Source organism: Solea solea, chromosome 18, assembly GCF_958295425.1.
Source record: "Solea solea chromosome 18, fSolSol10.1, whole genome shotgun sequence".
NCBI classification, from domain to species: domain Eukaryota; kingdom Metazoa; phylum Chordata; class Actinopteri; order Pleuronectiformes; family Soleidae; genus Solea; species Solea solea.
In genome coordinates this window covers 2,230,627-2,518,984 of record NC_081151.1, presented here as the reverse complement: position 1 = coordinate 2,518,984, position 288,358 = coordinate 2,230,627, and the positions used below count along the sequence as shown (strand labels likewise).

At 42.9% G+C, this 288,358-nt stretch overlaps 12 protein-coding genes across 27 annotated transcripts; 9 read left to right on the top strand and 3 right to left on the bottom strand.

Moving 5' to 3' along the window:
• The first annotated feature begins 78,110 nt into the window (after positions 1-78,110).
• syf2 (SYF2 pre-mRNA-splicing factor) lies at positions 78,111-84,400 on the top strand. Its single transcript, XM_058616244.1, has 7 exons — positions 78,111-78,170; positions 78,493-78,591; positions 78,834-78,959; positions 79,381-79,498; positions 80,999-81,089; positions 81,624-81,722; positions 83,938-84,400. Exons 1-7 carry the CDS (start codon positions 78,153-78,155, stop codon positions 84,101-84,103), a joined length of 717 nt encoding a protein of 238 aa, XP_058472227.1. The 5' UTR covers positions 78,111-78,152; the 3' UTR covers positions 84,104-84,400.
• Positions 84,401-86,456: 2,056 nt separating this feature from the next.
• rsrp1 (arginine/serine-rich protein 1) lies at positions 86,457-89,923 on the bottom strand. 7 transcript variants are annotated; one of them, XR_009233833.1, is made up of 6 exons: positions 89,708-89,922; positions 88,406-88,989; positions 88,129-88,304; positions 87,911-87,997; positions 87,690-87,782; positions 87,128-87,444 (listed from the first exon to the last, which is right to left on the bottom strand). XR_009233833.1 is itself a non-coding variant. In XM_058616305.1 (5 exons), exons 2-5 carry the CDS (start codon positions 88,965-88,967, stop codon positions 86,664-86,666), a joined length of 942 nt encoding a protein of 313 aa, XP_058472288.1. In that variant the 5' UTR covers positions 88,968-88,989; positions 89,708-89,919; the 3' UTR covers positions 86,457-86,663. The 7 variants fall into 7 exon arrangements, 3 of the variants coding, with proteins under 3 accessions (XP_058472288.1, XP_058472289.1, XP_058472287.1); XR_009233834.1 differs by having other exon boundaries at positions 87,128-87,441; XM_058616305.1 differs by lacking the exons at positions 87,128-87,444; positions 87,690-87,782; positions 87,911-87,997 and adding exons at positions 86,457-86,789; positions 86,877-86,954 and having other exon boundaries at positions 89,708-89,919.
• Positions 89,924-90,315: 392 nt separating this feature from the next.
• On the top strand, positions 90,316-92,176 carry mgst3b (microsomal glutathione S-transferase 3b). Its single transcript, XM_058616308.1, has 4 exons — positions 90,316-90,547; positions 90,653-90,775; positions 91,202-91,274; positions 91,851-92,176. The coding sequence occupies exons 1-4, from the start codon at positions 90,422-90,424 to the stop codon at positions 91,949-91,951; spliced, it is 423 nt and encodes a 140-aa protein (XP_058472291.1). The 5' UTR covers positions 90,316-90,421; the 3' UTR covers positions 91,952-92,176.
• A 523-nt stretch (positions 92,177-92,699) lies between these two features.
• On the top strand, positions 92,700-96,392 carry tmem50a (transmembrane protein 50A). Its single transcript, XM_058616307.1, has 7 exons — positions 92,700-93,086; positions 93,602-93,707; positions 94,343-94,455; positions 95,091-95,158; positions 95,291-95,383; positions 95,544-95,604; positions 95,692-96,392. Exons 2-7 carry the CDS (start codon positions 93,606-93,608, stop codon positions 95,735-95,737), a joined length of 483 nt encoding a protein of 160 aa, XP_058472290.1. The 5' UTR covers positions 92,700-93,086; positions 93,602-93,605; the 3' UTR covers positions 95,738-96,392.
• Positions 96,160-99,180, bottom strand: rhd (Rh blood group, D antigen). The gene is made up of 10 exons (XM_058616303.1): positions 99,003-99,180; positions 98,492-98,672; positions 98,271-98,421; positions 98,022-98,169; positions 97,759-97,931; positions 97,522-97,659; positions 97,314-97,441; positions 97,139-97,218; positions 96,664-96,737; positions 96,160-96,568 (listed from the first exon to the last, which is right to left on the bottom strand). Exons 1-10 carry the CDS (start codon positions 99,151-99,153, stop codon positions 96,542-96,544), a joined length of 1,251 nt encoding a protein of 416 aa, XP_058472286.1. The 5' UTR covers positions 99,154-99,180; the 3' UTR covers positions 96,160-96,541.
• A 980-nt stretch (positions 99,181-100,160) lies between these two features.
• On the top strand, positions 100,161-110,154 carry maco1b (macoilin 1b). 2 transcript variants are annotated; one of them, XM_058616301.1, is made up of 11 exons: positions 100,161-100,595; positions 102,080-102,221; positions 102,573-102,699; positions 103,736-103,859; positions 104,127-104,305; positions 104,599-105,178; positions 106,914-107,072; positions 107,190-107,372; positions 107,454-107,574; positions 107,885-108,059; positions 108,138-110,154. In XM_058616301.1, exons 1-11 carry the CDS (start codon positions 100,516-100,518, stop codon positions 108,338-108,340), a joined length of 2,073 nt encoding a protein of 690 aa, XP_058472284.1. In that variant the 5' UTR covers positions 100,161-100,515; the 3' UTR covers positions 108,341-110,154. The 2 variants fall into 2 exon arrangements, with proteins under 2 accessions (XP_058472284.1, XP_058472283.1); XM_058616300.1 differs by having other exon boundaries at positions 100,162-100,595; positions 104,596-105,178.
• Positions 110,155-113,056: 2,902 nt separating this feature from the next.
• Positions 113,057-141,011, top strand: ldlrap1b (low density lipoprotein receptor adaptor protein 1b). Of its 4 annotated transcripts, none has more exons than XM_058615443.1 (10): positions 113,057-113,336; positions 126,592-126,734; positions 127,335-127,447; positions 129,055-129,169; positions 130,340-130,412; positions 133,311-133,406; positions 135,359-135,453; positions 136,759-136,793; positions 138,886-138,917; positions 139,884-141,011. In XM_058615443.1, the coding sequence occupies exons 1-10, from the start codon at positions 113,252-113,254 to the stop codon at positions 139,928-139,930; spliced, it is 834 nt and encodes a 277-aa protein (XP_058471426.1). In that variant the 5' UTR covers positions 113,057-113,251; the 3' UTR covers positions 139,931-141,011. The 4 variants fall into 4 exon arrangements, with proteins under 4 accessions (XP_058471426.1, XP_058471425.1, XP_058471424.1 ...); XM_058615442.1 differs by having other exon boundaries at positions 135,359-135,492; XM_058615441.1 differs by lacking the exon at positions 138,886-138,917 and having other exon boundaries at positions 113,058-113,336.
• Positions 141,012-149,699: 8,688 nt separating this feature from the next.
• Positions 149,700-152,192, top strand: LOC131444844 (uncharacterized). The gene is made up of 6 exons (XM_058615527.1): positions 149,700-149,878; positions 150,413-150,549; positions 150,634-150,744; positions 151,552-151,582; positions 151,707-151,986; positions 152,075-152,192. The coding sequence occupies exons 1-6, from the start codon at positions 149,830-149,832 to the stop codon at positions 152,190-152,192; spliced, it is 726 nt and encodes a 241-aa protein (XP_058471510.1). The 5' UTR covers positions 149,700-149,829.
• Positions 152,193-157,051: 4,859 nt separating this feature from the next.
• On the top strand, positions 157,052-161,426 carry LOC131444843 (uncharacterized protein DDB_G0271670-like). Its single transcript, XM_058615526.1, has 6 exons — positions 157,052-157,130; positions 158,680-158,772; positions 159,042-159,808; positions 160,177-160,274; positions 160,374-160,473; positions 160,882-161,426. The coding sequence occupies exons 1-6, from the start codon at positions 157,125-157,127 to the stop codon at positions 160,982-160,984; spliced, it is 1,167 nt and encodes a 388-aa protein (XP_058471509.1). The 5' UTR covers positions 157,052-157,124; the 3' UTR covers positions 160,985-161,426.
• Positions 161,427-162,500: 1,074 nt separating this feature from the next.
• Positions 162,501-245,697, bottom strand: fndc5a (fibronectin type III domain containing 5a). Of its 5 annotated transcripts, none has more exons than XM_058614811.1 (8): positions 242,369-242,600; positions 242,223-242,273; positions 207,764-207,887; positions 180,524-180,639; positions 179,395-179,593; positions 167,344-167,433; positions 167,110-167,243; positions 162,501-166,284 (listed from the first exon to the last, which is right to left on the bottom strand). In XM_058614811.1, the coding sequence occupies exons 2-8, from the start codon at positions 242,271-242,273 to the stop codon at positions 166,231-166,233; spliced, it is 768 nt and encodes a 255-aa protein (XP_058470794.1). In that variant the 5' UTR covers positions 242,369-242,600; the 3' UTR covers positions 162,501-166,230. The 5 variants fall into 5 exon arrangements, 4 of the variants coding, with proteins under 4 accessions (XP_058470794.1, XP_058470797.1, XP_058470795.1 ...); XR_009233734.1 differs by having other exon boundaries at positions 166,209-166,284; positions 167,048-167,243; XM_058614814.1 differs by lacking the exons at positions 242,223-242,273; positions 242,369-242,600 and adding an exon at positions 245,588-245,697.
• Positions 237,746-239,043, top strand: olig4 (oligodendrocyte transcription factor 4). The gene has a single exon (XM_058614810.1). It carries the CDS (start codon positions 237,957-237,959, stop codon positions 238,743-238,745), a length of 789 nt encoding a protein of 262 aa, XP_058470793.1. The 5' UTR covers positions 237,746-237,956; the 3' UTR covers positions 238,746-239,043.
• bsdc1 (BSD domain containing 1) lies at positions 242,317-248,591 on the top strand. Of its 2 annotated transcripts, none has more exons than XM_058614809.1 (11): positions 242,317-242,475; positions 243,032-243,086; positions 243,768-243,884; positions 243,977-244,144; positions 244,360-244,414; positions 244,637-244,752; positions 244,873-244,941; positions 245,436-245,520; positions 245,610-246,098; positions 246,705-246,808; positions 246,896-248,591. In XM_058614809.1, the coding sequence occupies exons 1-11, from the start codon at positions 242,465-242,467 to the stop codon at positions 246,923-246,925; spliced, it is 1,299 nt and encodes a 432-aa protein (XP_058470792.1). In that variant the 5' UTR covers positions 242,317-242,464; the 3' UTR covers positions 246,926-248,591. The 2 variants fall into 2 exon arrangements, with proteins under 2 accessions (XP_058470792.1, XP_058470791.1); XM_058614808.1 differs by lacking the exon at positions 242,317-242,475 and adding an exon at positions 242,684-242,742.
• The last annotated feature ends 39,767 nt before the right edge of the window (positions 248,592-288,358 follow it).

Below are 288,358 nucleotides of genomic sequence, written 5' to 3'. Positions count from 1 at the left end.
CCTCACTGAGCTTTACTGACCTAGAATGAGTAAAGGGGGCTCAGGAAATCCATGACTGTGTGTGTGTGTGTGTGTGTCCATGTATCTGTAAATGCAGGCATATGTGCATAAGCCCTTTATAGTCCTCTGAAAGCCAGTAACATGATAACACACACCATTTTTCTCCAGAATGTCGTTCTCACTTTTTCCGCCGCGTTGCCTCGCTTTCATTTATTTCTCTCTTTGACAAATATGTGCGACGTCCATTGTGCTTTATGAGGTGACGGTGACACAGGGCGCTTGTGATGGCCCTTTAGACTCACACACACACACACACACACACACACACACACACAGTCTCTCTTTCTCTGCCTCCCCGTTCATCCTCTGTGGTCTTCAATATCAGAGCTCATTGCTCTCTGTCATCCATCCATGCCTGCACTGTCTCCGTGTGTGTGTCTGTGCGTGTGTGCGTGTGTGTGTGTGTGTTTGGCAGGCCCTCCACACCAGTCAGAAACCAGGCTCAGCAGGCGCTACACATGTCTGATCTATGATCCAGGGCTGGCTTTTATTCTGTGGGAGACGTACAGTGTTTCCTTTGTGTGTGTTTGTGTGCGTGCGTGTGTGTGCATGTGCATGTGTGTGTGTGTGTGTGTGTGTTCCTAATGAAGGCCACTCAGGGCGGCCTCTCCCCTGGCGTCTAATGCATCCCAGGCCCCCTGGACTGGCTGGCAGGCTGAATGACTGCTGGGGCTCGAGGGTGCAGGCTGAGGGAGGAGAAGGTACACGGCACAAAGCTCTCACTCACACAACACTCTATTCTTATCTAAAGTCGTACGTATATAACTCTTCATAGAGCGTGCCGTGTCAAAGAGCACCGCGGCTCCGCCTCTAATGAAGCTCCCGCTTTAAAGAGTCGTATTATTCACAAAGACATAACTCACATCAAATGGGTGACTAACAATTTAATCGTTCTTAAATAAGAATAAGTCACACAAGCCTTTGATTGACTACCTGACACTCGGAAAACCACAACTGGATGCTAGTTGTAATTTATGGCTGGATGTTTCCCTCCTGAAGGTCACACACTTGTAAGAAACGTCTCTTCATTCCAGATGTTCAGCAACACAACAAAGACAAATGATGAAAACAAACACATTCTGTCTGTGCCAAGTCCTTCCTTCACCAGGATGCTGCTCTTTATGTTTGAAATCGTTCCGACACACCCTGAAATAAAACTGTAAATGCTCTTAATTCACTGTTGACAAACAAACAAACAAACAAACAAACAAACAAACTGCAGCGTCCTCATGTAGCACATTAGTCCATATACATACACTTGGATTGCGAGACGACTTCCCCATTTTTTAACTGTTTTTTGAGGATATGAAACACGTTTGCACTCGTTCTTTTCGTACAGTTTTCAATCAAAAGAGAAGAGAGAGTCTCCAGATTTACTATTCTCTTATATGATGTACAAAAAAAAACATAATAATACGGTGGATTTGATTGTTTCCTCTGACAGTTAACATCTCCCAGAGCTTTTATCTGATTTTCTCGCTGGTTCATTTTCTGCAGTGAAGACGTCAGGAGACAAAATGATCATTTGCTTCTTTCAAAAAGCACTTTATGGGCTGATTATAAATGAACTTCAGTGTTGCAACACCCTCTCAAAGACTGTAATGCACACAATCACTCTGCAGTCAACAAACACAGCAAAAAAATCAATAACAATGTAAAAAACTATCTTTACAGAATGAAAAATACATGAAATTATCACTGTTTTATCAATAATATGAACCAGAATTAAGTTAAAATACTTTTCCAAAATTATATCAGCAAAACTGATGCTAAGACACATTTTTTTATTTGTTTTTAAATATTTATTATTATTTTATAAATAATATCTGTATTTTACTGCTGTAGCTTTGACTAACATTGGTTATTACACACACACGTGTGTGATATAAGTTAAATATACTGTTTTATTGTCGATTTAATGCACATAAAAGCAATAAAAAGGGTAAGAATGAAACATTAAGAGTTTGTTTATGTTTGGCTTTTCGCGTACAGTGCATGGTAACACATGGTAGCGCTTTAGTTTGAAGACAACACTTGTGATGTTTGTTTCCCACGCTAGTCGCTGAAAATAGGTCTCTAAGACTGCTGGGTTCATCCGTAACGCACACACACACGCACGCACGCACAAACACACACACACACAGACTCACATTCTTGTACAGCGCTCTTCGCGAGGACACTCGTTATGCGTCCCGTAGTCCCTGACGCTGTACCGTAACCATCACAACGAGATGCCTAACCCCTGAAACCCACTTAACCCTAAAATCAACCCTTAAGCCTGGAAAAAAAACACCTTAAAAGTTGTGACACAAACACGCCGACAAAACCACGTCACTCCCACTTTACTCCATACATTCTTCTATACGTCGTACGTCTGCTTTGACACTCGCAGGTGTTTTGTATCTTCTTCCTTAGAATACATATCAGAAGCCACAGTGTGCATCTTTTGCTGCACTTTGTGTGTGTGTGTGTGTGTGTGTGTGTGTGTGTGTGTCTGTGTCTGCTGTCTGTCTGGGAGCGAGTGTATAGCCAGGTGCCTGCTGACATACTGGGGCTTTGTGGTTGTGGTTGGTGGCTTGCTTGCTGTGCAGACAACTGAAAAGGAACTGTCTCATTTTGTGTGTGTGTGTGTGTGTGTGTGTGTGTGTGTGTGTGTGTGTTCCTCTGTGTGTGTGTGTGTGTGAGAATATAACCTGAATGTAAATTCTGTTCTATATGATCCAGTGTTCCGTGACAACTGTGGAGGTTTGGTTTCCGCTGCAGTGCGACTCGAGTGCATGTTAGTTTGGTGCAGTTTGCACAGTATTAACGTGAGCAGCCTCCGTGTCGTCACTTTTCTTTTCTTTTCTGCACATTTTAAAGCGGGAGTGTGTGTCAAAGTGCGGCCGAAACGTGCTGCAGACACAAACACAACACAACACAACACAACACAACACAACACACGTCTCATTTTCTGTCCCCACAATGAGCTTTTGTGTGTGTGTGTGTGTTTGTCATTTTCAAATGTAAGTGCAACAGGTGATAGATCACAGGATAAAGTAGCTTTGGCTCAAAGGCCACGTTCCAGCCCACATGACTGTCTTATTGCGGACTCACTACAAAGGGAAACAATGGTTGGAGTGGGAGTGAAATAGCTCCGCTCCTCCCCGCAGCCTTGGCTCGGGACCCATGGTGTGGCACACATGATGCCAGAGGTGACTATGGTTTTGGCCCCGGTGGCTTTAAGAGCAGCAGCAGCAGCAGCAGCAGCAGCAGCAGCAGCAGCAGTGCAGGTCTGTGGGCACATGACCGGGGTGTGATCTGGTAAAACTTTGCTAACCAAGACTCCAACACTGTGGAAAGAGCAGCTTTGATCGTTTGTGGTAAACGTACTTTAGCAGAAAATATCGATCGTCAAACCAGGGAGGATTTTTGAGTCACGTTGAGCGATGCACGACCACACCCAGGACAACATCTAATTACGTGTTACTAGAATCCTTTTGATTTAATGCAAGGAGCCGTTTTTTAATTTGATTTGACATAAACAACTCAGCGTGTTCACGGATACTTTCTAACGCAGAGTGACACCTCTGTGCACAGACTGAGACCTAGAGCGAGGCTGACGTTGCCACATAAGTTCCCACATTCTCACGGTGTTGGTTAGCCAAACCTCTTTACCCAGAACCCTCGGCTAGGTTCTGCTAAGTTGAGTCATCTCAACACAGCTCAAGGCTTCAGCTTCAACCCACACACAAACCACCGCTCACTATCTGAGTCACACCGATGGAGTCGTCAGATGCACACGTACGTGTTCGATACACAGATTTAGCCTCTCGTCTCTTTCCTGATTTGACCTCACGCTGTTGTTTATTGGTTGATTTGGAAAATGTCATTTTCCTTTCAGTTAAAACCATCGCTGCCACGGCTTCTGCAATACCCCACACACATGCATTTACTTTTCCACTTCCACAGCGTAATCCAGCGTGACACGATGACGTGTCACTGTTCTGAAACGTGATGTGTCACCGGCAGTGTGTTTTAATAAAGATAGATAGATAACAAATATAAAAGTATGTAACAAAAAACTGATAAATAGTGAAAGGCGGAACCTAAATAAATAGACAATTGCATTCTTAATTGCAGTATTAAACAAAGAGTAGTATATTCAAATACTTTGTAACTGTACTTAAGTACAGAATTCATGTATCTGTACTTTACTTTGTTATTTATACAGAAGAAGCAGAAGAGTTGGTATTATGGTCTGTATTTATATAGAGCTTTTCTAGTCTTGATGAGCTGTTTTACACTCCAGTTTTCACCCATTCACATGCTGCAACATGGGGTTAGGTGTCTTTGCTCAAGGACACAGACTAGCAGAGCTTTTTTAATACTTTTACTTTTTTGTATCAGAAAATTACTTTCAGTACAGTAAATGTCATAAACATTAAAACTTTTACTTAAGTAATGTTATAAAAAATTCATTCAGTCATTTTCTGGTAAGATACTTTTCCTCAAGTATCCCTTTAAGGTCATTTATACAAGACTGCTTAAAGGTCAAGTGTATAATATTTAAAATTCCCAGAAATGTGTAAGTAAAAGTGCATTAGATTTTAAAATTCAAAAATACTTTAGTTTTTGCAGCATTAGTCTAAGCTTAAGTTAAATTTAAATTAAGGGATTTGCTGCTATTCTGTGAATGGACTGTACAGAGAGCATGGATTTAACATTTATATAATCTTATCTTGCATTGCAGTCATCCTTCTGTTATAATCTGCAGCTTTACATGTCGCTCATTCTTAAACACTGGACTTTTAATGTAAATAACAATAAAAAAGAAGAAGAAGAAGAAGATGATGATTGTTTCTTTTCATCCTTAATTGTCTCTTTCCTGTTGACTTTGAGTTCTGTGAAACAGAGACACTGACCTTCTCTTTTATAGCAGAAACCACTGCAGAGTTGAGCCTTTGTTAAACAAACATGAACATTGTGCTTCGGACGTTTGGCTCCACAAATCTTACAAATACATTCAAGCGAGATCGAGGAAACCTGGACTGAGTTCACGGTCTTTTGATTCATGTGTCAATAGCACGATAATTGTAGATAAGGAGACAAATGTGTAGAAATGAAGTGTGCATTTAAATGTTGTTGTACTTTGACGGAGACATTCATCATTTGTAACCTGAATCCACTTTATAAATATTATGCTGAAGGGTTCTGTTCGTGTTCTGAAGTGATTTTAAAGTTTGCTGAAAGGTTTCAGTGTGTGTGTGTGTGTGTGTGAACGTGTTTTGGGTTTGTTTGTTATGCTCACAGTGCCGACCTGCCTGCCGGAGCTGAATGAAATTAGAGACAGGTTGGCATTGGGATGACTTGCCTTGGCGCAGCTCAGGCCGCAGACGGGTTCCGGTATGAGTTTACAGTATAGTTTGCTTCTCTGTGGCTTGACAACTCTGTGCTCTGAGAGAGATTTAACCATGTGACAGACATGCTATGCACTTTCCCACAGCCGCTCAGAGGCTAAGGCTACTTTTATGGTTGCCTAACATTTACACAGGGCTACGTACTTGGCACCCTGATATTGCTGCAGCTTTGTTTTTTCCTGCTTTCTCTTCAGAAGAACACAGAACTGAGCATGTGTTGAAACTTTTTGTGACACTTAAATGTCAAAGGGTAACGTGTGTGGGCACATTTGTGATTCCTCCTTCTGCAGAATCCTCTTCATGTGTCACCGTCTAAAGTTCTCTCTCCACTGAGAGACAAACCCTGACCTGCTGATTGGTCAAAGAATTGATCAGAGATCAAATCAGTTGTTGTTACTTTGACTTCACGCTGCACAGGAATAGTGTGGTGACTCATGTCTTACATAAGCTCTATCAAAGCCAACGGTCAAAAGCCTGGAGATGAGCGGCAGATATGATTCACCTCATGTAACACGTCTGAGGTTGCCACAGTGTTTCACTCGTTCACTGGATGTTTCCATTATGATCATGAGGAAAGTTTAGTGAATTTATAAATGAATGAGTTTTTAATTGTTTAACAGCCAAACCTAAAGTTTTCCCTGCATGTCAACGTGGGTTGATAGTTTCAGTTTGATGCGACATGAATCATCACAAATACACATATCAGCATTAATATCACATTTTTCAAGACTGCATTTTTTTTGTTTTTTTCATTTTGCTGTGGGAAGCTCGGCTGCTCGTGGTCGCCGTGTGTTGTGTCTACGCGTCTCCGCAGCCTTCCCTAATTCAAGAAGGCAGAAGTGAGAAACGGCTGAACAAATGCGACCAGTGTCTTCCTGTGTGCGTGAAACCCCAGACGGCTGTCTAAGGCGCTCGCACGCAAACGCCGTACCAGGAACCATGGCAACGGCAGGTCCCCACATGCAGAAAACGGAAGTGAGCCGACACGCTGAGGAAGTTATTGGTTTTTTGATGGCCATTGCAGTGGTTTCATGAGAAATATTGTGACACTGTGACTCTGCCCTTGTGTTGCGCCGACGGTCAGCTGGCGTGGGAATAAGATTTGTGTAATTATGACACCTATGACCACTGTGTGTGAGTGTGTGAGGGAGTCAGAGATGACATGAGAGTTAATTCTTTTCATCCGTCAAAAATAATAATAATAATAATGAAAATAACTAGTACCGCGCGCGGTTCTGAACGGGTTCGAGCCGACCCACGCGGGTCGCCGTGTGCCACGGCTCCCCGCGTGCCTCGCGCTCTCACCCGTTCATTCACCGCGCGCGGTACTAGTTATTTTCAGTACTAGTTATTTTCAGTACTAGTTATTTTCAGCGGCGTCCCTGCGCATGTCGTTCCAAATTTCGAGGGGGATCGGGCAACGTATGACAAAGTTATAGGGCACTTCCTGTTTAAAATGGCAGACTTCCTGTTCGGTCAAGTGCGTGTACGTAAACGTGTTCAGGGAACTTCCCTTGTCTTACATATCAAGTTTTGTGCAGATCGGATAATCTTAGAGTTTACTTCCTGTTTCGGGCATTCCACTTCCTGTTGGGAGGTCATCTCTTGTAGACATGCTCAGGACAGGTCCCTGGTGTCACATAAAAGGTTTTGTGCAAATCGGACAACGTACGGCAAAGTTAGAAGGCACTTCCTGTTTAAAATGGCCGACTTCCTGTTCGGTCAACGGCGTCTCCGTAAACATATTCAGGGAAGGTCCCGTAACTCACATATAAGGTTTTGTGCAAATCGGACAATGTACGGCAAAGTTAGAGGGCACTTCCTGTTTAAAATGGCCGACTTCCTGTTCGTCTCCGGAAACATGTTCAGGGAAGGTCCCGTAACTCACATATCCAGTTTCGTGTCAATCGGACAATGTAAGACTTTACTTCCTGTTTTGGGCGTTCCACTTCCTGTAGGGAGGTGACCTTTTACGGACATGTTGAGGAAGGGTCTGGGGTCCCACATACTAAGTTTCAAGTGGATACAACAATCCCTGTTGGAGCAGCATCAAAAACTATTAATGTAATTCTGTCTGCTGTCACCAGGGGGCGCTGTATTTGAAAATGAATATTTTCATATAGACGTGTTCAGGGCCGGACTGTCATCAATCCTTGCAAGTTTGGTTCAGATCGGACCAGGATTGGCAAAGTTGTAACAGTTTCTTTTTTTTTAGTTTTCTAGCACCACCAGGAGGCGCTGTTTTCAAAATGTACCGTTTCAGCAACATAGTTGTCTTCAGCAACTAACCATCATCAACTATAGCAAGTTTGGTTGGGATCAGACCTTCCATCACGAAGTTATAAGAGTTTTACTGTCTGTTGTGAAAAATTATTATTATCTCCAATTTTGGCGCCCCCTATCTCGTACGCCATACAATATTTTAAAAAGCTTTTGATAACTTTTGATGCTCAACTCGTCCACATTGATCTCACCAAGTTTGAAGGTGATCGCACAAAAGCTCTAGGAGGAGATAATTGAAATACAAGCTGTCATATTGTCTGCTGTCACCAGGGGGCGCTGTTTTCGAAATTGAATATTTTGATATAAACGTCTTTAGGGCCGGACTATCATCAATCCTAGCCAGTTTGGTTCAGATCGGACCAGGATTCGCGAAGTTGTAGCAGTTTGATTTTTTGTCCCAAAAATCCGACTTTGCGTCGTTGCCATGGCAACACCATTAAACGATTTGTCGTCATATTGATCACACATCATCTACCATGTGTTTTGACTGTTGTCACCAATTTTGAGTGCGGTACGATTATCTGTGTAAAAGTTATTCCCGAAATCGTAAAAAAACTTTTTTTTTGTGTATTTTCTTTCACCACAAGGAGGCGCTGTTTTCAAACTTCACCGTTTTTTCATAGACGTCTTCAGCCATGGCCCATCATCAATCATAGCAAGTTTGGTTCGGATCGGACCTTCCATCGCAAAGTTATAAGAGTTTTGTTTTTCTGATGCGAAACATCAGAATCATCGCGAACTTTGCCGCCCCCTATCTCGTGCGCCATGCGACATTTGAAAAAACTTTTGATACCGTGAGCTCCTCAACTGGTCCACAGGGACCTCACCAAGTTTGAAGGTGATCGCACGAAAACTCTAGGAGGAGTTAGTTCAAATACCATTGCTGCGAATTCGCCAAAATCGCCCAAAAATCACCAATCAACCCAAGATGGCGGATTTCCTGTAGGTTTCACGGGAAAGTCGTCATCGACTTTTTTGACCGTCCCCACCTAATGAACGTGTGTACCAAGTTTCGTTCACGTACGTTAAACCCGACATGAGTTGACCTAATAGAAGTTTTTTGCGTGACTTTTTAGCCCCTCCCACCTCCAATTTTCCACGCATTTTCCCCGAACGACTTTCAGACGTAAATTTACACCAGGATTGATGCGGTCACAAAAATCTGTGAGTTTTGGGGTATGGGAAAGGCCTCAAAAATGCGATTTACTTTTAGGAATAATAATAATAATAATAATAATAATAAAAAAAATAACTAGTACCGCGCGCGGTTCTGAACGGGTTCGAGCCGACCCACGCGGGTCGCCGTGTGCCACGGCTCCCCGCGTGCCTCGCGCTCTCACCCGTTCATTCACCGCGCGCGGTACTAGTTATTTTCAGTACTAGTTATTTTCAGCGGCGTCCCCGCGCATGTCGTTCCAAATTTCGAGGGGGATCGGGCAACGTATGGCAAAGTTATAGGGCACTTCCTGTTTAAAACGGCAGACTTCCTGTTCGGTCAAGTGCGTGTCCGTAAACGTGTTCAGGGAACTTCCCTTGTCTTAAATATCAAGTTTTGTGCAGATCTGATAATCTGATAATCTTAGAGTTTACTTCCTGTTTCGGGCATTCCACTTCCTGTTGGGAGGTCATCTCTTGCAGACATGCTCAGGACAGGTCCCTGGTGTCACATAAAAGGTTTCGTGCAAATCGGACAACGTACGGCAAAGTTAGAGGGCACTTCCTGTTTAAAATGGCCAACTTCCTGTTCGTCTCCGTAAACGTGTTCAGGGAAGTTCCCTTGTCTTACTTATCAAGTTTTGTTCAGATCGGACAATGTAAGACTTTACTTCCTGTTTCGGGCGTTCCACTTCCTGTAGGGAGGTGACCTTTTACGGACATGCTCAGGACAGGTCCCTGGTGTCACATATAAGGTTTTGTGCAGATCGGACAACGTACGGCAAAGTTAGAGGGCACTTCCTGTTTAAAATGGCCGACTTCCTGTTCGGTCAACGGCGTCTCCGTAAACATGTTCAGGGAAGGTCCAGTAACTCACATATCTAGTTTCGTGTCAATCGGACAATGTAAGACTTTACTTCCTGTTTCGGGAGTTCCACTTCCTGTAGGGAGGTGACCTTTTACAGACATGTTGAGGAAGGGTCTGGGGTCCCACATACTAAGTTTCAAGTGGATACAACAATCCCTGTTGGAGCAGCATCAAAAACTATAAATGTAATTCTGTCTGCTGTCACCAGGGGGCGCTGTATTTGAAAATGAATATTTTCATATAGACGTGTTCAGGGCCGGACTGTCATCAATCCTTGCAAGTTTGGTTCAGATCGGACCAGGATTGGCAAAGTTGTAACAGTTTGTTTTTTTAGAATTTTCTACCACCACCAGGAGGCGCTGTTTTCAAAATGTACCGTTTCAGCAACATAGTCGTCTTCAGCAACTAACCATCATCAACTATAGCAAGTTTGGTTGGGATCAGACCTTCCATCGCGAAGTTATAAGAGTTTCATTGTCTGTTATGAAAAAATATTATTATCTCCAATTTTGGCGCCCCCTATCTCGTACGCCATACAATATTTTAAAAAGCTTTTGATAACTTTTGATGCTCAACTCGTCCACATTGATCTCACCAAGTTTGAAGGTGATCGCACAAAAGCTCTAGGAGGAGATAATTGAAATACCAGCTGTCATATTGTCTGCTGTCACCAGGGGGCGCTGTTTTCGAAATTGAATATTTTCATATAGACGTCTTTAGGGCCGGACTATCATCAATCCTAGCAAGTTTGAGTCAGATCGGACCAGGATTCGCGAAGTTGTAGCAGTTTGATTTTTTGTCCCAAAAATCTGACTTTCCGTCGTTGCCATGGCAACACCGTTAAACGATTTGTCGTCATATTGATCACGCATCATCTACCATGTGTTTTGACTGTTGTCACCAATTTTGAGTATGGTACGATTATCTGTGTAAAAGTTATTCCCGAAATCGTAAAAAAACTTTTTTTTGGTGTATTTTCTTTCACCACAAGGAGGCGCTGTTTTCAAATTTCACCGTTTTTTCATAGACGTCTTCAGCCATGGCCCATCATCAATGGTAGCAAGTTTGGTTCGGATCGGACCTTCCATCGCAAAGTTATAAGAGTTTTAATTTTCTGATGCGAAACATCAGAATCATCACGAACTTTGCCGCCCCCTATCTCGTGCGCCGTGCGACATTTGAAAAAACTTTTGATACCGTGAGCTCCTCAACTGGTCCACAGGGACCTCACCAAGTTTGAAGGTGATCGCACGAAAACTCTAGGAGGAGTTAGTTCAAATACCATTGCTGCGAATTCGCCAAAATCGCCAAAAAATCGCCAATCAACCCAAGATGGCGGATTTCCTGTTGGGTTAGGATCATGGTCATAATGTAATTTTTTCTTCATCCCGACCTTCTACACATGTGTACCGAATTTCGTGCATGTGCGATATTTGTGTTGGTCATGGTTAATTTGGACAGGTGGCGCCGCACTTATTGGCCCCTCCCACATTCAATTTTCGCCGCACATTCCCCAAACCTTTTTCAGACGTAAATTTACACCAGGATTGATGCGGTCACAAAAATTGGTGAGTTTTGGGGTATGGGAAAGGCCTCAAAAAGGCAATTCATTTGGGGGAATAATAAGAATAATAATAATAATAATAATCCTTCCAGTTTCAATAGGTTTCTTGCAACCTTGTTGCTCGAACCCTAATAACTAGTACCGCGCGCGGTTCTGAACGGGTTCGAGCCGACCCACGCGGGTCGCCGTGTGCCACGGCTCCCCGCGTGCCTCGCGCTCTCACCCGTTCATTCACCGCGCGCGGTACTAGTTATTTTCAGTACTAGTTATTTTCAGTACTAGTTATTTTCAGCGGCGTCCCCGCGCATGTCGATCCAAATTTCGAGGGGGATCGGGCAATGTATGGCAAAGTTATAGGGCACTTCCTGTTTAAAATGGCAGACTTCCTGTTCGGTCAAGTGCGTGTCCGTAAACGTGTTCAGGGAACTTCCCTTGTCTTACATATCAAGTTTTGTGCAGATCGGACAATCTTAGAGTTTACTTCCTGTTTCGGGCATTCCACTTCCTGTTGGGAGGTCATCTTTTGCAGACATGCTCAGGACAGGTCCCTGGTGTCAAATATAAGGTTTCTTGCAAATCGGACAACGTACGGCAAAGTTAGAGGGCACTTCCTGTTTAAAATGGCCAACTTCCTGTTCGTCTCTGGAAACATGTTCAGGGAAGGTCCCATAACTCACATATCAAGTTTTGTGTCAATCGGACAATGTAAGACTTTACTTCCTGTTTCGGGCGTTCCACTTCCTGTAGGGAGGTGACCTTTTACGGACATGCTCAGGACAGGTCCCTGGTGTCACATGTAAGGTTTTGTGCAGATCGGACAATGTACGGCAAAGTTAGAAGGCACTTCCTGTTTAAAATGGCCGACTTCCTGTTCGGTCAACGGCGTCTCCGTAAGCATATTCAGGGAAGGTCCCGTAACTCACATATCTAGTTTCGTGTCAATCGGACTATGTAAGACTTTACTTCCTGTTTCGGGCGTTCTACTTCCTGTAGGGAGGTGACTTTTTACGGACATGTTGAGGAAGGGTCTGGGGTCCCACATACTAAGTTTCAAGTGGATACAACAATCCCTGTTGGAGCAGCATCAAAAACTATAAATGTATTTTTTAGAATTTTCTACCACCACCAGGAGGCGCTGTTTTCAAAATGTACCGTTTCAGCAACATAGTCGTCTTCAGCAACTAACCATCATCAACTATAGCAAGTTTGGTTGGGATCAGACCTTCCATCGCGAAGTTATAAGAGTTTCATTGTCTGTTATGAAAAATTATTATAATCTCCAATTTTGGCGCCCCCTATCTCGTACGCCATACAATATTTTAAAAAGCTTTTGATAACTTTTGATGCTCAACTCGTCCACATTGATCTCACCAAGTTTGAAGGTGATCGCACAAAAGCTCTAGGAGGAGATAATTGAAATACAAGCTGTCATATTGTCTGCTGTCACCAGGGGGCGCTGTTTTCGAAATTGAATATTTTCATATAGACGTCTTTAGGGCCGGACTGTCATCAATCCTAGCCAGTTTGGTTCAGATCGGACCAGGATTCACGAAGTTGTAGCAGTTGGATTTTTTGTCCCAAAAATCCGACTTTGCGTCGTTGCCATGGCAACACCGTTAAACGATTTGTCGTCATATTGATCACGCATCATCTACCATGTGTTTTGACTGTTGTCACCAATTTTGAGTGCGGTACGATTATCTGTGTAAAAGTTATTCCCGAAATTGTAAAAAAACTTTTTTTTTGTGTATTTTCTTTCACCACAAGGAGGCGCTGTTTTCAAACTTCACCGTTTTTTCATAGACGTCTTCAGCCATGGCCCATCATCACTCATAGCAAGTTTGGTTCGGATCGGACCTTCCATCGCAAAGTTATAAGAGTTTTGTTTTTCTGATGCGAAACATCAGAATCATCACGAACTTTGCCGCCCCCTATCTCGTGCGCCATGCGACATTTGAAAGAACTTTTAATACCGTGAGCTCCTCAACTGGTCCACAGGGACCTCACCAAGTTTGAAGGTGATCGCAGAAAAACTCTAGGAGGAGTTAGTTCAAATACCATTGCTGCGAATTCGCCAAAATCGCCAAAAAATGGCCAATCAACCCAAGATGGCGGATTTCCTGTTGGGTTTGGATCATGGTCATAATGTAATTTTTTCTTCATCCTGACCCACTACACATGTGTACTGAATTTCGTGCATGTGCGATAATTGTGTTGGTCATGGTGAATTTGGACAGGTGGCGCCGCACTTATTGGCCCCTCCCACATTCAATTTTCGACGCACATTCCCCGAACCTTTTTCAGACGTAAATTTACACCACGATTGATGCGGTCACAAAAATCTGTGAGTTTTGGGGTATGGGAAAGGCCTCAAAAAGGCGATTTACTTTAAGGAATAATAAGAATAATAATAATAATAATAATAATAATCCTTCCAGTTTCAATAGGGTTCTTGCAACCTTGTTGCTCGAACCCTAATAATCTTTTGCATTTCAATAGGGTTCTTGCAACCTTGTTGCTCGAACCCTAATAATGATAAATCTCGAGCGGTGTGTGTGTGTGTGTGATCTGCAGGTTTACTCTCTCACTCTACTGCATCACACACTCAGACACACATTACTGCGTTGTCTGACGTCCCTCACAAACACTGACATCAGCCACCAGCTTTGGCCTTCATTGTGTCTGTCTGCTGCCGTAGAAACCGTGACGTACGTCTCACCTGGTCTGAGCAAACCACGGCAACCTCACCCTGTGTTTAACTCTCAAGTTCTCACCCTGTAGTTTTGTGTGCGTGTTGAAGCTGAAAGTGAGGGGGAGGAGGGGGAGGAGGGGGGAGGAGGGGGGAGCGTTAACAAGATACCAACCACAGACATTCAGAAGAAGTGGTGTTTCTCCAACACATTCATCAGGAAATGGGTTTGGGCCAAGTGTGACGACGTCTGACAACCTTGAGGGTTAAACGTGGAGTTGTGTGGAGTCATGCTACAGTGACCTGATGTTTCTCTCTTCAGTGGGCCTTTCATGGTCGCCCTTCACCTGCTCATCACTTGGTTGTGGAATGCCAAAATGATCATTTTCAAATATTGGATAAATTAACTCCCAAGTAACTCATTTCAGGTCCTGACCCCCACCCACGACAAAACTGTCAATCAAAAAGTGGTCCCGCCTTTAACACATTTCCTCCAATCATCATGCGTCGACCCAGCGTCCACACCTGCCCACCGCTCCATCAGAGTCTCGCTCAGTGTGACGAGAACATGTGCCGTCTCATAGAGGTCAATTAAAGCTGAGCTTCTGCTGGTTTTAACCCTTAGAATGCAGAGCATTTAGGGCAATTTTGATCGAGTGTCTTATATCCTTTGTTTCAGCACAATTTAATCAATCTGATAAAAAAAAATCACACTTCTGAGAATAAAGTCAGAATTTTGAGAAAGTGTGACTTTTCCTCAAAATTCTGACTATGAATTCTCAGAATTCATGCTGATTTTTTTTTGTTACTTTCCTTTCTTTCTTTTTTTTACATGTGGCCCTAATACTCTTCTGTAATTACCAGAATTACCACCAGCAGCAGACATGCCCACCCTTGTATTTTCACCAATTATATAAACTCACCTTAGCAAAACGTACTCAAAATGTTTAAAATCGGGATCAAGTTTGTGAAATTTGGGAATACGTCACAGTTTAAAGTTCACTTCGCTCGTTTTTTATAACAAAAATAATAAGAAAAAAAACGCTCTAATAACTGTGACTCAAAAACACGTTTTTTTTAAAGCCCGAGTATGTGATCTATGAACACACACTCCGAGGATGTCCATATAAGGAGTTGTGCCTGTGAGAGCACTAAGGGTTACTGCACCGAGCTGCTGCAGCGACGTATGAGAAGTCACGTCGTCGATCACGTAAATACAGCGGCACGTGTTTGACCGTTTATTTGATGACATTTTAGAGGAAGCAGTCTGAGACAAATCACCTCTGATCTTAGAGACTGGACATTATACAACATAGACGAAATTTCATCATTTCTGCAGATTTTTAAATAAAAAAAAACAACTTTCTCTTTCAGTTTGAGTGAGATAGTTTATGTGTGAGTTGAATTGAGTAGAGAGTTCTGGTTTAGCATTTAATTTGAGAGTATTGAGTCATCAGCAGAACAACGGCATCCCCCAATCCTAACTCTTTCAGTATGTGTATTAATCACTTTAATGCAGACCGTATTAAGTTGCAGAGCGCGCACACACACACACGAGGCATTTCATGTTGCAGCAGTGTGTGTGTGTGTGTGGCTGTGCACGAGGCCATTTCCTCCACTGTTCCACAGCCACACCTGCCACAGCTGGGCTTGTGCTTGGCCTCAAGCCTCTTCTGAGCTGTGACTAGGTTGACCAAGCATGCCACCAAAGCACCCTTCAGGGGGCAGAGTTCTCCTCAGCCAGAACCCCACAAACCCCCTAGTCGCCCTCAGCCTCCTAAAGAGCCCGAAAAGGCCGTCGGTCTGAGGCGACTGGGGAGAAACCACCCTCGCCTCTAACTCGTTTCTGTGGTGTTCGCACACCAGAGGCTGAGAGCTGAGCCGGGACAAAGATGAAACTGGAAACAAGCCACGTGGAGATGAGCACCTGATGGTAACTGCAGTGCATTTATGTGTGTGGCAGAGAGAGAGCGAGAGAGAGGGGGTTATGGTCTGCTGAATGCCAGACTCACCACAGGTGGGAGCTTCTGTCTCCCCCATTAAACCCAAGCAAATGAAGGCTCTGCTCAGTCACTCTCTGACTTCACATCTAACAATTCTGCAGACACAGAAGAGGAACTCCACAACATCTGTGGAGTTAAAAGACAGTCAAACACATACTAAACATTACAGACAATATCAGCAACAACACGACAACGTTACAGAAACAAAACACATCATAAATGTGGTGTTCTGTTTACAAGATCGACGATCACATGACTGATTCTCTTTCAGCCACGTCTTCAGAGACATTTTAAAACAAGTTATAAAGTTGTAAATGTCACACGGTGAAGCTAAAGGGGGGACAGGCTTTTAGGGTCTTCAGGGAAATCCCCGCGCTATAAGACAACGTGACTGTGAAGGTTATTCTCAGGAACGTCTTCCACAGGTGACTCACGCATTCACTGAAACAGGAAACCATAGGTTAGTTGCCGACCTAAATAACATATACATTTTTCTTGGACTTTTCAAAAAGTCCCCTCGAAAAGTACGTGTGTTCATCGCAGTCGCGCTCACACATCAGTGAATATCCTCACCTTTGTTTTTTTGTCACGTTTCAGTTGCTCATCTTACAGATCGATGTCTGTGATATACGCTGTAGAGTCGTTCACACGCGTCGCGGCGGAACCTTTTCGACGGCTTTGATCGTGCGGTGAGGTCGGCGAGTCGGAGTGAGATCCATTACATTGTCCAGTAAAAGAGCATTCCTGTGCGGCCTGGTTTTAGGGCCCTGGTTAAAAACACAAAACCAAGCCAGGCTTTTAGGGTTACTGCAGAGGAAAACCACCACTCCATGACAATGAATATTTTACCTTACTACCGGCAGTCCGGCAGCATTTAGCGACCACAGGCAGTGTTAAGTGTTCCTGACCAGAGGCGAAAGGGGCACTTAACAAAGGATGATGCCCACTATCTATCAGTGTTCTGGGGCTGCCACCGCTGCCTGAGAGCCCCACGGTGGCTGGAGCCAGACCACTCTACGCCCACCGCTGACCTGCCAGCTAACCACACACTCCACACACACACACACACACACACACACACACCTCTACTTCCTGCTGGGAAGAGGAACTCTCGTCATCAATCAAATTACAGCTGCCACTCTGATGGCCAGCTTGACCCTCTGACCCCGACCATCAGTAAAAACAACGACACCTATGTGACCTCATTAAGAGGCTTTGTACAGTAAGAGCTAAGTCTGCACGACATGGATCATGATACTTGGCTGCTGATTTGATATGTGTCGTATAATTATTGTGATTCAACAGTTTGAAGAATTGCGGAAAGTAAAATGGAATGATACATTTTTTTGAGACAATTACCCAGGAGTCATATTTCCAAAACCAATGTACATCATATGTCAGTTTTTTAAGTTAACTTCTAATTTTTGTTGCCCCTGCTGCTATAATAACAATAATAATAATTATTATTACTATTAGTATTATTATCAACATTATCATTATTATTATTATGTAATCATATAATAATAATAATCACTATTCTTCTTATTATTATAATATAATCATATAATAATAATTACTATTATTCTTATTATTCTTATTATTATTATTGATGATGATAATAATAATAATATATACAGTCAGTGTATTGTAAGAAAATGCAAAACAAAATATCATAAAATGCTGTGCTTTCAAATGAACATCCTTCAAATTAAACTCAAAAAATATCTTGCACTGCAGATAACTACAGATAAACAGAACTTCCATCGAGGTTAACATGAGGTTAACTTAATCCACTAGGTCTGGGATGGGAAAGTAATCCTCTATAAATTACTCTACGATACAAATATAGCCTTCCAAGAACTGTACACACCAAATGAACTCTGTGTTTCCTCAGATCAGAGGAGGAGTCAGTGTGTCAGGCCAATGATGATTTGAGCAGAAGCAAATCAAATGTGCTGCGCGTGTGTTTTAACGCACAATATGGGTCTGTGTGATGCCGCGAGGAGCAGTGTGAGTGCTATAGATGCCCTCAGACCACGCATGCAGGCTTTCACATGACGCTTTAACGCTCGGGGGCCTCCGGGGGCCCCTACTCTACTGGCATTTATGTGTCAATTATGTCATTAGGTGTCAGCTAATGACGTGTTGATTACTAATAGAGTCAACAGTGGAGTGTCACCATACAAACTGCACCTGCACATAGTCTGTGTGTGTTTTAGCTCCGTTTCATACTAATACACACTCATGTCAGCGCAGACAGGAAGTTTAATCTCTCCTCTGCAGCAGTTGAGAGCATTAATAACAAGAAACGACGACGATGATGAGTAGAACAAGGATTTCTGTTAATAGATGAAAGTGAAAGTGAAAACAAAAGAAGAAAGAAAGTGTTTTAACAGAGCTTTTCAGCCACAGTTGATCAAGTCACTGCTGATAAGAATCAGTAAAGAAGTGAATGTGAGCGACTGTGTCACTGAGGTTTTTATACTCAAATGCAGCCCAGGAGTTTTTTAAGAGACTGCAGCATTTTTAAATGTCTCATTTCTGGGGGCGCGACAGACATAACCCGAGCAGAATTTATGAATTTTTAAAGAAAAACAGAGTAGGATGGATGTAGCCTACGTGAAACGAAACAGAAGGAACAGAGATGGAAGGAAGATGGCAACAATACAGCTCACTTTTCCTAAACCTTGAGCCTGAAGAGCAGCCAAAGACGCGGTGAGAGCAGACCAAGTAGTGAGTGAGGGGGAGAAGGAGTAGCCAGCAGCCCCCAGCTCTGTGTGGTCCTCCTCTCCAGTGTGTTCTGTTTAACTCTCGCCAAAACGTCTTAAAGTGTTACAAGTGCATTAGTGCTGTGGGTCACGCCTCTGCTTGGCTAACCTGTGACCCCCAGCCTCTGCAGCAGCTCCGGGGCGGCAGAGTGAGCTCATGCTGAGGGGTTTGGCCCCGCTGTTTGGAGAGGGAGTCGCCCCAGGGAAGTGGAGGAGCGGCTGCTGCAGCTGAGGAGGAGAAGGCTGGGGCGACAGATTGTAATGATCTCCTCATGGATCCTTAATGGCTCCCCGCCGTTAGTGTAAGTGTTCAGACCAGGGGGACACTGAATGATTCAGCAGGCTGAAACTGTGATCACACAGAGGCAGGCTCACAGATATGCCCCCAACACACACACACACACACACACACACAGCTATTCTTCTCAGGACATGACATTGACTTCCATTCATTTGGATCCATAAACAAACAAAGATTTTTCTGATTATTTTAGGGAAAGAAACATTCAAATGTAAATATACCTGAGTCTTTTGGCAGGTTAATGCCTAATACTAATCTTAACCTTACCACAATTTAAACATTAACTCTAAACTTGACCTTTTGCCTCATTTGGACCATGAGTTTGCAACAGTTGTGCACAAAACTGTGCAAATATCCAACCGCCGGCAAATCAGATAAAAGTCACAGGCTGTATTGTGAGACTCATCCATGCTATCAGCGCACAAAACACAAACACAACAAGGACAGAAACATCCAGTGATCAGCACGTCTATGGACGGATGATGAGACGTCAGAATGGTTTAAGCTGACAGGAAGACACGGCATCAGAAAACCACCTCAGGTTCTTCTCCTGTCCAACAAGATCCAGACTCAGCAACAGTGGCCTGGTTTGATGATTCAAATATAAAAACACATACGTATACCAACAAACCAAACACCAGGGAACACACGGAAACAAAATAGAACAGAACACAGAAAATAATGAATTCGAGGCTGTATATAATAGGACTCTGCACACATAATACCAACCAGTCCTCTTCTGCATGTGTTTGAGACTTAATGCTCCATGAATCCATTAGAACGCTGTTTCCCAACTTTTTATATGAGGACCAATTTGTTTTTTTATCACAACTCGATTCACTGCATAATTACAACTCTGACTCTTTTACTGACATTTCTGCAACACTTTAAAAAAAAGGAAAAGGTGAACCAGACATTCAAGATAAACTGTGTTTAAATCAATCACAGATTCAGCTCATGCTGTTATTTTGAATCTCCTTTTGTCTTCGCGCCGTCGAGGTAGCCACAGTGAATCCCTCGTGTCCTCCGTCACAGCATCCATGAACCTTCTCTGTGGTCTTCCTCTTTTCCTGCTGCCCTGCAGCTCCATCTTCAACCGTCCTTTGTCCTCTCACTTACTTTATCACATACATTTTAAGTTAAAATAAAATGCTGTAACTTTTATTTGGCAACGAGAAAAAAGAAAATCTTACATGACGTATTTATTAAGCTCCGGCCCAGTTTCCTCGGAGTGACGGCACTAAAACACCTTTAGGATATTTTCCACCGACAGATTAAACGTAGAGCAAAATGTCAAAAAGATGTGTCCTAACGAAGAGCTCAGTGCGCATGTACAGTACTCTACAGTACACTACAGTACACTACAGTACACTACAGTACTCACATGGTGGACCTCTGCACATGTTATTTCACCAAGAGGAAGAATGACAAACAAGAAAGATAAAGGTCCACAGTTTTTCCAAGAATTGCTGACAATTTGACTTTACAGAACGTTTGAAGACACAACACGCCGATGACTGCAGCGTGTTGCCTGCAGATAGTCAGCTTGTGTATCTCTGGTGTTTTCCAGTATCACATTGATCAGCGTTTATGTCTCAGATAAAGCTCAGGAACTTGAGTTGTTGTGCTGATCCTTTTTTGTGCGGCGGTTGTCATCAGATACAGTGAGAATTGTCTTAGTCATCGAGATGTCACCGTGATGAAATGTCACATTTGAGCGCTTGTCCTAGGGTTTTTCCCCCCACAGTGTTTTTGCTTTTATGTTCAAAGTGACCATGCCACCTAGTGGCACCACGCCTGCCACATCTTGGCACAGGCTACGCATACACTTCCACTTCCACCACACAGTCACACGGACGTTAGATGAAGGTAAAGCCCTGTGACAGGCTGCAGAGTTGATAGCAGAACTTCAAGGCTGGACCAGAGTTTACAGCCCGAGCGAGCACAGCCGTGACGACCCCTCTGTTTCCTCCTCTTCTCTTGATCCCTAAACTGAAACCTTTCAGCATATGAAAATCCTGTCCGGGCCACAGACCATAACCACCCCTGTAAAACACACACATTCTCTGACCCGTGTGTCATTAGTAACATAACAGTGTAAGGGAGAGGCGTCTCCACTCGGCCCCAGCTGTGCCAGCTTTAAGCAGGACACAGGTTATCCTCATTGTCTGGGCCTCTCAACCTGCACCAGATGTTTGTCCTTTATTGCTTTATTATTTGATTATTTATTAGTCTAGGACTGCCACAAGCGATTATTTCACTAATCGACGAGTCAACGATTATTTTGGCGATTAGCCGACTAATCGGATCATACGTGAATTGCAGCTTATGGCACCAGCATAGGCTGGTAGCTACAGATAAAGACAATTCTACTTTTAATTAACTTTGCAGCTTGGAGCAGCATTTCTGACATGTTTTAATGTGATAGTGCAAAATAAAATGAAGGCACGACTCTGGCCTTTAATATAATAATATATTATAAAACATTAGCGTTATCACATTTCTGTTATAACGTTACAGCAAACACGTAACATATGTGTGCTAAGGCTAATGAATTCATCATCGTTCATATTAACGTCTACATGTATAAGTTAGTAGCTCACTGTTGACTTTAATTTGACCAGCTAATTAGCCAATTATCGCACATTCTTCTCTTTTATTTCGGTAAAATGCTTCCGAACTTTCGAGCTCCGTTGCCGGCTAGCCATGATACTGTTTGGGCGTAACTTTTCCGATGACATCACACACAACCCCCGATTACCCCCACTGGACAGAAAGGCAGACTCTCCTCGCTCTGCGCGTCGCCCGCTGCACCAACACGAGAGCTGAACACGTCCAGTGTGTGTCAGCGACATATTAAAAGCTCACGTGACGTGTAGGTTCATGTCTGTGGAGAAGCCTGCAGAGCGAGCGCACACACTGGGCTGCTTTCACGACGCTGCTCACTGTAGCATCAATGCAGCATTGTCTCCCTTCAGTGTGTGTGTGTGTGTGTGTGTGTGTAAGAAGCAGCACTTACTGTTCAGTCTCAGCAGCAGTGTGTGTTTCTCTGTGTATAACACTACGAGGCCTGATTGGACATGTCACTGATGGCTGATGGGGGGTCTCTGGGCACTAAATGACCCATCACCTCCCCGGGCGAGCTTCATCTGTCTCGCTCTTGTTTGCTCTCGCTGTGCCTCCTCTTCTTCAGCCCCTTAAGAGGCCCGCTGCAGTTTTCGCTGCAGACCCAGGGGTCAGATGGAAAACATACACTCATAAACAGCATCTATTATTCATGCCTTACAGCCCAGTGATCCACTCACAGCACGCAATGGCTGGAACAGCTGTCCAGCCACTCCAGTCACTGACAGACAAATAGGATCCGTGTATAAAGGCAACATGTTTTCAAGTGCGTTATATACGGAGTTAATATATGGCTGTTTTAACCGGCCGCAGTTATCGCCTCAGCTTACGGAGATAAACACATCTGTGGTGCATCTGTGTTGGGCGCGAGGCGCTCGTCCACACACGCTGAACACGTTCATGAACCTGACGAGGACACGAACGCACGGTTTGTGTTGTTGCCGTTTTCCTAATCAACCGAGCTCAAAAACGAGTCATTTGAGTATTATGAAGTCCTCTGTTGATAACTAACAGGGGCAATTAAGACTTTTCCACTTGAGCGATTGTGTCATTTGACAGCGCCGGCAGGTTTGCGTGGGCCCAGCTTGGCCCAGAGTTGACAGAGTGTTCGTGTACTAATCCATTAGGGCCCCCAAAGGCCCTGTGATTGCACGCACTGCTAATACACACGTTGGTGCTTTACTTCAGAGACTTTTTGTTGACGTATCGGTGGCAGCTTGTTTGGTGTGTTTGTGTGTGTGACTGATGGAGGTGGACGGGTGGGGCAGATGGATGTTTGTGCCTGTGTGTGTGTGTGTGCGTTCAGGGTCCAGCGGGCACATAACGCTTTGGTTGAGGTCAGAGAAGAGAGTGGCGCTCGTCTCGCCTCTGACACGCCTCCCTCGCCAGCACCCACAGGCGGCCCCTGCAGCATCCAGCTCCCAAACCCCCTCTTCTACCGCGACCCTTCCCAACCTTTCACAGCGAGCTCAGCACTAAGCGACTCCCGCTAACAACCTCTAATGATTTTAATCGTCCACAATCAGATGCAGGAGTCACGAAATCTGCGGACGAGAGACAAGACAGAGAGACGTTTTCTTTGGCAGCAGCAGCAGCAGCAGGGTGTTCGTGTGCAGTGTAGGAGCCTGGCACAATTACCTCCACAGTCCATGGGAACATGATTCCCCACTCCAAAGCAAAGAGACGGGTAATGGGAGCGCCATTCAGGCTCAAGTGGGCTTGATTTGTTGGCTGCGTGCTACGGCATCTGTAATGGGAGAATCTTAAGTTTTCATCTTGTAATTTGACAGTCGGTTTCCAACTCATCACTGTTACCCTGCAGAGGCAGTGATTTCTCTACTCTGCCCCTGATGATTTCAACTCACAGGCTGTGGTTCATTGACTAAGGGAAGGGAAGGTTGTAAGAGAAAGAAGCCGAGTTTGATGCATCTCCGCTTTGTCCCGAATCGTCCCTCCCTGCAGACGTACTCTTACACTTTTTACTTCTCCAAAAGCCTCAGAAATACAGAACATCCACATCCTCCCATATGATAAAAATATAACTTGCAACATTGGCTGATTCTCAGTGGAGCTCTACATTCGGAACACAGTGAGGTTGTTTTGCGGCTGCCAAGGGAGCCGGAGAGGAGGGGAGTTTTAGGGGTTGGAGGGGGGGGGGTAAGGCCCTGCCAGAGCCGCATGAAGCAGGACCACCCAGGGTGGCGTCAGGAGCTTGGCAGGGATTCAGGGAGGTTGGTCGGCGAGGCCGGCTGGCAGCCCGTACCCACGGCTGAGGCAGCAGGCGGCAGCAGGCGCTCTGAGGCCCTGCCAGAGTGGACGGAGATATTCAGCTCAGCCCACAAAGGCCACTTCAGCCTCCCACAGCATAACACAGCAGAGCCACAGTGATAGGGAGTGTGTGTGTGTGTGTGTGTGTGCATCCGTCCATGTAGGTCAGGAACAGTCTGGGGCAAAGTGAGATATTTTTAGGATCGAGTTTCCTCAGATATAAGAGACCTCCCATATGGAAATGAAGAGGCGAAACCAGAACATGTTTATTCATGAGAAGTCCATACATCAGCAGTCTTGGTGTCTGTGTTAAGATGTCAGAACGTATGCTGTCACTCAGTCCTGTGCTACTGTGCTACCGGTCGCTCTCCACCCTCCGCCCTCCGCCCTCCCCGGGGCTGATGCACAGGCTGCAAAACAAAAGACTTTCTCGTGGTGTTTATCTCTTCCAGCGGGGCCCGGCCTTTTCATCACAGCACTCACAGCGTATAAACGCCACGACAAATCACATTAGTGTTTAGCTTTTCTCAGCAGTTTGCTACCTTTCAGCTAAAGTGTCGTCGATCACCCCGTAATCCACTTCCCTGGGTAAAGTGAACTCTGGCGGCTCTGTTGCATCTGCCTGCTGCAGACGACGTGAGCTCGTAAACACCTTTGTAGAAAAAAATCACACATGAAATGAATTGTTGGCAACACGATGAACTCTGAAAACTACAAATAAACACTCTGGTGCTGCTGTTATCAAGTCATCAGGACACTTTTCATCCACTTCTCCCTTCCTGTCTTCTCCCCCTGGGAGGAGCAGTGTGCATCAGGCTCGAGTCCATTTAAGGCTTATAAAACTTTCTCTAACACACAATAATATTTGCTGTCGAGCTTTTATTCAATTATGTCATGAGAGGGGGGGGGGAAATGAGGATATGTGGGCCCCAGAAGGACTTATCTTTGTTTACAAGCTCCGCTGCATGTGGTGTGGCATTCAGTGCATTACTCACATTTCTCTCAGCTGTGTAAAGATAAAAAACAAAAAAAACAAAAAGAAGAAGCAATTGTTCCACAACACTATCAACACAACTGCTGTGATGCACCCTTGTTGTTTCTTAAAGAACCTATCTCTATGTTTTTCATTATTCTCACTCACAGAAACACTGGGATCCACTGAGACGTATAAATCGTGTGGAATCTGAGTAAATGTCACACAAACCATAATCTCAATGCCATTACTGTCACACGCACACTCTCGTGAGTTGATTTATGGCTGTTTTATTGGGGGGGGGGGGGTTTGCTAAAAGAAAATCTTTTAGCAAAATGTAATGATTACTTATTATTTATTTAATTAGCGACGGAGACGAACTGTGTTTCATTTCTAAAGCTGTGGATCGTCTGCATGTGCGGCACACGTGCAGACGACCGTGCGTCCGACTGAGAACAGCGAACAGTGACTCTGCAAATATCTGTGAGCAGTGAAATTTACGGCGTAAACGACACCAAGCCTTTATTTCTGTGAGTGATTACAGCGCCGCACTGTTTGATATTAGCGGCTTATGTTCTGTTTCCTCGCCGAATGCAAACTTGTCACATTTGACTGCAGCTCCAGTCTCCGCCTCCAAGAACATGACATGTAAAGATGGAGGCAGTAGATCACGACTGCAGCTGCAGATGAGACACATGTGAACATCTGTGTTGTGTCTTATAGGAAACAATTATTTTTGGAACTTTGAAGTCAAATGTTTCCTAATTAAATATACGATTTAAATGTAATAAAGCATTGTTAACTTTCAACACGTGTATGAATAACTCAACCTAATCTGCTTTTAATCCAGTTTTAGTGTTTGTGGATTATTTATTAATTATTATAATGTGTCATATTTCAAATTAAGACCTCAGCCCTTAATTTAATTTATACTGTGTAACATTTAGGAGGGTGTACTGGCAGAAATGACTACATTACCCATAAGTATGTTTGCATAAGTGTAAGAATAAGCCTTTAATATGCACTTGGGAGGCTGACAGCTTGTGTCGCCATGATTCTACAGTGGTCTGAATGGATAAAACTTTCTTTCTCGTTTGCAAACGCTCTAATTTTCCTGTCTCGTCGTCCGTTTGTTACAGTCTGCAGTCGCACCATTAGATGTCACTCATTCTTACACACTGGACCCTTAAAATGTACTTTTATAAGCAGATACAAAAGTCACCTCAAAGTTAGCGATGTATCTTTCTCAATAAAAAAAGACCCTGCTTCTCTTTGGGTACTGACTAACCAGTGTGTGTATAAAGAACAAAGAAGAAGAAGTGGCATGGAGCAGCCTCCTCCTCCTCCTCCTCCTCCTCCTCCTCCTCGGCTGGCACACAGCTCCTTCCTGCTCCCCGCATCTTGTTTGAGTTGAGTGCAGCTCATGCAGGGCATGGCAGGTGTTTGACTGATCTCCATAGCCTATTTCCCCCAGGCCGTTTATCACTGTCACAGCCACAGCCCAAATCAAACTCTCCCCCGCTTTCAATTCTCTCTGCGTCTTTCTTAAAGATGAACAGATTCTGCTCGTGTCACACCCCCACTGCTTTCCTATGCCCATCTTTTATTTGGCAGAGTCTGCGCACCTCATCGCTTGTTTTGCTCTTCCCTCGCCTCACGCTGTTCCCCAGTCTCTCACCGTCAGCTTACTGGGCCTGTCTCCGTCCGTCAACACAGATAAATCGGCCCCAGTCTCTCCCCTCTGCCCCCCCTCCACGATACATTTGCAATTAATTTATTTTTGCCTCGGTTTCCTCTCCCCGTGCCTCTCCTTTCCCTTGATCCAAAGTGGAGCAGTCTGGAAGTGATTTTGACGCTTTACTTGTAGCGTGCAGCTGCCTACTGGGGACATTTTGCACTCTCTGACTTTTTATTACAAGGGAAATACCATAATAGGTTGTGAAGCAGAGATTGTTTCACTGCTAAAGATTATAAAGATTATTCTTCACTGTAAACCCGGCAGTGTTGTAGTTGTAAACAGGGGCGATGTTTTGACAGGAAGTACTGCTCTGTTTATTTGTCCTAATATAGGTGATATAATGAGGGGGTGGGGAAACGTACGAGCGGCCTCTAAGAATATTATCGCTGATGATTTGTTTCCTCTGTGACACTGAAGTGGTGAATGAACGCAACTGTAAGTGTGTTTGAGGCGTAAACTCTTGAGGTTTTAGTGTGTAACAGGTTCTCCACCCTGACACCTCTCTCCACCCTGCTCATCTCCTGCTGGCACACACACACACACACACACACACACACACACACACACACACACACACACACCTGCTGTGTTCAGCTGAGCAGGCAAATCATGTGTGGCACTTCTGAAGAAAAGATAACATGAGAGGAAACCACAGGTCAAACATAATGTAGCAGCTCTCTGCATCACCACTTTCTCTCACTGAATAATTCTGAATAATGTCATTGAAGTTTGAGCTGAACTTTGTCATTCTCTCATTTCTACTTATATTTATCCTTAAGTTATACATATATACAGTCTATATATATATATAGTTAAAATAAGTAGTGCCTCTTTGTTGCATACTTGACAGTTCCACAGAAACTGTGTCAGGGTAACAGACACTTTCACATGTGAAATCAGAATGAAAAACATTTGCACACGACTACGGTTCAGTTACAGTTCTCTGCTGACATTAAACATTGTTTCCTGACTCGGACTCTCTCGCAGGCTCGTCACTGATTTTTTTTTTTTACACACGTGAAGTTCTGCTTGCTCAGCACGAGGCCGATGACCACGCCTACAAAAACACTGTAAAAAGGACTTCTTGGCCCCCGGAGAGAGATTTTCTAAATTAGAATTTTAAAATTGGGCATCACATAAGAAAACACTCATTTTAGAAGTAAATGACAAGGTGCATACTTTACAATTTGGCCCGGAGGCCCAGTTGTGTGAGGAGAAACTGCAACGGCCAAGCCTGCTCTGCCTCAAATACACCTGGGTATATTTCCTGTCAGTGTTCAGTGACCCTGTGGGATGTGTTGTTTGCCCTGCAGATGTTTAATCTGCACTCAGCAGCAGCAGCAGCAGCAGCACCTTAGCCGTTGCTGGTGATCTATCAAACCAAGTGAAAGCCATCATTAACCTTCAGAGAGTTGACATTAGGGTTTTACACCCTCCCACTCCGGGGTGAGCCCGGAAACTGATTGCAGAAGTAGAGAGAAAGTACTCTGAGACTTAAGCTAAGTCCTGAATCCTGGCCTGGATCATATGGACATGGTAAATGATGCTCCCATTTAGAGGAAAATAGACAACAAACATGGCTCCAGTGTGATTGACAGTTGGTATCAACCTTCTGCGTCATCACCAAGCTCTGATAAAAGTCTCCTCCCTTCTATCGTAAACCTACATCCCAAGAAAAGTGAAATCAGAATTTGTGGAGAACATAAACCTCTCGTCGGAGGAAATAATAGATTTAAAAATGAAGAGCCGGTGACCATAAATCATTAATGCTGGAAAAAGTGGTAGAAACTGTTAATTAATCGTTATAATATCTGCCCAACAGTGAGCTCTCTCTCTCTCTCTCTCTCCATTACAGGCAGTTGTGTTGCCACTGGTCAAACAGCTTCTATCGCCACCGCTGTGGTCGATTTGTTACCCTCGCTGCGTGTGTGTGTGTGTGTGTGGATGATGAGTATTATGTGTGTGCGCCATCCCACAGGCCCACAGCCTAGTGGTCGTCTGGCGGTTTGTTTTGGGGGGGGATCTCCTCTTCAAGTACAAAGTTGGCTAATTGCCCCCCACAGCCACACACACACACAAACACATGAGTATTCTCTGTTGTCCTGCTGGTTGGAGGGAGGAGAGGAGAGTTAATCCTAATTGCGGTGTGTGGGAGCCTGGAGAGAGGCCAGGATTACTGGGGGCTTGTGCCTGATCCACAAAGATGCTGATGGTAATGCTCCCTGCCCATCCCATCCTCTGGCAGCGTCCTGCGCCGTATACGCGCATGCATCAGCGACGGCACGCCCACTCCCATGCGCACACATACAGCGGAGTAGATTTTTTACAAACACAGCAGCCCATAAGTATAGGTTCTGTGTCCTGAATCACCGGCGCTGGTGATTCACTTCTCCCTGTGCAGCCTTAGCCTCGCTCTGCACGGGCGTGTGAGGCCGCGGCCTTACGTCACGACTGCTGCGCTGCTGTTTATGTCTGCTGTCATGTACGCAGGCTGCACCCCCAGCTGACGCACGGCTGCTTCAGTGGCATTAACCTGGTCAACAGTGGGGCCTGCGTTCAGCCCTCAGAGCGCTCGCTGTCTGCTCAGTCATTGTGACTTTCAGCACAAGTTTTATTGGTTTAAAAAAAGACAGATTCTTTTAGATACTGTGCTTATTTGTTGTTTCTTGCAAACAGAACATCTTCTGTGTTTTTACTGTATATGGTCAAAATGAATCCATGTCTAAACTAAAATGTCTGAGCTTATCTTGGAGCATCTAGACTGCGACGAGGTTGTTTGTTCCCCCCCCCCGGCTGAGACGTCATCGTTGATGTGCAGACTTCAGAGTGGGATCACATTCACTTGTAAATGGCTCCTTGCAGCATGTATTACCTCACTAAAGAGATTGTATTGTTTTGGTCTCATTTGCCTGTTTTTGTGCGACTCGGGAAAAATAAAGAAACAGATTTTTATTGACTTTTCCTCCGAGAGCTACCTGTGTTTCAGTCAAATTCAGTCAAAACCTCTTAAGGACCAGTTCCATCTGTGTTGTCGTATACGAGCTGGAAGCCGTGTCTCTCTCGTGAGGTTTCTCCATTCATGCACTGAGCCCCGAGCCAGACCTTTTCTGCCCCGTCAGGCCTCTCCACCATTACCCTGGCTGTGTGAGAAGCCGCAGGCTTGCCCTCCTCCCTTTAACAAAATCATGTCAAAAAGCAATTAATATCTTAATACCTCCATCAGCGCCAACCACCAAGCAGCCGAAAGGCCCGACTGTGTTTTTTCCGCCTCGGTGTCGGCTGTTGTGCAGCTCTGGCTCGGCCCGTGGTTTCCTCGGTTTCATTTCCCAGTGCCCTGGTGGTCAGCTGTGGTTTTCCAGGGGGCACGGGGGTAGGACGTTGTGGGCAGGAAGGTCCTCCACTCCTCCCCAGCATTAAGTACTCCTCTCCAGGCCTGAGAGCTTCAGTGGCCACAGCCCTGGCCCCATCTAATGCAGAGACCTATAAGGATCAGACCTGACCAGAGACACTCATCCACTCCGCAGGCTTTTCATCCATTAAGGACACAGCGAGGATAATGGTGGACACCTTTGATTCCGTCTCTGGGGAAGTTTTTTCCTCATTTATATGAATGTTAAACCTGACTTTGCCGAGCTGTAGATTTGTGTGTTTTCCTTACAGCTCCGTAAAGAAAATCAGAAATGATTCCTGATGTTGTCTCAGTTGAGTTAAAAAGCTTATACCAGCTTATACTGCACAAGAATTAGCCAGGTGATATTAAACACACAGATTCCTCTGAACCTAATTAAAGTGTCTCTTATCCACACACTGTACTGTGAACACAATACCTGGCCCCTGTTGGGTGTTCCTCCTTTTATAGCTTCATTCTTCAAAGGAAAGAAAAAGATGGGTTTTGACTTCTGAGCCATGGCTCCACAATATTTGGTTTCTCTACATTTTCATTCATTTCTCTTGGCAGGCGCGACGAGTCACTGGTGGAAGGTCTTGGCAGAACATGCGATAAAAGCTCATGATTAAAGGGACTAAAATAAGTACTGTATATAACTCATGTATCCATTAACCGCTGAGAAGAGAAACAGAAAGAAATTGTTTTTCTTTTCAACTTTTGCTTGGTTAGTCTATATTGTATTATAAATTCAGCCGTGCGTCTTTCTGTCGCCTCTGTGTTTAGCTCTGTTTTTCTTGTGGCACCTTCTCATTGCGAGGCTTGTGCGTGTCCTGCCTGGGTCGTGAATCTTTGCGACGCATGTACTATATGACACTCTTTATACAGCGTGTGCACATTTTACTCAGCTCAACTGTACAGGGTCATCATTTCCCCGCCAGTGAGCCCACACACCTTGGCCTGCAGGGTGGTGTTGCCTTTGAGTACACTGTAGTGGTTTGGCCCTGGGCTTCTGCCTGGCTCCACTGCTCTGCAGCATGTGTGCTTTTTGCTCCTTTTGGACATTATGCCTTATGCAGACTCTACTGCTTTCCTTTACCATCAGACAGCAGCTAAATAGCAGCTGTGCAAACACATATACATTAAACCGGGGGCCTGTATTAATGACTTTATGTTGGAGCCCCCGTGCAGCAGCGGCTCTGATATTCTAAGAATTTGTAGTGGTCGTTTGAACGGTGGTGGTCTCGGGCGTCAGAAACGCTGATGTCGGCGGACTCCTTCAAGGGTACACACTGGTGGGGAGCAAATGGAGCGGCCCCAGCTGGACTGGGCTGGACGTCAGGATGTGGATTTTGACGTGTGTAGTATAAGAGTGATTGCCTCGACATGGACAATGGAGGTGACTATAAACTATTGGGTTACAAGCAATTTGGCCACAGTGAGTACATTGTCTTCTCCTAATGATAGGTTTACGGATTACGGGGTTTGAATTCTACGTCTGCGGCCTCGTCCAAAAACGTTGATTTATCTGCGAAAGAGCGGCGAGACAGTGAACCCGAGTGAACAGCTTGAGCAGTGATTGCTGATGGTTAAAGACAGAGCGAGGTTGTTACTGTTCGTCCTGCACGAGCTCTGAGTGGGAGAGCGTTGGACAAAAGATTGATTTACTATTTATCCCTCTGACAGCACAGATAGGGAAGAGTCATAATTCTGTGCACTGGGGAGATTAAATTCCTGTATCGCTGTCAGCTACATTAACTGACTTCCTGGATCTCAATTCAATTAGCGCAGCAGCATTTTCTAGCATTAATAAATCAATAGTGATGGCCTGCTGATAGGCGCGCTTACATGCTGAAGATGCTTTCTGTGCACACGCACGTGCACAAAGTCGTCTGTTACACTGCGTCTCTGCACTGTTCATTACTGTTCATTAACGACTCCCAGCCCTGCAGCCGCCAGTTAGCATGTTAGCTGATGTTTAACTACACTTCCACCTGACAGGCCGCGGCCGGCTCTGCTCTGAGATTTACGCACACACGTCTGATATCATCTCAAAGAACAACTTTATAGAGTTGTTTATTTATTGTGTTGCTGCTGTTCAAATGCATAATTGAAGACTGATTTCTCCCTCAAGTCTCTTAACTCTTCACTCGCTCACTTCAGCGGGGGGAGCGGAGCCAAGAAACGCATGTGCCTGTGAGCACGAGAGAAGACACAAGCTATTGTTTTCCAGCCGTTAAATCTCCACAGCTGTTTGGAAACTTCTGTGACAGCCAGTGGAGAAGTGGACCCAGATTTAGTGTATACCGCTGACAGTGAGAGGGAGGAAGAGGAGAGAGAGACGTGCTATTTCAGCTGACCTTTGTAAGACGTTTTCGGCATTAGCTGAAGTTGTCAGGACGGGTGGTAGAAAGTTCACTTTTCGTTTGTCAGTAGAGTTTTCAGTTAAAGGTCCCGTGTGTCACACTGAGAACTGTGGAGTGGCAGAAACTGATTATATTATGCACAAGTATGTTTGTGTACGTGTGTAGTTGCATTGAACGAAGAAGACACATTTTTATTTCAGAATAATCCAAATAAATTGAGGCAAAATCACCCAGAAGTCAATCTGAAATACCGCTGCATAAACAGTCTGGATGTTTCTGTCACATCAGCTCTGACAAATGCGTCTGTATCTATATCAGTGGTGTCCTCTGTCAGTACCTGTGTGATGTGTTTCTTTCTCTATTTCTTTTCATCTTTTTATCTTCCTCATCTATTTTCTGTCACTGGCCGTTAGTTTAACTGTTTTTCCAGGGGATACTCTTGTTTCTTAGATGTTGATTCCTCCTTGATTACACCAACTATGCGTCACTCTGTGAATTGCCAGAGGCTAATTTAGCCTGATGAGACAGTTGATAAGGGCATTGATTGGCTCTCCTTCTGAAGGAGGGAAGGATTTCATTGAGAAAAAGATACGCGGGCAACGCGGCATTCATTTCAGCAATCAGTCCAACCATCCTGCCTCCTCCTTCTTTTCCTTTCCACTTTTGACCAAAGTCTTCCCAGAAGTCTTTCAATATGGATTACACTGCATGGTGCGGACAGTGGTAATTCAAGGTGAAATGAAACTCTTCTAATCCTACATGGAGAGAGAGTCTGAAAGGATACAAGAACAGACATCAAGCTCGAGGTGATTAGATGAATGCAGTCGTTTCTTTTGATGCCCATATCTGCCGATTCCTACCTCTCTGGAAGTTGATTTGGTAGTGACGGTCTGGTGAGCACGTCCTGTAAGTCAAGTCCCTGTCTCCTCTTTCTGTTGCTCCAAAAAATCATAGGCCTTCATTATCTCCAGTCGGGCAATTTTGGGAACATAATACTGTCTCGGGATTGGAGAGCTTGCCCCCATCAGGGCTGGGGCCTGATCAAACCACTTGCACCGGGAAGGGGAGTTAAAGAGAAGCACACCCACCAGTCGGTTCATCTCCCTTCAAAGGCATATGGTGCAAATTTGATCAAAAGTGTAGGGGGTGGAGGGGGGGACGGGACGTGGGAGTGGTGGGGGTTTGAGGGGCCATTCACGTCGCTGATGTGAAAAATAAGGCCAGGCTGTAAAAAACCAAATCAAACCATGGTCGGCTCTCTGGGAGTGATTAGCCCAAAGAAGAACCAGCTGCAGCATCGTCAGCCGCATCTCAATCTCGTTCCACACACTGGCAGACTGCTGGCTGGGCAGGGCAGAGGCACAGAGAGAGAGGGAGAGAGGGAGAGAGGGAGAGAGGAGGGAGAGAGAAGGAACAGTGCTCATCCCTTCATCTGCCTCAGTGGCTCCTGAGCTCTGAGGATCAGGAGGAAACAGAGCGATGAAGGTGAAGAGGAGAGGAGTACGTGAAGGAAAGTGCAACAGAGGTGACAGGTCAGAGTTAGGAGAAAGTGCAATAAGGCGAGAGTGAGGATATAAGGGGCCGGGGGCTGGGGGGGGGGTCTGCTTCACCCCCTCTGGGATGTTAAATGGAAGAGTCCCAGTGTGTTCTTAAATATTCATGTGAAGTGTGAGTTGCAGGCCTCTCTAATGTTCACTAGTGGCCCTGGGAGACCAGGCCCTCCACGCATGAGCGTACACTTCATTTCAAATTACAGCATCATTCAGACAAACACGTCTTGATTGCTCTTTTACAGTCGTCCCATTCTTTGATGAACATCTTTAGTGTTAGAAAGCAGTGCATTACACTCTATACACTAATCATACAATAAGAGCCATCAGGATTAATGCATTCATCATAATTAAACTTTAGCACGTTATTTGTTTTGTGTGTGTGTGTGTGTGTGTGTGTGTGTGTGTGTGTGTGTGTGTGTGTGTGCGCAGCATCTTGCACACCATATAGATTGTGTTGGAGCAGCTCAGAGAGAGAGAGTTGTTCCACAGCTGATGATCATCGTGATCAAAAAAAAAGCCTGCGGATCACTCACTCCGCAGGAAGTGAAATAAATAAGTAAAGGAAGCTGCTGAGAGACGTGTGTATCATTTTAAAGTGTTTGCAGTTGTGAACGCTGCAGCCGTCTTTGTTCGTCCGCCCAGCGTAACACGCAGATAAACTGGTTCTAAACCAAACACCGCGTTAACCTCAGTCTTATCGCGCTGCTTTTGATCTGAAATAATCAAATCAATCTCAAAGTCAAGTTCATTTGCATTCATTTCATTCCCGATCAAGTTGTGATTAGACAAAATGTGGTTCATCACACAATAAAACGTGAATTGTTGGTGATAAATGTGAATACTGACAACACAGAAGTCTCTTCCACGTCCTCTCTGCCTTAATGACAGCAGTTATTGAGAGGAGACAGAGAGAGAACTCCTCACCTCGTGACTCGGGCTGCATCCTCATCAGGGCCCTAAAAGCCCCTTTTGTCCTCCACAGGGGAGGGGATGTGAAATGGAGCTGAGATGGTGTAGGGACCAAAGGGACTGTATACTTTGTATTTTTCGCCTAGAGGTAGCGAGTGTTCGTCATCGCCATGAATCATTCAAAATACTCAACAGAGCCGTGCAACATCCATCTTGTCCACATAATTCAAGGCCATCAGTGCGTTTCATCTATTAGCAACGCTCACACACACACACACACACACACACACAGCTAATACCCGGAGCAGTAATCAATGCCATTACCAATATAGTCACAGGAGTCAGTGCAGGGCACGACCCGCTCTCCATCCTCTGACGCCACGGTCAGGTCCAGAGGTTAAGGTCAAGTTTTCAGCGTGACTGTTCCAGCTGCAGCTCGACCACAGAGCAGAAGGCTGGACCCTGGTCTCCGTCTGTGGACCTGCACACCTCCAGATTGTGAATGGTCTCGCGGTCACGGTCGGCAGTGACCGAAGTCTTGATAAAAGAGAGAGAGGGGGTCACGGCACAACAAAGGTCTGCCCTGTGTGCTGCAGGGAGTGGGTTAGTCTGTGTGGCAAGAGGGCAGGGGGAAGTCCACAATGGTGAAGCCCAAGGCCTCACTGTAGACCAGGCGCCGATGATTTTAAAGGCTCTTGAGATGAAGCATAACAACTCATCTGAGCTTTAACCTCGCCAGGTTTTTGTTTTTTTTGCATCATTTGTGATAACTGCATTTTAATTGTAACGTGTAATAATGAATGTAACAGGATTCTAATTAACATAGCATCCTACTACAACATTGGCTTCACTGTATATTGTTCTCTGGGAACTTTTCTTCTCCCACTGTCTTGGATTGATCAACAGGCTTAATCTTTTATGACTGGGCAAGAGCTCAGAGGAGCTTCTTACGTAGAGACGTCCTGATCAGCTGTAAACACTGATGGAATCATGATTAGTGCTGTCGTATACATTTTGGCTGAACAGAAATGTAAACAGTACGTTTCAGAAGGCGCTTTGCGGATAAAAGAAAGGATGATTTAACAAGTAATGGAGTAATGAAGACGTATTATTTACTGGTCTTTAAATGATGATCAATATGTATCCTGATGGTCATCATGGTGGGGTTCCTACACCTGTAGTGAAATATGGCCGTACTTCAAAGTATAAAAAGTTTATATCCCCTCTTCCTTGTAACTCCCCTGAGTCGCAGTCATTTTTCTTGCCTGCACTGGGACGTATGGATGTATTCAATCAGAAGCCGTTCCCACTGAAACATGCTCTTACACAGCGAGTGAGTAAACCTTTATGTAACCGCCGGATCGAGTGGGGAGTTCATTTGATGGAGAGCCCTGCTTGATTTGTTTGTGGCTCCAAAGAGGCTTATGACACGCAGAGCTGCCCCTGTTCTGCTCTGATAAATGGTTCTGGTGAGAGGGAGGAAGGAGAAAAAGTGTGTGTGAGACCTCGCCAAAGACTTTGGGGTTTTTCACAGCTTAACTATATTAAGAGACAATCCCCCACAGACACGCACGCACACACACACACACACGTACATATTTAGCTATTAAATATGAATGCACACACACATGCATACATTGGGCCATGCTGGCACATACCCGACGCTCGCTGGGTGGTATTTATTGAAATAAAACAGTGCAGTGATGAGGTGGGATTCTGCTCAGACTCCAGAGGAAATGGTGGCTCCTCGTGCTCGGACACACCCCTCCGCCGTCCCTCCTCCTGCAGAGTGTGTTGCGTGTTTGCGTAGTAACGCGACACAACTGTAATTGAACATTACCTGTCCCGCCCGGGCAGCCAGTCCCCGGCAAAACACTGCCACAGCCCATCAGCTAACACTGCAGCTATGCTAATGACCCATGAACACACACACACACACACACACACACAGGGGCCCACATGGAATGTCTGTTCATGACTCTGCATGTGTGTGTGTGTGTGTGTCTGGTTCCTTTATATCTGTGACTATTATGTGTAATGGCTGAGTATTACTATAGCGACCGGCTGCTGACAGGCCACACAGAATGGAACACAGTGGTCATGCCGTTGTCCCACCGTCTCCCCCACCGTCTCCCCCACTCTGCCCACAACACACACACAGTCGTCATGTCAGGGCTGGGCTGAGAGTGTGCCACTGGTGCACACAGATTTGCTCCGGCTGATGGCAAACCACAGCAGTGAAGCCTGTGGTGGACTGCATTTCCTTTAATATCCTGGCTAATGTACAGAGAGAAGCCAGGGCCTCTAGAAAGGCTCTGGATCGCGGCCAGACTTCCCAGACCTACCACCACACCAGTCTTATGTAATGTTCTGATCCCTGCAGTGGGCCGTGGGCCGTGGGCCGATTGCTGGGGATGTAAATGTGACTCGTATCAGTACATGACAGTGTCTTGTTCACTAATCACTCGTTGCTGAGTCTCTTGGCCTCCTCCGTGTCATTTAGTTGGACTTTACTTTGACAATGTGCACAGCAGCTAAATGACTGTTTTGGCTGAATGTGAGACTCCTAACTGCTTGTGTTGATAATGTTTCCCTCGAGACACTGTTAGTCCAAGAATAAATTAGTCTTAATCTCCAAAATCCTTTTTCTTTCTCTGGTAAAAAAAAAAAGAAAAAGGAAAAATGTGACATTTTCTATTAAAGCCTGATATTAATGTAATTCATGTCAGACGCAGTCACAACGCGTTGTGTGCGATCCGTTGATGAGGAGGATTTCTCGTCAGCACCTCATCATCATCATCATCATCATCATTGCTCTGAAACCACAGACTGTTGACGTAGTTTTCCCGTTTCCTCCTTGAAGGCAACCTGGAAGTAACATTATATTGAATAGCCAGCAGGGGGCGACCCTGCTGGTTGGGAGTTAATGGTCTCACCACTTTCACGTCGTTTTTCTACAGGAAATGAAGCAGATTTTATAAATGATTTTTCCCATTTAGAGGAAAATAGAACAACAAGAGAGCACAACACATATTATCACTGAATGGGAGCCCGGTGGGCCACATGGGTGTTAAATGTACGGCCCGTGGGCCAGAACCAGCCCACCAGAGGGTCCAATGTGGCCCGCAGGATGAATTTGTGAAAATTTCATGTTATGATTAGAATCTAATACTAAACGTTTTTGTCCCTTTGTGATCCACTGGGATCCGTACGTTGTAATGCTCGTGTGTAAATGATAGACTGGCGAACTGTCCAGGGTGTGACCCCGCCCAGCTCCCCCGCGACCCTCGTGTGGAGGATAAAGCTGTAGCAGATGGATGGACGGACATCTCTTACCTTCTGTTGGCTCTCAAGGCTTCAAAAATGGGAGTTCAGATTTTTATGTGTAACGTCACGACCGCTGCCACACGTTATATTGAGGACGACCTTGGCTAAATAAAAATACAGCAGGAAATCCAGATTTACACTCACTGTAAAAATGGCAGCTTTTCATTTTTATAACTCAGCTTTTGTCTGCGTTGATCAAACAAGGCATCGCGTGTTTGCATGAGAGGATTTTGCCGCTGCGGGACGGAGCCTGGCGAGCGGCTTATGTCTAACTGTCATCATCTCAGCATCAAGGTGCGTACGTCCAGAGAGGAAGCTGAACTCATAGAGATGGTCGATCCCCTGCAGTGATAATAGTGATAACACGTAGACGTGATGGAGGGATGGGGTATGCGCCCATAGATGTTGTTGTGAAGTGGCGGTGGGGGGGGGTGGGCGGGGGGGGCGGGGTGTAACGCAGCCTCGACCACGCAAATTAAGCGTGGCTTCATGCGCAGACCTTCGTTGCAGGATTCATAGCAGCTGGAGAAACCACATCTCCTCCCATGGAGCAGAGCCAGGGCCACAGCCAGACCCGAATAGCATCATCTTTTTTATACCACAAAAGAAAAAGAAAGAAAAAGAGATTGAAGGAGAGAGAGAGAGAGAGAGAGAGAGAGAGAGGGAGATTTGGTGCAGCAGTAAAGGGGAGGCTGTCTGCATGGGGGTTTGGGGCCGAGGAGCTGAGGAAGGAAACCACAGGAGGATTACGAGCGAGGGCCTCTGTGTTTCAGTTAAACTTTTCTCTCGCTCTCGGAAACGGTTATACTGTATAGACTTGCTGACCTCCCTCTCTCTCTCTCTCTCTCAGTCAGAGTTTCCTGCCTCTGTCTGCCATGCAGAACCACTCACCTGCTTCGAGCCAAATCACACTTCTCAGCTGGACAGTAGAAGTCCATGAATGACTCCGCAGAGAGGAGTTCTTGCCCAAACTCACTCTCTTGCTTCCTGCTTTAAAGCCTCTGTTCTCTGTGTCTGTGTTCTCACACTTCAAACCAGTTACACTCAGTTGGCTGTTGCCGAGTCGCTGAGTTGGCACACCTGAGAATTACCTGTGTTACAACCGCGGGCATTAACAGCTGCTGCTGGCACTTTGATGAACGGTAAATGAAATGAGAGGAGGAGCGCGGGAGGAAGGCCCGCTCAGTGGAGCGCTGCAGTTGTTATTCCTGCCGTTCAGATACTTCCTGTTGAACTTGGTCATGTGTTGCGGCCGGTTCCGGCTTCATCTGGTCCGGTCTGGTTCCTCTCCTCACGTAGGAGGCGCTGTGCTTGGCCCAACTCGCCCAGCTCGACTTGACTTCCCACAGAGGCTGGTGTTAACAATGGGTAAATGTTACTGCTGGTGTGTTTTTGTGTCAGAGCAGGATAATTGCACCCTGTCCATCGGTCATCCTTGGACCACAGCTATATGCAGTGTGTGTGTATTGACTCTACTGTTTCTCCTCTGTATTTTTCTTATTTGAACTCTCTCTCTCTCTCTCTCTCCCCTTCTCTCCCTCTCTGTCTCTGTCTCTCTCTCTCTCTCTCTCTCTGGCTGGTGTGGGCTGACGGAAGTGGTTTCCGACAGCTTCTTCTATTAACGTTGTCTTGTTTTGGAAAAGCTTAAAAGCACACAGATCTCTCGTCTTGAGGCAGAACTATGGAGAACACTCTCATCATTGTGTTTGTGTGTCTTGTACCGAGTACAGTACGACTGTGACCACCTACAGTGTACAGTAGAAAACCCCTGCAGCCGCCACAGCTGCTCCGCGTTTGCCGGAGCATTGTGTAATACAGCAGTTGTCGTCGGGAATAAATGAGATTAAGATATAAATGAGAATGCTGAAGTCTCTGTCATATCCTGTTTCCAGGCAGTGTCGAGTACTATTTACTATTTATTTGTTGTTTATCATAGAGAAATGTGTGGTAACAGTCCAGCGTTAATGCCCAACATCACATTTCTAGTCATCTCCTCATAATCTGTAAGAGGAGGAACATCTGCAGAGAACCCCCATAATTATATCTGAAGATGTGGAGAAGAGGGGGGGAGGGGGGGGGGGATAAAGGAATAAAAAGAAGGGGGTGAACACAGAGGGGCGATACAAAAAAAAAAACCCTTCTGACTGTGAAATGACTGCCAGATTTCTATTTGTGCGTCTTGAAAGGCCCGTGTCTCTGCCGCTGCATATGGGATGTGGGATGAGAGCTCTGGTAAATCAAAGGCGTGCTGGATAAAGATCTCTGGAAGCCCATGCTAGTAAACAGGCCCATAAAAGCGGCTTGCGGGGTGGAGCGTCAAAGAAAAACTTGAACGTCTGCCCACCTCCAATAAAGCCAGAGCTTCTGCAGGCGTCGGTTCCAGCGGTGCACACGGCCGGGCGCACGGTGCTGCCGGTGGTTTGGAGCGTCGACGCTGCATCGCGTCCCCTGACTTACTGTAGGCTTATCAGTCCTGCAGCGTCTCTGATTTTCCATATTTGTTGACTCTTCTCATCGTCTTCATCACGGTGAACGTCAACTCCAATTTTCACCGTTTCAACGTTATTTCCACACTCACTCTGTCATTTCCTGTAATTATTAACCGCCACGTCTTCTTAATCTAAACCCACTTGACTGTTTTCTCTCTCCAGCTAATGAGGCCTGTCCTACAGTAGCACTTGTAGCTATCGCTAGCAGCCCCAAAACCCTGAGTCAGCAGATCAGCACCAGGTTCTGCAGCTGCCCCCATTTTCTTTTTAATTTTTCCTTCTTTTTTTGTGTGTGTGTGTGTGTAATTTATCGCCGCCAACCATCGTTGCACACTGTGCCTTTTTTTTTCCCTCCATCACGGATGTAAGTGTTTGTGACATTGTGGCTAGAGGGGGTGGAGGTGTTGAGGCCAAACTATTTCATTTGAAACAACTAAACCCCGGTAGCATTCCAATGTAGCCAACCCTCCTGCAGTTTGTGAGAGAAGGAGAGAAAAAAAGAAGAAGCAGGAAACAGAAAAACATGGCTGTAGTGGAGGCTTCATGCTGTGTGGCATCTGTGTGTTGTTGTTGTGTGCGAATACTTTACACCACAGAAATCGCCTTTACCTTTTAACGCTGTAGAAACACTTGTGTGCATGTACTTTATAAAACTTTAAAAGTCTTTAGAGTTCACAGTGGAAGTAAGGCAACATTGATCTATAATCTTTAATCTTTGTGTCTTGATACTTGGAAACTCTCGTCCCATGTGATGAAAAAACGTGGCCGATATCTCATATACATTCACTTGTTCCTTGTTAATCTCCCCCCCGCTGCCCCGTGTTTGTGTTTGAAGTATCTCTCTAACAAAGAGCCGTCTGTATGAAGGCAGACGGAGCACTGCCCTCCAGTGGTGCAGCAGCTAACAGGGGCCCTTCAGAGCCACGCTGCTTTATGTGCATTCCACCTCGGCTGCAAGTCGTCGAGGGCTCCTGACTTGACAAAGGCAAAACGCAGCAGCGTTAAAGAGAAAACCTGTTTCCACCGCAGTCTGAGGAATGTTTATCAGTGGTGAGCATGTTGCCCTGAAAGCATATGGTGTGGTTTCACTGCTTTGGGTGCATGAGAGGTGAACTTAACGAAAGTTGTGTGATCGTAGACGAGCTCACGGATGGTTGAACGTGTGAGTTTTGGAGTAAACGCTCTGTTTATTTTTTATCTGATCAAAAATACTGGCCCAAAAAAAACGAGTGCAGTATATTATGTTTTTTTATTTTATCCATTTCAGGGTGACACATTTAAAGTGTCACGCACACACACACACACACACACACAGAGTAAACGTGGGTGTATCTGTTACATGACTGCCACCTTAGGTATGCAGGCTCAGTTAAGTAAGTCTTCTGGCGTCCACAGCACTTGTTGTTCTGTAACCTTGATCATTGTCATTGACACGATTTAAAGGTGACACTCCCTGAACACAGTGGAATACAAATTGTCATGTGATTGTGTTTGCGATCTTTCCATACACTTATTGTGTGATTAGAATGTTTATGTGTGTTTTTGGAAGGTTAATATGTTTCCTCTTGTGCTGAACTCCACTTTAATGGTAGTTTACACAAGTTTTACTTTCACTAGGACGTAGGGCTTTCATCCTACGTGTTCAGCTTACATAGGAACGTATGGGTTGTATAGAATAAACTAATCCTGATATATGAACGTTTACTTTGTGGTGAGAGAACTAAAGTAACACAATGTAGGTAGATTTGCTCTCGGGGGGCCCCCTACAGTTTGTAAATGGTATTGTGACGTATGCCGTAAGGCCGGGGGCCTCTAATTCAAAATGAGCTGGGGGCCAGTGAACTTCTAGACTGGTCAGGAGGGGGCCCGGGGGTCGCTCAAGTTAAAAAAAACACTTAAAATATCGAGGATGATATTGCACAGCACCATGTCAAAGTAAAAGTGTAAAAACATAATGACAAATAAAGGCTATTTTATTCTATTATATATGAATCTGTAAAAAACGACAGATGGAAATCAAAACAAATCAAAATAACATGTAGACAATTAAACACTAGACAAGCTTATATACAATTAAATATATAGAAATATCTTTAGAGACACTGTTGGGCAGTTTGAAAGTGAAGGGCCACAGGACATTAACTGGGGGGGGGGCGCGAGTTTGGGGCCCCTGCCTTAAGGAGAATGTTGTTGTCTTTTTGTCGCATGGACCCGGAACCAGATGTTGCATAGTGCCGATGCGGGCTGTGCAGATGTGCTCAGGCTTTGACGTTATTTGAAGGTTGAAATCCTGGTATTTTGACACAACATCTAATCAATGACCCAGTGAAAGTATTTTAAAAAGACTCTTCTCTACAATCTCAACACACACAGAAGACCCTTGTGTGTCAAAGGCTCCCAGCGCCCAATACTTTTAATGACCTTCTCCCCCAGCAGGGGCTCGTTAACTTCTCCTTAGGACAAATTAGGAGGTGTTATGTGTGTCAGAGGTCACGCTGCCGCTCTCTGCGTGCCCTCATCATCTGTAACCCTGAAAGGTGTTAACTCAAAGTTCACCACCTCATTTAAATCCTGGAGTTACTGCCACAGCTCAGGTCGGCGGAGTGAAAGGACTTTCTGCAGCGTGCTGGAGTCTTGTTCGCTGATGCCACTGCTTTGTTTTTCTTGGCTCTGTATGAATAGGACTGTAGGATCGCTGGATATACAATAAAGCACATTTGCTATTATGCTGCCACGCAATAGTGGTCTGCTTCTTTTTTGTATTATTATGCAGTGGGTGTAGAGATGTGATGAAATTCTGGTCAGGATCTTTATTTTGGTGTGTTGCCAAACGTTACTTGGTTGATATTGCACATATATTAAAGTATAATTTAGCTCCGAGGCACATTTTGCGTGTGAGTGATGTGGTTTAAAAATAGTTGCCCTTGCGTAAGAGTTTCATCAAAAGCAGTATTGTACGAGAGATGAATATTCCACCCACCAGGGTTTCAACTTTACTATAAAAAGAAACAAAAAATCCCCTTATTGTTTCGGTTCACATTATAAATGATGCATTAAAAATGTGGTGGCTCCAAACTTTTCTGCTGATTATCCGTGACGTCAGAGTTCACCTGATGGGATTCATGTAACACCTCCTGCACTCCCAGGAACAAATGCACTTGATTATCTCGGTCTGTACCCCCCGATTTCTCGAGTGTAAATTACATGTCGTCAACATTAAATATTAAACCCCGACGGTGTTTTAATAATTGATGGCATCACTTGTTCTGCAACGGTGGCCGAGCACCGGGCGCAGAAAAGCCCCCTTGCATTAGCCTTTCCTTGAGGTTAGAGACTGTGGCCACATATATCCATCCATTTCTTTTTAGCAGCCTGATGGATGATTGCAGGAAGTTCATAAAAGAAGATCTCCCCCACCAGAACGGTATCATCTTGGGCAGGGAATGGCAGAGTGCTGAGTGGATGTAAGTGCTTCTTCAACCACAACTAAGTATGTTTCTGTGGACCTGAGGACTTTCGAGCTGTGGGCAGGATGGGTATAATGATTGGTTTGGGGGAAAGAAAGAAAGAATAGTGCGTGTGTGCGTGTGTGTGTGTGCGTGTGTGTGTGTGGTGCATGGTAGGTTACCCACATGGCTCCCAAAGCCTGCAAGCTGTTCCCTCGGCCCCCAAAAGTGGTGTGTTTGGGGTGGCTCTGGCATCTCAGAGTGCTACCACTTTGAAAGTTTATTCAATAGCTGGACAGCCGTAATTATTGGGATGATAAAAGCTGGAAACCACTGATGGAATTTGATGGTAAATATGACTTCCCTGATAGAGTGAAAACACTCCGTTCCATCATAATATACAACATATGTATATATATATATATATATATATATATATATATATATATATATATACATATATATAAATATAGGGTGAAACAGAGACCCAGCTAGTTCTGGTCCCAAGCCCAGATAAATCGGGAGGGTTGCATCAGGAAGGACATCCGGCGTAAAACCTTTGCCAAATCAAATATGCGGTTAACTATAAACAGCACTGTAAATAGTACTGACATAGTGGATCGGTCGAGGTCCAGGTTAACAACGACCGCCATAGTGACCAACAGGGTTCAGAAGGAAATGGTGCTACTGTTGGCCGAAGACAAAGGCAGAGGAGAGGGGGGGGGGAGGCGTGTACGGAGGCAGCGAGTGTAAGGACTAAATGTACGGGACTATGAGGTGAGAGCTGGCTGATATGATGAGAGAAGGAAGGTACAGACACAAGTATATTGTGTGTTGGTGGTAGTACAATAAAGATGAAGAAGAAGTAGACGTAAAGTGGACGAGTTCAAATACCTGGGGTCAAACTTCCAAACCCATGGACGGTGCACAAGAGAGGTGAAGAACAGTGACACTGTCGAAAAGACAGGAGGAGGAGATGCTGAGAATGTTGTTGGGAGTGAGCGGGATGGACAGGATTAGAAATGAACATATTAAAAGGACAGCTCAGGATGAACGGTCTGGATGTAAAGCAAGAGAGGCGAGGTTGAGATGGATGGACACGTGCAGGAGGAGGGATCGTGACAAAGCATGTTGTAAATGGAGCTGGGAGGGCAGGAGGAAAAGAGGCAGACCACAGAGGAGGTTCATGGATGTAGTGAGGGAGGACATGAGGACACAAGTGAGAGGGCAAGATGGAGGCAGATGAAAAGCTGAAAGAAGAAGCCTTAAACAAAGCATCATAACAAACACTGCTTATAGACAAATGTTGTAAACAGCTTCAAACTGTCCACTAGTGTTCTTTACTACAGTACAGAGTGCTATAGTGCAGGGAGTTGTAAAAGTCTCTCCCTATACAGATCAACAGTCTCTCTCTAGCACACTCATTTCCCCCTGGCAGTAATCAATACAGCTTAATAAGAACCTATAATCAGTCTCGTCACGTTGGGAGTGATGGTGACTGATAGGCCTCGGCTGTCCGCCTGGCGCTCCTGCTGCCACTAATGCACCGGCCGTCTATATACGACTGTTTATTACTCAATAAGGACATTTGCAAATAGCCTGATCAATAATAAATGCAGCTCCCTTAACTCTGCCTGCATGCATGGACGAGGCAGAGAAACATGTAAACAACAAAGCAGCGTTCTTAAAGACGACGTGTGTCATATTTTAATGTAGCTGTAGTTTTTCTTTTGTCTGTCACATTCAAACCACTGTCAAATGTTTCACACAAGGCTGATTAAGCTCATAAGATGCATTTTATGTCAGGACTGATGAAGGAAGCATAACAGCTAAATAGTGCTAGTAAAGTGAGGCCGCTGCATACAGTTGGACTATGGCTGAAAAAGCACCCGCAACAAGTTTCAGGAGTGGATTCTCCTACTAAAAATAAACCTGGACATTCAGTAGCAGTCATGGTTTTTCATTGTCTGATATTTAAAATGTGTGCTAAAACCAACAGAATTCAAAGCAAATCAATCGCTCCCCAAACAAGTGTCTGCATCTGCTGCTGTTCCTGCACCATGCAGCTCCAAGTTACGTAGATGCAGTCTGTCTTGCACGGGAGTGAGCAAAGACCTTTCTCTCTCTCTGTCAGGGAATATGGGAAATAAAAAGTAACTTTGTAACTAAGAGCAATAAATAATCTTGATCTCAATATCGATAAGAATAACCACGGTGATTATTTTGGGATAAATGCTTATCGCAGCTGGGTAGTGGAGGCATACGACATGGTTCTCCAAAGACAAACTGATCAATAAGCAACAGTGGTTTTTAGTTGTCAGTAGCTACACAATAGAATAACCTGAGATGCAACAATCAACGTGTACACGAGCAATGGCTCAAATGCCAGTTTGTGATGTGATGTATAGTTTGTGGAAGTGAGTGATCGTCCAGTGTCACAGCAGATAATTACATAAAAGTTACCCATTCAGTCCTGAAGCAGCCGATAAAAGATAACCAATGCAGATTAAAAGTGCCATAGAATTGCAGCGTTTCCATTGTGCTCCATGTTTTGATTCTGCAAAGTAAATCCCCACAAAGTGGTTTACAAAGCTGTTCAAATGGCCTGCTTTTAACATACATGACCACTAATGTCTTAAGTTACAGACGACGCTGATGTTGTGGAGGTAAAAGTTTGCAGTGAGCACTGAGGTGGCCCTGCCCCCCGCCTCCCTCCCTCCCGTTTAACGTGGTGAAAAACACTTTGATTCTGCTCTGTGAATGGTCCTTTTCAGTTGACACTCACTTTCAAACAGCAAGGGCGACAGATATATAAAAGCAGCTCTTCAGGAGCTTAGAAAATATTTTTGGAAACCAAAATAGCCCGGTACTTCTGAGAGAGAGAGAGAATGACACTGTTTTGTTTTCAGTGTAACTGGAAAGGCGACGGCGGTACATATCTGCCTGTTGAAATCTCTTTGGTAGGGGAAAAAAAAGTTTATTTTTTTCCTTTTTGCCACAACTTAGAAACCCAAGGAATCTTGTGTCCTCCTCGCTCCACCGCCTGACGGTTCAGTGTTTGTGTTTGTGCCTCCAGAGTCATCGAGGGGGGAGAGGTTGGGGGGGTTTAGGGGGCTGGCAGAGGACTGATAGACTCTAAAAGTGGCTGAGGTTTTCTCTGCTCCTGTTTGGGCATACCGAGAGCATCCTGTGCTGAGCGCAGCCTCACACCATAAGTAAAACTGCTGGAGAGGAGGAGACGCCCCGTCGTCTGCCCGTCTATATCAAAATATTTGTTCTGCATGCATGGGGGCTGGGTGTGTGTGTGTGTGTGTGTCCGGTGTGTGTGTGTGTGTGTGTGTGTTTAAAAGTGGGACGGTCAGCGGGACTTGTGGCACTCCATGTGTGGGCACTGCCCTGGCTGTCTTGCCACCCTTTGCCACCACACACAGCCACTTATCTCACCTTTGCAGGATGAATGTATGTCCATCCCTGTCCGCACACACACACACACACACACACACACACAGAGCAGAGTCAGACCACCCAGGCGAGTGGGGAACCATGAGAAGGCCACTTTATGCTCCCAGACAGTCCAGTCCGACCACAGTGGCGCCCCTCTAACACCCATGCAGCCACTTTTACCCACAGAGCCAGTGTGTGTGTGTGTGTGTGTGTGTGTGCTGCTCTGACAAACGTGTGTGGACGAGGTTGTGACTCTTCTCTTTATATTCCGACGACCACAGGCTCCAACATTTAACTGGCTTCATTTAGTTTGATTACTCCAGTGCAACTTCACATGTTTTTTTTACCTGTGTGTGTGTGTGTGTGTGTGTGTGTGTTAGGATCAGGTCCAGCCGCAGGGAGGATTCCACCCTTTTCTGCAGCTCAGTCATTATTCTGGCTAATATTTATGCTGCTGTGTGTGTTAGGAGCAGTAATGAGAGGCTGGACTGGTCAAAGTGGGTTTGTGGCTCCATTGGTTTAGTCTTGTCATGTGACCGTCTCATCTCTCTTCTCTCTCTCTGACCGTCATCCAAACATGGTGGAAATAAACATATGATGGATAATGGAAATAACAAGTGATTGCTGCACAGCTTACTGTCATAGTGTCCGTGTGTGTGTGTGTGTGTGTGTGTGTGTGTGCATGATTCGGACAAAAAAAAAAGCATTTGTCCACATTAATCATATCTATTCTTCGTCTGTGATAAAAATAAATAAAAATAAGTGTCAGTTTGATTGCTGTGGCATTCCTGATGATGGAGGAGAAGTGCACCAAGTGGGTTTTCTGTGATACTTTTCCAGCTGAGCAGATGTTCCTCCTCTGATTGTTGACTCCTCTTATTGTCAGCCCTCGCGCCTCTGATCTGTAGTCGTGACTTGCTTCAATCACCAGGACTCGCTGCACTGACTCACAGCAGAGATCATTTGTTCAGCTAATCCTCGAATACCTTACTTTTATTCTAATGTCCTTTTTAAAGCTTATAAATGGCATAATTATGTTCCTGTTTAACAGCCTTTATGTAATGATCTTTAATTACATTGATTAACGTTGATGACATAGTCTCTTGATATGTATCGAAGATTCCATTTCATTTATTTTGTTTTTTTGTGTCCTGCACACAAAGTGCAATGGGTTTATAAGACACCATCACAGAGTACATGACATTCAAAATACAAATTATTATACAGCGTGATCTTGGAACTAAATATTCCTCCTTCTTTCCCAGGCTTTACCAAGAAAATTTGCCTCCAAAAATATGTTCCCTTTTAAAGCTGAAGTTTTTCATATTCATCGAACCAAAAGAAATCAACACAAATAAATAATAAATAATAAAGACGTTTTAGTAAAAAAATACATTCCTCAAATCATCATAAACTGGGCAATAAAACATAAAATGAATCTCATTCTCATTGATCGCATTGATCGACTTCTTGCAGTAGTGTGTGTGTGTGTGTGTGTGTGTGTGTGAAAGAGGTCATAAACGGCAAAGACAATAGTGAATGTGGAGCAAAACTAGAAAGCACAAACATTCTTAACAACACTGTCACCATCGCCCGCGGCACAAATGGCCAATGATGAAACCGGCCAGTGTCCATTCAGGGACAGCGCCGCCTGTTTATTTTTCCTCCCTGCCCTGTGATTGGCCGGCGGAGGTGTGCGGCCAGTGAGTGGCGAGCTTCCCCTCCAGAGCCCGATGACAGATCTAAAGGATAGTTCCCTATCCCCCTTGTTACAAATAACTTCCTATGACATGTTTGGGCGAGCTGACAATGTTTTGAGTGAAAACAGCTTTCAGGGTTGGATGGGATACAAGCTTTCAACCCCAAGGGTGGGCTACTTCTTCAACTGCAGCTTTATATCCCTCTGAAGAGAGAAGGCAAGTGGGACCAGAGCGAGACAGAGAGAGAGAGGGAGAGACAGAGAGACTCAAGCAAGGCTGGGATTATGCCCTGCACAAGACAGTGAAGGAGCATGAATAAAAGCTTTCTGGAGAGTATGTGATTTTGGCTTTACAGTGTGACACAGTCCTGTTTTCACTCTTTCACTCCCAGCAGCAGCAGCAGCAGCAGCAGCAGCAGCAGCAGCAGTGTGAAGGAGGGCGCAGACTGGAGCAGAGGTGTGTCATTGTTGACACAGACAGGGAAGAATGCCTGGACAGTTTTCCCTCTGTTGCTATGACTTGATCCACTTCTGTGGTCGGACCTGTTTGTTTAGAAGCAGTTCCAGGTCATTGCATGAGATCAGTGTCACAGGCACAGACGAGCTTCACGTCTGCTCTCTGTCGGTCTGCTCGAAAAATCATTGAGCAGAACACGTTCCACTGCTTTGTGTACACCACAAATCCATTGATGTCAGCGGAGGCATACAAGTATTGCTGTTGGGCCTTTTATTTTTTCCACTAATTCACTGTTTGCTCCAATCCTCCCCTGAACTGCAGCCGTCCAATCACAGCTTAGCAATTATAACCAAGGAAAAACAGGTCTGTGAGCTTGGAAATTTCTAAATTTTGCGGGTGGCTTCGAGTTTTTTTTGTCTGCGGAGAATATTTAAAGGGGATTTACGGTATTTATCGACCTGGGGGTTTATAAACGTGGGCGTGTACGTGAATATTACTGACAAAAAGTTTCATAACTGGTCCAGTGGATCGACCTCGGGCTCTGTCTGTCTGCTTTCGCACTTGCCATCATGACCAACAGAGGCCGCCAGAGGCTTGTTGCGTGAATGGGGTGAAGTCTGCCATCTCTGATTGTTTTGGTTTAACATTATTTGTATCTGAAAATGGGCTCTGTCGAGCAATACTATCAGACCTGATTGAAGGGGCATTTGTGTGTATACAGTGGCAGCACAGGGTCAGGAGGGCAGGAGTGAGCGGGTTTTTCATGCAGTAGAATTTGTTTTAATATAACACTTTATATTAAAGGAACACATTTCACCACACATGCATGTAAGTACAAGCCTTTTATTAGTCATTATTAAGCACGCATTTACACCTTAATCAGGAAAAATCTTAATTCATGTCGTAATAGAGGTAGAATAAGGTGTTAATACGTGCTTAATATGTACTTAAATCCTTAATATAAAGTGCTTCTGAAGTGTGCTTTACTAGCGCAATGTTGCTGTTGCCTTCTGCCTTGACATAAAATGAATAACTTCCACAACTAACTCGTGTGGAGCTGCAGGTCAAACAGTCTGCTGCTGTATAAGTGCGTTAGTTTGTTGGATTCACAGGTTATGATAAACACAGATAAATAACATGTACTGCGTAGTATTTATAGCAGTCCTAATGCTCTGAGAGTGTGGGCCAATGTTAGCTGCTGCTGCTGCGTCCTGCTGTTTATTGGATTTGTGTAAGTTTCCACTCCAGCCACTCGGGTCAATGCCTCCCCAGATATAACATTACGAGTGCCATCACGGTGGTCACTCCTCATCCTGAACGCCTTTTTTCTTCTGCAACATCAACGATAAAATAAACAAGCAAGACACACAGCCAAACCATGTTATGTAATCTTCATTTATATGACTGATAATGTATCTTTGGTCACACTTTAGATTAGGGAACACATATTCAGTATTAATGAGTTGCTTATTAGCATGCAAATTAGTCACATATTGACTTAATTAGTCATTATTTAGTATTTATTAATACGCCAGTACGCCATTAACTAAGAGTTTTCCCTCAATAACCTCAGAATTATTGCTTATTAGTAGTAAGTAAGGAAGTTGTTGTGTATGAATTACAATCACTTATTGTAAGTCGCTTTGGATAAAAGCGTCTGCTAAATGACATGTAATGTAATGTAATCTCAATATGCTTTGCTTAGTATGGACTTTATAAGGTGGTAATATCTCAAGAACAGGAAAAGGAGGCAACTTTAGATTAGGGAACATGTGTTGGTAAATAAATGTTCAACTACAAGTGAGTTAGTCGTGATCAAGATGTCACATGGAACATATTCTAAGTAACAAAGATTCATTTAGAGTTATTTAGACACTATTTACACTTGTAGTTTTCTGTTTTGTTGTGTAAGAACAGACCATATTCATTAGAGAATAACTATTCATTAATAAGTACTTCATAATAACTAATTATGAGCCAATATGTTACTAATTTGCATGTGAATAAGCAACTAATTAACGGTGAAAATGTGTTAATCTAAAGCGTTACTGTATCTTTCAATTGGAGACGTAGCTTTAGGGTGCGTGGGGTCATACGCTCTGTGGATCCACGAGACGTTCTGTCGTTCGTCCATTTCCACGTTGTTCCGCCCGGGCCACACACAGACACACAAATCTGCACACAACTCCACTTCAATGTCACCTGTGCACGCTTGCTGCACCAGCAACACTTCACAGTGCAGTCAAAATAGACAGTGAAGGAGACGGTAGCCATGGAAAGTTGCTTGAGGTTGAACGAGGAAGTCCGCTTATGCATCCACACGTGTACAACGAAGAGAAGAAGGGCATGAAAAAAAAGAATGTGATTTCCTGGCTCTGTGTGTGTGTGTGTGTGTGACAGTTAGTGAAAGCAGATGAACAGGAAAAGAACAGGTTAACAGAGGACGAGCGACCTGAGCTTCAGACAGACACGTAATTAAATAAACAGTAGAGTTTGAACTAGAGCGTGGCACTGCAACAATCTGGTGAAGGCCGGCGTTTAACTCATCTTCACAAGAGCTTTTCAAGGAGCCGCCTGTGCGTGACTTTGACCAAGAACTTGTATCTTAAATGGATTTTACACACGTGTAGAGTTTGACAACCAGGCAGATGAAGTAAAAAGTCTGTTTTGAATAATTACAGACCGACGTCTGCGTGAAAGAACAAACAAGGACACGGCGAATGATCATTTTTTACACTTTTTCTCGTTTTTATCAGCGGTCCTCTGGGACGAGTCCTCCCGATCAGGCTCATCGAAAAGTTGGTACGTTCTCCTCAATTGCCTAATCAGAGGAGATGGTGAAATCAATGAGGTGTATGGATCCTAACAGGAATCTGAAATGAACACCATCCTGCCTGCAGGATCAATGCGTTTCTGCATTTGTCTGTGTTTGCATGTGCGAGTGTGAGGGGCTGAAAATGTTCGACCTTCGCACAGGACAACGTGTGCGGCTGTGATGAATCACTTTTGGGAAATGATAGCGGGAGGAAGGGGGGAGGACATGAGGGAGGTGTTAATTAGAGGTCGAGGAATTGCAGAAGAAGAAGAAGAAGAAGAAGCAGCAGAAGCAGCAGCTACCCACCACAAGCCACTTTATGAAAATCAGAGCACAATCTTTTGCGGCCGAATCAATCTATCAGCAATATGCAACGACAACTGATCCTGAAGGATCAATCAGAGCAAGTGCAGCGTGAGGGATGTGTGAGGTGAAGTCAGTGGACATCGATTTAGTCTTGGGTGGGAAGCGAGAGGCAATTTTTCTTGATGAGAATCAACCCCAGCCATGAAAAAGATAAGAAAAGAAAAAATGGATGAGAGGTGAAAAGATGCAAAGCTCATCATCATCATCATCATCTCCTCACCATCTGGTCTCCATCACTTCTGCTAGGACTCCAGTGATGTCACTCTGAGAGTAGATGGTACCAATTAGAAACCAACATCTCTTCGACAGGGACACATGGGCTGAGTCCCAGGTCTTTGTATGATCCGTGGAAGCTGCTGTCTCTGTAATAAGACCACTGTTTCCAGTTATGCTTGTTGATGTTTCCAGTATTGATCTTCTAAATATCGTACTGTGTGTTGTAGATAATGGCTGTCTGGCTGCGAGCGCACAACATTTGAAAAGCTCCAACTGTCGCCTCAGGAATGAGACGAGCAAGCGCTGGTTCTGCTCTCATTTCTTAATCGGGGTCGGAGATGATTCAAACGCTTTCCCAGAATCTGTCAGGGCTGGAGAAGCACAACGCTTCATCCATCACAGGAGCCAGCTCCACAGGCTTTTCATTTGACTCGGGGAGGCCCACTTCAGAGGCCAGACCCATTAAGTTTTCACATTCATGTCCCAACGCCTGTCATTTGGCTCACATCAACCAAGCACTCCTTCATTCTCACTGTTTCTCTCCGTCTATTCTTCATGTCCCATTTATCTTTATTTCTCAGCTTCTCCCTCTTTGACTCCCCCCCCCCCCACACACCCCCACCCCGTCGCTCCATCACTTTTCTCACTTCTAATGAGGAGTGAACTCGTTTTAAAAAATTATGATGTGATCCCGAGGTCAAGACTGCAAATCAAACGCAGGTTTGCGAGCTCACAAACACGGAGGGTTTCCAAAATAAAGCTGCTGCACTTTCTGTGCTTCTGTCGTCGACGCGACTTCGACCAAAGCTCAGAACAAAACATGTCTGTCACGATTAGATTAACCGACCCGTGACGAGACGCCGTGGATTCTGTTTGTTTTTTATTGTACTTATACTGCACTATACCAACTTGATGGAAAAAATGCTGTTGGATGCAGTTTTTCTTCTGTCAGCTCAGTGATCCGGCCTTTGAGGTAATACATACTCCAAATAAAACTGCACTTCAGAGACTTATGTTAAACACATGGCGTATAGTTTGTGCTGCTGTGAGTCTCGCAGCGGAAAACAATCACAACCTATAGTTTGGAATCATGGCAATTGTTGAGCTTCAGTAGCAGAGTGCACAGAAAACGACAATCCATTAGTGACAAATACACAAAATAAAACAACAAAAAAGCTAAAGACAACGCGCTGGTTGTATTCCCATGTCCCAAAATGTGTAACTGTCATATACGGTAATGTATAAATGTGGTTGTACACATTTGATACAGAAATGTTAAGTATAATATCTTTAAGTGCTTCCGCCAAAACCTTGTACGACAGCGAGGTGATCATCACACCTCAGACGTAACCAGCAGCCCTCTGGTTGCGAGCCCAGTTCCCTTCCACCTGTCCACAGGCTGTCCGACATGACGGCAATGACCAAACTAAAGTCTTTTTTTGTGAGAAAGACACATTAAAGGAAGTAAGAGCTCAGTAGCTTCATTAAAGCGATTCACCAGTTTAGTCAGTTCAGTCCACTTTGTACTCTATTGTTATCTTTTACTTTATAACTGATTTAAACGTTTATAACTCCACTTTTCCCTGCGATTCTGTCCCTCAGAGTTTGGGAGTCCTTGCCCTTCCCTCATCGTTGTCTTCTTGGTTACACTCTGGTTCTCATTTTGTTCATGAGGGATTTCTGGTTTACTAGAACACTCTACTACTTTGAGTCTCTAATCATGTCAGCCGAGTGACAACAGTGGTGTCTTCCTCTGCAGTCGAGCAGAAAATGTCTGAACAGACTAGTGAACACTATCAGGTTCCTGCCGTTTCTCTGCTTCCCTCCCTGAGAGCGAGGCATGTGGCGAGCGTCGCTCTGCGGGGCCCGATCACAGGCGAACGTTGTTGACAGTCAGATTTACTCTTGGAACGGGCTCCACTGCATCCACTGCTTTCTTCTCCTTCATCTTCTCTGACCGTTTAAGAGCGGTTCTGGTATCACTGCCAATCACTCCACAAACATCTTCCCTAATGGAAATCCGATGACTCGAGGCCATTTATCCCTCATTCTGGTGCTTTTCTGAAAACTGGAATGACAACATTCGGTCTTAAAGCATGCGTGTACTGTCCTTGATCAGACCCACATATCTTCTGTCTTCATATACTTATATATATATGTATATATATATATATATATATATACATATATATATATATACACATATATATATATATATATATATATATATATATATATATATATATATATATATATATATATATATATCAGCTATATATATATATATATATATATATATATATATATATATATATATATATATATATATATCAGCTATATATATATATATATATATATATATATATATATATATATATATATATATCAGCTTGTGGCTCTGTGTGTCTTGGCCCACCGTGACGCCGCTGACTTCTGCTGCCATCTTGCACATGAAGGGAATTATTATATAATTTAATCATCATAGACTAGACTCTCCAAATGTTATTACGCCGAATAGATAGAATTCTGATAATACAGCCACATAGTTTTATTTAGGAATGTGTATGAGAAGAAGAAATCCTTCTCCGCCATGTGATGAAATGACAATACCATGTACAACCACTACAAGATTTGCACCAACACGTTCATCATAATAAGGTCTATTTTTTGGTCTATTAAAGCTCCAAATGTGTAAGAATGAGTTAAATCTAATGGTGCGACTGCAGACTGTTCGGCTTTAAAATACTCTTATACTGCCACAGAAACACGGTACGATCCAAGATGGCGGCGTCTGTAAAGCAAGGCCCTTGCCTTAAATAAAAGGCTTTTTCTAAAGCAAAGAAAATCAAATCATTTTTATTTTAATAACATTATAAATGTATTGATTGAATATTATTTAACCCTATTACACTTACAAGTGAGTCCAACCATGTCAAACCATTAAAGAGCTTCACTTAACGTTTAACCACTTTTCATGCTAGGCTTGTAAGTGGAGGGTCACTGGTTCAAATCTCGGGACAGGTCGAGGGCTGCTGTGCAAGGTACACAACCACCATTTCCCCCGGGTGCAGGAGCAGTGGTGGTTTACGTGTGTCGTCACTACTGGTGTGTAAACATGACAAGTTAATTTCACTGTCACTAATTTCTTCCTCTGGATCATTTTCATTGTAAGACATTTTAGTGTGACATTTATTGTTATATGAATGCAACAAAGTAGCTAAATTCTGACTTTGCCGGTCTCCCTCTACTAAAATAAATAAATAAATAAATGAATGAATGAATGAATAAAAGTCCTGTGATGTGGCAGCAGTTCATGCAGAAAAGGACAGGCTACACAGTAAATTACATGCATTTTCTTGGCATACTACCACGGCCAGTGGTCCATCAACAGAACGGCACAAATGTGTTTTGCATCACCAGCACGTTCGTGTGCACGCAGCACAAAAAACGCACAAAATGGGAACTCTGTGGCACCACTAAAACCTCCACTGGGATCCTTTAATTGATGACTTCTGAACCCAGTGCTTTTGTAGCCAAACCAAAGACGGGAATCGTTCTTTTCCCTCCACATTATTCATGTAATCCAATAGAAATGTAAAGTCACTGCATATGCAAATGTAAAAAACACACACACACACACACACACGTGCTATATAACAGAATATTAGAGCACAGCCTCGAAAGCCGCTCATGAATTCTGAAATCAATCCGATACATTTTATCGTCCACGGAGGTCTAAAAACAGGATTAGCACAGACATAGTAACAGACACAGATACAGTAACAGACACAGTAACAGACACAGAAACAAACACAGTAACAGACACAGACACAGTAACAGACAGACACAGTAACAGACACAGTAACATACACAGTAACAGACATAGTAACAGATACAGTAACAGACACAGTTACAGACACAGTAACAGACAGTAACAGACACAGACACATAAACAGACATAGTAACAGACACAGAAACAGACACAGTAACAGACATAGTAACAGACACAGTAACAGACATAGTAACAGACACAGTAACAGACAGTAACAGACACAGAAACAGACACAGTAACAGACACAGAAACAGACACAGTAACAGACACAGTAACAGACACAGTAACAGACACAGTGACAGACACAGTAACAGACACAGTAACAGACACAGTAACATACACAATAACAGACAGTAACAGACACAGTAACAGACACAGAAACAGACACAGTAACAGACACAATAACAGACACAGTAACAGACACAGACACAGTAACAGACACTGACACAGTAACAGACACTGACACAGTAACAGACACAGACACAGACACAGTAACAGACACAGTGACAGACACAGTAACAGACACAGAAACAGACACAGTAACAGACACAATAACAGACACAGTAACAGACACAGACACAGACACAGTAACAGAAACAGTAACAGACACAGACACAGTAACAGACACAGACACAGACACAGACACAGTAACAGACACAGACACAGTAACAGACACAGTAACAGACACAGTAACAGACACAGTAACATACACAATAACAGACAGTAACAGACACAGTAACAGACACAGTAACAGACACAGTAACAGACACAATAACAGACACAGTAACAGACACAGACACAGTAACAGACACTGACACAGTAACAGACACTGACACAGTAACAGACACAGACACAGACACAGTAACAGACACAGTGACAGACACAGTAACAGACACAGTAACAGACACAGAAACAGACACAGTAACAGACACAATAACAGACACAGTAACAGACACAGACACAGTAACAGAAACAGTAACAGACACAGACACAGTAACAGACACAGACACAGTAACAGACACAGTAACAGACAAATTCACTTCCCTCCAGCTCTAAGACACAAACCACGGCGCACACTTTAGCAGCGTGTAGTATCTCTGTAAAAGGTGTTTCTGATGAAACCACAGCTCCGCCCTGTCACACATGAACGGACGCGTCCTCGCCGTCTCATTTGCATGTTTTTATTGTTGTCGTGCCAAGTGGCGCTGCCAGTAAGAGAGCGTTTAAAGTAAACATGCTGAACATTCCTGTGTGTTGTGATTGCGGTGTCGTGTGTTCTCACATGTTTCGGGGGGTTTCGAGCATGCGTTGCCCCCCCGCCCGCCCGCCCGCCCCCCGTGTGTCAGCAGCACTCAGCAGTCAGGTCCAGAGAGAGAAGTGAGAGTATTGATTAGGGGTCAGTGATCCACACACGGTTTATTTACTTTATTTTGCCTTTTGTCAACTCTGACCTTTTCTCCTCTCTTATCCCCTATCTGCCGTTCATATCTCCATCCAGGAAGGGCACAGTCGTTGTGAAACACTCGGGTGGTTTCCTCCCTCCGTGTATCATAAGTCAATGCTCTCACAAAAACAGCAACAAAGGAAAAAGAAACAAAAAAAAGTGGGCTTGGCCATTGTTCTATCTATTCATCAGCGTGTTTGGGTTTCTTTGCAAAGCACCAAATGTTTTGGTTTTTGTGCATCTGTGCAGCACTTAAGTGAAAACCTTTATTTAATCTTTACATTTCGACTATAGTTCACTCTCTCTTCCTCTCCGCCTCGGCTCTTTAAGGTGTTTATATAATGAACATATTGAATTTGTTACAGGGCCCAAGTCTTATTTCCACTTCACTCTGGGTAAATAAGAGGATAGACCCCTATATTAAAACATATTTTTAAAATTATATGATAATTAAACCAATTAGGAGTTGTTTATGGGCCTGTGCTTGGGTTATGACCACTTTGGGCATGCCATTGAACAATGTGGATCTTGTTTGGCTGACGTTTGAAGCGGTTTGGCTGTTTGCAGGGTCCCGTTAACTGACTCTTTTAAATGGCTGCTCTTTTTTTTGAAGCGCCGTCGTGTGCTCTGCACTCAGCCCAATCTACGGGCTCCTGGAAACCCGAGGGAAACATTATCAAATTTAACACAAAAACACACATTCTGTTTCATATTCTGTCGACCGTGTCCCCTCCGCCGACCCAACCCTGCACGGCAGAGACACTCTGCACCAGCTCCACCTACCGTACCCCAGCCTGTTCCATGAAGAGTTCATGTTGATGAATTACTGTATGCACTTCTTGCACAAGCTCGTTTTTAATTCCTCTTTATGCCGTTGTATTAAATTCATATAAAGCTCCCTTTATTTTATTTTATTTTATTACATTATATATTTACTTTAGTGGAGGATTGGAGTGGATTCTAAGAATTGCATGACACCGCTTTGCTGCCTCGTGTCGAGCAAAGACGTGCGAGAAACTATGCATCAGTGGCTTTTCCTCTGGTACATTTTGGAGAAGGCTTTCACAAACCGCTGGTAAAAATGTTTGTCTCAAGTTAATGGTCCTGCCTTCACACTCGAGACCAAACAGAACAAACAAAAAGCACTTATGTCAAACAGCATCCTTCATTACATAGGAAAGAGAATGTTTTATTAACTCTAAATAAGCCCCACACCTATCGTAAACACCTATATTACTGTAATGCTATCATTAAATGATGGAGAGGAATCCTTTCAGCCTGATAAATAGCAAACAGCTCTCCATTTGCCTCTGACTAAAATGATTTAATGGCCAGATTGAATCAGTGGAATTAAGTTGTTGTTTCATTCCTAATGTATAAGCAGCTGAGCCGGAGCCAAAGGGAACTTACAGTTTGTAACTGTGAGGAGCATGAAGCTCCAAACACATCATTTATGCATGTATGCATTCAGTAAATGTACTCACGTGGAGGAATATTTATCGTAAACAACAAGTCTTTTTAATTGGTTCATGCATTGACAGATGGGCGGATTATTTTTTGTTTACATCTTGCGTGCCATTTTGTAGCACGTGTCATGTGACGTGTCATTATTTAATTTTTTTTCTTTCCCCCCATAAATCTATCCTCTGCCTCTAATAACGTGGAGTGCGGATGGACGAAAGCGTCACGGCATTATCCCGCTGCACAACAAGGCCCTGTTTACTTTTTTGAATCTCAAACAACTCGATTTGTGCCAATAATATAGAGAGAGAAGCCACATGCCTTCATGTGTGGTAGGACTCCCAGGCCTGCACTCATACCTCTGGTTAACCATTATCTTACATCAGTTTTGGCATTCCTGGCCGCAGCCAAGATCAGGCCTGAAATAGGTGGTTAGTGTGTGTGTGTGTGTGTGTGTGTGTGTGGGGCAAGAGCAGCATGGGTCGGCTCCAGTGGATTAGCATCAGTTGCAGCCGCGCTGCTCGTCCTGCGCGGGGTATTTTTAACTGTCAGCACTAAATGCCTCATTCAGGCCGAGCGCACACCCCCACCCACCTCGTAACCTCAGCCAGAATACCTTCACTTCTGTGTATACAGCACCACAGGCAGGCTCTGCCAGCTGTTTACACACACACACACACACACATGCACACACACACACACACACAGACAAACACAGAACGCATCTATATAAACTTCATATTTCTGCAAATGTAGTCCCACAAATAGACCCTTCCTCTGTACACAAACACACACACACACACACACACATGTGATTTGGCCCAGGCCTGCACTGTCTGTCGGCGAGTCAGAGGAACGGAATGTGTAAAGTAACGGTGCCCACACATCGAGCAGCCACCCAGCGCTCGAGCTGGCATCGGACGCGGCGGGAGAATGTGCCCGATTGAAGAGGAATGCACATGGATAATAAAATAATTCCGTTTCACACCTTCACATCGTCAGATCTGAAGGTGGCTCAAAGTGACGAGACGATGGTTATCTGTGAGAGCCGGGGCCCTGAAAGCAATCACTCTCTCTGGGGAGACAGTTTTATGGCATCTAATGAATTTCTCCCACGCCACCGCCAACACTTTTCAATTACAGTCAGGAGAGGTTTTTATCTGGAGGCGTGAGTGGGTGTGGTCGAGACGTGAAGCGGTCTCGTGGTAGACAGATAGGTGTAGTTACCACGCACCTATCAGATGCTTCGACGTTGCATCACCTTGTGCACACACACACACACACACACACACATGCTGCCTCTCTGCGTCTGACAGTGCTAATGAATGAACGAGAGGAGCTGTGGCTGAGCTGCTCTGTATTTTTAGGGCTGTGCGCCTGTGGTCTGTGTGGCCGGTCCCATTCAGAGGAGCCATGGGGGGATATTTTTGGCCACAGCCAGAGCTGAGTCCAGGCCCACACAGAATCGCTGACAGATGCAGGCGAGGAGGAAAGAGGGATGTTTTCCTATTGGGAGGAAACCAGGCCTGATTATGGAGGGGAGAGAGAGAGAGAGACCAAGAGAAAAGGCACATGACTAAGTTTGAATGTCAGTGATAAAGAGAGATTTCCACGTGCATGCTCTTTGCATTCCTCACATCTCAAATGCTTTAAATTTGACATTTTAGTCTAAAGAAGGACACGAAAAGGCCTCATTTGTCATCAACTTAGCAGATTCTCTATTGTTAATAGTTCACACAAGGTCAAAGCAACTACACAGCGCATACTCATATGTAAATTAAAACAAAACAATGAAATTCACAGTAATTGCTTCCCAGATGTATGTTATTTTTTCCCTCCGCAGTTGGTATAGCCTATATTAATGATATTAAAGATCACCATAGTTTTATTTATACAGCTCTCCAGATGCTATTTCAGTTGGCTCACTGATTGGAGCGATTTGCATGCTCCATGTAATGTGGATACAGCTCTCAGGCTATGATTCCCCCATATTAATATTTAATTGCCATCAAAGTGTGTTTTCAAAGTATAGGGTGACGCTCCGATCTCCCGGCCCAGTCACGACAGAGCTGATTCCAGAGCGAGGAGAAGAGCGCGGTGCGGTTCCAAACAGACGAGTTTTCGGTCATCTTATCCCCCCCTCCTCGCGCGCCGGCACCTGTAGCGCCTCTCCAGCAACAGTAAATCACGTGACCATTTCCTCGCGAAGAAATCCTAATCCTCGCGCCGGATCCGTCCGGGGCCCAAGACATGCTGAAACCCGAGGCGACGACATTAAGAATTAAAAACGCTAGAAAGTGGTCCCTGTGCGCGCCTTGTTTTGTCATCAATGTTCCATTAGTGTCACTTTATTCTGCGCCTCCCCTCCTTCTCCCCTCTGCGTGTTTGAGTCAATATCGGGAAAGCCGGCCCGTTTCTGCCCAAATGGTTACAATATACCATCTTCACGCCTAAAGAGCTGACAAAGGTTATTAGGCTGACCTGCGCTCTGAGCTGCAGACGGGGCCAAACAGATAAATCAGGGCTGCAACAGATATGTAATCTCCAGCCTTGGGAATTTGCTCCGAGAGAATAATGTGTGAGAGGATACAGGGGCCATGCTGAAGTCCTTAAACTGTGAAACACACTGTGAAACACACTGTGAAACACACTGTGAAACATGTTTCTCCTTCATTCTCTGCTCCGCGTGTAACCTTTTACTTCTCCGTGTCAGATGGTGTACCTGACTTCCTGGACAGTGGCCTCGGTGTTTAGAGGGCTTCCCTCCAGCAGGAAGCCTCATGGATATAATACCTATGTGCGGCTCCAGCCCGTGGCCAGTGTGGTGATGTTGATACAGCAGCAGACCTGACACACACACACAGCTGTTGTTTATGATGTGGCGAGCCCAGGTAGACGGGACATGGCCACAAGCCAACCTAACCCTGAATCCACAGATCTATAGCTCTGACCAGAGCTGTTTTTAAGTCCAGGGAGAGACAAACCAAGTCTGTCCCAGCAAATCCCAGCAAATCCCTGGCAAAGCACGAGCTCCGGGCCCGGGTAAATCTTATCACAAGCAGTTCTAAGATCACGTTCTAAGACACTTCTAAGATCACATTCTTAGATCACGTTCTAAGATCACGTTCTAAGATCATGTTCTAAGATCACGTTCTAAGATCACGTTCTAAGATCATGTTCTAAGATCACGTTCTAAGATCACGTTCTAAGATCATGTTCTAAGATCACGTTGCATCTTGAGGACCAGAGACCCTGACTGTGGTGACTCTACATGTAGATAAATAATGCTGTGGATGTGCATGTAGTCACTTCAACTTTATTGTCACGTACATCAGAGACAAAGTCACACAACTTACAGCAACATGAAACATGGTAGAACATTAATAACATAAACACTTAAATTAAATTAAGCCAAATTACAGAGGTAAATCAAGATGAACATATATCATCTCTCTCTCCCTCTCTCTCTCTCTCTCTCTCTCTCTCTCTCCCTCCCTCTCTCTCTCTCTCTCCTTCTGTCACTTACATAAAAAACCTCACACTGACAAAATTAGGTAACTATTAAGTTCTCAGGTTCTGTTTCCTAATAATTACACGAATGGAGTTTATATGTAACCAGTAATTTCCGAAGAAGTTTCCTGGAACCATTACTGCACATTTATTGCAAATAAAGTTAAAAAAAAAAAAAAAAAGCACTATAAGCACTGTCAGTTTATTTATTTGACTTTCTTAGATCTTAATTATATAGTAGTTAGACAAAAATAAAAGAGGTCATTTTAATTGGGTTCAAATGAAAGTGCTAATGTATGAAAATATTTTCTTGCAAAGAGCAAAAAGAGAATTCTGGATTTATAATTGGAAAAAGTGAGGCAGAGACGTGCAGCATGAGTGACAGGCTAGGTGTGTGTGTGTGTGTGTGTGTGTGTGTGTGGAAAGAGTAGTTTAAAACTTTCTAAGTCACTTATTCTCTTGAGATAATTACCTTATCTTGGCACAAACACGGGAAAACCGCCCTGGTTTCTTTCATGCGATTAAAGGCGTTAATAAACGAGCTGTTTCCATGCCGACGGTCTTTATTCTGGGCTGTACTCTAAGTGGTAACCTCATACCTTACAAGGCGTAGGAGGCACATCGATCTTCCCCCTCTGACTCTCATCAAGCATGCAAATAAGCGTCGTTCCCAAAAGAGTTCGGCCTGAGTTATGAAATTTAAAAGTAAACCATCAATGAGTAGTTTCACTGCACGGCTTATAATAACATATGAAGACAATGAGTGTGTTTGACAAGGTTACACCCTGACTCTTGATCTTGGCAAAGAACAATAATGATAATCCCTGTTTATTTAAAGTTTATTAAATGAATTATGTCTTTTAAAGGTGACACTGTGGCGTACTGTAACCCCTCATGACCCTCATCTTTACCCATCACCTCCATCTTCTGTGGGGGGTTTTTTCACAGTTAAAGTTTTTTATTCAGCTTCAGAGTTTCAAGCTTTTCAAACTGTATAAAACAATAAAAGCATCAAACATGCTAAAATGTTAACGCGCAGTGGCTCACACACACACACACACACACACAGAGGCAGTAATAGAACTCTGATCTCTGGCCTTTGGAGTCATCTAGCTACGTCAATAAATACGGCAAAATAGCATTAGCAATAACTTCAACGATATGACGAGGCTCTAATATGATAGAATTAGTATCAGTGTTTTAAGGTTTGGCCATTTAGGTGAAATCCTAAGCCGGGCAGGGAGTAATTTGGACACAGGGAAAATTGATTTTGACCATCAGCACTTTCTCATTTTCAAACAGTGCCTGTGGCTAAATGGGTTAGCCTGTTAAGCACATTACACAGGTAGCTTCTCCTTTCCTCCCCAATGATTATGTGTCCGCCTTGAGCAATTGATATTTCTTGCAAATAAGAAAATTATCATATTCCATGACTGGAAAGAGAAATTAGGGCCTGCTGTTATGGAGTGCAGTCTCTGCGCTGAGAGACAGAGGCTGAGCTACATTTTTCTTTTTCCTTTTTTTTGTTTTTTTTTTTGTTTTTTTTACAGGGCGGGGTGTGTATATCAAATGTCCCAAGCTATATTTGAATTGGGGCGCTGTCAGACCTCATCAATAAAAATATGCAGTGATAGACTGTAAGTGGTGAAGGGGGGGGGGGACAAGGAGGGATGAGAGACAGAGGGACGGGCTTTCACTCTGCGATACAGCAGCAGGAGAAGCTGGGAACACATACAGCTGGGTGTGCCATAAGAAAAGCTGTAATTTTACCAGCAGACTGTGCACTGCTCCCATAAATCATAACTACAGTTCAATGTATTTGACCAAGGTTAAATAAACATTTCATCTGGATAGTTTTTACGCTGCATTGCTGCATCAATCCTTCTTTGTAGTGTCAGATCTAATCTGATTTATCGCATCATGCCATGTAAGCTATAACACTTCACCTCCGAGGCCGTCACACACCAGAGTCACCACGAGGCAATGAGGTGTGTGCCACAATGTGGGTTTTACGGAGCCGGTTCAATGGGGCCTTTCCCTGCACCACTCCTGTCCTGTGGCCTGAGTGTCTGTCTGTCTGTCTGCAGACTGGAGCTGGAGCCCCCGGCGGTCTAAGTGGAACCACATGCAGGAACCTGATAGCAGCGCTGGCCAGAGGAGAAGTTAACCTTGCCAGTGCGACAGGCAGCAGTGAGATGGATGGTCACTGCTGCAGCCCCTGACCCTCAACGTCACCCTGACATACCTGTGCGTGTGCGCGCGCTCCCACTCTCTCTGCTCTCGGCCCTCGTGTGCACACCTCATTCATCCAACACCCTCTCGGGGGGGTTTCTGCGGCTGCGGCGCCCTCAGGAGTGGCCGACCGATGAGGAGCATTGACTGCGGGGCCAGTCGGCATGCGAACAACACCAAACACGCTAATGGGAGGGAGACAAAGCCACAGGCCACAGACATCCAGTAAACAGCAGACCACAGTCCATCAGATGCATGCTCTCTCTTTCCTTTGACCATGTAGGTCCGGCCAGAGTTGTGACTGTCTCAAGTCTTTTGTGTGTTACCGCTTGTGCCGTGATCCGGGGGAAACCTGAGCGACTAAAGCGGCACAGCTACTGTGTAACAACAGCGCCATTAAGTGTGTCACTCTCTTACACCTGCACTTTTAATTTGGAGGTCTCTTTATAGAAATAATCACTCTCGCTCTCTCTGTCTCTGTCTCACCTCCTCTATCTGATGTGTTCTGCAGACATGTGGTTCCAGTTACGTTGGCGCTCAACCCCGCGCAGAGGTTAAGTGAAACTACCTGCTCCTCTGTGCGTGGCGATTATTTGCTTTGTTCGTGGCACCGCCACATCATAAAACACTTGCGTCCACTTTCCTCCCACTCTCAGCGTCCCCCGAGGTTCTTTACTATTATTATTATTACGCCTGGACGTGTGGCTGTACAAGGCCACCTTTCAAATGTCACGTCGTGACAGCGCACCGAGGCCTTCGCGGGCAACACGTATTACAACAAGCAAACTGTTGTGCACTTCAAAAACCTTTTTCCTCTCCGTCATTTACACAATATTGATGATCGTCAGTCTGCACGTGATACAGTAAATAGTGAAAAATGAGGTTTCTGCAGGCAAATGGGATGAGACATGAGAGTGGACTGCAGCGCTGGCTCTGGTTTCCTGTCTGAATGGCTGTTAATTAATGGAGCAGACGAAGGTCATAACTCTTCACCGGCCCAGGACGTCCACAGCGCCGGGCAGTTCAGCGATCACAGCCACACGCTGACCTGTAAGCCTCCTGCTTACAGTGGATTTTTCTTTCTGTTTTGAAGTAATTCATTTCTGTTAGTCTTTGGGGAAACCCAAGCCAATCTCTCTTTCTTTTTCTTTTTTTTTTTAACCCCACACAGACTTACAGATCTAAGGAAGATCAAGCCTTTTTCACCCCCTATCAGTTTGGAACGCCGGTCCGTTGTAAATGATTTTTCCAAATACCACATGTGATTTGTCTCTGTCTCCACCGTCGACTTCATTTGCAGGACTTTAAAGATCAAAAGGCTGAGCAGCTCGTCTGAGACGAGCTCTAATCTCTTCATTAAACGCAGCGGTGTGGACGTCTCTGCCCCGGACGGTGCCAGCTGAAAACGGCCTCCTCCAAAGTTCTGCTCTCTCGAGCAGACGACCACTCGTGAGGGGAAACGTTGGCGCCTCTCGCTGACTCTGATTAAAGTAAATGAATGAAATAAGATACAATTAAATTGGAATGATTAATTTTCGTAGTAACCACGACGACCAGCGAGGCTCAGCTGCTTCTGATCACAAGCGACAAAGGCATTGATTGTGAATTCCGACCCACGGATTTCTCTCAGCTTTCAAACGTGGTTGAATCTCACAGACGTTTCCTGAGCGGCGCGAGGCCTCGGTCGCTGGACTCCTAGAGCTTTTCACGGGAGCTTCTCTGTGGTTTCAGTCCAACCTGCGTGCAGTCGTCTCACTTTCTTCGCGCAAAGTTGCACATAAAACAAATCACTTTATTTTATCTGTTTATTTTTATATCACTGACCTACTTTTATGTCATTTGTTGCTGCCATTTTATACATTTTTGTGTTTTAATAATCATGTGCCTTACCACTGAGAGTGTACCTCAACAATACACAACAATAACTTATTACTGAACCAACCGATAACTTTTCACATAATACACATTAATTACAGAGCAACGTGTCCTCAGATCTGATCACAAAAACCACAATCAGAGGTGGTTTAAGGACGCACAGGTAGTTTAGAGACGCCCTCCTCAGCTGACGTCCTCTGACCCACAGATTTTTGTTTTTTCACACATATATATTGATTTATTAGCTAGATATTGAAATCTCGTGTCGTCATGGGACACGATATACACACACCATATACACACAGCAAACAGAGCCTAAAACAAATAACAACAAACAAAAACACTGGGCTGAAACGTGCTTGACGTGATCTACTGTTGGTACAAAACTAATCTCCTTTGATATCCACTACAATTAAAGAGATGTCGGTACCTTTGTAAAAAAAAAAAATAATAATTTGGATAAACAAGTTATTAAAATGAGTCGATGGTTCACCTTAAGATCAAGGTCATACTCGACAATCACAATCTCACATCCCAGTTTAGTCGTGGTAGTGTTTGCCCTGGTTGGTATGTCCTCGTGAATTAGTCACCAAACTTATACCTGCAACGCGATACTCTACGTACATTTTATTCATGCTGTTTTTAGCGCGTCGCCTGAGTGAACTTGTTTTGATCTGTCAGCTTCGTGGCTGTATTTCTTTCTTATTTTTGTGTGTTTTTTACACCTCTCTCCCACTCGGTGTCTGTAGGCGTGGGTGTAAAAGGGACCGCATTCCCAGTGGGGACGGTTAAGTCCCTCACAAGGGGAAGCAATCAGAACCCAAACCTCCAAATGATGTGTCGTCTTCCTCCCTCCCCATCCGGCTGGAGCCTGCGAGTGGTGGTTGGTTTGTCCCATCCTCGCCACCACACTCTGGGCTGGGGTTCCCACTAAGAACCCACATGGCTGTGCTGTAAGGGCCGGGATAATGAGACACTCTGAGGACAACAAACAAGGCATCTGCCTTTCCTCTTAAGTCACATCGCAAGTATGTATGTGAAATTCCCAACCTCAAATACAGTATGCAGCATCAGAGTTTGGACAGGGGCGCTGTTGAGTGGCAAATTACAGACGTGGCCATCGTGAAAGAGTGCTGCAGTCCGTTGAATATGCTGACGTGCACACATGAAGCAACAATTTAAAACTCAACTCAGACTATAAATACCTCACATTAGCAACCGTTTTCTCTCCCTTTCTTTTTTTTCACTCAAATGTTTTTGTGGAAAACGTCGGTTTATAGAATAAACAGTGCAGGGTGTATTTTCCCTTTAATGCCATGTGTCATTTTGCATTGTATCAGAAAAGGAAATGAAACACAGTATGTAATGTTTTAATGATGGGGCAGTAATGGCCTCAAAAATAGTCTTAAACCAAAGACCTGGAAGACGTATAAACATTTAACGGGAGGAAAAGAGCCAGAAAAATACATGGACAATTTATGCCGTAATTAATCACACGTGAATTAAAACTGTCCGGTCAATCGACGGCTCACACTCATCACACAACCGCCAACCTCCACAACAACCTCTGCCACCCTCCAGTGCCTCTGTGGTGTTTGATCCCAGGCCTGTGTCCACCAACAACCCCCCCCCACCCCTCCAGTGCCCACTTTCATCCCCCACCCACCTGGCACTAGAAGAAAGGCCGCGTCTTAACACAGTGCAGAGCAAGTCAAGCCCAGCAGGCATCATGCCATGCGTACATTTCCACATTCTCTCATCGCCTGTGCTGTTTCCTCTCCGGGAGCCATACATCAGCCACTGCTGGGCCTGTGCCGTGCCCTGCCCGGCTCCTCTGCGCCTCGCAACAGGACTACAAAGCCACGGGCTGAGAATATGCACAGCGTGACGAGGAACTTAGAGAGGGTATTGAGCGTGGAAGTATTTAAAAAGAACACAAGCGTAAATGAGGGCCCAGTCAAAAGCTCTCTGGTGAATTAAAACATGCAGCTGTATCAGTGGGTGCCGCGCTGTGAAGCCGGGAGAGGGCGAGGACGACGTGGGCCGCTTGCCAAGTGTGGAAGTTTCAGGGCTTCCGAGTAGGACACAAATTGTCACATGCACCAGTGGCCAAACCCAAACCACCATGACCGAGGGTGGAAGTGACATCATCCTCTTTGGTTTGGCAGGCAGGAATGATGGCATTATAATAGCAATGGCGTCGGGCTGGAGCAACGAGCCAAGAACGGGTCGACGACCGCTGAGGAAGAGGCACGGCGGTGAAATACACAGAGTGGAGGGAAAAGTTGACTCGTCAGGTGAAGGCTGATTGATTAGCAGCACAGCTTTACGTGTGCTGACAGGTGAGATTAATATTGTCTTATAATTGAGATGAATATTATAGATTATACATTTCCTTACGTTTAATGTGGCAATCCACATCTACAGGATGAATATAAAAGAGACCTTTCCTGACTCCCCCTGCGTTTCCTGCATCGAGTTAAATAGATTTACAGCTTTACAAGGAATTACAGACAGATTTGGTGCAGGCGTGTTCATGAACTGTGATCATTATGGACTGTTACTTTATCGTGTACTTACAAACATTAAAAGACAATGAGAGCAAGTGTCTCATGTTCTCATATCCAAGTGTGAGTGAACCATGTGTCTCCTACATCAGTTGTAACTAAACCCTCCTTCAGCAGCCAGATTATAACTGTCTATTAAACCTGTATCGAGATGCTATAAAAGAAATCTCCATCGAGCTCCATGTTTTTGTTCAATACACTCTGGCAGCAGATCTTTGGCATCAGATGTCACCAAATCACACCTCTAAGCTCTGGACCGTGAGGCTCGGCGCTGGACGCCGCGGCTGTGAAAGGGATGATACTCCCGCAGCATCCTGAATGTGTGTTTATAAACAAGACTCAATATTATTGTGATGCCTGAGCCGAATTCGATAGATTCCTCTTCTGTCAGTTGTGCTTCCGCCTGCAACACGATCCGAAATTACATTGGGCAGCAACAGGAGATGGGAACGGCTCATTGTGTCTGCTGCAGCGCTCCTGCTGCCTCTCTAACTTCATCACGGGGGCTCGGAGGGGCTTGCGAGGGGCCATGGGAGTCTGAAAACACCCAGGTCCATTACTCAGATTGAGAGGCTAACCTGGAGTTAGAGTGTCTTGGCTACCTCCATCACAGTCCCATGTCTGGCTAGAAATGTTCCCTCAGAGGCTTTTGGCTTTAATGGACTCTGCTAAACGCATTCTCCCTGTATATTACCTTTAGGATTGGCCCCTATCTGGTTTCTATATACTCTTGTTTATACATGGCTCGAGCTTGTACGAGCTAATGCTCCACTTTTCCTCTTCATCTCTCCATTTCTATATTTTTTAGTATTTCTCTGTGATATTTTTTTCTGGTTCATAGCAATTCTCTCTCCCCCCCCCTGCATGTAAAAGATTTCTTTCTTTTTTTTATTATTATTTCCCACCGCCCTCTGCGTGGTCCTCCCCCCTGAGTGTCAGATTATAGCCCACATTAGTGGAGACACCTCATTCATTCACACACGCAGCCTCCATCACTGCATATTGTCTGAGTGAAACAGTTCATTGACTCTGGAAAATCCGTCTTTTTGTGTCTTTCTTTGACAGAAAAGTTGAAGACTGCAGGAAATGCTGGGAGAGAAACATGCCGTTGAATCCGGGACCCGCTATTCGGGGCATGTGTGGCCATGTGGCGCACACTGTACCCATGCAGTATCACACCGTCTGGTTTTAATGACTGCGAGTCACCCACAGAGCCATTATAACATGACAGACAAAATAGCACAGTGGAAATTTTTACACTAAAAGGCCTTTTTTTCCGTCTGTTCTAACATCAGCAATTGCTTTTGTCATTACTTTGAACTGGTCGTCATGGTTTGGTTGCGTTGCATTGATGTTGTGTGCAGGTCTGATTCATCACACAGTAGTAACCTCTGCTGCAGACGTCACTGGTGAGTTTCATCAGGCCGCTCTCAGCCACTGTGTTTATGTTAGTATGGGTAAGTCAGGTAAGCAAGTTAGTTTGTTAAAGTGCTTTTACTAATTGTTGGTTGGAAAAAAATGTGTTAATGTCAATGTGATGATGCCTCTCGTTATTGAAAATTGATTTCAAAGAAAAACTGTTCCTGAGTTGATCAGATGACAATAAAGCAAATTTAATTGTGATGTCCACAGTGGATCAGACCATCTGGGTATTTTCCTCTAGTTTTAATAATTAATGGTCGATGGTGTTTTACTGCAGTGTCGATGGATGAGTCAATCAAGAAGGAAGCAGTGATGCAAAAGTACAGTTCTTAGTAAAACTCCAACAACAACATAGATTATTCAGGTATGGAATCATTGCTACTTTCTTCTTTGGATGCAAACTGCCTTTAAAAACCAAAAAAGAAGAAGAAAGAAGAAGATTTAATAGTGATTTAAAAGAATCTACTGAATCTGGGTCTCAGTCAGGACTCTGGTCTCAGTAACTCGGGTTTTTTCTCATGTCTTTGACCTTTTTGTTGTGGTCTGGACTGCGACACTGTTGCACACGCACACAGTTCCAATCCAACTGTATTTGTTCAGCACTTCAAAACAAACCACAGTGGAGCAAAGAAAATGAAATAAAATTGATTAAAATAAATTGAAATAACAGTTGACCTGTGTGTGCTAACATAAGTGGCACCAGGAAAAAGGGAACTGGTTCAGTGAACCACACAAAAGAGGTTTTGGACCCTAGTGTCGTTCCAGTTTCTTGTACACAGCTAATTGTAGAATAAAAAATCTGAATTGTTTTTAATTGATGGTGATTCTCGTGGCCTTCTCTCTCAGTTCAGATGCTCACCAGCTTTCCTACGCTGTTGTTACTCCAGTTTGAAACCTAATCAAAACCTGATTCATTCCCTGACTTGACCGCCATTTCCGTGCTCAGTCTTTAACATGTATCACCTATATTCCGTCATTTAGAAGACTTATTTCAAGGTCTCACAAAACAAATTCAGTGTTTGACATTCCCAGGGGAAAATCCTCTCCGTCTGGGACACGACTAAATTAACATTGCCTCACAAAAAAAGAAAAGAAAAAGTGTTTCCATGAATATAAAAGATCTTTTAGAGCCTTAAATAGTTCAGAGAATAAATCCCACTGACCCAGAAGAAAGGGCTCATTTATCACTCGGCAGTTCACAGAGGTGTTGTTGACACTTGTTTTTGATACTTGGCTCTGGTTTGATTATCATCAGATTTGCAATTAGATCACTGGAGCCTTGAACTGGAGATGAAAGGACGGAGTGCAGTTCTTGTACTAAACAGATTGTTGGTTCTCAGAGCACAATATTGGATGGGAATGGGATCCACTTGTGTGGAGTGAGGGCATTTCTGGAAAGTGAGGACATTTCGGCGGATCCTCAACATTTCTAAAGGGCTTTTTTGGGTGTTAAGACCTGGTTTTAGTGTTAGGGTTAGAGTTCATTTAGTTGTGATGTAGGGTTAATAGTCTATGATGTGTCGTCACTACGAATAACGCACAAATATGTGTGTGTTTGCCGATACAGCTGCATGTCCGGAGGCTGTTGACCTCTTATCACAGCCCTCTACAGTGGTGCATTGTTTGGCCAAGCGAGAAGTTTACTCCCTCATTAAGGTCTCTGGTAAGAGGATGAGAAGTCGGAAGCAAAACAAAAAAACCTATGACAATTTTGGGCCCCGCTCGAGGGAAGACACTCATGTTGAACTTGTGTGTGGGTACGGTGGTGAACGGATGCTTCACGGGACCCTGTGCTTTCATCTCTGGTGAGAACTCGACTCTCCTGAAGACTGCGCCTGTGGGAAACACAGACACATTTGCTGGAGCAAGGATACGCGTGGAAATGTGACCTTTTTTTATTGAATCATCCCAATCAGGAACTAATGGAACGATCCTCTCTGGTAGAAGATCAGGGAAATGGCTCCCTCTTGTGGTGAATGCGTTTGCAGGATGTTGTGAAAGCTGGTGTTCAGTCACTGTAGTTGTGATCACCTCACTACATTTTTTCTCTTCAGGACAAACACTTCCATCTGATGGTCCCACTTGGACCCACTTACCGGAATCACTCAAACTCTTCCATTGCTGTCCTCTGAGTTTATATTGTTGCACTTTAATTCTGATCAGTAATTATGATCATAAAGTTTGTGGATGAGTCTGAGTTCCTTTGGATGACAACACAGGAGACATCTGTGTGCCCGCAATGTTCGGGCCGTGGAGCTGCTCTCCCTGTGGTTGCTGCTAGTGGAAAACCCATAATGGCCTTTAATTGGGACTTTAATTGTGTGTGGTGGAGCTAAAGCACTGACTGCGAAACTGGTGGTATTTGAGTGCATACATGCATCTTTTGTGTAAGTATATGCGTCGCTCACCAAATCCTCTTCCTCTCTTTGTCTGTGGAGGGCTTCTCCTGGAAGCAGAGCAGCTAGTAGCACCATGTCAAATCAGGTACATCACGATCTCCATGATATTTGCATCATTTTGCCTAAAGGGGACGACGGTAATTGGCGAGTCGAGCTCGAATAAGACACGCATACACTGTCATTTGTGCTGACACAAAGATGCATTTGGTGCACAGATTCCCATCCAAGTAGCTCTATATTCATTCCAATCCCGCGTGCCCTTTGGATATGTGGAACTGCAACAGCAGCTTGGGAATCAATGGCTGCCTGATAACGATGTGCTGTGAGGATCGTTTCAGCTGAAAATGTGCTTGATGACATATGACCCCGTGAGAGATTGCAATTTCTTTTAAATGCAACGCTGCAGCGAGGGAGTATTTTTAGTGATGTTGGCAGATGAACGCTCTCTGAACATCCCCCAAAGTCCAAATCATCATATTATGTTTTTTTTTTTTTAAAAGAGCCTGTTATTCAACATGGACTTGATAGTGTGAGAGGATATGACTGAGAACCTTCACACAATATGGGAGGCATATCAGAGAAGCCTGAGGGAGAGAACGGGTGGAAAGGGGAGGGTCGTGCAAACGGGGTGGAGAAGTGAGGGCATGTGTTGAACACACTGAGAAACAGCAAAAGAACAAGAGAGGGAGTGTGGAGGAGGGGAAGAGGAAGGAAATGAGCAGGAGGGAGATGAAACGGGACGGGTTGTGCCTGTCATGATTATCCTGGCACCAGTGGGAACATGTGGATGAGATGGAAAACAAGACACCATCTTGTGTTCCATGCATGTCTGCAACGCCTTCTTGGACTCCTCTGTTCCTCACATACATGCACACACACACACACACACACACACACAAGGCCAGATTTACATGAAACACACACTGGCAGAGCGAGCGAGGCAGGAGCTTGTGGTTCCAGTCCAGTGACGGCGGCCTGTAGTCAGGGTGGCGACTCTTCAGGAGTAGCTCCTTGTATTGGAGAAGCATGTTTGTGTTGGCCCTGAATTAATAACTTTTCATTTACTGCGGAAATGACAGGAATAGTAATTAAGGAAATGGAATGATTTTATTGGCCATGATGTTTATATTAAGTTCCAGATGTGAAGCAGCTGCCTGCACAGCGAGAGGCCCTGCCCCCCCCCATGTGCTATCTAGAGGAACTCTTATTAAGAGCAAGATAACGGCCCTGTTCAAATGTATTTCTGTATGTACAAAAACACAGAGGCTCTCACTCACAGCACGTGACAGAGCAGACTTATGTCACGTATGAGTTGATTAATGGGAGACAGTTATGAAGCAGGTCTGCTCTGTATTTAGAAATGTGCCCCTAAAGTGCAATTTATTTGCAGATATAATGTTACCCTATTTCAGGCCCGATTTGCCTGAGTGGAAAAGTTAATATTGAGGAGTGGCTGTTCAGCGTTTTTGGGTGGCCCCTGCACATGTGAGATACACGTCGTACTGTGCTAAAGCTCAGTATCCTTTAAACGGCAGTGACAGCGCTGCCGGGATCACGTTACCTGTCACAAAGCCAATTTGTATTTCAAATTTGGTTCAAACCAATCTCCGCTGAATCTTACCGAGCTCTTTGCAGGACCATGACGAGCACTGGCACAGAAATAAGCAGAATTACTTCTTCTTTATTTTCTTTTGCTTCAGCCTCACTGTTGCTACAGCGCTGTAACTGTATGTCCGTGCAGTGATACTCACACTTACTGTGGAGCAGAGACTGGTTTTTGGTAAAAATCCATGTTGGGTGTAGCAGGGAAATTTGCTTCATTGTCTTTTTGTTATTTGTTACTTTGCTCTCTCTCTCTCTCTCTGTCTCTCTCTTTCTCTCCCTCCCTCATTTGAAAGTCATTTATTATGAAGATGTTTTCTTTTTTGCACCGCATTACTGTAGCCAATCACGTTCTGTTGTGATGTGCTCCCATCTGGTTCCCAGTGAAAATGCATCACTCCATTAACATTCTCTGTGATCTAAAGGATGCTTTAATCTAAGACTATAAACTTCACTTAATTACATCCTCCAAAAAGAGCTCTATTGGTACAAATGCAGTTACAACAAAGAGGACGACCGTTTTTGCACGTCAGAGGCGTTCAAATGGCTCCTGAACCTGTTTACTTTTGTCATTGAATCATATTTCTATGATCGGATTGGAACGTACATTTTTCTTTCTTTATGACTGAGGCCTGTGTTGTTTTTTTTAGTGAGAGATGTTAGGGTTCCATTTCCCTAAAGAAAAACATGACCATAAAAATTGAGTTGAGAGGAGTTTAAACAGAGTCACTGTGTAGCACACTGGTGACTTTACAGCTGACCTTTCATGCTTCTCTCTCTCTCTATAACCTCTGGTCATGTTCATAATCGCTGCCTCTGTGCGTCACGCCACTTTCAATTAGTCAAAGTGTCTTCCAGTGAATTTAAAGCAAAATGGCGTGGAGGAAAACAAGACACAAAGACACAATACAAGATGCCAGGCAATCCCTTTAGCCACGCTGTTGTAATAAAAACAGGCACACAACTGATGCAACATTACAACAACAAAAAAAGAATGTTGTTTGTGTTTTTTTATATAAGGACTTGACAGAAAATTGTCAGAAAATTAACCCCAAATAAAACTGTGAAAATCCCACTTCCTGTTCAGTGTCAGTGTCTCAAAAGTATCCTTTTAATTATGATTATGACTTTTTTTGCCTTCTGCTCATCCAGATTCTTCATTCCACCAGTAATTCATACAATTTGCACATTTCTTTATGGAATACCTTTTAAGTTTGGTAGTTTGAACGTGAGGACACGCAGATTGAATATACGACCCATAAGTGTGTTTGTAAGTGTGTAATCGCAATAGAGACCATTCACCCGCAGTATGAGTGTTGAGGACTGCAGGTTTAGAAGAAGCTTGGGTCATGAGAACTTTTATTCAAAGTTCTCTCATGCAACTTGGGACATTTTTGTGGTCAACGGGCCTTTGTGTTTTTAGTTAGAGTGCTTGTTTTGGTGCTTTGTTTCAGCATTTTTAATTCCAGTTTTGATGATAATTCAATTGTTGGAATTTTTCCACGGGCAGAAATCTTTGAAGATTGTTGCTTTGTCTACATGCACAACACTGACACTAGATGTGTGCACACAGAAACTAATGCTAATACTGACCAGGATGTTTCGCTGTCCTCTGTAAAACAATGCAGCAATTCTCACGACCATGATAGAGATCAAAATGATCATTCTGTTGTATCCCCATGGTACATCTGCTCGTAGCTATGAGGTGCAGATATCTGGTATTTTCTTTGGTTCTTTGCATACATAATGGAGATGGGGGACTCAGATTTAACTGTCAGTTCCTCTCCCGTCTGCTACTTGTATGGTTAGACTGGCTTCCACTCTGGAGCCAGTGAGGGGAAAACAGAGGACAGCAAACTCCCGAGTGAATTATCCGTCTTCATTTTTGTCCTGTCTTGCTATCTTTTGTCTCCCTCCAATATAAATTCCCCACTACGGGACTAGTAAAGGACTATCTTATCTTATCTTTATATAGAAGTCTTTTTTCTTTCTTTCTTTCCTTCTTTCTTAGTGTCAGCAGCAAGATCGATCTCCTCCTGTACTTTCTTACCTATGAGGTGATGGTTTATGATCAATAAATAATAAAAAATCAATCATATGGAGATTAAATAGCCTATACATACACTATGATGTTATTTTATTTTGTAAACGCAATGATATAGCACGCTGTATACAAACATTGACGACGCATTGGGGGGGTTATATATATTGGTAGGGCTGCAACTAACAATTATTTTTAGAATGAGTAATCTGTCGATTATCTTCTCGATTAATCTGAGTATTCTTTTGTCCATAAAATGTTAAAGAATGCTGATCAGTGTTTACTTAACCTGGAAATCATGATGTTCTCAAATCTCTTTCAGTTTTAATGATTTTTTTGTCAAATGCAGCAAAGAAACCAGATAATATTTAAGCAGCTGAAAAATCAGAAAGCTTGTATTAATTGTTTGGTTTTTTAGAAAAAAAAACCCTATTAAACCGATTTTATTCGCATAAAATAGCTTTAAATAAATATGTCGTGTCGTGCTTTAGAAGTTGTATTTTTAATTTTTATAAATGTTTTATTTTTTTTACGTTCCTCTGTCTTCATATCCTGTCCGAACGTCTCACTTCCGGTGTTCGCCACTCGCTGAGGAACAACAATGGCGTCCTGTAGTGAGGTTCGTTGTTTTCTTTTCCACAGTACATTTTCTCAGTTGTGTTAACGTTGTGGTACGTTGGATTATTGTGTCTTATATAATTTATTTGATATCTTAAATTTAATATCGCCCCGCTGAAACTCTCTCACTTTGTTGTGTTAAAGCTAAACGAGGTTAGCTAGTGCTGTTGAGCTAACGTTAGCTCGTTAGCCGTTGCCGTTTTCAGTTATTTCTGTCTCGTACGTTCACCTCGTCGTGTCTATAATATGTTTATCATAACGTCTTATGTTTTTGTTTTGTTTTTAAGTCACAACTGTCTTCTGGTGTGGGTTTTTTTTATCAGGGATCTCGTACAGCCACCGAAGAGGAAACAACCGATTCCCCTGCGGCACAGAAGAGAGAGGCGAGATTACGAAAATTCCGAGAGTTACACTTTAAAAGGGTGAGTTGTCAAAATGTGCCCGGTTAAATCACATGTACGTTGTGGATACACGTTTTCTATAAGTCGTGGACTGACTGACACTGAGCTGTGAACAAACAAACACACACAGTAGCACTTTCGGTGTTGTCAACAACAGTATTGTTCTGCACCTAAACCACATTGATGCTGTTGGTACTTGGTATTGTATTTCTGTTGGTTCCACTTAAACACAGCTGTTAAACATGCATTATTCTTTTCTGCAGAATGAAGCACGTAAGCTGAATCACCAGGAGGTTGTGGAGGAGGACAAGAGACTGAAACTTCCTACAAACTGGGAGGCAAAGAAAGCCAGACTGGAGTGGGAGCTTACTGAAGGCCAGAAGAAAAAGGTATTTCAATGTCTAAATGATACTGATAGTTGCTTTACTTACAGAATTAGTTAAAATAACACTTATGATGTATTATGTACATGAAACTGGCAATTAACCGTGTCTCTAACGTTGTCAGATTGATAATGTTTGAAAATAAAATTTAATGATGGCCAGACAACAGTTCAACAGTGCAAAATCAGCTGAGTGATTCATAATTCAACCTATACTTTTCTGTATGTTTAGCGCAGGGTGCTGTTGACGAAGCTGTGTAAAATTAGAGTTGCTATCTTTAATCTTACTCACTGATGTTTTTATTTAGAAGTTTGCAAAACTATCTTACATCAGTCAAACAACAAGCAACAGCCTTTCAAGTTCATTTATGCTATTAGTCCTGCCTTTAGGTTACTATAAAAATAACATAAAAATCTTTCTCTGCCAGGATTGTGCGGACAGAGGTGAGAACTATGACCAAGTGAAACTGCTGGAGATCACTGCTGATGATGCGGCGCGATGGGAGAGGAAGAAAAAGAAGAAGAACCCAGACACTGGATTTGCAGGTGTGTGTTAATGCTTTATTTCATACACTATAAAATGTGTCATCAAGTCAATTAAACAAAAATACTGTTGTATTGTTGAATCCACATTGCTATGCATTTCTGCTTGTATGTTCTGCTCTGCAGTTTCATTCATACTAAGAAGAGAGTTTGCATCAATCTAGTATTACAGGCATCCATACTCCTTACGTTTAATTCCAGGAGTGGTGCTTAATCACCAGCAGTTCACCCTATTTTGAATCCACTTAGTTGTTTTCGTCTTTGACCAGAACAAGAGCACACCACCAGTGGGACTGGAAAGTGTTGTACTACCTGCAGTTTGAATGTATGGTCCGTGATAACATTAAATGTTTGGCTGGTCCCCTGTGTCCGTAAAGGGTACGTGTGGCTGTACATACAGTACATGGGAAGACGATATTTGTGTCGTTTTTGAATCTGGTCTCACTTCGTCAATAGCCCTCTGCATACTAACTGATTGGACGTGTGTAGTGAGCTTAGTAGTACTGACTGTCCTCAGAAATAATAGCAGCATCCCATAGCTCAACATGTTTTGAATATTTAACGTCATCTCTAATTTGACAATGCTTTATCACATTTTGAACAAGGTTTGATGAATTCTCTAGACCTGATTCAGATGAACAGCTCGTTACCAGGCTTCTGCAGAGCTTGTTGACGAGCTGACCATCTGAATCAGGTGTGTTGGAGCAGGGCAACATCTAAAACATCCAGGGCAGTGTTCCTTGAGGACCAGGGTTGGGAAACACTGCTCTAGACATTCAGTGTGTTTAGATGCATGTTAGAAGTCCGACTAAGACAATAATTTGGTTTGCTTAATGTCATGAAAACACATTAGTCTGACCAAAATTAAGCTTGTCTTAATCGGACTAACATACCTGGATAATAAGTCACGAGTTCACATGCAAAAATTGCTTCATTTAGTTTTTAAAAGAATTCTACATTGATTATCTTTCTCTTCTCTTCACTCCTAATATGAATGACATTCTCTGTTTAAGACACTGCAATGGTTTTCACTTAATGACTTTGGAATCTCTTCTGAGGCAAATGGATGATAAAAAATGTAATTCTTTTGTAAAGTTTTTAGTACTTCTCTGTATCATGTGATTGTTTGATACGTTTCCACTCCGTAATCACACTGTGATATGTTGCTGCTAAAGATGACACTGTCCTACACAGCTGTAGTTCAGAGTAAATCCAGTGGCAGCTTCCTGGGAAAATTATCTCACATTGCTCCCACTTACGTCTTCTAAAAAAAAAAAAAATATGGCTGCCATCTTTTGCATCAAACCTTTCACGGCATTAAAACCTCAGAGGGGAAAGTTACCACCAGAGGGGCTTCAAGAGAGGAAGGAAGTAGAATTGCCTCTTCATCTCTGCTTAACCAGCCACAGGTTTTGTCACTGAGCGTTGTGCCTGCTTGCTGTTTGTTCCGGTAATTATCCTCCAGTCATTTGTTTTCCCTCTGCCTCACACAATGAACTGCAGGTTATGCTGAGGCCCAGTTGCGACAGTACCAGAGGCTCACTAAGCAGATCAGACCAGACTTGGAAAGCTATGAGAAACAGCGGCAAGAATGGTGAGTTTAAGCCTCTGTCCCTTCTCCCTTTGCTGTGGCGGTAACATATGTGTCTTTTAATAGTTTACTGAGATACACAGACACCTTACCATGGAAAGAAACATCATCTGCTATGAAGAAAAATATACATCAAGGCATCTCTGGTATTAAAACCGTAACTGTGACATTTTTAGTCAAGTGAAATGAATTGTAACGACTTATTTTGCACCATCATCTTAGCATTCCCCCATCACATGTGCACAAAGCATTTTCTATAAGCTGAATCCTGTACCCCCTCATATGCCCTGGGGTTAGTGCTTCTCCAAAATAATTTAAAGATACAGAAGTGTTCCGGCATGGTTTACACAGTAAGCTTAGAGATAAGATCAGTGCCCACAGGTTTTCACCCCAGTAGAACGAACACATTTAGTCTTAAAGCCATAGAAGGATGACCATAATCACAATGACGGTATAGAGAAGTCACATAACAGAGTCTGTTAAAATGGTGATTATCTGTGGTAATGAATTTCTAATTTGTTTGCTGGTGCTCCACAGTGGTGAAGACTTCTACCCTACAGCCAACAGCCTGATCCACGGCACACATGTCCCCACAAAGGATGGAATCGACCGCATGGTGGAAGATGTCGAGAAACAGTAAGTGATACTCTGAAAAAGGCATTAGGATTCAAATTCAGTCAGTTCATTATGTTTTATGTCACCTCAGTGGGCAGACCATAAACTTTCATATCGTTCTTCAAATTCTGTACACTGGAAATAACAGAATTTATTAAGAAATAACAAGAATCCCTGGAAACCAAATGATCAAACTAAAACACTGTCCTTTTGAATGTGAAAAAAATACTTGCTTAGTTGAAATCATAGGGATTGAAAGTAAATTAAATGTTTGCTTTTTTTGTCACGTGTCATATCATTTGCCACAATATTTCAGTTTCCTCTTTAAATGGTTCATAGAATTAACATAATATTGTTAATCAGCATTTTTTTCCATAAATTAAGTAAATTAAGTAATGACGTTATTATCAAGCCGTTCATCCTCTGTGAGCTCACTACCATCTGGGTCATCCTCGCTTGCTGTGATTGGCTGGAGCGACGCAAACGGGTCAAAGACGTTTTTGTTCGTGTCTCATTCTGATTTCTGGCTCTGGCACACCACAAACGTCATTTTGAGATGAAACATGAGACTGTACCAGTTGTCGTAAATTATGTGTGGAACCACTGAGTTTAGGACTTTTGCCAACTCTGAAGAGGGGGGGGTTTGTTGTGTGGGAACCGGGGGCCGGTGGGCTGAAGAACTCAGCCGCAGAGTCTCGACCTCAATGCAAGCAGCTGATAATATGATCTAAATAAGGTAACTCATCAGCTAATAGTGAACGTGAGTTGTTTGTCCAGTTGCATTTTCTGGTTCTTTTACTCACTCATAAACCCTGGAGCATGACACCCTGATCTGTTTCCACTGCGGGGGGTGTGTGTGTGGGCCGGATACGTAAAGTATGGATACCAGCACAGCGCTGCGTAGCTCATATAATTAATTCTAATGGAGGACATCCAGTATTCCGTGTTCTTTCTTCCATTTATCACAAGAAGAGCTTTGTTTGAGAGAAGGCAGCAGGCCGCCATGTTTCCCTCCCATCGCACGTAAGTGATGACGATTCTCTGTCGACAAATCAATAAACCGCAGTGCGTCTACCTCCGTCCTTAAGCCGAAAACTGGGACAGTACCGATTTATTTCTGTGTTCTTTATGTTTGACGGTGCGTGACGTACCAAAGTGAATCAAACTGAACCGCTTGGTGGAAACGTGGCTCCACATTTCTGTCGGCTCATTTATACTCCAACAGAACAACACTGCAGCTGATACAGACTTGGTAAATCATCTTTCCTCTCTAAGTATCAAATAGATTTAGCGCTAAAACAACCCGAACTGCCAGCCTGTGAACATGTGGAAAGCCTCTGTTTTAAAACATTTTGTCAGCTTCCTTTAATTGTTGGCTGTTGACGATCATGTGATATATTAAGGCACAACTTAAAGTATTAATAAGAACAGCTTAAAATGAATTCATCCGAGATATTCATTACATAATATAGATCATTTTTAACTAAACCAAAAAAATGTAATTACACCTTGTCTTAAAGAGACTGTATTCTTTGATTAAATTGGTTTCACTGTTCATTTTATGCTGATTCAGTTTGAGGATTTCTGGGTGATGGAGATTTAACTGGCTCTTCTCTCCTTTGCCCCCACATTTTTATGGCTTTAGTCAAAAATCAGGCACTGTTTGTGGTTGTTGTGGCTTATCAGTGAATATAACCTCATTCCAAACAAATGGTAACGGTTCTTCAACCTTTATGAAAATCAGGTAAGAGTCACAACACTGAGGGATCATACATACTTTGATGTCCCTCACGTTAAAACAGATGCTTACCTCAAACGTTTTCGGCCTTCCGCCGTTTTCTTTGTTTTGTTTTTGCCTTTGCTACAGACGTCCCTTTCACGTTTTATTACCCCGGTCTTTCCCTGAGCTGTTCTATATTTGAGACAGTCCAAGGCTTGTGTTAGAGATGCGACTGTGGGGCATTAGACAAGGATTGAGTTTCCAGAGTATGACGCACAACAATGCTTTGAAGACACAGTGAATAAAGTCTGCAAATTCACAAATTGACTGTATTTTCCTCTGTGTATGTGTGTTACGTTTTCCGTCGCCACTCCCCTTGCCAAATTTAAGTGCACACTGCCAAATTATTGCCTGTAGCCAATTATTGTTAATGGATGTGTCACGGAGAGTGGTCACACTGGTTTATGGAATCCTCCCTAAGCCGCCTTTTTTTTATTTTTTATTTGCTATTGTCAGGATCGAGAAGCGGGCCAAGTACAGCCGACGCAGGGCCTATAACGACGACGCAGACATCGACTACATTAACGAGAGGAACGCCAAGTTCAACAAGAAGGCAGAGCGTTTCTACGGCAAATACACAGCAGAGATCAAACAGAACTTGGAGAGAGGCACAGCTGTCTAGTGCCAACAGTCGCTTCAGTGGACGTTGTCTATTTTTTGTTGTAACAGTCCTGGGTGTAACTTTTTTTTTCTTCTACCTACTAAAGAGTTCATGCGTAAAATATTGGACCGGGTAATTAAACGCAGTTTCTCAAACATCATATATCACGCAGAGGTTACTTTGAAGTGAAAGATGATTGAGTCGTCTGCAAGATTTCGTATGTAATGAGCAGTGTTTCTTTGTACATTATTAGAAATTAAAACACATGTTTATTCTTATCCTTGTGTTTTTTTAAATAAACCACTTCTATTAATCTTGCACACTTGTTGGTTTTTCTGTGTGTGGTCTCATGACAGAGACCTTTTTGAGCGTGAGAATGAACTACCAGCAATTATCATCAAACCTCGGGGCATGTTTAGCAAAGCGATGCCAGCCAAAAGAATGTTTGAGTGTAGGTACACACACACACACACACACACACACACACAGATAAGGACCAAAAATTGAGCAATTCAATTTAGTTATTATCATCCACATCTCAGTCTAACCAACTTGCCCTGAGCTGTGACATGAGCAAGAAAGTCTTGTGACTGGAGAGGAGATAAAAGACACGAAAACCGGTTCCCATGCAAGTCACTCTTGTGTGAATATGGTGATATTGTACCCTCTACTGTTGACAAAGTCATCATATTTAACACTATTGTATGTAATATTGTTATATAAATAAATAAATGTATAAGATGCCTCCTAATGTTGCTCATGTTTTCAGTTTTGCTGATGAAAGTTAGTGAAGATCTTAAAATGACGGCTTTGATGTGCGACTCTGCTGTGGGTGTTGTTGGGTTGAGGTGGAGGGGGTTAAGTGTTCATGTTCTATGGTTGTGATATTTTTGTAGTCTTATCTGATTCACCGGAGGATGCTGGCTGGTGTCAGGAACAGCAGCACATAAATTCACCCACAGTGTGTGACTCAGAGAAGCTGACACCTTTGATTCTGTCGGGGCCAACTGCCAGAAACAATATGAAGGTGTGGGTTTGATTTAGGCCCAACAAACACAAGGGAAAAATAAATACCCTAGTTTTTTTTTGGGGGGGGGGGGTTCTTTCAACGGACAAAAAGCCTGCACGAAGCACCAACTGTTGCTTCAGACACAATAAAAACAACATTGAATATATAATTGGACAACAATAACAAGACACACCTGTCTGCTATTTTACAAGTATAATTCTGTGTGTAAATAACATTCTTATTATCATTAACGACACTCACTGTGATTTGTGTTTACATTCCTTATCTTCTGTCATTAATCAGAATTATCAGGTCCATTTACAGCAGGAGACAGACAGTCTGGTCGTGAGCTCTTCACAAGTGTGTGATTTAACCCCGGTATTACAACAGACTTTGACACGCGTCCAAATATCAGCCTGAAAAGTATTGCTTACTCACTCACCTGACAGATATGTTACCCCCCTCCTGCAATAATTCACCGCCATTTCAACACCGGCCAAAAACTTGTCAGGATTTAATTCACACAAGCTTTAAAGTGAGTAGCGCAGCAGCCACAACAGCAGATTATATCGAGTTACCCAAGAAAGAACAGGTTGAAATGTTCCAACCACCCATCATTTAAGTGATGGAGGGTTGGAGCTCATCCCAAAGGCAAAAAAAAGTCCTGGTAGGTATCTGAGTCAACAGCAGGGAAAGGGTTAGAGTCTACTGGTAGTTGCATCCTATCACCCATCACTGTCATTGTCATTTGTAAAATATGTCAAAAAAAAGCTGTGTCACTGCTTCGGATGAGTAGAGGCGTCAGTCTGTGTGATCCAGTATTGTACTTAATAGTGAGTAAAGTCTCCTTTAATCAATGTGATGTTTAAGTCGATGAGATGGAGTTGCTGTTCAGCTCAGCTCATCTATCCAGAGGTGCGCAGATACTGACACCATGTGGTCATAACAGAAATGGCAGCCAACTTGAATCTCTTTCACTGTTCTCTCTTGTACTGTGGTCACCTGTGCAGCATCACTCACACACTTCAGACAACAGATGCCCTTGAAAACAAGGCAATTGTGCAACTAGTAATACAAAGACAACAATAACTATTTTTTTGTAATTTAGGTCACATGTGCCTCTTAGCAATGACAATTACTAAATCCCTGACCTTTTTGCTCCAAGTATTTAAAATGTTTTCCGTTTAGCATTGAAGTACAGCATTACTTTTAATTTCCCTTTCAGTAATGTATAATTGTGTACTTATGGACTGTATATTTCTCATTTTTCAATTATTTATCTTTGATAACTAATGAGTTAACAAATATAATATAACCCTCAGGATTTCAGCTCAACAACTGGTTACAAAAACAACAACGACAATGTTTTTTTTCCCCAAATAGACTTTATTTAATCTATAGAAATTTTAAATACAATACAAAGGGCAAAAACAAAAAAAATCATCCCACCTGTACCGAATTCTTCACTTCATCCCACTTAACACTCTAATATCTGAAAGAAAATGTTGCCATGAATGAACATATCTACAAAACATTTACAGTATGTACAGTGTCCGTGTGTCCGTTGTCACACTAACAGAAGTGGCGTGATTTGACTGGAACCCAGTGACCGTAGGGCTTCCTCCTTCCAAAGCTGTCCACTCTGGACGTTACCTTTCCCAAGGAAGGTGCCGCCACAATGGGTTTGGCAATTGAATTCTAGAGACGAGAGAAAAGAAAAGAATACATCGTTATATGTTCTGGCTTTAAATGATGTTTCAGGAAAAATTCATTAATGGAACTTACATTAATACTGAAAGAGATTTCCTTCTTTCTGGGGGGCGATGTTGGGTTGGAAATGTCGTCAGACTCCGCCTCGTGGCTCTATTTCCAAAAGACAAGAAAGACGGACCCAGTTAGAAGTGTAAAACTCATGCTGTCGTGAGCTTAGACAGTTTGTGAAGTTCTTCTTCTAATAATCAATTAGATGGATGATATACTGAATTACTAATAAATTAAAACACTTCTATTGCATAGATTACCAAGTATTAACTCCCATGCATTCTTCCCACCCCCACACTGCTGTCAAAGACTAAGCTTAGCCATTCACTGAATACTTCAAAAAGGACAGACCCTGAAACTGAATAAGACAAAAATGCAAACAAAACATCAAATTAAAAAGGAAGTCTTCTCTGTCTAGAGTGGAAGAATGGTGGTGACGTTGGTTTCCCAGCCCCTCAGCACACGCCTTGTGTACCAACTTATCTTTGGCATACGGAGAGGAGTTCTTCGTCTTTTTATAGCTCTCTCGACAGGAATAGTCACTATAACGCAGTCCACACGCCTGCGCCCCATCAGTGAGTGGAAGGTTCTGCTAAATAACAATGACCCATTTCAACTGCAAGCATGAATACATTTGTATTGTCAAATTTCTTTTGCCTTTATACATGAAGTGCTGTAGTGTAATCTGAATTACTTGTACAACATTCAAGTATCTATGTGTGTAATTAGCACTTCAATTAAATGTGAATAATTTCTACGTGTGAGCTCATCTAAATATGTGTGAGTTTAGCGGCAGACCTCATTCATGATACAACATAACGGGAGTCATCAAATAACCTTTCCAGCAAACACCTATAGTCTTCACCCAAGTCACATGACAGCCTTTTAATCCCAGGCGCCGATGAGTGAAGGAGACCACTGTCATGTTATCTATGAAGACAGGAATAAATACAAGAGAGTATGTGTGTTCCCTTTGAGGTCCAAAGGTTAACACAAGACAGAAAATTGAACACAGCAGAGAACTCATGCGTATCAACAGTCACATGTAGACATTTTACCTTGCTCGATGTACTGCCACAGGTGTTTATTATCTTTAATAAACTGGTCCAATAGGAGTGCCTTCTATTTGCTATTCTGTTTTTTTCCTGTACAATCATCAATCAAAAGTTTATTTCAAAAATATCTGGACCGTAGGATTTTAGAATCTGGGTCTAAACCTTGTCTTGAGTGTGAGATGTGTTCTGTATGAAGCAGACGTTCACGATGAGAAACCCACCTGTGATGCGGTCCTTTCTGGGCCTTGTCTCACCCTTGTCTCTGGTTTTGATGACCGCCTTTGAGACTCGATCACCTCCAACAAGATAGGTTGTACACTCTCAGGAAGTTGTAGATGTTCCACGTCCAGGCTCTTTGTAGCAATGGTCTTTGCAGCAACGAGGAGTTCCTGTTTATCTGCGGATTTGATCAATTGATTATTCAGCTTTCAAATTTCATTCAGCCCCTAGGATTAACTAATACCAGGAGTTTTACACTAATCTATCCAATCAACTTACCTTCCAAACTTAAACTGAGCGAGGAACTAGAAGATCCAGACCTCGAGTGGCTTCTGTAGCTGTCGACTGGGGATCGTGAAACCCTGCTATCGAATCTGCCGACTGTCCTCTGGTGTCTTTTCTTATGGCTGTTGGAACTGGAGCGTGACCTGTTGCTTCTGCGGTGCGAGTACCTGTCTGGTGAAGGCGAGCGGCTGACGGAGCGAGGATGGGCCCTGACACGGTGTGCATGAGAGCGGCGGTGGTGGGCCCTTCGGTGTCTGTGGTGGTTGTCACAGCGACAGCGGGATGAAGGTCTATTGCAACGAGGGCGAGAGCGGGACCTGGTGCGGGGGGTTGACCTGCTTCTGGACGACGACGACGATGAGGACCTGTAATGTCTCTTGCGGTGTCCAAGCGCCCTGTGTTGGTCAGACTCGGCGGAGCGGTTGCTGCCACTGCCGCTGCTGCTGCGGGAACAGGAGCGCAATGAGGCAGGACTGTTCTGGTCAAAGATGACATTAATACCGTCACTCCAACGAGCATGGGCCATTTCTGAGTGAGATCCTTCCTCCTTGGCCATTAATTTGGTTTTCTGCCACAGGCTGAAATGAGACAAAAAGATCGTGTTACATTTATCCAACTACTGAAGGACTATTAAATGTGCCTGCTGATTTGTGCTTGTCTCAGAGCCCATTCTATGATTCACAGCTGCCTCTTTACATGTGTGTAGGATGAGGCCTTGTGGCTCCAAAGAGCTGGCTTTGTTCATTTTTAACGACCACTGTCCCAGTTTATTAGACCTCATCAACGCTAACAACACATGTAAAGGGCTGGAACTAGCATCGACAGTGAGAGAACTGTGTGTGGGTTGTCGTGGCAACCGTGGTAGGAGATCTAAATTAATTTAATTCAATTTTCTTTTTTCCTTTCTTGTCTGAACCACCCGTTTTGTTTTCATGCAAAGCGAATACACGAATTAAAATACCATATACCAGTATGAGTAAACATGGTTATTGTTGCATAACCGTTGGTGTCTCAACATTGCCCCTAGAGGGCAAAGTACAGCTGCGGGGCTAAAACGGGCCTGTGCTGGAAATTTCCAGTATCACACATGCTACAGATAAACGGCCTAGCTTTGGCTGCCGTCTGTTGCTAATGAAAATCATTCTAAATTCGATTATTTTAAACTAATTATATCATTAAAACCTGAAGACAACACAAATATAAAGCAGAATTTAAAAAGCGTCAATTACAACAGTTATAACATGTAATAACATTAGTCAAAGTCATGCTAACGTTAGCTGCCGCTGTGCTACTTACCAGGTCGGTTGTGGAATAGATCGAAACCTTAAGTTAAGTTGATAAAAGTGAGGTTTGTGAGAAGAGTCGCCTTGAGAAAACGAATCACAAAGTAATTATTTCAGGAAGATACCTCAACGATGTTGAAATAATGTTGGTTTTACGTCGAATGTTTCCCGTAAGAGCTGAGCTTTCTTCTCTCTGCTTCTGCTTTGTCACTAAAATGAAGGGCAGTGGGGAGGAGCTACCGACTTTCAAGTAAGCGTTGGAAAATTCCAGTCACGTGGTACTATTGTAAAATCTCGCGATATCTTACATAACCCTTGTGTTTTTTCCATGGATGTAGTATATAAGTTCTTATAATATGCCCATTGTTTTTTCCCAATAGTATGTAACTGCAGAATCTTAATGAAATTTTTTTTAGACATTTTAGGTATACTAAGGTACACACATACGTATGTGTATGTATTATACGTATATGTATATTATTATGATTTATTTTGCAGTAATAGTACATTTAGATCCACATTTCTGATCCACACTCCATACCAGATGGTGGCGGTAATGCACTAAGTACCCATAAAACCTAAACTGTGTACTGGTTGACTGCTCCCTTCCTTCCTCCCTCCCTCCCTCACGCACTCACGCCCATCGTTCCTTCCTTGTGCAAACTTGTCGCCGTACCCCTGAACTCGTCGTCGCGACTCAGAAACAGTTCACCCTTCCAGCCGAAAGATGGACGTGCTCACGGTGCTCCCGTCCAACTTTGGATACGTCATATTTACTTTCCTCTACAGCTGGATCATGCTGGGCTATTTAGCGGTCAAGGTTGGCGCTGCGAGGAAGAAGTTCGACGTGAAGGTAGTCAAAGTTATAGCAGTTATTAACCCAGGACATCTAAATGTGTGGATGCACTTTCATTTTCATTTTCATATTCATATGTGTGGTCTTTGCTTGACTTTGCAGTATCCCACCATGTACAGCGACAAGGAGCAAGTGTTCAACTGCGTGCAGAGAGCACACCAGAACACCCTGGAGGTTTACCCACAGTGGCTTGTTTTCCAGACTATTGCAGCCCTTGTCTATCCAGTATGTCGACTTTATTTTCTTTATTACATGTGTGGGGGCTTTCTGCTTAACCTACATATTTCCCTTTAGCTGCAATCTGAGGATATTGAGGGCTACAGAAGTATTTACACATTAGTATGTGGTGTGTGGGAGGGGCAAGCCTTATGATCTTTGGCACAGATTTAATTAGATAACAGAGCTAAATGACAGTGTCACCATGACTAAGCACTTTTTTTCCATTTACAGTTTGACACAAATCTCAACAACCAATGATCAAAATGCACATTTTTCAAAACTAACACTATCATTTATATAATCATTTGAAAGTTTCTGGATATGTTCAGCAAATTGGGTCACGACAATACCAGGATCAATGTCTGAGAGCCTGTGTTGCAAGGGTAGGCCAGTATGTACCCATTGTTTCTGATTCTCTGCATTTCATCATAGTTGTCCGCATCTGTGTTGGGAGTGATTTGGGTGACCAGCAGGTTTTCCTATGCCTGGGGATATTACACAGGAGGTAAGACAGACAAAAACACAATTCACCCTCTTTTTTCATGTTGACAGCATAAATGCAGTTTACTAATATCAATTAGTTTAAAGCTGAGTGTTTACATTTTAGTTAAAACAATTGTGAACAATCATATATGGATCATTGTTTTACTTTACACCAGAATTAGCCTCATATCAGGAGCCAGATCTGCTCTTCTGTGGCTGCCACTTGGGGCCACCATTTATTTATTTTAATAAGTCTTAATGGACAAACTTTTGAGTGCTACACAGATTCTCCAACACACAATACTCTGCTGCAACATGCAAGTATTCATTTTCAGAAGATGGCATATGTGCAAAAACTTAAAAAAACAACAACTAATCACTGAGGTCTTAAATCATTTCCCACAGTTGTAGTAAAATGATAGCAATTTTTAGTGATAAAATAATGTACCTTCATTTAATGTGTTATTTCCAAAATCTGGTGTTAAGAGTTAAAAATAAACCTGATCAAACATTATGCTGCACATAACTTTCTATCCCTTGTTTGTAATGATTTCATTTTAGTGAACGTTTCCTGTGTCCTGCTTTTGTTTTATTCCAGATCCATCCAAGAGGTTGAATGGTGCCTATGGCTACATTGGATACTTTGGAGTCATCTTTCTGTCCATAGCTGTAGCCTTGCAGTTGCTTGGTGTCTTTTAAGATGATTGTCATCTTGCAGTTTCTCCTTCTCACCGACAGGTTTTCTGATTCACAGGACCTCTCATACCAGTTTTCAGCCATAGAATGGCATTACACCTCTTTTAGGGAAACATGTTTTATTTACCACTAACAATGTACCACTATTTTTCTATCTTTTCATCCCAGCACTTAGTGAATGTGTATTCCATGTAATTACTGACAATAAACTAAATGCTACTGTCTTGATTTTAGTGTCTTTTCATAGTCTTCTACCCACAGTTGAAAGCAATGTCATGTGTGATTAATAACAAAGGGGTTAGCTGCAGGGAAGAAGGCCTACTTCCCTTCCCTTGTGACTCGCACATGATGGAACAAAATACCATGAAATCAGGCCTGTCGCTCCAAATGAAAGAACTAAAGACAATTAAAAATACAAGTCGGTTGAGATATTAGCTTCCTGTGAGATGACATACATTTTTTTCATTGCCATACATATAAAGGTAGATAGTTGATTCATCAAAGTGGGAAAAATATCCATTATCCAGTAGCTCATAAATTAGAATCATGTATTAATCACTGACTGAGCTACAGGTGTGCTAATGAGCCATGAAATAAATGTGTCCGTTTCCTGTGCTGCTGACAATAATAGCAATAATATAATAATAATGATATTCTTGTTATTTTTATTAAGGTATCACATCACATAAAAGGACCAAAGCATTGCATCTTATAATACCTGATTAACAACTGCTTAGCTAGATTGTTGTTGACGAGGAGAAGAAAAGCATCTGTGGCAAATAAATTCAAACTGTAGAGCAGCATTGTACCTCTTATTACTATGATTGTCACACTGAGACGAACTGTGGTAAGAACTTTGAACTGTGGAGGGAAGTATCACACCTTTCAGGATACAACCTGCCTAAGTATTCTTATTAGAAGTGTCACCCAGTTTTACTGCATGTAATGTAATGTGATGTGATGTATTTTAAAGTTCCGTTTTGTCCAACGGCCCCTGAACGCGCCGCCATCATCAAGCGTCTCTGAGGTTCTTTTATCAAACGGCGTGGACGAACTGCGCATGTGCGTGACTGAGCTCAGTCGGAAGCGAAGTCGAGCTAATCTAAAGGAGGTCTACATCAGAAACCGAAAATAAAAGGTAATAATCCGTTTGAAAATAACATTTCCACCGTGTAATGCAGTACATGTGTGCGTGTTCGTGTGCTACATGCACTGACGTTTGAGCTGTGGTGTTATTTTACCCCGACTTCGACACGGAGAAGAAACCTTCAAGGAAATGTTTGCTAATGCCAAAGCGTCGAACAAAAGAATCGACACGGCCTTGTTTTTATCCACTCTATGATCACGTCGTCTGTTCCTACAGCTGTGTCTGTAGTCGTGTTGTCACAGACCTGCTGATTATTTACACTATTAACGTGAACTTACATAGTGGTCAGTGTGTGTGTGAGCATCATCTCCACTATGCACTAACTGCGCACTAAAGTAGGCTCGACATCGTTCTCCAGATTTCAGTTATCAGTCAAATAAGTTGTTGTATATCGGCTTCTATGTGTAACTGGTGATGTTTTGACTGCCTGTCAGTGAATGATTGGTGTTGTTTTGACTGTGACACACTGTCGCTTTGAAATGAACCGGTCCCTTCTCTCTTCACAGAGCCATGTCAGGATTTCTGGACGGAATCCGGTGCGGAGACTGCGAGTGCAATGTGGACTGGGGCGAGAGAAGAAACGCCATCGCTTCTGTAGCTGCGGGAGTTCTGGTATTCACGCTTATTTCACCAGTCACCGAACACAGACTGTACACTGTTACACGTGTGTTTATATAACCTACTTTTGGTCTAGGTTTGAATGATTATTAGGGGATGTCATGTGATCAAGTGAAGTTCAATTTCACAGTAGCAGTTGTCAGATGTAAATATCAAGTTGTCCACCAGAGGGCTCTGTGCATGGAACTACAACAATATGACAGAATGAGAACAGATCACTATCACGTGACAAGTGTGATAATTAAGGTTAGGCTTTCGTCACATTAACAAATCATATCTCTTGTTGTTGTTCAGCCCACTTTAAGTTACGCCCCTGTCTTGTAAACTTCAGGCAGACCGCCCCCCCCCCCCCCTGTTTCTTTTAGAATAAGGTGTTTAGCATGATATTTGGAAGAGACCACAAAATCTTCATCTATACTCTGATCTCCATCACCTCAAACACTGGTGTCCACCAGTACCAGATCTGTAGAGGCGGCAAATGAAGTGCCACAAATATTGAGCACACATGCAGACTTTTACAGGTCCACGATAGTATTGTTTATTAATATGTAGCTGGAAGACTTTGATTTATGTGTTGGGGAAATGCATCTGTAATCCCCTCAGGCTGACTGTGGATCTTGTTGTTGCAGTTCTTCACAGGGTGGTGGATCATCATCGATGCAGCCGTGAAATATCCAGATCAGGGACAGTTCCATCATGCCTATCACACCTGTGGAGTCATCGCAACAGTGGCTTTTCTCATGTAAGACAGTTACTATTACAGCAAATATGAGCTCCTTCAGTTTGACAAAAATCTCATTGCAGGGTCCTCTCACTTTATGTTCCTGTAGCTTGTAGCCCCAGCCCCTGTCCTCAGTTTAAGCTGCTTTCACTCAAGCAATGAAACCCAGACCTTTTCTTGGGATTGTGAACTGTCTGCTAAAGTCAATTCATTCATATGTGATTTATGTGAGAACACAGCAGGAGATGCTCCGGGTAAGTCAGAGCATTTCCCACCCTTCACTGGGGTCCCCTGGACTTTCTCTTGCTGTTGTGAATGCATGCATGAATGAATGAATCAGCCTAAAGAGGCCTGTCTGTTAGTCTGATCATTCAAAAACTACTGAACCAATTTCTATGAAACGTGGTGGAGAAGGAAGACCCAGTGAATCATCATAACAATTTACCAACTACCAACGATGTGGCTGAAAGCTTCTGTAGCTTCTGTAACCGCCAATAAGTGGACCACAGAATGAGATTTTTATTTATTTATTTATTTATTTTAACAGTGTTTTTCTTTAGTCTTGAGGTATCTTTTTGCCTCATTGGTTAAAGAAAGTACCTTCTAACGTGTTCAAAATTGTTTAATTTTTGTTTTTTGTCATTTGACCCATTTAGGATAAATGCTGTTTCAAATGGCCAGGTGAGAGGAGACAGCTACAGTGAAGGCTGCATGGGACAGACAGGTGTGTATGATAATAAACCCACACATGGTCTCTATCGTGTATGCCCCAGTTTTCTTGGATTACACAAACCCATTAAAGAAAGTAAGGCGTGGAGTCACTCAGCAGTCCACCCTTCCTTATCTCTGATTGCAGGCGCACGAGTGTGGCTGTTCATCGGCTTCATGCTGGCCTTTGGTTCTCTCATTGCCTCCATGTGGATTCTGTTTGGAGGATTCGTAGTGCCTCGTGAGTCCTGCTAATCTCCTTTGCATGTCACACATTTCTGCTGATTACTCTGGAAACTGAAAGTTTTGGGGGTGTGGCAAAGTCATGAAAAGAGAATTTGTGCAAAATCCTACATGATGCCAAACTGAATCACTCTGTGACCCTGCTGTTTTTCTTGCAGAGAAAGCTGTTGTGTACCCGGGTATTGCCATCTTCTTCCAGAACGCATTCATTTTCTTTGGGTAAGTCAGTCGTCCTCAGTGACATGTCTCTCTCAGCTGATGCTCGTCCTTCACTTTCTTACACTGTCGTCCCGTCTTCACATGCAGGGGCTTGGTCTTCAAGTTTGGACGTACAGAGGATTTGTGGCAGTAATGGACTTTTGTGTCTTTGTGTGTCCGCTGTTAAACACTTTGCTTTCTGTATGGTGTGAGACAATGCTTTAGTGGTTGTCCACTTTATATATAAATATATATATAAACTTTTTTAGCTTTGATTTAAAATGTTTAATTTAAACTGTTTTCTGTACAATGGCTAAATCGTGGCTAAGCACAAACTATTCATTGTGAGTTTGAATATTTGGCACATCTTCAAATGTAGCCCTGTTAAGTTTGAATGGTTTACAGCTTGTGTATAACAAAAAGTGTGTATTCTGAGAGGAGTTGAGTGACTGCTATGACAGCACCAAACTTCATACACACTGAATGTTTTAAGACACTGTACACACGGGCAAATACTGAATGTAACCGTGTGAGGTTGTTCGTGTTTCTCTTGAAATAACACTCTGAACTCTGAAGCTTTGCCACCATCCACATTTATTGTTCATGGTTAGTTTTGCTTGGACTATAATGACCAGAAATCAGCAAAGGTTTCACAACTGTATATTTTGTTTGCGTACTAGAGATTTGTACTTTACTGCAACACTTCAATTTTGCTTGTTTAACAGCCGAACCATGACGTCATTGTCCGGCAATCATGGCAGCATTAACATACACATACCAAACAGTGAATAAATCTTTCATTCATCGTTTTTGCTGCTTTGATTTTTTCTCTTCCTTAAGCACTGCACAAATATAAACATCTCATTACTTCATTGTATTTAAAAAAAAAACATCTATATACATCAGTATGAAAATAGCTTCCTCCTCCAGTGTTCCGGACTGCGTCTACTCCACGTTCTTACTGTCTTTTTGCAAGATGAGGAAACTGTAAAATGGAAATAAAATTGTAAGATGTAGCGCAATTAGAAAATGGAATTATCTTCCTGTAGAGAAGAAAGGAATATGATATTGATTACATACCTCCCAGAAAGCCTGGTCATCATAACACTTGTTTTCTTGGGGCGGTCTCCAGAAGTCCCACTTGAGTAAAAGTCCTTTTTTTAACAATAGTAGATTAAGATTACAAATGGGAAACAGTATTGATATAAAGTGCTGTGCAGAAGAGATCTGTCGTTTTAGCAATGCCATAATGACACTACAGTATCATTTAGAGATCATTTTATTGGGACACATCTAGAAAATATGGGAAACATGAACCTTAATTAATGTTATTGGTAAAACCAATAATATGTCCTACTATTTCATGTTGACAAATATCTGTTGTGAAAAGGATATTTTATGTCAAGTTTATTTAGAACTCATTGACAGCCTCCTAATATATATACTGTAAAACCAACTTCAGTCACATGACGCTAATCCTAATTCCAATGATCATAGAATTTGGCAGACATACTCATTACATATGTAATTACACTATTAAAAATGGGTAAATTACCTGTGATGATTCCCATGGACAAACTTATAGCGATGGTGGCGAGGAGAGCACAGATATGAAATACAGCAAAGCGGATTGCCCTGTGAATGAAGGACACGAGGTGTCACACTGTGTGTGTGTGTGTGTGTGTGAATGTGTGCTGAAAATCTGATCATATGATGGAATGGACTCTTACGTCGTGTGATCATCTAACTCTTGAACCTCCAGGATGAGACGTATTAGCCACCCCAGGAGACCGGGGAGTCCATGGGTGCTGAGAACAGTGCAGGTGTCGTGGCATTGAAATGCAAGAAGCATTTGTGTCTACAAAATAAGAGATGAATCAGGAATTCTAATGTGTTAGGCAAGCTAATATACCTTGTCTAAGAGGTGACAGTCAAAACCTTTAGGTATCGGTGTCCAACGGTCGAGACGACTGTAGCAGTGAGTCCAATTGTCATGGCTACCCATGGCTGATAAACCGCTGATATCGCGACGCTAACAGCGACACCACCGGCAAGGATACATTGCTGCATATGGATCTGACAAAGGACGGAAGACACAAGCTCAAAGACAGCTCATAAGCTCTTTCAGTCATGGTGGATTAATTGTGTGTTAAGAGATCAAGTGTCAGATCGTACCAGGTTGAGTTTTCCCTTAGGACTGGAGAGCACAGACATGGCAGCTGCTGCTACAGCACTGACAGCCAGGGCCAGGTAGGTGCTACACACGGCCCCGAGCTTCCTCCCAGGAATACGATCATCCACAAGGACGGAGTTAAAAGTTGGCCAAAACATCCAGAGAAACAAAGTCCCTGGAGACAAGAGGACATGAATGATCTGGGTTTCTTTAATTAGTGCCGGAACTTTAGGATTGGCCTCACAGAAGGAAATGTATTACAAACCTAACATGGAGAACAGTCCAGATCTTTGGTCAAATTTCTCCTTTTCAAACCCCTGCTCTGAACCTTTCCGGTACATGGTCCAAGTCAGCATGAGTCCAAAGAAAGTCCCAAAGATGTGAAGCATCATGATGCTGTTCAGCAGCTGAACCTGAAGAGTTATCAGCAGGTTACCAACAAAATCTGGACAATCCTACAAGCACTGTGCACAGTGTGACGTGAACATGCTCGATGAAATCAAATGTTGCTTACCTTGAGCCAGGTCTGCAGGACCCATTTATTCAGGATAAACCCTGACACCTCCAGCAGGGAGATGAGGATGAGTTGGACAGGGTTGGTCCTCCCGAGCACGGCTCCAATGGAAATGAGGACGGAGGCCGTGCACATTTCAGCATCTATCAAACTGAAATGAGACGTGTCAGAACTAGATCTGTAAAAGAATCATATGAGAAATGTGGTAATAATGCTGCCACCTTCTCAAATCTATCCTGATCTTTCCTCTGAAGGTCTCAATACCATTGAGTATAATTGCCCATTGAGTGGCCACCACTGCCACAAGTAGAGTGAACGCAGAGGCACTGAAACCATAACGCACCAGGAAAGTGCTTAAGAAGCCAAAACCTAGAATCAGCATCACGTTGACATCCTGGAACACTGCAGGAGAAGAGCAGGCTTTAGAATCTGCCACATGTCTGAATCACAATACAGTCGAGTACAGTGTATTTCAGCTGAGTTTTCAGGAGGAAAACCAGATCATCTGCTCAAACATAACTACAGCAGTAACTGTAGCAGCTTATCAGTGTCCAACAGTGATAAGAGGAGCCCCTCCCCACACTCACCACAAACAACATGTCACTTCATTTAGCTTTATTTAATAACATATGTGGAGAACTTTAAAATCTTTTATTATGTTTTTCCTTGGAGAATTATTCAACTCAAACATGAAAAGTCTATTATTTAACCACTTTCACATCCTCTACTCACTTGGGTAGACGTCGCTGAAGGAGTCCCCGTGTGCGCGCACATGGATCTGGATCTCAGTCTTAAAGTAAAAGATGACAATGAAAGCGAGCTGCAGGAGAAGCAGCGTCGGTGCCAGACAGGAGCGCAGACTTGGTGCGTACCGAGGAGCCATTGGAGATGTTCTCTGCAAGTTACCTTCTAATCCAACTGACTGACGCAAGTGCGCAGTTGGCGCTGTTTGAAAAGGGGCGCAACTCCAAGCTCCTCATTTCATTTTTTTTTTCATTTTTTTAAAAAAAATCGTTGGGGAGAATGAAAAAGTTTTTTCATGGCTTGTCCTGCATAACGGTATTGGATTTTAATACTTAAAAAACAATAATTTGTATTTAAACTATAATACTAAATAAAACAATGTAAAAATATATGCCATTAAAGTTGTATTATCTTGACTCTCTCTCTCTTTCATATCAGACACAACATAAGAAGTTATATTTTTACTTTACTTACATTGTTATATATTAGAGTTATAGTTACACATACAGTATGTAATTATGTGTCAAAACTAAATATAACACTAAACTGGTAACTGCTTATGATGTAAGGGCTGATCTGAGTGTTTTTAACTCGGTCAGGTCATGCAGCAACGGAGGGGGGATAAGTTTGTCACATTATTAACGTTTCTGGATAAAGTCTAGAATCAAATGCCCATTATAATTATGTGTATAATTATGACTGGTGTGTATGTCCTCTACTTTTATTGTACATATAAAATAATAATAATACTAATACAACTAATAATAATAATAGTCTCAGCATCTACCAAACTGTAATGAGAATCAGAAAGGTAAAATAACCAAGAATTTAAAATATAATAGTAATTCCACCATGGTATTTCATTAAGGACCTAAAGTACACACACACACACAATGTGCACAATTGAACCGGGTAACAGAACACAGATATACCCTCATGTAAATAACCTTCTTATCTCAGCGAGAGTTTTGTCTCGAAGGCTGCTGTATTATTTCCCCCCTGCTTTTAATAATACCCACGGTGGAAACCTCTCAGACAAAGCCCGCCTCCGCTGTCAATTCATTGGTCAATCGTCCGTGCCCAATTTACCCAAAAGGGTTTGATTGGCTAAGGGGCTGAGGGGCGGGGCGACTCGCTCTGTCCTGTTTGTCTTTGGCGGAAGAGAAACGAGCGAGCGGCTTCTGTGCAACGTCAGTGGCTCATGTCTGTATCCGTCAAAGAGAGAGGCGTCGGCGGATAGATTAATTGGATAAACCAGCCGTCTGACAACCGGGCATACGTACAATGTAGCGCGGCTTGTTCTTATTGAGCCTGCGCTAACAGAAAAGGAGGAGGTTCCCGAATAGAGTCCTTTATTTATTTCTTTGTTTCCAGTGGGGGAAAAAAAAATAATAACAACGACAGATACAATAGGTAGTTCATTTATTATTTTGTCTGTACACACAAGAAAACTGGATAAGATTACAGTGGTTACTCGAAGGCCAAAGCCAAGGGGAGGAGGATGAAGCGGCGCAATGCGGACTGCAGTAAACTCCGACGGCCGTTGAAACGGAACCGAATCACCGAGGGTATATACGGCAGGTAACTTCCATGGAGCCCGACGAACGGTCCTCCTCACCACAGCAACGGGAGCACTGCGCGGGGATTCCCGCGGCTTCACGGCTGCACACCGTCAAAGTTACTAACACTGTCACTCGTACTTGAACGGGCTACCACAGCGAGCTCTATTATTATCCTAGCGAGCTCAAGTGTTTTGGTAGTACATTGGTTAGCTGTAGCGCTAGCTGTAGCGCTAGGCCGCAGCACAGCCTGTTTTGCACCGTGTTTCACTAAAGTCTCTGTCATAGCAACGTGACAGCTTCAAGTCATTTACTGGCAGCTTTGGGGAACTGATAAGAAGTTAAAAGCCCCAGTTAAAAGCCGTTACCGCACGTTTGTTGTCACCCGTGCTGTCAAAGTGAGCCGCTTCCCCTTTTTAGCTAGTGTAACTTATGTTAGCTAGCGCCAAATCATCTTTGTCTATTTACTGCACACACACACACACACACGCGTTTAGACCCGTGTGTATATTAACCACAAACAGGCTTGTTTTGCAGTATTCAAATGTGGAATCTTAATGTAGCATGTCTGTTCTTCCTGCAACAGTTGACAGGCGCTACTTTAATGTATCTGATAAAAGTAACCCCAGGAGCCACTTGTTACTACACACGTGGCGTTTAAGAGTTGTTAGTCAGTCTTTGAACTCTTGAACACATGCCCCTGCGTAACACGTCTATCCTCCTTTGATGCTCAGAAATCCCCCCCCACTGTCTCTCTGTCTGAGTCTCAGTGTTCCAACAGCACACATGTCAACTCAGATCACATGTATACGTCGCCTCCAGCAATCTTTTAACATCATGGAAAAATGCACTATGCCAAAGTATGATGTTTTTTTAAAAATTAAATTGTATGCTATGACCAAATTGTTTTATAAAACGTGTAGAATATGCATTTGGCATACAGGCTACGCGATAAACAACATAAACTTAACACACCAAGTATTGTTTTATATTTTTAAATAATTATTAGTCAGTGTTACAACACTTTACACAAGCTAGTTTAGACGATATATATACAAATTTCTGACACGCTCATTTTGGTTGCAAGACCTTGAAAACTGTTGTCTTTAAACATCTCACAGTGCCACAGTTTCAGAGCCACAACCAAAGAAATCGCCATGATTGTCTGTCGTCTTTCGGCCCGAATAGTTCCAAATCATACAGTGTAAACCGAGCATTAGAAAGAGCCAAATTACAACATTCTCTGTGCTTCCACAACCTCCACAGCCCTTGGGAAGCAGCAGTACATAAGAACATAAGTACAAGAGCCATCTTACACTTGTACACACTCATAATCCACAATTTAATTTTATTGATATTGATTGTTTAATAATAACTTGCCTCATTGATTCTTGAGGGCTAAGATGAGATGAGAAATCACATTGCCAATGTAAAACCAAAACAAAACATGCTTGTGTTGTTTGCATTCCAAATCTTATAATGTCATTCAATTCTTCTCCTTTTTAGTACCTTCCTGTACCTGAAGTTTCTGGTGGTGTGGGCACTGGTGCTATTGGCAGACTTTGTGCTTGAGTTCAGGTTCGAGTACCTCTGGCCGTTCTGGCTCTTCATCCGGAGTGTGTACGACTCCTTTAGATACCAGGGACTGGTGAGTAGCTTTGGCTGGTCGTATTAGGTTGGAATAATGTAAACGGGAGCGAGCATCTACAAACAAGCAGAAAGTTCAGTATCTGATCAGGCATTAGCCTGTTTTTTATTTAATTTTTTCCCTCCAATTTTAATCATCATTTTGTCTGGCTTGTTGTTATTGAAATGCATTGTTTAGAAGTGTATGTTTGGCTTCCTACAGCTTAGTGCTGGTTCACAGCTCAGTAACCATTTCCACATTCTTTTTGGTTTTGGTTCTTGATACGTGATGTACTGAAACTGTCAGTTGTTGAGTTGAGTGTGGAATTCTAACTGAGTAAAAGTCTATGTCTCACCTCTCCTCCCTCTACAGGCCTTCTCAGTATTCTTTGTGTGTGTGGCATTTACCTCGGACATCATTTGCCTCCTCTTCATCCCGGTGCAATGGCTGTTCTTCGCTGCTAGTACCTACGTGTGGGTGCAGTATGTTTGGCACACAGGTACGGCTTCCTCTGTTTTACATGTGTTGATATGTGTTAGTTTTAATACTGCATATGACAAATGCCAGTGACTATATTAAGTAAAGGATTGTGAGATTCAGGAAACAAAAACTACGTCATGTCTGTAGACCCAGGCTTAAAATGGATCACACTCATTCATAGAGCCTCCACTTCATTTAGTTTCAGAAGAGCAGGTGTGAAGAACGTTGCGTAATACCCGTGCACATTGTATTATCATATTTGCAAGTCATAGGTTGGCCTCTTAGAATTTTGCATGGCGTGTGTAAATGAGCTGCGATCTGCGGATTAGTTGTCGCTCTGATTTAGTGGTATCCCCCTGCGTTGACCAAAGGCCAGGTGTCAGATTGAGATCCCAGTGCCAGCTGGGGGGGGGGGGGGGAGAAACACAAAATGATCTCCACTTGCTGTCCAAGCTCACTTAGCTCAACTCGCCACACATGCACAACCATAGGACGTCACAGAAGTATTAATATTTACACCACCCCACAGTCTGGTGGTGAAGCTATCTGACTGTGTCACAGCCACAGAACCAGTGGTTGATATATGCATCCTGATCACTCACTTATAAGGGTCGAGTGGTAATGTGGAAATCACAGCAGGTGTTAAACAAGTGGTTAACCAAGCTAGAGATAGACATACATACACGTGTATGTCTATTTAAGTCAAGTCTAATGGCCCTGTCTGTATTTGGATAGTTGGTTGTTGCCACATCATTTAATGTGCATTAGGCTTTAGTTGTCAGTGGTTTGGATTTTTTTCTAATATAATGATTTTCTGAGACTTCATACTTTTTTATGCATTTTTGGATGTTATACACTAAAACATGTTATGTTTAAACATTGAAACAACACTGAGGAACTTTTACTTTGGCAAAGCTAGGATGAAATTTAATCCTAGTGTCTTGATTAGTGTCTAATCAAGGAAAAGTAAAATATCTTCTTCTCTTTGCTGTGGACACAGTTAGTTTTAAAGCCCATCTCTAACATCTTTGTCCTGCTTTGCTGTTGTTTTTCAGAGAGGGGGGTCTGTCTGCCCACAGTGTCTCTTTGGATACTGTTTGTGTACATAGAGGCAGCCATCAGATTCAAAGACTTGAAGAACTTCCATGTGGACTTGTGCCGTCCTTTTGCTGCACACTGGTGAGTCACTGCTGTGTTTTGACAAGGTGCAGGTCGAGCACTGTGCTAGACCACACGTCCGTGGTTTAGTGTCAGTTGTGTGAACGAGGAATGATGTGAAGAATAGACGGCATTATCTAAACTGAACGTGCTGCTGCTTTTGCCGTTTCACACCACACAAAGTTAGTAATGTGTTGTTGAATTACTTCAGTCAATCACTGATTTCTTTTTCAATCCGTAACCGAAGCTCAGACTTATATCAGTATTTGTCATTATCTGTGTCTGTAGCATTGGCTATCCGGTGGTTACGTTGGGCTTCGGCTTCAAGAGCTATGTAAGCTACAAGATGCGCCTCCGGAAGCAGAAGGAGGTGCAGAAGGAGAATGAGTTTTACATGCAGCTGCTGCAACAGGCTCTGCCTCCAGAGCAACAGATGCTTCAGAGGCAAGAGCGAGAAGCAGAAGAAGGTAAAGTTCAAACATTCATGTACTGTCAGTTTAGTAAACACCCAGTGCAAATCATGATCCCACGATTCTCTGCTAGTTGGAAATTGTCAATCGATGCAAGCTTAGAATTTGTGATTAAACAAAGATCACTGAGGCGAAACGTAGCTTAGCTGTTGTACTATACTGCTATAGTAAAATATAAGATATGCAGAGTTAAATATTGAACTCAGGGTGCACTGTTGAGTCCAGGAGACTCTTTAGATGTCTGTTAGATGATGTTTCATGCCACTTGTCTTCTTTTTGTCACACAGCAGCCGCAGCAGCAGCAGCAGCGGCAGCAACTAAAGGAATATCTGAAGTGGACACAACTCCATTGTCACAGAATGGCGCCCCAGCCAATAAAAAGATATCGGCACCACTGCCGGAACTAGAGTATAGAGAAAAAGGGAAAGAGGGAAGGGGCGGCGGGGACGGTAAAAAGCAGCACAACAGCAACAGCATCCTGCCATCATCAGTGGACTCTAAACTCCAGGAGATGGAGTACATGGAGAACCATATGAACAACAAGAGACTGACCACAGAGCTGGGCAGCACAGAGAACCTGTTGCTTAAAGAGGACAACAATTCCTCCTGCTCCTCCTCATCCTCTTCTTCCTCCAAAAACTACAAAAATGCTAGCAGCAATGCCGCAACACTGAACTCCTCACCCCGTGGTCACAGTGCTACCAATGGCAGCGTGCTCTCCTCTGCGCCGTCCTCCTCCTCTTCTTCGGGGAAGAACGAGAAGAAGCACAAGTTGTCAGTGGGCAAGGGGACTTCAGGCGGCTCCCACAGGGACCCGACAGACAACTGCATCCCCAACAACCAGCTGAGCAAGCCAGAAGCACTGGTTAGGTAAGAAACGCACTCTGACACACAGGCACGAGTGACAACATCAGCTGAATAGTTGGGCTGCATGGCTTATGTGTTATGTTTATTTAATAAAAAAATAACATGTAAATATGCCAGGTAATTGCCATTGGCTGATTTACATCCATAGACCCTCGACAAAATACTGGAATACACACACTACAAGGTTACAAATGAACAAAACAAGAAACATGCATAAAAATAACAGTAACAACAATATAAGTGACATAGGCTGTGCTTCAGTTAAAGACGGACTACCAACAACATAAAGAACCCGTAATACAGAGCTGCAACGATCAATTGATTGCTAAATTACTCGTCAACTAATTTGATAATTTATTTATTGGTTTTCTCTGATTTTTCAGCTTAAGTGTGAGTGGTTTTTGTTAATAAAGAAATGATTATGACATTTGAGAACATTATACTACTGAATTCACCATTCACCAGACTTTTGATGGAACAAACAATTACTTGATTGAGAAAATAATCTGTTGATTAATCCATGTTTGAAAATAATTATTAGTTGCAGCCCTTTTGTAATATTTAGAAGAATTTTGATCCCCCTGGAAATTAACAATAGATTCAGCGTGGATCTGATGGCAGGAATACTTACACCCTAAAATTGTTAAAGGAAACGGTGAAATTGCAGCATTTTAAACATATTTTATAATGATCTAAGATCCTGTATTTGGTCTCTCTGCTGTTGATTCTGTGGTTTGTTTACTTGAGTGTTTAGTGTTGTGTGCTTGTGTACCTGGGGCAAACAAACAAAGGATCAGAAATTGACTGGTGCTTTCTGTGGCCCTGGTTGACGCCACTGATGGTGACGAACTACACAAAGCAAACAGATGGTCATTGATGTTTCAGAATTAGATTCTATTTGTGGTTGTAGCCGTCGCTGTTAATTGCCAAATACTCGTTTTTTAACAAATAACTGAATATGTAAAGCTCAGTTTCCTTATGAGGCGCTGTGTGATTTAGTAAATATGTTGATGGATCACCGACACAGCTCTACAATTACATGAGGTTTTCCTTATTTAAAGTGCTAAATAAAATAGATACATTATTATTTGGTGGTTAGATGGTGACAGAAAAAGAAACTTGTGTCCTATGTCGTTTACTTTTATCTTTGGGATTTATCTTGCCAAAGTTGACAGCAGAGAGAAGACCAGAACTATAACATCTATAGCATCAATCATGCTTGTTTTTAATGATAAATCTTGTTCTCTGATGCTTTGAATAGTAGGACTACAGGTGTAACTCATCAGATGTGACTTACCTGTTAGGAATGTATCACCTGATGCATTTAAACAAAGAAGAGAACTCGCTTGATCTCTGTGTGTCGTCTGTACCGTGGTTACGATAAAGATAAATCTGAAATTCCTTTCCTGTCATTAAGTTATTTAGAAAATAAGCTTTTTAAATTGAGAACCAGTCTAATAGCTAGTCTTTTATTTTGTGAAGCACTTTGGTCAACTGTGGGTTGTTGTAATGGGCTGTAGAAATAAAGTGCATTACATTGCATAATAAGCGTGTGTGTACAATATACACTAACTCAGTTTAGCAGTATCTGTGTGGCCCACATTAGAACATAAACAATATAAAAAGTGTGGTGTAATTAACAACAATCTGTTCACAAAGCAGCTCAGGTGTAGAAATCAAATCCTGTTTAAAGGCCAACGCACCCACGTGTCTCTTTTGTCTCCCCTGCCTCGCACAGATTGGAGCAGGACGTTAAAAAGTTGAAGGCAGACCTGCAGGCCAGTCGGCAAGTAGAGCAGGACCTGCGGAGCCAGCTTGGCTCACTGGGCAGCGCTGAACGCTCCATACGCACCGAGCTGGGTCAGCTGCGCCAGGAGAACGAGCTGCTGCAGAATAAGTGAGTGTTCGGAACAATATTAGGCAAGGGGACGATTGTGTGACCATTGTCCCTCCGTCCTCTCCCTCTCTGTGCTTTTTTTGCCAAAGTGCTGTTTTATGGTCTGTGTCCTTGTAGACTCCATAATGCTGTGCAGGCAAAGCAAAAGGACAAACAGGCCGTGGGCCAACTGGAGAAGAGGCTCAAAGCAGAGCAGGAAGCTCGAGCCGCCATCGAGAAGCAGCTCGCAGACGAAAAGAAGCGAAAGAAGTTAGAGGAGGCCACGGCGGCCAGAGCCGTAGCACTAGCGGCAGCATCCAGGTACGTACACGTCCGCCTGTAACGCGTGTTTGTTTGTTGCTTCTTGTACTGTGTGGTTATGTTCTTGTGTGACTTCTTCAGGGGCGAGTGCACAGACACGCTGCGGCGCAGGATCACGGAATTAGAAACAGAGTGTAAGAAACTAACGATGGATATCAAGCTGAAGGAAGACCAGATCCGAGAGCTTGAACTGAAAGTGCAGGTGAGGATGCAATCGTAGGAATTGTCATTGTCATTGAGTGTTTGACCAGTTCACAATAATGCAGTTGCACTAAAATCATGGTTGTGTTTCTCAGACATAGCTGTAGTCGAAGTGAACATAGTGTGAAAACTGTGTGTGTTTTGTTTTTTCAACTGTTTCTAATTTTGTCTCACAAATCAACAGCGGTCATGTCGACTCGTTTGTCTGCTAACCCAGCCGACGAGGAGAGCGTTCAGTCTCCAGTGTGTTTTAAAGCAGCGTGTCACAGACGTCAACCTCCTGACATTGTCTCTTGTCCTCCATCTATCAGGAGCTTCATAAATATAAGGAGAATGAAAAAGACACGGAGGTGCTGATGTCCGCACTGTCAGCAATGCAGGACAAGACCCAGCACCTGGAGAACAGCCTGAGTGCAGAGACCAGGATAAAACTGGACCTCTTCTCTGCTCTGGGAGACGCCAAGAGACAGCTGGAGATCGCACAAGGTCGGGTTTCATTTTCAAACTTAAGAGTTTGTTGTTGGGTTTATGTCTTTGTCTCAAAGTTGTTGTTTTTGCTTCCAGGTCAAATCTTGCAGAAGGACCAGGAGATCAAAGACCTGAAGCAGAAGATCGCTGAAGTGATGGCCGTCATGCCCAGCATCTCCTACTCGACTGACACCAGCAGCATGACCCCCGTGGCCCCCCACTACTCCTCCAAGTTCATGGACACCAATCCCTCCGGCCTCGACCCCAATGCCTCCGTTTACCAGCCACTGAAAAAGTGAACGCTTCGCCCCCCCCCCGGCCCTTCCTTCCCTCCATCGACCCTTCATTTTAATTTCCCCTGCAGACTCATCACCTCACAATCTGCTCGGCATGTCTGCAGCTGAGAACGTTGGTTTTCTTCTGGGGGGGGAGGGGGGCGGGGTTTGTTCTCTCCTTGCCAGGTCAGAAGGATGTTGTATTGTGTGACTGTATTTGTTGTAGTTAAAACAAAAGACAAAAAAAACAAACAAACAAAAAACAACTTAAAAAAACGGGCATCACGTGTCAACTAGGAAGTCCCAGTTTTTTTTTTTTCCTCTTAAGTGTCTAGTGAAACCTCACAGAACCGGGTATGTTGTACCTTCATCTCTCCCAACTCCGCTGCAGACACCTGCAGCTGGTCACCTGCTCTTTGGTCCTGGGGAATAGCTGGTTTGGTTTGGTTTTATTTTATTTTTTTTTATTTTAAATTGGAAATCAGTTCTCCTTCTATCATACAGCCGCACTTCTTGGACAGATGATTATTTTCCTCATAAGGCAGTGAGGCGTCGTCTGTGCAACCAGAGGAATGTAATGCAAAGTTGGCACAGACTCTTGTCGTGGTTTAATTTATTCTCTTAATCTACAAAGCGACATCAGATTATCCCTGTCCTTGGCTTGCTTTGGGGTTTGGTGGTGAATCGTTTTTCGTTTGTGTCGCTCAGTTTTGTTTTAACACTTTCAACAAGCTGGAACAACATTGATTTTGATAGTAAACAAACCCAGAAAAAAGGATCGGTGTGACGATCGCGGTGCCGTGAGGTGACGACATGGACTGAGTGACATGATGAGGAATGGCCCCGCCCATCTGAATTAGTGATGACGCGTCTCGGCTAAACTGGAATGCATAAGAATTTGACCTCACCCAGTGAAGAGGGACGAAACCACCCTCAGACACTGACTGATTTCCACTGAAACGTCTCTGAATCGTCACGTCGGTGCACGGAAGCTCATTCCAGCTGCTGTTAAACCCCGGAAGTGAACCTGTCGTCCCTTCTTTTTCTTGACTTCTTGATTTCCAGTTGCACTGTTGCACTGTAGGAAACACACGCTGTTGTTTAAAAGGGAAAACTGTAACGTTGGTCTGTGCCGTGTACACACGAAGGCTTTGGAAATGCCAACTTTAACTTTAAAAAAAAAAGAAAAGAACAGTTAAATAATATTATTTAATGACTCCTCCACCTCAGTTCATGTGCCAAGACGGTGTTCAAGAATGTACTGCAGATACATTTTGGCTGACACTTTTCTTTTGTCCATTATCCAGGTGAATATCATTTGATGGGAGTTTGTGTTGAGCAGGTGGAGAAAAGCGTGGCCACCTGTTTGTTGTAGACTGTGTAGTTTCAAAAAAAAAAAAAAAAGGTAAGGGACTAGAAATTTAAAATTGACAGTATTTTGCAGCTGTTGAGCAAGACGCTGTTACACAGCATTTTCTTTGTCCTTACTCCTGTTTGTGGTATTGTTATTTTCCTGCAGGGAGAAAATTGCTCGAGTCTGATGTGGTTTTTGCCGTCATCTGAAATGATCATTATTGTGTGTGTGGTTTTCACCTACTGTATATGGAGAAGCTTTTTTGTTTTTCTTCTTCTTTCAGACGGCTGACGTTGGCTTGTGCGGGCGGGGCGTGAATAAGACAGTTTAAGTCGGTTGTTTGGTCAACTGATTGTTGAAAGTGTTTAGTTTTTTTCTTGTTTTCTATGCCCACAGTCACCGCTTAGTTTCTACCCAGGTCTGACCTTGGCTGCGCTCTCGCTCTGTGAGGTTTGCAAGGAATAAACTTTTTTCTTTTCTTGCACATCGTCTTTTCTCTGCTTGTCGCTATAAAACTCGGACTGAGATCCTTTTTCAGCAACTTAGCAGCTTTTGACTGTGAGGTTTCTTCAGTTTACTCCCATTCTTCTTCTTCATAATCAACCTTGTTTTTTAAAGCTGCCACATTTGTAAAGATGAAGTAAAACAACATTATTATAACCAGGGTTCTCGCCAGCACAGTTGAGCGTAGGGGGCCCCCTACACTGATTTTCGGGCTTTTCTTATGTTGTTTTTTCCTTTCTTAATCAGGAATGTCATAATAATAGCTTACTTCACAAAAGTTGGCCATCAACATGCAGGAAATACTGTTTCAGAGGATTATAAAATGAATGAAATTTAGTCCTCCCCTATGCTGTGAAAAAATCCTGGTGTATTAACTGATCTGCTCGCCCCTCATTACCAGTAGGGGGCAGTGTCTGCGTGCTTAATATACCCTACAGGTTAAGAGAGATAATCCTTCCTTATACATAACTAACTTGTCAAGAGCCACTTATTACCTCATTTCAAATCCATAAAATCCCATGCAGCTCAGACGAGAGGAAATGATGAAAACCCTGCTCACTTCAGTGATTAATCACAGCATGTGAACACGTGACAGTGACGTGTCCACAGTGTTAATCAAGGGTAAATTAACTTCTGTTCCTTTTTTCCTCTTCAATCCTCACTTGTTGATGTGATGAGCCTGTCTGTCACTCATCTTGAAACAAGTGACAATCCTGTTGCTGCGCGTGTAAAAAAATTTAGGACGAAGATAAAGAATCCTGCCAAGGACACAGAATCCCAGTGAGTCTCCTGCTCATCAGCAAATTCACTCATGCAACGCGATGCTTTTCTTCCTCAAATACACTGGATTGACAGGTGCAGTGAGACAAAGGCAGGTGAAGCTCCTTACTCACTCCCTCCACATTAACTCATGCTTATGTTTGGCATACATTTTTGTTTTTGCATACTACTGGGCTGTGGATGTGGAATTAACAGATTCTAGGAGGTCTTGATGACCTCACACATCCACAGTACACAAAAAACACCTGCTGCAACTGTGTGTCCCCCATGTTGCTGCTTTAAAAGCCAGTGTACAGTCTGTGTCTTGCATGCTCCAGTAACTATGGAGGCTACGTTCTTCTGTCTCTCACCTGAGACAGAGGTACAGAGTACAACTAGTGCTGTAAGCGCTGCCACTCGAGCTGTATATTGCAGATATGTGCTGGTGCTGTTGCCTCACGTGTCCTTGGGGACACATCAGTTTGTTGAATTCTTATCTCAGAGCTCGTCATCTCCTGTGAAATCTGGTGCTGTGGGAGTTTTTTTTTTTTGAAAGCCATTCTGCTGAACAGCTGGTTCACAGTGAGCAGTGTGTGGGTGTGATTGTTCTTCATTATTAGTTTACGTATCTGATGATGAAACATACTTACAGATCTGCTGGGGTAGGATTTATTTTTAAAGGATACGTTTTCATCGTCATGTAAAGCAAGTGAACTGAAAGATGACACTTTGGTTGACCTTTGACATCACTCAGGAAGAGACAAAAAGCTCTGTGTCGGACAATAAAAGCAATGAAATATGTCAGATATGTCACTATCAGCTAGGAAATTAAGAACTTTCCTCAGATCGTCTCATAGACTGTATATAAAAGTGGAAATAAAGCCAAATTCTGGGTTGAAGCCAACCAAGTGTGGCACATATAAGTGAGCTGGTATTGTCCAATCAGAGCCTGGTCGCAGGTGACGTCTGTGAACTTTCCTTTTTTGCAGAAGGTCAACATGGTGCCAGCCAAATGCTCCAGGCTTCAAAAGCAGTTGAGATTGTGATGGGATGACCTCACGGTACACCCATGCTCATCTGATGACATGAGCTCAGCACAGAGAACTGCGATCCCCAAATCAGTGTGTAAAATATTTATATATTTGTTTGTTTTACTTTAGGGCAGAAGGACATGACTTGTTATTGGCTGGTCAGCAGGGTTTGTTTTTCTGAAAGGAGGCATCTGTACACTCCAGACCTCCCTAAAATAATGACTTCTTGTTCACCAGGTGACCCCCCTCTCCTCCAGATGTCCAGCAGAGGATTCTGAAACAATAACTCACTGATATACAGAGCGTCTTCTGTTCCAGTGCGTTGCAACCCTCGCATGCAGCTGTTCTACCGGCCGTCAGAGCACGAGGGCAGAAAAAGGGAGGATTGGGTTCCACACACTCAGAGTGGTGAATCACAGAAAGCATCTGTGATCTGGATGTTACCTTGAGGTATAAATGTCCACCGTCATCAACCACATTCACTTGCAGTTCTAAATTCAGAGGTCAGGGGTCACTTCATATAAAGCAAAACAAGGCCATCAAACTTGTTCTACCTGGTTTTGCATTTTTAAACAAAACACAAATATTCTTATTTTCCTTTCTTCCTACTTTAATTTAATTCTACAGTCATATAAGTGGCATTAATCCTGGTCAACTGCCTCATATGAACCAGGAAAGGTTCAGGACTCAGGACCTAGGTACCTTTTTTTTAGCTGCCTTTTTATTTATGTATTCATCCGTTTGTTCCTTTCTTTACATGTTTTGCATATTTTACTCTTTGGGATTTTGCAGCATTTATTTTATTTGTTCATTGTATCTCCAGGACTATTTGTCACGAAAGAAGGTTCACGGGAGTGAAACTGTTCACTTACATACTATAAATGGTTTGTGTTGTTGTTGTTGTTGTTGTTTGTCTGAGAATGAGAATTGATTCTCAATTAACTTACCTGGTTAAATATGGGTCAAATAACGATAAACAAATAAGTCAAATCAAATAAAAGTAGCAGTTGTAGAACAGCGCGAGCTGCACCGCCCGCCCGAGACGCTGTTACTGCTGTTGCTTACTGCGCGAGTCCACAAGCGGGCGTTTCATTTACATACGACACCGCCCAGGGGGGCGGACACGATCATGTACCGCCGCCTGAAAGCTAACCGTGAGGAGGCGAAGCAAAAGACGGCGAAACAAAGTTTGAAGCGGAGGCGGCGGTGGTTGTAGAACAGGCGGAGGTTTGGACGGAGACGAGCGGGCGCGTTACCGGGCTTTCTGCCCTACTTTTGGATTACGACATGGACGCTTTGAAATCCGCCGGCAGAGCCATTATACGGAGCCCGAGTATCGCCAAACAGTCGTGGGGTTCCGGCAGACATAAAAGTGAGTACTCGGCTCTTCGTGGCGCCTCAACTAAGGCGTTAGCTGCTGCTAATCCAGCTAAACCAGGCTAACCTCGACTAGTAGCTAAAACGACTACCAGTGTGACTTTACAACTCATGAATGTGTGCGGGTGTGTGGGGGAGAGAGAGAGAGACAGCGAGAGACACCGCGAGAGAGCGTCAGCCGCAGCTGCCGGGAACGACACGCTGTCAGATGGGAGACGCACACAGGTGCTTACAAAACAAACAAGTTTGAGCCATAAAACGCTGCATTTGCTGTATTCAAAGTCGTAAGTGTTTGATTGTGCAACAGAACTTGACGCTGAAAGTGACAGCAGCAGCAGCAGTAGCGGCGCGCGCGCGCAGCTGTAAACTGACTCCTGTTGAAGCGTTCACGAGCTCGCCTCAGATTTGTGTGTCGTCTCCCTTCACTGAGACCAAACAAAGTTAGTGAGTGTTGTTGTTGTTGTTGTTGTTGTTGTCTGCCACGTCACTCAGCCGCAGTGACTGACACGGCACAACATGACTCTGTCTCCCTGCCAAGCCTGTGCCACATCCTAGCATGGAGTTGCTAGGATGCTAGTTGCTAGGAGATCGACTATGTGAAACAATGAGAAGAACAACGAGAGGCTGCTCGTGTGAGGAGTGGCTGCAGTTTACACCTTCAAGACATTTCCAGGTTAAACTAGTGCTTATCTCACACCAGGGCGTCAATTATGAGATTGACGCTGTTTCCTAATGATCCTCCATCTGCCCAGTGTGACCAATCACAGACAGACCACATAGATGGATGCTGTTATTGTATTATGTAACATGAAATTAATTTAAATCACTGCAATACTTACTATGTAAACAACAGTGTGTTTACTTATAAAGTGGCCATTGAGGTCTTCTGCTGCTGTACTCCATCAGCTTCAAGGTTCATGTAATGAGTGCTTACTTGAGTTAATGTTGCCTCTCTGTCATTTCAAATTAAATTTTTCTCTTTGGACCCTTCACTAGAGATCTGAGTAGTTTTCTTTTAGTTCTTCAACACTCCGACCAGCTCATGTTGCACAAACGACATACGTGCCACATTCGAATTAACTTGCATCAGCCCTTCTTCCTCATTCACATTCTCTGTTTGAGCTTTAGCAAGTCATCCAGAGCTACAGGTCTACATGATTTGACCCATATGCATTAACCAACAGACGAACAGGTGCACGTAAGGAAGTGGTCGGTAGAGAGACAGAGAGCGAGCAGTCGGTGTGTATCGGATGTGTTTTGAGTTGCTTTTTATTTACTTACACAAAGAGGGAACGTCCCCTGTTCCCATGCTCCCCTCTCCACCCACCGTGTTTTATTCTATACACAATAGAGCCGTTAGCAGTAAGATGTCACACGTGCCAGGCAGTGCAATCGATGCTTTGTATCAGAGCCATCCTCTCTGTGCGGGGGGTGTTGGTGGTGGGAGGGGGTTATTGTGGGGAAATGCACAATAAGCACAGCCCCTTCACATCTGAGCAGACAGGCGCCCCAGAGGGCTATGGACCAATCGATGGCTGATGTTGAACTTTGCCACAACTCAACATTCAGTCTGTGGCAAAATGGAGACTAAGTGAGCTTGTCGAATAGAATAGAATAGAATAGAATAGAAAGCTTTTTAAAATGTATTATAGATTTTGGGAGAGAGGGTGAAAGTCTGTTTATTTCAATAATAATAATTATAGAAAACAAATCTTCACCAACGTTTCTACTTTTGTCTGTGATTGACTATTTGCCGTCCTCTGTTTTTTTCCCCCAGTCTGGTGCCAATTATAGGCTTAAAAGTGAACTCCAGTGTCAAAAATAAGCAGTAACTTGTTTGATCTTGCTGTGTGTGTACGATTCTCCTGCGAGGTTTTTGTATTTGATGCATGGAGATATTGTAATTTGCTCCTCTGATGGCGTGTCTTTGGACTTGGCTTTTTATTTATAAGGGAAAAACCTCTCGCTATTGACAGGCCTATAATTTGAGGCTAAGTTTTGCTGCGTGTCTCCAGTAAGACTGTCTCTCCCGCCCATGGTGTGGGCTTGGTCTCGTCAGAGCAAACCATTCACATCTTAGGCATCCATCACATTCCTTTTCTCCCCTTTGTCAGTGATTCATCACAAGGTTTTCAGTATTAAGTCTCTTTAACATTCTTGACAAACACAACCCTGTTTTTGCAGTCTCGGTCCTCTGCACAAGCGTGAGCGTGTCCGCTGTGTCATTTCCTGTGTGGTTTTTAAACCGTGTATCTTGGCGAGTGTGCTGAGGTGACAGAATGTTTCTGTGCACCGTCCCAAACTGTGTCTGAGAGTGGTAACAAGCGGCATGTAACATCAACCCTCTTTTGAGGTCATGAAGGGCCTGTTTCTTCTTCTTTCTAAAATATGTGGGTGGGTGCAGCGTCTGCACTGAACAGTGAAGTGAACACGGAAGGTTCCCTCCTACATTCCTTGACAGGGAGCTGTGTTGCGTTGGCTTTGTCAATATTGAAATAGCTGCATGTATTGTACAGTGAGTGCGTCTGATGACCCAGGCAGGTGGTAATTAAGGGAGTGCATGCCATATTTAAAGGTCCGGTGTGTGGGGTTGGTTATTGATTTTAAAGGAAACAAGTGTTACAGCAACCCCTGACTGCACATACATGACCTGTTTTTACCTGAGGCCCCGTTATACTTCCGTACACAGCGAACTGAACTTCCGCCCCACTGATAGGTGGAATGTAAACCCCACATTTTTTCTCTCTGAAGAACTGTAAATAAATAAAGAACATTTAGGACCAGGTCAACAGGTCAACTTTTTGAAGTTGTGCTCATTTCGTCGTCAACGTTTCTAGCTTGACTGGCTTCAGGGGTGTTGCTAGTAGTAGGTTGGTACCCAACCCTACAACCCACCATGTGCGATCTAGGGCCTTAATTCTCGGACGTATACTTACTTGTTCGCAAATAAGGTCCATACTGGGGCAAGGACAGCAGTCCAAACTGAGTGTGTGCCCTGGACTGAACCTCTGGCCCTGCTCTGTCCAGTCACTGCTGTGTCCCCTGGACAAAGTCAACCAAAACAAGGCTACCACCAGGCCAGTAATGGAGATTGCCTGCTGCAGGAGTCCTTTATTGAGTTGTAAAGTCCTTGCTGATTTATTGGCCTGTTAGATCTTCTGTGTTTTGTAAGCTGCTTCTTTGTGTGGACTCGGTGTGGGTGTGTTCGGGGTAGGACCGCGTAATCACGCTTTTGAATTTGTTTCTCTGCGAGGACAAATTTTAATCCTGTGGGGAAAGAGATGTTTGACTTTCTCTCGCGTCGGCTGACACAGCAGGAAAAATATGACTCTCTAAACGCCATAATTGTTGTTTTTGTTTGCAAGTTAAACGGAGCTCAAAATGCCAGTCAACTTTTAATGAGTTGGTGAAGCAAAAGCCGATTTGCATATTTTATTCACTGTGTGTTATTGCATTTAGTTGTCTGTGATGGTTCATCAACTGCTACCAAATACATTTCATTTTTGCTTTGCTTCATCCCCAATTCTATGAAACCAGTAAGAGAATTATGAGCCGGCAGCACAGTGGCTCACCAGAGCGCCTTCCTGGTAAGAAAATGTTGATGTTATCTCCTTCCGCCATACTTCAATGTGATACTTCACAGCCTTAATACAATATTGTCAAAATGACAAAATGGTGACTAAATAAAAACCATCTGAGACTTGAACAGTGCCGGGGAAAAGCCCACAAATCTCACTTAAGTACATTGAGACAGCAGTCTTTGCCTGGAATCAGTTACTGTTGGTGTTTTCAAAGCAAGAGCAAGAAATCGGAGCTTTGAGGATCGTTGGATGTCTTTTTGAGTGTAAGACTGGACAGCACTGAAAGTTATAGGTTGATGTAGGAACCCGTCCTTTTCTGCTCCCACATTCTGGTGAGCGTGTAGTTCAGGAAAGACCTGCTCACACAAAACCTGCATTTTCCTCCCTCGAGATATTTTCAGATATACCCAGAGGTATAGTTCATCAGTTCTTCAGGTGACACACCCTTCCCTGGAAATTCATCTTTCTTATTTATTAACATATCACTGGTCTGACTCACTGAAGTACAACCTTAATATGTCTCTGAGACAAAAATATACATATGCAGAGATTAGACTTGCATACAATCTCAGACACATTGCACAAATCTGTGGGTTTGTGTGCCAAACACTGAACAAGAGGAATATTCATTCGTCCTCGGGGCATGATGTGAGTGACTCTAACAGTCCAAGTGAACAAATGGTTTGTTTGTTCTTCATTTGAAGCTGTTTGTTCTTAAACATTTGTACATAGACGTCCTTACATGTCCTCTGTGTTTGTTGTGACACTAATAATTTAATCTGAAATGAAATGGTTATAATAATGATTATGGTTGCAGCTGATCATGAATTATTGGCACGTCATTATTGACACTGGTGCTGGTGTCCCTGTTTTGTTCTCATTACGTCTTTGTCTTCATTTGGTGATTGGTTCTGTCCCTGTGTTTTTGTGTTTTATTGGCTTGGGTTAGGTTAAATTTAACCTCATAAACCTAACCCAAATAATGCTTATCGTCATTGTATTGGAATATAGATCAGTCAGTGTTTTAATGGCGTTGTATGGTAATGCTCCATCATTTGCTTAAAATCTATTACATGCTGAATATTGAGTGAAAGCTTGACTTCGAGTTGAACTGAATCATTGATTACTCACCATAGCTCTACTATGTATGCATGTATAACTCCGCCCTTGGTTTACCAGTCAGAATGATGCCCCTTGCTTACATGAACACAGCCTTGTAGACGTTGTCATTCTTCCTCGTCTACTTTGAGTCCATTAAGAGGACGCAGCTGGTGCCTTTGTGTCGCAGTGACAATGCAGACAATATATTTAAGGAAGTGTCTACAGAGTCTGCGCTCTCATACGTCCCACGGAGTAGAAGTATAACAGATTTAGGTGTGATCATGCTTGGACTTGGTCGGACTAACACAATAATTCATAATTTTCTAGTGTCATGTAAAGATACGGCCTGATTCTTGTTGTTGAGAGTACATTCTGGCCTCAGCTGGTCATCAGCTGTAATCCCTGACTAGCATGACCACTCATTTCTCTCCTCCTCCTCCTCCTCCTCTTCTCTCTTTCCTCCTTTTGAGTGGATTTAGCCAATGCTTGAAAAACACGTGTCTCAACATTAGGACTTAAACCCCGGCGATAAGACTTTATCCTCTGCAAATCTGCAAAATGGCTTAAGATATTAAAGAAAATCATTGTAAAAGGCAAAACTGGAGGAGCATGCTGGAGCCCAAGGACACAGATTGGGGGCAGCTGAGCGCAAAGGAACACCACAGACCATTCATCTTGTTTATTTTATATTGTCTAACCCTTTAGTCGGCAGCTCTGTAGTTATCGTCTGTTATTATTTTCTTTTTGTTTGTCATCGGGGGAGACTTTGACCTGGGTCAGACTAACACACACATGTGTGAAACATTTCCCGGATCCTTTTACACAGGAGCTGAAATTAAGAGGAGGAGCAGAGACACTGGATCAGACAACAACGACGCACTGTTATCATCATAATTCTCAGTTTGTGTGTCTGTATTTAGGAATAAGTGATGGCGGTGCTCGTCTCTGACCTGCACTGTATTTAGATTTTTACTGGCACACTTCATACAGTGCAGGATTAAAATTTTTTTGCAGTGTAGTTTGTTGAAGACGGGCTTTGTGCAGTGTCTCTGTAGACCCCCCCCCCCCCCCCACGGCATCTTCTCCCAACTGAGTCAGCAGTTTCTCAGTTTCTAAATTAGGCCAAGTATCCAGATTGGAATCGGCATTTGTTTTCAACAGAGCTGTGGTGCCACGTCCACGGCGATGGAAGAACAAAGAACAGCCAACCAGCGACAGACATCGTTCATAAAATGGTCAATCGACTGTACGACAATAGCAAAAAAGGAAGTGCAAATACACAGAAATGCATAAAGAACAGAGTTTCTTCAACCAATACTTACAAGTGCCAGGCCGGCATCTGTTTTTCACGGACCATTGTGGCCCCTTGCTTGGTCAGAAAGTTGTTTTGTCTTCTTCGCTTCCTCCGACAATGGTTTTCTCGGCTTCTTTTTCACCGGCTCTGCCATGATGGACGTCTAAAATAACGCTACCACTGCCTTGATCTTATACCTGGTACCTTGGTGTGTGTGCTGTAAAGCAATGTTTGTTTTTAGACTTTGCAGGATCTCCAGCCCTGATCTTGCAAGGTTGATTTTCTGCTAACAGGTGGTAGTGGGAGTGGAGGGAGCCCCCAATCTCCCCGCAATAAGCATTTAACCATCACAGTGGCTGTTAAATTAGGGTAAACATTTTAAAGCAGTGGCTACAGGTGCCTGTGTGCGCTCGTCACTGCGAGGGAGCCAGGGTCAAGTGGGTACTCACAGAAAGGCTTGCCTCATAAAATGCATGCCTGCTTTAGTGTTTGCTAAACTCACAATATGTCTTCACTGACCTTGCTCTTAGACAGCATTTTCCAAGAAGGGAAACTAACATTTGGGCCACTTTATAAACTGCTTACTCTCCATTAGAACGTTCAGCTTGTGACCTCTCTTTGAAAGTGTTTGTTTGGAAAGAAATATGAACTCCAAGCAGTAGACAAGCATCTGGCAATGTTTCCAAACCCACCCTGACCCTGAGGAGAAACCACTCCGTCTTTAAGAAACATACTGTATGTACCCTTGGATTAATTCTTTTTTTTGTGTGTGGAGACAAATTCCTACAGCAGCAGGACAATGGCCCCAAACACAACTCTAAGCTTTGTAAAAAATCACTCTGTCATGGACTTTCCTCCAGTCACCTGACCCCAAACCCTCTTAACTTTTGTTTTGGAGCCCTTGTTGACTGAGAAGACCAGGAACTCTATAAAAAAAAAAGCTCTCTGGACCTTTAGAGAGATAATAGGTTTTGCACAAACGTGTGGTTTCTACATCAGCTCAGGGGTTACAGTTTCATGTAGAAACATTATCATATCTTTGGAACCAGCGTTTTTGAGTTTTTCCACACAGCGTGCTCACAGGCAAACCTGACACCTGACACCAAACACAGTGATTCTGAATAAGAGAAGGACTCTTCTGTATGAAACCTACAAACTTCATCCATCCTAGCCCACGGTGATTCCAACTAAATCAAGAAGGGAGACTTCCAATGTTCTTCAGGATGGGCTGATGTAGATCCAGCCAGACCAAAAACACTGAGCGATTTACTGGGGTCCAGAGGGCTCCCATAAAAACACTGGGACTCCCTAGCAACTCTCTAGCTCTCAGTGCTTTTAAAAGCCTGACAAAGGGAGGAACTGTCGATGCAGCAGGCTGGACTTGTGGAGCCTGCTGGATCTGTGGAGTGGTGGCGGCAGGGCTTTGTCTGTTGACCTGGAAGTCTTTATTTGTATTTGTATGTTGGGCCACTTTGCTGCCAGCCCCCCGCCCCCCTCCCTCTTCCAAAAAAGAATCATTCAAAACAAACTGGACTGAATATCTAACTGCGGTGCCTCACATAATCTGGTATCACTTGTAGAATGAAAGGATGTGATACTTGGTGACTGACTCAACCTTGTCACCTGTACATTTTTATTGTTTTGGTTGGTAAATGAGTCACTGACTGCAAAAGGGATTTGGTATTTTCATCTTTAACATATCTTGGCTGTCATATCTTGCGTTTGCAGAAGCATTGTCGTCTATTTTCAAACAGAGAGACCATAAATGTTGGCTATATTTTTAAGGAAGTTCTAGATAGATGGTAGAGATGCAGTGACTGACTTGTCGGTTGTGAAAATTGATGTTTTTATCCTTGCTGAGCACATATCTCCCTCTCTGCCAGCCTCAGAGCGTTCACTACATCCTTTAGATGAAACTGTTGCATTTCTCTAATTTCACACACAAATTAGTGTGTGAAATTAGTGTGTGAAATTACGGTGACTTCCTGCGGTCATTTGCATAACTACCCCACTTCCTTTTTCCTTTTCTTTTTAATCAGCTTGTTCTTCATTTCTGACATGTCATTTTACCCGTCTTTACTCCTCTGTCTGTGTGTCGCCTGTCCTTCCTAAAGCAGAGGCAGAGCCACACAGAGGAGATTCCTGTCACTGACTGTTGACAAGGATAGTCCTAATGATCCTCTCTGTCCCTCCCTTGCCAGAATTGCCTGCTTCACTTCCTTTGTGTTGGACTTTCACCAAAAATATCCACCAGCCCTCCTAATGCTCTCCTGCTGAAAGACTCAGCTCTCAGATCCCTGTGATTATAATTCCAGAGACCTCTGAGCTGTCTTTCCTCCCCGGATCTCTTGTTGCATCAAACGGGCCTAACTGCCTCTGTAGTATTGGCTTCATTAAAACTTCATGAGAAGTCCCAGCTTGTGCATATGATCAGACCTTCAAGAAGAAGAAGCTCTTTTGTGGGTTTTTTTTTCTTCTTCTATACGCAGATTGGCTTTAAACTGAGAGCTGGGATTCCTGTCTCCAGGTTCATTGAACTCCACACCTCAAAATAACTCCTCCCTGAAATCTGCAAATACAGGAAACTATTGGGAGTCCACGGTGAAGATGGCTCAATACCACTTTTTTGTGTCCGATACACGACCAATGCAATGTTTTTACCTAAGATATTATATTATATTATGTCATATTAAGGCTTTTATCGATTGTATCGTGGTTCATATTAAATTTTTTCAGACTGTCAGATACTGAGTATCGCAGCAGTTCATCCATAGTACACAGTTTAGCCTGCAGTAACTAATTAATATTGATATCACTTTGCACGTTGGAGAAAATTAGGCACAGCAGATGTGGAAAAGTGTGTATGATTGGGGAATAAGTTATAATTAATGTGCAGAGTAATGACTTTGAAATGGTTCTGAATCTAAAAAGTGTGGAGTAATGCAGATTCAGGAACTTGAGATGTCTGCTGATCGTATCTTTGACGTTCTCATGCTGTGTGAAATGCCAGCAGCAAGAATGTCTATCTGGAAGTCGACAGCTCATGATCTGTCATTTCACCCACTTAAAGTGAACATTTTATTGTCTGATGTTCCTGTTCTGTTAAATCTATCTGCGTATTACAGTGTACTGTATTACAGTGTACTCCGTTAACAGTACACCATTGAGATTGTAAAGGTCTGCAGTTTAGATGAGGTGAGCTGCACAGTGTCATCGTCTCCCGGCTTCAGTCTTAGTGGTGTAGTGTTGAGACATGTCTGAAACAGGAGGAGAACAAGGAGACGGGAGCGTGGACTTCACACAGGCTTCACTCAGTGGCTGCCAAGGGAGTTTTTGTCAAAGGTCACAAGTTTACATACTCCTACATGACTTCACAAGAAGTCACTGTCGGGAATAACACGTGAAATGTCTAATTATTAACGGTCAAAACTGTCCCGTCAAACTTTTACCAGAAGCGTTGACTTCATCAGAGTACATTTTTATGAACGTTTCAATCTTCTTCTCTGTAAATTAAAGAGATAATCCCCACAGATACATTGGTATCACTAATAAAATACCAACAGATGTATTTAAACCTGTTCTCCTTGGGATGATGATGATGATGACGTTGTGTGGCTGGTCTTCTTCTCTGCAGCTGACCAAGATCCTTCAATGTTGGAGCAGGTCAATTTCAAGTCGGCTGATTTTCTGTAATGGGTTGTGAAGTTCAGAGAAATCAGGAACCAGAACAGAATTAAATGGATAAAAAAACAACAACAGACCCCTGTCACCCAGCAAACATCAGCTCTCCATGGCTCTCTCGGTGTATTTACAGTCGCTGACCGGCCGCCGCTGCAGCGGAGCCCAGAAGCCTTTGAAGTTGAGTCAGTTTAGCTGCTGTGGAGGCGACTGGTGCTCGGTCGGGTTGTGTAAATGCAAATGCAGCCAAGATGAAAATGGATTATTATTTCATACAAAGCAGCGCTCTGGGTTTATGCACCAACCGGCCTAAAAATAGCTCGGGTTCACGAGTTGTTCATTTAAACAGCCGTCGTGTCAGGGTTGTTTCTTTGATCTGTCGAGCTGCTCCACTGTAGTTTTTATTATTAGAACAATAATATTCTGAAGGGATCTATTTATCTCATTTGAGCAGGATAGATGGAAGATTTATCATCATCTGCATAGTGTTCTTTTACATTGTTTTTTTTAAATATTTAATTAATATTTATTGTTTCTTTCAGGTGACCTTGAGTGTCATGAAAGGTGCTTTTAAATATAATCTTATCATTATTATAGTATACTGTATATGGTCTTACTTACACTTGATTAACGATTGTGGAGTATTTTGAACAATTTCGGGAAAATATTTATCGATATGCAGAGCTTCAGTTCAAAACGGTGTCATAGATTTAAAAACTGATTGGGCGTTACCATCAAAATATATACAACGAGAAGCGAACCATTAATCATTTTCAAAATTTACATTTCAAATCGTAAAAGGCTGTCATGTAATCAAAAATCATGTCGTTCACATGCTTGCATTAGAGAAAACACAAGTAGATGTTTGCCCCAATTGTTCAGCCCTTTCTACTTCTGTAGTCACATCGAATGCATGAATGAAGAATGAGAATCTGAAATAAAATGATAGAAAAGGTTGGAAAAATACACCATGCACTGGATGTATTACGATTTGCAAATTGCGTAGTTTGAAATTAGACATATTTGTGATTTTTTGTCAGTCAGCTGAAGCTCTCGTCCCCATCGTAACAGTGTAACCGCGCCAAGTGGCTCCACCTCGTAACGGACTTGCATCGTCCACCTGGAGCACTCGCTAACTTGATTTAGGTGGAGAACGGCAGCAGCGTGTGATTCCTCTCTGCAGATTATGTTACAGTCAGGGAGCCATTAATCCAGGCACTAATGCAGCCGCAGAGGGAGGCGGCGGCGGCCCGATCTGCTCACGATACAAAGAAGTGCGAGACCTTGACCTCGGAGTGGGTCTTCGCTCTTAAGACTCGCCCATTACTTAAGTAGGGGTTTGGGTAGCGCTGCATTTAGACCATTAAAAACCATTCTCCATAACCACATAACCACTCCCAGCTGGGCTGGTTTGACTGAAGAGGGAGAGAAATGCAGTGGCTTAACCTCGGCTGCTTTCTTCAAAGGCTTGAGCTTCCTTCAGTGATATGGTTTCTCAGACCCAGTGATGCTGTTTATTTCACTTACAGGGCAGATGACTGGTGTTATGAAATTGTCTGTTAGAACAAGTCAGTAATTCTACTTGTGACTTTTTTTAGCAGCTTTAAAGAAAATCATTTATCATGCGATGTATGCCTCGTATATGCTAATGTCATCATCAGTCAAAAGCAATTGTCCATGATTTATCATTAAATCACGGGAGCAGCTTTCATCGTGCCGTGATGGAGCTTATTAATTCAAATCTGTCCAAAAACCAATCGGTGCTGAAGACAAAATTGAAGCTCTCGATCTATAATAGGTGCAGAGAATCTGAGGTTTGTGTGAGCGGTGTCATTTCAGTGAATCACCAAATCATTCTGTCAGTTAATCAACTCTTCTTTTTCTTTTTCTTTGATTGATTTCTTAAGCTCTTTAAATGTCTTGTTTTGTCTGACTAAAGGTCCCAAACTCAAATATATCACAGATCAGATGAGAAAAAAAAAACCTAGCAAATTGCAAAATAAAGTTTCAGATTTGAAACTCTAAATAGCTGCTGGACAAAATAATTACTCTACTAATCGATTATTAATTGATTACTAAATAGATCGTCATCTATTTTGATAATCAATTAATCTGTTTGAAGCTTTTTTTCATGATTAAAACAAGATTTCTGATTTTTCAGCTTCTTAAATGTGAATATTTTCTAGTTTTGTTGATTTTTCAGCTTCTTAAATGTGAATATTTTCTAGTTTTGTTGATTTTTCAGCTTAAATGTGAATATTCTAGTTTCTGTGATTTCGTGAATCATTAGATGCAGCTCTGAAAATCATGGTGACGGTGGATTCTGTTGAGCTCAAACTGAAGATGCCAGGTGACGAGATGACTGTCGAGAAGGGAGAGGGAGTGATTGTGGGCTGTGTTTTCTGCTGGACCTCTTAGAGGACACAGATGGCCTGCACTCACACTATCACACCTCATCATGGCAAGTCCATAAACCTCTTCTTAACAACAAGGAGATGTTAGCATTTGTATTGCAGCAGCAAATGGCTGAATACTGAAGAAGTTGTTTGTGAGATATCGTTTCCATGGTTCTAGCAACAGGTTCCTTTTTATGAGCTAAAGTGTGGTCACTTTGAAAGCTGCTGAACATCGAGATCTGGTTCAGAGCGTCAGCACATTTGGAACGTCGGGTTCATTGATTTGGTGTCATGTGGAAAGAAGGTCAGGCCGTTTGATCGTCTTTGTGTCCTCAGTCCTAACTCTGTCTCTCTCTCTTCACACGGACGTAACTTGAAGAAAACAAAGACAGAAACTAAGTGTCATTGCCTCAGAAGTTTTGACAGGATTGTAAGTGAATTCTGGAATGAATCAAGTGTGAGTAGTGTTATCATGTTTCCACGTTTTCCATAAATATTGATTTGTATGGCGTTGATGTGTTGGAGAGGAGTCCAGTGAGTGCAGACTGACATACTTATGGGATTGACATGGGAAAACTTTATTGACAACTACAGCAGCTGAATGCACTGAATAAATCCACAGAAAAGTAACTTTAAAAATGAGACTATAAAACTAAGTAATATGAAACTAACCCTTAACTAAGTATAATGCATTGAGTTTTTATCCAAACAGAGTCGAGAATGAACACATTCAAAAACAAAGACCGTATCAGCATCAGTCATAATTGTCTTTTTTTTATTATTATTTCATATTTTCATATAAAATAATGAGGCTATATGTTTCTTAATGTCTTTCTTATGGGTTGAAATTGTCTTTATTTTCATGGCTTAGAAGAGTCTTTGAGACTTGGACGTTTGAGAGATGACCGCGCATTTATTTAGCTTTCAGGAAATACTTTTCTGTGACTTTACACTCATTTAACCATGCATGTCACATTAGGCAGGACTTCTAGATTTAGATCTTAACTGGCAGTAGATTTATGTAGTTATTATGTTCTATAAAAGCAAAAAAGCATGTGCTCATTAGACACAGCTGTCGGAACAAATCAAGTTCTAAAACAGAGAAGATGTTGTTTGCTACTGACACGTGTGACAGTGTGTGTGTGTGTGTGTGATATTTGTGAGCCGAGGTGTCACCCGTGCATGTCTCTCCTCTCGCAGAGCTTCCGGAGAACTGGACGGACACGAGGGAGACGCTGCAGGAGGGCATGGTGTTCCAGCTCAAGTATCTGGGAGTCACAATGGTGGAGCAGCCCAAGGGAGAGGAGATGTCAGCGGCGGCCGTCAAGAGGATCGTGGCCACGGTGCGAGATACCACACACACATACACACACACACACACACACACACACACACACACACACACACACACGGGTCCCCCAAATCATCTCATCACAACCATGCTCGGAAAGTCTCAGAAGATAAATCACAAAAACAAGTTCCATTTCTCCCCATAATCGACTCGATTGCTTTAATGACCTGTAGAGGAGGAGGATGCAGTTAGTTTGCTCCCTGTGTGGCTCAGCCAGCTTTGTCATGGCAGAGAAGGCTTAATGTTATTGGACGTGGCAGCTCAGTGCTGGATAATGAGGTGTAAGCAGCGGCAGAATGGGAGACTCGATGGAGGCCCAGACTCTGATTGAGCCTAATCTGTGGTCTGTCCTTCTAAAAACACTGTTGTGCTGCTCAGTGGGAGGTTGTTTTTAGAACTGGTGGGCCTGATGTTTTGTCTAAGTAGTAATTGCAAATTTCCTGACAGATATTGTGACAGCACTTTGATTTGCAGGATTCTAGTGAAGAGTCTCAGGGTCACTGTTGCTGTGTTTAAGATTTAAAACACGTTGAAGATTAGAATAGTTTCAACATGATGTAATGTTGTTTCTCTCTCACACTCCATCTTCAAGGCCAAAGCGAGTGGAAAGAAACTCCAGAAAGTCACGTTAACGGTCTCTCCGCGAGGAATCATCCTGTACGACAGTGCCTCCAAACAGCTGATAGAAAACATCTCCATATACAGGTCAGTCCTCCTCAGGCTCTTTACACGACGCACACACACACACACACACTCTCTATCCTCTTACCTTAACTGTAATCTAATCTGTAAACCGTTTAAACTTGTGATGACAGTTTGAAAATGTCCTCAAAATGAGGAACTTTGTTGTTTAATATGTGGTAATTTTCAGCTGATGGATTGAGTCACTCCACAATGTCTTAGTGGCTGTTTATTTAGATTTGTGTCACTGATGAAACACACATCGTGTTTTCGCTGAAATCCTTTAACTGCCTCCATGAGCCGCGTGTCGCGCTCGCTGCTGCCTGAACCGTTGACCCCGTGGGTCAAAGCAGCAGTCCCAACTACTTCCCGTTCACTTCCTTTTTTGTTTTCAGAAACACAGACACACACCTCGCTGTCGTGCTCTCAACAACGCAGCCTCTTGTTTTATGAGACGCTCTCGCTGATCACTGACTCCACCATGTGGGGAATAAAAAGTGCATTTAATAGACGGGGAATTAAAGACGGTTACCTCAGAAGCAGCTTGGTTGTACGTCACGCTCCTCTGAAGACGTCTGATGGGAAGACAGATGACCAATAAAAGAAATGGATTTGCCTGGACGCCTCTAAATCTTAGCTTTGCTGCATAGGCCACAGGTGGGATTCTCAAATCTCAGCAAACTCCCCACTTTTATTTGTCCGTCCCAAACTTTATTCTAAAAACTATATTTCTTTATTCTAAACTATATTTATTATTTCACTAGAGCTGAAACAATGAATCGATTATTAATCGACAACTATTAAACGATTAAAACAAGATTTCCGATTGTTTAAGCTTCTTAAATGTGAGTATTTTCTTCATTTCTTTGCTCTGAAACAAAGAAATCATTAAAAGTGAATCGTTTTAGTTTGTGGAAAACAAGACATTTGAGAACATCATCTTTTCCAGGTTTGACAAACACCGATCGACATTTTTTTTAAGGTTTTCTGATATTTTATGGAGAAAATAATCGACCGATTAATCGATTATGAAAATAATCGTTCGTTTCAGCTCTAATTTTCACGACTTATTAATCAACGACAGTGAAGTAGGAGCACATGCTCTCAAGAGAAGAAGGACAGATGGGAGCTGTTTTTTTTATAGCCGTCCTCCATCATTTTAGCTCTCGCTCTCCGACTGTCTCGTGAGCCCATTACTTTGATATCATGGTAATGATGACACGCTGATCAAATGGTAGCGGAAAAGCCATTTGAGAAGCATTACAGCTTAATTGAAAACCCCATCTCTGCACCTGAGACTCGTACCTCACAAACATGCGGCGCGGCGTAATCTCACATCGGCAGGTGACCTTCAACATCAACACAAGTCTGTGCGACTCTTTCCATGTCACTCACGTTGTTGAGTTGTGTACCTGCACTGAGCTGTGGTGTGTGTGTGTGTTTGATCACGTGTGTGAGCAGCATGTGCACGAGAGCAGCCGGCTTTGAGAGAATAGATGTTATAGAAATACCAGAACAGTTTAAATCGAGCTTAAAGGCTTAGTGTCGATGATGTTGCACGTTTGTCCCAGCTTCATCTGTGAGGACTGTTTTATTAAAGTGTGTGTTTGTGTGTGTGTTTTCTCTTTCAGAATATCATACTGCACGGCAGACAAGATGCACGACAAAGTGTTTGCCTACATCGTCCAGAGCCAACACAACGAGACACTCGAGTGTCATGCCTTCTTGTGCACAAAGAGAAAAATGGTGAGTAAAAGCAGCGTCAGACACTTGACTGTGTCCTTGAGTTTGCTGTTTATCAGGGAAACACAATCCCTACTCTCTGTAAGTGTACACGGAGCACAAGGGCTTGAAACTACAGTCCCTGGATCTTTTATGTAATAAGTAATTCCATTTTTGCCAGACGCAAAGATTGTAAACACTCTCGTATCTGCTTTGAAATCAAAGTGGCTGGTTCGCTGAGCATAAGCACCGGAGTCTGGGTCACTATCTAACAGTTATTATTCTTTCGTATCAATACAAAGCAACAACAATATAATTATTGACATGTGATAGCACATATTTAAATGCTATTATCAGTCCATCATGAAGACAATGATGAGGCTTCTTCAGGTTTTACTGACGAGCCCTGAATGCTGGTGTTATATGTCAGACTTTCTTGATCTGGTACAGTGACTTTCTGCAGTCTCTAGTCATCACTGTGAGGTTGCCAGGCAACTAGCCTGCTTCCAGCCAACAAATGATCCCATACAGGACCCCTATAAAACAATTACTGGCTTTTTTTCCCCCCTTGCTTTTTTTACAATTTGGTGAAAAACAACATGTTTAGTAATACGTACCAGACGTAGATGTAGTGCCGTCTCCCCCGTTGTTTCTCGTCTTTATTTTGAGTTGTTTGGCCACAGCTTATAGTTTTATAGTTGACATACAAGATGCTTGATCTTCGTCTAACGAGGTAACACAACCACACATGTAGGCTGCAGATTTGTGCTGCAGGTGTGGCCTCCAGCTTCAGTGTGTTATGCTTCACGAGAGCTCAGAACAAGTGTTTGGAGAGAGAGAGCAGTGGTGAGAACATGAAGGGTGTGGAGGCCGTCATCCCTCTCCTCCTCGCATTCCCTCCATCCCTGGAGGTTTGAAGAACGAGTGAACCACTCCCTCTTCCTTCCCCTCACTAATTTAGTTCTGGTCAAAAGGCCACGTATCCTCCCAGTTACATAAACAACTCTTTGTGGAGCCCGTGGGTCTCTCTCTTCCTCTTCTTAAAAATGTCCGAAGGAGCTCCTTCTAGTGTTAATGGTCACTTCCTGTTTGTGTTACGGGTCATAGGTCTGTGACTTCCTGGCGATGAGTGTGATTCACTGTCCTTTTATTCTGCGTCTGACTCCCGTTTCTCTCCCCGTTTCCCTTCACCAGGCTCAGGCGGTAACCCTCACAGTGGCTCAGGCTTTCAGAGTGGCGTTTGAGTTCTGGCAAGCCGCCAAGGAAGGTAGGCATGGTCGCCCCTGACGACCACAGTGTGACGGATGAATGAAAACATTCCCTCCCATCCCTCTCCTCCCCCACTGTTGTTATTCTCTACCTCTTCCTGAACGTGACGTTTCTCAGAAAATGTGTAAAACGGGAATTATCTTGTGACTTCCTGGTTTTGACCTTGACACCTCTTACGAGGGTCATGGGAACATGTTCATCCCTGTTGTCCTACACACACACACACACACACACACACACACTATCTCTCTCTCTCATTATGACCAGGTTTTTGGTCTCTATGAGAATTCCTGTTCCCTGACAACATCAGTGTTTATGACAGAAAGGGTCATAAATACAACACACACACACACACACACACGCCTCGCATGTGTCTCGTGTGTCTTATAGAAACCTGTTTTAGTCGAGCGCTGCCTCTTTATTACACAGAACTCCGTCATGGTTTAAAATCTCATTATCGACTTGGAGAGACGATGTCAAGGAAATGAGGTTATGTCGGGACAGAGGTGGAGTGACTGGAGTCTTACGTGTGTGTGTGTGACAGCAGAGATGTTTTTAATGTTCCTCTCCCTGCATTTTCTTGTCCTATTTTTCTTTGTAATGTCCGACGTGAATATGGACCTGTTACCCCTAATAGTGTGCTGGTGCCTTCCTGTCTCCTCACTGATGGCGTCTCACACACGGCTCAACAGAACACGCGTGTAATTTACTGCATGTATGACTTCGATGTAAATGAGCAGTTCTTGCCACATAATCATGTCTCCCACCAGCTTTACACACACACACACACACACACACACACACACGTTGCCTTGTAGATGCTCTTTGAATTTTTTGATTATCCATTGTTGCTGCTTGTCTTGTTTTGCACCTGGCAGCCCCCGTAATCCCCCCCCCCCTACACACAACCTCTCTTCCTCCCCCTTATTCCAGCACTTGCAGAGGGTGGGGGGGGATGGGTGGGTATAGGGAGCGAGAGGGCAGGAGGGGGATGAAAGGCGGGGGCAGAGTAGGCTCTAAAGAGAGAGAAAAAAATGAATGTGTACATGATGTTGTGTCAGTGTGCGCTCTACCCGCTGACAGATTCAGTGTCGGCGCGTCATCGATTCTTCCTCCTGTGGATTCTACCGCTGTTTTTAACCTGTCTGTACACACAGTCCATTTGGAGGTGGCCACAGGCTCCTGTCTCACACCAACACTCACCAGTCTTCACCTCTCCTTTGTTTTGATTTCCAAAGCAAAGCTGCTTTCTTTGGGTTCAGTGTGGTGTCGTCGATGTACTCGCAGTGATTTATATGAGGATTTGTTTTCCAAAAGGAAGTAGTGGCTGTTCTTCCGTGGCAAGAAATGTGTTTTGAGTCTGTTTCATTGGTTACAAGACCCTGGAGGATCAGGACAGGAAGATGTTGTATGCACTCTCTGCATCTGTCTGTGCACCACCCACCAAGCATTCCTGACCCACATTCCTCCATACTTAACAGCTCCCTCCATAAATCTTTGTTCACAGTGAATTCACCGCGAACACACTACAGCGGGCTTTGAACTTGCACGTCTTGAAGTTTTGCTCCATGTTTAGCGCGAGCTGAGACTCGAGGACTGAAGTTTCCTGTGGGAATAAACACTGGCATCACTAAGCGACCTGGACTCAGGGGAATGGGGTGTTTTTCTTTTGTTGCTGTTTTTGGTTTTTGTGTTTCACCTGTAGTACATCTACCATTTTTATTTAATCAAAACACGTCCGCGCTGTCATATTGTGTATAATCTGTCATATTGACAAAAATGGACATTGTGATTTGCAGTCATTGACCTTAACATCTCAGCCCTCGAGGGGATTATTAGGCGAATATTATGTTTGTTTTTCTCCCCAGTGAACATCTGTCTTCACATCTGTCTTCACACCTTCAAGTGTGTGTGAAATATAGTGTGTGAAACCCACTGACTTTTATTTATATATATATATATATATATATGTATATATATATATATATATATATATATATATATATGTATATATATATATATATGTATATATATATATATATATATATATATATATATATATATATATATAACAGACAGGGAAATTGTTCCCAATAGACTTTCTGGGAAAATTCTGGGAATGACGCACCTTGTTTACTTTTTAAACTTTTTAAACACCACTACTGTGAATATTTGATTGATTTGAAGACTTGAAAACCCACAGTACGGCAACAATAATGAGTCACTTATTAATCGATGACCAAATTGATAATCGATGAATCGGCTTTAATGTGTGTTTTCTTTTTTGTAATTGAAATGATCTTATGATCATGATGCTTAAATGTGAATATTATCTGGTTTCTTTGCTCCGTATAAACAAAGAAATCAGTAAAAGTGGATTATTTTTGGTTTGTGGCCAAAACGAGACATTTGTGAGCATCAAATTATCATAAGTAATGATGAAAATAACAGTTATTTGCAGCCCTAGTTGACCGACAGAAGTTATTATAACATCTTACTCCTTCTGTAGAGTAGTAGAGAGGAATAAGCGACATAGAAGAATGACTCTAAAGTGTAGATTCACGTTGAGCGCGAGGGAAACACACGAGCCGTGAAACGACTCCGCTGCACAGAGCGAGCGGCGATGCAGTCACTGCTGTGTAAAGTATGAACTGTGTTACGGTCTGTGAAGCACAAACAGGGCCCGCTCAGTTTCAGCTCAGTAATGGCCTTAACCTCGTTTGCCACTTACTGCTGCTAATTTGTTTACACACACGATTTGCTCGGTTAGTTCAGACAACCAAACGGTTTCTTTCGTCGCTGCACTGTGAGGGCGTTCACTCCTGAGTCACACTCTCTCCTGCTTGTCTTCACTCACTGTTCTTCCCTTCTTCATTTTGTCTTCCTGCCTCCTCAGAGAAAGAGAAGCGAGTGAAGTCGGGTTCAGACGGCGAAGGAGCCAGCAACTCTCAGTCGGAGAGCTCGGCCAGCCTGGGCAGCTTGAAGGGAGGGGGTGAGTCCTCGCACACTCTCTGTCATCATCCCTCCGTCTCCCTCTTTTTCTCTCACCCACCCTCGCTGTCACTGCAGCCGTAGCCTCGGGGAATGGGAAAGTATTCACTGGTTAAAGGTTGGCCTGTATTGGGCAGCAGGTGGCATTTCCAGGTGATGATGTCTGATGATGACAGTAATGATGGTGACGTCTTTGTCCACTTGCTGTATTTCGTGATCCCGTTTAAAGCAAATCTCGCTCTCATGGTCCGTGTGACATTTTACGGTAATGAAGAACTGTCATTTTCTGTCTGAGGCCATGAACACAGCAGCACTGACCTAATTGCTCCGTCAGATTTTCTAAAGATTCCCCCGGGTTCATGCCTTCAGAACATGTTAGTGATCTGCACCGAACCAGGAAACATTATTATTGTCCGCAGCCAGAGATAAAATGAGATCATGAGCATCTTATTGCCAGTGGCTTAATGGATGTGCACTTATTCCTCACCATGCTTTCATCTTCTCTGTGTTCACGCCCGGTGCCTTTTTTCCTGCCGCACTTTAAGTGCCAGCGGCCACTGTCGGTTTGCCCTGATTCTATTTGTACTGTTGCTTTTACTTTTTTTGGGAGAGCACTGAACTTCCTCCTCAGCGTGCGCTAAAATCAGAGATCTGTGAAGCTGTTCTTTGGGGTCATGACCTTGGATGTGGCATTTTGTGACCAACACGGGTCTGAACTGGAAACAGACGTTATCCCACTCCCTGTTGGGTCATTTCAGCTGCCAGTGGATTAGATTTCTGTCCAGCAGAGTAACCCACAGTACCGTACCACAGAGTCAGGCGTGATGCAGCTGTATTACGGAGACGTGATACTTTCAACCATCTCCCCGTGCCACTCCTCTCACAGTGGATACAGAATATTGGTCTTGATTTTTTAGATTTGTCCATATCCTCGGTCTATTCACAGGGTTTTTGAAACTGGAATTTCATCTATTTCATCTAAATAGGAAATTTTCTATGAACCTGACCTGGAGTGAGTGATTGTGACCATTCACTGCTTGGGGAAATGTTAACTGTAAATCAAGTGACAAGTAGAAGCTCATTTTACCATAGACTTTCGTTCAAACTGAGGTTTGCGTCGCCCCCTGGAGGCTAACTTCTACTTCCTCCTTCCTCGGCTTCAGACTGGAGGGAGACACAGCCCGTGGTATTTCACAGAACCCAAAGAGAAGTCTTTGTGTTGCCTATTTTGCACACAAAACAAAACATTTACTGTCATAAATTGCCAAGAAAGGGAGCAATTTGCCACATTTGAGAAGTGGGAAACAGCTCGTCAATTCAGTTTTTCCTCCACATCAGTTATGTACGAGCTGAATGTGCCCACAATCCCACGTCCACCCTAAAACAAACACAAGCTGTTAACTTTAGGGCGTAAATCCCACAATATTATTGCCTTCTTCATAACAGCAGAATATTCTAAATGCCGTTGAGCCTGTGTTGACAAAGAGGACAGACTGAAGGGAACTGAGGGACAGACATTGAGGTGATGGTAGGACAAGGATCATCCGGTCTCAGTGTTGGAGTGTGTGTGTGTGTGTGTGTGTACTGCACAGATCGTTGTGTTTGCATCACTGTTCTCTGTGGATAACATTAACATTTCATTAGCATCACCAGAGACTGGACAGAGATGAGTGTCGACACATATTATTGCCACACTTTTGTCATTAGGCAAAGCCATTACAAAGCAATCTGGCTTCAGATCAGCAGCGTCACTGCTCAGACGTGACAGAAGTCACGGGGTTAGTTCAGTCCACACATGGCTGCATTAATGAGACACATTAGAGAAAAGTGGACCTTAACGACGAGCATGGCATCATCCTCGCAGGTTTTATTCTAAAAACCACCAGGACTCGAGTGTGACGGGCGTTTTGTTTGAGTTTCTGCTTCTAACTCGTCTGTGTCTCGTGTTTGCAGAGGTGGCCACGGCAAAGCTTCTGGACTTGACCGAGGGAGCCAACGTGGCACAGGTCCACTTGGACACAAAGCAGGCGGAGTCTGATCCTTTTATGGTGCATAACCACACAACAGAGAACAACAATACTGTATGGGTAAGACAGAAGTCAGTGGGTTTCAGCTGTTTAGGCTTGATAAGACGGGAAGAGGAGGACGCCGTGCAGGAAGCACTAATTCATTGGTGAAAGTGCCCCCAGTTGATTTTTGCAGCTGTGGAATAAAACAATAGCCTGTTATCGTATGGTCACATAGCTGCAGAGGGTGTGGGGCAGCGAGGAGCCCACATGAACCTACTGAGACTTATGTAGTGTGGAGAAAAGTGGCATTATTTACTTTTCTGAATAGTGTACCAACACTCTAGACATCTGTATTTATACTGAAGGTAGTGGATAATTCTAATAGAACGTTGACTGGATTTATTTTGTACCTGAACAGGCAACAACATGTCCAGCGTACACACACACACGTGACTCTCCCACACACTCTCCTGTACACAGCACGAGCAGCGCGTCCGCCATGAAGCATATACAGTAACAATCCAATCCAACTTTATTTATAAAGCAACAACAACAGCTGAAACAAAGTGCTGTACATCAGAGAGCAATAAAAACAAATCAAATGTAGAAACGTGTGACCTAATACACCTGAGAACAAATAATAAAACAATAAAATACTGTGGAAAATGTCAAAACGACACAAATGAACTATAAAAACCAACGTCTGATACTGGGTGGAAGGCCAAGGAGTAAAAATGTGTTTTAAAAGTGAACAACTAAACACCAGAGCGAGGAAGAAAGTATTCCGTACTACGAGTGAGACAGTGAGTTGTTTTCCCATGACAAAATAGATATTTTTCTTATTGTTTTGATTGAGTGACCTCTAGTGGCATGAACCTGTATGTCATTTGTCAGTTTGTCTGTTTAATGCACAGTAAGTCGTTTCTGTCTGTGGAGTCATTGAAAGTCACAAATCCTCAGCTCTACATCGTCCATGATGCTCACTACTGCTCCATGGGATTAATTCCTGCCTCTCTCTCGTTTTTAATGCTGTGTTTTATTGCTTTTATAGTTTTGTTCCTATTAATAATGGTAATAATAATAATTATTATGGGGAGAAATTGACCAGCCATCAGTAGTGATGATGCATTAGCGACAGATACACGTCCTAAAATGAATAAAATGAATATTTCCTTTCTCCCTCTGAGGTTTCTATTGAAACCTTGAATGGATGTAGTTTAAGTACACTACTCGACGATGATAACATCAGCCTCACTGTTTGTAGATATTTGATATTTGCAGGAATGTTATATATTATATCTTTATTGTGTCATGTGACTAACGTGTGTTTGTTCTTTGCGGCAGGAGCTGGAGGACGGTCTGGACGAGGCTTTTTCAAGGTAAGAACGTTTTTCTTTTCTTGTGTTTTTTTTTACCTTAAGAACAGCCGTACATGTGGGCTGCTCTGGAAATAGCCACCTGCGGTTTGGGGGCGGCTCTCATAATAAACAGCGCCTCTCCTGCTGCGTGGCTCGCCCCGGTGTGCTCCCACAGGCGGGAGACAGGGCCGACACCCTCCCTGCGTCACGCTGCTGTTGTAGGCCTGGTTTACTGCCCTCTCAGGCCCACACGCTGATTCTGTGCGAGCTCGGGAAAGCCTGTGATTACCGACGGGAGCTGCCGAGGGACAAATAGCTTGGTATTCATACCACAAAACCACAGGAAAGTAACTGGGTTTGTTCTATAGTTTCACTGGTTTCACATGTTGACGGGAAAGTCCACCGTCTGCTTTGAATTCCTTTATAACGTGCCGACAACAAACTAATCTTAATGGAGTTTCCATTTAATTCTTATCAGCACCACACAGAGGAGCTAGTGGGTGCTCTTTGTTCTGGGATTCTCTAAAATCCCAGAATATATTCTATAATTGAATTCCTCCCTTTTTATTATAGAGGATTCATCTCCTGCTCTGCTAATATGACGTCAGCTTTTCTTATTCTCTCACTTCTGTTTGGTGAAGGCGAAGATTTGCACTAAGAGGCCATTTTGGCTCGGTTATCAGATGGATATTTACACCGTAATGCTGTTAATATCCAGTTCTCTGACTTATGACATGAGCAGCGCTGCGGCCACGTTAAGATGTCTGCAAATGAAGGAGGGATTTCAGGATTCTGTGAATGAGAATAGAACAGAATAAAAACTCGTTATCACTGCTACAGTACTGTATGTACAGATGGATGTTTTAAGTTGCAGTCCTCTATTGCCCTCCTGTGGACTTCTGAGGGATTACCACAACACTGCAGCCCTGATTTAATCTCACACCCTCCTCTGCAATCTCATACATAGAGAGAGAGGAAGTGAGCCGTGAAGTTATGTGTTGTTCATGTTCGTCATTCAGAAATCTCACAGCTGTGAGGTTCAGAGGTTCAGAGGTTCAGAGGTTCAGACTCATGTACTCGGGTAGCTGCTTTTTTTAAAGCTAAAAATGCTGATAAACTTTAAAAAGTTTTTTTTAAGGCCCCTCTGAAAGGCTGTACGATCTGTTTCACTTAAAGCGGTGTTTCTCAAACTTAACCCATAAAAAACACTTGATTCACGGACCACCTGACTCAGAATAGGCCAACCTCAACAGTTCACAAATTACAACCTCCTAAAATGAACTTGAAAAGAAGACATTATGTCGCAGACACACAGACATTTTACATTTTAAAACGTATCTTACTTGCTTTGTGTGTATGTTTTGGTGATTTGTTTATTATGCAATGTACATTTTCCTTACAGTGTGATGCAGGTGGCAGCACAGCCTCTCAAACTAAAGGTGGATTCTTGTGCGAGTCAACTAAGATCATCACAGACAAATCAAATGTCACAAATTGACTGATTTGTAACATTTAAATGGTCTGTGATGATCTTAGTTGACTCGCACATGAATTGAGGCTGTGCTGCCACCTGCTGGCTGATGTGAAAGGTTGGCCAGTGCTTTGTTGTCCAGTAGAAGAGATTATGGGCTGCATCACACTGTAATGAAAATGTACATTGCAATGGACAATAAACAAATCACCAAAAACATACACACAAATCCTGACTGACGTGCAATAAATGCAGATTGTACCTTGTGCTAGTTTTAGCTGGCCACAGATCATTACCCCCCAATCTGGCAACCTAGCACACGTTATAGGAAACTCCACCTGCAATATGATTTAAATGAATGTTTTATTTATTTATTTCAAATATCCAGGCAGTAAGGTCTGTTTTTCGTTGTATTGGAATGAAAATAATGCATATTCTGATTGTCCTCACTGTCTGCGTCAGTTTTAGTAGCAAACCCAGAGGAGAAAGACATTAAAACAGTTTCCCCAAGTCTTTTTTTTTTTTTAAATGAATTGCACTACAGTGCTTTTTCCTGTCACTTTTTCTGAGGGTTGCAGTTGAGCGACGTTCCGAGTGTAAATGTTGCCTGACGATAATATAATGTCTCCTTTACATCCTCAGCCGCAGTCTGGATAGCTTTGAATCGTACTCAGGTAACGACGTGGATGTAGTGACGTTCACCTCATTCTCTCACCGTCCACCCATTATTCAGTCCTGTCTCACGTGCTTTGATGTCACGGTCCAAACAGATGATGTGTGTATATATATATTTATATATATATATATATATATATATATATATATATATATATATATATATATATATATATATATATATATATATATATATATATATATATATATGTAGATATGTAGATATATAATTAAGACACGTGTCGTTTCACATTTTCATTTGTGGCCATACTCCACTAACATGCTGTAGCTCAGAAGCTCTGTTTGATTTAAATGGAGGGAAACCCCCGTCTCCTCCTCCTCCTTTGTACTGAATGGTGTGACATGAGTGTGTTTGTGTGTAGGCGTCATTCATTGTCATGTAGGGAAATTTTTTTGTGGTTTTGCTTCTTTTTCTTTTCATTCTCAGATATCATAATAACATAATGAAGCATCAATGGATGATCTCTGGGGATTACCCGGTGTAACAGAGTCTGGCTTAGAGGGGTATATTCTGGCCTAGGCTAATTTATACTCCATAGGCCATAATATACCTGAGGTATAATCTAGCATAGGCTGCTTTAACCCCCGGTTTATTCTGGACTGGGGGTATATTATGGTCTGTTAAACCTGGCCATAAAAAATACATTATAAATCCGAAGCTGCGCGTCATACAGAATCTGACCGAGGGCCGTGATCGGCTCACGTCCGTCCCATCATTTCACGTCGTGTGAGTTTAACTTCATTCCAACGTACCATCACAGAATTACATAAAAACAACAAAGTTGGTGTTGTCCTGAGAATCTACGTAACACAATCGTGTTTAGTAGATCAGGAGTGAATTTCACGTTCATGTTCCATACATTGTGTACACACTCAAACCATTACACTGTATGTAAACGTTATTCTGTCTCTCCTCCTCCTCCTCCTCCTCCTCCTCCTCACAGACTCGCTGAGTCTCGCACTAACCCCCAGGTCCTGGACATTGGGGTGAACCCTCAGGACTTCAACGCTGAAGAGTGCCTGTCCCCGGGCAAATGGGACCAAGAGGACACGGACTTTGCCGCACAGAAAGATTCTTTCGGGTGCTAACGTGACGCCAAGATGAGGAGCAAGTGTGGCAGAGGAGGACATAACGAGACATTTCCGATGTCCGGGTGGTTTCCCACCCTCCACACGAGCAGAGAGGAACATGAGCGAGGCTGCTCATAGAACAGGCCAAAGCAATACAAACCAATATCTCCCTTCTTTTCTAGAGGGGGGGGGAAACATGCAGTTATTTAATGTTTTTAACAGTCAAATGTGTTACTTCCTTTTTTTCTGTGTCTGTTTTACCCGTTCACTGTGTGTGTGTGTGTGTGTGTGTGTGATATAAATGGTCAAAGTATGTGCAGATGAGTGTGAGTTCAAGGTCAACAAGGGTCAACATTCATTATTTTCACCCAGAGGTGGAGAAATGTAAGTTTAAACGAGCAAGTTACTACCTAATGTGCTTCAAGGCGTCGGCAACAAAAGCTTTAAAAGAAAGACAAGTGTGTGTGTGTGTGTGTGTGTGTGTGAGTGATAGGAACAAAAGGACAATGTTCTTCTTATTTCTTTTTTTTCTAATGCAAAATATATTTTTGCACTCCGCATTCATCCAGCTTCAAAAGCACACGATTCACGTGAGTGTAAATGCATCAGAGTCGTTGTAAAGTGCCTCGGTTCTCTCCTCCTCTGGGCCGCTCATGTTTTCTTCTCACACATCTTTGAATCGCAGGGTCAGAATAAACGGAGGGAAATTGAGATTTCACATTTTTTTCCCTTCGACGGCACCAGCAAGTCTCACTTTTGACCTTGTGCTTCATCGCTGAAGTAAACTGAACTCTTCCACGGGAGCGAGGTGAGGCACTTCTGCGCCTGTATGTGAAATTATCATTTTGCATTTGATAATTTACTATATTTTGTTTTACTTTTTTTTTTTTTTTTTCCCCTGGGTATGGTTCCCTGTGTTATTTTGTTTCTGTATGAATTTAATTTAATTCATTAATTTACATTAAAAAGTCAAATAAAGGTAAAGTCATACCTGTACCACACGCCGCTTAAATGTTTTTGTTCAAAAATAATCCCACGAAGAAAAAAAACACCAAGTGTGGAACTGTAGCGTGGGATCATGACGGCGATCACGTGACTGACTTTATGACTTCATTCCGGGGAACTACGGTGGCCTTGGCGTGCCCGAGAGGACGCCGCTCTGCTTACTGTGAGTTGTGATCATGTCCTCTCTGTAAAACGAGGCTTATTCTCACGGTACGTGATCTGCTTTCATACGACTGGTCGGTGTCTTCTGTTCATGAAGCTGTGACGACTAATATTTGTGGATTCTTTCTCTTTCTCAGGCCAAACGCTTGTGGTTCTTGTGGCTCTGCTGGAGAACCTGCAGGTCGTCTAACTGGGACAGATGGACCTTCATCCACGGCTGATGTCTCCTCTGCTGAGTGTTGCACCGCGTCTGTCCATCCTGTCAAACATCCGTCCACGTCCCCCCTGATACTTGAACACAACCTTACACGCTGGCGTCCATCTCATCCACCATAAAGACATTTAATCGTGATGCAAGTTGGTGACGGTTCATGGAATCTGACGGCGCTTTTTCAACAAGAGAGAGAATCTGTTTGTCTGTGACTCACCGACAAACATTTCTACAGACAACGTGCTGTACGCTGAACCTGGATTATTATGCCATATCCTCCTGCATACAGTCTGACCCCCCAAATCGTGCAGCATCTAAAGGAAAAAGTACAGATAACGGACGACACCAGCAACTCATAATTTTTAATGTAATGTCGATCAATTCCAGAACGTCACTTAAAAAGTGTCTCTACTGGAGAAAAGGGAAAATAAGGGTCTGCATTAGAAAAAAGAACAAAGAAAGCCCATTTATCACACCCTGCACCTTGTTGCTGTGAAAGTAAACTGATCAGAAGCTGCTCTGACAAGCATCTTGATGTGGTGAAACCACTGTTGGGGAATATTTCATCAACTTTTAAAACAGTCTCACAGGGTGTGTCACCTCGCCGCTCATCGGGTGATGATTCACTTTCAACCTTCGCTTGTCGCTCAAGTGAAAAACCACATTCTGTGGATGTGGTTTAAGGCCAGAGGAAGACATGTTAACAATATAGATCGGCATGTATTCAGGATTTTAACAAGGAGTTTGGTAACAGTATAAATTAAAGGCGTTCATGTTACAGTACCTCCTATAGTTGTAGGTTACTGTGTAGTTTGGTCAAACTGACAAACTGTGGGAGTTTATTTTCTTCCTCTCGTGCACATGTCATTGTTTACTGAGGCTTCTTTACAGCTTCATGAAGTCAAGAATACAAACATCTGCCATAAACTTTGTCTCTTTTTCTGCTAAACGTCATCATGTTTGTAAAGTAGATGTAAATACTTGACATGAATGGATAATGCCAGTGTATGAAGCACTCCTTGTTTAGTTAGAGAGTATCCAGTAGCTTTACATGTGGAGTGTTGGTGTTTGGGCTCATTCTCACACCTATAGTCTGCTGGATGGATGATGTACGAGCCAGGAATCAATTAGTAAATGTTTGTTTTTCTATTAGTAAGAAGGAGAGTGATTGTTATTGTTTGGTGTTTGTTTTTGGCAGAGATGGATAAAGTACGAGAGAGAGAGAGACCAAGACTTGAGTACAAGTACAAGTGCTCTAGTTGAAGTGTTCTTTAAGCACCACACTTAAGTGGAAGTACTAAAGTATTCAAGGGGGGCTTGTGGCCAGCATATACCCCTATAACCAGACTATAACCCTCTAAACCAGACTATAACTCTCTTGTGTAAAGAGGTTTTGGTTCTGGAGGTTGAGGTTTCAATCATCTCTTTTTTTTACTGGGGTTTCAGCTGTGTCATGTAAATTAAGTGAGAAAGATAACACGGCGATAATCCACCACATCAACATCACCCTGAGAAAATATGCTATGTCAAAGTTTGTTAGTAATTAGAGACTTGTTTTGGACAAATGTATGAAACTTACTAAAGTAGTCGATGACATTTTGTTCAAGAACATGTTTTATTTTCGGCTAACGCATAGATCATTCCAGGGTAAATACATTACATGTCATTTAGCAGATGCTTTTATCCAAAGCGATTTACAAGGGAATTGAGTACAACCTGCCAGGGGTGGAGTTGAACTTGCGACCATGAAGTCTTTGTACACAGGGTCATAACCACAGGCGGTCTTAACCACTGAGCCACTCCAACCCCCTCCCCCCAAATACATGTTCCTGTTTATAAATATTAGTGAGTGAATATACGGTGTAAAACAATCAAAATCTCTTTACACAAGAGGGGAGTATACTCTGGCCCAGGTCTGTTACACCGGGCCGGAGTCAGATTACATGTAATCCCCAGAGATTTTGCCCTTTGTATAACATATAAACATGTATTAATGCCCTCTTCAGTTTTCTTTTCGCCCCTGCTCTTCAGAAAGTCTGTGCACTCAAAGTTTGGAATGATTCGTAACAATTTTGTAACTGTAACGATGCAGCGCATGACAACTGTATCGCAGTATCAAACTTGTCGAAAATGTGGAAGTAAAGTAAAGTAAAAAGTAAAATCCTCCAGTAAAGTAAAGATACAGCATTTTAGTACAGTAGTGAAGTACTTCTGATTTAATATGATACATCTCTGGTTTTTGGTGAGTTTATCATTGTTGTCACACTGAGTAGGGAGAAGGCGGGTCGTGTGTGTGTGTGGTTTCCTTTCTCCTTCCTTTTGTATCACATATCAGGCACATTCACTGAGTCGTATACCTTATACTGTATAGACTGCTTCTTCTTCCATTTGAAGTTGTTGGTTTTGGGTAGAGCAGAAAATCATTACTTAGAAAACTAAAAGCAATATTTTCACAATTGTTAAATTTGTTACATTCCGCAGTAAATTCTAAAAGTGGGCGGTTCAAGGGTACAAATAAGGTCGAGAGCAGAGCGCGAGCGTGCAGAGAGACACCGGCAGCGTGCAGTCACGATGATTGAAAGAAGGATGTTGGTGCTGCGTACACTCTTATGTGTCTTATGTGAGTAATGTTAATGTTTATACGTTATTTATTAACACCGACGCCTGTCGAATGTGAAGGAACGCGACGTACGTGTGTGTGTGTGTGTGTGTGTGTGTCAGTGTCAGTGCTTGTGTTCACATGTTATCTTCTACTCGGACGAGTTTAGTTGTACAGTAGCACAACTTAACATTAAAGTTCCACTCGCGCGGGAAAAGAAATGTCTGGGTAAAAATGACCACATCAGTCGCGCGGTCTTTTCCCTTTTCCTGGGCCACCGTCACCCAGACAAGGCACAGGTGACATGTCTTGACATATCCTGCCACCGACACACTAAACTGGAGGGCAAGGGCAGTAGCGAACCCTGTAATTCCCCCGACCCGGAACCGGCTCCTTCAGCTACTACTTGAGCGTCGGTCCATAAAACCAGCGTAGTGCTCTGATGCTAGATTTCGTCATGTTGTGTGTACTACGCTGCTTCCTCACGTCTGAATATTTATTTACGCACAACTGAGATCAGGGACCTTTCTACTCCAGGGTTCGTGACACGGCAGCTTCGTACGGGACTAAAATCACTGCGAAAATCTGCTAATTTGACTTTAATCCACCTCCTCATGTAAATTAATCCAGTCCGGTTAATGTGGTTGACAGCACTTCTTCACTCTATCACTTTAGCGCTGCGCACGCGTGTGTTTGTGTGAGCGTGTGTGTGTGTGTGAGCGTGTGTTGTCTGTGTGTTGGGCGGTGACTGAGAAACAATGTTAGAGTAACATAGGTTTTGTGTTTCAGTTCAAGTGTACAGGGATACTGAAGTCTAATATTTAAAACTATGGGATTATTAAGGATTATATGAGTCTTCTTATTATTATTATTATTATTATTATTCTTCTTATTAGTATTATTAGTATTAGTATTAGTTTATTTAAAAGGGGACAGTGCAATTTCATAGAACACATGATTATACGTGGTTAAAAAAGCCAGAATTAGCTAGAAGGCTAGTTTTCATCTGTAGTCCCCTGGCCATGATGAGAATTTAAAAAGAAGAAAAGAAAAGAAAAAACACACACAATACATGTACAATATAATAAAAAATACATATGCAAACACTTACTATACAATTAAGAAAAATGCAACATCACAACATTTTACCATGACATCAAAACAGGCTTATCTTTTAGAGTTTAGTTTAGTTCTTCTTTATTATTTGAACATGTCTGCGTAACTGCATGAACACATTGTGTAACTAGTTTGTGCCTCTAATCATGTCTTCTTGTATCTCCAGATTGTGTTCTAGGTCCATCTCTTGCAAAGAAACTCAATTGCACTTTCAATATGATCCCTGAAGGCTACATGTACAACCTAACACCTTCATCAAGTTGCAAAAACTTTACTTGGTTAGATAACAAGGTCAGTCATCACGATGTTCACACTTTAGTTGTGTGGTGTTTGTCGTGATCTACATTAATTTGTCCTTTTGTTTGTTGACTCTAGACAGTTTTGGCAAATTACGCAACGCCGGTCTCTGAAGGGGTGTGGAGCAATGTCACCACTGTGGTCACAGACAGATGTGTGTCCAAGATGGTGTATGAAGTAGATTGTGAGGTACTGCACCTTTACTTTTAATAAAATGACCAACTCCTAATACTTCACTTCTTTGTATTATGTAAGACCAACTGTTTAAAGCAGTAACAATGTGATGCTTATGTTTGTCTCAGTTCTGCTGTAGTTACCATGTAACATCACATGTGTTCTGTACAGACGTACGATGTGACACTGTTCATACTATGTTCCATGTGAGCACTTGTTCTCTGGAAACACCTGTAGTAGTATCTGTGTAGTCGCCATCATTCACAGTGATACGTGACGGTGATATTATCTTCTTATTACCCCACTATATTATCACTTTTACCGCCAAGCTTTAATCTAAAAGGAATAAAATAAAGATAGTGTAATCAGCTGGAGTGTATGAGAACATGAGCTTTTTATTATGAATAAGGTTGTGAGCTTTAGGAAGGAAAGCAACTTTATTGTCATCATACTGGTATTGTACAACGAGATGTGGAGGTCAGATGGAGGGTTGATCAGAGAGCCGCTGCGACTGAGCGCGCCGCCACAAGGGACCAACCTGACCGAATGTAACTAACATTCTAACATGTTTTGATGGTGGGAGGAAACTGGAGAGCCCAGGGGAAACCCACGCAGACATGGGGAGAACATGCAAACTCCACACAGAAAGGTCCCAGACCAGGAATTGAACCCAGCACCTTCTTGCTGTGAGGCAACAGTGCTAACCACCACTACTAACCACTGCGCCACCATGCCGCCCTTTAGGGCCCTCATCTCTGTCACATGCTCTGCTGTTTTTGACCAGTTCACAGAGCCCGTCACAGTACGGTGCCGGCACTGATGAGCTTTTATTTTAACTGACGTTCTTTTAGCCACAGACTCTGGTCACTGTGTTGTTTTGGTTCTGTCAGTGGACCAAAGACAGTGTAGAGTTGCTTAGGTCCGTGTTGGAGCCGCTGAGTCCTCTCCAGCACCTCTTACTTGTGGAGTACTTCAAGGTTCTATTCTTGGGTCGCTTCTTTTCTCCCCGTACCTACTTCCTCTTGGATCAAAACTCTGTTTTTCCTGAAATTCGTATCACAAAGACAAAATGAATATTGTTTTTTGTTATGAACCAGAACCGCCTAGCACGAGCCTCACTGTATGGCCTCTGTGTTTCTTCTCCACAGGATTGGACGCACGACACGGCTGTCTGTGAGCGTGAGTATCACTTACATGTCAGGCCTGTTTCTGTATGAGGACGACTTTCTCATTTACTTTAAAGTAGATTCACAGTATTTCCATTCAATCACTGTTCTGATGTGGGAATCTCTTCTGTCCACAGCCAACTGCAGTGCAATTAAAGAGAAGATCGAAGGTGACAAGAGGGGCGAAGGTAAGGATGTGCTACAAGTCACAGTCTCTGAGATGAGATCTTTGTTGGAAGCGACCAGTTTAGAAAGGGAAGCAGTGTTTGTGTCCTCCATGCTACTGTGTCACAAGACTGTTTCTTTCATCTCAATTGTTTTTGTAGCTGACCACACCACCATCAAGTTTGTTGTTCCTGTCGTTGTGATTCTGGGGCTGGGGCTGGTGCTGGTGCTGGTGCTGGGGCTGATCTATAAATTCAGAAAACGCATCAAAAGGTAAAACCTTATTTTTCTCTCAAAGCATGATTTGAAATCACATGTATTTTCCTCATTTAACGTGTTTTTAATAATGCTTTCCTTTAAGCAGTGGATCTAACTACGTGGTGTGAAAGAGACTAAGAACGAGATGGAGGACACCTCGACTGTTGTCTAGGTTAGCAATGGACTGCCGCAATGAGCTGAGACCTTCACCTCCACATAATTGGTGCTGACAGCCAGAGGTGCTGCTCATTTGCTGCCTTGATTTTCCTTTCCTTACTCTGCGACTTCCTGAAATTGTCTGACAGCAGAGATACGTTTTTACGCTTCAATCAAACAATGCAAACATCTATATTAGGACTTTACTAATATGGATCGACTTTTTGCTTTTTTTCCCGTATATAATTGTGGCAATGGGGCTAAACTTTCTACTTTTTTATACAAACTATCTATGAATTAGTGATCATTCAGGTCAATCGTGTATATAAATCAGATTGACTTAACTGTGACCACAGTTGCCTTCAGACATATTTATGACTGGACATTTATGACTCACATTTCCACTTTTTAACCACAAAAGAAAAAGATTTTAAAGTTATTTTTTTAATCTCATTTGACGACGCATCTTCGGTCAGGAGCTGGCTGTGAGACGCAAACAAAGCACAAACGATAGTTTTAAAAGTGTAAAAGTAATATACTGTACTGTATACATACTGTAGAAAGTTCCTGACGCTGTGGAAGCTCATGGACTCTTTGCTGGGCCAGAGCGTGCACTCTGAGGACCAAAGCTTAGCAGCAATAATACTGTAACGCTCCCAGAACTATTTATAGAGTTATTATACTATATTAACTATTTAGTATTATATATTTAATGATGTATTTAATATTTATATAAAAAACATGTTTATAGTGTGGGACAATGCACATAATATAGTTATAATATACCCCTATACACACATATATATATATATATATATATATATATATATGTGGTAAAGCATTACCTCCTTGATAGAGGAATAATCCATACAGTATAAACACTGTATGGAGTTGATCTGCCTTCTGCAGCCATAAAAGCTTCCACAACTCTTGGAAGAGCCTTAGAGATTGTCCTTCATTGGAGATAAGATATATTATAAAAGAATAATATTATATAATAATAGGAAAGGGTTAGGGTTAAAGGATGTATGGTTGTTCTGGATCAAACTGTTGTGAGCCTTTTATGTCCACTTATTTTATGTCCCTGTCTTAAGCTATTTAACTTGATTATTCCTTTTTTTCTGTTAACAAAATCATGTTTCACTGTCTTTTCTTACTTCTAATCAATAAAAATTGGGCCAAAAAAAAAGATAAGTCTCTTGTTTTTATTGTTCCTGTGTGTGTGGTTTTGATTGTCTGCTGATTTTTTTGGGCCAATCGAGAAGAGGCTGATGGTGTCACTTGTGAGAAAGTGAAGTTTGTTTAAAGATTCACATGGAGGTCACTGTTTACTCACACAATATGAGAAAGTCATAGGTTGTTAATGAAATAACTTCTTTAAGTTTATAAAGTGACATAACCGTCACTGTGGTGGATATGCAGGTGTTACACAATCATGAGGATGACTCATGCATGTGTTCAGATAACACTTCTGCTCGTGACGCCACAGTAACGGTAAGAAACTACATTATTGTTTGGGTCATGTGAGCTGAGGAAAGACACTTTCATAGGCGGGACAGACATTTAGACAAGTAGAGAGACGGGCTGCCAGGTTTTTGGTAAGAGCTGTGAGTCATTATCTGAGAGGAAACTGTCCGGTAGTCTCCATGACAATGGCAGCTGCTGAGGTTTGTTGAGCCTGTCGTGTTTATACAGTAACTCGTGATTTGGCCCCTTCTTCAAGGTTCAGACCTTTCAGATGTTTGAGTGAGTTACGGGAAATGATTATGCAACAACAGCAGCGGGTCAATGGACAAGATGCAGCCTATAAGATTTAAATGAAACACAGTGCAAGGCAAGTTTGTGTATAGAGCATATTTCATTTCAGAGAAAAAAGACAAACAACATGAATCAAACATACATAGCAAGATCACACCAACAATGTCATTATCCTCAACACACACAGATAATAAACACGCATTACCAAAAAGATATTGTATTATTTATTATACATATTTCCTGAAATATAACTCATATTTAAGCACGTTGAATGAGTGTAAGGCGACTTGTTAGTCTCCACAAGAGAGTCATGTTCATGCAGAAAACACTCACAAACTCACAAAACACACAAACACACAAAAAGTGCACGTTTTAATACTGCCTGTGCACGTGAGCGCATGTGAGGCTCATTTCTCCTGATGACGATGATGATGAAGATGAGTCTGACACTTGGTTGTCGAAGGTGAGTCCGTGCTGAAAATGTGCAAATATTACAGCAAACACAACTTCAAATAAAAGCTGCTGTACTGTATTTAAATGTTTCCTGTAGCAGCCCACCGGCTTTTTTTTGTTTCATCGTCAGATGATGGGGCGACATTTTCATTGGCTACTGACGCCTTGCATCAGCCCGTGAATCTGAGGTGAGGCTAAGATTCCGTCTGTCTTAAACAGGCTCCAGCCAGCGACTCCAGCGGTTCGAACAGCGGCTGATGAGCAGTTAAACATCCGATGCTTACAGAGGTGAAGTCACGATGATTAAAGGAAGGACGTTGGTGCTGCTTACACTCTTATGTGTCTTATGTGAGTAATGTTAATGTTTATACGTTATTTATTAACACCGACGCCTGTCGAGTGTGAAGGCACGCGCCGTGTGTGTGTGTGTGTGTTTTAGTGCTTGTGTTCACAGTAGCAGGTGGAGCGGTGTCATCAAAACATTAAAGTTCCACTCGCGCGGGATTTGAAATGTCTCAGTAAAAATGACCACATCAGTCGCGCCGTCTTTTCCCTTTTCCTGGGCCACTGTCACCCAGACAAGGCACAGGTGACATGTCTTGACATATCCTGCCACCGACACACTAAACTCGAGGACAAGGGCAGTAGCGAACCCGGTAATTCCCCCGACCCGGAACCGGCTCCAGCTACTACTTGAGCGTCGTGGTTTACAGCAGCTCTTTACACTGTAGCACAGGAGGGGGGGGGTTCCCTCTTAGTGAGTGTGTGCGTGCGCGCGCACGTGTGTGTTTGCGGGTATCTGAGTGTGTGCGTGTAGGAGTGCGTGTGCACACGTGTGTTTGTGTTTTGTGTGCCTCTAATCATGTCTTCTTGTATCTCCAGATTGTGTTCTACGTCCATCTCTTGCAAAGAAACTCAATTGCACTTTCAATAAGATCCCTGAAGGCTACAGATACAGCGTACACCTCAATCAGTCAGGGTGCATCGCTACGTGGTCGACATTAAAGGACACAGTATGGGTCAGTCATCACACTGATCACACTTTAGTTGTGTGGTGTTTGTCGTGATCTACATTAATTTGTCCTTTTGTTTGTTGACTGTAGACAGTTGTGGCAAATAACGCAGGGCACGGACCTGGAGTTGTGAGGAGCAATGTCACCACTGTGGTCACAGACAGATGTGTGTCCAAGATGGTGTATGAAGTAGATTGTGAGGTACTGCACCTTTACTTTAATAAAATGACCAACTCCTAATACTTCACTTCTTTGTATTATGTGAGACCAACTGTTTAAAGCAGTAACAATGTGATGCTTATGTTTGTCTCAGTTCTGCTGTAGTTACCATGTAACATCACATGTGTTCTGTACAGACGTACGATGTGACACTGTTCATACTATGTTCCATGTGAGCACTTGTTCTCTGGAAACACCTGTAGTAGTATCTGTGTAGTCGCCATCATTCACATCATCGACAGTGATATTATCTTCTTATTACCCCACTATATTATCACTTTTACCACCAAGCTTTAATCTAAAAGGAATAAAATAAAGATAGTGTAATCAGCTGGAGTGTATGAGAACATGAGCTTTTTATTATGAATGAGGTTGTGAGCTTTAGGGCCCTCATCCCTGTCACATGCTCTGCTGTTTTTGACCAGTTCACAGAGCCCGTCACAGTACGGTGCCGGCACTGATGAGCTTTTATTTTAACTGACGTTCTTTTAGCCACAGACTCTGGTCACTGTGTTGTTTTGGTTCTGTCAGTGGACCAAAGACAGTGGAGAGTTGCTTAGGTCCGTGTTGGAGCCGCTGAGTCCTCTCCAGCACCTCTTACTTGTGGAGTACTTCAAGGTTCTATTCTTGGGTCGCTTCTTTTCTCCCCGTACCTACTTCCTCTTGGATCAAAACTCTGTTTTTCCTGAAATTCGTTTCACAAAGACAAAATGAATATTGTTTTTTGTTATGAACCAGAACCGCCTAGCACGAGCCTCACTGTATGGCCTCTGTGTTTCTTCTCCACAGGATTGGACGCACGACACGGGTGTCTGTGAGCGTGAGTATCACTTACATGTCAGGCCTGTTTCTGTATGAGGACGACTTTCTCATTTACTTTAAAGTAGATTCACAGTATTTCCATTCAATCACTGTTCTGATGTGGGAATCTCTTCTGTTCACAGCCAACTGCAGTGCAATTAAAGAGAAGATCGAAGGTGACAAGAGGGGCGAAGGTGAGGATGTGCTACAAGTCACAGTCTCTGAGATGAGATCTTTGTTGGAAGCAACCAGTTTAGAAAGGGAAGCAGTGTTTGTGTCCTCCATGCTACTGTGTCACAAGACTGTTTCTTTCATCTCAATTGTTTTTGTAGCTGACCACAGCTGGGGGCTGGTTCTGGGGCTGGGGCTGGGGCTGGGGCTGGTGCTGGGGCTGATCCATAAATTCAGAAATCGCATCAAAAGGTAAAACCTTATTTTTTAAAATACATGTGATTTGGAATCACATGTATTTTCCTCATTTAACGTGTTTTTAATATTGCTTTCCTTTAAGCGGTTGGATCAAACTACGTGGTGTGAAAGAGACTAAGAACGAGAGGGAGGACACCATGACTGTTGTCTATGTTAGCAATGGACTGCCACAATCAGCTGAGACCTTCACCTCCACATAATTGGTGCTGACAGCCAGAGGTGCTGCACATTTACTGCCTTGATAGAGATTTTCCTTCTTTTCTTACTTTTTATTGACTTAACTGTGATCACAGTTGCCTTCAGACATATTTATGACTGAACATTTATGACTCACATTTCCACTTTTTAACCACAAAAGAAAAAGATTTTAAAGTTATTTTTTTAATCTCATTTGACGACGCATCTTCGGTCAGGAGCTGGCTGTGAGACGCAAACAAAGCACAAACGATAGTTTTAAAAGTGTAAAAGTCATATACTGTACTGTATACATACTGTAGAAAGTTCCTGACGCTGTGGAAGCTCATGGACTCTTTGCTGGGCCAGAGCGTGCACTCTGAGGACCAAAGCTTAGCAGCAATAATACTGTAACGCTCCCAGAACTATTTATAGAGTTATTATACTATATTAACTATTTAGTATTATATATTTAATGATGTATTTAATATTTATATAAAAAACATGTTTATAGTGTGGGACAATGCACATAATATAGTTATAATATACCCCTATACACATATATATATATATATATGTGGTAAAGCATTACCTCCTTGATAGAGGAATAATCCATACAGTATAAACACTATATGGAGTTGATCTGCCTTCTGCAGCCATAAAAGCTTCCACAACTCTTGGAAGAGCCTTAGAGATTGTCCTTCATTGGAGATAAGATATATTATAAAAGAATAATATTATATAATAATAGGAAAGGGTTAGGGTTAAAGGATGTATGGTTGTTCTGGATCAAACTGTTGTGAGCCTTTTATGTCCCTGTCTTAAGCTATTTAACTTGATTATTCCTTTTTTTCTGTTAAGAAAATCATGTTTCACTGTCTTTTCTTACTTCTAATCAATAAAAATTGGGCCAAAAAAAAAGATAAGTCTCTTGTTTTTATTGTTCCTGTGGGTGTGGTTTTGATTGTCTGATGATTTTTTTGGGCCAATCGAGAAGAGGCTGATGGTGTCACTTGTGAGAAAGGGAAGTTTGTTTAAAGATTCACATGGAGGTCACTGTTTACTCACACAATATGAGAAAGTCATAGGTTGTTAATGAAATAACTTATTTAAGTTTATAAAGTGACAAAACCGTCACTGTGGTGGATATGCAGGTGTTACACAATCATGAGGATGACTCATGCATGTGTTCAGATAACACTTCTGCTCGTGACGCCACAGTAACGGTAAGAAACTACATTATTGTTTGGGTCGTGTGAGCTGAGGAAAGACAATTTCATAGGCGGGACAGACATTTAGACAAGTAGAGAGACGGGCTGCCAGGTTTTTGGTAAGAGCTGTGAGTCATTATCTGAGAGGAAACTGTCCGGTAGTCTCCATGACAATGGCAGCTGCTGAGGTTTGTTGAGCCAGTCGTGTTTATACAGTAACTCGTGATTTGGCCCCTTCTTCAAGGTTCAGACCTTTCAGATGTTTGAGTGAGTTACGGGAAATGATTATGCAACAACAGCAGCAGCGTGTCAATGGACAAGATGCAGCCAATAAGATTTAAATGAAACACAGTGCAAGGCAAGTTTATGTATAGAGCATATTTCATTTCAGAGAAAAAAGACAAAAGACATGTGGCAAATGTAGACATCTATGTTATAAGGTCTTCATTTTTCTTCCCCATAACAAAGACAAAGTCTATTTTTATATTTATATTATTAGGTCACCACAACATGAGGTACACACACACACACACAATAATCCAATGCTTTGCATTGTAAAACTGTAACCTGTATAAGGAAAGAGAAGGACCGGTTTGACTGACGTAAGGACAGAGCTCTGTTAGGCTTCTAACCCTTGGTAATTTGCCATGGGAACTCCTTATATGGACATCTTGGTGTGTGTTCATAGGTCACATATTCATTTTTTCATCTTCTTATGTGTTGTGTGTTTATATAATTGGTGAAGTAATTGTTTGTTTTTATCAGATTGTCTATGTTGTGCTGAAAAAAGAAAATAATAGAAACCTGTATATTGCACATTCTTATAGCCTCTTTATAAACTGTGCGTTTAAACATAAAGAAACAATACTGTGATATGTGTGGTATGTGAGGCTAAATATGGTCTTTAGATAATAGATCAGTATCAGTAAGACAACTGTGGGTATAAATTATAGTGTATGTGTCATCTAAAGGGTGTGGCTCACCTGGCTGAGCGGGTCACTGCCGGTTCTGTTGTAAATGTGTGTGATTGACCCTTTATTTGCTCACTGCTGTCCTGACTGGTTAGTTGACCCCTGCAGTTGTTCATGAGTTCTGTTCACTGTGCATAACGCAGCCCTGGAAACGTTTCAGAGGGGACTTTCACTGCCAAGTGAGAGAGAGAAAAAAAGTTGTTCAGCAGACACAATGAACTCTTAATGTTTGCTCCCACAAACCTGCTGCAAAAATGTGGCTTTAAAATTTGAAAATGTGGCTGTGGGATGAAAGTGACATCACACAGACGTTTGTTTCCTCAGGTTAAACAAACTGTAACTGTACCAGCATAGACCAGCAGGGCGGTGTCCCGTAAATGAGAGGGGGGGGGGGGGGGGGGAATGCTGTCTTGAGCACATTCTTGAACACACAGACACTGCTGCTGCTGCTGCTGTATGCTCCCTCAGTCACGTCCAAAACAGTTACTAAAACAGTCAAAACTGTTCATTTTCAGAGCCACAACTAACAGTTACAGAGTTTGTGTTCGCAAAGATTCAATGGAAACAAAATGAACACTAACAACAACAACAAAAATCACCAAAAATGTAGCATTAAAACTTTTTAGCACCAAACCAGCATGGACCAGTATAAACCAGCATAGACCAGCATGGACCAGCATAAACCAGCATAGACCAGCATGGAAACTATGCTGGTCTATGCTGGCTTTTTTTCCAGCAGGGAAGTGTCACATAAATCAAAAGGAGAGAGAGCGTCCTGTCTTGAACACATTCCACAAAAATGCCCCCACTTTGTCTAAATGTTTTGGATCATCACAAAGATACAAGAACACACAGACACTAATAGATTCTTCTTGTCATCTGTTAGTCTTTAACTGGAGATCATGTTACCTGCAGACCTGACTGGGTGAAGCACATCGTAAATCATTGTGACTGCGATTGGAAAACTTTCAGAGGGAATTTACCCTGCGGCTGTACGCTCCCTTAGTCACGTCTATTAACGCATTTCATTTTCACAGCCATAACTAACAGTTACACAGTTTGTGTTCACAAAGGCAGTTTTTCCTTTGGTCGTATAAATATCATGAGGCATGTGTGTATACATACTGTATATGTGGCACATATTACTTGCCATGAAAAGAGGAAGCAGGGAATAAAAAGTGAAGAGATGAAATATCTTAAAACACTGGTCTCAAAATAGACAAATATCCTTTACATTTAAACCATTATCAAACAGGTTCATTCTCCAAATGACTAGCAGCCTTTAGATGTCATGTTGCCAAGTTGTCAAGCGATAAGTTTGATGTCAAGACAGAAGGAGGAAACGTATGAGGAAGACACATGTACAGCATGTATGTGAGACATGAAGAAGGGCCCTGGGGACATTTCAGAGGGGACTTCCACTGCCAAGAGAGAGAAAAAAAGGTTGTTCAGGAGACACAATGAACTCTTAATATTTGCTCCTGCCAACCTGCTGTATGTTACCAACAAAAACAAACAAAAATGTGGCAGTGGCAGTTTTTACCTTTGGTAGTATAAATATCATGAGGCATGCGTGTATACATACTGTATATGAGGCACATATTAATTAACATGATAAAAGTGTTCATTATTAATTATGACGTAATTGTGATTGCAAACCTTTTCCAAAGACATTTACCATTTGTGTAAAATCTTGCTGTTTGTAATCACAAGCATTTTTAACAAATACACGTCATTAATAATAGTGTAGATAATAGTTTTATCTTTCATGTACATTAGGGATACATTTTTTTCATTTCAAATGTTGTCATGTGTATCATCGATCAGTCCTGGACCGCCAGAGGAGCACTGACTTATATGGAGCTTGAACAAAAAAAAAAATCCAGACTCAAAAGTCTCAGATTAGGACTTTTTAATCAGAAAAATGATCAACTTTGTGTTTCGAAACACAATTCTCCATAAGTTCTGGACAAGACTGACTAGGTTGTGTTCAGGACATCTATGGCTACTACCATACTGTACATTTGAAATTAAAAGTCTCACATTAGGACTTTTTAGTTGAAAAAAATGATCAATTTTGAGATGTAATAAAAATACAATTTGCAACAAGTTCTGGACAAGACTGACTAGGTTGTGTTCAGGACATCTATGGCTACTACCATACTGTACATTTGAAATTAAAAGTCTCACATTAGGACTTTTTAGTTGAAAAAAATGATCAACTTTGAGATGTAATAAAAAAAAAAAAATTGCAACAAGTTCTGGACAAAACTGACCAGGTTGTGTTCAGCACATATATGACTACTGGCAAAATTGAAATCAGACATTTTGTATTGTACACTTTTAGAGAAATGTCAAGTTAAAAGTCTCACATTTGCACTTTTTTTAATAGAAAACACTGTCAAAGTTACAGTTATATGCAATAAATTTAGCAAAATTGTCCATAGGTCCTGGACAAGACTGACCAGGTTGTGTTCAGGACATTTATGACTACTAGAATACTGGAAATCACACATTTTAACTGTGCACTTTTTCGAGGAATTACAAATTAAAAGCTTCACATTAGTACTTTTTAATTCAAAAAGATGATCAAACAGTGCATATATAACTATCTATCTGCGTCAGATCTATGATACTTGACTAGCACCTGAAGGTTATTTTGAACACGCCCACTTAACGTCTTGATACACCTGTGTGCGCGCGCGCTGGGACTTCAGAACGGAACCTGTGTGTGTGTGTGTGTGTGGGGCTGAAGCTGCGGCTCAAAAATCTGACAATGGCGGTGAGTTGATTTCATCCCGGCACACATTCGAACGGCTTTAGAGTGTCAAAGAAGTTGCCTGACACGGAACTTCGTTAAACGTTCTGTTGACACGCGATTTTCTTTCTTAATAAAAGTTACGTCAGTTAGCTAGCCACTGTTAGCCGTCGCCTGACTTGCTAGGCTCGTCGTTCAGAATCACTTTTCACTGCGTTCACGGTGTGTTTTCTTGATTTAACACAGGAATTCAGACGTTTTAGACAGAAGTGTGTGCGTTTGGGCGAACAACGGAAAGAACCATTGAACACGAACACTAGTTTGCTCGTCTGAGAAATTTGAAAACTGGTAAAATACCGCGTGTTTTTGAACATGACGTCCGTTTGTGTCCGTTTTGTGTCATAAAATCTGTAGATTTTTTTAACTTCCACTCAAGTAAAGAAGTTTTTTACGTCTACAGTTAAACATAATGCATAACAGTAGTTTCTCTAACCGTTTGGTCGGTAAAACGTAGAAAAATTAGTGTTTGTCCAACCTGGAAATGATGATGTTCTCAAATGGTTCTTAAAGAAAATGTTCACATTTAAGAAGCTGAAACGATCAGAAATCTTGTTATATTAATGTAAAATAGTTGACCATTCATTTAGTAATTGATTAATAATCCATTATTCGAGTAATTATTTCAACCTTAGTGAAAAAAGTACCTTATTAAAACTAAATAGTAGGAGGAGAGCTTCTCCTGTGTGGTGCAACAAGATGACCTTAATCTCTAATTTGTTCATTTGAATTAAAATGACAACCCTTAAACTTAAGTGCAATGACAATAAAATATGTGGTTTCAAACGAGTCCAATTCTGTGCCAAAAGAGAAGCTAATAGGCAAGAAACATGTTTACAAAATTATATTAGACAGTTGTATTTTTCCCTTAAATGTTACCTGAAAGCCCCACTAGACTTAAATTTGTCTTTTGTATAGGATTAATCTAGGACTGAAACAATCACTCGTGTTTTTAAAGGAATTAAAACAAGTTTTCTGATTTCTCAACGTCTTAAATTTAAATATTTTATGGTTTCTTTGCTCCAAACGACAAAGAAATCATTAAAACTGACAAACACTGATGAAAATGTTCTGACATTTTATGGACCAAGTGATAACTTGAGAAAATAATGGACAGATCAATCGATTATGAAAATAGTGGTTAGTTGCAGCCCCAGTTTCATCACCACTGTGTTCGTATGTGATTGTGAATGGTCTCACTAGGAAAGGGACCAAAGCATTTGGTCTGTACATACGATCTGAAATAAAATGACTATTAAAACATGAGTTCATTCATTATTATGTGTTAAACACTTGGGATTCCATGTAACATCTAATAAGCAGAAACTATTTAATTATCTGCTACTGGTGACATAAGATATGTGATTTGTACAAATAAAATCTCCATATTACGTGTCATTTAGGTGTATATTATTATTATTATTGCTCGGTTATTTATCTTATTGTTTTGGCTAAATTATGGATCAACTGTTAGTATTTAACTGTATGATCAGATTGTGTTTTTTTTCTTTCACAGACATGGATGAAAGGAAAACTTCTGCTGCAAAATGCACCGCCAAGCTGGTTTGTCTGTAGAAACATGGTGGCGCACAATGGCATCCTCCGTAATGTACATATACAATCTTATTCTAAACATTGACATCCAAACCATTTATATACATTCATACTAAAATTGGTAGTATAATCAATTTTCTGTCATTACACCATTAATGTTACACTGTACCTTCTTTAATCTGAGAAACTTTAAACTTTCCTTTACACATTTGTACAACAGTCTTCTATGTATGACTTTTAAGTTTCTGTAACCATAATGCGAAGAAAAATATCCTGTTGCTCATTTTGTACCGTATGCTCACATCTACAACCTGCTGTTTCAAGCTGAAATCAGTTATTATAGATCCCAGCGGCGGCAGAACAGTCGGAAGCAGCGGCGGCAGAACAGTCGGAGGCAGCGGCGGCAGAACAGTCGGACGCAGCGTCGGCAGAACAGTCGGAGGCAGCGGCGGCAGAACAGTCGGAAGCAGCGGCGGCAGAACAGTCGGAAGCAGCGGCGGCAGAACAGTCGGAAGCAGCGTCGGCAGAACAGTCGGAAGCAGTGGTAGCGGAGCAGTCAGAAGCAGCAGCAGCCGCAGTGGTGGAACAATCGGAAGCAGCAGCAGTGATAGTGGGGCAGTTGGAAGCAGCAGCAGCAGCAGTGCTGGAACCTCCCTTAGCAATGGAGTCTTCAGCAGCACTACCAGCACTTGCAGCAGCAGCAGCAGCAGCAGCAGCAGCAGCAGCAGCAGCAGCAGCAGCAGCAGGGCCACCAGCACTTCAACTGGCAGCAACAGCAGCAGCAGCAGTGGTGGAAACTCCCTTAGCAGTGAAGTTTTCAGCAGCACTACCAGCACTTCCAGCAGCAGCAGCAGCAGCAGCAGGGCCACCAGCACTTCAACTGGCAGCAGCAGCAGCAGCAGTAGCAGTAGTGGTGGAAACTCCCTTAGCATTTTCAGCAGCAGCAGCAGCAGCAGCAGCAGCAGTAGTGGTGGAAACTCCCTTAGCAGTGGAGTCTTCAGCAGCACTTACAGCAGGAGCAGCAGCAGCAGCACTAAAACAGAAGCAACACCACCAAAACTGAAAGCCTCCTGCAGGGGCAAAAGACGAAGGTAGTACACTGTTTTTTACCACTAGGTGGCAGTATAACTATTTTCAACACAATGTGCCAAGCAGCTAATGATAACACTTACAGTACAACAGTAATAAACATGGTCACAGTGAGTACACACTGGTTTGTATATAATATTAAACACATACACATGTAAAAACATAAATGCAGTGTGTCTGTGACTGATTATTTGATTATTGTGTCATGTTTTTGCTGTTTTTGTCATCAGTCATCAGTGACTACAGGCCCGTGTTGATCCACAATGCATTCGCATTTAATGTATTCAAACACTGCTCTCAGAGAAACGAGTTGTCGTGTATGGTGTGCTGCAGTCGAGAGAGTCTACATGCATGTGTTATTCTCTTTCAGGCCAGAGGTCTTTAACAGGGAGTTTGACTGGGAGAGTGAAAAACAGTGTTATGTGCGCTCGGTCACCAGACACATAAAAGAGAATCCAGGAGTCCAAGGTGAGAAGAAAGAGATTCACCAGAAATCTTTATAACAAAACCTGTTTTACCTGAACAAGGAATGTTGTTTCCCTTTTTCGTTGTGTGTGTTTTCACAAGATGTCATGTCCGAGCTCTTCACGCTGATGAACCACGTGACTGAACAGACGCCAGGAGCAAATGACAGTCAGTGGCGGCATCCGTCTGACCTCACACGCAGGTAAAGCATTTCTTACTGAGGTTCTTAACAATCGGGCTGCATGGCAGAACTGTCTCGCTTTTCAGCTTTTTATCACCCGAATGATACTGTTACATGTGCTGTCAACTATGTGAAAGCAAGTTCTGTGCCTGTTTAAGTAAGTAAGTAAGTAAGTAAAAGCACTACAAGGCTTTTTGATCTTAAATAAACTATTTAAAGGTGCAGCAGATGCACCGTGTCATACAACACAGTCCTGGTGTTTGTTTAAGTACAGAGGTTGATTTATTTAGGGTTGGCTTCAAATGCAAACACTGCGTCATACAGTTGCAGCTCTGCAGCAGCCGTGCAGTTAGACACGTGCTGCACACGCGCACACACACATCCAGTGGCAATGGGAAGCGTGGCTCAGAGATCTGTGCTTCTTTTCAGGAACTACCAAAGGCACTTTGGCAACACAACCCCAAAGATGTCCCTATCGGACTGGCAGGAAAACAACTTAAAAACCCACGCTCGCTTTTCCAAAAGTCCCTGAAGACATAGTCTCACACGACCTTTTGCACTTTCTTTCTCAGTTTAATTTTCTGGTGTGTGTGTGCGTGTGTGTGTTTGCAGTTTGTCACTTTTTTTGCATGTTTCTCTCTATGTGAGTTGTATATATAAATTGCATGTTTTAATAATTTTATAATAATAAGTTTTGATAATTCAAATAATGTCTGACCCTTGACCTCAAACAAAATGTCCGTCTGGACTTTGTTTTGCTTATTTTAACCATAAAAGGGCCAGAAAATGTCTTGTGAGTTAAGCACTTTTGCAAAGTTTTCCTGAATAACTGTCAATATCTGGCAGTTATTCACAATTCACTGCATGCTGAAATAGTGTATTAACAATTTTATATGAAAAAAAAAAAAAAAAAGTGGTGTAGGTGTGCATTCACCAGATTTTGTGTGTTACATTTGATATTTGAACAGTATAAAACATTTAAAATAACATGTGTTTGAGTTTTTGTCTCACTGTCCAAAAACAGGCCAAAAAAATGGAAATTATGTACAGGCGTTTTCCAACTCTCTCCGCACTGGTGACAAAGACGCTGATTCGCCAACTTCCTGCAACAGCGTGAGTGAAATGACTGTAATAACAGTTTTAAAGTACAACTTCTTAGCTTGAGAATTTTTTTCTCTAAATTTAATATATATATATGTATATTTAAATCTTCATCTTAATTTTGCTAATAAAACCCAAAAGATATAATTGCTTATATTTAACTTATTTTTCAGGCTGTAAAAGTTACTTTTAAAGTATTATCTTAACTAGCATTTGCTGCTTATTTTAAGCCTTCTAAATACATCTCTAGACATCCTTATTTGTAGATTTAACAATCTTAATTCAAGAAATCTTGTCAAGTGAAATTATCTTGCTGCATGGACAGATAATCTCACTTGTTATGAGTACCTTTTTGCTCAGATTTAGTTTAGTTTTTATCTTGTTTTTAAACACAGAAATACCCAGTGTCTCTATATTATACATATAAAAAAACATGTTTTAAAAAAAATCAATTTTGTTCCACTTTCCAGTTATGGTTCCCAATTAAGATGAAAAACAGGCCTTTGTGGAAAATATTACATATTTTATTGAAGCATACACAAGTAAGCATACACCGTACTCTTCGTAATAGAAGTTTGTGTAACCTTGTGCATAATAATTTAACCATGCTAGCCCTCATTAAGCAATAACTGCTGCACACTTCATACAATGAATATAAACATGATAGCGCTAATAAAGCAGTTCATTTTTTTTCCTAAACCATGCTTCTCTGTGGATCTTTAGTCCTATATTTCAATGACCCCCGTGACGGAAACCTCCAGGCGTGTTTCTAGACTAATACAAAATACACATGGTGTAAGTTGTTTTTGAAAAAATCCTGTGTGTCTTTACTGTCCCGGTATCACGCCACCAAATCACCCCTCACAGCTCTGTAGAGTATTTTTCAGCCATTGTATAGTTTACACAAAGTGGTTTGAGAGAAGTCCTCAGTGTGTCATGTGTGGACGTCCAGATGTTCTCCACTGCTCCTTCTACCAAATTACCCCCTCACAGCACATTGATTATATGACCCCCTTATATGATTATGTGACCCTCCAGTGGAGGTTAAAGCGTAAGAAGATGGATTGATTGATGCTTATTCAGGGTTTCCTTTTTAAGAAGCATACAAGGAATCCATCCGTTTGGCTCATTTGAGCGATTCAGCTCCAGCCAGAGCCTTCTCAGCATAGCTTAGCACAAAGACCAACTCCGTTGTCTGGTTTGAAAAGTGAAGCCAAGGATAGAAGTAGCAGTTTATTTAAACACTCATTTACTCGTCTACTGCTTTATCCTCCACATGGCACCAATCCCAGCTGACGTAAGGGCGGAAACTGGGGGTCACACCCTGGACAGGTCGCCAGTCCATCACAAGGGCATGGTTTAGTGCATGTTTTGGACTGTGGGAGGAAACTGGAGTAAAGCCACGCACACACGTGGAGAACATGCAAACTCCACGCAGAAAGAGCCTTATTCTGATTTGAATGGAAGTCTGTGGGGAAATGAGCCTAATTCTCACTATAAGTGTGGTCTCAATCTGGCTTTTCCAGTACAGCGCGACGTCACTTTTGTAAAGTATGTTCCCAGTTAGAGGAAAATAGATGCTAAAGCGTATGCATGAGTGGACAACAGTGGTATTGACATGAGCCTGGTTGCAGGAGAAATGTGTGACTGATGGTTTTAGCCTCATACAGATATGAAAGTGGTGAGCTATTGTTTTTATTAACTCCAAATCAACGTGCGTACATCATAAATGTAGTTTCTAAAATGTCAAACTATTCCTTTAGGAGTGGTATTGGACAATAGACGGCCATATAAATAAATAAGCCCTACATCTAAATCATTAATAAGGGATATGTTATTCACATTGGCAACAGAGGATGCCATCATTTGAAGACATGACAACTCGGTTAATTGATTAATAAATAATTGATTATTTCAGCCTCTTGAACGTTTATTCGTTCTCTGCTCCTTTTATGACACTAAACTGAATATCTTTGGTTTGTGGACAAAACATTTGAGGACAAGTTGCAGCCCCACTGTGAAGTGAAAACCTTTTATGTTGTGTGAGCTACAGTTTTGGAGTTAAATGAAGGTGGCCACAGTTCAAAGAAATCTGCGGAGACGATCATCGTTATCTGTTTCCGTGCGGATGGATACCTCTCGATTTGGAGAGTCCAGTGTTCCCGGGGGGAAAGAGATTCAGCCTTCAGCTGCATATAGGAAGTTTTTTTTGAGGCGTTGATCGCTGTGGGTTACGCAGCAGAACACGCTTTCATAGTTTTGGCCGGGCAACGGCTTAGAAGTCTGGGTTGATTAGTCGGAGAGGACGTTTACGTTCAGGAAAACGTTTAAAAAGCCTCTGACATGAATAAGTGCTTATGGGAGGACAACAATCTGAGTTTTGAGAGGGAGAGGGGTGGCGAGTGGAAGGGAGTGATAAAAGCCTTCCACTGCATTAGTCATTCTACCCACTCTACCCAACCGTAACCTTCATTGCTCTCTTACCTGCCTTTAATGGATTTCCCTCCACTCCACGTTTGTCTGTGGGCGCTGTAATCTGCAGTCGTCTGTTTACAACAAATGACTCGTCAGCGAGGTCGTTTGTCACTTTTATGTGGATGATTATTTCAAATCTGGCAGATTTTTCTTTTGAAATAACTACTTAGTAAAAAAAGATATTATTTTTTTTCGCCCCTATTGCACATAAACACCACAAGGATATAATGTAATAGAAATACACGTCAGTAGAATGTGATGAAAGAGCTCATAAATTAAACCAAAAACAAACAAAAAGCTCCATGGACGTTTTCAACAGTGCCCTCTTTCATCACGGGGCTGCACATTTGTCACATTGCTTGTTACAGTACATTTCATAAAAAGCTCTCCAACAAGAGAGCCACCAAACAAGAGTGAGATATAAAATGTATCTACACGTACGCCACTTTATTCCCTCCACAGGTTTAGACTCGTTTTAAAAGCGTCAATTAATGTGACGTCTCCCACACTTTAAATATGACGTGAAGGGTAAAAGCAGATGACACAAAAGTCAGAAGCAAAACCGTACGATATAGTAGATATTTTTAAGGCAGTACTTTCGAGTTTAAATCAGCCCTCAAATACAACATCTACGCTCTTAAAGCAAGTCCCGTTACGGATCACAGTACCTTTTTTTTTTAAACCACAGTTGATCCCTTTTTGTTTCAAACCAAATATTGACTTTGAATTGAGGAGAAAAAAGTGTCGACTGAAGCCCTTCTGTCATGTTGACGTCACAAATGTTAGTCTTAGGGTTAAAGACTGGGCTCGTAAAAAAGTTTTTAGTTTTTTTCCTCATGCTCGCTGGCAGAAACCAAGGTTTTTACAAAAAAGACTTTTCTCTTAAAGTTCAAGGGAACGATCACCTGAAAACAAACGAGGGATTGATTCCTTCACAGTTTCTCCATCTGCATCTGAACATTGCATGCTGGGAGGTTGACCTCTCAACTGAGAGGCCGCAGAGTTCGTGTCCTGGCGTTTGCACTTGACTGAGGGCGGTTATTGCTGATAAAAGGGATCTTCACTTTTAGTCCATGTCTCTGCAGACTTCCACAGAGTTCAGTCCCTTTTTTTTTTTTTTTGAAGTTCATTAATTAAATGAATCCACTCCTCCATCAATGGCAGGCTCCTCCTCCTCCCCCTCCCCGGCCCAGAAATGCTTTGAAATCCATCAACACTCAAAGAGAAAGACACGAGGAAATACTAAAGGGCTCATCCTGGAATGTGGAATGTAACATTTCAGAAATCTATATTAAAAGCAGCAAAGAAGTAAAAAGAGAATATCAAAAAAGCAAATGGGAACCAAAAGTGTTATGGACTTCACTGTAGACGCTGTACGTGTTAGTGAGGTGAGTATTTTCAGTCAATATCAGTCGCTCGAAAGCTGACTCGTGAAATGGCCAATTAAAAAAAAGAAAAGGGTTAGGTGGAGTCTGGGTTTCCTGAGGTGGGAATATGAGCCCCGCCAAAATGAAAAGACTTCCCACAGGGCGGTGAAGAGTTTGCCCTTTGTGGAGAGGTGGGTCGAGGATTTAAATTTTGATTTAAATATAAATAAATAAATAAATACCCAAAGCAGAACGGGGGAGCTCTGGTGGCACTTTGTTAAAGTACAGTGATCTACAGCATTTATCACTGACTGAGTGAGAACATGGTGCTACAAGGAAAACAGGCTGTTAAAATGAGGTTCAGGTACGGGGGGGGGGGGGTTTGCATCTCAGTGCAGCCCAAAAATGGCAAAAGGTCCACGTTTGTGTTTGTTGATAACGCTCTAAAAGGTTGTAAGAAAAGAAGACGTGACAGAGGGAGAGAGAGAGTGAAAAGGTCTCTGGCTCTGTTTATCGGCTTTGGTCCCTGGGGTTTCTTTATCTGCAGCCGCTCCACCGCCGGAGCCATTTGGCTGGAATCTCAGCTGCTTCCCCACGGTACAGTAGTCATTGAGCACAGCACAGCCACAGTCTCTCCAGCTCCAGCTCCGGCTCCGGCCAGGTCTGGTCTGACCCCCCCCCGGTTTCAGCACCAGGCCTCTGTGCCAAAGGAGAGCAGGCGCCACGGAGGGAACCATAATCTCAGCCTCATCCTAACAAGCTCACAGGCTTAAAAAAAGTGCCTGCTTGTTTGTGAGAACATGTCGTGTAGGATAAAGAGAAGATGTCCTGGCAGTCACACCTCAATGATGTTCACAGATGGCATCTTGTTGTTGTTGTTGTTGGAGAACTGTGGGAGGAGAGAGGCAGATGACAGGTATGAGAAGGCTACAGTCACAGGAATCATCAGGCCGGTTTCCACCAAGTGCTACAGTTCAGCTCCGTGCATCATGCAGTTACTGCAGAGTTATTCTGATGGTCAAAAGTTGTAAAAGTAACAAAAATGACCAGTCACTTTTGGCGCTTGCTGTTCAGCCACTTTTTCTTGTCTGATACCAATACAGTCCTTTCACACAATTATTCAGGTTTGTTTTCTGTTTCTATCTTAACTGTAATCTGTAATCTTCAGTCATAGATTTGATTGGTCAACAGAGAATTATCACTTCCGACTCTGGGAATGAAAAACAAACAAAGCTTGTCTTGAGATAAACAGCAGGAAGTGCTGGGTTTGTTTCCTGTGATGACATCACACTGAACTGCACTGGCGTCACTCGGTGGAAACTCGGCGATCAAGTTCACCTGAAGATGCACCTCGGCTTTGATGTTTTATTGATGTTTTATTGATGTTTGGTGGCAGCAGTATTGTGATTGTGTGTGACTTTTGTTCGGTGCTCTGGTTTGAACGCAGCAGATGGATATGGTTTGTGGTTCTGTTCGCTGATCAAAAGACAAGTCATAGGAAGCAATGACTGCAGTGGAGTTAGCCAGCGGTTTGCTGAATGCTGCACAGTCCATGCACTTAATGGTGGCCGTGCGTGAAGCAGTTACAGTGATTTTTCACATGACACTATGAGTGTTTGCGGCGTGAGGTTTCAGTGGCCGGGATCATTCACCTGCCCGGTGCCGCTGGGGGGGAAGGTGACCGAGGAGAGGAGGAGGAGGGGGTGGGTTATACCTTACTACGCAACAGCCCCCCTGTTGGGTGTTCAGGAGTGCTGCACTCTGAGGAGTTTTTGGCTTTGTCCTTGTTGTTGTTGGGCTCGTTGTCTTTTATTATGTCGTACTGGCGACAGAAGAGAGCGATTACACCTGAGAGGGAAACAAACAAGTGGAGGTCACAGTCAGTCAACACTGACTCGTCACCGAAACACAAATGAAGTCTGCTTCGTGGAGCGCTTTGATTCCTCACCTGCCCACATGATCAGCACCGCCACGATGATGATGAGCTCCCCCGCCCTCAGCTGTGTGCTCTGGCCCACTTCCTCCATCGTCACCTCGTCTGAAGGAGATAAGAAGTGGCATGTTTATAAATCTGTACACGCTGCCATTGTGGCTGTAGAGTTTCATTTTAGTGTCTTCCTGCCCTGCTGTAGTGTGGATGGCAGGCGTATCCAGAGCATTTTTACACAAAATCAATACAGTGTTGATGACGCCGAGTTTAACCCTTAAATCTCAGAGGAAAAAAAAAAAAAAAAAAAAAACTATAAACACACAAAAAACAAAAAGTACTCAAAATGTATAAAATCAGGGTTGAATTTGTGAAATTTGGAAATACGTCACAGTTCAAAGTTCACTTGGCTCAAACATGAACAAAAAGAAAAGAAAAAACGGTCAAACTTTGTGACTTCTGCACAATTATTGCTACTTAACTTTGACTCAACAACACATAAGAACATGAAAAAAAATGAATATATATATGTAGTAGTAAAGTGATAAAGTGAGGCTTCAGGGTAATATTCATTGTGTAATATATATAAAATGTGTTGCATTTACATACAGTATAACTAGCCTCTAATGCAAGGATGTTTCCAACATGGAAGTGCATTTTTTTAACTGTTCAGCCTTAGTCCAAAGGAAATCCTTATAAAATGAAGGAAAGGGAAAGTCATCATTTAGTGACAGTCCCTAAGGGAGGCTCAGCAGCAGTCTGTGAACACTTTATTGTCTCTCCAAACTTTTGTGATACACTTTAACTGCTCATGGTAATTCAGTCATTTTGTCAGTGCACCTGCTGCTCATACATCCCATGACTCCACAGTCACATCAGCTCTGTCTTACACTCTTAGTCTTGATTTCTGCCGACTAAGCACTTTTCTTTCTTGGATTCAATATTTGTCTTTTTTTTGCTGAGTAACAAACAACTTATTCACTCACATGCAGTTTCTCATCTTGTAATCATCTTTATTGTTTTTTTCTTCTGCTACAGTATTTGTCGTGTCAGACATTTTATACATAAGGAGTTTTATTGATGCACGTTCAGCTTTTATTTTAGAGAGATGCAGTTCTTGCGCACTGACAGTGTCTTGCTCTTAGTTCTTGAGTCTCACAGAGAGTTGGTGTAACTATTTCACAGCAGCCCAGTCCTCTAAATGTTTAGTCAGTCAGTTCCATATGACTCTCTCTGTGTTACTCAGTATAGCAGTGTTTTCATGTCATTTTGCCTGGTGACATTTTTCCCCTCACTGCACACGAGCAGTGGCAGCCAGGTTGGAAGTATGAAAATACAAAGAAGCATCAACGGAAAGTGTCAGAATTGAATTCTATACTGCTCACAAAACCCACTCACAGTGCTTCCTGTCCCTGTGTTTCCTCTGTATACACACAAATGCTCCCTCAGACAGGTCTGATAGTATTGCTTGACAGAGCTGGTTTTCAGATGCAGGAACAGACAGAGCAGTAGAAAAAGATGATTGTGTGGAAGATATGGAAGCTACCAATAAGTTTTTTTTTCTGCTTTTTTAAAAATGTCCTCCGATTAAGTGATTTTAGACAGTTATTCCAGAGTAACTTTAAATATCTGGCAGTTATTTCCAATGTACTGCATGCTAAAATAGTGTATTAACAATTTATATTTATAAACATATATATGTATATCCATACACATATATATGTGATGTAAGAATTTGAACAGTGTAAAACATTTGTTTGAGTTTTTGTCTCTATGTACAAGCGTTTTTTTCCAACTCTCGACAATTTGCCGACTTCCTGCTAAAAGCGTGAGTGGAATTACCGTAATAACCACAAAGTTGGCTTTCACATGTCACTTCTCAGCTTTCAGAAACCGTTGGATTTTTTCCCGATAGTATAAGCCGTTGCGTAATTGCGACGATGCATAGTTTACTTGTGCAGACGTATCGTCTGCTTTACACTCGGTGTTAAAGGCTTAATGAAGAAGAATGGTTACTATCACGATCTGTTCAAACCAACCTCAACAAAACATCATCTCTGAAGCTGAGTGACCGCCAGGAGTAATCGAAGAGCCAATGGTTTGTTTTTCTCTGCTCGTAAATGCAGCTCTCCTGTGCGGAGTGGAGGCCTGCAGGTCTCAATCAAACACAGCAACAACACACAGTGTCTGCTTCTCGCACTGCCCAGTGGAGTGTTGTAGAAGTCAAAGGTTCGATCTAAAGTTCACCACGACGGAGAAAGCAACCTGTTTCCTTTTTATTAGATGCAGCGAGTGACATTTGGAGGCTCCAGTGTGGAAGGAACCCCGTGCTCCAGTAGCTTTTGGCAACAAGCAATTCAGTGGATGGATTGGCCTCTGTTGTGCAGTATTAGCTGATCAAAGCGAAGTAGCCTATGGCCTCGTTCAGAGTAACTGCTCAGCTGTAACACCTCCGTGCTCACTGACCACACAACACAAAGTCTGAGTTCAAAACTCTGTGATCCACCTCAGGAAATAAACGCTAATTGATAATAAAAGTTTTCACCCTCTGTTATTTAGATTTTGACTCTTCTATTATTGATTCGTCTCTCGTAAGTACACAGAGTATTTTAACTGTTAAACAAACAGAGCTTGAAACACATCTACTTGCAACCTGTTCTATTGCTGCAGTGGAATAAAAAAGTATCGGGCAGCAGGGTAGAACTGAGGACTGTTAAGATTACTAAGGTAAATCTGGGAAGTTCCTTTACACCTGAATCGAATCTCACTGATCATAGTATAGTATGTCGTCCAAAATCACCAAAAAAAAGTCATAGTATAGTTTGTCGTCCAAAATCACCAAAAAAAGTCATGGTATAGTATGTCGTCCAAAATCTGTCATAAATGTCATAGTAAACTATGTCTTCCAATATCAGTCAAAAAAGTCATAGTATAGTATGTCGTCCTAAATCAGTCCAAAAAGTCATAGTATAGTATGTCGTCCAAAATTGGTCAAAAAAGTCATAGTATAGTATGTCGTCCAAAATTGGTCAAAAAAGTCATAGTATAGTATGTCGTCCAAAATTGGTCAAAAAGTCATTGTATAGTATGTCGTCCAAAATAAGTCAAAAAAGTCATATAGTATGTCGTCAAAAATTGATCAAAAAAGTCATAGTATAGTATGTCGTCCAAAATTGGTCAAAAAAGTCATAGTATAGTATGTCGTCCAAAATCACCAAAAAAGTCATAGGTTAGTATGTCGTCCAAAATCAATCAGAAAAGTCATAGGTAAATATGTCGTCCAAAATCTGTCCAAAAAGTCATAGGTTAGTATGTCATCCAAAATCAGTCCAAAAAGTCGTAGGTTACTATGTCGTCCAAAATCAGTCAGAACAGTCATAGGTTAGTATGTCGTCCAAAATCAGTCAAAAAAGTCAAAGGTTAGTATGTCGTCCAAAATCAGTCAAAAAAGTCAAAGGTTAGTATGTCGTCCAAAATCGGTCAAAAAAAGTCATAGGTTAGTATGTCGTCCAAAATTGGTCAAAAAAGTCACAGGTTAGTATTTCGTCCAAAATCAGTGAAAAAAGTCATAGGTTAGTATGTCGTCCAAAATCAGTGAAAAAAGTCATAGGTTAGTATGTCGTCCAAAATCAGTGAAAAAAGTCATAGTATAGTATGTCGTCCAAAATTGGTCAAAAAAGTCATAGGTTAGTATGTTGTCCAAAATCACGAAAAAAAGTCATAGTTTAGTATGTCGTCCAAAATCAGTGAAAAAAGTCATAGGTTAGTATGTCGTCCAAAATCAGTGAAAAAAGTCATAGGTTAGTATGTGGTCCAAAATCTGTCCAAAAAGTCATAGGTTAGTATGTCGTCCAAAATTGGTCAAAAAAGTCATAGTATAGTATGTCGTCCAAAATTGGTCAAAAAAGTCATAGGTTAGTATGTCGTTCAAAATCACGAAAAAAAGTCATAGTTTAGTATGTCGTCAAAAATCACGAAAAAAAGTCATAGGTTAGTATGTCGTCCAAAATTGGTCAAAAAAGTCATAGGTTAGTATGTCGTCCAAAATCACGAAAAAAAGTCATAGTTTAGTATGTCGTCCAAAATCAGTCCAAAAAGTCATAGGTTAGTATGTCGTCCAAAATCAGTCAAAAAAGTCATAGGTTAGTATGTCGTCCAAAATCAGTCAAAAAAGTCATAGGTTAGTATGTCGTTCAAAATCAGTCCAAAAAGTCATAGGTTCGTATGTCGTCCAAAATCAGTCAAAAAGTCATAGGTTAGTATGTCGTCCAAAATCTGTCCAAAAAGTCATAGGTTAGTATGTCGTCCAAAATTGGTCAAAAAAGTCATAGTATAGTATGTCGTCCAAAATTGGTCAAAAAGTCATTGTATAGTATGTCGTCCAAAATAAGTCAAAAAAGTCATATAGTATGTCGTCAAAAATTGATCAAAAAAGTCATAGTATAGTATGTCGTCCAAAATTGGTCAAAAAAGTCATAGTATAGTATGTCGTCCAAAATCACCAAAAAAGTCATAGGTTAGTATGTCGTCCAAAATCAATCAGAAAAGTCATAGGTAAATATGTCGTCCAAAATCTGTCCAAAAAGTCATAGGTTAGTATGTCATCCAAAATCAGTCCAAAAAGTCGTAGGTTACTATGTCGTCCAAAATCAGTCAGAACAGTCATAGGTTAGTATGTCGTCCAAAATCAGTCAAAAAAGTCAAAGGTTAGTATGTCGTCCAAAATCGGTCAAAAAAAGTCATAGGTTAGTATGTCGTCCAAAATTGGTCAAAAAAGTCACAGGTTAGTATTTCGTCCAAAATCAGTGAAAAAAGTCATAGGTTAGTATGTCGTCCAAAATCAGTGAAAAAAGTCATAGGTTAGTATGTCGTCCAAAATCAGTGAAAAAAGTCATAGTATAGTATGTCGTCCAAAATTGGTCAAAAAAGTCATAGGTTAGTATGTTGTCCAAAATCACGAAAAAAAGTCATAGTTTAGTATGTCGTCCAAAATCAGTCAAAAAAGTCATAGGTTAGTATGTCGTCCAAAATCAGTGAAAAAAGTCATAGGTTAGTATGTGGTCCAAAATCTGTCCAAAAAGTCATAGGTTAGTATGTCGTCCAAAATTGGTCAAAAAAGTCATAGTATAGTATGTCGTCCAAAATTGGTCAAAAAAGTCATAGGTTAGTATGTCGTTCAAAATCACGAAAAAAAGTCATAGTTTAGTATGTCGTCAAAAATCAGTCAAAAAAGTCATAGGTTAGTATGTCGTCCAAAATTGGTCAAAAAAGTCATAGGTTAGTATGTCGTCCAAAATTGGTCAAAAAAGTCATAGGTTAGTATGTCGTCCAAAATCAGTCAAAAAAGTCATAGTTTAGTATGTCGTCCAAAATCAGTCAAAAAAGTCATAGGTTAGTATGTCGTCCAAAATCAGTGAAAAAAGTCATAGTATAGTATGTCGTCCAAAATCACCAAAAAAAGTCATAGGTTAGTATGTCGTCCAAAATGTCATAGGTTAGTATGTCGTCCAAAATCACCAAAAAAAGTCATAGTATAGTATGTCGTCCAAAATCTGTCAAAAAAGTCATAGTATAGTATGTCGTCCAAAATCGGTCAAAAAAGTCATAGGTTAGTATGTCGTCCAAAATCAGTGAAAAAAGTCATAGGTTAGTATGTCGTCCAAAATCAGTGAAAAAAGTCATAGGTTAGTATGTCGTCCAAAATTGGTCAAAAAAGTCATAGTATAGTATGTCGTCCAAAATTGGTCAAAAAAGTCATAGGTTAGTATGTCGTCCAAAATCACGAAAAAAAGTCATAGTTTAGTATGTCGTCCAAAATCAGTCCAAAAAGTCATAGGTTAGTATGTCGTCCAAAATCAGTGAAAAAAGTCATAGATTAGTATGTGGTCCAAAATCTGTCCAAAAAGTCATAGGTTAGTATGTCGTCCAAAATTGGTCAAAAAAGTCATAGTATAGTATGTCGTCCAAAATCGGTCAAAAAAGTCATAGGTTAGTATGTCGTCCAAAATTGGTCAAAAAAGTCATAGTATAGTATGTCGTCCAAAATTGGTCAAAAAAGTCATAGGTTAGTATGTCGTCCAAAATCACGAAAAAAAAGTCATAGTTTAGTATGTCGTCCAAAATCAGTCCAAAAAATCATAGGTTAGTATGTCGTCCAAAATCAGTCCAAAAAGTCATAGGTTAGTATGTAGTCCAAAATCAGTGAAAAAAGTCATAGTATAGTATGTCGTCCAAAATCACCGAAAAAAGTTATATTATAGTATGTCGTCCAAAATCACCAAAAAAAGTCATAGTATAGTATTTAGTTCAATAATCATAGTATTACCTAAAGTAGTCTTAGTTACTGTCAAGGGTGGGATTCGAACCAGTGTCCACTGAGGGAGGCTGGTACCAAAAGGCAGCATGATAAACCGCTCAGCCAACTGAGATGACAGAAAAGATACGATTTAACCCACACAAGACACACAATATTTTCCAAAATCAGTCAAAAAAGTCATAGTATAGCATGTCTTCCAAAATTGGTCAGAAAAGTCATAGGTTAGTATGTTGTCCAAAATCGGTCAAAAAAGTCATAGTTTAGTATGTCGTCCAAAATCTGTCCAAAAAGTCATAGTTTAGTATGTCGTCCAAAATTGGTCAAAAAAGTCATAGTATAGTATGTCGTCCAAAATTGGTCAAAAAAATCATAGGTTAGTATGTTGTCCAAAATCACGGAAAAAAGTCATAGTTTAGTATGTCGTCCAAAATCAGTGAAAAAAGTCATAGGTTAGTATGTCGTCCAAAATCAGTCAAAAAAGTCATAGGTTAGTATGTCGTCCAAAATCAGTCAAAAAAGTCATAGGTTAGTATGTCGTCCAAAATCAGTCAAAAAAGTCATAGGTTAGTATGTCGTCCAAAATCACAAAAAAAAGTCATAGTATAGTATGTCGTCCAAAATTGGTCAAAAAAGTCATAGGTTAGTATGTCGTCCAAAATCACGAAAAAAAGTCATAGTTTAGTATGTTGTCCAAAATCAGTGAAAAAAGTCATAGGTTAGTATGTCGTCCAAAATCAGTCCAAAAAGTCATAGGTTCGTATGTCGTCCAAAATCAGTCAAAAAAGTCATAGGTTAGTATGTCGTCCAAAATCAGTTAAAAAAGTCATAGGTTAGTATGTCGACCAAAATCAGTGAAAAAAGTCATAGGTTAGTATGTCGTCCAAAATCACGAAAAAAAGTCATAGTTTAGTATGTCGTCCAAAATCAGTCCAAAAAGTCATAGGTTAGTATGTCGTCCAAAATCAGTCAATAAAATGTCATAGGTTAGTATGTCGTCCAAAATCAGTCAAAAAAGTCATAGGTTAGTATGTCGTCCAAAATCAGTCCAAAAAGTCATAGGTTCGTATGTCGTCCAAAATCAGTCAAAAAGTCATAGGTTAGTATGTCGTCCAAAATCAGTCAAAAAAGTCATAGTTTAGTATGTCGTCCAAAATCAGTCAAAAAAGTCATAGTTTAGTATGTCGTCCAAAATCAGTGAAAAAAGTCAGAGTATAGTATGTCGTCCAAAATCACCAAAAAAAGTTATATTATAGTATGTCGTCCAAAATCACCAAAAAAAGTCATAGATTAGTATGTGGTCCAAAATCTGTCCAAAAAGTCATAGGTTAGTATGTCGTCCAAAATTGGTCAAAAAAGTCATAGTATAGTATGTCGTCCAAAATCGGTCAAAAAAGTCATAGGTTAGTATGTCGTCCAAAATTGGTCAAAAAAGTCATAGTATAGTATGTCGTCCAAAATTGGTCAAAAAAGTCATAGGTTAGTATGTCGTCCAAAATCACGAAAAAAAAGTCATAGTTTAGTATGTGGTCCAAAATCAGTCCAAAAAGTCATAGGTTAGTATGTCGTCCAAAATCAGTCCAAAAAGTCATAGGTTCGTATGTCGTCCAAAATAAGTCAAAAAAGTCATAGGTTAGTATGTCGTCCAAAATAAGTCCAAAAAGTCATAGGTTAGTATGTCGTCCAAAATCAGTGAAAAAAGTCATAGTATAGTATGTCGTCCAAAATCACCGAAAAAAGTTATATTATAGTATGTCGTCCAAAATCACCAAAAAAAGTCATAGTATAGTATTTAGTTCAATAATCATAGTATTACCTAAAGTAGTCTTAGTTACTGTCAAGGGTGGGATTCGAACCAGTGTCCACTGAGGGAGGCTGGTACCAAAAGGCAGCATGATAAACCGCTCAGCCAACTGAGATGACAGAAAAGACACGATTTAACCCACACAAGACACACAATATTTTCCAAAATCAGTCAAAAAAGTCATAGTATAGTATGTCTTCCAAAATCAGTCTGAAAATTCATAGTATAGCATGTCTTCCAAAATTGGTCAAAAAAGTCATAGGTTAGTATGTTGTCCAAAATCGGTCAAAAAAGTCATAGTTTAGTATGTCGTCCAAAATCTGTCCAAAAAGTCATAGTTTAGTATGTCGTCCAAAATTGGTCAAAAAAGTCATAGTATAGTATGTCGTCCAAAATTGGTCAAAAAAATCATAGGTTAGTATGTTGTCCAAAATCACGGAAAAAAGTCATAGTTTAGTATGTCGTCCAAAATCAGTGAAAAAAGTCATAGGTTAGTATGTCGTCCAAAATCAGTGAAAAAAGTCATAGGTTAGTATGTCGTCCAAAATCAGTCAAAAAAGTCATAGGTTAGTATGTCGTCCAAAATCACAAAAAAAAGTCATAGTATAGTATGTTGTCCAAAATTGGTCGAAAAAATCATAGGTTAGTATGTCGTCCAAAAAAAAAGTCAGAGTTTAGTATGTCGTCCAAAATCAGTCAAAAAAGTCATAGGTTAGTATGTCGTCCAAAATCAGTGAAAAAAGTCATAGGTTAGTATGTCGACCAAAATCAGTGAAAAAAGTCATAGGTTAGTATGTCGTCCAAAATCAGTCCAAAAAGTCATAGGTTCGTATGTCGTCCAAAATCAGTGAAAAAAGTCATAGGTTAGTATGTCGTCCAAAATCAGTGAAAAAAGTCATAGGTTAGTATATCGTCCAAAATCTGTCCAAAAAGTCATAGGTTAGTATGTCGTCCAAAATCAGTGTAAAAAGTCATAGGTTAGTATGTCGTCCAAAATCAGTGTAAAAAGTCATAGGTTAGTATGTCGTCCAAAATCAGTCAATAAAATGTCATAGGTTAGTATGTCGTCCAAAATCAGTCAAAAAAGTCATAGGTTAGCATGTCGTCCAAAATCAGTCCAAAAAGTCATAGGTTCGTATGTCGTCCAAAATCAGTCAAAAAGTCATAGGTTAGTATGTCGTCCAAAATTGGTCAAAAAAGTCATAGGTTAGTATGTCGTCCAGTCAAAAAAGTCATAGTTTAGTATGTCGTCCAAAATCAGTCAAAAAAGTCATAGTTTAGTATGTCGTCCAAAATCAGTGAAAAAAGTCAGAGTATAGTATGTCGTCCAAAATCACCAAAAAAAGTCATAGTATAGTATTTAGTTCAATAATCATAGTATTACCTAAAGTAGTCTTAGTTACTGTCAAGGGTGGGATTCGAACCAGTGTCCACTGAGGGAGGCTGGTACCAAAAGGCAGCATGATAAACCGCTCACCCAACTGAGATGACAGGAAAGACACGATTTAACCCACACAAGACACACAATATTTTCCAAAATCAGTCAAAAAAGTCATGGTATAGTATGTCGTCCAAAATCTGTCAAAAAAGTCATAGTATAGTATGTCGTCCAAAATCGGTCAAAAAAGTCATAGCACTGTATGTCTTCCAAAATCAGTCCAAAAAGTCATAGGTTAGTATGTCGTCCAAAATCAGTCAAAAAAGGCATAGGTTAGTATGTTGTCCAAAATCAGTAAGAAAGGTCATAGGTTAGTATGTCGTCCAAAATCAGTCCAAAAAGTCATAGGTTAGTATGTCGTCCAAAATCAATCAAAAAAGGCATAGGTTAGTATGTCGTCCAAAATCCGTCAAAAAGTCATAGGTTAGTATGTCGTCCAAAAATTGGTCAAAAAAGTCATAGTATAGTATGCCGTCCAAAATCAGTCCAAAAGTCATAGTATAGTATGTCGTCCAAAATCAGTCAAAAAAGTCATAGTATAGTATGTCGTCCAAAATCAGTCAAAAAAGGCATAGGTTAGTATGTCGTCCAAAATCAGTCAAAAAAGTCATAGGTTAGTATGTCGTCCAAAATCACCAAAAAGTCATAGGTTAGTATGTCGTCCAAAATTGGTCAAAAAAGTCATAGGTTAGTATGTTGTCCAAAATCAGTCAAAAAGTCATAGTATAGTATGTCGTCCAAAATCACCAAAAAAAGTCATAGTATAGTATCTCGTCCAAAATTGGTCAAAAAAGTCATAGTATAGTATGTCGTCCAAAATCAGTCCAAAAAGTCATAGTATAGTATGTTGTCCAAAATCACCAAAAAAAGTCATAGTATAGTATGTCGTCCAAAATCACCAAAAAAAGTCATAGTATAGTATGTCGTCCAAAATCTGTCAAAAAAGTCATAGTATAGTATGTCGTCCAAAATCGGTCCAAAAAGTCATAGTATAGTATGTCGTCCAAAATTGGTCAAAAAAGTCATAGTATAGTATGTCGTCCAAAATCTGTCAAAAAAGTCATAGTATAGTATGTCGTCCAAAATCCGTCAAAAAACTCATAGTATAGTATGTCGTCCAAAATCGGTCTAAAAAGTCATAGTATAGTATGTCGACCAAAATCAGTGAAAAAAGTCATAGTATAGTATGTCGTCCAAAATCAGTCAAAAAAGTCATAGTATAGTATGTCGTCCAAAATCTGTCCAAAAAGTCATAGTATAGTATGTCGTCCAAAATCGGTCCAAAAAGTCATAGTATAGTATGTCGACCAAAATCAGTGAAAAAAGTCATAGTATAGTATGTCGTCCAAAATCGGTCAAAAAGTCATAGGTTAGTATGTCGTCCAAAAATTGGTCAAAAAAGTCATAGTATAGTATGCCGTCCAAAATCAGTCCAAAAGTCATAGTATAGTATGTCGTCCAAAATCACCAAAAAAAGTCATAGTATAGTATGTCGTCCAAAATCGGTCTAATAAGTCATAATATAGTATTTCGTCCAAAATCGGTCACAAAAGTCATAGTATTTGATCTCCTGATGTTTTAAAGCTGAAAATGAGAATGAAAGTTTCAAAAATGAATCACTGTTTTTGCACTGAGGGAAAATGAACTAAGGCTTTAAAAAATGCGTTTTTGTTCCTGTCTTCTCATGTGCCATTGAGTCAAAGTTATGATCTATATCATATCACATTTTTTAGTAGTGATATAAAGTAGTAAATAATTGTGCAGAAGTCACAAAAATGAGGGTTTTGTCTTTTATTTTTGTTCATAAAAATGAGCCAAGTGAACTTTGAATTGTGATGTAGTCCCAAATTTCACAAATTCAATCCTGATTATAAACATTTTGAGTACATTTTGATTAGGTGTGTTTCTAAAGTTGGTGAAATGAATGAAATTTGACTCTGTCTATACTGTACGTTTAAAAAATGCTCTGTGTTCTGAGAGTGAACAACCTGACTGATTAGAACATTAGTTTAATGAGAATTCTGCAGCGATTTGACATATTTTCTCGCCGCAGCACAAGTTCAAACTCTCTCTCGCTCTGTTCTGGACGTCAGAGAGTTCAGTGGCAGCTCACATGAGCGATGAGTGTCAACGAGAGGAAGAATAAATGGAGCAGGGCTTCAGCCACAGTCTCCTCTCTCTGTGTGAGTGATAAATGCCTCCACTCATTTTAGTTTTAGTGCGCACTTGTGCCGGGTGCATATGAGGTGAGTCCCACAGAGACGTCAATATGCAATGAAGTACACACACACACCCCAGGCTGTTATTATTCCTGAGCTGTGGCTGGTGGGGCCAGCTCCAGGAGCACTCTGTTGTGAAATTTCATTTCATGCTTTATGTGTCTATTGATTTTTATTGGTTTAGACAAAATCAGTCAAGATATAGTCAAAAGGCCAAGTTCCCTCTGGACTCAGTGTCTTGAGTGAGGAAATGTGCTTTTTCTTCTTCTGTGAGTGTAGACTTGTTGTGCCACTCTACCTTTACTCTTAGAGGCCTGAGTCTCCGCCTCCTTCGGCGTTCTGAAGCGCAGCAGTTCGCTCGGCGGGCTTGTCCCAGACATGCTGATGGACTGGACGCGCACAATGTAGTCCGTCTCCTCCTCCAGGTCCCATAATGCACAGGAGCGAGTGGTGGTGTTGACTTCCTGGATGAATCGCAGCATGCGCACGTCTTTCTTCTGTTGGAGCAGAACAGTGGAGAGAATGCTTAAACAGGAAGTCTCCAGGACCCAGGACCCAGGACCGTGTCTGGACAGGGTTCCGTCTCTGGTCGCCCAGGTGAGTGTGAGTGGTGACGCTCACCCTTTGACTAACGGTGGATTATCGCGGGTTTCTCCTGCTGCACGTTCACATAAGAGTGGAGATTATAGACGAGCTGGAGAATGTCTCGGGAGAATGTCCCACACAAACTCTGTGGACCTTTGCATTCAAACATCCAGAGAATCTCCTCAGACTCTCTGGAGTTCAGTGCATGTCTCCGAGCAGAATATGAAAAACCCACTGTGTTCAGGATGTAGAGAGAGTAACTGGGGTATAATAATATAATCATGTTTGGACGTTTCTCTTTAGGACACGCGGCAGAAGACATATTCCACTTGATTAGACTATTACTAAAAGCAATAATACAGAAACTCTTCAGTATTAAAGCACTTGTTCATTATCATTTTCGGAAAATATAATTTGCCTTTTTACCGACAGCTAAATAAGACGGTTACTTTCCTCTTCTTGTGTCTTAATGTTTGGGAACGGCTGACCTACACCAACTGTCTGTTGTGTCTGAGTCCATAATGGCGGCATTTCCCATGGAAATTATAATGCAATTATAATATTTCCATTTCAAGTAGCAAGTATGACGAGTAATGTATGTGACTTAGTACGTATGAGTGCGTGCCAGCGGCAAATAATGTCACTCCCCCCCGCCTTCACGTTGCTGTCATACTCCGTTACAGGATGCTGCTTCCTCTGATAATACCCATAATGCATCCTGAGTCAGAGGAAAGGAAATGGCACAATAAAGAGAAGAAAACAAACGGCGAAATGTGCAAAAATGTGTTTGTTTAGACTTAATGAAACATCTGTGTGTGTGTGTGTGTGTGTGTGTCGCTCACCTGCTGTGTGATGGCAAAGCCAATGACGGAGTCTCCCTCGGGGATGTCCCATGTCACCACAGCAGAGTTTGCCTTCAGCGCTTTGATGGTCACATTGACAGGAGGTGATAAGCTATCTGCAAACAGAGAGCGAGAGAGAACCAGGATTCACCTCCTGTGGTATGAAGCCAACGAGAAGCAGAGCGCCACCATATGGCAGGAAACCAGACTCCAGTGGTTCAAGCGGAATCAATCAGTGACACAGAACAATCCCTCAGGACGTTTGAGTGCTTCTGCCTCTGACGCTCGGTGCAGTGGGAGACAAATTTCATCGTGGCATTACAGGAAAAGTGACGTTTGAAAGTTGCTGCAAATTGCTTAACATTTTATTGACTGATTGACCAAACTAGTACGGAAATGCCTCGACAGCAACAGACGCATGCAAAAGTCGCCTTAGAACAAATGGCACTGTCTTTTGTAACACCATGTATAATGCATTATAAAATAAAATAAAAAATGGAAACATAACAAAGGCAGCTTTTATATTATTGATTTCCTTTTCTTTACCTCATCTGCACTAACTTTCTCCTGCTCACTTTAAAGTGGCGAGGCAGGTTAACGACTGAGCTTAATGAAAGATCTAAAGCAGTGACTACTTTATGTCTGCTGCTGCTGCTGCTGCTGCTGCTGCTGCTGCTGCTGCTGCTGCTGCTGCTGCTGCTGCTGCTGCTGCTGCTGCTGCTGCTCTGTGTGTGTGTGTGTGCTGTTTCATTTTCCACATACACATCCACTTTAATTAGGGTCAAAGGCCACAAACACTTTAGAATAATGATTTTGTTTCATTATATAATCAAAGTGTGGACTGTGTGTCTAAATGGAACTCCCTTTAATTACTGTACACACACAAGTGCTCGCACAATAACAAACACACAAGTTTGTGCAGATATTCTTCTGAGGACAGTGCATTGACTTCCTGTCATATTTTAGACAGTGTGTTATCTCCAACCTTAAACATAAGCAGTTAATGCCTGACCCTGAACTTCCTCATAAATAAATGAGGTTCTGCCTCATTAGCACCAGGTTTTGGTTTCCTTGAGGACTACTGGTCCTGACAAGGTCAGTGCTGATGCCAAAAAAGGCCCAAATATAAGAATACAGTTATAGAAACCCAACCCTGAAATATTATATGATATTTTCTCCAAAAAGGCCAAAAGAAATCAATCAATAAAAGCAGGTGATCTGTAGATACAGCATTTAAACTCATTTATATTTGACCTTGATGTCGAAGCGAGGACATTTTATTATGAATTCTATCATTTATTTTGTATTATTTACCTCTGTTGTCTCCCTCTAAAAGATGTTCCTGAATGTTGGTGTGTAGTATTATATTGTGTAATAATATTATTATTAGGAATCATCAGGCTTGTCCTTTTCTGAGGGTCACATGAGGAGCTGCGACCGATCCCAGATGGTGAACCTAATAGTGATGATGATAATTGTTATTAATGTTATTGTAATTTGTGAAAAGCTCCTCGGTCTCTATTTTCTTCTCGTTCCTCTCTTTGTAAACGTGATGTTTCCGTCTGTAATCTGCTGAACTTCACTGCGCGTCTGTCTTCTCTAGAGCTTCACACTTGGTGAAAAACCCTGCCTTTAACTTACAACCACGTCGTGGACAAATGTCCCACTTTTATTCATCTGTCATGAAGCATAAAGCGTGTATCCTGTATCGACCACAAGTGCTGCTCTAACTGTACATCACAGCAGTCTGTGCTTCTTCTTATCAACCACTGAGGCTCTGTGGGACTGACAGATAATTGTAATGTGAAGAAGAACTGAGAGAAATGACTTGGAATGAGAAGCGGTCACTCTCAGCGACGCCGCTCTGCCGCTCCGCTGTCGTTATTGGCACATAAATCAGACTCAACCGACCGACCGCTGTCAGTGAGTCACTGAATAGGTTAATTCTCTCTTGTGCTTCGACAGGGACGAATCACACAGCTGGTAATTACGGGTTGATGGTTCTGCTGTGGCTCTTGTGTACACGCTGACATACTGTACACTCAGAAACCTCATGTTTCCACCTCGCCTGCTGCTGACAGCCTGACGACGGTCCTGTTTATCTCTGTCCAGACGATCTCTGACGGACAGCTGTGAGTGTGTCAGTTTACACCTGTGAGTTCACCACCTCACCTCCTCCACTCGACATGCAAAGAAACACATCCTTCATTTTGATTCATGAAGATTACATTATGTCTTTGTTGTCCATGCGTGTGTGTGTGTGTGTGTGAGACATGTTACAGCTAAAAACTAATGCATAAATAACTAGATTTCCGCAATTCCGTGCCGAAATTTCGAGTGTGCCTGCAGTTCTTGCGGCATGTGTCGTCGCGTGCAGGACTTGTGCTGGTAAAGGATTGAGTGGTATTTTGGTGGAATCACCCTTTGAAAGAGAATAACTCATAAACCCCTCCCACTCCCTGATGCCCCCTCCCCCTCCCGAACACCTGCGTTATAAAATCTAAAAATGTGGATTGAACCTTTAAAAGCATTTAGACAGAGTGGTATTTTGGTGGACTCACCCTTTAAAAACACCAAGTTTTAGAGGAGATAACAAGACGGATCAGAGAGGACTCAGACGCAGAGGCCTTTTAATTGTCTTTATTGGCACTCGTAAACAATTCTCAAGGCAGGTCCTCTTTACTGAGGAAAAACAAAAGCGTGGCTATGAAAACCTATAACAAATTGCGAGCGCAACGCTCTACAAGAGAAACGTTGTGGAACTATAAACGCGGAACAAAAAAATCACTCCGAAGAGGAAACATACTCGGACTAAGGTTATCATGTAAAACTTAAACAGAAAACTCTCCAAATGGAGGAAAACACGGCTCTAAACACTTAAAAAAAAAAAGCTAACTCAAAAGCACAATCCTAATGATTGGCGATCCTTAACCAACTAAGAATGAGATAAAAAACAAAACGCAATCTAAATGATTGGATCTAACTAATAAAAGGTAAGTCACAAGCCTAGTGATTGGAGTTCCTAAAAGGCTGTGAAAATTAACAAACAAAAAATCTCTCCCAAGGAGGAAAACAAAAGCTATAAATCTTAACTAAGGTATCAGCTAACAGGCTATGATAAGAAAACTTACAAAATAAAGCATCGCTCACCAAGAGGATCAAAAACTTGAGGATTCTGGGGCTGTGACGAGGAGCTATGGTGATCAGGCATGGACGAAAACACACTGGCACTGAAACAGGGGAACAGGGAGTTTTTATAGTCCACATGGCTTAATTGTCAGCAGGTGTGTGTAATCAGGGCCGGCAGAGGAGGGGGCGGGGCAAACTGCTGGAGTGACAGGAGAGAGGGAGAGAGAGAGATTCACAATCCCCTCTGTTTCCCATTCTCACAGAGAAAACAGCATGTTTTAAAGTTGTCATATCTCAAGAACGGTTGATGATAGAGATAAAATTTTTGGTTTGTGAGCGCCAGGAGGCTTTCAGCAGCTCCCATCTCAAAATTTGTGACAAACGGGCGTGAATTGACAGAGAAATCACAGTTTTAAAATCACCCTCATCTTGATTTTCCACAACTCCAAAGCAGACATTTTAACATGGGAGTGAATTGAGACTGTGACCAGAGTTCTCTGTGCTTTGAGGTGATTTTAAGAAAAACTACAAGTCATATGAACATGACAAACACACACAGGGTTAGACGACAACCATGGCAACATTTTGATGTAAAAATTGTCTCTGTAGGTTGGAAATTGTGGGCAGGAGAAGAGTTTGTTTAGAAGTTTTTCTGATTATTTTGCTGGATCTTGCTAGAGTGTGTCACTCTAGCTCACACCTAACGACCACACACACACCCATTATAAAATCAGAAAGCTTTGAAAAAAAGTACAAAACTTAAACTGCGATAGTTCAAAAACCGTAACATGTATCAAAATGTCGACTTAGGTCAGAAAAGTCCCAAGTCTTGTGACCCGTTTAAACTTCCAACCACGTTTCTACGTTAAAGTATGACGACACTGTGATGCTCCAAAGCGGGCTTGGTTTTTTTCGGTCTCCCATCCACTTCAATGTTAATTTTTGTTCAGTTTTTTGTAAATATTATCCCAATGGTTATATGAAAATCTTAGAAAAGTCATAGCACACCATTCCCGGTCAAGGCGCACATTTTGATATAACTTGTGTTGGGGGTTTCTCAAAGATGCAGGAGGAGTAGCGTGCCGAAATAACGGGAGGGCGCGAGAATAAAAAGCAGAATAAACGCGCACGATTACAAGAGATGCCTTGCAGCGCAAGGCATTCTAGTGAGAACCCTAGGGTTCTCACTAGAATGCCTTGCAGCTGCAGGCACTAATAATAACAAATCAATATGTGTGTGGTCGATGATGATATTGTGGCGGTAACAGTCTTACATAATTCACCGCATAACAAACACTGAAAAGTGTAAGTTTCCTGTCGGTTTCATTGTGAAACTTGCATGCAAAATTCTAATAATAAATAAATAAGTAATAAACATGCATTACCCAAAAAAGTAAAATATATAAAGATATTAACACTAAAACTGTAAAAAAAAAGTTAAAATAGAATGTAGAATGTACATTATAGACAGTTTCCTGAATATATACAGTATGGGCTTGATATTTACAGTACATGGGATAATATAAATGTATATTGCACAAGTGTAACTCTTACAGTAGAAGCTACTTTTATTATTCTTGGTGATTTTAAGTTCTGTTTTTGGTCAACAGATTTAAAAGTGTGTGAACTTGACGTCATTGTAAGATTAGAACTTATAACCTCAGAGATATAAGTCATCTTCTGGTGGACTGAGATACTTGTCTTCATGCTCTTACTCTAAATTCTTGGTTTCTCATCTTGGTCAGAGGTTTTTCTAAAATTGAATCGTTGAATTACGAGGACAAACTGAATGATCCTTCATCAGATAACTTATTTCATGTGACCTTCTGTCACTGTAGGAAAAAATCACCAGCGCTGAAGGTAGTCCAGTGGATAAGGACGTCGCATCACGATTCAAGAGATCGTGTGTGTGTGTGTGTGTGTGTGTGTTTCAAAAACAACAAAACCAAACTAAAAACTGTCAAAAACAACAAAACAACTTCCAAAAAACTTTCTCAAACTAAAACACCCTGTTCGTTCGTTTGCGTGATTTCAATTTCATCGAGGATTTCAACTTCATCATCAACGACTCTGTGATAATGGGAGGAAAGAGTTGGTGGTAGAGAGGAATGACGAGCCTGGTTATGTGTGTAACATCTACAGTGTTTTTTTTCGAAATAAATTTAAAATAGTAAATACACCATTTTAACATGCAGCACATTGTGCTATAATAAGAATAAAGAATAACTTCCAGATATTGAAAGTTATTCTGGGAAAAATGGGCAACAGCACTTAACTCACAGGACATTTTCTGGCCCTTTTATGGTTAAAATAAGCCAAAAAAAAAAAGTCCAGACAGACTTTCTGAGGCTTAGGTGTTAAAGGGTTAACGAGGGTATCTACTGTCCTTGTTTTAATATTTTCTCTTAATTAATCCTGTAAAGCTGCAGCAGCTTCAGTCATCTCAGCAGCTCCCAGGTTTCCGTCGCTTAGTAACGATTGCAATGCATTTTTCAAGCATCCCTTAATCGTGGCAGGGTGGAGCGCTGCTGTATTACTCCTGATGTTTGCCTTTTCTTTTGTTTCCTGTCTATTGTTTGTTGACAGAGGGGAGGGGACGTCTCGGGCGGAGGTGGTTGATGGGATTGAGGAAGTAACAAATACAATTCATTATGTCTCAGTTAGCCTGCGCTCACTGGGCTCTTGCCTCTCTTTCATGTGCTAATGTCACTGTCAGAACACGGTGTCAGCCAACATTCAGCTGCAAATGCTCCTCAGGGAGCACATTTATTTCTGACTCTGACACACACACACTTTCAGAATGACTTTTATTTACTCAACAAATGCTGAAGTGATAAAAAAGTCCGTCTGGTTTCACTTCTTTCTTCTTTAATAATCACCTGACAATAGTCTGATCCATAAAACTCTACTTGTGTGAAGCTATAAAACCTCCCAAACTCGGCTTTTAAGTCCCATCATTTTGCACAGTGCCCGTTCACGCTGTCTTTCGGACGGCGGTGAAACGTTCTCGTAGCGCAGCTGTAAACCCCCCCCCCCTCTGAAATGAGAAATCCCTCTCCTGCTGCACGATCCTAAAATAACAACATTGTCATTGACGTGTGTAATCTGCAGAGTGTCGCGTTTTTGTTTTCTCAGGCTCATTTTGTGGTGACAGGCTGTTGAATAATGTAAGTGAAATATTACAGACCTTAAGCTTTTTGATACTCTGAAATTGAATCAGAGAAAATGAAAAAAAGGGGGTGAAAGTATTAACTATAGATTGCAGAACGCTGCGACTGACGACGTGCGCTGAATAGAGTTTTCTCGGGGAAAACAAGCTCATTATTTCGAAGTTACATCGTGTCTTTTAGTGTCCTTACGTCCCACAGCTTTCCCGTAACTTTGTGTCTGTCTTTCACCGTCTCCTCCGCGCTCTACGACTGCGTTACACGAGGGGACAACAGAGGCCGACGTGAGCCACGACTTAAATATCCACATGGCACGAGAGCCAGGTGTAATGAAACACCAGACAGATGTCTTCATAAACTCTGTCGTCACCGTCACACACAGCCGGCCTCACCGCGGGTGCTGGAGGTGACTTTGAGCCTCGACGAACGTCCCTGTGGTGAGTGTCTTTGAGTGTGATGATGATCAGAGTGACAGGTCGGTGTCTGTGCCACGCCGAGTCGTCTGACGGGCGACAACTCCTTAATATCCCCATTCATTAGAGGACCCCACTGTGTGTGTGTGTGTGTGCGGTCCAGAAGAGGAAGGTAAAGTGATTTTTCACACACCATCCTGGTCCAAAAAGCCAATCATTAATTAATGAACTCTCTCCTCATCTTCCGTCAGCTTCAGAAGACACGTCCTCCAGGCCTTCTGCTGCTGCTCACTCCTCCTCTGAATCTCTGAATACTGCACGTATCATAGAGCACATGAGAGCCTTGTTTTTATTTTACAGATCACCACATTTGCTGATGCATCACTCATTGATTTTGTTGTTGTTGTCCTGTCTCTGTGTCAGTAGTTTTCTCTCTTTTGTTAAGGAATATATCCAGTGTTTTACATGGACGAGTAAAATGACTGGTCAAAAATACTGCAGTGGTCAGCAGTTGGTGGCAAAAACTGGCCCACCAGCATCAGTATCATGACCTGGCAGAGGATTTAACTAATTTTTATCTTCACACTGCCATTCTTACGCTGCACACAGGAAGTGCCAAGACAGATGGAGGCAACAGCGACACTGCACTTAAACTCAACCCAAAGTTTATTTACAGAGCACATTTAAAAACAGCCGAGGTACAGAATGACGTCAAATACCACGATAAAAATAGAAAGCCTAAAAACATACAAATAAAAATGATATAGAGCATAATAAAAACACATGAGAAGCAATAAACAAAAAAACAATGGGAGTCCAACTCAACCTGTGTCAAAAGTGATGGAGTAAAAGTAGGTTTTTAAAGACCCATCGGAGTCCAACTGAAAACATGACGAAGCACCAGCGATAAATGCGTCAGAAGTGAATTCTAATTCTAATTCTAAAATTCTAATCTTCAGCAAACTTTAAGTTTAATTTCTCACATCTTCTTAGAGCCATAACTTAGGATAAGACACAAACTAGACGACTTTCAAGGTTCCCTCACTAGATACCAAGGATACTCTATCTCAAGTCTTACTAACTATACGTATCAGAGCTGGCACGCTGCTCGCCAGGATCTGCGATGACATTCACGTCTCAGTCTTCAATCAAATCTTTCACCTTTAAAGGCCACATGGACCAGAAGCTCCAATTAACGCTGAGTTTGTGTGTGTATCTGCGTCATTACCTCGTTCATGAAACCCTAAAGTTTCAGAACAAACAGTTCAGCCACTGCTGAGAAAATAGGCTTTTATTGTTTTCCTGGGCTCTGCAAAGCAGAAAGGCACTTCCGTTTGCTGATGATGTCATCAGTAGTCACCTTTAACTCATCACTGACTCCAGAGGTTCCATCATTGGTCGTCTCACCTGATCATCAAAAATCTCTGTACTGTGCAGCTTTGAACTATAAATATTCAATCAAAGGATCAGAAATCAGAAAAAAAAACCTTTGCTGTGTCAAAGCAGGAAAATACAGGTTATGAAAGGCTGAGTTCCATTTCGCTGATTCACCTCCCCAAACTGTCCAGGGTGTCCTCCTACACCATCGCCCACTTGAAGAGGAAGGGGCCATTTTAAGTGTTATTGACTGTTTTTTTCCTGCTATGACAAGTTAGAAATGTGTGTTGTGCAAAAAGCACTGATGGATTGTTCATGTCTAGATTCACAGTCACGAGAACAGCGCTGGATTTCTGGCCGCTGGGCTGCTTCTGCTCCCTGCGATGCTAATGAGTTCATCTGTGCGTTTGTGAACGAACATGAAAAACTACATCACGCTCCACTTATTTGGCATTTAAGTGTCAGGAACGTGTTTTTTTTCTGTTCTCTTCTCTTTAAACCACTCAGTGCTAACAATTCCTTTTCACCGTTTAGCTCATTGTTACGACTAATGGTGAGTAAACTATTCACTTTGTATTGAAGGTGTCGCAGCCAGCAGGCGGTGGATGAACGTGAAATCCAACACGCACGCATTCAAAGGAGGAAGTGATGAAATGCACAATAACAGGCAGAATGCATGAGCCCCCCAGCGGAATTAGCAGCTATAATAGGAGAAATTACAGTTGCTTGTTGCTCGTTAGTGCTTGTGCATGTTAGTGAATTTCACAGCTGTGTGTGTGAGCTATGGTCCAGCTGTGCTCACGTGGGCTGGCAGAGTTGATGTGCCACGATAGAGCCACCAGGATTTGTGCTGATCTGAGTTTGCCCTCGCACATGTCAGAGGAGACTGTGGCACACAGCGAAAGCACATATTTCTCACACACACACACACACCACAGACACACTGAGGCAAACACGAGGCGTTAATGTGTCTCATTTAGCAGCTGGTGAATAATTTAGAGGCTCTGTCTAATGCACGTGCACTCACTCGTCTGAGTCTCACTGTAACGCCCTGACATGTTTCATAATTGATCGGCCGTAATGTGTTTTTCATTAGAGCTCACCTGCTGTGCCGTGAAGGCTGTAACGCACGCTTTAAATGTTACATAAACCGCCACAGAGGAGCTCCAGTGTGGAGATCCTCGTTCTCCTTTTCATAAAAACTGCCACAAAAATCCAGATTCACCAAAATCCACCATGCAGCACAGAATTTCCTCCTCTATTTACTATTAGAGACTCTTTTCGTGGCTGTAATGGACACTCATTGCATCTTCAGCTCTGCGCCGTGTTCGACGACCACTGCAGCCTTTTTGGCAGCTCGTTCACAGCCTGGCGTGTGAGGCTCCCTGCCTCCAAGTGACACTTCAGTGGCAATCTGTGGGCCGTGAAGAGACGGAGGGAGAAAAATGGAGACAGTAACACTGTGAGACTGTGACTCACTCATGTACTACTCTATTGATTAGCCTCACATCACAGGCTGCTGCTGATCAGCTGCTTTGTGAGCAGTGATAAAGGACGAGTTGGGAATATTGTCTGTGTATTCACGTCATAATGTGCATCTTTAATATGCAAAAGTTCTGCGTTAAAATATCAAACAACAAGGCTAATGTTACAGAGTTTGTTGAGTCGTGAATTTCCATTTCCAACACTCTTAAATCTATCATCTGCCATTAATTCTGAGACAGGAAGGAAAAATTCAATATTTAATATACAGTTAAACTACTTTTTTCATTTCTTTGTGTGTATTTCTTACAAATAGATCATGACTACTACAGCTAATAAAGTGTTGTTGGAGTCTAAAAGAGGTTTATCTGCAGCCCACCTCCACCTTTCTGCTCACTCGTCAAAGCTCCACGCTGCACTTCTCGAAGCAGGACAACCACTAAACGCGATCATGATTGTTCTTGCAATGTGGCAGGTTAGTAAGTGACAGTTCTGCCAGTAAATGATTACAGTATCACACGGTGTAGAGACACTGGATTAGAAACCAGTCCCAGATCCTCTGAGTGTGTGTTTGTGAACAGTCTGTCCAGGCACCTTTGGTCCACTCAGTCTTTGTACAACTGTACACCGTCAAATAATCTCACCTCAGGGAGTTTTTGTGTGTGAAATGAGTAATTTACTCGTAGGAAATGAATAGTACGACCCCGCTGGCCATGATAACGCTGAGGTGGAGAGAGTGGCTTTTGCAAAACAGCATCTTTCTCCATATCTGTGCGTCACACACACACTTTCCTCTAATTAAATGTCAAAAGGCAGGGTATGAAAATCAATGCAGCATTGTGGGCAGAGAGAGAAAGCAAGTTTCCCTAATTCACAAAGGCAAAGGAGTGCCGCGACAAACTCAGTGCTAATGAAATCTAAGCTCCAAGCAGGAGTGACCTAAACTCTCCGAGGCAGGGGAGCAGCAGAGTCATGGGATGGGGTGGATAACGCTTAAAGAGCTTGATATAAGGTTATGCATATGATATTAGTGTGTAATAATACACTCTCCTCTTTTCCCTCATCACACACACACTCTGTTGCTTCTCTCTGTCTCTGCGGAGCTTTTGAAACGCTGCTGTGGCCTCGGGCACAGCTGGTAAAGTAGCGCCTCCAGAAGCTACCTGCAGGTGGAGGGGAGAGCGTCAGTGATGTTCTCTCTCTGGTGTTTTTGTCTTTCACTCCTGTGGCTCCAGCACGTGCACGTTTTCCCTTCTGCGTTCACTCATTTACTGTTTTTCTGCACATCACTGACGCCGCGTCTGTCTGTGCAAAGATGAACACACTGTGACAGATGTGTTTCCTCTTCACTTGTCTGTTTACATGGTTACATTTAACTTTGCATCAGTGTCTGATCACTACAGTACGACAACAACAAAATGCAGATTTATTTAAATTAAGCACATTTGTGTAAATTGGTTTTATCAGATGAAGGAAAAAAACTAAACCACCTTAACAAACTGTCCAAAAAACAATCTTCCTGTCATATGTGTTCTCAAAATGAATACTTTTAAAACTTTATTCCTGGTCCTGGAAAAAACCCTAGAAAAACAGTGTCAGTATTTAATGAATGTCTTGTTTTTGTTTAGTGTGAAATGACTTCTTTAACCCCTTCCTATAAGTGTATATTTGATAAATAGATTGTATTTTGGTTCTAAACACATGGATTTATCTTGTTTTGTGCATATTTTTGATAACAGACGCACTGGGACAAGTAAATAAATATGTGACGCAGAATAACCTAAAAACACCAAATGTCAGAACCTCCTCCACAAAAACAGCAGACTGTGTAACAGAGAGCTGTCACTACCACATCAGTCTTCTGGCATTGCCTTCTCTGTCTCCCACAGGCCCACAGTGTCCAGATGATTGCATCCATCTGTCCCTGAATGACCAGTCCAAGACCATAACAAGCCGACAACGCTGAGCAAACGTAAACACACTGACAGAGAAGTATTTCTAAAGTATGAAAACTACAGTAAAAAATCTCAGTTATTTCCAATGAGCTGAAGAATTAGGCAGCATCTGAGCTTTCATAGTCAACCCACAAGGCCACAGCTGTTCATCTGCGTCTCACTGAGCCAGTTTGAAAAGAAAGAACTCAAAGAAGAGGGTGATGAGGTGCCAGGGAAAAGAGCAGCAGAAGTAAAATGTTGGTACAAGAGCTCAAGAGTACTGCCACGTTCTCAGCTCAGCTCCTTTAATTTAGAGCTGATTCTGTGACAGGTGACAGCGAGCAGGATGAAGGGAGATGATCAGCACAACAACAACAACACTTTTCTCTCTGTAATCAATTACTTACCAAGATCATTCAGTAATTATGGATTTGGGCACATTTGCATATTAATAAACTATGTGGCCTCGTATGTTACACCTCATTAGGCAAGATCTCGTTTCAACAAAGATCAAGCTGACGTGAGTCTCATTGTCATCTTACATTATTATGATGACTTCAGTCTGCTTTACTGTACGTAAGTTTTGCTCCTGAAGTGACCTGAGGCAAGAGGCTAAAGGCTGCGTAAAGATAGCTCCATGAAGATCAGAAAAGCATGAGTTATATAAATATATTTATTTATTTATGTCTCTTTATCAGTGCAGTATTAAAAACAAAAAAACCCTAGAACATTTTAAGTAAGTGTCAGTTACACTTGAACAATAACAGGCCCCAGATCCATTCAAAACTAAATGAGTTACAATCCTAGGTTATTGGTTCTGAAAATGAAAACAAAATGGCTGCTGTGAAAAAGGTCTATTATGCCAAGGTCTTCAATTAGTTTTATTTTCACAATCTTATACCTCAAGCTCACCATTTTTATGATCCCGTTTCTCACCTCAGTTGAATTTGTCCACATTTGAAAATTTAAAAGAAACTTTTGTTTCAGCTGAATAACTGATTGACTAGAATGTCATTTTTAAGTAAAGTTAACTTATTTGAAAAAAGTTATGGTTAATTAGTCTTATCAATCAATTATTTATATTAAATATTAAGTAAATGAACAATCGTTAATATTACTCACTTTTTATAAGTAATCAGTTGTGAAATGTAATTAGAATTAATTTACGTGTGTCCTAATTACAGTTACAGTTGGGTACTTCTTACTCAAAATATGGGGTAAAGTCTACTCAATTTACCTCAATTTTATTGAGTAGATTCTATAGGTTGTTTTTTACAGTGTATATGTACATATAAATGTATATATGGAGTACAAATTGAATTGTTCTTTACTTTGATGCATTTTAATGAGACTTTAAACACAGTTATGCACAGTTATAATTATGATTATAAGATAACACAATAACTGAAATGTGTTTTATGAATTCTGTTGTTGATACAGTTTTTTTTTTATTTTAACTTGTTTAACACTGAGAACAGTTATGTGTGTATGTGTGTGTGTGTGACCTGACATAATGATAAATGCTGTATCTCATAACGATGTAAAAATGAATCAAACTCTCTTCGGCGTCCATGATTCCATTCATCCTCCGGCTTGCGCTCAGCGCTGTGAATAAGTCATTCATCTGTGACTGTGCTAAAGAAAATTAATGAATAAAAAGAACGTTGTAATTGTAATGTGACAGCAGTGGCAGTGTTTATGTACTTACTACAGCTTTACACACAAGTCGTACGGAAACCAAGGGACACACACACACATGACACAAACTCACTGATTATGTGTTTTTTTGCACCACGACATGTGAGAAAATTAAAGTATTCATTCACGTGATGCAGCTCGTGTGACGAAAATACCGCGGCTACGTCGTCTAATGTAATAAACTCAATGGCAGACAAGATTACAAACAACTAATAATTGCTAACAGCTAATTGTGCTCACACAACTCACCAGAGGAACACTAATGAACAGATAATCACCACCACACACACACACACACACACACACACACACACACAGTGATGATTCAGCTCTCCAATCAGGAGGCTGCCCCAGATTTACAGAGCTGGAGAAAGAGAAGCAGTATCAGCTAAAAACCATTCAGTCTTGATTTGTTTTTTTGTCTGATGAAAACCTGGTGTGAGAAAGAAATGAATAGCTTTCACCAACATTGGCCGATAACTTGCCTCCATGGATGCTGAAATGGCACCAAATATACTTTACTCACAGAGAATTTATCATCAGGCAGACGGCTGACAAAACCTTTTTTTTTCATTTATGATTTATAGCTTTAAAAATAACTTCTCTGCTTGACTTTCTTTACTCATAATTACGAAGTACGATCTCTCAAACAAAGAGAACGGCCTGGAGTCTTTCAACTGCTTGCATCACTGTTCAGATTCCTGATTGATTCATTGATTTCTCTTCCCTCCCTCTCTCTCTCTCTTTCTCTCCCTCTTTCTTTCTCCAAACTCCAAAACTCAGAAGTGTTAGCGACCGCGGGGGGAAACTGCCCTGGTGGATTTATGGTCTCATTTAAGTGAATGTGTTTGAGTCAATTTACATTTTAAATGGAAACATTACCTTTTTCCTTTCTCAGGATCAACCCAGTGTTTACGAGTCACCATAAACAGAGACACAGTAAAGACGTCACTGTCGTATAAATTTCAGCACACGCACCCACTGATTTGTCCTGGTTTCCAAGTGCAGGTGTCTGAGTTGTGGAGATCACACGGAAGTGTGAGTCATGGTTTTGTGAAAGTAAGTCAAGGCCTGTTTTTCCAAGTCATAGGCTGTAACCTAAATCAAGCAAACATGCCATCAAAGAGTTTAAAGTCATTAGAAGGAGCTAATTAGGGATAAGTAGATTTGAATAGATCGGGTTTAAAAGCTGCAGTGAGTAAACTTTGGTGATAATTGTTGTGGTTTTTATTCTTCCTGAACAGGAACATGGGCTCTACCAAGCAAAACTATCAGACCTGACTGAGGGAGTGTTGGTGTGTATACAGCAGCAGTGCAGGGTCTCCTTACATGGACGTCCTGGACGTGGGTGTTTATAGGTCACATATTCAGGCTTTAAAAAATAAGTTTTTTTCGTTTTCTTATGTCTTGTTGATTTAAAGTTATGATTAATATTATATTGGATATTTAGCGTTAATTGTGCAGAAGTCACAAAATAGACCGTTTTTCTATAATTTGAGTACTTTTTGCTCAGGTGTGTTTGTAAAAATATTTTTCATCAGATTGCCTATAGGTTTTGCAGGAAAAAAGGATATAAGACACTATATATCACACATTCTTATGGCCTCTGTATATAAGTTTGAACATAAGCTGCCTAAATGCACTGTGTTCTAAGGGTTAATCTCATAAATGGTTCACTGGACAGGCTTCAAACTTGGCAGGCGACTTACTAAAGTTGTACAGTGTCAACTTTGGACGACAAATGCAGGAGATATTGGTCGAGATCACTAAAAAAAAAAACCTGTGTCCGCCCCCATCTTTCACAGCATGCACAACCCACCGTGGTGATTTATCGTCAGTGAAAAGGTCGAGAGGCAGCAGGTTTCACAGTGAACCAGAGGTGCATTTTAATGGCAGTGGAGTGTGTGTGTGTGTGTGTGTCTCCAACGCAGTGAGCCGTCAAAGTGTGTCCAAGGTATGTTTTATAGATGCACACATGCAGCAGCACTCACAGACACACATCAGCACGCATCGCCGCCCTTTCCATGGATCTGTGGTAAGACAACCACCGCCGCTGGCCCTCGGCAATCTAATCATGTGATTCTTAGTGGGCCACGGGCAGTTCATTATGGTCTGGAGTCTTCTTACGATCGGATCATCGGTCTCTTCTCACACTGACGGACAGTAGTGATTCATACACAACTCAGGTCAACGTCAAGCTGGAGAATTCATTTATATTACTTGCTTGAAATTAGATTAAAAGGTCACACACACACACACACAGACACACACACACACTGGTTTCCATGACTTCAGTGGACATTACATTACCTTGACTTACATTAATTAATTCCCTAATTCCCTAATCCTTACCCCTAACCTCAGCCTAACTTTAAAACACATCTATACCTTAAAATGCAGTAGTTTACATGACAGGGACTTGATGTGTGTCCCCATAATGTGACTGTGTAAACACATTTAGGTCCCCACAACATAAGGAATACCAGGTGTACACACACTCACGTTTGCACAGCTATTCTTCTCAGGGCACTGCATTCACTTCCATCCATCAGGACGACCACACCAAAACCTCACTCCTAACCATGCCTAATCCTAAACCTTTAGGTAACCACAAGACATTAAGACTAATCTTCCTCCTCCTCCTCCTCCAGACTTCATCAGAAATGGGTTTTTATGTCCCCATTAGGAGTGCTGGTCCTGAACAACTCTACACACACACACACACACACACACACACACACACACTTTAGCTCCACATTTAGACTCCACATGACAGCTGTCTGCTCGGGCTCGTCAGATGTGAAGTGTTCTAACAAACTGTATTTCATATTGTGCATAATCAGCTCCGAGCAGACAGCAGCACGGAGATGCCTCAGCGAACACAGTCAGCCCGCCACAAACACACCAGACGACCAGACTATCAGACTATACGCAATGTCTCAGAACAAAGCGGGTCCACATCCAAAAACCCTCCACAACAACAGCAGCAGCAGCATCAGCGGCGTGTTTCCTCCGCTGTATGAGCCGCTGCAAACACCGCTGTGCTCGGTTCAATCAGGCAGTCAAATCCCAGTGTGTCAGTCAGGGATGAAAGGACAGTGTTGAGGCTCCAAAAACCACGGACACGTCCCCGCTGAACGTAAACTTACCCGCTGTGACTCGAGAGACGCCGAGACAGCTGAGGACGAGGAGCACGAATCTCTCCATCTTCCTGCGTGCGGTCCCATTTACTCTGGCCGCCCGGTGCTGTGCTGTGCTGCTCGGCGTTCACGTCTGTTCATGCGTGTCGTCTCGACTGAGGAGGGGGGGGGGTAAAAAAGGGGGTGGAGGGGTGGAGGTACAGCGACGCCGCGCTGTTCAGCACCACGGACAGCGACACCTCCGCTCTCTCTGTTCCCGAGCAACCACCGACCTGCGACTGACCATCGTCACTGACGAGACCGCCGCTGCTCACATGCGTCGTCGGTCCTGTAACCGCGCTCCACTCCACCACACACACACTCCCCCTCCTCCCCCCGGTCTGCTGATGCTGCTGCTGATGCTGATGCTGCTGCTGCTGCTCAGCACTGCTTGTGTGTGTGAGCACCAACCAAGGCTCTACAGACAACCTTTAGTTTAGAAACAATAAACCCTAATAATGTGATCGATCATGTCAAACAGTTCTAACACTGGTTTTAGTTCCTCCAGGTCCAAAAACAACAACAACAACAACAACAAAACAAAGCAAACGTCTGCTCAAGCTGCTCTGAGTTACTGTTTCCCACTCACTTGTCCATTAACTATGCATCAGATGGCCCACGCAGTCGCCTGCATGTGTTCACTGCTCACTACAGTCCCTCTCCCCTCGCTCAAAAGAAGAACTTGACTTCACTGTTTCCCACAACAAGCTCTGAGAGAATGGAAGTGGAACAGAAGGAGCGGATAAAGTCTGCATGCACAGTACCTGCTGGTTCCCCCCCTGCAGCAGCCAGTGGACGTGGAGCTTTCCCGGGATGAATGATTGTGTGTGTGAGAGAGAGTGGGTGTGTCAGTTTTCCGGAGACTGTCCCCCAGGCTGTGTCCCCAAGAAAATGTGTTCCTCACCCCGCTGTGTGCGCGTCCACTCACAGCCTGCTGCCTCTGACGCGCTTCAGCAGGACACCGTCAGTGGTGGGGAGTTTATTGTCCTGTTTATTTGCATTTCTTCATCCTGCTGAAAGCCACTCCGTGTGTGTGTGTGTGTGTGTGTGTGTGTGTGTGTGTGTGTGTGTGTGTGTGTGTGTGTTCATACACAAAGGTGTGTATATTAAACGCCTCTGTCCTTAAAGATGAACGTTTGTACTGTAAACATATACTTTCTTTATATACTGTATGTATTTTGTGTAAAACAAAAAAAGCATTATTAAAGTTGCAGTTATCAGATACATGCAATAAGGTAAACAGTCCAATATAAACAAATATAGCAAAGTATCTATCTATCTATCTATCTATCTATCTATCTATCTATCAATCAATCAACAAATAATACTACATTAAAAGCTACTGCATTTAGTAGTTCACATTTTTCCACTTTTCATAAACCCACATTTGTGAATATAATAGTTGCTTAAATCATAATAAGTGGCTTGAACAGCTCTTGAAAGGATGTTCATCTGCCCGTGTGCAAACCATTTCTGGGCATAAACTTAAAAAAACAACTTTTTGCTGATCACATGCCTCTGAGCATCAACAAGGTTTTGTTTTTTCCCACTTCAGAAAAGCACACTAAGCAAACTGCTCTAATTTCAAGTCTGATGATGATAGGAAAGGAGCTGTGGAGCAGAAACACACACACACACATTACATTACATTACATTACATGTCATTTAGCAGACGCTTTTATCCAAAGCGACTTACAATAAGTGCATTTAAACATTTGGGTACAAATAAGAGCTAGAAGTAAGTAAGAGCTTCAAGTAAATCAAACTATGAAGTGCTAGTCATAAGTGCGATATATATATATATATATATTTTTTTTTTTTGTCGTCGTTATCGTCTTAGTCGAGGTAGAGTCGGAAGAAATGTGTACACACACACACACACACACACACACAGAGAGGCAGAACTTATTTGGCTCATTTGGAGCCCCTGCTGTACAAATCCCAGCCCAGTGAACTGTCAACAGTCTCCACACCGTGGAGAAACTCTCAGAGAGATCTCAAAGTCCTGGGCCAACAGGATGTTAATGGTCTTTAAATTCAGTGCTCAGCAAACACATAAAGGACTCAGCCCAAGCGAGTAATTTGGTTCTGGAAGTTGGCCTCACTGATACCTTACAGTCTTCTACATTAAACACCGATCAAGCAGAAAATCAGCAATAAATCTTATGTCTTTATGGACATTCTAGTATAGTTCATCTATGCTCCTGTGAGCCAGTGGGAGACACTTATCTCAGCATGTGTGAGTGTGTGTGAGTGTGTGTGCTGTCGTTTGGTCAGGGAAAAGGATTTGTATGGTACCTGTAATCATTTTTCAGACAGAGGAGCAGGAGGCCATGAAGTGGAACATTCTTCTGAAGTTGTGGTGGTTTGCACTCACACACACACACACGCACACAAACACACACACACTTCTGCAGCAGCTTACTGTCACCTCTCTGTTTGTTTAAAAACAAAGAAAGGCCTGCGCGTCACACCTGACAGCTGAACACACTGAACACACTGAAAACAATTCTCTGCACAGCTGCTAATACCTGTGTTACACCACACACCAATGACCTAACTGCTAAATCTATCAAAAACTGGGTATTTTATATCATTTTTTGAGTCTTCTGCAGCCAAATTTGCAGCATAAATGTCCATTATTTCAATATATGAGTCTCACACAATTTAGAATCTGGAATAGTTCTGGTTGTTGGTGGTTATTAATATTTATTGTAACAGTTAGTCTCGAGGTAGAAAGAGGTGTAACCCAGTTTAGTTTAATAAAACTGCACTTACAGTCATTCATTCACTGCACTGTGACGTGCAGATACATTAGTTTATATGAATGATTTTGTTTTTGTTTTTGTTTAATTTTAACCATTATCCCGACTTCATGAGCCTGAAATGTCAAGAAAATACGCTAAAGACAGACATTTTGTTTTGACTGACACTCGAGAGCTGCAGTGCAGACTGTGCTGACGTCAAAAAGACGGAGTGTTTCCGTCCAGCGTGGACATGTTATCAGAACAACCCCAGAGCAGCTGCAGGACATGGTGGCCAATAAAGGCCTCCTCTCCTGCATATCTTGCCGGCTCTGCTGCCACCATGACTAAAGTGCTCAGTGGTTGTCAATTATGCACCAAATATTCCCTTTCACAATTCAGATGTTATGTTATTCATTTAATTTGAATTTGCAGAGACATGAAACTATTGCTTTTAGTCACAAAGTAAAAAACTCTAAAAAGAGAGAAACAGCAGTTGTGTCGTCCTGGCATGAATATTTTACAGCACCTGTATTTCCTGATGCAACGCTGCAGCTTACTGGGACTTTTCTGATGTTCAAAAATGAGGTTGGATTATGATGCTCACAGGTGAGGACCAGTCCAAAGAGGGGAGATTGGTGTGTGGGGGAAGCAGGTGGGACCGGCTGTTTTGTTCCGGTTTCAGCTTGATAGGATTTGGACTGGAGGAAATCCAGAGGAAATATTGAGCCATGACAGCAGGGGAAGCTGTGATTAAACTTGGGAGAGAAAGTCAGGAATTACAAGTTTAAAAACTTGCATTTCTTCACCCTTTCTTTCTGTCTTAGTTGTAAAGTTTTGATTGTCATGCCCCTCTGACACATTAGGAGCTCACACGTGTAGCAACTGTAGCTCCCGACAACGGTTTAATCCGGCTCATAATCCCATTACAGATTTCATTTACAGCTTTGTAAAAAAGGGGGAAATATCAGCACTGACAGCGGCTCTCTGACTCAAAGATTCTTGTGGGAGAACACGGAAGATGAAGCTTTTTAAAGTGGGAATGGGAATTAATCTGAATGACATTTTTTTTAATGGCAGCAGAAAACAACAGCACGAGGCACGAGGATGGTGAGCTCTGTAAAGCACACGTATCAGGCTCATTCTAAATTTACCTCAAATCCATGCACACACAGGGAGAACGCACAAACGCCACGCAGAAAGGGCCTTAATCTGACCGGGGCTTCAACCCAAGTCTCTAACTATACACCACCCGTGTGGCCCCTGCAAAAAGCAACTGATTTCTATTTTAAATCAACTATACACTCAAACGTGTTTGTCCCTCCTAACTGTTACACACTGGACCTTCACGTTAGTCAAGGTATTGCCATCAATCTTTGAGCCAAATCATGAATAAAATATGGTGCTGTTGCAGTGTGTGTGTAGCTCGTCCATGCCCTGCAGGCTCTCATTGTGCACATGCTCTCCTGCATCAGCTGCTCTGTGAGGAAGCCAGACGACTGTAAGTCAGTGAGGGCAGACGGCACACCTGACTCCTCTTTTTAGACTGGGACAACATGTGCAGCTCTCTGTGAGTCAGGTCAGGGACACAATTACAGTCATGTGCCTCAGAGTCTGATTTAGTCTCCCTGCTCGACCACGGGAACATCTTATCTTTTTATTCCAGTTGAAACTTCTCCCACTTTCTTAAATGTTCCTTTCGTCATCTCCACTTCCTCTTCATCATCTTTGGCGTTCTGATCCCGGCGTGCAGCGTTCAGGCGTTGGCTTGTACGTGAGCGACAGGGAGATTTAGAGCGGGGTCATGGCCGCTCAGCGTTCACACCATCCACCCAAATAACGACTGTCGTGAATCAAGCCAAGCGTGAGGCGGCGGCTGGATTCAGCACTTTAACTAACCCGATGAGCAGGTGATAAAACTATAGTGGAGGCTGTTTGTGTTGATGGGAGTGTCACAGGCCTCTGCTCTCAGGTTAGCCCGAGCCTGCACACTCTGATGTGGTGGAGCAGTGTTACAGTGGAGAGGGAGCATTTCTTACAGAAGTCAATTTAATTGGCTGCGTTTTGCATCGCAGCGCACGGCTGTGTGCACGACTCCGTGCACGACTCTGTGCACGGCTGTGTGCACGGCTGTGTGCACGACTCTGTGCACAGCTCCGTGCACGGCTCTGTGAATGACTTTGCTGTCAGTGGAACGTTAGATGTGCTGTAAACTTTTCATTCATTTTACGAGAGAATTAAAGCCGTAGTTTGTGTAACTCGTCCTCAAATGCTGTGATGATACGCTCATAGAGTAACTGCACCAGCTGTAACTGCACCAGCTCCTTTTGATTTGCGATTAAACGTTTAAAATGCTTTGTAACACCTTTTTCCTGTGGGGTGACAGAGTCATAAGAGACATTTTTTATTGCTATATTACACATTAGACTTTAAAGAAGCAGAAACAGTAGGTGTTTCTCTCTCTGTGGGCGCGTGAGTGCTGAACTCTCTCTGATTCATAGCCGCTCACTTTCACTACTACTCCACTTCCACATGATGTTCTGCTAACACCCGGCACTGCTCGTGATCCCACATCTATAGACATAAAATTGGCATTTCGTAATTCTTCCCAAGTGTTCATCAAAGCTGCATCGAAATCCACTTCTTCTTAAAAGCTCAGCGATCATCCGAGATAAAATGGCGAGGGATCGACCGAGAGGAATCCCCCTGAGCTGCATCTGCTTTCTGCCAGTTCTGACTCTTGATCAGCAATGTCACTGATGTCTGAACGCTCCAAGAAAACACTCTGAGAGGCTGACAGCATCTGCTCCTGTTTGATGAATATTCATAAAAAAGGAGGTGTGGGGTTAGCTGGTGGTTAGTTAGAGGTTTTGATGTGTGTGTGTGTGTGTGTGTGTGTGTGTATCTGGTATTCCTTATGTTGTGGGGACAGAAATCTGTTGACACAGTCACATTATGGGGACAAAAATCAAGTCCCCATAATGTAAATGACTGCATTTTTAGGTAGAAGTACAGTGGCCCTGAGAGGTCAGGGCGCTGCAAATATCACAACACAACGCAAGTGTTTCCAGGGGACACTTAAAAGTGATGCATGTCTCCACACCTGCAGGCAGGGCAAACTGGATGTTCCACCGTATGACATGGAAGTTAGGCTGAGGTCAGGGTCAGGTTTAGGTTAAGGTTGAGGGTCAGATTTAGGATTAGGCCATGTAGTAAGTCTCCAGGAAATGAATGTAAGTCAATGCAATGTCCTCTGAAGTCATGGAAAACAGTGTGTATGTGTGTGTGTGTGTGCGCGTGTGTGTGTGATACAGAGAGATAGAGAGAGATAATGCACAATAGTATGAAAGTGCCCATCCCACAAGCTTGTCAGTGTTTTGTGACAAGATAGACATCATTGAATCACACACACACACACACACACACACACTAACAAGCTAACAAGTGAGTTGTGCTCAACATGTTATCATGACATCATCAACATGTGGAGGCTTTGTTTGTATTCAGCATCAACGGTAAAGTGGTAAATAAGCCGAGTCTGTGTGGTGACATTGTTAAGAGCAAATGTCCCATAATTACATTTAACCTATTAGTGAAGTCGTGGCAGCAAAAGGCTCCGTGAGCGAACTCCACCACATTAATTCTACGTCGTAGTTAAGGATCAGAAAATGTGCTTGGCATTTAAATGAATCTGAGTGTATTACATGTTGGCACACATTTGTTTGAACTTGATATTTGCAGACGCTGCGATCCTGGACCGACCGATGGAGCGCAGAAGTGGCCTGAGTAAAATATAATATAATTATCACAACCACGAGGATAAGACAGTTTTATTAAACCATCATTTCCCCTTTAAAGCTTACACTGGCCCCTTCAATAACCACATTATATGCTGAGGATTAGCCGAGAGGACTGAGGGCTCACACAGGAGGAATAAAAGCAAATTATAGCAGCAGGAGAATGCATATGTACTTTCCATGCTGCACTGTAAGCACACACACACACACACACACACACACACACACACAGTGGGCAGAGCAACGCAAATACCAACACACCACAGCACTCATTAGCTCGAAACACTGCATCAGCTGTTGTGTTGTGTAGAGCCGCTCCTGAAAGTGCTTTTTCTTCCTTCTGAGCCAAAAACTGCCCTTTGTGTGTGTGTGTGTGTGTGTGTGTGTGTGTGCTAAACAGTGTTAATGTCTGTGATTGAAAAGCAGAAGAGATGAAGTGAAAAGGGCAGCCAGCAGCATCTGTGCAGCCTCTCACCACTGTTGTTTTAAGGGCTTTAACCCTTTAACTCCTAAGCCTCAAAATGTCCGTCTGGATGTTTTAGTTTTTTTTTCCTATTTTCACCATAAAAGGTCAGAAAATATCCGGTGATTTTTCCACAATAACTTTCAATATCTGGCAGGTATTTACAATTTACTGCATGTTAAAATAGTGCATTGACAGTTTTTATTTATACTGCAGTTGTACACACATACCAGATTTTGGGTGTTCAATTTGAACAGTGTGAAGCACATTCAGGATTGAGTTTTTGTTTGAGCTTTTGTCAAAAAATGGAAACCATGTACAGGTGTTTTTTTTTTTCAACAGCACGAGTGAAATTACCATAATAACCACACGGTGGCTTTGACGTGCAACTTCTCAGCTTTCAGAAACCATTGGAATTTCTCCGATAGCACACAGACGACTGTTTTATTGCTCAAATGTTTATTGTTCATATGTTTATTGTTCATATGTGTGCACATAACATGCATGCATTCTTGTTTGTGATGCAAAACTTGGGGAGAGATCTCCAAACCGGAGACTCGTTACATCAGTTGCCTCCTACTGGTGTCAATGTAATGCAACTTAATGTCCAAAAATCGGAACTATCCCTTTAAACCATAAAAGCACTATCTCTAGCCATAATCAAAACCAGTTATTGCCTAATCCTGACATTAACTTAACCACAACTCAAATCTTAGCCCTAAACTTAAGCGGTTCCTCAGTTCTGCCTCATTAGGATCAGGTTTGTGTCTCTACGAGGACGACTGGTCCTCATATATACATATACATATATATAAAGTACACATATATACGCACACACACAGGACACACAGGAGCCATTTCTCTCTGCATTGCCACTGTGGCAGGTCAGTTAATTGATTTCATCTACGCAGAGCAGCATCCCCACACATCCCGCCTCACTCTGGCAGCAGCCTCCTCCTCCTCCTCGTCCTCTCTCTCACCTGTCACGCCGCGCTCCTCTCAATTAAATGGACCACTAAGCACCTGTGTTCATTACCGAGGAAGGATTTCCTTCAAGTGGCGGGGTTTGTGTATCTGCAGAGACAAAGACACACAAAGTGTGTTTGCGTGTGGCTCGTGGTCACATAAGAACAGCCAGCCACAGTGACACTGATCTTTTCACGGCTGTCTAACCGTGAACATTCTGATGGAGCTCCTGTTCAGGAAGAAATGTGGTTTTGTGACAATGATTTTAACATCAGGACTGTGAGAGCGTGTGAGCTGAGGCACACTGCTCCAATCCAAAATGAGACTCTTGTCTGGTTACATGTTTTGGGTGGCTACTTGTCTCTTAGTATTAACATTTAATTCTCCTCACCTCTCTCCTTTTTTCCCCGTTTCCTCCAGTGACATAATAACCAGACGTGTTGGTCCATCTGAGTTTGTAGTGGAAAGATTTGAGTGTTCAGAGAGTCCCAGGAGTCCACAGGAGAAGTGCAGTGGGCAAAGCACCAGAGCTCACTTTAAAGTGTGAGTCGAACGCTGGCCTCTAATCGAAAGTCTCTCTGCCTCCAAACGCCCCCTCAGTCCAGCCTCTGATGTAACTGGGTTACTTTCACACACCTACACTCTTTTAGCACTCTGCTCTCCATCCTTCATTGACTTGAGTGTGTGCTCACGATCACACAGTAGTACTGGCAGTAGTAGTCTGGTGATTGATGCACAAGTGTTTTGGCCAGGGTTTGTTCTCCGGCACAACAGCCTCAGATCATGGTGACACACACTGGATCCCACAGACCTCCTCGGACTTCTCTCATTAAACAAACACTTTTCCTGAGCTGCTGTTTAGAAATTTTGTATCGTGTAAAGCAGGGGCGTCAAACTCAAATGACCCGGGGGCCAATGGTCAAGAGGGGGCCGGTCCAGAGAACTGTTCAGTAGCACAAGCTTAAATTTAAAACACAATCATGCATCATGATATCACAATTAAGATGATATTTCCCAGAATTTAAGTAAAAGTGCTTGTTTTGATATGGAATGACGTATACGTCACAATAAAAACATAAATAATAATGTGGATTACTGTAATTAAAACACCAAACAAGCTTATTTATATATAATTGAATGTGTGTGATAATTATGACTGAATGTCTTATTATTACTGTTATAAAAACACTGCACAGCAAACATATATCATGTTACATTATGTCTATATTCTATCACATATACAGTGTTTAAAGGAAGGTGAGGTCATTATAACATCATATCAAGTGTGTGCATATCAGTTTGACACCTCTGGTTTGTCTGTCACAGTAATAAGGCAGCGAGTGAGTGATCGTTGCTGTCAGACGTGACAGCGTGGAACCAAACGTTCAGTCTTTTTCATGCTCAGGTAAAATGCTGAGCCCTGTGAATGGCAGTGACCATTATTCCTGTCACAGGCTACTTTGCTCAGCAACAACGTCGCCATTCATCATAATGACAAGTGCTTGTGCATTAAAGTGTCTCTTTTAATGAAGAGGAAACATTTTCCCAGAGTCGGTGAAATACAATCCTTGAATTAATCTTTAATTACGACTTCCCTTGAACGTCTCGTCCCACTTATCCTCAGAGACGACTTAATGTATTCACCGCTCCGACGTCATCGTCTCAAAATAAACTAAATAACATTTGAACGATGAACACCCACCATCTGTGATGTTGCTATAGTTCAGCATGTACACACACTCTCTCACCCAAACCATTCTTTCTTTGTGTTTCTCTCCCCCTCTGTCCACCTCTCTCCATCCTTCACTGTCTCCTTCATTGTCTCTCTCTCTCTCACGAGACATTCTTCAGCACGAGGGTGGACAAAGACCTGCCTGCTGGATGCTGATACAGCCACAGTGCAGCCTCTGCTCTCTGATGTGACGCCATGCAGGACACACACACACACAGGAGAAGTATTAACATGAAGACTTTCTTTGTTTGGCCAGAGAACAATGAATTAAAGGAGTTTCGGGTGAACAATGGAAGTAACACACGTCTTGTAATCTGTGGACGAGACGAGAGAGCGGTGCTTTCAGAGGCAGACGAGGGTCCGCGGACAGTGATGGATGAACACAGGCGGCGGGCGACAGTGAAAAATGAGAGGATGGGAATTGTTCTTGAGGTGTTGGCGGTCAAGGAGCGAGGAGGCGAGGGATGAAGGAAAACAGGGACAGGAGGGCGTGTGAGGGACGAACCCGAGGCATCGGGTCAGAGGAAGTGAGTTCCATGCGGTGTGTGCGAGACGGCGAGAGAGCGCATGAACTCGCGTGTCCTGCAGACGCAACACAGAGCTGCAGGTTACAACTGTTGTTTTGTGGTGTGACATCGTGAAGACAGACAGGTGGAAAAAAAAACTTGAAGAATCAAAATACAGAAAATCTAAAAAAAATTCCATTCAAACTAAGTTTTTCTTGGCCCCCTGGTGGCTACTCAATAATATTTTTACTTCTCAATTGACTTCAGTGAGGAAACCAAGAGATTTTCATGCACGTCCATGTCAAGGGAAAATAGACAGCAAAACAGAAAATATCCAGTGATCATCGCTGAGACAGCGCAGACAACACAGGACAGAGCGGCTTCAATAACTCACAAGAGCAACTCAAATAACAACCAAGCTGTGCAGTAGACCAGAAGACCTCACTGGATCTCACTCCTGCCACTTTATTAGGTATCCTGTGCACCTAATAAAGTGGCCACTGAGTGTAAATAAAGGTGATCATTTGTTTGTGTGAAACTATAGATTTCAGTATTTACAGTAGACATGTGTGTGTATATTATGTCTTACTTCTCTCCCCCTTGTTTGTTAAACTGAAAATACAGAACAGAGGAGAAAGTGAGAAACCACTGACCTGCGACACACATGATGACGAGCTGAGTGACGCAGGCTGTGATATTTAGGTCCCGCACCGCGGCAGTTTTGTTCTCCACTGGTCCACCCCGCACGCAGAGAGACGCCACATGGAGCGCAACCTCCTGAGGAGACACGAGAGAGGGAAATGTCATCAGTCGCCTGCAGAAGACTTTTAGAGTAAATGTAACTTCAAAGTATATGATCAGGATTCTTATTTAAAAAGTTTCACATCAGTCAGTATCCATAATTATTATATTGCTATAAAATGTCAGATATTTATTCTTTTGATCTTGAGAGAAAGCTGAAGATGGCAGTGTTGGTGTCCCCTGAAGTCAGATAGTGGCGCGTTTTCACTGGCTCGGCTCGGCAAACTCGACCCGACCCGGCACGGCACGGCACGGCATAGTACTTTTTTGCCGGGGATGAGACGACCGGCACAAGGATCAAGCCGAACTGTAGATCAGTTAAAAAGACTTAACGATCCTAAAAACATGAGTTAATCTCCAACAACTACCAGGGAAATGTCTAAAATCTCAATATTTAACAGAGGAGTCTGGTGTGTTTAGTGACAGCACTCGAGCTGCGTCACAAACACTGCCGCTGTGTAACTGGTGTGAACGTGTGCTGGTTCTCTGCGAGCACCACGGGTCCGGACAGAACTGGAACTGGACCTGTGCCAGTGCTCGCAGTCATGAAAAGGGCTAGAGATGAATGCACTCAAACATCGGTGCAATGAATTCACCTCTGTGCTCCGCCTCGTCCATTAGGCAAATAAACGCTCTTCAGAATTATGCAAATAACACGGACATGCTGAAGCAATTACAGAAGTGAAGTGTGTCAGTTTGGTCGGGGTGATCACCGTGGCGATGAAGTACCTCTTATTTAATGTGTCCACGCTCAATAAAGCAGTCATTAGCAGGTGATGAATAACAAGCATCAGAGGAACACCTCCGTCTGATATGAGCCATAAACTGCGTACAGTACGGCTACGTCGTCCATCAGAGCGCCGATCAATCTTTCATTCATCTCAAACCCACTCAGGAGGACTAAAAGGCACGCTGCTGAAATAGTGCGCCAGTCTGTCAACCTGTCAGTGTCAGTGGGAAGATATAGCATAATGCACTCTGGCTGCTGTGTGTGAGTGATGAGGAAACACAACTGCAAAGTGGAATTTGGCACTCGTACGTGGGTCTAGCCTCGCGTGACCTCGTGTTGCTGCGTCTTCAGCTGCTGCTGCTGCATCTGAAGTGGAAATCACAGCCAAGAAGTTGATTATATTTGGAAAGAATGCGTGCATGACGTCAGATTGTTGTCCTGCCAGTTCAGACAGTGAGTTTTTCCCTGTTGCCTTTGAAGCACAGGGAGCAGCAGAAAGCCCAACTTCAGTCGGATAGAAGTATTGTGACTCACTGAGTGTAATGAGTGTGTCTGTCAAAGCAAAAGAGCAGCCAAATCAAAGCTGTGTTGTTTTCTGGTGACTTGGGGTTAGATTTTAAGTGACTCATCTTTGGCTTGATCCTTCAATGAGGATAATCTCAGAATGAAACCTTCAATCGGTTCTTGGTTTAAGAAAAAAACAAACAAGTGGAGCTTTGCTGTCCCATCGCCATCTGCTTCAATCCTTCTCCTCAGAGAAGCCACCTCGTCTCCGGCCTCATCAGCCTCAGAGAGCTGCAGCCACATTACAGTTGATCATTTCACTGGGCACCAAATGAACTCGAGGACGGAAGGCAGTGACATGGGAGGCAGGAGGGAAATAAGGTAGAACTACCAGCGCGGGCCCTTTGTACTAATAAAGAGACTCTTTGCCTATAATGAAAGTGGCTCTTTTGTTTCATGATGGGTACACACAGAGGACGGGACTCAGCAGTTGTGGTGAACTGACCACTTTAACATTCAGCCCGGTGATAAATGGTCAAGCAGTGAATTATTTCACTCCTTTTGGGAGGTCTTTTCTCATGTGCCAGTGCTGTATTAAGCTCTCATTTTAACTGATTGGGTCCTTTGTGCTCCACGGCCACGGCGACACACTCGCACATCTCTCACTCTGCAAATGTGAAATGTAAATCCCTTTTCGCCGCGGCAGCTCTTTCTCTGGCCCGCGTTGACCGGGAAAGTCATATTCATTCAATATCAGAGTGGACCGCGGGCGCGCGGAGGAGAGTGATGGCGTTTCCACAGAAACAAAGCTAATCATTTAGATGATGAGGAGTTTGTCGCCGGTGAGCTGGGATTTGTCTCCATTTAAACAGAGAAGAAGAAGAAGAAGAAGAAGAAGAAGAAGAAGAAGAAGAAGAAGAAGGCGAGGAATATCAGTTACAGCACAGTTATAATCAAGCGTATTAATCATTTATATCACCCAACACTCACCCTGACTCACCTCATGCCAGATTGTGGCTCTAAATATATCCCTCTCTCCTCTACACACACACACACACACACACACACACACATGAAAGACTCTCCCTGCAGCCATGTGTTGTCTCTCTGATTGAGCTCCCAGTGGATAATTCACTCTTGTACGGACAGATGCCAGAAGGAAGCCAGTCAGGTTAGAGCTGGAGAACAACATCTGTGTGTGTGTGATCATCTGAAGGCCTCAGAACTTTAAAGTTTAAAAAAACAAAACAAAACGCCAACTTGATTTATATGGTTATTCTCGTAAAGCAAAGCCCGGGCGACGACGGTGACGCATTTCCATTTAGAGGAGTTTTATTGTGGCTGCAGAGGCGATAACGCGTATGATTTATGAGCGTACGCGATACGCCAGGTTAGATCTCATCCAACAGCAGCAGGAAAGAACCCCGCTGATTTCATTGTGAAGGTGGTAAGAGGGCAGTTTAGCAAATTAGGAGGAGATAAGAGCAGCGTGCGATGTGAAGAGATAAAGGCCCCGCGTGCTGAATATTAACACGTTAACGCTGCAGTGTGATCCATCACTTATAGGAATCTCTACTTTTGCTCTGCTGGAGAATATCTGATCCTCGCAGTCAAGCGTGGAGGTTAAAATAAAGTGCGTCCCAAAGGCCGCTGTTCCCCCATGTGCCTCCCTCTGCGTAGCATCTGTGTCTTGTGGCCGCGGTGCACAAGACACGAGCAGACAAACTGGTGCAGGACTTTCTCCATCTGGCCTCCACCAGAACACAGCGACACACTTTACTACACGCAGCACAACGCAGAGCTAATACTAAACACTGAGAATAACCACTTAACATGCACACACGGTGCACATGGGACAATGAGAGGACGTGTCGTACCTTATTATGTTGTTTTTATTCAACACATACGAATATGGCGCTATAAAAGTTAAACATATGGGCTTCTTAACGGCATATTCTGTGCAATCATAAATTCTAGAGCACCGATATGAGAGAAGCACAAAGCAGCGCCATAAACAACCTGTGAAAGAACAGTGTGCATCATATTTTTAGTACAAAACAATACGTGTGTGAGAGAAACATAAATTGGAATGTGGAATAAAAAAGCAGCTTTGAATGAAACGGTGGTTTCTCCCTCTTTATCTCAAACAAGACTCTCACTTGGCAAGAAGACAACCACTCTTGTAAATTGATTTAAAAAAAAAACCCCACAATCTTATTCTTTAATGCACATTGCGTCGCTTTTGCTGAAAAACTGCTGCATTATGATGTTGCCAATGTCAAAGCGTCACGATACAAACATTTAGCTGTTTTTAAGCCAAGATCACAGCAACTCTGGCAGTTTTAGTGTGATTATAATGTGGCTTACAGAGCGATGCTGGCGAGCGCTCCATGCATGTTTATTGTGATTGCTGCCACTGGGGGAGGTTAGCCGGTACTCGGGGAGAGTTAATGACACACTTTACAGACAAGAAACCGCTTCTTAAGGTGGTTTTCATATGCAAATGTGGAAGGACAAAAATGATCGACTGCAGACACAATCACCGCAAGTGAGTCCCATGCAGTGAGGACTCACCTCACCATGGCACGGCACGGCACGACACGGCACGGCACAGGTTGGTTTTCACTGGACTGAAATACAGCGACAGGGTTTGTGATGCCGCTAAAAACACCAGACTCCTATTAAATATTGAGATGTCCCTGGTAATTGTTGGAGATTAACCCACGTTTTTAGGATTGTTAAGTCTTTTTAACTGATCTACAGTTTGGCATTGTTCGGCTTGATTCTTGTGTCGGACGTCGGCACTCAGCTCGCTTGGGACCTCGCCAGAGCAGGTACCAAAAAAAGTACCAGGGGCTCGAGTAGTGGCAACTTAACCGTGCCGTGCCGTGCCGTGCCGGGCCGTGCCGAGGCATTGGAAACACGCTACAATGTGACTAATGAACGTCAACAAAGATACAAAGTGCGCTGCCTTTAAAGCGTTTATATAACAGTATTTTTACACATTTTACACAAAGCAACAGCAAGGCAGAAAACACGCGGCAGAACATGTGATGGTGTGTGTGGATGATTCCCCCGTGCATTTCATGGGCTGCAGTAGCAGGATTAACACTTTTCCATTTACTGGAGGGATTATGTAGAGGGGCGGGGAGGGGGGAGGGGGGGGATGGCACGGACTATATCTGTCTATGGTGCCAGGGAGACTTCCTGTCACACTTGAAATGATTTATGGGATGGAAAAAGGCAGGAATTACAGCTGAAGGGAATGTGGAGAGAATACACACAGGAGAGGGAATTGGGAGTGAGGGTAAAAGTTGAGAATGAGGTTGGCTTGAGTGACAGGGGGGCGGAGTTTCTGTGGAGAGAGGACGAGGTCCGTGAGGTACGAGGTGGACGTAAAATCTAAAATCACATAACAAATGTACAATTAAAGTAATTCAACCACTTTTTCCCACTTGAACACCAGAGTCTATGGTTATTAAGTGTTCTTTAATGTTCTCACTATAAACACGATCATCACCATCATCGTCCTGGATTAAACTGCTGTTCTTCATCATTACATTTATTTAAAATGTGTATTTTGTATATTCTTTCAAACTGATTCATGTTTTTATTCTGCTTTAAATCATCTGTTCCATAATTTAACCCCCGAGACTGAAACACACATACTTTTTACATTATTTGTGCTGCAATTATTATTATTATTATTATTATTATCAACAGTGTGGTCAACACTGATGTGAAAGACTGCGGCTAATTCATGGCATCTGTACGTACACGTGTGAACCACAGAGAACTTTCAGTGTCAGTGGAAAACTGCACTCATTTGCTGACTTTCTCTTTTAAAGGTTGTTCAGTGAAATCAGTGAACTTCACACATCCTCTCTCACCTCACTTTCTCTGTCTCACATTCGACTCATTTCTGCGAGGAGGTAAAGCAGAGGCAAAGAATTTCAAGATTCAATCTCAGGAAGGAGAAGGATTCACAAGGTACTTGGTCCCTGTGAGGTATTAGTGACTTTAAAGAACACTAAGATGGTTCAGGATGCTCGAGGTGGCACTTTTATGTGAGACAGACGGAAGAATCAGAAACGATAACACAACACCAGGGACTATCGTGATCAGAAAGCAACACCACAGCAGCTGAGGAGTGGCAGGTGTCACAATGGTGACTGTTAAAGACAGAAGAGCCTCCTCATCCTCCTCCTCCTCCTCACATCAAAAGGCCACTGGGCCAGATGGAGGCCTAATGGGTGGCTCTTTATCAATGAGCTCTGCACACCAGGGGGACATGGATTGAAGAAGCAACGTTTAAACATGCGTCCAGAAAAACAAGTTGTTGATTTTTATCTCATTTGATTTTCATACACACACATCATTTCAATCCAAGAGTAAATGACAATTTAACCCTTAGAACACGGAGCATTTCCGGCTGCTTTTTTACATGACTATGTTTAAACGTGCAGTACAGAGTTTATACAGCCTCTGTAAGAATGTGCAACACAGAGTGTCTTATATGCTTTTTTCAGCACAACCTCGGCAATCCGATGAAAAAAAATCTATTTATCAACAAAAAGAAAATAAAAAATGGTCTAATTTTGTGACTTCTGCACAATTATTTATATCACTGCTAAAATAAATCCTAACTTTGACTCAACAACACATGAGAAGATGCCGATGTGTCAAGACACTTAACCCCACGTCGCTCCTGAAGGCTGTGCTGGTCGTGTGTGAGCGTATGAAAGAAAAAAGTAAAGCAGCTTTGAGTTGAAAATACAGACCATTCATCATTTACAACGCTGCAGCGCGGCACACTCCAGCCACTCTGCAATATTACTAAATTAAAACCAAATAAATAAATAAAAGCAAGTGACACTGAAGATTTATGCCACATCTGTTCCATACAAGCTTTTTAAGATATTTAACACTTCAGTCATGATAAAGCCCAGTTTTTTCATCTCCTGCTGTAAATTATAAGCATTTTCCACAGTTACCTGCCTTGACCACACACACACACACGTACACACACACCTCTGACACTAATTTCAGAAGGATGGAGTGTATTTGAGTCATTCATTTCCACTCTCTCTCCCCATGAATTGTGCAGCGCAGATGCTGATGAGGTTGAACCTCCAGCTCCTTCAACATGAGCCCCTGAACTGACCACAGAGTAAATATCTCTCACAGGCCAAATGGTCCCAGAGGACTCAGGTCAGGGTCACACGGTGGTTCATAGGATGATAAAAGTTGACATTTTCCGTCTCTCATCCTCTCTACATGTCACCCACTGTGCAACAAGACGTGAGTCTTTCTTCTATATTTAACAGCAACGGCGTGTTTTCGACGCGTTCCCTTCTCAATCATTTATGAGAGTTAATGCAGAGAGCGAGAGCGAGCGGCCGCGGCCTGCTGCACGAGCAGACCTGCGGGCACGAGGAAATCACAAATCAGTCGCTGTATAAACTTGGCTGCCCGGCAGGAAGAGCCGTGGACGCTCGGCGCTCTCTTAACTGCTGATGGAGCGTGAAACACTGACTCTGCTGTTTGTGCACAAACAGTGTTTTCAGGTGCTAATCTCTGACTGATTAAAGAACAACAACGGCGAGCAGCCTGACCTCCCTCAGTGTGAAAGCTATGTTGTGACAAACATTCAATCACTTTTATCTATGCAGGAAAATGATTTCAGGAAGGACACAAAGGTCATTCAGCTATAACAAATATGATTTCACACATTGTCCTTGTGATGGATGAAGCGTTATAGAATCCCACTCATATGGGGAACATAAATGCATGAAGTCACATTATCGCCTCCCATTTTTCTCTAAATCTTCTCCTCTGCAGCTCCTCTGGAGTGATATCCCGGGGCAGTGGAAGCCTCCTTTTTCTTCCTCTCACTCTCTGAAAAGTCATTTTCTTCTGCTGCCAGTTTACGCCACAGAATAAAAGAGATGAAAGGTGGAGAGGGAAAGCTTGAGGGGCTTATGGCCGCGTTCACTTTGTTCTGCCTTATGTTTTTTTTACTGTCTTTCATGCTAATTGACCAAAGCTTGGTGCTAATGAGTAAATCCTGATCACAGCTACAGAGAAAGCCCTTCTCTATCTTTGTAGCTAACAAGAAGTCATGAAGACACACTATCACAGACGTACAGATATGATATAGGGAAGAGTATTAGAGACACACAAAGAAAATAACATAAAACAGTCAGAATTCTGAGATTAAATAGTCAGAATTCTGAGATTAAATAGTCAGAATTCTGAGATTAAAGTCAGTTTTCTGAGATTAAATAAACAAAATTCTGAGATAAAAAAAAGTCAGAATTCTGAGATTAAATCAGAATTCTGAGATAAAATTCAGTTTTCTGAGATTAAATAAACAAAATTCTGAGATAAAAAAAGTCAGAATTCTGAGATTAAATCAGAATTCTGAGATTAAAGAAAAATTCAGAATATGAGATTAAACAAAAAGTCAGAATTCTGAGAATAAACCAGAATTCTGAGATTAAATAGTCATAATGCTGAGATTAGAGAAAAGGTGCAAAATTCTGAGATTAAAGTCAGAATGCTGAGATAATCTTTTATTTTTCATTCTTTATTTCAATTTTTTATTTGAACACGTGGCTCTAATACACTTGATCTGCTTTCCACTGACATGAAATGAAAGAGAGAAGAAGACAAGTGCAGAGGAGAGATTTCCTCTCTTTTATTATCAGTCATCACACCGTGACCTTAACATCTGAGGCGGCCAAATCACGGCCTGACAGAAAAGGTAAGTGTGTGGTTACTGATATTTCCATCTACACACAGGTCTGTGCCTCCATCATCAGCACACTCGGCAATGTCGCTGTGACTTTGCAGAACCTTTTACCGCTTACATCTATTTTACGAACAAACATAACGCTCCATTTCAGTGGTCTCAGAGGAGAGGGACGGAGGGAGGGAGGGAGGGAGGAGAGAGAGAGAGAGAGAGAGAGAGAGAGAGAGAGGGAGGGAGGGAGAGGTGGGAGGTGAAGTTTGGCACTCCACTTTCCTTTGTTTAAAATTAAAATCTTATTATGTTACTGTGATTCAAGTGTCTATTTTACACTCATTGATTAAAGCAGGTGTAAATCTTCTGGGGTACAATGAAAACAAACTGAATCAATTCCGAAAACAAAATACAGTTCAATCAATTCCACGAGTAATAATGAACATAACGAGAGCCGCGTCGCTTTATGTTGCCTTTACAGTTTAAGGAAATAGAATAAAACAGCCACTATTTACACTCCTTATGCTAAGCTAAGCTAACTCCCGCCAACATGCTTCACATTTTGATGATGAGGTAAAAACAAACTGGAGAATTCACAAGTTCCTACTTCTAAGAACATATTGTGTCTGGCACAGTGGCTGCATTAGACTTCAGTCTTGGCCTGACGGATGATTTCCAGCCTGCACAGCAGCTCTTAGTCAAGGCTAAGTTGATCTTTATTGGCTTCCTGCAGATTGTGACGGCATGGAGTCGTGCACAGAAAGCCTTTAAGGATGAAAAAGGGATTCAGACCCCCGGTGTGAGGGACTCTGAGTGCCTGCGATGCCTCTTGCCTCTTGGCTCTCGGCACCGTCACGTACATTTCCCAGCTTTACCCTGTAGCCCCACATCTCTCGTAAAGATCCCCCCCCCTCACACTCACTCACTCCATCCTAACCTAACTGTAGCTTCTGTTTTTATGAGCCAGTTAAGCTGAAGGCTTTTACTCCTCCAGAGAGGCAACAATAAACAATCGCTGAAAGTCAATTGAGAGGACGGTTAGGGAGGAGAACTGATTCACAATTTTACAGGAAAAAAACAACATCTCTGGGTAAATTAGCAGGGGAGGAGCTGAGGAAAATGAGGCTGGAGCAGTTGTAATGTTCGGTGTCAGCTTGAGTTAAAGTGATCATATGCAGCTCTCACCCAGGCGGAGAAAACACGCCCTCTTTTCATTTTCTCTATCAGTTTTGGGTCAGTAATTTTCCGCCGTGCTCCATATGTGACTGTTCAAATCTGCTCACTGTAGATGATGAATATTTCAAGTGTATAACTGTCTCGTATGAGCATGTTCTTGGATTAATATCTAGCACAGGCGCGTGATCAGATCCAACACCAGAGAAGGAGCCTGGAGCTTTGCCGATATCAAAGCGACAGCAGCGCCCCCGGGTACGCTGCCACGCGCTGGTGTCATATACAGTCGCTGTGAGCTCTATATGGATGATTGTATCACAGCTCAGAATCAGACAGACACATCCTGTGTGCGGATGATGGCCATTCCTCCAGAGACACAGAGAGAATCAGAGTTCACTGTATAAGAAGGAAAATATGTCCCTTTGTGTCTGTGAACAGGGACGTCTCCATGGGTAACATGGTATCATGGGACTGGATACAAATTGGACACCATTTTTAGGGACATATCTGTCAGATATATGGTGTCGAAACACATTTGTGAAAATAAAATAGGTCCAGAGTAGAGCAGTTCTTTAACTGTGACCTCCTTTCATACTCCTGTTGAAATGAGCTGTGTGTTCTTCTGTTTTGTTTTGTTCTCGTACAAATGGAAAAAAACACAAATCAATAAAAATAAATAGGTCAATGAATCTGTGAGTGATTTTGATTTCGAGTCATTTCTACAAAGAGGGAAATATACATTCAATGAAGAAAAGCATTATTTATTGTCTTTTGTAATCGTTTCTGTCCACATTTATGAATATATATATACATATATGTGTATGTATACATATATAGGACATATATATATATATATATATAGGACATATATATATATATATATATATATATATATATACATATATATATATATAGGACAAGAAGGACAACAACACTTTACTCTCATCAAACTGTAAATGATTTGGCGCCATAATAAAGTCAAATCTATCACATCAACAGTCCTGCCATATAAGTACAGCTTTGACCACCAACGTAAATGTGAGGTTAAAGAGGGTAAGAGTTCTCAGGGGAGGGACAGGGAATATGATAGAAGCAGAAGATTACTGAGGATTACTAAGAAATACTAGGATGTGTTGTACAACACACTGACCTCGTCTGCTGCCAAAGAAATAACTGTTGGTGTTTTGCAGACTCAGCACAAACATGCTCTCGTGTAATGATTCTCACAGAGTCTTGGAAATTAATTTCTTTGAGGCTGATGGCTGGTTGTTCACAGGGGAGTCCAAACATCGCTTTAGGGTGTTTGTGCCACACAACCCCCCCCCCCCCACACACACACACACACACTCCTTTAATATACATCACACAGTTGATTTTAAGGCCCACACTTGTATTACTGCTGGAAAATTTATGACGGCACGGGCAGAGGAAGTGGAAGGAAAAGTGTGAAGGCCTATCGAGAGATCACATAAACACAAACAAGAAAATATCACACCGGAGACGCGGTTCATTTAATAAATCACGGCGCGGTCTGCAGAGAAGTAAAATTCCGACCGTGCCGTGGAGAATAAATCTTAAACACATATAGACGAATATTCCGTTTTGATTTGAATTCTTTCATCAAGTGCATAACACGGATTATTCTGAGGCACAATTATTAGTTTGAAGAGATTATTTGACAACAGAACCAGCTAAATGTGACACAGATTATACACAGTTCAGGTACGTGCAGTCATCTGATTCTGTCTGAGCTCAGGAACTCATGAGGGATTCAAAGGAATGTGATCTACGAGTAAAAGACTCTATTAGTGAGGCTGGATTATCGTTGTTTTTATGCTATGTGGACTAATGCCTGCCGCCCGGGAGCCAGCGTTTGCCGGGTCTCCACGGTGATGAGAAGGAAGAGTGGAGGTATCCATGGGAGACTGTGGGCGTGATGGGATCCCTGGGGAGTGTTGTGGAGGAGGTACAGGAGAGCTAAATGTTTCAGAGAGGGAGAGAAACTAAAAAAGAAACCCAGAGGAGAAGAAGAAGAAGTGGGGAAATCCATGTGGAGCAAAATGCATCATATCACCCCACATTAGTCTACATGAGTCCAGTTACAGGTGGTTAAAGAGTGCAAAAAGAGTACGTTGGATTCCGAGTTACTCAAGGAGGAAGCACAGCAGCTACATAATGCTAATAAATCCAGAAGGAATGTAGCTGAAAATGCCACAAAAATCTCCCTCCTAATCCTAGTCTCACCTCCTGCAGGCAGCCTCTGTGTGTGTGTGTGTGTGCTTTAGATCATGGCCACTCTCAGAAGCTCTCAGGGAAATACGTCTGCAGCCTTTGATTCACTGGTCAACTTGTTCTGTGCACTCAGCATAAAGTTCTCTATTAATCACTGCTGCTCCCTCCCTCACTCACTCACCCCCTCACTCCCTCACTCTCTCACTCTCTCAGAAGATGTGGTGGGGGTTTTGGTAATTACTCAGACTTCCTCATGGGGCTGACATAAAGGTGTGCACTGGGGCTTTAAAGCAAGCATTGACTTTACTGGGTGAGCCTTTTATTGAAAGGCTAAAACTGTGTCCCTGTTGGTCGCCATGTTTCCAGTGAGGGTGAGCATCTGTGCCGCATGCTGACACTGGAGCTGGAGCATCACCGTGTTTCCACTACGTGGTCCCAGCTCGCCACGCCTCGGTTTGGTGTGACTTTGGGTCCACTGAGCATCTAGTCTGGCCAGTCAAGTAAGAAACTGTCTTTTCAGTAGGAGGGTGGTTGATATGAACTCAAAATTATGTCACGAAATTCCACGACAATATCACGATTAGATATTTCAGAGGTGGGCCACATGATATGGACTGGAGAGCCGCATGTGGCCCCCAGGCCGCGAGTTTGAGAGACCTCCTTTAAAGCAGCCACTTCCGCAATATAAGATTTTATTGATCCTCCGTTCATATAAAACAGTTTCGTTTTAAGTTGGCGCAGTAAAAATCCATTTCCATTCGTACGTGGCGCTCTGCATCTACTCTTCATCCAGCAGACGAGGACACACTCTCATCAGTGGCTCTGTCACGGCCCCCTCGGTTCTGCCTTAGATCTAATTGGCTGCAGTGCATGTGTCTGCTTTCGTTCCTGGGAGTACGGAGGTCAGCAAAGTCAGGGTTCATTAGTGCAGCAGTGGAGCTGCCGCCATATCCTCTCAAGGATCTATGGGCTCTTTTTTCTTACTATGCTTCTCTCTCTCTCTCTCTCTCCTTTTCTCTCTCTCTCTCTCTCTCTCTCTCTCTCTCTCTCTCCTTTTCTCTCTCTCTCTCTCCCTGTAAATGCTGCTGTTTCTCGGACACACGGCTCTTCATAATAGCTTGCAGTTAAACACATTAAAATGCAAATATAAGTGACCATAAATACACAGAAAGTTCTGAATAGATACTGAAATAAATGTGGAAACGTGTCGTAGCTGCGGCAGAGACACACGGTCCAGACTTTTGACCCAGCTCATTGAAATGAATCTCATCTCGCAGAGAATGAGATCATTCTTTTGGACTAAGAGCGGCAGACTCTGTGTTGTCATCTGGGAAAACACCCAGCTGAGTTCTATTATTAGTTTTCTCATTTTCAGTGGGACGAACTCTCTCTCTCTCTCTCTGTGATGTCTCAGAGCGATGGAGGACGTGAACCAGGTACAAAAGTAGACATAATTCATGACACAATGTAACTAAGCAGTTGAGGCCGTCTCCCTCCTCTCAGACACATTATAAAACCACTGATCTCTTGTAAGCGCATGTGCAATTACACACACTGGACCTCGAGTCAGTTTCCAGACCTCAGTGACCGCTGAGTGAGGCCATCTGTGTCAGAAATGCACAGGACAAGCAAAGGGCCCACATAACATCTGATCACCTATGTCCAATGATTATTGGGTAAAGATGTGGCTTGAAGATACAGTCGATCAGGTGTTTACTGCAGCGCTTCATGGTCAGAAAAGAGGTTCTTCCCCTCCGATCCATGCACAGTCAGTAAATAAATCTTTGTGACAGGAGAACGTCAGGGTGAAGTCACCGTCCATGTTCTCTGTAAAGTGCAGTATGCAGTAAGGAAAGACTCATCTCTAAATACCCGGGTTTCCTCTTTGATGTTCCTCTGAAAAGACGAGAAAAGGGCGACTGCAAGCTTCACTGAAGATGCTGTTTAACGGCTCGAGCTCTGATAAAATATTCAGTGTATTATGAAAAGGTTGAAACCACAGTCAGAGAATCTCTCCACGGTTCTCCTCCTCCTTCCCCTCGCACCATACATACAGCCAATGTATTCTATATCTTTAAATATTGATGGAAACTTGCACTTTTACTGGTTTATAAACTTTGATCTTTGCTCAGTTGCTTCCTTTTAGTGTTGTTTTCCAAAATCAATACTTGTCTGCAGACCTCAGTCATGATGTAATATAGTAGAGGCATCTCACTCATCCATGAAGAGCACACACACACACACACACACCCCCGTAACATGATGTTAACACTGTGTGTGTTTGCTCGGGGAACACACGCCTGCAAACGAGACGCCGGCCACGCCGACTCTTTATAGGTGAAGCCCGTCCCCGGAGACGCAAATCAATCGAAAGCCATTTAATTAGTGACACGTTCACAAGCGAGAACCTGCCGTTATAACCCGATTGTAGAGAAGACGCCGAGAAAATCCACACACATGAATCACATGAGCGGCACACGTGCAGGTTCTTCCTCTGCGGCCATAAACTGTGTCTAATAAAGCTCGCAGACACACACAGCAATAATCAAAGTGTCATAAAACACACTCCTTTCATTGCACGCGGTGACGAACAACGTGTGGCTGCTCGACGACGCGTGAGTCGATGCATGTGGCAATAATGGAATAAATCTTTGCAGCGTGTTTGTCTAATAAAGTGTGTTTTATGAGATGAGACAAAATATCCATGCATGTCATTCATGTGCACACACAAACACAAACATGAAGACATCGTTTTTAACAAGGAAACCATCCATCGTCTACCACTTTATCGTCCACATGAGGGACGCTGGGCTGCTGGTGCCAATCCCAGCTGACAGGAAAGGCGGGGGACACCCCGAACAGGTGGACAGTCCAACACAGAGACAAACAATCATTAACTCTCACCTACATGCAACTTGACCTCTGCATGAAAGCCACACACAGACACAGAGAACATGCAAACTGCACACACTGGGACGCAGAGCTGCATCCATATCACATGCTCGACTAATGAGCCATCTGTTGTGGGAGCCATGTGGACGCCACTCTGACCTGCTCACTTCAAAACTAGTAAGGCAGCACATGCAGCACAAGATGACAACACACACACACACACACCATGTACAGTGTATCCACATCAGTTCCCTCAGGAGGAACTGGAACATTCTTCAGATAAGATAAGATTCCATGGGGAAAATGAGCCAAGCAAACTTTGAGCTGTGAAAATTTCACCAATTCAATCCGATTTGAAACATTCTGAGTACTTTTCGCTCAGGTGTGTTTATCGTTGGTGAAAATGAATGTTCTTTTTCATCAGATAGGTCGTGCTCTGTGTTGCATATTCTTATAGCATCTGTTTAAACATAGCAATGGAAAAAAGCAGCCAAAATGCTCTGTGTGAACTTGGTAGTTTTGAACGCAACAAAATAAACCTGAGTTTGAAGGTACAAATACAGCATATTTTACCTTTAAACAAACACGACTGCAACAACGTCACAAAAAGCATCAAATAACAAGTGATTTCTATGTTTTTTTTCTTGTTTAGACTCATTTTGTTTCACTTAGTGAGAGATAGAGAGGTTTCTTCTCCCTGTCACAGTAACATGAGGCGCTGCTGCAGCTGGAGGACGATATTTATTATTCAACCTAAAATCAATTAGCTCTTTTACTGCAGCATAAGTGTTCCAGCGTTAGCTCGATGATGACCGATGATGTGCTTTAGTGTAAGATATTGAGCGACAGCCTGATGTGTAAAACAACAACATATAAGCAATGACACCCGACACATTACACATTATCAGCTCCAGACGTCCGTCAGCTTCAGTGACGCGAGGTAACAAAGCTATGGCCCAAAAAATCATTTCCCCATTAGGCTCCTAATACTCACCGTCTGTCGCTCTGCACTGACAGAGCCCACGAGTGCTCTCAACGCTCCTCAAGGGCTCTTCGTTGTTCATAGTCAATCATGGCAGCATGAGCTTTGGGGTGTGATGAGCACATGATGTTGTGGATGATTGAGTTTGTTCTGTGTGTGTGAGGGGAGCACAGCGCGTTTGCCTCTCAATTATACAATCTGGCAACAAGTGAAGCTTTAAATGACTTAAAGTGTTATTATTTCCATTATATTAATATCACACAGAGGTTGTAAAAAAAAAAAAAAAGCTTTCCACTGAACCACTGATGCATCTCCTTAGATATCAACCTGTGCTGATGCGGTGCTTGAGGCTGCAGCAAGAGCAGCCAGCAGCTACAGTGTCACAGCCACAGACGGCCAATTCAGTTCCATGCAGTGGCTGAATCCGCCAAAGCTATGAAAATAAAGGGGATTTGATTTGGACACCGTGTGGCATTCAGAGCTGCCGGTGAACTTCTTTCATCTGCACTGAAGACACTCCAATGATGGAGGAATTGTGATGATAGCACAGTTTGCTGCTGTGTGATAACGTAACACAGGCGATGAGGCCAAATGATTTAGAGTCTGTCCAAGTAATTCTGTCCAAACGGCACACATGAATAAACATGACGACAAACTCGTCATGACGGTGCAGGACCTTGATTGCGTCTCGTGCACAATCCAAAGGTCGTCACCAGTCGGTGGGGTTACGTGATAACAGGCAATGAGTGGGAATTTACAGCAGGGTGAGGGCAGTTGTGTGTATTTTTTAATCAGGCCACTGAGGGGCTGACCTGCCTTGCCTCCGGCAGTATATCACCAGGTCGGCAGGATCTCTGAGTTATTTGAAGATGAATAATAATTCAGAGCACCTGAACTTCATGATTAAACACACATCAGCACAAATGAATCACTTCAGCCGCCACGCCGCTCTAAAGTGCTCCCCAAAGAAAGATGTGGAACGGGAGCGGGAGTGGAGGACCTTTTAAAAAATGACATTGATATTCATGGCTTTTTTTTGCGCTGTCCATTAATTATGTTCCGGAACAACTCTCAACAAACGAGCCCGTGTGAAGAGGGAGTTTCTGCCAGTTAAAAAAAAGAAAGAGAAAGAAAAGTCGTGTTCTGATAAAAGCAGCGACTCACCAAAGTAATTAAGCCTCAGACATTAATAACTCTGGCAAGAGGGAGAAATTAAGTGAAACACAGGGAGGATTTATTTTCTCATTCCAACTCCTATACAGTGAATTATATTCCAGCGCCTTCACGCTGAGGTCTATTTTTAACATGTTACTCACTTGTGCTTATTCTGTGGGTCCTTTAAGGCAAAGCCTCAAACCCTGCTGATCAATAATGTGCCTGCACTTTCCTTCTCCCCTCTCTCTCTCTTTTACTTGCAGTTCCTTCGCTCAGATCGATGGATTTCAATTCCAGCAACAAAGGCATCTTTGTGTGAGGCTGTAACGTTAACACTGAGACACCGGGAGACAGTCGTCTTCTGGACAGATGGCCATAGAGACAACACACTGCTGCATTTACTGTCATGTGCTAAAGCTCTCGTCCTCAGGGCTTAAACTCACTATCACACCGTCTGCTGTAATAAGTGCACATTAAGAATAAAGCGCTGGTGGCAAGAATGTGGCCGTGGTTTATTATTTTCCTCCCATCACACCGTACCATTAGCATTCCTGTGTTGATGTTGGCGGTGATTGCAGCTGAGGTGAGAGGGCGGCTGCAGGGGGAAAATGGAGGCGCTGATGCTGAGAGGTAATGGGTGCTGACATACAGCCAATGATGAAGGAGCGACAACATTAGCTGATCTGGGACCGAGGCCAAGAGCTCAGGAACACAACATCCCACAGCTCTATACTGACACCGGGCTGCAGATGTGGGAGAAGAATTTATGTGGAAGTCATTTTCAAAGTCATTTAAGATCAGATTTGATGGACAAACACAATCATTTGTTTCCTAATGTCATGTAAGTGTTCTGACAAATAACCTTACAAGGTAAAATAAAAGTGGCAAAAGTCCCCACTTCAAACCTCCTGATCTATCCTATTCATTATTATTATTATTATTATTATTATTATTATTCAGACCTATACATTATATATGAACTGCAACAATTACATCTAAGGCAATAGTCTGTTTCCTGACTGTCCAGAACTTCATAATTTCTTTAAGGTCCTTTACCTTTGACAGGGTGATATTTACCAAAAATAAAATAATGAAAATCAATAATTAAATGCTGACATAATGTGTGTGAAATAGGAAACGATTAAAAAAAAGACTCCAGGAACATCAAATAAAGCAGCTGACACTTGTGATGACATGTGAGTGATGTGGCTCAGTGTTATAACTTAAGAGTCTGAACTAAACTCTGGTTTAAAAAAAAAAGCAAAATCACAAATTGTGGATTGTAAAAATAACAAATCACCAAGCAGAAGCACAGACAGAGGAAATACCAACGACAGGCAAGTAAATAATTACACTTTTTCCATAATAATCATATGACTACATAACTCAGCATAAGCACCACGTAACTTTGTCATCACGTTTCTATACTGTTACCTTTCACCTCTACATTTGGCCTGTTCTGTCTGTCTTCATATTCCCGTCTCGTTCTCTTCTATCTCTTCTTCTCTCTTCTAAATACTCGCAGGACAACAAGAGACCTGTGAGTATTTTTTAGGACAAAACCAGACACTAAAGTGTGCGTCTGTTTGTGGGGAACTGAAAATAAAGAAAGAAAATATGAGCAAACACTGCTAAATAAAAAGCCACACTAAACTTTTGAGGAAAAACTAACAGCACTGCAGTTTCACTCCTCCGCCACAAGATGGAGACCAACATACTACAGGACATGATTAAAAGTGCTGTGAGCCTGAATCAAGAGCTGTCCTCTAAAGTCATGAAAAAGCCACAAAGACGAAAGTGTAGTGAAGAACAATTATAGATTATATAAAAGTCTTAAATGTCATTCTGTGTAAAACTGGGAAATATAAGACATTACAAGCACAAGAGTAAAATACACAAGAGGTGTTTCCTGTTTGTCTATGAAAGGCAAACAATAGTCAGTAGGTAACATCCTACTAATAATAATAATGTTAATAATAATAAGAATAACAGGTTTATGTAGCACCTTTCCACAGAGAGTTACAAGGTGATTTACAATAAAACAAACAATGCAGTTGTTCAAATGATTTAAGTGGTAAATATCAAAGCATGATAATATAAAATGTAGCCAAAAGCATAGATGGATAAATGGACACTCCAGTCTCTCTCTCGCTCTCCTCTGAGGTCACTGAAATAAGAGTGTTATGTTTGTCCGTCTGTAAATGCACCGTAAAATACATCACAATACTATTGTTATTGTAAGGCTGTGGATTGGTCACCTCAGGTGTTGGTCAGTGAGGATTAAAACCCTCAAAGCTTTTCCTCTGCACGTTTTCATCTCTTTTATTCTCTGGATAAACCGGCAGCAGAAGAAAATTACTTTTCAGAGAGTGAGAGGAAGAAAAATGAGGTTTCCACTGCCCCAGGAGATCATTTCTGTCTCTTTACACTACAGTGGAGGTGTAGCTGCAGAGTGGAAAACTTAGTATGACAATTCATGTGCCTAATATGAGGGGATTTCTATAATCTGCTCCCAGGAGGAAGAATGGGACGTTCTGTTGATGAACATCACCTCAAATCCTACTGGAGAGGCAGCCGAGGGCTCTTTTTCCTCACGTCTCCTCTGCATCAATACACATTTAAATAAAAACACAACACATATACTGTGTGGAGAGTAGAACAACACTGAGGGAGGTCAGGTCTTTAAATCAGCTGAAAACGCAGCCACACGGAACAGGAGAGTCAAGTGTTTCACGCTCCATCAGCAGTTTCTCTAACATTATGCACAAAGACAGCGGCGAGCGTCCACGGCTCCGCCTGCCGGGCAGCGAGGTTTATACAGCGGCTGATTTGTCATTTCCTCGTGCCCGCAGGTCTGCTCGGGGACCAGGCCGCGGCCGCTCACCCTCGCTCTCTGCATTAACTCTCATAAATGATTGAGGAGGTACGTGTCGGCCTTGGTCTGAGTTCTAAACACACTATTGCTGTTAAATATAGAAAAAGGCTCCCAGGTATGGGAGGAAGTGGGGAAACACAGTCCCATGGAAAGAAAGACTCTGCATTTCCACAATGTCGACCACGTTTGAACCTGTTCATCAATCCTAAATCCTCTGTGAGGGATCTGTAACCATGTCACTGATGAATCTCAGCCGCAGGTGAGGGTGCCGTGGTTCAAACACAGACATCTTCATCATCTTCAGCCACAACTCACTCACGTCTCTGTGCGTCTGCCTCTTCATCAGCATCTTCACTGCATAATTCATAAACTCCATCCATCTTAAATGAGCGTCCTCGCCTTTGGCAGACAGCAGAGAGGTGTGTGTGTGTGTGTGTGTGATGTGTTTATTACGATTTCAATCACGACACAGAGCTTATACAGAATATGATCCAGCGAGTGAAATAAAAGTCAGATAAATCTAATTTTCAGCTTCACTTCACTCTCTGTTCAACGTTGGTTCAAATAGTAACTGAACTGATTTTCTTTTTTGTCACAGTTTTGAAATACGTACCCTGACAGTGTTATGTGATGCTCAAGAGGATAAAATAAAAAGAAGCAGCACCAAATCTGATGTCAGAGGAACAAAACTGGCAGAGTAGTTTCAGCTGCTATGAAATCATTTACTCTAAGATTAAATGATCTGTGTGAATATGAGTGACAAAATAAATAAGTTGTGTCCTCCCTGCGATGGACCGGCAACCTGTCCAGGGTGTATGTCAGCTGGGATTGGCACCAGCAGCCCTGCAACCCTCACATGCATGGAGGATAAAGCAGGAAACATGGATGGATATTAAAGCAATAAAAGGTTAAGATTAAGACCGTTAAAAACTGTTTCTCCAACACAAATATGCCTCATTCTCTTATCTATAACACACAGGATCTCTGTAACATCACAGCTGTGCCATATAAACAAATGTCTCTTAAACTCCTGTCAAGTGGGTTCAAATCAAGTCTGTAGATCTCATGTTGCCTGGCGACATTCCTTCACTGCACACAAAAAGAGATCTGTTGATCAAGACAGTAATGTGGTGTAATAAACAGGTTGGACTGTGACTGAAAACACAAAGACATGCCCAAGGAAAGTTCCAGAAGTGAGTTCCACTGTTCACTCTCCTGCCCGAGTGCATTCTGTTTGTTTTAAACTCATCCCTCTCTCTCTCTCTCCCCTTGCTCATTGTAGGTGACCTTTCCCCCGGCCCCACCCAAAGCCACGTACATTTTCTTTGGGGACAAAAGCCCGTCCCCAAAATCCTGCTGACTCCATAGCCGTGGTCGGGTCCCAGGGCCGCGCCACACTGAGCTCCCCCCGTTGGGGGCCCATGTCCTGAAGGCTGCAGCATCAAAGAAGTCCCAGGTCAGGAGGCTGAGCAGAACCTGGTTTAACCCTCCCGTGCCCTTTGCATCACAATGTCTGGGTACGTTCCCACTCTTTAACCCTCACTTTCCCCGTGATATGCGTATATCAATAACCCCCCCGACCCCACCCCCCACCGCCCACCGCCTCCCTAACAACCTAATGTGTCCGTCCCTCCCTCCCTCCCTCCCTCCCTCCCTCCCTCCTCCACTGCTATCTGACATACAGATCATACTCGCAATAAAATCTAACCTTGATTTAAGGAAACTGTGTCGAGAGGCGAGGAAACAATTATTTGCTGAATCCAAACTTGCTGCTCATGCTCTCATTAGGATTGAGAACACTTTGACTGGATAATCACGGTCTCAGGGATCAAACCACTTTGCTGCGCAGTGAGCACACACTGCTAAATAATCCATGCTTATCTCCCCGCAGCTACTAAACCAATCTGAATGTCATCTAGGAATATGTCTGATTAGATTACGTACACTTTGTTTTTACATGAAACAAAATGCACAATGCAGATCCATTCAGTTAAAATCCTAATGAAGTCATTTAGTCAAGATAACAGATAACATTTCTGAATCCACAGAAGTAAAATGGCCAGAAGTTTCCCTGAGAGCTTCTGCTCCCACGACCACATTACTCCGTCCATAAAGACGTCAGGGAATCACAAATCCTTTTATCTCACCGCCACTTCCACTGAGATGGCGATTATCCATGCCGCGCGAGACGCATTATGCAACAGAGTAATAGAGTTGCCATTCAACGTTAATGGGATTATATTTCAGTCTGTGCCGCCCTGACATGTCTATAAACAAGGTCTCTGCTGAGGGGAAGAAAAAACACTTTTCTCCAATCTAGATTTTTTTGCGACACAAAATTGGATCCAGGAAGCGCGGCGAATCTACTCGGACGCATTTCCAGTTCCAAACGGTTCTGCTGAAGTCTGACTTTGAGGCCGAGACAAAAGAGGCATGAGGCCTGCGCCGTAAATAAACACACGCACAATAGTTTTCAGCGAAACTGCACAAACTCAAAGCTGAAGAGTGAAATGACACCGGAGGCGTCGCCTCGGGCCAGTTTAACATAACAAAATTCATTGTGCGATCATGAGTTTACCTTCCAGAGGCCGAGCAGAAGGCAATTGTTTCAAAAGGACTTGGTTCAAGTCAAATGGGAGGAGGAGAAGTGGAGGGCAAAGGGCACAATCTTACATGAGTTTCCTCTTTCTCTGATGCCCAATAAAATTGTGAAAGGGCTGAAAGTGAATGGCAGGGATGGGGTCACTGAGAGACACAATAGTATCTGAGGAGAGAGGAAATCTAATCTGCTTGGAGATGCTAATTTTATGGAGCACCAATTAAGGAGAGTTTTTTATGACACTTTTTGGAGAAAACAAAACAGCAGAGCTGTCCCCTCTCGCTTGGGGGCCCCTTGGTCGAGTGGCCCTTCTGCACTAGTTAAAATGCCCCGCCTCAGCCTCAGCAGCATTGAGCCCAGGCTCTAATGGGATGGCACCTCCTTTATGCCTGTCCTCGCCCACATTGGGAAAATGAGGCAGTGTCTGTTTGTTGTTCTGGAAGGTTGTGTGTCCCGTTTATCACTGTCACAGCACAGAGACACACAAAAAAGACAAGGACCGAGGGAGGGGGCAGGGGGCTCCGCTCTCCAATCTGTCCTGCTTTAGGCTTTACGACAACGGGCCCCACGTGGCGAGTACCCCACCCTGCATCCATACATCTCCATCTCTGCCTTTTGGGCACCGACAGCCTTTGTATCGGCTCACTCCGGCTGCCAAGATATGTGTCTGTGTCGCTAACGGGGGCCCGGGCAGAGCTGCTAACTAGACAATGATAGGAGATCCAAGGCGGCCAATGTTTAACCAGCGAGTGGGCCGCTCACGTCCTGGCCCGGCCCCATAGCCCCCTGTGCCTTTGTGGGCTCAGGGTTAATCTTTTAAAGGCCGGAGCAGGGACTCACCCCCTCCTGCCCACTGTCCCACAAATATACTGCCACGCAGTCACTAGAGCTGTACTTTTATGGGCCCTTTTGTCTGCAGATTGCATACACTGCCTTTAAGTCTACAGCGCTTCATTATCCCTGATCCTTAAATCTTTTTTTTTTAGGAATTACCACATCATGAATAATAGATTGCTTGGAAAGTGAAGCAGAGTGAAAACGTTGGCACTCGTTGGTAAACATAAATAAAATCATTAATTAATGGTTGCTGGAAGTTAAAGATGTTCTGCATAATAGATAAATGAAGCTTAACAAGATTTAGGTTGTAAAGAAAAGAGAATCACAGCTCAGCACAGCTGCCTGCCACAGGTGGACAGTTGTCTGATACCCTGCAGGGCTCTATTCATATTCCTTTTCATTTATGTCTCCTTTCCATTTCTTCTCCTCCATTGCCCCCCGCTCTCCATCTACATGCACACGGGGAGAAATGCATTGCTCGGTTCCCTCTTTCACCGCGCCTCCTCTGTATCGAGCATTTACAGGCCCTCGTAAACTTGTATTGATATTTAATTCTGCACACAGCAGGGCAGAAACTGCTGGGCCAAACTTAGAGGCCTGTGTCTCTGCGAGACAGGAAAAGTGAGACAAAGAATGATATCAATAACAAAGGTTGCTATAAACCTACATTTAGCCCTCAGACCGCTGATAGGCCACACAGCTGAGAAACACACTTCTGAACTTTCTCTGTAGAAGAAGAAATGGCAGCATTTGGCTTCCATTCGGTGCGTCACACAATTATTTGCTTTTCGATTGTCAAAGTTTGTGAAGGTCACGGAAATAACTCAAAATGGAGTTTTTTGATTGGTCAGCAGATTATTGTCAGTTATAAAGTTGTCAGTGTTGAGAAATTCATCAAATATCATGTTTGTCTGTCCACAGGACAAAACATGAGACTCTTTCAGTCTCTCAAAGAGCAGCTCTTCTGCGACCGCTTCAGAATCAATTGTTTCCATGTCTTGTCACTTGTCATGACCTATATCACCCACAGTGTCACTCAACTGTTCCGCTGAGAACTGCCAAACATTTGACAGCTAAATCATTCACAGTCACCAAATACTTTGATTTTTGTTCCCTCGTTTATCTCAACGTCCGCAGAAGAACACTTTTCTTTCATGGACGAATCAACCAATCATTTTCATTGACAGAATGATTTATATATTCGTCAATAATGTAAATAATCATTAGTTGCTTTAGATTCCAGCAGAGATGAGGAGTGATCTGATGAAAGGTCTTCAACCAATGATAAAATGTGACCTTGTGGTCACATGATGTAAAACAACAGGCCTCATATGATGGAGACAGGTCAAGAACGTCAAGAGTCAAACAACAGGAGGCTCATAAACCACAGGGTCATGGCCTGGTTTTTGTCAGCATGCAGGGCAGAGCAGAACAGCACGACCACTCCGACTTTGTCCTTCACATCACGCGTCAGAGCCACTGTGTGTATTTTTCCTTCATCTGTCACTCTGATGGTCACAGATCTGCTGCAGGGAGCAGTCCATGTTTTATCCATGTTGGGTGACGGTGAGCCACAGGAGCAGATCTCCTCATCAGTATTCACATCCAGCCATATGGGAATTAAGGTTTAATGTGCATCCGTAATCGCCCACCTGAGCCCCTTTACCCGGGTGGGGTAAATGTGGTTAAAAAGGAAGATAAAAAAAGAAGAAGAAGAAGCAGGAGATAAAGATGAAAATGATAAACTGAGAGGATATGAAAGAATTAAAAAAGTGAACTACTGTGACTCAAATATATAAAGAGTATTACAATTATTACGACTATTTTACTGCCATTTCTGTAACACATAATATTACAAGTAAACAACCATTTCCATGAGATTTTCACACAAATATTGAATTTTAATTTGGTGACCCCTCCAAAACATCTCCCATGACCCATCTGTGGATCCCAGCCTAGTATTGTGGTTTAAAGTGTACTGTAACTTTTTTTTAACGCGTGCCCATTGAGCAAAACTATTTTTGAAGCTTGAAGCCGAAGCAGCTGAGAACAATTCTGTGTCACTGCCTCGTCTGATGCCCCGAAAAAAAACAGACACACCTAATTCAATGGGTCTGCGGAGGCTTTATAGAAACGGAGCGCATGTGGGTGAACACACCATTGATCACATCGTCAATCACAGGCCAATGAGGATAGCCAGTGGCCACCAACACTCAGGTTATTGTGTGCTTTGACCCCGGGGTCAGCGGTAAGTAGCTGAGGACTGAGCCCCACACAAAAGGACAGCATCATGTACTTTCCACATACAGTGGCGTTGCCGCTGGCACCCGTATCAATGGGCACATGGCAGGCCTATCCACAGATGGGACAGGCACGAGGGAGGGGGGCGCGCGCGTGTTGCCGTGGTGATGGAGCACAAGCGGAGGTAACAGACTGAAACAATGGCGCTGATGAAAGGCAGGAGTCGTGCCTGGGCTTCAGGGAGGGAAATTATCGGGGTAACGGGTCCCTTGGTTTATCAGACGGGGATAAGACAGAGACGAGGGGGATGGAGGAGACAGAAGGGGGGGCACGGAGCAGCAGAAGTCTGCAGACCACTGACACAAAGCCACCCCCATGCACCAGTGAATGGCCAACTGTTCAAAAGTGTGGCCGGCACAATGGCAAACAGATATACTTTGTCTTTTTTGTTGTGTGCTAAGTGTGTGCATCACTGTAGGCTCGCGATCATTGCTATAGGATCTTTTTTGTTGATTAAGAATCGCTGTTGTGCACAAGTACATTTATTACATCCATAATAATAATAATAATGATGTGCAGTTTGTTTTTTTTAACAAGGGTTGATTAATTGGGCTGTTGAAAACATTAAGTGTTTAGTTTTGTTTAATGAGTTTCGGTTAGGACTGCCTAAGATTCCTGACTCCACACCAGCGTAATGGAAAGAAACGATGTTGTATTCATAAAACACACCATCATTTATATTATATATAACTTTACAAACATTAAGCTGCCAAACATTTATCCAGAGGCAGTGTTCCTGGTTAAACTATATATTTATTTCATTTATTTCTTCTGATAAAGCTTGACAATGTGCGTGTGGATTATTCAGTGACAATGTTAATGGGAAAAGATGTTTTGAATGATTATCTTCATGGCCACTGCATTGGGAGTGGAGGCAGAAAACTAAGCCTCAGAAACAATTAAAACTCTGGCAGAATTACAGGTTCTTAAATTCTAAAAATATGAACCTTTTCCAAAGAAATGATTCAGTTCTACCTTTGCTCACTTCAGACCTCGATGAATGTGATGCTTCCTCTTCAGAGTTATATGGTCTTGCTTTAACAGATGAATCTCATCTGGTGGTGACAGTTATCAGGACACTGCTATAATTTGGGTCGTGGTGACCGGAGGGCCAACATCTGGAGTGGGACCACGCGCCTCCTGATGACGGTCTGCTCGGCGCCCGGTTCTGCTCTTTCTCCTTTCACTCTCTCCCCCTCTGGCCTGACTTTCCTCCCTTGGTGTCCCCCCAGGGTAATTGTGGGGTAATTTATGAAGTTCTATCAGCATGGAGTAGGCCAGTGTATGGGACAGCCTGCTGACCGAGGCCCATTCAGCTCCAGAGTAGAAGTCCTGGGCGCCTTTTATGCTCCCCATAATCAGCAGCTCTCCTTGGGCCTGGATCCCCCTCCTGCCTCCCTTCGCCCTGCAGCCATCCTCAGCATGCAAGCCTCTGTGGATGCTTAAAGATGAAGGGGAAAGTTATTGGACTCTTTAGTGACTCATAAACATCCGGGGGGATTTTCATAGCACCTTTGTGTGTTTTTGTTGTGGCCGAGATAATGCAATTGTTTCAGGCAGTGTAAATGTATAAATCACTGAGTAGTTTGTCCCAGTACTGAGAGATAACAAAGGGCAGCACTCCAAGCTCTAAGAAACACTTGTCGGCCCGTTCAGGCACTTTGCGGGACAATTTTATATCTCTGCCTCTCCAGACACTGCTTTTCTGAGGGAAATGATGAAGAGAACCAAACCAATCCCACAAGATCTCGATTTCAGATCCTTCATATCAAATGACTTTGGGGAAAATGGTGGTAAACAAAGGCTGCCGAGCATCCTTTATGGGCTCGACTCACAACCACAAGCCCAGATTAAAGCACTGTGTATGTGTGTGTATATATACTGAAGATCCAGCCACTGATCCTGCTGAACAATGACCAGCGGAGAGTGAAGGAAGCCTTCTGGTACACAGCACAGGTTTGCTCTTCAGCTTAGTGCTTTATTGAGCCATGATAAGCCATAATCTAAGCCTGATCCTCTGTCGCTACAAGCATATGCCTGTGATAATGCCCTCATTTTCTGGTCACCTGAGCACTTTCATTGGAGTGCACCCCGCGAGGCGGCAGAGAGGGGGTCCCTAAAGCCTAAAAAGTCTGTCACAGAGCCCTTGAATTGGATGAAGGATGGTGAAAGGTGCCGTCCAGAGAAGAAAGTCAAACACTCTGTCGCAGGGTTAAAAACTGAAGGATTATGTCGAAACATGGAGGGTGGCTACATTTTCATTTGTAAAATGCAAAGCTCAGAGACCCTTGTGTCTCCCTGTGTGGGCTGTTGCTTCTGTAAACACATGAATAAGAACAAGTGTGAGCCGGAGAATGGGATTTATCTAGCTCATGCATATAACGTTGGGGTTAGAGAAAGTCTGATCACTCTCCTCATACAATGATCCATAGATGTGTTTAGAGTGGTTTCTTTTCATTTATCTGTATCTTCATTTATTTGATGGGGGAGGGGGGGGGGGGCAATCTCATTAATCTAACTTCATGTGCAGTTAATGAGTGGATTTCTCTCTCTATTTAAAGAAAATGAATAGATTGTTTTCTTCTCTTTGGACAGCGTCAAAGACAATGACGGGGATGGCACAGAACCAGCGAGTAAAAGGTCTGGCTGATTGGGAAAAGGATGAAATCTGGACCATTGTGTCCAACACTGTTAATTAGGACCTGACCCAATTAACAGAGAAGAGCCCAGCAGCCATGTTGGCTTTGAGCCTAACGATGGGAAAATCCATATGCTCAAAATAAAAGGTCCATGTTGGCTCTCAAGGTTTCCCAATTATATTATCACTGAGTGTTGGCTGACCCAAAGCACCCTGCAGGGCCCCCTGATGGGGCTGTGGCGGGGGGCACCGAGCATCCTCTTCTTTCCCACTGCTAACTTTTTGTGGGTCCGTGTTGTGTGTTTCCATTCTTGTACTTTGAGAACGTACACGTCAAAGACAGACAACGGCGGGCTTCCATGTAAATCTGTCAGGATTAAAACAACACGCGGCAAAAGTACACTATTTAAGAATTAAAAAAACTTGATTCAGTGATGTCAACTAAGTATATATGCAGACAAAAACTTACACTAATGAATAATTAAATCATTACATTTTCTAAATATGATGCAATAAATATGACAACTGAAACTACACTTGTCAAAGAGAAGGAGAATTTTCTCAAATTTATTCCGTTAGTGGGAGAAATCCTGGATTTCAAAATTGGGTACTTTGAGCATCAGAAGGTTAAATAAGCAATTAGAGCCATTTTTGTAGGAAGTATTTGTGAGATTTGTCACAATGATGTTAACATCTATAGGTAAAGGAACTGGAAACAGCCTCAGACATCACAGGGGAGGCCAAAAACAATCAGCGATTAAACCTTTACTGCTGATGCACTGGAAAGAACCTGTAGTGTATCTAATCAGAAATGTGGGACATAAACTACAAGTCAGTGGTCAGTTCAAATTTACTTAGACAACCATTTCTGCAACAATACTAAAGTCGAACAAAGATGCCCACACACGTCAAGTAGTGTTGGGTAAACATAAACCAGGGTGTCCTACTGTGCAGCAAAATGAGAAAAGCAAACAGTTTCTCAGAAAGAGCTGAGTGACGATGAAACACAACGCCTTCCAGCCGTGACGTCTCTTCAAATGGGTCTCACATTTGAAATGAATAAACCTTGTATGTGCATTTATTGTGCTCCAGGCTCCAGGTTTCTGCAAATGTCTTTTGCAGAAACACATGAGCAGAGCATCATTATGTTTCCAATGTTCTGGCCCCCTCTCACGCTGCCTCACTGGAGGTTTTCCTTGGCAGAGAGGAGACAGGAAATTCCTGAGCTGAGCTGAGAAATCCAGACATTGAACACAACAGAGAGAGGGAGAGGTGACGAGAAGTCAGCTTGAGCATGATGGACACCAAAACAAGAAGGAATTTATATACTGCAGGCAAAAATGTCCATATATGAGACAAATAAGTGGTTTCTCTATCTGCTGCACAGCCCCATTTCATATCAACAGAGAAGAAAATGTGGAAAAACAACTGAGAGAGAAGCTTTCCAGTTGAATTCTAGGAAGACAATAGCATGCCCACTCTTTAGTATCTTTTTAACTACCTCCTCCCCAAGTGAAGGACCCCCTTCTAGTGATAGTGTTGTGATTTCACAGAGTGTTTGGGGAGCCAAGTCAAATTCATCTGACCCCTTTTGTCTCGAGCTCCTGGTTGAATTGTACCTAGTCTGCCATTAACACCACTCTTTACATGTTCAAGAACCTCATATTGTGCTTCATACCTTTCTCTAAACTGTCTCATGGATACCATATGTAAATAAGCCCTTGGAGGCATCATATATCTGGCATTATGCATTGGGGCAGTAAAAACGGCATGTCTGCCTCACTCTCCAACAGAACCGGGGGTCACACTTGACTGTTTTTTTTTACTTTTGCTTCACTTTCAACGTCATTCCTGCTAAACTGAACATTTATCATGACATTTTGTTTGTAACATGCACAGCAGTCGAAAAGAAAACTTCAACACAGTCCCGTTTAACTCCTGGATGAACAGATTAACCATGTGAACACCCCCCCGATTTGGTTAATGTGTAGGGGTTTGGGGGAATTAAATGTGGGTGTGGGAAGGTGAAGTGGGGGCTGCAGGAAGGAGGAGGTGTAAGAAGGGGTGAAAGTAGGTCCCTTCTGCAATTGGTTGCAGCTCTAAGTGTCTCATTATGCAGCTTATTGTTCCTTTGTTGCATCAGCAGTATAAATACACCCCAGTGGGCCTAGAGGGTGACAATTTGGACAGAGTCACTCCTGTGAACAGACTAATCATCAGATTAAACAGCACAAACTCTAAGACAAGCAGGACTGCGGTGACACAAGGGAACTAGCAAAGCTTTAAAGTTGAGAACTGAGAAGCATCAAGCTCAAACTCTGTGTTTAGAATCGTAGTTTTGGACCCATTTTCTTTTTTTTTTATTTCTCCTGCTCAGCCAAGATGGATTCTGACGCTGGCTCCACCTGCAGCCGCTCTTCATCCCCAGACCTGGTGGTGGACGACTCAGCTGGGAGCTTCTTCTCCAACAAGATGTTCCAGACATACTGCCATGAAAGCAGAGCAGACAGCGAGACCAGCCACGGAAGGATGGGACGCTGCAGTGGCGAGGGTAAGACCAAGAGCAGGTCTGAACCCAACAAGGAGGAGGGGCAGGACCTGAGGCTGAAAGTCAACAGTCGTGAGAGGAAAAGGATGCACGATCTCAACCAGGCGATGGACGGCCTGAGAGAGGTCATGCCCTACGCTCATGGCCCCTCCGTCCGCAAGCTGTCCAAAATCTCCACCTTGCTGTTGGCCCGCAACTACATCCTCATGCTGTCCAGCTCTTTGGACGAGATGAAGAAGCTGGTGGGTGATGTTTATGGTGGCAGTGCTGCGATCCAGAGCCGCAGCGCTACCCACCCTGCCTCACGCCCTTCAATCAACCCTACAACAACAGCCCATCTCCCTCTCCATCCACTGGCCCAGTCCCTGCACTCCCTGGTGGTCAGCACGCCTTCCACTCTGCAGCATCATCACTCATCTTCTCCTGCTTCAGCCGCAGCACCGCATTCCCCTCCTACTGCCAGCTTCCTGGGCTTTCATGGTCCGGTGCAGGGCCTCCTGAAGGACCCCCTCCACTTGACCAGCTCGTACAGGCACTTCCCTGGCATGCCTTGCCCCTGCTCACTCTGCCAGCCTTTGCCCACAACTACCTCAACATTGCACAGCCTGACTATGAACAAGTGAGGGGAGGGGGGGGGTCCCTCTACCAAGCAGTTCACAGAAAAGTGTTCAACAAACTGAAATATTGGCTTGTGCCATCCTTTGTACATATTGTATATATCTCCTGTCTCCTGCCATGTTAACTGCTGCTATTTTCTCTCGATTTTATATAGAAATATTGTAAATGCACATGGGATTTTATCGCAAGAGCAAAGACTCTAATTTATCTGATATTTGTGGTGATGAGAAAAAAATGTCAGAAATGGAACCAATTGTGCAGGATTTCTATTTTCCTAAATTAAATCTTTTTTAATAATAACAACTCTTGTTTGCCTTGTTATTTTCATGAATGTGATCCTGAACTTTGGTCAGAAAAACAAGTCTTTTACACATGTACTCACACATCAGCTGTTTAAGAACCACACAGCAGCATCTACTTAACTAAACAGAAGGGGTTTTTATTGATGCTAAGAAAGACAAGGGAGCCATACAAAAACGGATGATTAGGAAAGGGTGTCATTGGTTGCTAACCAGCGTTGGACAGATGAACCTATTGAGATTAAAGGGGACAGAAGGGCGAGACAATACACCAGCAAAGAGGTTGAATGTGGCGCTCTTGAGCCAGGCGACCATCCATCTTCACCTCAACAGGGTGTAGGAGATGAAAGGACGACACAGGCGCCAGGAAGGCCCATCACTTTTGTCTGATGCAGACATAGCCATGTTCTTAGGTCCATGCCACACATTTGTCACTGTCTCATAACAACATGGACAGAGGCACACAAAAGGCAAATTTAAAGCAGAGGACACTCGAACAGAAGCTCCTGGTAAACCACACCAGATTCCTTTTTCCTTATTAATGAATATTTCCGATATTAGCAGCACAAATTTTAAAATTTGGTTGCAAATTTGGTTGCATTATTGTTAAAAAAAATGGGGTTCTCGCTGACCACTTAGACACAAACGCAGCTACTATACACACTGATTACCATGAACATGATTTAGTCAAACAAGCAGACAATGGCTGGCCTTCACTTAGCAACAAATCAAGCGTGTAAAATACATGCTTATCCTCCCACGGCTGACAGATGAGTTGGAAATCAGGGGAGAAATGAAGAGATGTAACATTCATTCTCACCCACCTCCCTTATTCCCCTCCCTCCTCCTTTTCCTGAAAGCCTTGAATAGGTCTTAACAATAGCCATGCGTGGGACACAAAGGCTGGGGGGGTCCACGCTCTCGTGCCTGAGACACAGACCCTCTCCATTCAATCTACATTTCATCATGGTAACAAGCGCTGTCGGGCCAAAAGGCCTGACACCCTCACTCACCACAAAGGCGGTTAGCTCTAATATATGAGGCTATTGACACTGTAAAGAGCCCCTGTCAGTACGGGGGGATTGTCAGCTGTGGGATGTCTCAGTGGGGGGAGGCAGCTGCCAGCCAAACCAAACGGCGGAGCTTCTGTCGTGGGGACTGGCGATGCAGCGTCACCTGGTCCCCGGTCCCCTGACACAGAGACCCTGGGTCCTCCCACAAGGCCACTGCTTTATTTGGGCACAGGTGGGAATGGGAAGCAGAACACATTGTGGAGATTAGTGGGGATCTGCCTCCTTTTGCTTTAGGTGGATAATTAGAGACAGTGACTTGTGCAAAGCTGGTGTTTCCTGATCGGCACCAGATGGTGTTAAGCCACGATACAGCATCAGCAGCCTGGTGTGTGTGTGTGCGTTTGTGGGTGTGATGACTGTGGTGTGTAATGGATATGCTTCTTAAATCATACAATATGGGCAGGTCCTCTGTGTGCCATTATGGACGGCCACTGCTGTCATCCCAGTGCTCTTTAGCATACGCTAACCAGCAGTGGCAGCTCTGGTTTTAGTCACAATGTTGTGCACAATTAACTCTGAAGATTAAACACAACAATACAGAAAAGGCTCATTTCAGCAACGGTGAAGGCAGCACTCAGATATGAAATGATAGCGTCAAACAGGGCTTTTGAAAAACGCTTTAGTAACCATTTACTAACTAAAATACTCTTTTATTTATCACATGACTTTAATCATTAATGTGTGACTACATCATATGTGATACCTGGTGTCGGTTTCAACCACTTCATTGTTCTGTGCATTCAAATATCATTTTTAATTCAAATCAACTGAAAACTAGAGATAAGTGTGACACATTTGACAGGTCTACAGTCTTCTGTCTCATAAAATAATTAAGATTATGATACTAAAACTTGAAAAAGTTGATTGATTTAAGCTCAGAGGCCTCGTGAAAAAAAACCTTGAGTGTATCAACAATGCAAAGGATGCAGCAAAGATAACACACATTCCCGCTTTGTGAATGAAATGGCATGCAAAAACATGCCGTGTGCATGTAGACAGATGGATAAGTTAACTGCTTCAGCTACCGATCAATATAGGAGTACTTGTCCCAACTTGGCTCTGCACAAACTGCATTGACAGCAGTAATTACGGGACTGAAAGAGCCAATTAAGGGGATTGGAGGGCTGGACAGAAGAGACATATTGCAGGACATACGCACGCATTGTGCAACGTCTGGATAAAGGGGAACCTCAATTAAGAGAATCCACACTTCCAGAGGCTTGTTGCCTGTTCTTCATTTTGTGCTCAGTAAAGCCCACAGCCCCCTTGTCACCCAGAATACTGATGAGGGAGGAAGCACAGCTGCTGCTGGGGCTCCACGCGCATATGTGATACGCTCACATGTGCGTAGTTCCACAGATGAACAGAGAGGAGGAGGCTCATGAGGGTTTCTGGCTGGAATTACTAAGCACTAATTAACCAGCATAATGGATCAAAAAGAAGAGAGAGAGGCTGGATACATGAGTTTAGTTATATGTACAGATTAGACTGATTAGAAGAGTTTTAATTAAAAGAAGATCACTTGTATATGTTTAAATTGCTGATGGATGGTTATTTCACTTAACTCCTGGTGCTTTCTGGTTGTTTTTATTTTTATAGAGACGAGACAGCACTCTGATAGCACATACCTCTACCAACACTAAAATCAAGATATAACATGTATTATATCTGCACCAAATGTGTTTTAAATTAATTTATCATACACATGATGATCTCTCTGATGATTAGCATTGCCCAATATGATTTCCAATAGTCTTCTGTGGCCCTCAAACACAACTCTGATCCACACGTTTTCCTTTTTTCCTCCTTAAAGGCATCTCTCCATCTATCTAAGAAAATTACGACTTCAACAGCTGTTACAAGAGATGTGGGAATATAAGAGCTCAACAGACTGTCAATACAAATCTTATTAGAACACATATGGGAAACGTACAATTTTAAAATAACAATTGTTTTCTATATTGTTTTCTTATACACAACCCTGGCAGAGTGAAACAATAACTAATGTTATTCATGAAACATGTGTTTGTCCATGTATATCTGCTGTGAATAACAAGTTACAACAACAAGTCTGAGTGACTTGTGACGTAATTAAGTAAAGTCACTGCACCTCTTTGATGTTGCCGTCCTGTTTGTTCTTCCGCAGCCACCATAGATGCATCTGTCAAATATTTGCTGGTTAGAAACTGATAAGAAACCAATATTTAAACCATAAACACGTCACTTCTCTCTTCACATGTGACGGTTATTATTTACCACAGAAAGGAAGTCATGTTGCCACGTGGTTTTTTTTCAGAGCCTTGCACAGGGAGGTGAGAGTTCAGTAAATACTGATGATGTCATCGACTGAAGATGGCTGAAGGGTGAGCGTGAACTCGCAGTTTTATTTGAAGTTTTCTAATATAATGTACCACAGAGCTCCGGTGCCACGCGCGTGTCGTGCTGCGCGTTGTGTTGTTTGTCTAATCGGATTCGGCTTTATCGTTTAATGTCAGCGTTGCGCTGTGTAGCCTCCGGATTCAGTCCAGGAAGTGCGTTTGTTTACCAAAACACAGCCTGGCTAGCGTTAGCTTAGCCTCCGTAGCCATGCTGTGCAGCAGCTGTAATTCCGCAATAACAACCATTGAGCCGTATGTGTGTTTTGTTTGTGAATGTGTAGCCTTACAAAAGTCTCACTGACGACCTGTTTTGGTTACACTGCCCTGATAACTGACGGTCGCTACCTCGTTTAGCATGCTAGTATACGTGTATGTGGACGCTAGCTTGAGAAAGACAGCGGCTAGCAGTCAGCGATGCTCCAGTGTCATTTGTAATATTTGATCGATATACAACGTCAGTCAGCTGTGGTGGTTATTGTGTGCTTTACTCTGGGGTTTGTGCTGCGAGCTGAAGCTGATGTTTGAATGTGTGTGCTCACAGAGAAAGCTGGTGGGGAGGCTGGCTTCAACAGAGCTACCAGGCCGTCAAAGACAAGGTAATCCACATCAGCATAGAGGAAATCAATGCGTCTTACTTTATCTTTAACTGCTCTCCTACATTTATAATGTCTCAGCTCATGTTTTTGAGAGAAATGTACCTTCAGCTTCAACCACTGCCATTGTTTTTGCACAGATTTAAGTGACAAGACACAGTGGTCACTTGGAAGAGTTGTAATTTAGGTAGATACTGCTGCAGCCTAAAGAAGTGTCAACATAAAACTGGCACAGTACAGTGTTGCAGAGGTACAAAGAAAAGGTAGATGATATAAAATGCATAGAGTGGGCAAAAACATCCAAAAATCAATATTTAACGTAGTAAAATTCCATAAATCTGAGGCAAGACATTGAATTGCACTCATGTGTTGTGTCTCAAAGTGATTTTGCATAGTGCATAAACATTATATCAAGATATACTGGATATTTGTGACATTGATATCAGAGAAAATTCTATTGTAACATATAATATTATTGAATTATTGCCTCATTCCTAGATAAACGTAAGGTCAGCTCAGCTACAGTGCAGGAAGTTTGAAGTTGCCTTTGTCATGTGTTAAAGCTGTTTCTATTTTTCAGCCTTTAATGTCATGTTGCCTAGCCCTTAAAAAACCAAAACTATTCTCATGAAGATGATGACGTTGAACGCTGTAATCCTAATTATATGTCTCTCTTCCTCACAGTCAACTGAGGCCTTAGAGTTTATAAAGCGTGACCTGACTGAGTTCTCCACTGTGGTGCAACATGACACAGCCTGCTCCATTGTGGCTACAGCCACGGCTGTCAAAAACAAACTGGCCGTAAGTTGAACCCCTCACTTGGGTCATTGATTGTGATCTCCCAGCACGTGTTGCTTTCGTACGAACTGACAGTAACTGTTGTTTGTTTTCAGGCGGAAGGCTCCTCAGAGGCCACAGAAAAGGTCAAGAAGAGCCTCTCTAGTTTCTTGGGAGTCATAACAGACACACTCGCACCACCCCCTGATAAAACCATTGACTGTGATGTCATCACATTGGTGGCAACAGCAGCAGGAACCACGGAGCTTTACGACAGTTCCAAGGTGAGCTTGAGTATGGACTTGAGAGTTTTTGTGACAGACGGTGATGTGTTTTTTTTCTGGCCTGGTGTGAAAGACACGTGAATGGAAAATCTTGTATCACAATATGTTGATTCAGGGCTGATGTAGTTGTAAGAGGTTGCAGGACCAAGGACGTCAGCACAGGATGTGCTTTTTGATGCAAAGCAGCAACAGCTAAGCATTTGTTTTCCTTGCAGGCGCGTCTCTACAGTTTGCAAGCTGATCCTGCTACATACTGCAATGAGCCTGATGGTAAGACATCCCCATTCTTGGGTTTTGAGTTAACTTGGTCATTGTTACTGCTGTTATGGCTCATTAAGTTTGTGTTATCTGACTTTAAAAGCTGCCTTTTCCATTTTATTCATCCATATTGTGTGACTTTAATGCTACTAATCTTTTAAATTTGTACACTTACTGGTTTACACATGTCTGTGTATTTAAGGTGTATTTTAATTAGAAGTTAATTTTGTCCAGGGCCACTTGAGCAGTTTGACAACTGGCTCTCCATCTTCAGTTTGGAAGATAAGAAAGGAGAAATCTCTGAGCTTCTGGTCAACAGTCCCTCTATACGAGCCCTTTACACCAAAATGGTATGCACAGATGCTTTTGTCATCCATTACTTTTACTGATTTTGTCCATGAATATTAATGTAAATGAACAAGCCAGATAATTACTTATAGATTTGTTCTTGTGTTCTTTTTCATCTGCAGGTGCCAGCGGCTGTAGCCCATTCAGAGTTTTGGCAGAGGTATTTCTACAAAGTTTTCCAGTTGGACCAGGTAATCATGCTGTGTAATCAACTGCTGACTAACCTCAAGGTGTCATTTATCTGCTCAGTAACCCTCAGTACATTGTCTCTGGTGCCACCTGCTGACCAGTTGTGGAGCTATTTTTCATTAGTAATTTTAAGGGCACAATCATGAGTCATTACATTTTTGCCCAAACATAAAGAAATGGTTGTATCTCAAGTTTAACCTGCTAGATGTTGATTTGTTGTAGCCTAAAAAATCAGTGCAAGTGGCTCCACTTGTCTGCTGTGCATTTGAAAGCATTAAACATGAATTATATCATCTTACTTAGGCAATACTATTGTACTGGCAGTGTGTTAATGGCTATGAAAGATGTGTGATGGAAAAGTGTGGGGTTTTGTAACAAGGAGAGCAAATGTGAAACCATTTCATTACATAGTTAACCAAAATTATGCAAAAGACAGAGTGCAGTTCTTTTTCTGTTATTGAAAATATTAAAAGTTCACTCTGATTGTGTCTTTTAGGAGGAGGCGAGGAGATTAGCACTGAAGCAGAGAGCAGAACAGCCTACCTACACAGAAACCCTTGGCTGGGAGGAGGAAGAGGAAGGTAAGTTAGTCTCACTCACGGTGTGTAGAAGGAAAAAACGAAGAGAAATTTGAAATCATTCACTTACACTCTTTGTCTTTTACGTTCAGATGACTTCCTTGGTACCACGTCGTCATCTCAGTTCAACTTCACCCCTCCACTGGACAACACCTCGACACAGTTCCTCACGACTTCGACAACTCCCACAGCACCGGCCCTGCTGAGTCCCGTCCTGTCTCCGAGTGAAGAGCGCGACGCCACGCTCTCGGTGAGCAGCGACAGCGTGAGCCTGCCCACGCAGGTGGAAGTGCGGCCGGAGCCCAGTACCGCGGAGCTGGCCGACAAACTGACAGAAGCTCATTTGGAAGATGTAGATGTAGAAACGACGCAGGAAGAGCAGAAGCCTGAAAAGAGTGACTTACCTCCTGAGGCTGAAGTGCAGGCTGTAACCCAGCCGGAGGTTCCTGTCGACGGGCCGTCAGTGAGGAAGGCCGCTTCCAAACCAGAGGCGACGAAAGAAGACGGGCCACAGGACCTCAGAGTGTTTGAGCTCAACTCTGACAGCGGCAAGTCTACGCCATCTAACAATGGCAAGAAAGGTACAGTGACTTCACTTTTTTTCTAATGGCTGATCAGTGATCAAGTTTTTGTTATGGTTTGGGAGTAAAATAAACCTTAAAGCTCCAGAGCGAGAGAGGGAGAGACCTATGTGCTGAGTGCAACAGAGCGAGCAGAGCAATGAATCAAAGACAAGACGAGTATTTTCAAGACAGTGACATGAATAGTAGAGTGTCAAGACGAGGAAGAGGTGGAAACTTTTCATGGCCGCTTATTGTTGTTTCCAGTACAATGGTTTTTAGTGGTCTCGCTTGCCTCCGTCACTGGTGACGTAAAACACGTCGAATGGAACTTAAAAAACAAAAACTGGCACAGAGAGAGAGAGAGGGCGTCACACAGAGCGAGTCATGTGGAGATGATGTGCTTCATCAGCATTATGTTATGTTAAACTTAATTGGCAATGGGTTTAACGCAGTGGGCATTCATTTATATTTAAAGTCACGCGCTGCTGCTTTAACGGGATTTATATGACAATCAAATTTCCCACCGTATCAGCTTAAAAGAAGCAGGAGTGTGTGTGTGTGTGTGTGTGTGTGTGTGTGAGTGAACGTCGCAGAGAGTTCCTTATTTATTTCCCCTCCCTCCAGGGTCGAGCACTGACGTGAGCGAAGACTGGGAGAAAGACTTTGACCTGGACATGACGGAGGAGGAAGTCCAAATGGCGCTTTCTAAAATAGAAAACTCCGGAGAGGTGAGTGTCAGCATTTGTGTCACATGGGGAATAATTTGGGAACATTTGGGAATATTTTACAAATGTGTATATTATATTTTTCCACAGCTGGATGAAGACTGGGAGAACTGGGAATGAGAGCCACTGCAACACCGACTCTGTCCCGCCATTACAGCTAGTTCTCGGCAGATGAACCATGCTTAATGTGTTTTAAACTCTTTGTCCACACTGTCGCCATGTCATGATTGTCAGTAGGGGATTTTTTCTGACGGGTTTGGACCATATTGGTGAACCTGTTGAAGAGAGAGAGAGAGAACACAACAGGAAGACCAAGGCAATAAGAATTAGACTGCTCCTTCAGCTAGCAAGGGTTAATGACTCCGGTGTTGACTATTTCTTGGAGTAATTTCTAACTTAGAGCCTATGACACAAGTCATGGACAAGGTTGTAATCATTCTGACTTTCAAGCCTAAGGAAATGCAGTGATAGGGCAGAATGTGATACGTTCCATAGCAGCAGAGGAAGAGCTGTTTTCCCCACTTTTCTTTTTGCCATTAAATACCTAAATAATCTGATATATACAGTACTGTGTAAAAGTCTTAGGGCACCATCGGCTTTGTAGTTTGTTTTTCTGTCAAATTCTTTAATCACTGGCATTTGAATTGTAATGATATGACTGAAAGTGGCTCTTGTGTATAACAGCAAGCTGTCGATGAGCTAAAGTTTTACCAGTAACACAAAATTAGTGGTCGCTGCAAAAGGGTGTCGTTATATTTCAAATGTTAGGGTAGGTGACAGTAAATGCTTGACACGCTAACCTGGAGAAGCAGTTTGTTATTTTAGAAGTGCATACATGTTTCTGGATGTGATCCAATACAGTGATTAATACACAATTTGACTTTATGGTCATTAAAACAACCCTAAGACATTTGCACAGTCCTGTGTTTAAAGAGTATTTTTTAGGTTGGGTAATGATTTAAATGCAGGCTGCACAATAGCCATAAACTCTAATGCTGCTTCTCACTTTTTCTAAGCAAGTGATTTTTGGAACGACAGTGATTGATTTAAATCCGCTTTCTTTTTCGTCTGTAATATGCAAGTGAATTTCTTTCAAAATCAAAAAGGAGAACTCTTTGGCCTTCATTCACAGAGAGCGACTTGTTTTTGATTCACTCCTAACGCTAGAGATAACACAGGCGTGTGGTCATGTTATCCAAATATTTGTGTTGTAAGTAGGTCGCCAAAAAAAACACAACCATCATCTGTTCTTTTCCCCTCTCTCTCTGTCACACTGTGATTAATTGAAGGCTACGCGTTCCTCTCCGTCACTTTAAGTTCTTATTCGGGTAAGAGGGAATTCATCAGTTATCACTAGTTATTGAGAGAGAAGTTCTATTTGACCCGTTAAAGCAAATTGAAACGGGTCGTGACGTAAAAATGAACTCGACTTGAGATTGAGAGTTATTTACACAAATAGCTTTGTTTTTTTTAGTTTCCCTCTTGGCTCCTGTTTTGAAATGACAGAGTTCGGCGGGCTGTGTGCCAAATAGACAAAATAGCGACGTGAGCATGCTCCATGCTTTTCTAATTTCCCGTGCCCTCATTTGTAATGTAGCTGAGAAAAAAAAGCCAAGAGCCTAGAAGTGTAATATTTATACTAAAAATAAATGCTTAATTATTGTATTATGTGCTTTGGATTGCATGTCTGTGCAATAACATGATGCAAACCTTGTGCAGATAGTTACCGTTGAGTTCTATGTTTTTTGTTTTTTTGTTTCTGATAAAGACATTTGCTTGTGTTGCATGTCTGTTCTTCTCTGTTGTGTAATTCCTGTCACATCCACACTCTGGACTAATCAAAGCTGTTCGACACACATCTGTTTTCCAAGCTGTTAAAGTTCTGTTTTTTGTTTTCTTTTTAAAGTCAAAGTATTTCACTCTATTTTTCAAATGATCATCATTAAAGGATTCATGGCAAAAACAAAACAAAAAACAACCCCAGTGTGGTGTGTTGGAAGCAGACATTGGCGACACAAGCATTATAATTAGCGGCGCACTGAGTTTCTTCAATTACAGTGTGAGCGACGCACAGGAAATCACCGCTCATACCAAAAGTGTTTGCTCATACCACCACCTAATGTGCACTCCGCTTCCACAATGTTTGGCTACTGTGTAGAAACACATTTTTTTATGTTGAAATTAAAATAAAAACCATAAAGAATTTGTTTCCCAAAACTACTTAAAGTTGGTTAATTGCCGTTTGTGCCCCTGTACAGATTTATACAGCAAGAAACTCCCAAATATGGATAAAGATAACATTATTATGTTTTAGATTTTAACGTGAAGTCAAAACACAGTTAGAATTCAAACAGTCTGGTTTGCTTTCATTGAAGCTGAACTATATTTCACACCGAGCAAAGTTCTCAAACCCATGACTTTGTTTTTGTGCATCTGTCGTATCATCACACGGAAATATCTGAGTTTTCAACACATTCCTCCAAAAATGCTGGTAACAACCACACGGGTCACTGAGGCTTCAAAAAATTCCAATCTTTATGTGTCCAAGATTCATTTTTTGTTCTTTTTTTTGTGACGCTGGCCTGCAGTACAGTGAAAATATCACATGATGGCGCTGTAGCTCTATTTAGGCATCGCCCATCAAAAGCTGCCACTCCTTTTCTTTCAGCTGCAGCATCCATCTCACAGACAGAGGCCACATGTGTGTGCTCATCACCAGACATTAACACATGAATAAACTGATTTCTCCAGATTTCAAAGATGTTTTTAAACTCACAGAATCTCTCGGTTTGCTGTTAATCTGATGAATGAAAGGAAGCGTCAGTGAAAATGCTCTTTGTGGTGACATCAGCTGGGCTAATGTAGGTCACAGTGCAGGAACACCTGTGCCACACACAACAAAGTAAAGATGGCCGCTGCCTGCTGCACACGGCGAGGGCGTGGTTGTGAACGGGAGTGATGGCGACGCCACGTGTCATTCGGTTACTGCGATGTGTGACCACAAGTCAATTATTCATCTATTACTTAATTAACCAGTTGTTTAAATATACACAATTATAATTTCTGAGATTCCAGATGATTCTTGGATTTGAATATGTTCTGGTGTATGTTTTTAGTTTTTAATTTAACCAGGAGATTAAGAAACTTTTAGTTTCCAGTCTTTCTGCAACATCCATCCATCTATCTATCTATCTCCTACCGCTTTATCCTCCACAGGAGGGTCGTGGGGGGAGCTGTGGGCACATCCTGCACAGTTTGCCGGTCCATCACAGAAACACACATAGAGACAAACACCCACCCACTCTCACAATCACACCTATGGTCCATTCAGAGTGTCCAAATGACCTAATCCCCATATTGCATGTTTTTGGACTGTCGGAGGAAGCCGGAGAACCCGGAGAAAACCCACGCACACGCGGGTAGAACATGCAAACTCCATGCAGAAAGACCCTTGTTCCACCTGGGTCGCGACCCCGGGTCTTCTAACCGCTACACCAGCCGTGTGGCCCCTGCAACATATTCCATGCAGAAGGTGCAGAATGGACAAAAGCCCTTTTACCCCAAGGATCAGCACTTCTCTGTGTGATTAAGGTACAAATGTAGGTCGGCAGTAGTCCGTGTAGTGCCTTATATATGCAGTAAGTATACCAATCATTGATCCTTTGCGACAGTAGTCAATCACAATGATCTCCTCTATGACAGTAAACTGCATTTCTTTGATTTATGGACAAAAATGTTTATGTTGTGCATTTTTCTGCACTTTCTAAATGAAACAACCGATCAGTCAATCATGAAAATAACCGACAGATATATCAATAATCAATAAAACAACTGTTAGTTGCAGTCGTATACGATGTCAGGACTAACACAGCATCAGACCAAAGGAAAGATGAACGCCGGACGTTTTAATGGATGAATAAAACCTACAAAACTTCCTCTCTTGTGAGTATTCAATAAAAAAAAGTATGACTCTAAACACAAAGGCCGTGTTTCTGCAGCTGTAATGACACAGTGACACAGAATGATCTCATGTGCCTTCACCGCACTGAACTGTGTGCATACCTTTAATAAAAAAACCCACAGATCACCCTCTCACCCTCTCACCCTCTCACGCTAATGTCTTCCACACATGCTGCCCTGACTGCACGGACACAGACACCATATACGTTACATTCATCCCCACTCTGTTCCCACTCGGAGGCCTGAGTCAGCAGAAAGGCTGTAAAGGAATTTCCTGTCGAAGCCGAGCGCTCCCTCAGCCTGGCACTACACGTGTGCGTGTGTGTGTGTGCATGTGTGTGTGTGCATGTGTGTGTGTGTGCGTGCGTGTGCGTGTGTGCTTCACATTTCCACCAGCTTTCACCAGTGTCATGTACAGATCATTTCACAGACAATGAGGAGGGAGGACGCCAATCAGGCTGTGGAGAGAAATATGTCCCTCCTGAGGATCTCTGCTAAATCACCACCCCTCCCTCTCCCTCCTCCTCCCCCTCCTCCTGCCCCCCCCTGCACCCCCGACCCCCTTCCTCTTGTAATCCATCCTTGAACAAACGCTTTCTCCATCTTTTTTTTCACTTTCTTTCCAGCTCTGGTCCACACAGACGCACGATCGTCAGTGAGTCACACATGTACACTTCTACGACACAAACGCACACACACACACACACAGAGAGAGAGAGGGAGAGTCGGGATGAGGTCATTGTATTAAGAGCAAGTATTATTCTCTGCACCCTAAAGGGAGAAACCCTGTAACCCCTCTGCCTTTCAAAAAGCACAAAAGACTCCCTCTGAGGGAGGAGGCAGCCTCTTATGGAATGTGTTACCAGGGTTTTCAATAATGACCGGCCTCCACATTCACACCCTTTCTGTTTCTGTTTCTCTGTGTGTGTGTGTGTGTGCATCCCTGCATCTGTGCCCTGTGTACGCTCCGTGTATGTCACATTATGAGATGATATACACGCGCGCTTCATTTATCCTGACGTTCGCTGTACCCGCTGATAGGAAGTGACATCTTTGTGTGAACTGTGTGTCCAACAGTTTCCACTCTGTTGCCACAAAGAGAGAGGGAGAGAGAGAGAGAGAGAAAGTATGGATCTATGTGAGGGGAAAGAAGACGAAGAAGAAGAAGAAGAAAAAAAAAAAGGGACTCTTGAGATGCCTCAGGATTTTTCCATGACAAACCATCGCCTTTCCCAATGTCGATGGTGGGAACTGGCCATTTTGTTTGTATGAAGCGGTGTCTGGGAGGAATGCGGGGTTTAGTCGGGGAGGGGGGAGGAGAGCAGGGGGGAGAGCATGATAACTCCCACTCCATTCAGATTTATGGTTAAGACAGAGGGGCTCCTCTGGATGTGTGTCAGGGGACCGGGAGAAGACCGCCCCTCTACTCCAGGCCTGCCAAAGCAAATGTTTGGTCGAACAAGCGCTCACTATTCTGTACATCAGTCTCTGTCTTTCTCCTTCTGTGTGCGTTGGTCTCTCTCTCTCTCTCTCTCTCTCTCTCCCTCTCTCTCCCTCTCTGCCATCATATGGGAAAGTGAGTTGTCCTGTGAAGCTCTTGCACGGCACATTGTGTCACGTCTGCACTGGGATATGGTTTTGAGTTCAGAATCGTGTGTGGATATCTGAACAGTCCTGCTCAGGTCGAGACTTTCTTCTTCTTCTGTCTACAATAAAGATTAAAACAGATTAAGGACATTGTTAGGTTCATCCGTCCAGTCTCAACACAAGCATGTTATCAGCCAGTGTCATGGCAACCACTCATTAGTGTGCATTAGTGTGAGACGACTGACAGACAGGCAACAGTGACGATAACTCCAATAACCACTTGTTACTTGTATCTGTGAATGCACACAACATAAACACCTTCATCCAGGAAGAATCCTCATTGACACAAACGTCAGCAGCACATTCACATTCCTCTACAAAGCATCATAAAATCGTGAGTTAGTTTAAACATCTACGGCCAAGTCTGCGTGACTCAGTTATTCAGAGTGAGATCATGACTTCAAGCTGACGGAGCAGGAGCTTAGCATGAGATTAAAGGTCAAATAAAGGGTTTAAACTCAGTCCCTGACTCTGAGTCTCAGTGAGGTTTGATGCTCAGGGTGTAAACGGATCAACAGACGGATGCACCTTTACAGTTCAGGTGTGTGCGACCACAGAACTCAGTGAGGAAGAGGTTGATCCGGCCACATGACATGACTGCTTTCACACTCTAAACCTGCTTGCAGCCGTCTTGCTTTCACCGTGCGATATTCCTGTGGCCTCCATCTGCCTTTGACATCAATTGAATCACTTCCTGTGTGCAGTGTGTGAACGTCGCCAGGCAACAAGAGATCTAAACACTCCTGTTTACTGAGAAACACAGAGAGAGTTGTGTGAAATCATGAGTGTAAGAGACGTTTTTTTAAATCTCTCTTCAAAACCCACCTGTGTGCAACACACGGACCTCAGCTGCTGTCGTTTTATTCTCGTCTCCAGTTCTTTAAACCGCTCTGAGTGTTCCGGTCCCTTCTGTCCTCTCCTTTTCATTACTGTCCCATTCATTCATTCTTTCATTTCATTTATTCCCAGTCTTCTCTGCTCTGGGACACTAGCAGACCCATTCATCTCTCTCTGTCTCTGTCTCTGTCTGTCCCTCCCCGGTGTAATCAGAGGACCACACACTCCCGCCTTTCATCTGATGTGTGGTGAACTCAAGGTGAGATTGTTTTAACGGTGAAGACGACAAAGTGTCCGTCATTGTGTCGATGAAAGACTGTCATGCTCATCATGTCACCTTCAGCATTTGCTGCGGCCCATAAATTGTTTATAGAGCCAATTTTTGGCCGTTATATTTGGCTGCTTTTCTGTTTTCACTCAGATAAAAACAAAATTGTTTAACTTAAATAAACATCTATAGAACAACGCTCTGTACTGTAGTGTCCTGCATTTTACCAAGGTTCTGACAGCATAACAAGTGTAAAATGATGTTAATCAGCCAATTCATGAAATAAATAATGGTACCTAAACTGATAATTAAAAAAAATTTCTTCAAAAAATGATTATACGGTTTATATTTAGTGATTATGATCAACTTCATTATATCTGCTGTCTGCAGTGAATGATGCAAAACAACAAGAGTCTCGATGTGTGGAAGAGAGAGATAGAGGATCTAAGAGGTGTGTGTTTGTGTGTGTGTGTGTTTTTATGTAAGAAGTAAAAAGGGAACACAGAATCATGGCTAATCCTAATCCTGGCCTGCGATTGTGTCTGGTGTCGACCCCCACTGTGGAAAGTCATTTCTAGGTCTGAGCTGGTGAAGGGCTCGTCTGCTGCCACAGGTCAGCCAAACCTGCTGATCCTGGCTCGGCTGCTGGCCGCCCCTGGAGAGCTCTCTCCTCCTCCTCCTCCTCCTCCTCATCATCGTCCCAATCCAGAGGATCTGCTTGACTGTGTAAGAGTGCCATCTGCCCTTCGACAAGATTACACAGTGCACTGGGCCAAGAAATCCTCCTGCACAGCAGATTAAATATGAAATATAGGGCAGGAATTGTGCTGCTGCGTGTCCAGTTTTGAAAGCTTTTGTCTGCAGGTGTGTCTGGATTTGTGACTCTCTGCGGTTGCTTTTTGTTGATGTTTTTGTTTTTGTGCCAATCCTGTAGTAGAGCAAAACACCTCACCGCCCTCTTCTCTTTAAACATTAATGAACGCCGTTAAATTCCCACCTTTGCACTGTTTATTTACTAAAGTTGATTTTATCCATGAGAGAGAGAGAGAGAGAGAGAGAGAGAGAGAGAGAAAAGGGAGCGAATCAACAGAACTGAGAGCAAGCAAAGACTGGAAACGGTTACTATGGAAACTGTTCCTTTCTTTCCTCACCACTGGTCCCTTTGGAGTCGCACATTTTTGTGTAACAGTGGGTACAAATTAGCGCCACCCACCGCCTCGTATTCTTCCACACAGTAGTAATTACTTGGAAACTGTCACTGGGAATCCTTGTGATAACTTGAGTGAGAGTTCAGTCGATGCCGGGACTCACTGCCCTCATAGATCTCCGTCGTCTTTCACTGGGAACAAAACGCCGCTCTTTCAATGCACTTTGAAGTGAGAGCGCATCAACGCGGACCACTTCCATGGGATTCCTCAAACCTTCGCTTCCTGTCCCGAGTGTGTGAATGAGAGTCCTCATCGGGCTGTGAGAGTGTGTGGAGAGGAACCATGAAAGGAGGGAGGTGTCATCTCAGAGAGGCCTTTCTTCACAGAGCTTGAAACAATCCAGATCCCAGAACCCTCACGTGTGTGTGTGTGCGTTCTACAGTTTCCTCTGGCCACAATGATCTGAATCATCAAGTTTCTTTTGTTTCATCTTTTCTTCTTTCCTCGTTTATTCTGCAGAGATTCTCTCTGTCCTCTCACCCCCTCCTCACCCCCTCCTCACCCCTCCTCACCACCTCTGGCTCATTACTCCCTGGATGCCGAGCCGTTTTCACTGAGTGCCCATTTGTGGATTAGTCACCAAGAAATCTTGTGGTACAATTGAATTGCCAGTGGTCACAGAGGTTTCACTCACAGCTGAGGCATCTGGAGAATGCCCTTCTTAAGCAGCCAGTCACGACCCCGGCACACAAAGACAGCCTTCTCCATTGCCCTTGTTGCCCCGGAGGCAAATACTGCCAGTGCTGGCTCTTTGTCTGCTTCTGATGATGTTGTTCGTTGACGGGACAATCTAACACATCCACGAGAGTCCTTTTGAAACGATGCTACACTCATTCCTCCTGTTTTTTTGTCTTTACACTACAGGACGCTGTGATTCCTGATCGGCCTCCGTCCACCACTGAGCAGTCGGAAGAATTTCCAACATAAAGATTTACTTACAGCTCCGAGCGAATGAAAGAGGATCCAGGTTTCTCTGGTGTGCCGGGAATCTAATTTCAGCAAATTGACCAATTTAAGTCCTTTGTATAAAATGTCACATGTTCTTCAGGACTGAACATTGAGCGACTTATCACAGGTTTGAAGTAACTCAACGCTACACTGGCTTAGATACGGATCTTTAACATGTAACGTGTCATTAAAGCAGTTTTCAGAAAATGCAAAATACACGTATCCTTAATGGTGTCAAAACATGATTTCGAGCTAATCGCTAATCGCCACATGTCAACATTAAACTAATGACATTGGTGCATGCATCTTTATGTATTATATTGTTGTTGTTTCCAAACAGAGTTTTGTTTTTACACATTTGTAAAACTTCTAAAACTCGTGTCAATAACTGGTATCACCAGATGTGTTAGCATGTTAGCATGCCAGCTCCAAAAACTCTTGATACAAGATGTCTTCTTCCAGCGAGTCCTGGTCACGATAGATACAAATAGTAACAGAGACGAGACAATTCCAGATATAAAACTCGCAACAGAACATAAAAGTTAAAAGGAGGTCATTAAAAGAGAGATATACTAAAGTGCAGATTTATACAGGCCATACCAACATGATCCTTAAAGAGGTTTCGTAAAACAACGGCATGTTTCTTTCATGATCCACGGTCCATAAAGCGACTTTGAATGTGTTTACAGAAGGTTCAAGTGTCTGCGGCTCATTCCATGTCCACACTGCACAGAAGGAATGAGCAGTTTTACCAAATTCTGACTTCATTCTGGGAACTTTAGACCTGGTGCTGTACGACAAGAGGCTGGAAACATAGAAGCTACAAAGAAGACGTTCTTTCCAAGCTTATCCCTCTGCTAAATGCTTAAATGTAGATGTAGAAACATACAGAGGAAGTTTACCTAACATGTTCCTCCTCTGGTTAAGAGAAACCCACAGATTCATATGAAATACAGCGTATCGCAGCGTGAGTCCAGTTTCTGAAGATGAGACGACGCTGATAAGAATGAACACTGTACCATTCCCTTTCTTGCCTATAGATGAGGGGACTCTTTCTCTACAGTGGTCAAAAAGAGAAATGAGTCATGTACTTGGTTTTTCTTCAATTCAAAGTCAGTTTGAGTGAGTTCATGCAGGAATCACCACACTCACACTACGATGGTCCATTCAAACAACACTCTCCTCCATCACTAATATCATGCTACACCAGCGCTGCCTCACACTGCTAAAAATCCATCGTCTTCATCGTCATCGTCTGGGCTTAGTCTTACAGGGCGCCCCCTGTTTGCTGAACACTGTATTTCATTATTACACTTGTTACAATAAATGATTTAATCCTGTTCACCGAAGCACTGGACACACACACACAATTTTTGGGAGAGTTAAAAAAAAAAGAAGAAGAAAGAAGCGAGTCAGAGAATCACCAGAGTCATTAGTATTCGTCCTGCACACACTGTCTGCTCCAAATTCTTTGGCAAAGCGTCCTGTAGTTAATGAGGTAGCTGTGTGCGGACCAAAGTGAGAGACTGACCATGCAACCACCACACACACGCGCACACACACACACACACAGACAGACAGACAGACAGACAGACCTTAACGGGGTCCTCAGACGTTTTATTACCCGGTTTTATTTCCCCTTTTACAAAGAAACACATTTATATTCATAGTGCTGATACTAAAATAAATACCAAGTCCTTTAAAGGTTAATGAAATAGCTCTGGCGTCCTCCAACTACCACCATCATCATCATCATCATCATCATCACCACCCTGCCTACCACTGGTTGCCATGGCAATGCACCCACTGTTGATTTATGCTGCAGATAATTAGGTGCAAATATGACAGAGCCCACAGGTGTGAACACGCACACAGACAAACACACACGCACGCACACACAGACACACACACACACACACACACACACACACACACACACATACAGAGAGAGTGCAAGAGAAACTCATTATCAAGTGGTTTTGCTTCCTAGATGTAATATCCTCTACATCATCATCCTTCATTCTCTTTCAGAATGGCAACTCGGCCGGCTCTCTGTGCAGATACACTCTCTGTCGTTGACACACACACACACACACAAACAGACAGACAGACAGACACACACACACACATGTCTGTTGCCTGCCAGGCATGAAGCCCTGCCTCCATTACTCTGCAGAAATCAGCAGCGTCCCTTTGTTGTGGAGGAAGGCGGAGCCAGTGCACAGAGCCTGGTCTTCCTCTTCATCAGCAGGCTGTTTGCGGCCCACTGCAGCTCACTAATCCTGTTCTAGGCTCCCTGCACCTCAGGGTCCCATTGAGAGTGTGAAACTAATCCAGCCAAATGGGTTTCATCAAGTGAAATGGAAAGGTAATGATACCTCTGGCTCTCTGGCCCACTCTTTTTCCTCTTTTCCTCTCCTCCTCCTCCTCCTCCTCCTCCTCCTGCTGTCCCTGGTGTTTGGAGAGGCTCCAGGTTAGGGCTGAACACGAGCAGGTGGGGTCGTCGGTCTTTGACAAAGTGCTACGCGATACGAAAAGCCATTATCGTGCGTGTGAGAGCGTGTACGTACACAAGTTAGTGTGAGGCAGAGGAGAAGCCTGCGAAGCATCATCCGTCCCGCCCTGACATCCCATATCACCTCCCTGCTCAGTGCCTACAGGCGTTACTGCAGGGTCACTTCATAGACTGAGCTTCCACACACACACACACACAGGTGACATCAGCAGATGGATGATGAGGACCACTGCAAGGCCGAGGGCTCCTTTTTCATCACACCAGTTTATCTTAAATGTGCACACTCCCCCCCGTGCTCACACACACACACACACACACACACACTCACTCTCTCCCCTGTCTCCCGCCCCCTTTACCTCCCACTCTTCACGGCTAAAACCCAAAACCTGCAACTCCTAACTGTAAAAATGATGGATGACGACATGAAATCCGACCTTTCTTTTTGCATTTTCCCTGCCACTCTCTCCCCTCTCTGCCCCTCCCCTCCCTCCTCCCCCACGCTCCCCCCCGCAGACCGACTGCATGTCTGATTTCATTCCGCTCAGTGGAAATATTCTCCCTTCCTTTGTTTCTGTGGATGTAAAACCACACCACTGCCCTGTTAGATGAGCTCAAACACCTTTGACACCAATCATCGCACTCCAGATGTTTTCATTTGGAATAGAACAGCTGGTTATTTTAACTGTTCAGTTTGCCTCTACAAAGCAAGACAGCAAAAGTATTCCAGTCTTTTAAGCTCACAGTTTTCAACATTTATTTAATGACTTTTTTAATCCACTTTTATCAATTATTTATGAAACGTGTCCAGTCGTGCACATGACGTGTAAAACTTTAGTGTCAGTGCTCCCCAGAGTATTCTAAAATTTGACGGTTAGCGTTCACCAACAAGGCTGGAGTTTCCACATTCTCCTCAAAGTTAGGAGATTTCATGAGGAGGAAGGAGGAAGAGGAGCGATGACAGTCAGGGGTTCTCCTCTTTATAAAACACACATTTATATTTATATTCATTTCCTGAAGACGCTTCATAATACAAACCTCGTGGCAAAGCAGAAATAAATGATGCAACTCAGCATTGGAATACATTGTGCATATTGACTTATTGCATATACTGTACTGTGAAGTGATTGATGTGCTGTCTGTTCACGTTATGAATGGCTTTGAGGAAACTGCAGCGCTGTTGCTTCCTCACAGTGTCTTCAAACTGATGCTGATAGCAACTATCGCGGCTGTTCATCTTTCCTGCTTTAGCTCCCAGACTGTGGTCGGGACTCGGGAAGCAGCCGGGGAGGTTGTTTCCTCCCCGGCTGTTAGACGTATCTAACACCGTTACTTTGTTACTGGCAAACACACGGACACTGGGCAGAAAGACAAGAAGATGCTCTAAATTCTTCCATTAGTGAAATTATAATATTCATTTATTAAGTTCTCATTGTTAGAGAGGGAGTGAGAGACATTTGCAAAGTTAATATATTACAATTTTGGGCTAAGAAGAGCGAAGACTGTGTGCGTATAAATAATAAACACAATGACGAGAAGGTAGATCTGAAATGATCATTTTCCTGTGTCATAAAATGATATTTTTTTATATTTTATGAAATATCTATTGAAGGTCAGCAGTGACACTTTTTTCTAATTTGTAATTGAAAATAAAAAAGATTTCAACTGCATCAAATCTCTTCATCTATTATTGAGTTGAACGACATTGTTTCGTAGTAAAGTAAAGTATTGAGGACAGCCGTAATTGTTTTGGACAGCCTCACCAAAGCGTTATCCCCAATCTTAACCAGTTCATTCCTTAGCTTTAAACTTAACCAGTTCCTCAGAAATGAGGTTTAATCTCATTAGGACAAGGTTTTGCTCTCTATTGGTCCTAAAGAGGTAAGAAATACAAGTACACACACACACACACATGCACAGAAGCCATTTATCACATAAAACCATTTTGGCATTCTGATTTTCCGCCTCTTTGCTCTCAGCCTGCCCTGTGATTCATGAGCTCTTCATTGACAAGTTTAATAAATGATAAATAAGTGAAGTGTAATCGTATTCACTGCAGTCAAACATGAGGCTCAGTGCTGGAGCCACTTATTGTGAGAAGTGCTTCCAGTGGCACATCCTCTAATGATCGCTTACTAAAAGACCACATAGATAACAAACCCACTACTTTCTGTGCTGGGAGATAAAATGATTAATTCACAGCCTCCTGAACCAAAAGTACCACAATTTATTTAAATGCAAAAGAAATTGGGATGTAGTGGCTGAATGACATTTAGTGTACAGTAGGCATAGACTATATGCTGTTTTAATACGTTTATGTTGCAGTTAAAGACATTCTAAAAACAGCATTCTTGGGGTTTCAGGTGAATCAGAAGTTTCACCTTGCCGTTGGTCTGAAAAACTGAAATCCTTGTTCTTACTGTTGTTGTGATGTGAGTAATATTCTGAAACTGAAGCAGATTAAATACTTACACTGAAACACAAACACAGTGTATCTGACGTTTAAATGAAAACATACGGATGTAGCCTCAGGTTTGGGTGTGAGATTCACTGATGTGCAAAGATTGGATAAGTTAATGAGTGACCTGCATGAACATGGCCTTGATGACCCACACCTGCTGCTTCTGCCATGAAGAGCCTTCAGGTCAAACTACATCCCTGACCGTCTCAATCCACATGCAGCTCAGTGCATCAGCTGCCCACGATCACATCACATCACATCTTTCCACTGTGTACAATTCTAAAACACAAGAATTAAAGTCCTGTGCAGCCTTTTAATGTCCAGGGCCTGAACTCTCTGACCACTCAACACTCGGGAGTGAGGAGAACGAGCTGGAGCGCCAAAAGCAGAATATCACAATAAACGTCCCCACCCTGAACTCTGGTCCACGGCCAAAACCTCAGGATTTTTTTCACTTTTGTCGACAAGACACATTTCATTCCAACATTCTCCCCTTTAATGCGCCCCCTCTCCCCCCTCTCCCCCCTCTCCCCTCTCTCTCTCTCTCCCTTCATTTACAAACTCTCCGTCCCCATGTGCACAGTGCTGCATGCATAATGAAGACTTGGATTATGAATCATCACAGATGTTTTGTTGGATGTCTACACTTTGGAGAGTTGTGGTTGCTTATGAGGTCCACTCCTCAACATGCTTTACACACACATATGGAAGTGTTTACACCAGGAGAAAAAGGGTTTTGGGACGGGAGCCACTTGAGGCCACGGGATCAAAATGTTGGGATGTTGGAAAAAGCTGCATTTTTTCACACTCACAGCAGAAATGATGGAATGATGTCCCCGTAAAGTTCCCTTCTGCCCGTGACCTTGGTCTTGCATGTGTTAGGCATTAAAAAAAGCCTCTTCTGAGTTCTGTCTCCCCCTGTTTTCACTTGCGCCGCTCACCACCTGGTATGTGCTCATCCATGACGATTGAGATGACAGACCTGGGAAATGTAGACGCATTTTCTCTTTCTATCGTCTCCTTACATCGCCCCTCTTCCTCCGTTGTCTCTCCATCATTCACGTCTCTCAGAGTTTGCAGGAATGGACGATGAAAAGAGGGCGCTTATCTACGGCCTTGCCTTCCGTATGAAAAGAGCTGTCGTCTCTGTGTTTTATGTGATGTGGGGAGGCTGTGGGCTTATCTTCACTATCTGGATTCCCCTCCAGCAGAACTGGCTGAGTCCAGGCCTCCAGTCACATCAGCTACAGTTACATCAGCCAGCTGCCTGCAGGTTTCGCGTTGAACCTATGAACCTTCCTCGCCCTCAGTCTGCTTCATCGCTGCCTTGAGTGAACGTGGCATTCTTCACTGGGAGCCTCCGTGATCTCATTACTGCAGCGAGGTAGCAGGGATTGTACAAATAATTAGTTATGATGACCTATGATGATCCCTGACCCCTGACCTGGCATTAACATCCATCCTGACTGATTTGATCACAAGTGGAGAGCAGTGAGTTCAGGTCTGAATGCACCCAGGGCCTCCTGAATGCATCTTGAGATCCAATCACAAAGATGACATTCAGAGGTGGTGTGGAAATGCATGGGGCCACATTCTGGCTTAGAAAACAGTGGCTGAGAACATGTGAAGTGAAGATTTATAGAGAAAAGACGGAAAACTCTTTCTCTCCGGTCGTCTGTTAACACAGGACTGTTCTAGGCGTGTCTAAAATACAACTCAATGAGGCTCCACAGCCTTAATTAGCATAACTCCTCCTCAGATGCTTTAATTATATAAAAAAACATTAGATGATCACAAACACACAGAAGAAGAACAGTGACATTCAGCTGTGTGGCTCTCCACTAAAGCCTATGTATGTGTGTGTGGGCCTTTGAGCAGCACTGGAGAGACTAAGTGACATCAGTCGTCCACTGAAGCACCTGAGACTGACCTGACTGCTGCTCTTTATAAATGAATGCATCCCTGTACAGTCATCACTTTAAGCAAACTCCGTTTAATTATTCAAAAAGACTTAACTCTGGACTGTGAACGGAACATAGAGAGAGAGCACAATAACATGTCGAGAGAGCCAAACTGTAAAGTGTAGCTGTGCTCTCAACCACACCCTGCACATTTCTTGGATTGTGGACAGATGTATGCAGCGGACATGAGGGGGAAGGATGGTCCACGGAGAGTGCAGAAGGTGGTTTGGCTTTATCGACTGTGAATAATGAGTCCTCCCCTGTGTGCACATGAAAACTCCCTCGGATGAACCCCACCTTCTATCCTTCCCTCTCCAACTCCCACAGTCCCTGCTCTCTAAACACTGAGCTATCTATCTATCTATCTATCTATCTATCTATCTATCTATCTATCTATCTATCTATCTATCTATCTATCTATCTATCTATCTATCTATCTATCTATCTATCTATCTATCTATCTATCTATCTACCTACCTACCTATCTATCTATCTGTATTTCCTCCTCCCATCCACAGCTGTCTTGGCCATAGTTGTCTTTAGGGGGAGAGGGAAGTAATTACACTATGCAATGAAAAACCAATAGCACTTGGTTATAGCTGTCCACAGGGTGGGATAAGGCTGATTGGTTGGTGGGCGTGCTTCAGGGTTCTGACTTTGTGTGTTTCTGTCCCAGGAAAACAAACCGTGGACCATCTGCACGTTCTGCAGAGATCCCTCTGTGATCCGGCTCTGACGTAGGACGTGAGTTGCAAATCATTGTCTAAGTGGGAAAAGATGCACTCACATGAGCTGTGTAATGTTTTCACAGGCCCGTGCAGCTGCTGAAGACGTGTGGACCTGACAGGATTGTAAAAAAGCTGGCGTAGTTTTAAACACATCAGGGCTTACTTATGAAACACAGAAATAAATATTCTGATTAATAAAACCATGCACACACATGTCCCATGTGCCACTTTCCCTTTATAAATCACAATCAATTAAGCGCAGCTTTTTGGAGCGTGCAGGTAACGACCATACTTGCCTATAAATGGCCAAAAAAAACGTCCCCAATTCATTCCCATTCATCTGGAGTGATTGGAAAGACAAAGAGAACAGAGCTCACGACTCCCTCCGATCGCCTAGCGCTGCCAAATAAGCCATTTTGCATCATTACACATTGTGATTACATTTCTTTTTATATCCTCCCCACTCAAATGAACGTGAACAGCTTCACTTGTGGCAATTAAACGGATGGTAAAGGACTGACTGTTCCGCACGGTGACCACATGAATAACCACAATCTAATGTTGTAGAGCACGTTATCTAAACACTCTTACAACATTCTTCACAATGAAAGCAATAACTCTTTTATAATGACGGCACAACATTCATGTACTCTGGATCTGGATCTGTGCCAAGATAATCTATGTAATCTATGCTCTATTGTGTGTGTAAGTGTTTTACATGAGGCCTCAGATCTACTATATTTGCTAGAACAGTCCATTATCCTCAGGAATGTACATCCATATTGGATGATTTCACGATTGCTATATTTCAAATGAACTATTTAACTATTAAATTGGTGTAGATTATAGGACAATCTAAAATAGAACCAATGTACACTCTTAAACAGACGGCAGGTTGGCACTTTCCAACCCTATAATACTCCATTATAGGGATATAGTTTAATTTAAAGGTAGGGTGGAGCATGTATAATAATATATCAGTTTGACATAGTTCATGTCAATAAAATGACAAAATGCTGTTGTTTGTGTGGGAAAGACTGACAGCAGACACACAGGAGCCTGTGACATCATCACTGATGATTGGTTCTATCGTCTCCTTCATTCTCTCACAGACACCTCTGCTCTTATTGTGCGTCCTGCCTGAGGATAAAGCCGCTCAGGTGATGTTCTCTGGGGTCACGTGACCTCGCGGGTGCACGAAACAGGACGTCGTCATCATTTCCTCCAGGACATGAAACTGAAAACGGTCAGACGTGGAGTCTCCGTGTTTGTTATGCGTGTTAATGCGCGGCGCGACTTTCTTTCAACAACATGGAGAAACAATGGTGATCATCCATCAGTTTGACACGACACAAACTAAAACCTCATTAGTACTTTACACCATCTTTTCAGCATATTTACAGTACAGAGACAGCAGACTCTCAGACTCTCAGTGACACATTTATCACTGGCTTTAGTGCGACACAGGCCGGAGACTTAATCCCTAAGTGCGCAGAATTAATTTTGTCTTCCTTGACTCGCTGGCTCAGAGCGTCGAGCCATATGGTCGCAGCCGGCCTCTGTGCGACACTGGAAGACACAGCTTCATGTCAGAGGTGAAGCAGAGCAGACGACTGTAACACCCCGGATCAGTGAAGAGCAACACTTCAGCATTATCCCCTAAAAGTGACATTACTACAACGATTTTCTCCACCAAAGTTACCGTTTGTGGCACATTTGGGGCGATGAAAACTGTGGGAAGATTTAGGCTCAGTGAATAAGACGTGGTTCTAGTGAGTCACTCTCACGTTCCATCTTCATCCTCTCGTCTTTGTTTAGTTGTATGTGTGGACTGGAGGTTTGTTGTCACCACAAACATCACATGGTCCCGATCTGTGCTCATGTAGACAAGGAAGGTACGACCTCGGTGGCATTTCTGATTGACACTCATCGATGCCACCATTCTCACACGAGACGATTAAAGGCCGTCCAAGGATTTGAGACGATCCGTAACGACAATATTTGTCCTGCCGTGAAAAGCCCCGCCTCCGTTTAACACAACACGACTCACACGTAGCGACATTTGACACCGGAGCCCGAGGCTGACGGGAAACTGCGGTGACTTGCTGTCGTCTCTGCTGCCACACCATAATACTAGGAAAACTCAGCTGGGCTTCATGGAGCTAAATTCTAATTCTCTAATTCTCTAATGTATAAAGTCCTAATGCGGGAATGAGTATGATCAATATTGACGTGTTTTATTCTGGGATAAAGGATTGAAGTGCCACAGAGACATATGAGCCCCCCCCCCACCGTCCTCCTGTGGTTGCTCCTGGAAACGTTATATTCCTGAACATCGGGAGAGTGAGAGATGACGCCGGGTACCGATGATACGCTGAGAAACAATGCAATTATCTCCCGCATCATTTCTCCCAGAGTGTATCTTATATCACGCGTCAGTCAGGCCGATAATAGCGGCTTTAAAGACACTGTCAGGTCTGCCTAGATATTCTGAAATATGTGCGAGTCGTTGCATTTATCAATCTCTATAATCTCTCAATAATCTGATGCCTTTTCCTGCGCCGCTGCTTTCAGGATCAGTGTATTTCTGTGCTCGTGTAAAACCATCAATTATGTCATTAACACATCTTTTGTGGCACATGATGACGTCTCCTCCCTCCATCTGAACTCTGTCCCTCTTCACCCCGTTTTCCTTTTAGCAGCCAAAGTGAAGCTGTCCTCCGGGATGCTGCCGTGGCTGTGATTCAGGCGCAGATTAAGAGAAGATATCTGGTATCTGAAGGCAGCAGGCCTCGCAGAGACAAGGAAAGGAGAGCATGAAAGAGGAAGGAAGGAAGGAAGGAAGGACAGAAACCGAGAGGCAGTGACTGGTGACTGCAGAACCTGCTGCACAGAAGTGAATCTGATAAAAAAAGAAGAAAGAAAGAGGGGATGGACACAAAGGGGGAAAGACAAAGACATCAATACAGTCAGAGAGAGCGTCTTTGTGATTGGTCCACAGGGACAAAGTTACACCAAAGCTACTCAATTAATCTTATGGTCTTAAAGACTCTCTGTTCACGGGACGACGATGTACGGTTTCTGCAGCAGGGAGAGTTTCTCCAGACGTTTGGCCCGAGGCGAGAACATCACAAGCTCCACATCGTCACGCCAGACTTAAGTCAAACGCCCATAAAAAGAACCAAACAGCATACGATGATAATTGATACCACAGTTAAATATCTACAGGCTGTGTTTAAAAAAACAAAATGTCCTGAAATAAACTGCAACTTATCCTTAAATTTGAATTTCTGGATCACGCCACCATATTAGAGTTTAAATGTCAACATCAGGCTGATTATCCTGGGTGTTTGTTACTCTGTGGGTGCAACCATCATGTTGACTTTGTATTAGAGTGATGTGCATGAGTTTTACCTCCACACTCCCAGTGTTCCACCTGCAGCCTCAGCCGAGACGCCACAACCTCGCTCTGCGTCCTCTGCCAGTGACTCATGAAGCAAGACATCCGTAACTGACCACCATCATCATCACCATCCTCATCATCATCATCCTCATCATTGTCGTCGTGCGACGCCGTCCTGCAGAGAAACACGAGGAGAAGTCAAGATGTCGCACTGGACACGAGCGACGGTGTCATCAAACACACACACACACACACACACGCTGCAGTGACACGGACATAGAAACGCACTCACAGGTCACATGATCAGGTGCACACACGTGTTCAAGTGCATGACGTGGAGAATCGGAATTTAAACCGAGCATCAGAACGGGGAAGAAAGGTTTAAACCCAGAGTGGGTTTAAACACAGTCCTGTGCAGTGTCTGTGTCTGTGTTGATATAATCACAACATATTCACTCAGCATCTGGAGCTGGATCAATACTGCACGCTGTGTGCAGAACAAAAGACCAGCTCTTCCATTTAAACCAGAAATCATTTTAAAATAAGCGTTGAAATTCTGTTTAAACACCAGTGATGTGATATGAGTCACGGTGTAGCGTAGCATGATAGCACAGTGTGGCCCAACAGGCGGCAGCCTCTCTCCTCCACGCTCGCTTTCTTTTCCTGGTGTTCATGGAAGTGGGGGAGCAAGAGGGGGGGAGGAGGGGTGGGGGGGACCCCAGTAACAGGTTTGATTGGAAAGCATCCAGCCCCTGGCAACCAATCCCCCTGCAGTACCACACACACACATATAAGGTTTCCGTGGCAACTGTAGTGCAGGGGGTAGACAGAATGATTTGGTCTATGGAGCGAGCCAGACGATGGTGACGGGGGACAAGGGGGGGGGGGGGCGGGGATGACGACGGTGACCACTGGTCCATGATGGAGAGAAAACAGAGGACGAACATGAGGCTCCACAAGAGGAGAGATCTTTTATTAAACGCCTCGTCAACTCATTGTTTTAACACATGAAATGGGCACGATGATTCAATTATTAACAGCTCAGTGACAGTGGAATAAACAGCCCACACACACACACACACACAGATGTGTCTCCAAATGTTCATAAATATGGATCTTTCTTCTTTCTGTCAGGATTATTTTCAGCGTCTGTCTCGTCTGTTTCTTTTTTGTTGTGAAAAAAATACTATTGCCGCCGTCTGGTGAGTCCTGCTTGGCGCTGGATGTCACTCTGCTTCCCAAATCTGGGATTTTTGGAGATTACAGACTGAACCAGTTCTCTCTGGTTACTGGAATGGAATGAGCTGCTGTTTCTGCTGCTGTGTGTGTGTGTGTGTGTGTGTGTGTGTGTGTGTGTCTACTGTATGCACCACCTATGCACATATAAGAGAAAGAAAGAGCAAGTGAGCGATGAGAGAGAGCGAGATGATGTGTGTGTGTGTGTGTGTGCATTCCCAGCATCCTTTGTTGTCTGGTCTGATAAATGTGGCTTAGCCCAGAATCGTCTGTTTAATCTTGCCACCATTTTGTCGTCTGGTGTGTGTGTGTGTGTGTGTGGCTCTTCTGTGTCTCTCTCATGGCAGTCATAGCAGCAGGCTTAACTCCCCAGAATGGTTACCATGGCAACAATGACAGAGGTTTATCAGTGGCTATGGCTGATGCACTGTGATGTGGTTTTGGAGGTTGGTGGAGGAGCGGCGGTGGCGGCCACACCTCGACGAGGAAGATGGAGTCAAGATATCCAGTTGTGCGTTTTACTGCAAAAGTCAGACGCACAATCATGTCTGTGTGTGTGTGTGTGTGTGTGTGTGTGTGTGCACCAATCAGTGCTGTCTGGTCTTAAGAGATTCACATTCTCTCTCTCACTGAGGTGAGACTTCAAACTTCATTTCTCTCTCCCTCCACCTTGAATGGATTAGCTTCTTTTCTTCCTCTTCCTCTTCCTCTTCCTCCCTCGGCTGTGCCGCAGCTGAGTTGTGATTTTAAAAGCGTTTGGTGTAAATAGTGCTATTGTTGGAGGTGTAATCATACATTCATGAGGGAGCGGGATCTGGGGAGAAGCAGAGAATCTAGGTCACGGATGCGCTGGCGAGTCTGTGAGACGGCGGCTTCGCTGACTCTCTCTCTCTCTGTCTAAATCTCTCTTTCGCTCTTTGTCTTTTCCTCCGCTTCCTCACCCTCTCCTCACTTTCTCTTCATCTCCCCCTCCTCCCACTCCTCTCATTTGTATTCCTCTACTCCCCGTCTCCTCTCATCTTCTGCACTCTCATCTCTACAAAGCTCCTCTTCCTCTGTCTCCTCCTCTTCTGTACTTTGCCTTTTGGGACTCACTCTCTCATCCGAGCGTTCAGTCTTGGGAAATCAAAAACAAACACACATCTGTGTCCGTGTATAATCGCAGTGTGACACCTGCACACGGCTGAGCCGGCCGCTCACAGTAATGGCCGCCTGGACCGTCATCAGTCAGGGAGAAGGTCATGTTGTCAGTGCTTTTACAACCATCTCCAAGTCCACTGTGACGCACCGAGCAACACATTAGCAGAGGCTGACCTTGTGAGTGTGTGAGTGTGTCTGTGAGTACGAGGCATTTGCTGCTGGAGTATCATCGGGGGAGGGGGGGAAGGGGGGGTTCAAAAAACCAGTATAGCAAAGTTAAAATTCAGACTTTGCATTTGTAAATTTGGATCACAGATTCACTCAGAAGTTTGTGATTCAATACAATATTTGATGGCGTGTTTTCACCAGCTCAACTCGCCTCGGCACGGCACGGCACGGCACGGCACGGCACGGCAGTGATGTTGCCTCATTCCTAATATGAGAAAGGTGATGAAGTAGATGACATCTGAGGTAGAGCTACACATTGAGATGAAGGTCTTCCCAGTAATGGCAGCGATTAATAACACAACTCTGATGTGACACAAATGTGATAGAAACAGGGTGAAACCATTACAGTAACTGTGCAGACGCTCCAGTTACAGCTTTAACATTTGGAAGAACAAAGACAACACAAGTTTTCAGGGTCAAGTTTCAACTTCTAACAACATTTATCTGAGTGTAAAGTTAGTGCTGAGTGGAAAAACGGCTCCATTTTAGCTCACAAAGCTAATGTTTGCTGATTAACTTGATGAGTGACACAGTGACGACATTAACAGCTGCAATTTGTTGATTTTAATTCTGATGAAGAACCTAAATCTCTGGATCTGTCCTCACACCCGCGTCACGCTGAGGAATTAGAGGCTCTGAGCTCTCCGTCCTCTCCAACACACCCACTGGCAGTGAACTCTCCCCTCTCCAGCTAATCCATTTGTATATTTTCAATTAAATATTGGGGGCTGCAGGGGGGGGGAAGTGGACAGTAAGCTGTCTCACCCTCGGCCTGGAAAACGCTGCGCTCTCGTGACCTAAATATCAAGCTAAAGAAGTGAGAGAAGCCGGGGGATGTGTGTGTGTGTGTGTGTGTGTGTGTGTGTGTTTGCGGGGGGGGCAAAACAAAAAAATAAACGAGGTCACATATTTCCCAGGTCCGTGACACGGAGCGGGATTGCACGGAGGGGAAATAATCCCGGTCATGTTTGGATTGTGGGTCATGACTCACGTTTGTGTGGTGAGTGTCGGTGGAGTCACACTCTCCGTCTTCACTCCAGACAGCAGAAAATGAGAGGGATGTCAAGTCAACATTCTTCAGCCTCACCGACATAAAGCCCACGGAAAAATAAAAAGACTCCACATATTACATGGTTGAAACGTCCACAGCATTAAAAGTGGCTGAGCCACATTAAAGAACATGACCAGTAGCTGCTGCCTCTGTTTTTTATCTCAGTTATTTTCAAATCTCCCAACTCCATTATTATTTAGTCATTTTAATCTTTCCCTCCATCTTTCAGTCTGGTTTTCTCTCTGACTTCCACTTCTCTCTCCCACTTCTTCCTCTTCTCTCTCAGTGTTCATGGCTTTAGGGGGAAACCAGCAAACCTTCACGTTGAACCCTTGTCCTCTCACGTACCTGACCGCTCCCTCTTTCCTTCTCCATCCTTTTTTCCCCTGGACCCCTTCTACCCGTGCAGCTTCTCCCCACAATAACAGGAGGAGACTCAAACACGAGTCCAGATCGAGCCTAGAGCTCCTGATATTCAGGAATGAGATGCTGTTGTAGATGATGACTAAATTCAGACCTCCTCCTGGTGCTAAATCAACATCCAACACCACTGCTTCTTCTTCTTCATCCTCATCTCTCTGAATATTGACAGAAAAGGCCGATCTCTGCTTCCACTCACCATCAATGTCACAGCAGCATCTATGGAGTTGCCAAACAAGAAAGGAAAGGGAGAAAGACAGAGAGAAGAGGCGGCCTCCCACTAATTTCGATGTAAAGCACCAAGAGGACAGTAAGGAGAGTTGGATGACAGTCTTGGACCTTTCATTATTTTAACCCGCTTCTCTCTGCGGTGTCCCTGTGCACCGCTGATAGATTTTGTACCTCGGTGCTCTTTTGTTTTGTGTAGAACCCCTCCTCCCTTTTAAAAAGGTGAGAGACGATGCAGAGGAAATGCTCGAGCAGGAGGCGAGACCTTGAACGTCCCCACAGAGTCTGGGACTGTGGAAAAAAAGTGATGAATGACAGAAGAAGAGCGCACGGAAACAACACAACACACACAGGCCTGACACATGTGTACATTAAGGTCACACACACACACACACACACACCAATGCTTCATGGTAAGTGTGTTTGCATGTTTGCATTCCTTGCAACTGCTGGTATGTAAGCACACGTCGCCATATTTACACAAAGCTGACTCGGTGCCAGAGTCAGCTCCCACTTCCTGTGTCACAAACAGTCGACCAACCCCCCCCCCCCCCTCCCTCAGTGCATCAGCGCCTTCGTGTCGTGCATGCTCCACTGAGCAGCGGGGAAGTTTTTCGTGCATGATTTGAAAGTGCTCCTTTAGAAATAAGTCAAGCATCAGTGAGTGTCCGTCCTCGGGGTGCAGCTCTGTGGCTGCAGCTATAGTTTGACCAAAATAATAATTCTTAATAGTTTAATTAAGGTTCGGTGCTGGTGACGGGGGTCAGGAGGTCAGGAGGTCAGGAGGAGTCAGCAGATCGTAACCCTTTAACACCTAAACCGCAAAATGTCCATCTGGACTTTGTTTATTTTCTTTATTTTAACCATAAAAGGACGAGAGTCGTGTAACTAAGTGCTTTTGTCAATTTTTTACCAGAATAACTTCCAATATCTGGCAGTTATTTACATTGTACTGTTTTTAACAATTTAAAATGAAGTAAAAACAAAAAAAATTAAAATTCAAAATTTTAACAGTTAAAACATAATTTCTTGACTCTTCAATGTTTCTTTGTCTCTCAATGTGCAAAAACAGGCCAGAAAATGGAAACTACTGCATATACAGATGTTCTTCCCACTCTCTGCTCTCCTGCGACACAGACGCCAGCTTCCTGAAACAGCGCGAGTGAAAGTACCGTAATAACTCTGACGTCTTTCAGAAACCGTTACGCTCGGTGTTAAAGGCTTAATCGTTCTGGTCCAGTGTGCAACATTTAGGGGTTTATTTATACAAACAGCTGACATGTTTGTATCATCACTTTCAAACAAAAATCCTTAGAATAAACCTTTTATGTGTACATTAGGCAAGGGCCTTGTTTTACACGGGCCCGCCATCTTGTCTCCATCAACGCCTGAATGGATGTGTGTTTGGCATTTTAAAGTGAGGCCTTATTACACAAACAACGGTGAATGACCTCGTGAGGAGAAGAATGAGTAAACATCAGCGAGAAACTGCAGAGAATTACCAAAGAGTGTTTTCATTCTTAGTTTCAACCATAGTTCCCTGACTTGTTTGGGAAGGATGGGTGAGTGGGTGAGTGGGTGAGTGAGTGGAGGAGTCCTTTGCAGTCTCAGCTTGGTTTATAGTCACTGCAGTGCATCCAATGCACCAGAATTCAACGCAATAGAGGCATCACATCTCTTTTTACTGCTTATAAGTAGCTTATTAGATATCTACTTTATGAAAATGAAGCTCAACGTGTATAAATGAAGTACACAATGTTTGAAAAAGTGATTCACTGCATCAAATTCTAGTTTATCTTATCCTATGCTGAATGTTAAACCAGACAGACTGGGAGAGACCAATGATCCTTTGTAGGAACTGTTGATCCTCGTCCTCGGGGGAACAGGTGGGGCCGAGCTCTGCCTCTCAGGTGGTGTCAGCCGAGTCAGACGCTGGGCGGCTGCTTCTAATTAAGCCGTCTCAGTGACAAGTGTGTCCACGGTCGTCTCCGGCCACGCCGCTTGGTGCCGGGCTTAACTGAGCGAGTAATAGGCGCCCAGAGAGAGAGAGAGAGAGAGAGAGAGAGAGAGCGCGGCCTGACCTCTGAGCCCCGCCCCTCCCCTCCAGCGATGTGGCCAATTAGATAAAGAGTGGCTAATGCAGCACCAGCTTTGTTTATGTCTGTGTTGCAATAGATAAGAGAGCTCACATTTCTGTAAGTGTGTGTGAGTCTTGATGATTTTGTGCGTGAGTGTGTATACGTTGACCCTGACGGAGGCCGAGCCCTCGCCACCTGCTCACCAAACAACTGTGATGACATTAGCATCTTTAATGCTCTGCTGGTGGAGCGTGTGAACCACATGTGTTTGTTTTTAATGAACAATAAAACCCACACAGCTTCAATTTCAACCATACTCGCTCCATCACCATACTCCATATATACTCTATGCCCAAGGATCTGCACATATGCACATATATGGGAGACGAGTGGAACATACAGCACATTCACTCACACACACAAAGACTAAGCTAAGTAGCTAAGCAGGGCGCTTAACAGGACCAGCAGCAGGGAAAGGTAAAACAAACACTGAGGCCACCACTAAATCACCTCCATCCGCAGCAGCTCACCGGGCCCTGGATGGCACTGAGAGGCCCTGTGAGAGACAGAGAAACCAGGGACCAGGTCTCACAGGATCTGGGCAGTGATGCAACGGGACCCGGCGTCTAATAAACTGATGAAGTTGACAAAAATGAAGTTTAAACTGGTTTAATTGGCCAAATGCATGTAGGTGCTTGGAGGTCAACAGACGGCAAAGGGAAGATACAATATACAGAATCTCACCCGGGAGGAAAAGCAGCAGCACACAGGGCAGGATGGGCGGAGAGCACAGACAGACAGACAGACAGACAGGGACATGGTCACAGCTGCAACAAATATCATACCATCGTCCGTCCCTCCCTGATTCCCTTTCCCCCTTCATGCTCCTACAGTTCTGTCATCCTGAGTGGCAGGAAGTGGAATGTTCGCCCTTTGACCTCACAGGAATGTTCTCTCTCCTCTGTGTCAGCAGCAGCAGCGGCAGCAGCAGCAGCAGCACCGCTCCCTGCCTGTGACACTCGGGTCACCCCGGCTTTGTCAGCCCGTACGTTTCCGTGCACGGTTAAGTCGAGCTAAACCACGCCCCCTTTCAGCCTCAGTCATACAGTTTCCAGTGTAGCCGTTAGCACGTGGAGTGCTGTTCCGAGTCTTCACACCGTCAATGAGCTTTGAAACGTTGGTTCATTGAAATGTGTGTTTGTCACAACTGCAGCGCTGCAGCGGCCGAGTTTCCTGCACCGTTACTCCCTGGACTCGGCTGAGGCAGCAGGAGAACGCTGACTAATAAGGGTTAAACGTTCCAAGTGATGGACATTAAACCCCCGCTGATGAGGCCGTGCAGTGGCGACTGCCCGTTTCCTTTGTGCTTATTTGTTCATTTCTGAAGCGATGACCATTAAAAATAAAATTGGCTGGCACGGAGCTGCAGATAACTCACTGCTGCATCCAAGGGGTATTTATTCTAGCCGGCTATTAAACAGTGAATCTATTAGAGCAAACAAACCTGACAGCAAATGAATCTGTAGATGTATTCACTGTGTTGGAGCAGTGCTAGTGTAAGCTCTTTGTAAATGAGACGAGTGGAGGGCAACACTGCACATATCTCTGGTTACGTAAGCGGACGACACACTTGATTCTCGGCAGTTTGTGATTTCCGTCCTCGCGGCTCACGGAGTAACAGACCGAGCCTACGTCAGCGGCGCGAACGTGACCTCCTGTTTACCCTCTGCCCACCTCCACTGACCACTGCTGGCATGAGGCCCCTGAGGTACTTTTCAGAGTGGCTCAGTTTCCTCTCATCACCTATTAGATCCAGATGAGACCCAGACCTCCTCCTCCTCCTCCTCCTCCTCCTCCTCCTCCTCCTGACCACAGCCCCGTCTCAACTGTTCACAATCTAAAGCAGATGGAGGCTAACACGGTGTGCGTTTGCCAGGACAAGACAGGGGCCATGTTTTCTAACTCACAAATTCTCTTCCATTAAAGGGAGTGTGATTGAACGTCAGCGGCTGCAGAGCTGAGCCCAAGCTCACATCCACTGGAATAACGCTTTGATTTAAAAACACGCCTGTGTTTCTACACCAAGACTGTCAATCATGATCGTATCTGCAGCTGAGGCGCGATCTCATAAAACTGGGACGGGTAATACGAGACGCCATATTGAGAAGACCCCACCGTGTGACCCCCCCGTCATGTTGTGTGATATTGTCACACGGTCACGCAGTAAAAATCTCATTTATGTGCTATGTGTGTGTGTGTGTGTGTGTGTGTGTGTGTGTGCAGATAATCTCACGCCAGAAATTCAAGAAAGGAATTGATTTTTTGCAGATTTCTCTCGACATTCAGGGAGCACAGAAAAATCATCCTAATAAAGTCAGTATGTTTGGTTTAGCAGCTCATTAAAGCAGAGGGAAATAGTTTTATTACACTTTTTTACAGTCTGAAAACCCTTAAGATGTTGAGTGAAACATTAATGTTTGGATTAATATACATATTAGATTTCACAAAAGTCCGGTGGTTTCATTATTGCCCGTTTAACAGAGCATCAGGTTCTTGTGGGATCTTTGATTACGCTGAGTTATTTTTTACCACTTCATCTGTGCACGACAAACACGTGCTAATGTTGCTCTGGATCTGAAAACCAGAGCATCATTCCATCAGGATTGTGTTTACAGTCATCACTCCATCAGTTCACAGCCAACGTTCACTTTCATCGATACTCGCCGCACATCATCATGTTGCACGCTCAGCATCTCCACTGCCAAAATAAACATTTAGAAGAAGAAGAAATCGGCCCAATTACACGTGTACACAATATGAATGAAATAAAATGTATTATTTGACCTGCGAGTGAACGCCAACTGCGTCCAAAAGCCAGATGTTAGCAGGAGTCAAATTTATGATTTATATTAAAAAGACCAATATCAAACATTCTGGGCCCCTAATCCCTCCTCACGATATCTGCCACTGCTGCTCTTCCCCAGGCCGTGGACGTGGACGTGGATGTGGGTGCTGACACGCTGGAGGTCTCTGTCCCGCTTTCTAATCTCTGTTTACGTTGCTGTCTGTGCAGCGTATTCAGCACCTAATCGCCGACAGTCGCCCATCACATCATAAAACAAGGGGCTTCCCTCTTTGACCTTCAGTGACTGCGTGACCTCTGACCTTGTCATTCTGCATATGATGCATCCGTTCAAACATACACTGGCAGACTTCCAGCTGATGCTAAAGAGGGAGCGAACAGAGCGGCTGCTGTGAGTGATTTGTTGCTCGTCTGGTTTTGAACACGTTTGATTTATGACGCTGTCATCCCTCTGTCTGTCTGTCTGTCTGTCTGTCTGTCTGTCTGTCTGTCTCTTCTCTCTATCTCTTCCTCCTCTTGTCTCCCCTCCACCCCCCCGTACACCAATCTTCACCGCAGCAGTTTCCAATTAAGATTAGACTCCAAAAAGGAGGACAGTGAGAGCGTTTGCTCTATTAGTGGCGGAGACATATAACGTGATAAATGACGGAGAATTAATGGGAAGGAATAAATAAATAGTAACGAGGCCAATAAAAATATAGCTGGTCGCACGGACGGGACGTATACACGGACTTGCTGAGCTCATGCTTTAGGGAAACTGCATTTCTTTCTTTATTCATCCATCTGGGAACAATCATTACAGTTTAGACTGTGAACTTTATATAACCTCACATGTGTGTTTATCTGTGTTTTAATGCAGATACATGCAGGATGTTTGTTTAATGGTTACTTTACTATCAAAGTCATGAATAAAGATTCAATTCTAATGACTTCTTTGTTTTTATGGAGCAAAGAAATGAAGAAAATATTCACATTTAAGAAGCTGAAACAATCAGAAATATTGTTTTAATCGTGAAAAAAGCTTCAAACCGATTCATCGATTATCAAAATAGTTGATGATTAATTTAGTTATCGATTAATAATTGATTCATCGAGTAGTTAGATATTGTGCATCCATTTGTGAATGAGAATGAAGTTATCATGGCCTCAGTAAAATTCTAATGGAGAACTGTAGATTTATGTGATGCATGTGTGATCGTTTCTCTTTATTTCAGAAGTATAACAACTCTTTCTTGAAAACACCTGTAAAGATTATTATTGGATTCCCTTGTGAAGAGAGACGGACGACACACGCAGTGAAACACGTGGAGAGATTTGCCTCAGGTCAACTGTCTGCGAACTCAAAACACGACTATTTTAACAAGCGGTGGATAAAACTCCATAATCAACTATTGTTCTATCGCAGCTTTAACTGTCAAACAATATCTGCGTCCATTGGACTGTTTGCCTCAGGCTGAAAGAAGAGAAAGTGTATGGTATTTACCGAGAGTCGTAATTAGGTGCTCCTGTGTGTGTGTGTGTGTGTGTGTGCATGAGTCAGCACAATTCGTTATCGAGGGCAGGCCGTGTGTTTGCCTCCGCTACAGGTGGCAATGTGCTCATTTCTGAGTATCCTCGTCAATCCAAAATCTTCTCACTGCTGTACTGTCTCCTTCTGTACAGTTGTACATGGATTTTATAGTTTCAGTTGAGTGTGTGTGTGTGTGTGTGTGTGTGTGTGTGTGTGTGTGTGTGTGTGTGTGTGTGTGTGTGTGTGTGTGTGTGTGTGTGTGTGTGTGTGTGTGTGTGTGTGTGTGTGCAGTAGCTTGATTGTGGTCTATAAGCCTGTGCTGCCAGTGCTGAGGTAATGGATGATGCCGCTGAGCACTTTGTGAACCCTCTGACCTCTGCCAGCCTGACGGGCAGAGCGTGGAGAGGAGAGGAGAGAGGAGAGGAGAGAGGAGAGGAGAGAGGAGAGGAAGCTGCACACCACACCACACAACCCCAAGACAGATTCAACAGCCACCAATTTAATTCAATAGCGTTCCAGTCTCAACACTCAGATGGTTTTTAATGAATTGCACACAATAGACACGGTGGCTTCACGATCACATCTGGCCCTCCACTATACTCTCAATTACAGCCTTAGCTATCTTGCTCTTAGCAGCAGCTTTAACTTATGTCAAGTACGTTGGTGGATGAATCCAAAGCACACACCGTAAAAAACTGTTGATTCATTGCACATCTGTTGTAAATAAAATGTATTCTTCTTCCTTCCTCTGGGGAACACTGTTTTCTTCAAACCACTGCAGCGACGGCTCGCTGGTCCAAACCCACTCCACGGGTACAACCAACGATAGAGGAAATGAGAGCGTCACGTTGGGTTTTTGCTGAGCGCGAGATTTTCCTCCATTTCTAAATAAAGAAACAGCATCTCAAGACAACAGGGAAGTGATGACAGTGAACTTGCTCCAGTGTAAACTTTCTTTACTTGAGTCAGCGCCTGCCTTCTTACTCAAGAGGGTTTCCTCATGTGTCGTCCAGTCTGTGCTCGAGGCTGTGACCTGAGGCGGCAAGGAAGCCCAGAGTAGCACATGCACACTTCCTCTATCGACGGCGTTATTTAGAAATGCCCATACTGTTGTGTAACTCAAGAGTTTTCCACAATAATTCCAGGAAGTGACTGCGTTTAAGTTAAATGACACTTTAAAAGAGAGTGAAACTATTTCTGTTTTCTGAGAAAAGAGTCGGTTTCATCCACATTGGCTGATTGACAGGAAAGACCACAGTCTTGACCCATGACTAAACTTTATGTCCATGGAAACTATGATATTAACCCTTTTTTCCATGCTATAAGAATATAGTGCAACATAGAGAGTCTTATATCCTATTTTTCAACACGACCTATAAACAATCTGATGGAAAAAAAAATGTAATTTTCAGGATTGAACTTGTGAAATGTGTTAACACGTCACAGTTCGAAGTTCACTTGGCTCGTTTTTATGAACAAAAACAAAAGAAAACGGTCTCATTTGTGACTTTTATTGCTACTTTATATCACTGCTAAAAACAACACATAAGAAGATAAAACCCCCTGAACACGCACTCCCAGGATATGTTCATATAAGGGTTAAGTTATGTTACTGCAGTCGTTAAAACATCAGATCTGTGGGAGACAGAGAGCTGGACATTAACATGTCAACACTATAGCCAAGAATATACTTTATCCAAAACATGGATTCCTTTGTCCAAAAAATGGATTTATGTTTTAAAAGTGGTTTATGTTCTTAATTATGAGTTTCTGTCAGGTTGCAGATGTGTGTTTTTGTATACTTGTACCTCTTTAGGACCTTGATAGGACCAGTAGCCCTCATGGGGACCAAAACCTGGTCCAATGAGACATAATGTCATTTGTGAGGAATTGGTTGAGTTAGAATGTTAAAGAGTGTCGGCTGAGATTGGCACCAGCACCCCCCATGACCCTCATGTGGAGATTATGGTTTGGTTAAGGTTAAGTTTAGGGTCAGGCATGGACCGATTATGGGATATCACTTTGTTTAGACTGTCAGTAATGAATGGAAGTTCATATAGTGTCCATAGAAGAACAGCTTGTGTGTGTAAACGTGTAAACGTGTAAACTTAAGTGCATAATGAAGCACTGAGGTCTTTAATCCAGTTCTTTTTATTTGTGACGCTGCGCAGTCACCGCCCCGTGTTTATAGGAGCAGAGCGCTAATACACACACACACACACACACACATAAATCTTTCATCACCCACAGAATAAATACCCCAGCGCATGTTAAGTTTTGTTATGATCGGTCTTTTTATTGTTATCCCTCCATTGCTGTCGCTGACGTTGCTGTTATTGCTGTTTTACGTTACTCCTGTTGCACTTATTCTTGTTTTAAATGATGTTCAGTGGATTTATTTATTTACTCATTACTTACGTCTTCATTTATTATCACTTATAATGCGTGGCTGGCAGAACTGTAGTGTAAAGCAGCTTTGAGACGAGAAATACACGACGTATCCTACTGACTTTATCTCTATTAATAGAAATGTGTTTAAAAAGATTGTTCATACACATTTATGTGAGGTAGCATTACAAACAACAAGTGAGAATATTATAATATGGGTTCCTTTCCCTTCACCAACAGAACTTTTGCTCAAATATAAGAGAAACATCCAAGTTTGGCAGTTTCCGTTGATTGGGCACAGACGGATCAGATTGAACAAAGTTTCAATGAATAACGGTAAAATATTCATCCTCTGCAGTACATAAATCCCTTAGACTTAAGTGATCCTCTCAACTTTCCCTGTAGCTTCACCTTTAGACAAACATTTGTGGCTTTGACTGAAAAGTCTCAGGTATTTTGTGATGCCTTTATTTTTTATGTATCTAATGTTGCAGGTTTATGATAAAATAAGGGGGGGGGTTGAAATCAGAGAAAATCAGAATTTTGATAAAGATAACTCTTGAAAACTCATGAAACAAAAGCATCTTTCTTGTTAGAGATTTAAATAAAATAGTCTCTGCAGTGAGAATAGCACTGAGAGATTTCTCCTTTGTGCCGGACACTTTTGGACACAAAGGCAGACAGTGTGTCACTTTCCTCAGTTGAACCTTCGCCGTGCCAAGCGATGGAATAGATCATAAGGATCATAAAGCATTTTATGTAAGAGGGAGATTGTATGGGATTATGACAGCAGCAAACGTACACATGAACACATGAACACACCACGAGCAACAGACAGAAGCAACAATGCAAAAAGGCCACATGCACTCACATGTGATTTGGGTCAACCAGTAGTGGACCACGGCTTTAATTCTGCTAATGACTAAACCCCGTCTGACTCCTCTCTGGCCTCGACCGCGGCCTGGTCCTGCCATAATCTGAGGACACGCTCATCAGTAGGCTGATAGTTTCTGAAGCCGCCGTGGTTCTGATGAAAAGAGGGATGAAAGGGAGGAGGGACGGAGAGACAGAGTGTCTTATTTCCTGCCTGCCAGTGGAGGAAATAGCGCTTGGGCAGGGGTGTGGGAACGCCAAAGCAAGCAGCGAGGGGCTCAGCAGGACACTGAAGGCCTCCTTGGCAGGATGCAAGCAAAGGGGATTGTGGGAAATTACACGGGATTAGAGGGAGCGTCTAATGCCCTCATCCAGTGGTACATTTTCATCAAGAAACAGGGCTGTCGGATATGCACAAAAAAGGGAGAAAGAGAAAACTCAGCTGACCCCTTCTCTCTCTCCCCCCCCCCTCCCCAAGCTCCCCAGGATTAAACCTTACAGAAAAATGTCTTTCTTCTCTTTTGTGTTCATCTTGCACGCTGGCACTTCTTTGCACAATTGTCCGCACATATGGGAAAATGCAGAAAAGTGAGGGGGAGACAATAAAAGCCGTGAGGATGTTGATGGGAGAAACTCCTGCTGTGTAAAATAAGATTAGGTTAGTGGGGCCCCCGCTACAGTTATGCCCACCTCTTCTCTCTCCCTCCTCATTACTCCACATGGCGTTTGTAACAAGGTAGCTCCATAAAGTCAAACTTCCTACTTCCTGCACAGAAACCTGGAAAAAGTTTAATCCCGGGCCATGAACTCACGGGGCATCTGTGCTCTGTGCTGAGGTTTAAGACCTTTAACATTCTTTATCAGACACGCTGTTCAAATGTAACGCAGTGACATATTTGTGCTGCACACACACACACACACACAGGTCAGAGCGAGGGTATCGAAAAGTCAAGTGTCTTTTAATACCTGAGCTGATAAATTCATTTAAACAAGGTGTAGAGAATAAATCTCCTCAGCCGAGACCTTACAAATACTAACATTAACTTTATAAATCCATACTTTGCACAGCCAGGACTCTGCAGTATGTAAAAAACATGGATGGAAGTCCACTGTATTGCAGGAATGCGTTTTTTTTAAGTGGGATTATTTAAAAATATCCTCATTTCTTCACACAGTCAAATCTGAGTGCTCATATTCTAATATAATCTGCACACGGAGCCCAGTAGTTGTGTCATATGTGACATTATATTTCTCTTATTTCAAAACACTAGCTCTTTTTTTAAATGCAAACATTTGTGCAGTTTTAAAGACGCGTCATCGCCTCCAGCTGCAGAACACGTCTAAATTCCTTGGTTTGAAAACGTGGCCCAAGTGCGTTTGTTAGTGAATCGCCCTGACACAATATAAACTGTTTGTTTTAAGTATGTCCCGACCTTCACAAAAAGGTTTTCAAATTGCAAATAAGCAAGTGTTTTGGAGAACTTTAAGGTCTTGGAGTTGCAGATGGCGACAGTCCCCGGCCCTGATCTCTACTGTTCCTTTGGAGAGTCTGTATATGACCCTAAAAGTCTTCATCCTGTTTGTCACTCAGACAAAATGTACCACCGGGCAGCGTTAACTCCCTTTAGCTGCACACAGTCTTGCTTGTCTGTGAGGTAAAGGAAGTCCATAAAAAGGGACAAAAAAAGGGAGCTCCATCCCCGCTGCTTTTAAAGACAGGCAGTAAAATCAGATGAGTTTATTGCCACTTAACTCATCCTAATGATTGGGAACATTTGAGCACAGAGAGGAGTGAAAAACAACGATCCTCAGCAGACATTTGCTCGAGAAAAACAAGAAACTACTGTCTTTATAAGACTAAATAAAACCTTTATGGCCTTTTTAATATTTGGGTTGCCAAGTGCTTCTTTCTCTGGCATGCACTTACCCTGTGACTCTATTCTCTACGGGCCTCTGTTGAATGCTGTGTGTGTGTGTGGGGGGGGGCCCCTTACATGCCCATTAACTCAGGCTTAAACAGAGCCGTCTATATAGACATGACTGTGTTATGTAATTAGTCGCGGAGGGATAATTGCAAGGTCAATTGGTTATGTGTGTGTGTGTGTGTTATATGCCGTCGAATTAAAATCATTCATTTCCATCCAGCCGCTGACGAATCAGATGTGGGACGATGAGAAGGGCGATTACAGCGTTTAATGTACACTTTTAGCTCATTTATCTCATAGTTTTGCCAACGTGAGCTCGTCCTCTGGTGTCACGAGTTCTTGCTGCGTGAGAATCACTTTTATTAAAGCCAAACATACGGAGGATTTGTTTGAGATTCACCGCAGAACAAATCAAAGAATAGAACTCTGGACAACGTCAAAGTCCCGTTGTTATCTAAAGCTCTGGGGATTTTTCTTTCGGCTGTTGCTTGCAATTACGCGTTAGCCCTCCTCCGTTCTCCAGTTTCATTTATTTCCTCCTTTTTTTTTCTCCATCTTTCTTTAAAAATAAACCTTAGTGCCTGTTTTACCCCGCAGGAGTCCAATTTACAGGATTTATACTTTTCTGTGTAAATAAACTGAAAAACTGTATAATGATATTGTAAAAAATGTCACACAGTTACTGTTAATAACAACATAAATAGTGTCTTCGGGGTTATTAACTTTCTTTTCATTTGTTCACAGAGCAAACGTGAGCTGACTCACACAGACGCTGCATTAATAAACATCAACTGTCACCTTGTTAGAACTTTTTGATTCTCTTGCTCAAAGAAAGGTGGGTGTACATAAAGATCACTTTAAATCCCTGTGTCTATTTAAATAACTTGCTTAAGGAGAGCAGAAGATTTCACGTTTTAACTGGTTGTGTTTGAGTTTGTTATGATGAGTTTTGTGTTTTACTGGAAAAACATTTAGAATTCTCTCCTGATACGTGCTACGGGTGATGGGTGCTGTAGTATCGTCTGTTATTTATTACAGATAGAACCATCCATCCATCCATTTTCTACCACTTTATCCTCCACATGGAGGGTCACAGGGCGCTGGTACAAATCCCAGGTGACAGCGTAAAGGGCAGGGTACACTCGTGTCACTATGCAGGCTCTGCAGCAGCAGCAGCAGCAGCTTCAGCAGCAGCAGCAGCAGCAGCAGCAGCAGCAGTTTTCAAAAGTCACATTTTTCTGACTTGAAAATGCCGAGCAGCATGAACAGCAGGGTTCTTCTCCTCTGTTACCAGGAAGCAACAAATTATTTCCGCAGTTAAAGCAAATGATGAACACACAGTAATAAATAGCTTGTATTTTATGAAGATTAACAGGGGTGATTTTTCAGAGAACTAATTATTCATGTCAAGTAGTGTGTGTGTGTGTTGGTGGGGGGGCGGGGAGACCACAAGTTTTGTCAGGAAACATTTTTTTATACAATGTCAACTTAAATAACCCGAGGCAGGCGGGGGAAATGTAGTGTAGTGGTCTTGTATTTGCCACAAATGACACATCTACCCTCTGTAGGTATTTCCCTAAGGCCTCCTCCTGTATCTGGTTACATCGTCACATGGTTCGCACCTCAAACCCCAGGTTGTTTATCCACAAGCCGCACAAGGTGTCAAGTTTAAGGCTGCAATAAAACAAATAAACCTGAGTGTAACCTGAGCTGTCGGCGAGCGGTGAAACAAAAATCTGCAGTTTTAATCTCTCGTCTAATCTGACATGGGGGCGGGGGGTGAGGGGGCAGGGGTTCACACAGTCAATGCAAAACCATTTCATGACACGTTGCTTTGCATTGCAGCTGAGCAACGTTCTCGAGACAGGAAGTGGCACACTCAACAGGGACTGAAAGCAGAATGGAGTTGGCTCGGTGTCAGAATGAAGATGAGAGCACGCGGGCGTGGAGATGTGACTTTAATAAATGTCACTGACGTTTTAAATGAGTAAAAATGCACAGTGCAGGAATCTGAACGTCAACAATGCGAAGTACACGGAAACAAACGTTGGCACGGGAACTTCACACGCTGCCAGGAGCAGTTCACTGAATCCACACAGTCACAGCTGGCAGTTCTGTTTGCTCCGACAACAGCAGAGCTCTGTAAACAATGCACAGCCGCCGCTGCTCACACACACACACACACACACACACACACCGCACCAGTGTTTGCATTCCCTGCCGTATGACATCACCACCAGGGGTCAGAACCACCAGCAGCCGCTGGACGGATGACCAAAGATCACAAAGTTGTGCCAAGAGGTGACATCAGCATGTGGAGCTTAGCTAAAGGCCGAGAGACGCCTGGGTGACTCCAGAGCAACATCCTATTTACACACACACACACAGACACACACACACACACACACAGACACACGCAGACACACAGACAAAGCAAAGCAGCTTTCAGCAAATGTGGCGTGTGGTGTGGCCCTCAGCTCCATCCAGCTGATGCGCCGAAGAGGATGTGAGGCAGCTGAGCGCGAGCTGTGTCGTAAATTTAAAATGTGCTGGTGGAGAAACAAGTCTCTGTTTCTTCCACTTTCACTCTTCATGATGACTTTACAGTACGACAGAGTGCTGTGGTGTGAGACCGCGTTCATGCACGCGTATAAAAATACAGCTGATAAGACAATAACAAACCCCACGACAGTTACAGGGCCACATAAAAAGGATTTTAAAAAAGATTTGTCTCGTTTGTACATTTTAATATTTTCAATCAAACCTCCAGAATTTCTTATACTCCACTAAAGGATTCTGAGTTATACACCAAGAAGCTTTAATGAAACACAGCAAACGCTAAGCACTAAAATGTTAATACCACCCTCAAGTCTATCCAGTAGATATGAAGCAGCTATAGCAGCCTGTTACCTTAGTTTCACATCAACATAAACTGTTAACTAGCTGTAAACTAGCTGCAAACTAGCTGTAAACTAGCTGTAAACTAGCTGGACTGTCTGTGTTTACCGGCTTTAGCAAGGCTTTAGGGAGTCGTGAACCAGTTTTTATATTTGCATTAATCTGTTACAGTTGGAAGTTCACATGGGAAACGTGGACACCTGAAGGTTTTAGTAAAGACAGGGACAGTTTGTCCATTTGTGACACATTTCTTATGACGAAAGACTAATATGTCAGTTTATCACCCAAGAGGAAAGGATTTGGGCTTGTAACTGGAGGGTTGCTGGTTCAAATCATGAGCAAGGCACCCAATCCCCAGTGCTGCCCACTGCTCCTGTGCCCGGCTTGTGTGTGTGTGTGTGTGTAAAAAATAATGAATACTAATCCAAGTATCTTGTAAACACTGCATAACAGTGTTGCCATTATTTTATTTTCATGTGCTTCTCTTATTAGTCACAAATCGACATATGTGTGTGTGTGTGTGTGTGTGTGTGTGTGTGTGAGGTAAATGGAGTGTAAACCTTTGAGGCTTTAAAAGTGAGTCACCTCTTGATGGGCAGCTCTGCTCATAGGTCTGAACCTCCCAAGTCAGTTCCTGGAAAAAATAAAAAACCCTTTCATCTGCTCAGAGCCGGTCTGTTTTCCATTCAGTGCCGTTTGATTTTTAATTATAAAAAGAAAAACTCCTTTAGCACCACTTTAACCTAACCTGACATTGATTAATCATTGGTCTTTGAAACAGTGGTGAACAAACTTTGACTAACCAGACTCCTGGAGAGCTTCCCACAGCAGGAGGTCATGATGTGGAGATGACCACCGCAGGACTCAGGAGTCTGAACGCTGGCAGAATCATACATTTCTCTCAGTCTTTCCCATTTGAAATCATGACATTGTGACCTGAACGTGATGAAATCCATAAGTCCTTCTTTTTTTTTTGTGCCATTTGGGATTTAGGGATTTTCGTAAGCCAGTGTGTGTTTTCTGACCTGTTCTGCCGCCTCGTCTGATACAACAAAGTAAGATTAAATTGTCCATAAAGCCCTGTTGTGTTCGGGGACTTTTCAGTGTTAGTCATCGCTGTATATTTCACCCAGGTCTTTGTCACAGTGAGGCCTCGGGAAACCACGGGACTTTTGTACCAAACTCCAAATGCCAGCGTAAACAGCACACTTCCTCGTTTTGTTTTTTTGCTTTCGGTTTCAATGAAACAGCGAGCAAATGCAAACCTTAAGATCAGAAAGGGGGTTACAGTCGTGAGGCGGTGACTGACATTTCACAAGAGCAGCCATTGTTGTGGGCAGAGGGAAGCGCGGTGTGTGGTAACCGTGTCAGTGACGGGTGAGTGGCAGCTCGGGCTTCTGTTAGTCATCCAACATTACCATTTACACATCGGACTGCCTGAAAGTGACTCCACTGGGCCAGAAGAAGAAGAAGAAGAAGAAGAAGAAGTTTGAAACCCCATCTGACAGATGAATCATGCGTCAGAGTTACATACGACCCCTAACCACCGAGCCCTGGCTTCTTCCTCAGTCTCAGCGCTCTGCTTTGCCTGGTGATAGATAGTTTGGTTGGCAGGAACTTTGGGGGAGGAGTCAGTGTGTGTTCTCGTGTCAGTTTGATGAATAAGCTTTGACTCGGCTTTCTGGCACCGGACCTGGTGCTGGCTGCAGAGAGGGTAGTGAAGTTCATCTCACACACACACACACACAGCGGGCATTTTTTATTCATAGCACTAAGACGGCGACAGCTCTGAAACAACAGAGCAACAAAAGTGCAGAGACTGTCTATAGAAGCTAACGCAAAGATAACTGGATAATATTCAATTCATTTTCTTTACCTTTAACTTAGTTCTACACTGAAAAGAACATATAAAACGACGGTCCGGCAGTTTCGTGCAGCCATGCTATGACCCCGCCCACGTTGCCATTCAATCAGATGTAAAAATGTATGTCTAAGTGTTTTATTTAATTGGGACAAGAGGAAAATCATGTTTAAATGCATTTGTATAATATGCTTTTTAAGATGGAAAACATCATAAATCATAAATTGAGTTGATGTTAAAAAAAAAGAAATCATTAGTTTATTTCTTCTTCTTTCTGTTTTTATATTTGCACTTTTTTAAAACTTGTCAAAAACTTAGTTGCTTACTGACAGACATCTGAAAAACAAACAACAGGAAGACAAAGAAAGATAAACCTGGGAGCCTGGCTGAACCCAGCCGAATCTTAAATGAGTTTGAGTTGTAGTCAGACTGAAAAACTGCAAAAATCCCACAGATTTAGGACTTACATGAGCTGGATGTGTAAATTATTTGTCCCCAAAATAATAACTACTTGTTTTTTTGTCACCAAATTTAAGCAAATGTGTGAAACTTGCAATATAATATATTATTCTGTCTATTTCTAGAAAAGTTGCTTCATGAAATATTCAAGGACGGTGAGATAAGACTGTGCTGAGCTTTATTACTACTTCCTGCTGATGTTTTATGAGCTGTGTTGTTTTTATAGCCTGTGCAGCGATACACACGGTGTGACGGTGTCGCAGAGTGTCCTCGTCTAGACTCAAATCAAAGATGGACAAGCCCGCTGTCTCCTGGCTCTGAGAGGAGGCCTCTAACAGTGACGTGACGTGAACGCTCAGTCTGCACAAGGAAGCAGGAGACGCTTGCAAAAGGGAGCGGGCACGGCACGGCACGGCACGGCACGGCACGGCACGGCACGGCACGGCACGGCACGGCACGGCA

Excerpts from the sequence above, each read along its gene's own strand:
- olig4 (XM_058614810.1), top strand. The coding sequence starts at position 237,957 with ATGGATTCTGACGCTGGCTCCACCTGCAGCCGCTCTTCATCCCCAGAC.
- fndc5a (XM_058614811.1), bottom strand. The coding sequence starts at position 242,273 with ATGCATCTATGGTGGCTGCGGAAGAACAAACAGGACGGCAACATCAAA. Across the intron at positions 179,594-180,523 it reads GCTTTGCCATCACACAGCAG|AAGAAAGACGTGCGCATGCT; the intron begins GTGAGCGACACA and ends CTGCTCCAACAG. Across the intron at positions 166,285-167,109 it reads GGGGGCTGTTGCGTAGTAAG|TTCTCCAACAACAACAACAA; the intron begins GTATAACCCACC and ends CTCCTCCCACAG.
- syf2 (XM_058616244.1), top strand. Across the intron at positions 78,592-78,833 it reads GAGAGTTACACTTTAAAAGG|AATGAAGCACGTAAGCTGAA; the intron begins GTGAGTTGTCAA and ends TCTTTTCTGCAG. Across the intron at positions 78,960-79,380 it reads CTGAAGGCCAGAAGAAAAAG|GATTGTGCGGACAGAGGTGA; the intron begins GTATTTCAATGT and ends TTTCTCTGCCAG.
- ldlrap1b (XM_058615440.1), top strand. The coding sequence starts at position 113,252 with ATGGACGCTTTGAAATCCGCCGGCAGAGCCATTATACGGAGCCCGAGT. Across the intron at positions 129,170-130,339 it reads TGTGCACAAAGAGAAAAATG|GCTCAGGCGGTAACCCTCAC; the intron begins GTGAGTAAAAGC and ends TCCCTTCACCAG. Across the intron at positions 136,794-139,883 it reads CTGGACGAGGCTTTTTCAAG|ACTCGCTGAGTCTCGCACTA; the intron begins GTAAGAACGTTT and ends TCCTCCTCACAG.
- rhd (XM_058616303.1), bottom strand. The coding sequence starts at position 99,153 with ATGGCTCCTCGGTACGCACCAAGTCTGCGCTCCTGTCTGGCACCGACG. Across the intron at positions 98,673-99,002 it reads CTTCAGCGACGTCTACCCAA|TGTTCCAGGATGTCAACGTG; the intron begins GTGAGTAGAGGA and ends CTTCTCCTGCAG. Across the intron at positions 97,219-97,313 it reads GAGTTAGATGATCACACGAC|GGCAATCCGCTTTGCTGTAT; the intron begins GTAAGAGTCCAT and ends CTTCATTCACAG.
- LOC131444843 (XM_058615526.1), top strand. Across the intron at positions 158,773-159,041 it reads ACAATGGCATCCTCCGTAAT|CTGAAATCAGTTATTATAGA; the intron begins GTACATATACAA and ends TGCTGTTTCAAG. Across the intron at positions 160,474-160,881 it reads CCGTCTGACCTCACACGCAG|GAACTACCAAAGGCACTTTG; the intron begins GTAAAGCATTTC and ends GCTTCTTTTCAG.
- bsdc1 (XM_058614808.1), top strand. The coding sequence starts at position 242,699 with ATGCTGTGCAGCAGCTGTAATTCCGCAATAACAACCATTGAGCC. Across the intron at positions 243,885-243,976 it reads CTGTCAAAAACAAACTGGCC|GCGGAAGGCTCCTCAGAGGC; the intron begins GTAAGTTGAACC and ends GTTTGTTTTCAG. Across the intron at positions 244,415-244,636 it reads ATACTGCAATGAGCCTGATG|GGCCACTTGAGCAGTTTGAC; the intron begins GTAAGACATCCC and ends AATTTTGTCCAG.
- rsrp1 (XM_058616304.1), bottom strand. The coding sequence starts at position 88,967 with ATGGCCAAGGAGGAAGGATCTCACTCAGAAATGGCCCATGCTCGTTGG. Across the intron at positions 88,305-88,405 it reads GCTCAGTTTAAGTTTGGAAG|ATAAACAGGAACTCCTCGTT; the intron begins GTAAGTTGATTG and ends TCAAATCCGCAG. Across the intron at positions 87,998-88,128 it reads CAGAAAGGACCGCATCACAG|GAAAAAAACAGAATAGCAAA; the intron begins GTGGGTTTCTCA and ends ATGATTGTACAG.
- mgst3b (XM_058616308.1), top strand. The coding sequence starts at position 90,422 with ATGGACGTGCTCACGGTGCTCCCGTCCAACTTTGGATACGTCATATTT. Across the intron at positions 90,548-90,652 it reads GGAAGAAGTTCGACGTGAAG|TATCCCACCATGTACAGCGA; the intron begins GTAGTCAAAGTT and ends TTGACTTTGCAG. Across the intron at positions 91,275-91,850 it reads CTGGGGATATTACACAGGAG|ATCCATCCAAGAGGTTGAAT; the intron begins GTAAGACAGACA and ends GTTTTATTCCAG.
- LOC131444844 (XM_058615527.1), top strand. The coding sequence starts at position 149,830 with ATGATTAAAGGAAGGACGTTGGTGCTGCTTACACTCTTATGTGTCTTA. Across the intron at positions 149,879-150,412 it reads TACACTCTTATGTGTCTTAT|ATTGTGTTCTACGTCCATCT; the intron begins GTGAGTAATGTT and ends TTGTATCTCCAG. Across the intron at positions 150,550-150,633 it reads CATTAAAGGACACAGTATGG|ACAGTTGTGGCAAATAACGC; the intron begins GTCAGTCATCAC and ends TGTTGACTGTAG.
- maco1b (XM_058616300.1), top strand. The coding sequence starts at position 100,516 with ATGAAGCGGCGCAATGCGGACTGCAGTAAACTCCGACGGCCGTTGAAA. Across the intron at positions 104,306-104,595 it reads AGAGCGAGAAGCAGAAGAAG|CAGCCGCAGCAGCAGCAGCA; the intron begins GTAAAGTTCAAA and ends TTTGTCACACAG. Across the intron at positions 105,179-106,913 it reads AAGCCAGAAGCACTGGTTAG|ATTGGAGCAGGACGTTAAAA; the intron begins GTAAGAAACGCA and ends TGCCTCGCACAG.
- tmem50a (XM_058616307.1), top strand. The coding sequence starts at position 93,606 with ATGTCAGGATTTCTGGACGGAATCCGGTGCGGAGACTGCGAGTGCAAT. Across the intron at positions 94,456-95,090 it reads GCAACAGTGGCTTTTCTCAT|GATAAATGCTGTTTCAAATG; the intron begins GTAAGACAGTTA and ends TGACCCATTTAG. Across the intron at positions 95,384-95,543 it reads TGGAGGATTCGTAGTGCCTC|AGAAAGCTGTTGTGTACCCG; the intron begins GTGAGTCCTGCT and ends TTTTTCTTGCAG.